The 238719-nt window shown below is 44.1% G+C and overlaps 2 protein-coding genes and 1 pseudogene across 4 annotated transcripts; all 3 read right to left on the reverse strand.

Annotated features, from left to right (window-relative positions):
- Positions 1–292: 292 nt before the first annotated feature.
- On the reverse strand, positions 293–185246 carry BCL2 (BCL2 apoptosis regulator). The gene is made up of 3 exons (XM_059894577.1): positions 184574–185246; positions 183512–184361; positions 293–5658 (listed from the first exon to the last, which is right to left on the reverse strand). The coding sequence occupies exons 2-3, from the start codon at positions 184076–184078 to the stop codon at positions 5524–5526; spliced, it is 702 nt and encodes a 233-aa protein (XP_059750560.1). The 5' UTR covers positions 184079–184361; positions 184574–185246; the 3' UTR covers positions 293–5523.
- LOC132347800 (proteasome activator complex subunit 1-like) lies at positions 96648–97259 on the reverse strand (annotated as a pseudogene).
- Positions 185247–191613: 6367 nt separating the features above from the next.
- Positions 191614–229544, reverse strand: KDSR (3-ketodihydrosphingosine reductase). Of its 3 annotated transcripts, XM_059894315.1 has the most exons (10): positions 229335–229541; positions 224386–224475; positions 222325–222381; positions 217953–218018; positions 217665–217760; positions 210240–210431; positions 204572–204655; positions 201824–201907; positions 199219–199320; positions 191614–195515 (listed from the first exon to the last, which is right to left on the reverse strand). In XM_059894315.1, exons 1-10 carry the CDS (start codon positions 229440–229442, stop codon positions 195396–195398), a joined length of 999 nt encoding a protein of 332 aa, XP_059750298.1. In that variant the 5' UTR covers positions 229443–229541; the 3' UTR covers positions 191614–195395. The 3 variants fall into 3 exon arrangements, with proteins under 3 accessions (XP_059750298.1, XP_059750300.1, XP_059750299.1); XM_059894317.1 differs by lacking the exon at positions 210240–210431 and having other exon boundaries at positions 229335–229544; XM_059894316.1 differs by lacking the exon at positions 222325–222381.
- Positions 229545–238719: the final 9175 nt, after the last annotated feature.

The following is a 238719-nucleotide window of genomic DNA, read 5'->3' on the forward strand; positions in this document are numbered from 1 at the left end:
TACGGAGCAGAGGTTGGGATCTTCACTTGGTATGAGGGATCACACCGGGCAGCAACAATGGGAGTAGAACTCAAGGCTGGTCCACCTTGAACCAAACCAGAAGGGTTAGTAACGAGGAAACAAAACCTCCTTCTAAGGCGGCTTCACCCGCTGAGCAATCCCATAGCCTGGCCCCCCCAGGGCTTCATAACCAGTCAGGCTCCGGGTGGCTCTACTGGCTTGTTAAGAAGGTCTTTGAATGACAGGGCAAAATCACATCACCGCATCACAAACAATTCCAGGGTACAACCAATATCTCACATTGTACTTTATTTTTCTTCACAATATTAACTGGACAGACAAAGAAAGTTGAATGGCAGTGGGGCTTTCCCCAACAATACAAAGAAAATGCCATTATATTTAATGCTTGCCAACCAGAGACTTACTTTATCTTAACTATCTAAAGTACACTTATCATATAGTTTTTTGTGTGTGTACAGTGTTGCAGGATATCAGCCACCCCTAAGAAGTATCCGTCTTAAAAACAGCCCGTGGAAGGGAGAAGTGTGAACATCTTGATAACAAAAGCTTTCAATACAAAACCACTTTTTATACTTATTTTTATTGAAAACAAAAATAATCCCAGTAACTCAAAACAAAAGCAAAACTTGGTTGAAAACTTAAGAAGATAGTATAATAAACACAAGCTTCCTCCAAAGAAATGTGATCGGCTATCATTCCTTTAAATGCTACCCCAGAGGCAAAAACTTAATGAAATGAGCTGGCTGGAGGGCTCACTGCAGATTCCCTAAAAGGTTTAGGGACACGGAGTTACTAATATACTCTAGTCATATTTAGTAACAGTCCCGGGATTTTTTGATTAAGCCTTTCCATCTTCCACAAGTGTTTCTGTCTGCTGAGCTTACCTTGGGACCCAAAACAACCTTGTCATCAATAGGATATATATTGCCTTTCAGTTATTTTTCTGGGGTAGTCATGATGAATTGGGGCAATACCATTCATACTCCATCTGGTTTTCTTTGTGCCCCGTGGGATGCATATTTCATGGTTGTCTAAGGCCAGTCCTATGAGCACAGACATGGAACAGAATGATTCTTTGGGTAAGGATAAGGAACTTGTATTATTACTTACCCAGTTCAGTCTCACTTTTTTTCTCCCTGTATTGTGCATAATAAGTATTTAGAAATAGATGTCCCTACCAACCAGAAGGTTTTCATTAAATATCCTGTTGGTTAAAATTACAAATTTATTGTTTAAATAGCCATTAGACATGTCCAGGCTTGAAATTAATACCATTACCATTGATGGCAGATGTTTAAAAGAGTTTTGGTTCATCTGCACTGCCATACAGAGCTGGACTTTGAGTTGTTCTGTTGTCTCTAGAAGCTAAATATACCACAGAACTTGAAAATGTTTCTTGTTTGTTGCATAAGGTCCTTCACCGAGGCATCACATTGATCCTAGTGAAGTTTTCACTTGTTTGCATTTCACATCCTACAGTCCTGGCTATTCTGAAATCCTCCACACCCTGATCCAATCTTCGGAATGTTTTGCTCATTTGAAAATTCTTCCTCCCAACCCTGCAACAAATGTTCTTTGTCCCATAATAATTAAAAAAAAAAAAAAAATCCCTAGGAAGATTCAAATTGAATAACAATAAAGATCTGATTGGAACCTTCATAAGCTTAACAATGTAGAATTGTATTTCTTAAAAGTGTGTAACCACATTTGTCTGGGCTGCAAAAGACACCACAGAATAAGATCAGAATAGAATTTCAACTGACTCCCTAATTTCCTTAGAATGGCTTATGTTTCAAGCCCTTCCTGTTTTTTTCTGATAGAGGAGGTGTCCATTACTAACTATAAGTGATAAGGAAGTATAAAAACAGCCGCTGCCTTAGAAGTACAGTCGAAATTAGAATTTAAGTTCACATGTATAAGTTCATCATTTTAGCATAAGTTTAATTACAATATAGACAATTTGCAATTCTGTTTATCCCATAGATCCTCGACGCGAAAAACCCAGACGTGTGTTGGGACTGTCCTACATATTTAAGTCTAATCCTGATTATTAGAACTCCTCTTGATTTATGATCACTTCCTAATTTCCCACCTTGGGCCAGGACTAGGTCTTTAAGTGATGATAAGCATAAACATTTACTAATGAAATAAAGTCACATCTTAATGGAAGGTCATATCGGAATAGACAGAGATAAGTGAGCTGGGGCAGAGGCTGTTGGTTTTTGGCTTCAACTATAGCAAAGTGCTTCCTTCATTCGAAATGTGACTTTAAGCCACATCTGAAGCCTGCAGAATCTGAGATGAGTGTCTGCTGCGGAAGGTGCGAGCTGTCATTTTGATCTCTCTTTCGGGCTGTCTGTGCAGCGAGGGCTTGGGAGGACCCGGGAGGTTCTTGGGTGCTTTTCTCCTTGTGGCTTTTTTTAGAGCCCTCGACCTCCGTTTGGAAAGTGCACGTGCTCTATTGAACCCTGACCTGGGCCAACATGTGCACCACGCTGATGGTAATTCAGGTGTGAATCCCTCCTCCACACCTGTTAGGTAGGAATGGGTCTCTGCTGTCCAACTGCAAAATAATTGAGACAATGCAAAAAAGGAGGAGAAAAAAATGACTAGTCGAGGCTTTTATATACATTCATTGCTTCTAACATGTTTTTAACAACAAGAAAAATGCAACTTCAACTACTCTTAGAGAGAGTGTAGCCACAATACTGTACAGTTCTGGGGTCAGGTGGCCGGGAACATTTATCATTAAAACCAGATAATGTAACCCCACAGCAAAAGGAAACCAGTCAGAAATGAGCCCCTGTGACCTTTTTTATATATACATTTTTAGAACACTCTGCAAATCCCAGCTTGAACAATAACAATAACAACAACAACAACAAAAGACAAACAAGCTTTATATTAAAAATGTCCGTGTTCTTCATGGTTACTTCTAAAGCAGCTTGGAGGATCTCGCCACTTGGAGTGTACTGCAAACCGACTCCATTAGAATGATCTTGGCAGGATAGCAGCACAGAATTTGATATTCCATATTCATCACTTTTGACAATGTAAACCTTTCATAAGATAATATTTTGCTTAAAAATTAGAATCATTCAAAGGTCAGATCGTCCTGTTCCCTGAGGCCCGCCAGGGAGGTCTGGCTTCATACCATGGGTTTCTTGCTTTCTCCGTCTAGGGCGTAAGCGCCACTGCATTTCAGGAAGGACCTGAGGACGGCCACGGAGAAAGGCCCTATGGAAGGAGGGTGGGAGGGCTCTAGACAGGTCTCCGTGGAGACAAGCACGGAAGCCATCTCTAAAGGGCAAACCATCGGAGCCAGAATTTAATCCCCTGGTCATTTTCCATCTGGATTTCCAGCCGAATGAACCTCATGGGTTTAACCAAACATGTATGCAATCCTAAATGATGTGAGTTAAATTCTGATTTGGCCAAGGACAAGTAAACCTAAGCAACAAGGTCAAAGGGACAACAGATACGTCCCTCACAATAAATAATTCTGTTGACATGGAAGTGGACGTAGCTCGGTTCAAGCAAAGTGGCTGGGTGGCCGGCATGTTCCAGGGTTTCTCAGGTAGCTGAGACCCAGGGCTTATCTCACCTCCTCAGAAATGCTTTTAAAGAATTAAGAGCCAAAAATCTCAAATGGAAAAAATGATCATTTTTGCTAACAAATAGGGTAGAGGCCATAACTAAATACAATTTTTTTAAAAGATGCTGAGATGCATGTAACCTTTTTTTGTTTTAAAGCAGCTTTCGAAATATCAACCACAGCATTAAACATTGAACATAAGTACATTCCAAAGTTAATACAGATAAATGGTATATAATGCAATAATGCCACAGTTATTCCACGTATGTCTCAAGGCTGATTCTAAACTTGAAAAAATATTTCTAGTTTATGAGCTGGAGATTTCACTTCTTTTGCTACTTCTCTAGCGTTTTCCAGCACTGATTTTTTTTTTTTTTCTTTTTTCTTTTTTAACGCCCCAGGATGTACAGATAATCCCCACATTCCACACCTGGAACTTTTTTTCCCCCCCTCTTGTCAGGTTTTTCAAATAAAACCAAACTACAATGACAAGATAATGTTTTACATCGTAATTCCACAGACATAGGTCAGTTAATCCATTTTAACGCTTCCTTTAGGATTTATGACCCTCCCCAAAGTCTTTAAAATCTTGCTTTAAGCTGCACGGGCAGGCTGGCAGCCGCGTGGCCGAGGCGCATGCAAGCGTCTCCCCTGGGGGGCGGGACCCGCAGCCATCACCGCCTCCCTCCGTGAGCAAAGGCGCAGTGCCCGTTTCCTTCCCTCCACAGTGATAAACGCCCGAAGAGCCTTGGCTCCCGGGTTCCACGCTCCACGTGGAGAGGCGCCTAACCAGGGGGCCCCAGGGTAGCAGGCGCAGGCCTCCTGCCTTCTTTCCTTGCCCGCGCGATTCTGAGCTCCGTCACCTTCCAGACATTCGCAGACCACACCGCTCTGTTTAAAACCCCTCGAGCAGGCCAGCGAGTGCCCAGGCTGGGTTCCAGGACGAGGTCTCCGAGCTGGGGCAAGGCAGAGCAGACCGCGGCCTCTTGCGGAAAAGCAGGCACTTGTGGCGGCCTGATGCTTCCTGATGCCGAAGAAGTCACCGAAACGTTCACTTCCTCGCATTCCAGAGGATTCTGCTTCATACACAGACAGAGCCAGTATTTGGAGGGGGAGCGTATCCAAAATATATGAATATACACGTCAGGGCTTAAGGTACTGGATGATATTGTATAAATTGCTAAAATGCTTCTCGGCACAATTGGTAGCTTAAAAAAATACTTTCCTATGGTTTAAGGGCATTTTTCCCAACACTGTCCTTCGGGGTGGAGATCTTGGCAAATACCAAGTCCATCTGAAGTTCCCGATGGTTTTCTTCCAACCGGGTGTGTACCATATGCAAAGTGCCTGTTCTGCAGGCCAGGGAAGAATGGTCTCCCCTCCAAGGACCTTCCCTCTATTAAGAACACAGCCTCCAGGGCAACAACAACAACAAAAAAAGGCAAAGAAAGCGAACACCTTCTTCCTAACCTCCAGCAGCCAGAAACCCGGCTTCTGGAACAGTCAAGTCCTTTGTCAATTTGTTTGCTTTTCAGATGGTGAGTCAGTTGGGCCAACAACATGGAACAGAAATCCGTGTTTATAGGCACAGGAGACCAGGTGGAGCCATCCAGGTGGGGCTTAGTAATTAGTGGTAGGGTTTCCAAAGACAGGAGGTTCAATGGGACTGTCTTAAATAAATAAATCTTATTTTTCTTAATAATGTAAAAAATAAATTGTATTTCCCTTTGGCAGTAAGTAGCTGATTCGACGTTGAGCCTGAAAGCTGTTTTTTCGTTGTTGGTGGTGGTTTGTTTTTGTTTTTAAGAGACCACAGCTTCGCTTCATGGTACATCAGTGACAATGCATATTATTTCTACTGCTTTAGTGAACCTTTTGCATATGTGTTTGTGGCAGGCCTGTGGACTTCACTTATGGCCCAGATAGGCACCCAGGGTGACGCAAGCTCCCACCAGGGCCAGACTGAGCAGTGCCTTCAGAGACAGCCAGGAGAAATCAAACAGAGGCCGCATGCTGGGACCATACAGCTCCACAAAGGCATCCTGCAGTGGGGAGAGGAGGGAAGAAAAAGAATATTAGAGCGGGCACGGACGGAATGCCAGATGACAGGGAGAAAGGCATCTGAAGTGCCTGGGCACCTTCAGGAGGGTTAGGGGAAAGGTCAAACGCACTTTGGGGGCAATGATGTCAGACCCACTCTTTTCACTTTCATTCAGGAAGTATTTTTTGAGACCCTACTTATGTACCAGACACCGTAGAGATACAGCAGTGAATGAAATAGGCTAAAAGCGCAAAAGCTTTGACCCAGTGGAGTAGGATAGGCAGTAAACAAAACTACATGTTTCATATAGTGTATTAGAGAGTGGTAGGTGCTAAGGGAAAAGATAAAACAGCAAAGGCAGTTAGAAATACGGCAGGCTTTGCAATTTTAGCTAGCATGACCATTCGTAAAAATAATTTTTAAAAAAACCCAACTACTCCTTTATTGAGTGCTTGCTATATGCCAGGCACTTGTAACAAATGCCTGACATGCATTATTTTATTTATTCTTCATACCCATCTTACGGATTCATTTTCTTTGTTCCTGTGCTGTAGGAGAAAAGCTGAAACGATTGAATGCTCATTTCTTAGATTTGTTGGGGAGGATTAGATTCCATGTTTGGACCCAATGGGTATTTGGACAACTCTAAATATATCTGAATATATAAAGCAGTAAATGAAATGTTGTTCCCTTGGTGTGATTAATCAGGCATGAAGAGGAAAACAAGATGTAGCTCCGGTTAGGCCCCCAAACCTGGAATTAGAGCACACGATTTCACGATGGGAGACAGTAACATACGGAGACGTCCAGCATCACGGTAGGGAGGAGGGTCTGACGACGTTTACCGTGTTTTTGTCTGTTTGGGGCAAGTATTGCAGTAGAGGGACCAGGTATCATCTTTGTCTCCCCAGTGCTATGTGTGGTCTTGGTACATGTAGGTGTTTGAGAAATGTTTGTTCAATTAAAGAGTAAAGTTTTCTGAAGTCAAACATTGGTTTGAATTCTGTGTTTGGCCTAATACTTCACCTAGATGCTTACTCTGCCTTCTTGAAATTATTCCTTTTGTATACAAAAACCACTGGACATCTTGCAGTAGTCTCGAGAGTTTAAGGCATCATTAGGGAAAAGTCCCATGTTATTGAATATAAACTTACACAATTCTTTTTCATGACTGCATAGTATTCCACCATATATGTTTATATATCTATATCTATGCTGTACTTTATTTAACCAATTCTTTTTTTTTTTTTTTTTTTTACTTATTTTTGGCCACGCCTCGCAGCTTGTGGGATCTTAGCTCCCTGACCAGGGATCGAACCCGTGCCCCCTGCATTGGAAGCACGGAGTCTTAACCACTGGACCGCCAGGGAGGTTCCTAACCAATTCTTTATTTGGGTTGTTTTAAACTTCTGCTCTCATAAACAACATTATGATACAGCTTTATACATAAACTCTTGTCTACTTGTTTGGATTTTTTTTAGACAAATTCCCAGAGGTGAACTCAGTTGACCAATTATCAAAATTGCTCCCCACAGTCACGAAAGGTTTGTGTTGAGCCATCCTCACTCTCTCACTGGTTGCCCCGTGACCAGTGGCACCTTTTACAAAAGGCAAACGAGGGAATTCCCTGGCGGTCCAGTGGGTAGGACCCGGCACTTTCACTGCCGAGGGCGTGGGTTCAATCCCTGGTCGGGGAACTAAGATCCTGCAAGCTGCAAGGTGTGGCCAAAAAAGAAAAAAAAAAAAGGCAGACATGGGTTTAGGGCAGTGGGGCTCACTGGTCTTGTCCCCCAGGGGACATTTGGCAATGCCTAGAAACATTTTTGGTAGTCATGGTCTGGGATGGGCGTGCTGTTGGCATCTAATGGGTAGAAGCCAGGGATGCTGTTCAGTATCCACAAGGCACCGGGCAGCCCTCACCACAAAGAATTATCCACCCCAAAGCGCCAATAGTGCTGAGGCTGAGGAGCCCTGCGAAGAAAGGTTTAGAAGAAACTCTGTAATCACAGCCCAAGGAAGACCCAATGGTCCATCTAGTGTGTCAATAGCTTTGGTCAAATTAGTACAAGATTACTCAGTTAGTCTAGACAGATAACTGCTCCCCATAAGTGAGTGAGCTATACCTTCAGATGTACTGGATTAACTTTTACCAGGAGAGGGCGCAAGGGTTTTCTTCTTTCTTAATCTATTGTTAACATTTTCTAAGTTTGAGCCTTAGCAAGCAAGGCAATAGACATAAATGAAATATGTGCTTAGTGCCCTTAGCGCAAAGCTGAGCTAACAATCACGGGTGTTTGTCAAGACACCTCCTACTTTCCCTACATGTAAGTGGCATAAATGGGGCAGAAAGGGGTCAGGGTCTATTTAGAGAACCTGCCTCTTGCAAAGTACATCCCAGGATCCCACAGACACAACAGCAAACGTCTAACAAACAGCCCTCCCCTCCGTGCTGTTCTCCCTGAGGGATGGGCAGGCTGGAACCCACAAGAGCCCAGCCAAAGGGCACCCCAAATTCCTCAGAGTACCAGCACTGGGCAGTATGCAATTCGGCTTGATGTTGAGAGGGTCAGTGGTTGGACCCAGCATCCCTTTAGTTATCAATGGAGTTTTCTGTGGAAGAATATGAAACAGACTAAGGCCTAGGCCATCTGACCTTTCCAGACCAGGAGCCATCCTGGGAAAGTGGAGGAAGTAGCGACAAACTCAGACTGCTTTGTCTGGTGCACAGTACCAGCAGGAGAAGAAACAACCTCTCCAAATACCCCCAACTCTCTAGGGCCAGAATAATTCCCTCTCCCAAGCCCCAGCCCCTCACATTAATAACTATGCTTCTAACGGACCTCATGGCCCATTTCTGATGTGCACTATAAAGTAAAAAAATCATTTCTAAAGTGGAACGAGCTAAAGAAGCATCTCTTAACCCAAAGAATGAGCACAGAGACGATGACGCAGCCCCAGGGATCTGGGAATTAGCTCTGAACTCGGGGGAGAGGGTCTGGGTGAAATCCCAGCTTTGACATTTTATTGCTTATGACCTTGAACAAATTACCCAACCCTGAGCTTCATTTATTTCACCCATAAAATTGGTTGTTGTGAAGATAAACATAGGTGACTGAGGCCATTTGTAAATGTGGCCCAGAGTGTGAACTAGTGGAAACAGTACCTTGTTCTCTGGCCTGTCCTCTTGCTAACCTGCTACATCCCTCCTAAAACTGCCCTTCCCTCCAGATGGTCTACCGAGCCTGCTAATTTCCAGAAACAATTTACTAGCTCCCTCTAAGGTGTCAGCTTTTGGTTCTGAAGATGCTTGGTGATTTCTATAGAAATTGTGAATTCAAACGTACCCGTCATGTGTTCTGGTGATAACACACGCCAAACTCTACTTCCTCGTAAATTATTAAGTCAGGTTGTAGGGCTGAGGGGCGTTCTTTAAACCCCCGAGATGGAATCTGGCTCCTACGGTTTGCCCATCTGTGATTCTAAAGTGCAGAGCAGACCCTGTTGTTTCAGGACTGAAGATCCTAAAAGCTACTTTCATGGAGAGTCGTCGTCTTGCTTTTTCAAACATCCTGATTAGGGTGATTTCCGAAGTCTGTTTGAACAGTCTGTCATTATTTGTTTAAGTTTGAAAGCTGTTTTAAATAAACACATGCTCATTTTATGTATTAAAAGCAACAAAGAGGGAAAAAGAAAACCTGGGCCGTTGTCATGTGATTCGGACAAAATCCCAGCCTATATATTCAGAAGGCACGGCAGCCCTTGCTCATGTCAGGACTGGCAAGGGCTCTGCCTGACCTCAGGGATGGGCACAGCAAGTCCCCAGGGAAGGGTCCTTTCTCCTGTTGGCCTCTCACATCATAGAGAAGGCAGGCAGTGCCCCAGCTCTGCGTGCTCTTTTGCAGACAGCTTCCCCACAAACTACAAATTCAGAGGCCACAGATGGTCTGAGTCTGAGTTCCACCCAGGGCTGGCATCAGTGGGGCAGGGCGGCCAACATCCCAACCCCGGACTCTGGCTGCAGGGTTGGAAGTAAGCCAGGGAGATGTGGGCGGGACAGACGGATGGGAACAGACCAGACTCAAGACTCCTAAGCCAGGGAAAGTTGGGGGGAGGCGGTAATAGTATATCATCCCTCCTGCCTTGGGACCACTCTCACCCCCTTCTCCCTCTTCCTCCCTCCCTCCCTTCCTTCCTTTCCCCTCTTCCTCTATTTCTCTGTCTCTCCTCCCCACTCTCCGACACAGACATACACATACAGGTCCCTCAAGGCAGCCCACCTTCCAAAATTTTCCTTTCCCCTTCAGAATCCTTCAAAAAGTTTCGTTTAAACCTGATTCCAAATAAAACAAGATTTAAAAACGAATCAGATTGGCAGAAACTGAAAAAGAATACTGAGTTCTGCTGAAAAGGATGGGGTAGGGATGGGGGTGGGAGCCCCAGATACTCTTACACAACTGATAGACTCCCAGGTAGAGGTAAATGGAGAGACCTTTCATATTTGGCAATGCGTAGCAAAAGCTTTAAAAATATTGTCGTTTTGTTAGTAATTCTACTTCTAGTTATTTATCTTGAAAAAATTAATAAAACCCGAAAACAACAAAAATATATGAAAATATGATAATGGAATATGGGTCGGTCACTAAAAACTATACCCTATATTTATTGGCAAGGAGAGATGTTCCCAACATGACACTGAGTGAAACAGGTAACAATGAAACCAGCGTCTGTAAGTCCAGGCCCCTGGCTCCATGCTGGCTCTCACTGCTCCTTGCACCGTGGCGAAACTTAATGTGGTCTTGGTTGGCTGTAGACAAATCAGAAATTCAGCTACATTCCACAATCTTTGAGCTGACTTGTGTGGATACATTACATCATCATGGGAGACCCTAAGTGGGGGAAGTCATCCTGCCCTCAAAGAGCTTCCAATCCAGAGAGGGGATGCCTCTGTGTGCACATTGAACTAAACTAAATCGAGGCGTGTGCCATTTTCTACCCTGCACAGAGCGGAAGGTCCTGTCGGCAGAACAAAAAGAAAATCAGATGGCGCTAACAGGAAACTGAACACTGCTATCAAACGCCTTTCATATTTTCTATTTGTCATGGCTTTATCATTTTGTCTCCATGGGGATCGCCTCCCTCATGACAACCTGAGGGCAAGGGTTAGAAAATAGAAAAGACGATGGACTTCCCTGGTGGTGCAGTGGTTAAGAATCCGCCTGCCAATGCAGGGGACACGGGTTCGAGCCCTGGTCCGGGAAGATCCCACATGCCATGGAGCAACTAAGCCCGTGAGCCACAACTACTGAGCCTGTGCTCTAGAGCCTGCAAGCCACAACTACCGAAGCCCGTGCGCCTAGAGCCCGTGCTCCGCAACAAGAGAAGCCACCGCAATGAGAAGCCCACGCACCGCAACGAAGAGTAGCCCCCGCTCGCCGCAACTAGAGAAAGCCCACGCACAGCAACAAAGACCCAACGCATCCGAAAATAAATAAATAAAATAAATTTATAAAAAAGAAAGAAAATGGAAAAGGCGAACCATAGTAACTCAAAACTGAGCGGGTAGTTACCTCCAAGTAAGTTCAGATCTCCTGCACTGGTGTGGTAACACCTAGTAATGATAACGCCTTTTATATAAATGAGGCAAATGAAATGTAGACTGGGAAAGTAAATTACTCACAGTGTGTGCTGATAAGCTGCTATGAGGCGGAGGAGGACGAGAGGCTGCGTTCGCATCCCCGGCCTCCTGTGCTCGGTGGCTGAGGACCCTGGCAGGCACTCGGCTCTGTCTCCCTGCGCCCTCCCTGCCTCCCTCACCCTGCTCCTCCCATCCAACCTTGACCCCATCCTGCCCCCCAGTCACCTCTGGCCTTCCAAGCATTGCTGAAGAAAGTCGTCTGGCCAGGCAGATGGGGGCTGCTCCAAATTCATGGTCTCCAGACTCAGTGAGTTCTAGAAAGCACTGAGCACTCCCTTACCCTGGGTCAGAGCTTGGCTCTGCTGCTTTCCATGACTATTCCAAACTGCCACCACTGTTCTCATGTGTCCCCTCACTGTTTAACAGCTGATGTCACCTCTTTCTTCTCTGAGAAAGTCGGGCCATTGGGTGAGAATCACCCCAGTTTCCTATCTGGGAGCACCGACTAACTCACAACCCTATCTGTCCTCCCCTGTTCTTTACACCCCGCTCCCTTATTCCACTGTCTCCTGTTGCTTCTGGAACCTTCCTCCATCAATTGCCCCAGCTCCCAACTACGATGTCAACCTCATCCACCTTCTGTCTCTTATTTCCTTGGCATATAAACATTCAAATTTCCTCAAAATGTCCACGCAGATGCTGGGTTCCACCCTAAACATTACCTTTTCTCTTCTTTCCCCCCAAGACAAACTGCTAACCTACTCTCATCAGCTGCTTTTCCACCACATTTTAATCCACTCAGCCTGGCCACTTCCTCCACTGCGCTTTTCTTTTTTTTTTAAAGAGAGAAACTTTTTTTTTTTAATTAATTAATTAATTGATTTTTTTTTTAGCTGCGTTGGGTCTTTGTTGCTGCGCGTGACCTTTCTCTAGCTGCGGCGAGCGGGGGCTACTCTTCATTGCGGTGCGCAGGCTTCTCTTGTTGCAGAGCACCGGCTCTAGGTGCGCGGGCTTCAGTAGTTGTGGCACCTGGGCTCAGTAGTTGTGGCTCGCGGGCTCTAGAGCATAGGCTCAGTAACTGTGGCGCACGGGCTTAGTTGCTCTGCGGCATGTGGGATCTTCCCGGACCAGGGCTTGAACCTTTGTCCCCTGCATTGGCAGGCAATTCTTAACCACTGCGCCACCAGGGAAGTCCTCCACTGCGCTTCTGAAACCACTCTCCCGAGAATACCAATACCCTCCACGTGGCTAAATCCACTGAATACTTTTCAGATCATACCTGACTGAGCATTTTGACACACTGGATGCTGAGATCACTGTAAATCTTTGCCTCCTGGAGAATTTCTTCTCCATCTCTTCATGGGCACCTCCTCTTCTGTCTGCCCTGATGGGTACTTGATCCTCCCTGAGCAGCCTGGACTGTCTTCTCTCTCTTCGGCTAATCTTCACTCTCATGGTCTTAAACACCCCCCCCCCCCCGATGATGTTTCTGAAACCTTTATATCCAGCCCCACTTGCTCCTCTGACAGCCAGATTCCTATTCCAATCGTCTTCTTAGATGACCCACCAGAAGTTACAATACAGCCTGTCCAGACTGGAGTCATCAAAGCCCCTCCAGCAAGCCGGCCTCTCTTCCCACCTTTACAGTGTCCACGCTGTCAAGTAAACCCACACCCTGAGAGTCTCCTAGATAGATGTTTCCTCTTCTCTCCCATCCATTCATTCACAGGTAAATCCCACAGTCTTAGGTTGGGTTCCCCCAGAAGCAGACCCTAAGAAAAAGACTGGAGTGTAAGCAGTTTATGTGGGAGGTGATCCCAGGAAATACTAGCAGGAGAGTGGGGAAGTGAGACAGAAAAGGGAAAGTGGCCATGAGTTACCTTGTCAAGCAAGTTACTGCTGCTGGCAACTGGAACTGAATCCTGCTGGGAAATCTGGGGGTCAGTGCAGAACACACACCTTTCGTTATTCCCGTAAGCGGCTAGGGAGCTGGGGTATTTATACACCACCTCCTTCCATTCATTGGCTGAGGGTTGCTCCTATGGAGGTATCAATATCCCAGCACTTCTGGCCAGTCAGGTGCACAGGTAAAGTGGGCTCTAGAGGCCAGAGAAAGCCCTTGGGGCAAGAGATCCAGATGCTGTATCTCCTGTAGTTGGAGGTCAAGCTAGAGAGCTCTGAAGTGGTAAGGGCAAAGGGATTCCACAGGACAGTATATGTACCACTGATTTCACCACCTATTTCTCTCCCCAGGATTACTGCTAGGATTTCCCATCTGATCTCTCTGCCTTTAGTCTAATGCCCTACCCTTCAATCTCCTCTCGCTACTGCAGGCAGAGTGATCTATTCAGAATCAAATCTGTCACTTCCATGCTTAACTCCAGATTCTTTAACATGACATCCAAGGCTCCCGATGCTCTGCCCCAACCTAGTTTCCTGCTCAGCTCTGTCACATGTAAGTTCATTTTAGTTCATTCAGGAATTCAGTGCAATCGTGTTTTGCAGGCAACTTTCTCCAAGCCCCTGGGTTGAGCTGAATAATCCTCAGCTAGTCCCTGTTTACATGTCTGTCTTCCCCCATTCAATAATTAGCACCTGGAGGTGCAGGGACCATGTTTTATTTATCTTTGGATCTCTGGAGCATGTGTCTGTCACATATTCGGCACTCAGCAAATGTCTGTGGAACTGAAATACACTGATTTCTTTTACTAGGGAACAGGTTTTCCAAATGTATCTTGAGACGATATTTTTTAAAAGGAGCATGTTCAAAGGACAAATAAATGATGGGCTTAAACAAAAGCCGCCGCCTTTTTTTTTGCAGCAGCCTCTAGTGTCTTCCTGTGAGGAAGTGATGTTCAGATGGTTCATAATGGTCAGCGTTGGATCTCACTGGTCAGTGTCTGTGCCATATCGGTCGCTAACTATTTTGAATATCATCCCACATGTATGCCCTGTGAGTCTCCAAGGGGGGGATAAGCTGTCGGGCATTTTCCAAACTCACTGGACCACTTACCCCTCTGTCAGGGAGATTCCAGCTACGTTATGAAGACTGAAAATGCTGCCTAGAGATGAAAAAAAATAATCCTGGGCACGACAAGAGAGGCAGCATTGGTGCCCGTTGTACAAGACAGGGGAGATGATCAGCGGCCCCAAGTTGATCCTGGACCTTCATGGGAACATAAAGACCGCCGGTAGTGGGGCTTCCCAGGTGGCACAGTGGTTGACAGTCTGCCTGCTAATTCAGGGGACACGGGTTCGAGCCCTGGTCTGGGAGGATCCCACATGCCGCGGAGCAACTAAGCCCGTGAGCCACAACTACTGAGCCTGCGCGTCTGGAGCCTGTGCTCCACAAGAGAGGCCGCGATAGTGAGAGGCCCGCGCACCGCGATGAAGAGTGGCCCCCGCTTGCCGCAACGAAAGGAAGCCCTCGCACAGAAACGAAGACCCAACACAGCCATAAATAAATAAATAAATAAATAAAATTAAAAAAAATAAAGACCACCGGTGGTCACTAGTCTTGGATTCTACTAAGGAGTCTGAGACTCATTCCCAGTAAACACGATCTATGGTTTTCCAACGCCCAGAGCCAACTGACATACAAGCCCCAGGAGAGAGGGGGGCACACACAGCAGAGAGGAGGGCTCTCCCTAAAGCCCGGAGGCGGTGATGCGCCGACGCCCACTGTGGCTGAGATCAAAAGGGGAAGCAGGCGGCCAGGCCGCTGGGAGCGGTGGCCAGCACAGCACACGCGAGGAAGTGAGGACTGTTTCTACCTGAATAAAGCAGCTGGTAAGGAAGTGACTCCATTTCCCCCTTATCATTGGCCCGGCAGGGTTTCCTCTGCAGCCACTTGGTGCTGAATGAGTCTGGAGGGTTCCGTCTGGAGAACAGAGCTGCTTTGGGCGGTTGCAAACTTCTGTCCCCTGGGGCTCTTCTTCCCTCCTCCCCATCCCCTTTACTCCCAAAATATTGATTCCGGGTTTGGGGGAAAAGGAAGGAGAAAAAAAACCCCAACAACCCCAGAGCGTATAACTGAAGGACGCGCAGCTGCCTGGCCTGCAGATCGAGGTGCCCAGTGAGCGTGAGAAGCAGGGTGACGCTTCCACGAGGCCTGCAGGGGCCGCCCCCTGAGCCCCCTCCAGTGAACGGGGCTTGATCTTGGAGGGACTCTGGCCCAGTGGGAAGGGCTAGTTGAATCATAGGCCAAGGACATAAAATGAAACCTAATCCAAGTGTCATCTGGATGTAACCAGAAACCTGCTAGAGAAATGGCAGGAGATGAAAAACCCAAACAAAACAAAAAAACACAACTTGCCTGCCTACCACAGTGGGTCCAGGGAAGTTTGGGTGTATTTTGTGATGCAAATTGAGCTGAGGATGCAAATCAGGCAGGGGCCCTCGGGAGCGAGGGAGGGCAGAAAAATGAGAACCCCAAGGGTGCCTTCCCTTCTAGAGCGGGGCACACTTTGAAACTAATCTGCAAAGGCGTCTGTTGCTCTGGGGACCCTGCAGCCACAGGGCCAGGTCAAAGGCCGCTGGCCCTGTCCACCTGCTGAAGGAGTCTCGGGAGGCTCTGCTAGTCTAATCGCCCTGGGGCTGGGGCACACTGCTATCTGGAGAGAAGTACAGTGGCAGATTCCCGGCTGCACTAGCCATGCAAATACTGCAGGGAGTGGGGACTTGGCCACCTGTGGGCTTAGGTCCCTCCTGCCAGGAGGCGAGACCAGTCCAGAGCTTCAAAAGATGTCTGTGGAATTGGGAAAAGTAATGCATCTATAGCAAAATGTGCTAAAAACTATGTTAAATGATTGGGTCATTTGGTTCATCAGGTTCGGATAATAAACCAAAACGAGAATAAAGCCGTATCTATACGAGACCTCGAAATCTCATCTTTGACTTGCTGATGCATTCGGGAACCAAACATTTTTTTATAAGGTGCTGAGGAGTCTTAAATCTAAATAAGACACAGGCCTGCCTTGTAAGAATTGCTCCTTGATATCCTCACGCATTCACAGCAGCTTTGGTGAGCTTGAGAGTTCTCTAAACACGTTCAAAGCACTTTGTGTGTGTAGGTGCGTATACCCTGCAGCGCTCTGGGGAGGAGGGGGGAGACCAAGTCTGCTGTCCTCGTTTGAAGGGTGCCTTCCACAGGACCTCACAGGCACAGAGGCCACAGGAAACCGCCTTGCAGTGTTTTTGCTTTAAAACAAAGTTACTTCATTTTTCTTCCTGACCTTCCTCATTCCACTACCTTCTTTTGGCTAGAGTGCCCTGCCTTTTCTGGCGCTTGACCTCTTCTTGCTTTGGGCTTATGCTATTTTCACTATTTGGGGGGAAATATCACCTTATGATATTTTGTTAGGACGAAAGTACATTGAGCAAAAAAGTTGTAATTATTACAACTCAACAATAAAAAGACAAGTAGCCTAATTAAAGAATGGGCAAAGATTTGAATAGATATTTCACCAAAGAAGATATACAAATGGCCAATAAGCTCAAGAAAAGACATTCATCCATCATTAGGGAAATGCAAATGAAAACCACAATGCGATATCACTTCACACCCACTAGCATGGCTTTAAAGTAAAAAGTGGACAATGGCCAGTGTTGACAAGGAGGAAGAGAAACTGGAGACTGCGCACGTTGCTGGTGGGAATAGAAAACGGTGCAGCCTCTGTGGAAAACGGTGGTGGTGCCTCAAAGGGTTGACCAGTTATCCCATGACTCAGCAATTCCACTCCTAGATATATGTCCAAGGTAACTGAAAATATATGTTCACACAAACATATATGTTCACATTTGTACACAAATATTCACATCAGCATTATTCATAATAGCCCAAAGTGGAAATGACCCAAATGTCTATCAGCTAATGAACAAATAAACAAAGGGTGGTACCATCCATACCATGGAATACTATTCAGCCATAGAAAGGAATGAAGCATTGATACAAGCTACAACATGGGTGAACCTTGAAAACATTATGCTGAGTGAAAGAAACCAGGCATAAATGGTCACATATTGTAATGATGCCATTTCTATGAAATGTCCAAAATAGACAAATCCATAGTGACAGGAGTAGATTCGTGGTTGCCTGGGGCTGGGGAGAGAGAAGACTGGAGAGTGACTGCTAACGTGTACAGGACTTTTCTATTCCAGAGTGATAAAAAAGTTCTGGAATTAGGGAACAGTGATGATTGTACAACCGTATGAATAGAAAAACCGAAAACCAGTAAGTCAACCACTTTGAACTCAATTTTAAGGTACATCAACTATTCTTAAAAAATTATATTTTTTACAACTACATGAAGAAGGGCACTAAACTATTTTTATGCCACGCGGAATTGGACAGAAGGGTTCGCTTGTTCTGTAACCCTTGCTCACAGGTGTGGCCCCCTCGCCAGTGTCCAGGCCTACCTGTATGTGAGCATGAATTCATCCCTGTGCGCTTGGCGGCAGGTTAGCACCTGCGCTCCCCGGAGGTCACTGTCTGGGCTGTGCCTGCCACGTGGTCTGTGAACGCAGGGCATGGCCAAGGTGCCTACCCCTCTCCCCCTCTCCCTGCCACTGCGAGAGTTAATTCATACACCAAAAATGGGAACTGAAAGCAGATGCTTGCTGAGTTCTGCAGCTTGGCCTAAATGCTGTCATCAGGACACTGCTGCTGGGGGACAGGGGGTGAAAGAGGGTCCTTCATTTATTAATCGTGGAGGACCAGAGTCGAGGGCCGAATGTCTGATCCTCACTTGTTTAAATCAGCAAGTGTTGACTGAGGATGGTGGTGGCGCAGAGTACAAAGAACCCGCATTTCCTAATAGGAACTTGCTGAAAGTGGCCTCAGACCTGAAGGGGGTGTGTCAGAGTGAAAAGAGCAAAGCAGAGTGAGTTGGGAGGGTGCCATCCTGAGCAGGGCTCCGCCAGCCTCCAGCCGTGCCTGCTCTGACGCTTGCTTTCAGGACCGGTTAAGAAATCAGCACGGGCATCTTTTCTGGAAGCTCCACACCACACTGGCCGTTGCCTTGATGACAGGCTTAGACATCTGTCCAGGACCCCATCTGCCCCCAGCCCACCCCCCGCGATGCTGCTGGTCCTGGTGTTCTCAGTCTGCAGCAAGTGAGTCGCCAGCTCTGCTTAAACCTCCCAGGACGCTAGCTTGCATCCTGCTGAAAAGCACCTCGGGATATAATAAGCCGCACCCTTGTTCCCAGCTCCCCAGCTCTGCAGCCCCGTTGAGTCACTGTGTGATGGTGAGAATGACAAGGGGATCCCCAAGCAGCCCGTGAGAGAAGCCTCTCCCGCACACCACGGATCCGTCCACCTCTCAGTAAGAGAACAGCAAGCCTGCCCTCCACGCCTGGGGACAGGGGTGGGCATGGCGGTGAGCTTGCTCCGTCGGCTCCGTATGGGTGTGCTGCGAAAAATCTGCTTTCACTTTGTAGTTTATGATTGAGTTCAGTTCACCTGGAAAGACTCAGTGGGAATAAAAACAGACGCATTTCAAGGTGCACGGCCTGGCTCTTTGACAGCCCTCTTCCTTCCGCATCAGACAGTCTTCCTGCGTCCAGGGAGGACAGCAGACCTCCCCATCACAAGGAAAACGCAAGGTCTCCGTTCACGGCAGCAGCTGTTATTGCTGAGATGTACAAACCTGGGCAAGGTCAGCGCTGTGGTTCTGGTTTCAGGCTCATTAACAGGGATCCAGATATGCTGGTGCAGCCACTCGTCTAAATAGATGCTCACGGTGAAGGACATCTGACAGTGTGTGCTCTCTGTTGCCAGAACGATTCAGGGCCTTATATACAAACAGAGAGAGAGGGACACTTATAGGGAGAGACAGAGAGGAGAGACAAACAGAGAAAGAGAAGAGAGAGACAGAAACAGAGAAAGAGGGAGACAGAGACAGACACACAGAGACAGAGCGAGAAGGAGACTGACATATACACAGAGAGACAGAGAAAGACAGAGACAGAGATAGAGACACACACAGAGATAGTCACAGAGACCGCAAGACAGAGACAGAGTTACAGAGAGAGGGAGATGGAGACAGAGAGACAGAGACAGACACAGAGAGACTCACAGGGAGAGACAGAGAGAGACAGAGATCCTGAAAGCAACCCTGGATCTTCCCTCAGCACAGCCTCCAGGGGACTGCTGACTCCACACAAGGACGCCCCCCGCAGTGAAGCAAGCCTGCTGTGGAAACCAGCAAGGTAGCAACATGACGTGTGCGCCGTGAACAGGCCTGCAGTGTCGTTGGCAGTGGGCACTGAGAGGGGGAGGCCACGCCCCTGGGGCTCCACTTCCCAGGCCACTGGCACTCCCGTCACGTGCTCAGACACACGTGCAGCTGGCCGCGCGGAGCCCATGGGACCCACCCGCAGAGGCGCTTGGGCATCTGCTGGCTGGACCTAGGATGGGCTCCTCCTTGGCGAGGGGCCAGCCCAGGACCCCCAGGTGGCCCCGGCAGGTCGGCGGCCAGTGCCCCGTTCACGTGCCAGGCCTCACAGCTCCTCCTGTCACTGATGCCTTGGAGCGGGGCAGCTGCAGCTGATCTCCACGATGCAGGCATGCAGCCGGCACCTGCTCCGTGCCCAGCACTGCGCTGGGCGCCCAGGGAGAACGCGGGGGACCGCGGCGTCTGTATGACAATGCATTCCTCCAACCCAATTCCTCCAACCTCAAATCAAGGACTCAGCAAACACTCTCCCAGTGGGATGACTCAGAGATGGCAGTGTCCCACTGGAAACACTGCTCACCCCTGAGGTCATAAGGAGAAGTTCAAGTTTGGGCTGGCGAAGCCTTCAGGCGGGACTTTAGTTCTAACAAATTGTTATTTCCACCGAGGGAACCCCTTGGCCAAGTGCATGAACCTTGGATCCACGTGCAACATGCTTTTCACAATAAATTCGGCACACACTCACTCACTTTGGAAGGCTCTTGGTGGCACCACATGGGGCTTTTTCACGAGTACGGCCCTGGTTCCTCTCACTTTGATCTCTCCTTCAGACACATCTGAAGCAAGCAATCCATCCACAGTCAAACCACTTATCCAAGTACTTCTTTAGTGTCTACTTCCGGGATGAGGAGCGAGAACTAACTGTGAGCCCACCCCCATGAGGCGGCTCTCGTAAACGATATTACACAGAAGAGACTGGGGTCAGAGAGGTTACACGACTTGCCCAAGGTCACACAGCTGCAGTTTGAACTGTGCAACTCCTGGTTATGAGCTTTTTCAACTCACTTTGCTTCTCCTGTTGGAGACAGAAAAGAAGTAGGAGATCCAGGCTTTGAGGAGACAAGCAGTAAGACAGGTTAAACAGTCCTGAAGGGTGACAGGGAAGGCTCGATAAACCCGTCAACAGTCTTTAAGATGGGCTGGAGGGGACAAAGTTAGACAGGAGCCCAGCCTGAAGGACTTGCATAAGGGGAGGAAAGAGGTGCTGGTGTTTCAGGGCGAGGGATTCAGGTCGGGGTCGGGGCCACACCGTGGCGGGTAGGCTTGTGTGTGCAGGTGCGGCCGAGTGGAGGGAAGAAGCCCCCGTGATCAGGGAGCACACGCAGGTCCCAAGCCCCCCACCAGCCCAGCTGCTCTGCAGTCTGGATCCCCCAGGAACGTGTGCGGCTTTCTGGAATCCCTCACTGTGTGGTTTGGCCCTGTGGCTGCTCCTGCACATGTCACCTCAAGAGTATTTAAAAATGACATGTAGACAGATATGTGAACCCCAAAGGAGAAACTCCTTCCACAGTGTCCGGGAAAAGCCCTCCTACGTATGGGGCTGCTTCGCCGGGACATCTGGAAGGTGAAGGAGAATGTTTCCTTGCGTCACAAAAACAAATCCAGCTAGAAGCCTATTTAGGATGTTAAGATAGGAGACTCCAGAGCCTCCAAGGTGGGGAGTGGATTTCGACCCTTCCAAGGGCTCTGCTCAAGGGTTCCTGCCGAATCAAAGTGTCCCCAGCAGCGCCCCCCTGGCCCCGGTCTCGGGCGGAGAGAGAGGCAAGGAGAGCCAGCCATGAGGTCCAGACCCAGCCCGAGAGCGCTTGTGTGATCCAGGCATCACCCACTCCATCTCATGACCGCTAACAGTTTTCTCTGCTGACTTCAACTTGGACATTGTTCAGAACTCAACAAAGCCAGAGGCCTTTAAATCCCTAGGAACCTCCCCACAGAGCTTTTTACAAAACCCACCTGCTCGCTGGGTATTTAATCCTTTCATGTTCGGTTTGTTTCTGGAAAGCTGGAAGTTTGCGAGGTGCGTTTGTGATCGCCACAGTCAGGCCAAACTTAGTCAGAATGGCTTCTTTTTTTTTTTTTTAAACGTTTCAGGAGTTGCAGCTGAGAGAGCGTATGTTCAGGGCAAGGCCTCTAACACACCAAGCTAAAGATGGGCAAGTGGAGGAAGAGTTGCTTGTATACGCGGTGGCTCTGAGCTCAGCCCCCCCTGAGCACACAGGACCTGACTTCCCACCAGCAGGGCGCGAGGGACGGGCGCTAGAGACGCTGGGCCTGAGCTCGTCCTCGGAGCCTCACCGCCTGGCTGCCTGACTCCACCGACCCAGGCAGGACACCCCGCTTCCGTCCCAGAGCCCTTTCCCCCACAGTCCCCTTTCTGTTTTTCTTCTTTGCCTTGGTCTTTTGTGTGGCTTTGCTGTTCTCTCCTTGTCTTGCGTTTTATCGGCTGAGGTTCGTTTCTTAGTTCCAATGTTTTGGTTCCTGGTCTCCCTTTGTCTGCCCTTCTCTGGGACACGCCTGCTCCGAGTTTCCTGGGAGACGGTGAGTCCCCACCCTCTCGGATGTGTAGAGGGCTGCACGTGGGCTATTTGGTGAGGTCTCTGCAGCCACGGGAAGGGCTGCATGAGGACCTCCCATGGGGTGACGTGGTGGAACGACCCTGGTCGTGGGCACCAATGGGCCTGAAGCTTGCAGGAGATGGTGCAGGGTCAGGCGAGGCATCTCTGTTGCCCTCCGACCGACCGTGGCAGCTGGATAGGAGGCCGGGCCTGAGATCCTGGCTGGAATCTGTTAACCCCTGCAGGGTTAAATGCCTGGGGTAGTGGTGGGGCAACTGGAGAGGGATTTGAGTAGGATAAACGGGCAGAATGAAAAACATCTAATTGCATATTTTCTTTGTGAGTTTTCACTTCTGTCGAATTCTTGGAATTCTTGTCTTACAGTTTTACCTGCTTTTCATTTCCGTTTGAACCTGAAACATCACTTAAATGTCTTTTGAGGTAATCCTCACCAATTAAAACAACCCCCAAAACTGGCAAAAAAAATATTAAGGTTATTCCATTCACACTTGGAGGGTTTTTCAAGGATATCTGACCCCCGGGCATAAGTTCATGGTTGATGACTTACAGATTCGATTAGGTAAGTTTTACTACTTGGTACATCAGTTGGAAAAGGTCATTTTATTAAGGGTCATTTTATTTTATTATTATTATTTTTTAAACTTATTTATTTATTTTTGGCTGCCTTGGGTCTTTGGTGCTGTGCACGGGCTTTTCTCTAGTTGCGGCGAGCAGGGGCTACGCGTCGTTGCAGTGAGCGGCCTTCTCATTGGGTGGCTTCTCTTGTTGCGGAGCACAGGCTCTAGGCGCACGGGCTTAGCTGCTCCGCGGCCTGTGGGATCTTCCCGGAGCAGGGCTTGAACCCGTGTCCCCTGCATTGGCAGGCGGATTCTTAACCACTGCGCCACCAGGGAAGCCCTTAAGGGTCATTTTAAATGTTAAAAATTACAATGTCACTGCCATCATGCCTACAATACCTTTTACACAAACTTCCAGATGTAACATAAGTCCTGGGATGTAACGTACAGCATGGTGACTGTAGTTAATAATACTGTATAGTATATTTGAAAGTTGCTAAAAGAGTAGATCTTAAAAGTTCTCATCACTAGAAAAAAGTTATAACTATGTGTGGTGATGGATGAATTGTTAATAGACATCGTGGTGATCATGTTGCAATATATACGTATTCATTTTGCAATATATACATAATCACTGCTGTACACCTGCAATGAGTATAATGTTTTACATGAATCATGTCAGTTAAAAAATATATAATTTCACTGCCATCAAGTCCACAAGGCTTTTGGTAAGAAAGTAAGAAATTCCAAGTTCTAATGTTGGACAAGGGAGCACACCCTTTCAAAGACAAGAGTCTGAGCAAAGCTGTGCCTTGGCTCAGAAGCCCATCACACCATCCTTGTTGTCATGACAACCCACACAGTGGGCAAGCTATGGGGTCTGAGTGTCAGCTACCCCAGGCTCAGGCCCTCCTCCTTGCCACCAAGGGAGTCACCTCTCCAGGTTTCAAGGGCCTCATTTGTGACAGGAAGAGAAAGCCCCCACCTGTCTTCTGAAGGCCCTTTTGGGTCCTAAAGTTCATAACTTGTAGATTCGGGGACTCCGTTTTGTGTTTGTGCATCAAAAGCAGGGAGGAAAGGGGTTACATAATTGGGAGACTGGGAGAAACAGTCCACTAGGGCCTTTTTGGTTCTTATTACAAGTCCCAGAGTTGCCATTCCATCTATTCTGGGGGCAATGGAGGCCTGAATCCTACAGCTGGTCACGGTGGAAGAAACCGGAAGCCACAGCCCTAACAGGGAAGCTAGGAATGTGCCTGCTATTCTAGGCGCCAACAGAAACAAGCACCCAGACCTTCAAGGCACCAGAACTGAGACTCCCGGGCAAGGGTTCCTAAAGTTCCCACTATCCATTCCTGCTTAGGACTCCGTGCAACAGCGATTTAGGACTACAGTTCAAATGGAATGAAAGCCGTATTTCAATAACGCGAAGATGATTTTGTGAAAAACTAACAGACACCTTCCCCGGATGTATCCTGCTTATCACTCATAAATAACATTCGTTAGTGGTAACTTTCAATGATATGTTAATACATCAACCAAAGGAATCATACAGGCTTTTTTCATCCCTCTTCCGTGGATTATAGATCCCTATGGTACTCAAGGTTACCATGTTATTCCTTTGTGGCCCCTCCAGCACTTCTTGGATCTCCCAGAGCATCCCTTGAACTGAAATTCTCCTCCTTAAGTCTTTCCCAGAATGTCTTCCCACCCTCCACCCCCGAACCAAGAAGTTACAGAGCAAATGCCTTCAAGTCATTTTTGGGTTATCAGGCTGTAGAAAATTTGTTTCTCAATCCAGAAGATTGTTGAACTGCTTTTTTTTTTTTTCATTTCAGATAAGTCAAAACTGGTTTGGTTCCATGACATCAACCTTGGCATGTATGAAGAATAAGGGAATGAAGGCTTTGTCTTACTTGGAACCAAAAGAGAGGAATCTCCACTTTCTCTGTCTTTTCCATTTTTATTAAGACAGTATTTTTTCCTTTTAGTCGGATGATGTATACTTTTAACATTCCAGGGGAAAAGTGTCAGTGATATGCAAGTCATAATAAAAGAAAATCAAAAGAAATGCAATTATAAGGGACAGGGAACTTCATCATTTTTAGTATGAAATGCCCAAAGGAAAATCTAATTTTAAAAATTACCAGCACCATATAAAGGAGAAGAGAATATACAGAAAGATTTGTTATTTTAAAAATTAACTTAATCCTTAATCTTTCTGGCTCTTGGCCTTTTCTCTTTATTTTTAAAGGCCAAAATTTATCATTTGGCGCTGGATAAGGAGTAAACCTCACACCATTGCAATGTGATTCTAGGAAGTGGCAATGGAATCCTCCTGGTCTCTGGTTTGCTGGCTGAAACACAGTAGGACATAAAAAGTGTTATTAAATAAAGAGCAAATGTATATTGAGGATGAAACCATAACTGTCTCTTTCCCATTAATATAACGGTACCTATTAAAAATGGAAACGAGGGCTTTCCTGGTGGCGCAGTGGTTAAGAATCCGCCTGCCAATGCAGGGGACACGGGTTCGAGCCCTGGTCCGGGGGGATCCCACATGACGCGGAGCAACTGAGCCCGTGTGCTGCAACTACTGAGCCTGCACTCTAGAGCCCGCGAGCCACAACCACTGAAGCCCACGTGCCACAACCGCTGAAGCCCACGCGCCTAGAGCCCGTGCTCTGCAAGGAGAAGCCACTGCAATGGGAAGCCCATGCACCACAACAAACAGTAGCCTCCTGATCGCCGCAACTGGAGAAAGCCCGTGCGCAGCAACGAAGACCCAACTCAGCCAAAAATAAATAAAATAAAATAAATAAATTTATTTTAAAAAAAAATGGAAACGAATATTCACGGGGCACACTGCAGTTGATAAAATTCTTCCATATCTATCAACTGGTTTGATCCTCCCAACAAGCCATAGATAAGTCATGACTCTTGTCACCCTCACTTTACAGATGACCCCAAGAATAGGTAACTTTTCCAAGGACACATAGTTAACTGATGGTGGAATCAGGACTCAGACCCAGAATCCTGACAGAAAGCATCTTGCCCTTCCACTCTCTCACACGGCCTCCCTGAACGAAGTTATGACTCCCAGCTAAACGTGCTTGCAAAGAGCCAAGATGTCATAAGTTGAATACAGCCATGACTTGCTTATTTATAACAGCTCTGTCTCTTCAAAAAAGTAAAAATTATGAGGAAAAAAAATGAAGCTCATTTATAACATAAATGTTGGCTGACATTAGGGGCCTTTGACTTGTTTCTAAGTTGCTTCTCTAACCCAGCGAGATTTAATTCACCACCCTCAACCCATATTAAGAGAAATTGGAATCATTCATATCTTCAGAGGGAGAGTCCAAATAATATTGCAATAACACAGCCTTCCTTTAAAAGACTTTTCTTGATGGAGTCTCTGATTTTTCCTTTCAGGCATGAAAAATAACACTGTTATTATAGTGGCCTGGCCGAGGGTTAGCAGTGAGGAGGGAAGGAGATGGCACACAAAATATTGATTTCTAACCCTTTATCTAATTACTGGTTGGAATCAAATTCAGTGTTTAACGCTATGGCTCTCTACAGTAAGGGTTCTCTTGACATAAGTCTTTTAGATTTGAGGAAATAAGTTTCCTTTGTCCAGATGTGATTTTTCCCCACTTTGCTTGAGTCAGCCTGAAAATGGAAGACATGGAGATCTGGAAGAAAGATTCCTAAGGGTTCTCTCCTTTTCAAGAGTGGATTCCACAGAAAGCCCTCTGCTCTCACCTTCTAGCAATAGTGGTGGTCTAGGAGGGCCCAAAGAAAAACAGAAAAGTCACTTTTCTGTCCATTGCACATTGTAATGATTTTTCTTCTTTTATTGCTATGTATATCTACTCTTTTTTTTTCTTCCTTTATCCCTCTTAATTTGCTATCCTCCCACTTTCTCTTAGCGTTTGTCTTTGCTCCCATCTATCTTCTCTCAAGGCATAGTCTCCCTATGCTGTGAAACTATCATTACCAAGCCTTTCCTGAACTCCCAGAGCCTCGCACAAATTCTAGAACCAGACTCTGCTCAGCCTTCTAGTGAGCTGTTTTAGGCTAATACACCAACAGTCTCCATGTAGGGATAAAGAGGTAGATTTAGATGGGGAGTCCTAAAAACGCTGAAGCTTAGTGAACAACGTTTTGGAGAACTTCTGGCAGTAAACGTTCTAGGAATGTTGGAATCTGGCATAACATTTACTGCTTAGGAAGGAGTTATCCAGATTGCGAGAATGGAGATGAATTCTCCAACCTCCACTGGGCGACTCCTGTCATATTCTTCCAATTTGACAGGCAACACTCTTCAAAGAGTCCTAAGCCATATGTCCACCGAGAAGGCAAACGGGCCTCTTTCATCCTGACTACACCGAGCTCTCATGGTAGCTTCAATAAACTACTTGAGAAGTCATCTGGGTTTCCTCTTCTGTAATGCAATAAGGGACATTCCCTGCTTCGCTTTCACCTCTCTCATTGCTCAAAGGGAATTTTCCCCCTTCTTGTGCTTTTTCTATAAATTAGCCTAAGAGATGGGTCAAATTAACCTGTTCAGACTTTCCACCAAAATTCCCTTCCCCACACCGACGGTGTCTGTCGTGACCCTAAGCTACTTACCCCCGTGGCTCATCCGCCTCCCACCACACCGAGCCACCCCCTGCCAGACTAGCCGTCTGTCCTGCGTTATTTCCTGGGCATCAGCTCTGTGACTAGCACGACCTCAATTCTGGGGTGGCCTCAGGAGGCAATCGCCCGTCCTCTCGCTCTAGTTGGAGTCAAGTTTATGTGGGAAGCCAAGAGGGAGTGACACAAGAAGCAAGGCCCTAGGTGGCAGAGGGGATGGCACAGACACATGGGCCTTGAGCAGGGTTCCCAGAAAGATGGAACGGGGTGCACAGTTCATGCAGGCAAGGTGGCCGGTAGTGAGTGAGGGGCCAGGGTGAGAGTGACAGCACAAGCTGGAGGGGGAGGGGACACATGTACATGAGGAACGCCTGGCTGCAGGGCTTTCCAAACAAAATCTCATGGAAAAGATCACTGAAATGAACGTCGGAGCCTATTCCATTTCTGTAGGCCCAACCCAATGTCTCATCCTTCCCAGCCATGTGGATACGTGCTCATTTCCTTGGCAGCCTTAGCTAAAGCTTTTAATGTGATTTGAGTGCCTTAGAGATTAGCATGATTATAAATATAAATGTTCACACACAAGCAAGTTGAAACCAAATACCCCTCAAACACTGGCTCTCTGTGATATGAAGGTTTTCAGTGGTGCCTTGAGCCCTTGGATGAACGAGCTAGAAAACAGAGTGAAATGGGCCCATCGGTGAATTCTCAAGGCCAGGCTCCTACACAGAAAAGAGGGGGCTCAGTAGCTGCTCCCTGCGGATGTCATCTACAGCAGCTGGCCGCACAGCTTCGGACAACAATCTGAGAAACATGAATTCAGAACTTCAAGTAGGGGCTTGGGTGGGAGGTAGACTGATCAAAACAGATGGTCTTTACTCCACAGCCAACCTGCAAAACATCCCCTTCATGTTCTAACTGCTTTGTAGAGCTTAGGGGAGACTCAGTAACGAATAGTTATAAATAGCCATCAAGGACTTTGTTTATCTAACTAAGAGAAAACAGTGTTCAAGATTTTTAAAAACATGCATTTGACACCAAAGCGATGTAACTGCCATGGGCGCAGAAACAGAGCACACCAAACTGAGCCTGCTGTTTTGATGTGGTCACTATTTGCTAAACAGAGCTGCCACTTGGCAACACTTTGTGTGCCCAGTTTTAGGTATTTGAAAATTTAAAAACATACCTCTTTCAAGAAATTCTAAAATTATAGATTTTGTCATTAATTTGTCAAAACCTTCCCCAAAATTAGTCCAAAAGCCTGAGATTTTACCGTCAAGTCACGTGAAGGCAGAAGGGATTATGATGACCGAATCTCTTCTTTAATCTCCTAGCATTTGTGTATCAGCTTTTGTCAACCTAACCGAGCAACTTATCTACAAAGCACTACTCTTAAATGTTCTTACTGTTAAATAATGAAGTGCAAAAAGTGTTCCTGGGAGGCAAAAAGATAATAACAACTCACGTGCCTACTGTCAGCACCTACTTTCTTATTGGAAGATATAATTATGTGGGTTTGGTGAAACTGTAAGATACCCATTGCATCAGGATGGTGGATAGTCAGGTGGTAATGCCTCATCATGTCTTCAGTTTTGGTATTTTCTACCTATGTATCTGACCATGGCTCCTTCAGCAGTGGATACAGGAGGCTAGCATACCCATATAGCCTCAGCTCAGAACTGGCATCCAATTTGCTCGCATGAAGATCCACTGCCTGCTACTCTCCGTCACCTGAAAAACGATTTCCGTTGGCCCCTGATTCTGCCACTCCACTTCCACCCCTTCAGGAGGCAGCTTGAGGGACAGGATGGAGCACAAACATTAGAATAAGACAGAACTGGGTTGGGGCTTCCCTGGTGGCGCAGTGGTTAAGAATCCGCCTGCCAATGCAGGGGACACGGGTTCGAGCCCTGGTCCGGGAAGATCCCACATGCCGCGGAGCAACTAAGCTGTGCGCCACAACTACTGAGCCTGTGCTCTAGAGCCCGTGTGTCACAACTACTGAGCCTGTGTGCCACAACTACTGAAGCCCGCCTGCCTAGAGCCCATGCTTCGTAACAAGTGAAGCCACCGCAATGAGAAGCCTGCACACCGCAACAAAGAGTAGCCCCCGCTCGCCGCAACTAGAGAAAGCCCGCGCACAGCAACAAAGATCCAACGCAGCCCAAAAAAAAAAAAAAAAAAAGACAGAACTGGGTTGGAACCTCAACTCTGCACATTCCCAGCTATGTCAATGAGTTGGATGAGTTCGTTGTTCTCCTTTCTTTCCCTGGAATGCTTAAATCTAAGTCAGTAGATGAGGTCTTCAATGTCTCTGAGCCTCCATGTCTTAGTTCATAAAATACAGAAAATAGTTCTAGAGTTGTCATTAGAATAAATGACTTCCGTGAAGCGTTCAGCGCAGGGACTGGCATCAGTCATTGTGATTCCCTTTCACTCATCTTTCCATTTAACTGTCAGAGATCTCAATTTCCCTTCCCTTTCTGGGAGGTGAAAGGAAATGCAAATGTGAAAATAACGGTGTGAAAAGCTTGAAGCTGGTAAAGTTCTTTTTGCAGGATTTGTAGTTTTTGATTTGAGGATCTTACTTACTTACATCATTAGTCAAGGAAAGTTCTTGAAAAAACAACTCCAACCAGACTCAATACTTTTGAGCTACCAGATGCAAGCCTGGAGGAGTTCCGGAGGCAGCAGAAGCTACTCCTTCACGACCTCGGTGCAGAAGGGCGAGCCTGTCCTCATCAGGAAGGGATTTCCAACCCAAGAGAAAGAACCTCTGACCTTGTACTAAGCCATGAGGTCCCCATCTGGAATATTCTATGAGAGCCGGCTACTTCAAAAAGCCAATGGCAGGTCCAGAGGGAGATGGACAGCTGACACAGTCAAGGGGAGAAGAACCTTCCATAAGACAGTAATATTTAAAAGTCAGGTATGGCCCTGGAAAGGGGAAGCCTGAATGCAGATGCTGGAGATATTCATGAACTCTTTAACGGTGCACAGAAAGGATGAAAATCACTTATTCATCACATACCTGAACCTCCCAACTCTGGGCTATTGGAGTTTAGGGACAAAGTTTAGTTTATGGACAAAGATAATGCAGTACTATTCCACACATGTTTATGGAAATGGCTACCTACCTCCCCAAGGAGTAGAGACCTCACACCCTTCCTGACTTCAGCTACAACCTTGCTAAGGGACTTTTAGGCTGTTGGTTCCCAAATCTCTTAATGAGCCTTCAACCCTAATTTAGAATCAAATATATCCACATGTAACTCAGGTACTTCAAACTCAACACACCCCAAAGGGAGCTCATTCAGCTTTCCCCAAATCTCTCTAAAAGCCCAATCAGCTCCCCTGATAACCTACAACCCAGCTGGAAACCCAGACGTGACCCTCAACTTCTCCCTCTTCCCTCCCCACCCATGCGCCATCACTGCCATCTCTGCCGTACGGATGTCTCCTCTTTCTAGTCTCACCGCTGCCAGATCCCTCTGCCCCTCTGCATCGCTGCTGATCTCCCTACCTCCCCTTGTCCCTCCAGCCTGCCCTTGGCACTGCTCCCAGGGGCTTCCTCTTAAACAACAGAGCAGTTGCGTCCTTCTCTCTCATTCCAATGCCCCGAGCGCTTTCCCATTGGCCACAGGGTGAACTGGCTCTGACCTATGCCTCCAGAGCCACCTCTCCCCATGCCCACCTCCTGCCTTCAACTCCCTGTGCTACTGGCAGCATCAGCCTGAAACCTCATACCTCCAGCTGACCCCGGCTCGCACCACATCCTGGTGCCTCTCAAGACTCTGCTCAAACACCACCTCTTCTGTGAAGCCTTTCTTGACCAAGCCCCATCACCTCCGCACCACACCCATTTCTTATTCTGCCCATCTCTGCTCGCTCTTGAGCTCTCCACTACGCGTCTGCTTCCTCTCCTCAATGGCAGGGCCTGTGTCATCTTCATCTTTGTCTTCCAGGTTCTAACGGTGCCTGGCACTGTGGGTAAAAGCTGAGTAAGCATTTGTGGGGTGAATAAGTAAATAAATTGAAATCAAAATGATTTAAACAACACAATCCAAAAAGATTGTGCCATGCTCAAGGAAGATGGACTCATGACACATTGTAAGAGTCTCAGGACCGTTTGGAGTTGAAAGCAGCGTAGTGTGCAGCAGAGTCTAGAGTCTTGAGATGGATTTCATAGCTTTAAGACTTTGGCTGAGATGTCTAATCCCTTTGAGCCTCAGTTTATTCATCTATAAAAAATGAGGGGGATGGCAGCATCGGCTGCAAGGGCTGGGGTGAGAATGCTGTGACATAACGTTCGCCAAGGGTCCCTCGGAGGGGGCGCCGTGGGCGGGAAGCAGACGTCAGCGCCCTCTCCATGCATCAACAGAACTGAGCACAGACCCTGAGGTCTGTGGGGAAACAGCGGGGGCAGAGCGTAGCTCCTGCCTCAAGGGGCGGATGCTCAACTTGAAGAGGCACAGTATCCCCGCTGGAAAGGCTGAGAAACCATACTGCGAGTCGATACTATCAGACGTGTCATGAAGCCGACAACAGCCCCTAGCCAGGCTGGCGTGGGCTGTGCGATGCACGGAGTGGGGAGGGACGTCTCGGGGGGTTGAGGGTGAGGAGAGACGCCGGTGGAAGAGGAGGGTCTCAGAGACCCAACCTGCTGGGATGGAAGCCTCAGGGCGCCCTGGAGTCTAGGTGAGGGGATGGTTCGGAGACCGGGTCTGTGGCTTGTGGGCTCTGTCTGCTGCTCTCTGCTGCCCCCTGTTGGCGTGGAGAGGGAAGGGGAGGATGGTGGCTGAGAGGCAGAGAGAGGAGGGCAAGCCGGTGAGAGGGGAGGGAAGAAAGGGGGGCAGGCCGTGGAGGTGGGGAAGAGAGCAGGGCCTGCCAGGGTCCACCGGGGCCCTCTCCTCCTTTCTGTCCCTGGAGTGCCTGGCATAGCCTCTCTCTTCTGCCCTCGCTCCCCGCTCCCCATTTTCTCTTTGCAGGTCGGAGGTGCATCACCTGGGTCTCCCGGGACCCTGGTGTGGACCACTGGTGTGACCGAGGAAGGTGTGTTTAGCACTCTTGGGCCTCCGGGTCTCACTGCTTGTCTTGCCTGAGGGTATTCCCCAAGTAAGACCAGAAGCCCTTTTGGCCCTGAATGCCCCAGTTAATATTCATGAAGTTTGTTGAGGGGAAAAAAAAAAAGAAACGCTGAGGGAGCAGAAGACAGGGGCGGGGTGGGGGGGGGGCGGGCACAAAGAGGTGAAGGAAGCAAGAGTTAACACCAAGCCCCCTCCGGCAGCAGAGGGGGATTGTCCCTTGCGGGGAAAACTGCAAATGACTTTTCCCATTCACCTCAGCCCAGTGTTTTCAATTTATAGAATATGACTAGGCTTCGGGACTTAGACCATCCCAGATATGTCCTTGTTGGGAGAGGCATTGTAGGATGTTCAGCAGAACCCCTGGCCTCCACCCACTGGATTCCAGTGGAAACCCCTGCCTAGTTGGGACAACAGAAACGTCTCCAGACCTTGCCACTGTGCCCCGTCTCGCGAAGCCCTGCCTCAGAGCATTGGGAGGCTGTACCCAAACGCCGGGAGCCGTGCTTCCCCTGCACCTCGCCCTGACCTGAGTGCTGCAAGGATGCTACGTGCCCGCCTACCCATCCACCTGCCACTCAGAAACAGAAACGAGGCCAGGGAATCCCTTTCCAGGTCCTGATCTGGGGGGCCCCTCTCCTGCTCTGCTCAGGACCTGCAAATCAGTGGACTTCATAACCCCAAGGGGCTCTGCACCCAGAGGGCTGGTCTCCCGATTTCTTGGGTGACCAGAGATGCGGGTCAAAGCGTTTGCCCAGAGGCAGCTCCCTCCGGGCTGGAGGAGTAAACCAGTGGAGACTCTGCCCTCCATCTTCTCCTCCATTTTCTCTCCTCTGAGCTGGCTGCTCTGTGAGAAAAAGACACAGCAGCGACTCACATGAGCCCAAGGCCGGGGCCACCCTCCAGCACATGCAGACAGCGAGTCCGGGAGCTAAATAAGAAAGCCTTCACACAAATAAACAGTTACGTTAATTGTGGGTCGGACAGTTTTTCTTCCTGAGGAACTAAGTACTCAACTGGGGGTTGGCGTCCTCTATCTGGAAAAACCAGAATGCAAGAAGATGAAGGAAAAGGGGCCAAGTCCCTTTATTTTTTAAGCAAGGAAACTTGAGTCCCAGAGAAGTGAAATGTCAGCCAGCATGGAAGCCAGGACCAGACACCTCATGAGGTGGCGGGTGGCCCCAGGGAAGGGAGGTCCTCAGAGTGTGTGTCACCAGTACGTCTGTACCTCGAGAGGTGGCTTCTCTCTTGGAAACCCTGTGCCTGGGGTTGGTCTATAAAATAACGCAAGTGACAACGGAAGAGAGTCCCCCAGAGGGGCACCTATGCCCGGCTCTGTGACCCTGTTTTCAGTGAAAATTAGTATCAGCTGCTTTTGGCTTTAACCTTGAACTCCAGCTGGCTTTATCTTCTCTCACTTATTATAATTGTAAGGCCATGCACGGTGTAAACGTCACACCTGGGCTTATACGTCACATGTCATCAAAATACCGTGAAGAGAACACTATGTGGTCTCTATCAGAAGATAGAAAAAAAAGAAGAGCAAGAGGCAGGTCCGGCTTCTGACTCAGGGCGGCTCGGCCCTCCTTGAATACCGAGACGGGCCCGGGCCCACCATGGCCATCGGAGGTTGTCCAGGTCAAGTACGCACTGTTTATTGACAGAGAGACAAAGAGACACCTGCCCGGGTTCAGGGTGACCGGGGAGTTTCCAATCTGGATATGAGAACACTTTTACACTCTACCAAACATTCTTTTTTCTTTTTTTCAAAAGCCAAAATTAGAAAGAAAACAAACATATTCGGGGCTCAATGTAGCAGGAAAAAGAAACTCAGAAGTCAAGACATTTCATAAGAAAAGCTCCGACTGGGTCTAAACTCACCTGGCCTAGAGTCTAGGGTTCCTGTGATTGGGGTGGGAACAGGCTGTGGCCCCCGGAGGCATGGGAAGCTAGTTGTCCCCAGGCAAGTGCCCAGGTAGGAGGTCCACCCTGGTTCCCACGCTGCAGGAGTGGATGGGAAGGATGCTGGGGGAGTGAGAAAGGCAGAGGGCTCCTGGAGGGGTATTTTTCTTGTCTAACCTAGCGGTGCCTTGAGGTGCGATTAATAAGTAACTGCCAAGAGCAACTCGGCAGTGAAGGAAGGCACTGAGCCACTGCCCCCCTCTGCCAATGCAGAGATAGCCCAGTACTGTTTACCTGGCCGCCCAGTGACCCGGCCCTAGCAGGCATCTCGCTAATTAGCATAGTCCCTCTAGCCCGGCCTTGGGGCTGGCGGTCACACACTCTCCCACATTCCAGGCCTCAGTCTGTGCCGGGCCCTCCGAGCCCCCCAGGCAGCCTGCCAGCTGGTCCCCAAAGCTGCGGGGAGATCTGCCTTCCTCCGGGGGCCCTTCCACCTGCGGGCACATGGGACATAAGCCTGTCCCAGCCCCAGGATCCAAGGCCTACATCCATCTTCAAGAAGGCATCCTCTGAAGCAGTGTGGGAAAAAAGCTTTTTTGCTTGAGAATCACCTTGTATTGTACTGACTTGAAAACAGGTCGGTCAGCTTCCATTCAGCCAGGGTGGAACTGGAACTGAAGGGTATCCATTAACACACAAAATGCCAGGAGTATTTTATACCATTCAGGCAGTGGTGAGTCATTAGTTCACGTGAGATTCATCCGTTTATAAAAGAGACTGGAGAAATTAATTATTTAAAATTCTGTGACTATCGATTTATACTCACGTTATCTACTTTAAAAAAAAAAAAAGTATCTCAGTCGGGTTCTTTTTCTCCCAAGCGGTGAAAATCAAGTTATCCTTCCTACCGCCTTCTCCAGCCTCTGCTCTAAAGAGAGCTGGGATCAGGCTTAAGCAAACCAGAGGCAGGGCCGAGCAAGAGATTTTCACCAAAATTGCAAAAACACAACTGAAAGAGAACTATTCTTAAGACTCATGTACCATAAAAGGGGAATTTCCAGAAGCCTCTGATATTAGCAATTTGCTCTTCCATTCCCTTCCTCTCTAGTTTCAAGATGAGATGATGACAGAAAGACTGACTTGTCAGAAAAAAAAAAAAAAACATGAAACTCCGTATACAAACGTGTAAACGGTCACAGTTTACACTTGCGGGAATTTCCACACCTGTTCTTCTGAGTGGCCATGAAGAGGAGGAAAGAGGGAGAGAAAGCAAAGGAAAGCTCTGCCCCCATTCACCCACATTCAGACAGAATCATGAACCCTGTTTTCTTACTTTAAAATAAATAGCACTACTTACTGAGCACATGTTTTATTTTTCTTATGGGGCAAAAATAGTTTTTCCAAAGTCAAAGTTCTGAAATGGATTTTTTTTTTTTTTTTTTTTTTTTTTAAGAAACAGACATAGCTGGGAATTTTCTGAAAACTAGTGCAAGTAGGGATGTTTCTCCTTTCACTTTCCATTTTTACATATGCATTTAAGGCCAACATGCACTGGCTAATTTCAGTAGAATGTTCCAGAGCAAGGGGAAGCACTGCATCTCAGGGGATGGGTGGACATTTATTGGGCATTCACTTTCTATAGGGCCTGCGATATTTGGGACTATGGGGGAGTCATATTCAGGAAGTAGAAAAAAAAATCCAATTAAACGGGAAATAAGCCAAACAAAAATGGACATCAAAAAAAAAAAAAAAAAAAAAAAAATGGACATCAAGATAAAACACCACATATGAAAACACAGACGCATGCACAGAACCAGCTGTAGTTTCTACAAGCTGGGCTGAATCTGCTCACCTTGCAAAGATTTCCCGGACGGCGGTACGGAGGATGGCGGGACTGCTCACGAATATTTCTTAGTTTCTACCGGCTGACTCTTAACGTTTCTAAATTCCTTGAATGGAGTCACTTTTAGTTTCTTCCCAAGCTCAAGCCACTTTATTATTTAAAAAATGTTCATGGGGGTTTAATTTACAGACAGCAAAATGAATACTTTGTGTGTGCGTACAGTGTGATGAATTTTGACAAAAGCAAATACTCCTGGAACCCACTCCCCTCTCAAGATATGGAACCTTTTCCATCCTCCCAGAAAGATCCCTCGAAGCCACTTTGTTTTAAAATTATTTGCATCTGAATGTTTTAGCGTGGAGATTATCAGAGCCAAATGTGTGGGAAGCAAGCCTCATCATCAATCATCTACTGCAAACACAGGTTGTGAAGGTTCCGAAGATGCTGCGTGAGCCTGCACAGACACGTCTGCAGGGATGGGAGCTCGTAGTAAATGCCAAGGGGCTTTTCAGGGACAAGCACGTGGGCCCCTCTCAGCAGCCCAGCTGGCAACTTGACCATGCAACTAAGACCCAGTGGGTTTCTTTTCTGGTTTTGTTCTTTAAGGCATCAGGGTTTACATGTTTAGAAAGAGGGAAGTTGAGGCGGGATAGTCAAATCGACCATATTCTCAAAGGAGCCAAGGCTCTCTGATGAGGAGGGTTCAACCCAGCTCAGAGCACTCCTTTCCAAAATTCTATTGCAACATCGAAAGAGGAGTTCACATGACCAGGCAAATTAGAAATTTTCTTCACATTTCCTGTTTCCCAAATTTCCGAGGAGACCTTCCGGGAACATCTGGCCCAGAGGCACACATTCAGGGTGAGGGACGGTGGCTCCACTTTGCTACGACCTTCGCCCTCCTGGCAAGGCGGGGGCGGGGCTGGGGGGAGAAACGAGGCCAAATGCGCTTCCTTTGGGTCCAGGGAACCAAAATTCTGGCAGAGGGGCCAGGAGTAGAAGCCCAGATGCAGCAGACGCCTGCACCTCTAGACTTCTGTTTTCTCAGGAAAGGTAGAGCTACTTCACGGACATTTGAACTGTACATCTTCAAAGCTAAAACAGAATGAAAAAAGTCCCGGAACATTATGTAGGAAGCAGTTTCTTTTCTTTTTTTTTTTTTCCTGTTAATCAACTTTTCCAAGATGGTGCCGCGAGGTAATCCTTTCTTAAATCTTCCAGCAATCAAAACAATGTGGTCACAGAAGTTTACAACTTTAAAACCTTTCAAAGGTCACCTCCCTGCCGCACACCCTCTCACATTAAGAGCATAACGGATATTTTGAGTCACACATATTGTTCTTTGTTCAATTTGCATTTGGTGAAATCCCTCCTTTGGACCAATTTAGTAAGCAGTGCTTTGGCCTCCCTTGGTGATGGTTCTCTTGTCTTCTCTATTTTCGTGTGTCAAAAAAGTTTAGACTCCCAACGGATAAAATGAAGGGGTAGCCTTTGTCATTTATGCTTTCTTTTTGCTCAGATGGTTTTTCCATCTTGCTTGGGATGGAATTCCTTCTCCTTCACGAGGAACTAAGCCCTTCAAGACTCAGCTGAAGTTCACGTGCTCCATGGTGCCCTTGGACCTCCTCTCCTTGGCCCTGCCCTACCTGACCTTTCGCTGAACTGACATACTTCTCCATATTTCAGGCTCAGACAGCTTGGTCTCCACCACTAGACTGTGTTACTGAAGGCCTTAATCAAGAGTTCTCATGCCAATTACCAAGTGAGACGGCGAGAGAAAGACTGTCTCAATGGGAAGTCGATCCCAAGCACCCACTGCCCCAATGCAGGGGTTCCCACTGATGAAGATTCTCACCTCCAAATACAACACGCGGCAAAGAGCTCTCAGGCCCGGGACCCACTCTTCCCACCAGATGCACTGTGCAGGCCAGCTGTCACAGGAGGCCTGAGTGCTTTATGAGGCTGCCTGCTCACTCCCCCGGCTTCGTGTGTAAGCCAACGGTGCTTGGCTTTTAGAAACATATTTCCTTCTCTATGAGTAATTTAAAAGTGACTCATGCTCAGCTTCAACAGCCGGTCCATGTGACCCGCAGTGCTGGTTGAGTGTATCTATAGATGTGTAAACCAAAGCAGTTCTTAGAACACAGATTTCCCCCCTCCCACGTGCTGTTTATTTCCCTCCACTTCACAGGGACCGAGCGATGATACAGACGAGCTGCTGGGGACCGCCTGCTCCTTACTCAAGCCTGGAATGGGCCCAGGAGGAGGAACCAAAGCACAGCATCCAACGAGAGAAAATAAAAGACCAGTGGAGGAAAGAGACAGGCAAACGAGCTAATACATTTCTCTCGTATGAGTCGATGATCAAGGAGCTCTGAGAAGAACTCATAAAAATCTAATACAATGAGGATTCATCTAAACAAAAACTACTGTGTCTCTTTCTGTTCCAGTGGAGGTTCAGATGTAAAGAAGTAGAACTCGCACCCTCACCACCTCCAAACAACCCACCGCTTCACTTCCTAAAACAGAAAAACATTCCTGGGATGTGTTGTGGTTGGACTGGATAACTCACATATATTAAAATGTTTTAATTTCCCCAGCTTGTCTTCACTCCTCTGCCGCTGGAGAATGCGCAGGGCCCAGCTTGGGGACACTGCTGCCGCAGGAAGGACGTCGGGTGACACAGCTGCCAAGCGCACCAGATAGTGGTTCCTACCTCCTTCTCACTTCCTTTTTTCTATTAAACCAAATCTAAAAACTCATTTGCCTGCTTTGTGAAGACCTCCATAGTCTGGCCTCTCTCACTTTACTTTCCGGTGCTGTCTATGTTAACTGTGCAATGTATCCGCGGCTACAGCCTGGGAGTGTCTTCACTGCTTCTCCAATGAGCTGAATCGGTCCCACCCCAGAGCCTCACCCACTCCCTCCGACCTCCCAACACCCTTCATCACCACCCTCCGTCTCTCCCGCCCCACGGCACCTTGTTACCTCCATCACCCGAGTCTCCACCCCATCCTCAACCTCAGCTCATCCCACCTGAAAACCTTCCAGGGAGTCCGACTGGACCAGTCCAGCTGTCTTAGCATCTATGTCTCCTCAACTCCTCCCATATTTCATTTTGTCTGCTCTCCAGTTTTATTTTGCCACGTGATGTACGATAGTCACGCTTCTCCAGTTGGACTGCAAATTCTTTGGGGAGGGGAATCACATATCTTATTCCCATTTATCCCCACAGTACCGAGCCCCACGGCAATGGGCAACGTGAACTTCCCAGTTAGAAGAAATATTTTATTTTTGCCAAAAAGGTGTTGTATGCAAGGTCTTACCAAACTTTTAGTTCTCTGTTCAATGTGACTGCATGCCAGCTGAAAGACAAACTTTACAGTTCATCCTAGTTGGAGGCTATGTGGAGAGGAATAAATATTTTGTTGAATTTTCAACAAAATGACAAACATGGGCAATAACAGGCATTCACAGAGCACTATGTTTAAGCATCTGACAAACATCACTTCATCCGAACCTCATGCTGTATGCAGTAGGTACTGTTATTAACCCCACTTCTCACAGGAGGAGACTGAGGCAGAATAGGTAACTTGTCCAAAGCCACAGGGTTAGAAAGTGCTGGATTCAAGCTCAGGTCATGTGGCTCCAGGCTGTGCTCTTAGGTGCTAGGCTGTACTCCTATTAACAGGTGCGTTTTAGGTATCCATCTTCTACAGGGCTATCTTGTCCCAGTTAGGTATACTAAAAACTGTCACCACTCAAGTCCAACGTAAACAGAACTGATGGTTAAATGTCATCTTGCACGGAAACTTCAAAAAGAAGTATGGCTATGTGGGAGCTAAATAAATAGCATCTTTAACGTGAAGGGTATAAAATCTGCCAGTCCCTCCCGGGGACCCCGCGGAATGGCACTGACCATGCTCAGCAGAAATTCCAGGTTCAAACCTCTGGGCAACCTTGAGGTAGAATCCCCTTCAGACCAATGTTACTATACACCCAACAGCATCTTCCCAAATCCTTAATTTCTCAACATAAAGAAACCTAATACAATCCAAATCATAGCTGCAGTTAGATCTGTTTACTATATTTTAAATATGACCTTGCAGACCCACACATGGCATTCTTGAAAACATCAGATTAGATACAAGAAGAAAAACCTCATCCTGGTGGTCAAATCATAGCAGGAAATGATGCCACCAGCAATTATTCATATATTAGCAGTTGCTTAAGTACCATAAGGCTTTTAGGGGAAAAGATTGTGAGCCAGTGGTTGGAAATGAAGCCCCATTATTAATGTAGTCAAGCTATTCAGCTGGATTCAATAAAATAAAAAGCCCTGCCCAGACCAGTGTCTGTAGTAGAAGATGCTAAGAGCTATTTTTTAAAAATCTGGTTTTATTGAATCCAGGCTTTATACACAGCATTCCTTCTTCCCAAAGGGCTGAAGAATCATCCCATGCATTTTAAGCCATTTGAGAGGAAATGGACTTAAGCTGTGTCAGGAAAGCACAGTTAGATTTAAGGAGAGAACTTCATAATATTCAAGGTGATAGAAACCTTGGTAGCCGCTGGATATGCTGTCAAAACAGGCTGTGAAATCCTCTTTCATCAACTCAGTTCCGGTTAAAAACCATTCCTGGGAGCCTACTATGTGCCAGGTCCCTTGTAGGCCCTGCGAGGCCCTGAGCATCCCAAGATGAACAAACTCTAAGCCCTGCTCATGTGGAAGTTACAACCCAGCGGAACAGACAGGAGTTCGGGGCTGACCAGTACTGGGAGAAGTCGTCTCGTTGCGATGAATGTATTTGGTATAACTCCGTCTGTCCCTCTCCCTGGACTTGCCGCTGTCACTTTTTATGTCTCTGGCTCTATATTCATTGTTTTGGGACAGTTTTGTCCCCAAGCCTCAGACCTCCCGGGTCTGGGTAGCCCACAGGGCACCATCTGTGTTTATCCCTCCAACCACATCCTCGCCAACTGCTACCCCTGTCTCTACTGCCCTGCTCAGTGGCCTTGTTCACACTGGCCAGTAATGCTGGGAGACCTTTCTGACCCCAAATCCTCTCATTCTTGTGGGCTGTACCCCTGAAAAGAAACCACGGGAATAATTTACTCCTTGGGTGAAGGCATCAGGCCCAGGTGTTTCACATTCACCTGCTCGACAAACATTTACCGAATGCCAAGAGCCAGGTACCGATGGGGAGAAAAGAAAGATTAGGTAAGACTCTGTCCTCGAGGACCTTTGGATCTAATAAAGGAATAAAAAAGACCTCAGCCCAGGGGAAAGTGCAAATAACAAACAAACCATAAGACAAGGTTAAAAAATAGAGATGACTCCCAGGGAAGGTCTAATTGGACCAGTTATCGTCAAAAACCAATGTCCCAAATGAGCAGAGTTCTTGTACCAGATCTCCTGCCAAGCTATGCTCTCTACCTTAGAGCAAGCCCGTTGCCTTTTTGTTAAACCATGGGCCTTAATCCAGTATCAGTTATGGTCAGGGTTGCAGGCCCACAAGACACAAAGCCTGGCCCCCGGGTGTGAGAAAGCTGCTGGCTGCCCTATCCAGAAGGGACCATGGGGAGACAACCACTCAGGGCTTTACAGACTGCCCAGTATGATGCCCCAGACAGACAGTCACTGGGACAGAGGGACATAAGGGGGTGCTAAGGAGAGGAGAGACGGCTCCAAGGGAAGGAGAAGGATACTCCGCGGAGAAGGAGAAACTTGGCCAACCAAACCCTGGATTGAGTCTTGAACGATGAGAGGGTTTCGATTTGGGGAAAAGGAAGGAGAGTCACCCAGACAGATTAGCTGCTAGGAGCCCTCGGGGGGGAGGGATCATACATGAGTATCCTTGACTGGCTTGGCGACACGATCTCGGGCATATAGGGTCACAGTGATGTCCCCACCATCACACTGTCACTTCCCATTCTCCTAGAACCCCCGCAAGTCATGCCACACCTCCAGCCCTGATTCTTCCTCAGTTCCCTTCATGTTCCAATGGTACTGATGATGTCCCTCGCCAGGTCACAGGACTTCCCAGCAAACCTGAACTTCCAGCTAATCTTTGCTTCATTTCCCTCGACTTCCCACGAAGTGGGAAGTGCTTCCCAGCATTTGGAGCTGGTCCTTTCACTCCCATGCCTTTTGTCAGCCATCGTGTGTCAAAGGCAGAGTGTCAGAGAAAACAGAACATACTCAAAAATAGAAAACGCAGACAAAACTCACTGGCTGAAGACATTTGTAGAAGGTACTCTCATAGTCACTGGCCGAGAGGATACCTTACCGTTTGTCACACCAGCTCTCACTGGCTGAGACCATACAACAGAACTATGGAAAACGTATACATATATAAACAATGAGCTCTAACGAAATACATTTGGGAGGAAATTATTGCAGAGAGAAACATTATCATAATGAATTGGTATTCCTTAGAAAGGTGTTAAATGGGGTTAAGTATTAACAAACGCTTCCAACACCGGGCAGATTATATATATAATCGTATTGACTTTGAGTGTGATAGCTAACCGCTAACTGAGGGGAAACAGGCCATCAGGTTAAGTTCGGGTAGGAAAACGTTGATGATTATAGCATTAGGAATGACGCACTCCTCAAAGGATAGAAGTTTATGTATCATATTGGTTGACCTACCTACCTCCGTCTCTTCTTCGTTCCTTCCTTCCTTCTTTCCTCCCTCCCTCCCTCCCATCCTTCCTTGGAGCTAGGCACTGGGCTAGATGCTGAGACTAACGAGAAGAATAAGATATGATCTCTGCTTTATAGGGCTCACATTCCAGCTAGGGAGACCAACAGCTACCCCGTTCTAATGTTGCAACACCATAAGGTGGTATGATAGAGGCATGTGGGAAACGCTTCAGGAGTATGACGGAAGGTGGCATCTGCTTTGAATGGGTTTTAGTGGACTCCCTGGCAAATAATTCTGTAATAAATATTTCTCTTAGGTCTCATTGCTAGGGGTTTATCTGTCTTTCACAATCACCTATTCCCACTCTTTCTCTTCTTCTGTCTCTCCCTCTCTCTCTTCCTTCTTCCATCATCTATTTATCTACCTCTCTCCACCCATCATCTATATCTATCTATCTACCTACCCATCCATCCATCCATCCATCCATCCATCCATCCATCTATAACATTTTAAATCATGTAACTTTCTAAGACAGGCTCTTATCCTTGCTGCAGGGACAGCCTAGCTACCAAAGATCATTTTGCTAAAGTGAAAGTTGCCAAAGGGAGTCTGGAGTTCCTTCTCCAGAGGTCTTTGAAAGAGGATTCTTCTCAACTGTCTGAAATGGTTAGATGGTCCTGCCTAAAGGCAGCCGGGCTGACTAAAGGACATTTCAAGGGCTCCTATATGTCCTTGTTTCCTCTGTTGCCAAGAGCCCCTAAGTGTCCTTGGACCATAAGCAGCTGCTACCCTTTCAGCACTGGGACCGGCTGCCCAGGCCAAAAGCTGAGCTGAGAAATGGCAGCCCTGGAGGGTCTGTTTCCATATTCTTAGAGGTCACTGTTGCAGCTGGCTGCTGTTCTAATAAAGACTGCCAACTCTGCATTAAGAGTCACACCTGGGTTACAATCATTCCTAGCTGACATCAAGAGCCAAAAATCCATGAGATGCTTGGACTCAGAATCTTGTTATGTAGCTTGCATTTTCTAATGCCTTAAAGCTTCTGATCTGTTTCCAGTTGGAAGGAAATGGAGACTGCTCCATTCCCTGGTAAATTAATTTGGCCTCTGTAGCATTAATTTCCACAGGTTCCCTCATCTTCTGTTAAGTATAAAGTCTTCCTGGGATAGCAGGGCTTTTTAGGTGGTCTGCATATCCATGGGAAGAGGAAAGGAAATCCGAGGGTGGTATCTAGAGACATTGTTGGCCAGTGGTTACTGCACTTTCTCTAGTGCATCCAAACCAAAGGGGCTGGTCACCCTCAACAGCTAAACATAAACAACATGGCATCCTGACACTGGCAGCCTCAGTGGGCTTGAGTCTTTATCTTTGGGTCTTAACTATCTTTGATAAGAACTGCTTATTGGCCTAACAGCACTGAATCAGCGGGTCTGATTCTGAGGCTCTGGTTTACTGTCTTGGAGGAACTCCAGCAACTCCTGATCCTTAAAGTCTGACAAGGGCTCCACAGGTCTCTAGGCAACGTAGACACCCAATAATGTCTAGTGACATGAGTTCCCCAGTTGATTCCATGGGGGACTTCTTTGGAGTTGTCAAAAGGAACCGGGCCTGTTTTCTCAATTAAATGCAGACAAAGAGTTGCCTTTTCTTTTAGGGATAGATACCAACAGACATCATCAAAGTAATTTTAACCCTATTTAAAATTTGATCTTTTGGGGACAGCAAAGGTGACCTGTTTACATTCTTTTACATTTTTTGATGTCCTCTTTGTGATTATAACGACCAAACTCATATAATCAATAGCCAGATTATGATTATAATCAGTGATCAGCACCTCAGAGGAAGCCTGACATGGTGGCTAAGAGCATAACATGGGTTTCATCCTGGCTCAGCCACTTCCTACGGCATGATCTTGGGCAAGGTGCTAAATGCATCTCTGGGCCTCAGTTACTTCATCTGTAAAGTGGGGATAATGACAGTACCTGCCTCATTAAGTTCTTGTGAGGATTAAATGAGTCATTGTATGTAATATGCTTAAAGCAGTGCTGGCCCAGCACACGGTAAGTGCTGTATGTTAGCTAGTATTGTATTAAGAATGAATCAATCATGGAGCTAATCAACACTTAGCAGACAGGGCAACATCTAGGAATCTGGATTTTAATTTAAATTTATTTATTTATTTTTTGGCCACACCACAAGGCTTGTGGGATCTTTAGTTCCCCAACCAGGGGTCGAACCCCGGTCCCCGATAGTGGAAGCGCGGAGTCCTAACCTCTGGACCGCCAGGGAATTCCCATGAATCTGGATTTTAGATGAGATACAATAATACAGCAAAGAGCTTGGAACAGTGCCTGATGCATAGTAAGGGTGCAGTGTTAGTCATTTATACCCTGGGCAGCGGGGACCTACTTCTATTTTGATCTGCTGTTTTCGACCTTGTCTTATCCTTGCGGAGCTCTGTGGCACCACATTTTGCTTCCTCTCTGCCATCCCTGGTGTTCAGAAAAGGCCCAGACCCCAGCCCCAGGTCAGGGGGAATCCTCCACTAACACGGTGAGATGCAGAGTCACAGTCTGATACATGACCAGTAAGTTGGGTCCCATTTTGGAGTTCTTTTTCCCTGCTTCACTGCCCTTCCACAAGTTTTCCCTCGCATCCTCTCTTTATACTTGAGTCTTCAAATCATGCGGCCGCCTGCACCCTCTGAAACCTTCATCCACTTGTACTTCTCTTTTGCACATAAGGAAACACAGGTACAAATGATAACATGAAAAGGGTGTATGAAATCAATCAGGCTTGTCATCGAAGGTCACTGTGTTGCTGCTGGCAGTTGGCTGGGCATTGGTACAAAGAGAATTATACCAATCAGGTGCCTTCTTCCAAAAACTGAGAATCAGAAGACAACCCTTCATTAGGTATTCTTGGTAAATAGACTTTTTTGAGAAGATTGGAAAAGGGTTAATTTATCTTTGAGATAATGTTAATAAAATATTACAAACTGAGTGAGTTTCTGTGGGATTTTCTGTTATAATCAATGTTTTCTTCTACTGTGAATTCAAAGTGAACTTTTTGGTATAAGTCTAAAATCCATGTTTTTGCCTACATATTCACAGTCATGTGTGATGTGGAGCTATCACCCTGCCGATGGTTTAATGTGTACTTTTCAAGTTTTAGTCCCCATGTTGGCCTAATGGGTTACAAAAAAAACAAAAAAAAACCCCCTTAATTTCAAAGATCTGGCCTTTTAACCTTTTAGGAAGTGAAAGGCTTTAAATAGTCCACCAATACATTTCACAGTGTCCATCTTGCAATTCTACAAGCACAGTGTGAATGAGCCCAATTCACTGCCCCGGTTAGGAAGGTTAGGAGATCCTGATAAATTCAGATAAAGTGTAATGAAAATGCTTAGCAACTGGGGGCCCAGTAGGGTTCAGAAGGTTTGCAAAAGAAAAGCACTTATAATCATGAGATGAGAAGGGATGTTACTGGCAGCAACCAACAGATTGATAACGTCATTTATTCTTGTACAAGTCTAGTTAAGTGCATTCACAAAAGCACTACACAGTGCAATGGGTAAAATGAAACTGGAGAACCTTCTGGAAGAAAGCTAGCCAAATATATATGATAAACATGCTTCAAGTTCTAGGAGATGGAGATAATACGTAAAATGAATAGAACCGAGATTTCAACTCTGACCTGCAGTTGGGCTAAGGCATCCAAGGCACAGATTTTTCCCCTGACCCCCAAGATGAAGAGCCCTGGGCTTCCTCAAGGTCTATGCAGTTAAAAACCCGGCGAATGAACGCAATCTGAATGAACACGTTCTTAAGCCAGGGGAGCACCTCCCTGGGTAACTACTAATTCATTCTTATTAGTCCTCACTTATCTGTTTACGGAGCAGGAACAATGTGGACATGAAGGCTGCTGCGACTGCTGGCCCTGAACAGCTGGTGACATGGATCTTGCTTTTTAATCAAAAGATAATCATTTTCCCACCTAGGATCTGCAGGGAGCCAAGGCTCATGCTCTCAGAGTAAGGATCAAAATTGAATGTGATGAATCCTAAACCATCAATCCTACCTGAAAATTTAAAAAGCCTCCTAGGAGGTCATGAAGGCAGAAAAGTCTATCTTTGCACAAACGGGGCTCAACTCAGCATTCATTCCTCTTCTAGCTCATCTTTTTCCTCATTTGCACCATTATCAGCATTTCCACTGGCTCTGCACAGGATGTCTATAAATAGCACTTAAAAACTGGGGGAAAAAAAAACTGGGAAAAAATGGCAGTATATTGTCTAACTTGAAATTACCTTTCAAAGCTACATTAGCTTCAATATAAAAGTTGGGCTCAATTGTTCTCTTTGTCTTATTCCTGGAAGAAATTAACACATCTAAGATGAAGAAAAATTCTGTTCTAGTGTATACCTTATGGGCTCACTGTTAAAATGCACCAACGCCAGAAATACCAACTCTACCTGAACATTTTGGGTGTTATTTGTTTAAACATGTTTGTTTTCTTAGTTAAGCTAAAAATATTTCCCCCTGGTGTTTCTGAAGGGACATTTAGACTAAAATAAAAATAAAAATAAATGACATGTTTAAAAAGTTATATTCATCAGACCTGGAGCAGAGTACAGAAAACGGATGGAGGAAGTGAATTTTAGGACCTGTGTAGTGGTTTTCCTATTTTGGTTGCTCTAAATAGATGTGGAAAAACAAACTGAAAGAAAAAAGCACATCTCCACCCTATGCAAGTGAGGAATGAAAAAATAGTCCTCATATTGAGTTAAGCTTAGAAATAAATTAATACATGTCCATATAAAAGTTCTTCCTGTTATTATATATCAAACCCTGTTACTATGAACTATAATAATTATATAAAGGCTTTTTTTGTACCAGACTTTTTAGCATTTGGTATATTCTTTTCTTTTTGGCCGCGCTGAGTGGCACGTGGGACCTTAGCTCCCTGACCAGCGATCGAACCCGGGCCCTTGGCAATGAGAGCACGGACTCCTAACCACTGGACTGCCAGGGTATTCCCTCATTTGGTGTATTCTTAACTGAGCTTAGAAATCTTAGGGGGTAGTGATCATAAATATTTATTGTAGAATATGGACTACAGTCAAATTTGACTTACAGTTTCCTTTTAAGTGAGAAAAACATAATAAGAATTTTAGCAGAGAAAGGAACATACGATCCAGGGTTTCTTCCCTTAGATAACAGAACCCTTTATTAGGATGCCTATGGCTTCAGGGAGTCCAGAAATTCCCTGAAAATAGTTGGCTAAGTTTCCTGTGTTCGTGAATTTTTCTGGGGAGAAGGTACATAGCTTTAGTTTAATTCTCAAGGGAGATATATACATATACACATATATATATATATAATCATGTACATACACTCACATATACTCATTTAATTCTTTATAAAACCCCTATAGAGTCAGTATTACTTGACCCTCATTTTATACGTGATAAATTGAGGCCTAGCAGAGGTAAATGACCTGTCCAGAGTCATATGTCAGATGGTAGCACAGTCCATTCTGAAAGCCAGATTACCTATTTTCTAGGGTAGCAGTTGTTTCACTGAAAGCTAAGGGACCCAAACAAGACTATGAACCCAAAACATTACTCACTGAGAAACAAGATTGGAACTTAGAATTTCTAGCAGGTGCCTCAGCACGATGGGGGGTGGGAGTAAGGGGATGGCCGTGTTTGCTTTTTATTTTTGTCTCCCTACTCTTCTCTTCCTGATGCACATGGATATGTCTCCCGTTGATTATATTCTAGTCTAAAATTAAGTACCAAATTGTGCATTTCTTTTCTGAGACCCAACTGAAAAATGGAACATCATTTTCCATTATAAGTGGCCTAAAGAGGGTCTCTGTGGCCCTCCTTATATGTAATCACATCTCTTGTCATCTCTAGCAAAACGCTGAATTTCATGGCATTCCATTAAGAACTACAGAGCACACCCCCGCGAGGGATATGGGATCTTAGTTCCCCGACCAGGGATCGAACCCGTGCCGCCTGCAGTGGAAGTCCCCATACCCCTTTTTTAAAATGTTTATTGTCTGCCCTTTCACCTAAGATGTCATGCTGAACCACCAATCAAAGTGAAGGAGTGTCCTGACATTCTAGAGAAGTCTATCATATTTTGTCAAAAGTCACCTTGCTCAAATATAATCTTCACTCAAAAGGCCAACATGAGTGGTCCTTCCGTCACTCTCTGAGGCTCAGAAGTGGTTCATCGCCTGGAAAATCAGGAAGCCAAATTCTTAGGACTCATGAAAAAATACTAGATAAGAATGTTTGAACCTAAATGTTGCGTTACTTCTCCTTTGTTGAACCTTAAAAGGTAGAGGCTAATTTGAAGATTACTAATCTGTCAGATGATGGAAAAATATATATAGAAAAATATATATTTAAAGTTAAACTTGGCGGTGGTGACTACCCAAACGCCATCATCAAACTAGCTATTCGTGTGCTGTACTGTCTACAAGCTCTTTCACATAAATTATTTCCAGGAGTCATATCAAAATATTTAACAACCAGCATGGTGTGCACCCAAGCCAATCAGAATAGACTTCAGCTGGCTGTACACAGCTGTGCTGGGGCATCCCAGATGAATTCCAGCCCTGTTTAGTTCATTTGAGGGCCCTTGTTGGTACTAAACTGTTTTACCAATGGGTTTAAGAAGCGGACCAGTCAGCTAGTTGATGGTAGAGATAAGATTCAAATTCAGATTTTCTGACCCCTGCTCTCTCCTCTTCCCATGACACGTGACCAAAAATATTTCCAGGGAGACTAGGTTGCCTGGAGCCCATGCCACGTGGGACCGTGAAGCTATTGGGGCCACACAGGAGATGATCTATTTAGACACATTTTTAGAACCTGTGGGACAGGGGAGCTCTGTTCTCGAGGTTTCTGTGGGGCCTGTGCCCCTCAGAACAGAGTGACCAGGGGCTGGGCCAGTAGCACTCACTTCACTGGAATCCCTGAAGCCTCACAAGGGAAGTTCTCACACCAGAGATTTGACTTAGGCTAAAGGGAATGAAGGTGACTTGGATGATGGGAATCAAGTTGATGTGGGATGATGGGAAGGCGGCGGAAAGCTGTGGATGGCGTTTTCCAGCAAAGCTAAGTCTAACGCAATGATCTCAGCTCGCGCCACTGCCACTCTCGTCTGCGTGTGTGCTCCCCCGGACAAGCCGTGCAGTTTGTGCCCGTCAGCGTTCTGCACGGTCCACTAACAGGACATCGTGCTACTGAAACAGGGAGCAGGGGTGGGAACGGAAACCAGTGTCCTGAGAACCCTGGTGATAAAATCACTTGCAGACTAATCAGTATTTTCCATAATGATGAGACCTGGCCGGAGAAATGGCTCTGGTCCTCTTTCCACACCTTTCTGACTCTAGGAACCCACTGAGTGTGTGGACGGAGGCCTAGGAGGCCAACGCGGGTGGTCAGGCATCTGAGGACTGGGATTCGAAAACCTTCCTACTGTTGGCTCGTGACAGGAAGTTTGTCGGCCTAGCAGTGTCCAGTGCACAGTAAACGCTTGCTCAGGAAATGTTTGTTGAGTAAGTGAGTGAGTGAATGAGTAATTGAAATAATGAATGAATGAGTTAATGAATAAGTGAGTGAAGGAGGGAGTGAGTGGTAGGTGTGTGGTAAGGGGCAAGGGCAGTAATACCCAGACTTCAGTCAATTCCTGGGACCCCCCCCCCCAACCGAGCCCCCCGCTCAGGTAGAATGTACCAAACACGCCTTTGCTAAGGGCAGGTGAAGGGTTAACTGTTCAGCCACACCTTCGCACATCTCATCTCCTTCACCTCTACCACAATATAAAGAACAGTACACAGAACACTTAAAAGACCAAAACCTAACGCGGGGGCTCTGATTCCAGGCACAGGTCCCCTCCAGGACGATATGCCAGAGGGTTCCCTGCACTTTCTCTGAGTATCCACCCTGAACCTCCCCCATCACGCTGTCCACTCAGCCTGCAAATCCCTTTCTTCTCCCTCACTGCTCTCCTAAGCAGCCCACCTCGGGAGACCACGGGCCACTTCCCTGTCGCCCGAGAGGCCCTCCTGGCCACACTTCTCACCGCCCACCTCCCCGGGCTCACCTTCTAAACTGGACGGGGAGTTGGCCAGTGTCGGAGAAACTAGCGCCAGGCTTGACGAATGGATGTTTGTTGATGAATAACAAAGGCATTCTGGCCAGTTAGAGTTGCCCTGCAAGAGTTTAGGCTTTCACATTTTTAGTGACCCTCAGGACACAGCCCTGGGCTCTGGGGTGAGCAGTGGTGATGTGCTCGCAGAGGGGCTGGAGGAGCAGGGCCACCAGACGTGTCTGAGGGGTCGAGCTTCCGAGCCTCCCCGTCTGCAGGTTGGCCATTCACCAGGGAGGGGCATACCCTCCCCGCCAGGAAGAGACAGCAGTGGAAAATGAACCCGCCCCTCCTCTTCCTCCAAAGAACAGCACCACCAAGCCCACCGGCGTGGCCATGTAGGGTGGACACACCTCTAAGCAGTGTTTGGTCATCAGCCGCTTCCCCAAGCACCCAGTGTCGCAGGGCGGCAAGAGCATCGGGGACGCTGGGGTCCTCCTGGGTTGTGTCCCCTGAGCCAGGGGCCTCATGATAAATCAACAGGAGACCAGGGGCCATGAAAACACTTGGCTGTGGCATAAACTACCAGCTAGTGGCAGATTATGGTACTTAATGGCACGGCCGCGTAACAGATTTTGTCAATTCTTACTCTCTGGAGATCACAGGCCACCTGGCTACGGCCAGCCGCTTAACAGGAAAGCACTCCAAGATTCCAAGAGACTAAAAGGCTCATAACCGTTGTTTAGAAATGTAAATGGCCTTCAATTACACCCAGAGAGGGAAATGCATCTAGGGGGAGGGAGGGATGATCTGTAATCCCATCTCCGGGTTGAATCCAAGGCACCGGGAGAATACAGACGGTTTAAAGACGTGGGCAAAGGTTCTCAGGGCGAAGAATGTCCATTTCCATCCAAGATTAAAATGCGGTTTGGGAAAACAATTACCTGCCTGGGATCCTGGGAAAGTAAAACTTCCTGGTTTCTCTGCCAGGAAGAGCGATTGTAAAACAAGGGCTGAGAATCGCACAAACAAGATTTTAGAATTTTATCCAAGCAGCTGCAGTTCACCTTCGAGGAGCCCAGACTCACTTGGGTCTGATGGATGTTGCGACACCGAATTCGAGGTCTCCCCAGCCTGCTGCCAAGAGCTGGCCCCACGGGACAAAGAGAGAACAGTTGCTCTCTTAATGGGAGCAGAAAACAAAACTCTCCCACCACCCAACTCCCTGCTTTGTTGTGAAATTGTCACTGTGCCTTTGAGGAGAGATTAAAATCCGAGCCATGTCAAATTTAAAGGGCAGGTTCCCAGGCCGGGAAGGGAGAGGGTTTCAAGGGGGAAAAATGCCAGTTGCATGTGAATTTATGGAGGATTTGGGAATCACAAAAGTCATGGGACTTGACTCAATTAAAACGAATGGAAAAGCACAAGCCCGTAATTTAAAAATAATACTAAAGTAAAGCAGCAAGGATATTCTGGCTTGCTCTCTGCTCATTCTTGAGCCAGCTTGGGAACCTCGGAACAGGTTTCCTGAAGCACAGCATGGGTGCCGAGCAGCTGTTTTTACCTACTTTCCTGCACTTGACACACAAAGATTCTGCAATGGAGAGCGAGAATGAATGGTCCCCCAACCAAAGAACATTTCCTGAGAGCCAGGGAGGTGCTCAGCAAAGCTGCTGCAGTTGGGGAAAGAAAAAGTACTGTAGTTTTCAAGGCATGGGCAGAAGAGACTAGAGAGCTGGAAACCAGCTATAGGAAAGCTGCCTGCTTTGGCAGCCTTGCCAGATTCTCAGACACACAGGACACCTTAGCTTTCCAGAAGGCAGCCCTGGATGCCCCCAGAGCACCTGAGTCTGTCATGTGGTTCCACGTCTTTGGAAGAGCCCACGCCGGCTCTATATAGGAGCCCTTCCACACGTCCCCTCCTGGTGCCATTTGTAAAGGTGAGGAAAGATGGATGATGCCGGAGAAGTTCGAATCCCATAGCTTTGTCTCCCAGAGAACCACATGTTGGGGTGTGGGAGGGAGAGCCCCCAACTCCACCTTAGGAAGGAAGCACATCTCAGCAAGGGGCCTGATTGTTTCCAGGTCTGAATATTACCATTGGTCTTTGCATGGATATTGACATTGAAGACCTATCCCTTGACTACTCGAGTCCAGAGATTTTTTTCAAGTTGGCTCATCCTCCTTTCTAAGAGGAGGATAATAAAAGTATCTACCTTATAGGTTAGAGTTCTTACGAAGATGAAATGAATGCTTATGAAGATGTGCGGTGCTTTGAATGGAACTCGGCACACAGTAGGTGCTCAGTAGATATTAAATTTCATTACTGTCGTTGAGTGCCATTTTTCTGACTGTTCATTCATTTAGCTTTCTGTTTTCTCATTCAACGAGAACTGTATTTTGACACATATCAAAAGCTATTTTTATGAATGTTTAATACCCCCTTCATTTATGAAAGAACTCCAGGATGGATCTCCCCGTTAACTAAGTATATGGCAATCTATGCTATCTATCAATTAAGCACAATTTTTGACATGATTTTTAAAGCCTTACATTTCTGCAACATTCCTTCCCTCTTTTCCCGTCTTCCCTCTCCCAAATCCTCTAAAGATACCTAGCAGATATTTTATTAAGCCCTGATAGATTATGGGAAATGAGTTTTAGTAGTAGGAAGATAAAGGTCATTTATAAAGTTGCTTTTCAAACACCAGCACCCTGGCCACATCGCGAAAAGCAGGAGAGTGATTAAAATCCCGCCCATAAAGCAGAAGCCCTTGGTGCTGCTAAGAATTCTTGTCCTTAAGCAAAAACTGCAGCAGGAATCCCTAGCCCCCCCCCCCCCCCTTCATGAAATGGAAAATGAACCACTGGCCGCTCCCCTGTGAGACAGTGCAGCGTTTACTCCCCTGGAGCGGGGGTGGAGGCGGGCTGTCAGCCCACCCCATCCGGCTTAGTCTCCATGGCGTTTTCCACTTTCCCAGGCCGACCAGGGCCATGTGAATGATTTGCTACCAGCCAGCCAAGTGGCCAGGCTGCTCTTAGTGAGAACTCTGCCTCGGAGAAGCAGCGGGGACCACAGAGGAGAGGAGGTAGATCTCCCATCCATCCTCCATAGACCCTCTTCTAGCTACGGGGCTCCATCAGCAACACTCCACGCCCCTCCAGCTCCCAAGTCTTTGGTGCAGGGCCCCTACAGTAGCTACTCCTATGAGCAGACACACCCTTTTTCCTATTATAGTTACAACAAAAACAATAAGCAAAAAATCCACTGAGGGTCCTTGTGGGCTCCCACGGACCGACATTCTCACGACACCCATGGAAACTTGTCAGTGCACTGACCCTTTGATTCACTGTGGTCCAAGGGGCTCCTCATGCCTTTAAAAATAAATATTAATGCTGAGAGGGTGCTTTGTTTCACTTTGCACTCTCAGAGCTGATGATCCAAGGCTACGAATGAGACGCTTTCAGGGCCGTCAAGTACAAAAAGGGAGAGAGACAACTCATTCTTGCCTCTGCAGTCAGAAATGAAAAGGCTTTTGCCTTGTTTGGCGAGGGGTTACTAATTCGGAGGATGCCAGTTTTAGAGTCTGTCTCAGTTTGACTTGTAAATGAAAGGTGGAACCTCGCCAAGATTACCCTGCTGTGTGCCTGCTGGCCCTCTTTTCTATGTAGGGGTGGGGCAGAGGTTCACCAAAATCATTAGAAAGTTCAGGAAACTAGGAGGGAGAGCAAACCAAGTAGAAGGTGGTGAAGCTCCGTTACAGAGCGTCCCCGGTGCCTCCATGCGATCCTTCTGTGTCCTCACTACAGAGGGTGAGGACCCAGCTTCCCCTTTCAGAAAGGCTCCCCGGCTTTGGCTGTATCAGAATCACCCAGGGGGCTGGTGAAAATACAGGTCCTTCTGTGAGCCTGGCCTCTATACTTTGTATTAGTGCTCCTAAACTAATTATTTCAGAACCGCTGCCTTTCAGGAGAGCAGAGAGAAATAACTGATGAGAAGAGTTGGTAAATTTTTATTGAACTATTAATAGACATTTCTTCTAATGCTTATTATGAAGCTACACTTGCAGAACGCCTGGCATGTGCCAACTTCACCATCAAACCCATCCCACAGCCCCGCAGGGAGGATGAGAGCACCTGGAACCTCAGGGAGGCTCAGGGGAGCCCCGTGTCCAGGCATACACAGCTGGTAAATAGTTCCATGTGATGGTAAGACCAGACGCATTCGACCACAACTGGACTCCAGCACGGCCTCGGTTCCTCACTTTCACGTCCTGGGGGCTGGGGGCTGGGCTGGCACACTGCCCTTTCGTGGGGAGCACCGGGACCTTGCCGGCTAGGGACCACCTCTCTCCACCACACCTGGGCAGCCCTTTGTTTCTTCTCTCCTTCTCGGTCCCCTTCTTTCCTCTTATCTTGCTTTGCCTTCACCCTCTCTCCTTTCCTTACAGCAGTGAGTCCCAGGTCTTGCTAACACAATCACTCACACAGTCACTCAGGGAGTTCCGGGTCCCACCTGTAGAGAGTCTGGAGGAATTTGTTCAGGACGCAGCCTGGGCATCAGGCTTCTAAATACTCCCGGCTGATTCCAGCATGCGGCTAGGATGGAGGAGCCCAGCCTTACTGAAAGCTGCCAGGCCCAACCTGCAGAATCCAGAAACTCACCTGAACACACTCATGGCTGACCACCTGCCACTGTTTTAAACTGAGCACCATGAAGAAGCATGAGGTGGCCTCAGGTGACACTCCAGCCACATCCGCCGAGAAAACACCCGACTACACCAGCTGACCACACGGGGAGAGGATCCAGCCCTAGACGGGCAGAGTGTGCCTTGTCTGGTCTCTGCAGAGGGGCTCGGGGAGAACATACGCTGCTCCCTTGGGACCGGGGAGGCCATGGGGTGGGTAACGGGAAGAAGCACAGCTACCATGGCCTCCCTGCATATCAAACAACCTGGAACAGGAGTGGCTGTGCAAACTCTCTCCTGGTGAGATCAACACCATAAAGAAGCCCATAAAACTGGCTTGATCACCCACTCTGCAAACCAGCTGCCCAGTTTCATTACACACACCCACAAGAAGGACAGGAAGTCTTACACAGGGCTCTGCTCGGCACCAGTCTCCTTAAGGAAGTCTTTCAGACCAACACAATCTCATGTTCCCACTTTGGTCATTTGTCTAAGGATAACTCATTGCAAAGGATTCCCCATCTAATACGGACTGCAGCCCATCAGGGATGAGTGGGCTGGAAACAGAGCCTCACTAAAGCATTAGGAGGCTTCTGCGACCCAGTGAGGTCGCGGCACTGCCGCGGAGAGCATGTGTCACATCTCCAGCGCGTGGTGCAAAGCCTGGTGCACGCAGGTCACCAGCGACTGGGCAAATCCATGTCATACTGAATATCCATAGTGGGCTCAAACCCACTAGTTGCCACAGACCAGGACGTGCTGGGGAAGGATAACAAGCACGAGGCTTTCCACGGAGTAAGACCAGTTGGCAGATGAGAGTGCAGAAGGGGCAAGGGCCTCCCCTGAGAGCGGGCCGCCAGGGAGAGCAGGGCAAGACCCCTCCGCCCACCCCTCTCCTGGGCTGTGGGCCAAGATCGAGGACAGAAGAGCAGAGGTGGGGTGTCTGCTCCTCCAGGCCCCCCAGGTGAGGAAATCGGGCCTCCTGTAGGACCTGCTGTTGTGGGACCTGCCCCCGACCCCACGAGACTCCACTTCAGCTGAGCCACTGCCGCAAGGGGGGCGGGGGGCACAGAGATGCTTAGGGACAGTGGGCTCGGGACAGCTGTTCCTCGTGAGAGACAGCTGCAGAGGGGGCCCCCCTCGTGGCCGCCAGCTCAGCTGTGCCCATGGGTACCTCGGAGAGCTGAAGCTCTCATGCTTCTACATGAGAGGAGTTTCAAAGACATCAAGAACTAAACCAGCTCTGAAAAAGGTGACTGAAGACGAGGGGTGGCATCTGAATTGGGACATGTGCGGCAGGAGTTCAGAGGAAGGGGAAGTCGTGACATCACCCTTTTTTATGAGGGTTGGGGGGCTTGAGCAAACGTGTCTGAGGACTCGATATGGACATCTGTAATCACACAGTTGGAAGAGTAAACATTTGCCTGGAGAGAATCCCTTTGCTCTCTTCTCCTTCCTATCTCTTGTGTACTTTAAGTGGTGTCATCTGTTTTAGCAAGAATAACTGTACCCCTCTCTTCTTGCCCCACTATGAGCTGCATTGGAAGGCGGCTTGCCAAGGAGCACCAACACTCCATTCCACAGGGAAGAGAGGCTGCCCTGGGCCCTGGCCCTCAGATATGCACCATCTCCAGGACCACACAGGCACGCATACATGGCGGCCAGAACGGAGAAGTAAAGGCACTTTAAAGAAACCGAACGTATCCAATCCTGAAATCTTTGACTCCAACCCGACGGGTGTACGTAGGAGATGACTCTGCCAATCAGAACGGAGACTTGTCAATTGCTGGTCAGTGAGCCAGGGAGGCCAACCTTGGTCCTTTCCAGGCCAGCCTTGGCCAACTAACCGAGGCAATCTTAGGAGTAAGCACGCGACGTCATCTTGGTGGCATTATCTTTTTTTTTGCAATTTATTTATTTTATTTATTTATTTTTGGCTGCGTTGGGTCTTCGTTGCTGCGCGTGGGCTTTCTGTAGTTGCCGCGCACGGGGGCTACTCTTCATTGTGGTGCGCGGGCTTCTCACTGCGGTGGCTTCTCTTGTGGCGGAGCACGGGCTCTAGGCACGTGGGCTTCAGTAGTTGTGGCACGTGGGCTCAGTAGTTGTGGCTCGTGAGCTCTAGACCGCAGGCTCAGTAGTTGTGGCGCACGGGCTTAGTTCCTCTGCAGCATGTGGGATCTTCCTGGACCAGGGCTGGAACCCATGTCCCCTGCATTGGCAGGCGGACTCTTAACCACTGCGCCACCAGGGAAGCCCTTGGTGCCATTATCTTGAAACCAACCCAGTCTCCTAACTTTCCTTGTTCAGATTCTGTGCTCACCAAGCTACCTCTGAAGCCTATCTGGCTTCCGAAGAAAACCTGCCCAGAGAGAGAGCATGGGCTGGGGCAGGTAAGCACACGACGTCTCATTACAAATGAATACACTGGCCTTCTGGTTTGAACACCTGTCCAGTGGGCTGTTAATGGGAGTTGGTCCCTAAGAGACGAATCTGTCCTTGAGGAATGAACAAATCAGATCTTCGAGTTGCCAGGATGAAGTTCAGACCTTGGACTGTGCTGAATTCAGCCAGTAATGCCACCCTTGGGAGTCTCCTGGAGGTCACACTTTTAGTCTCCCCACGGTGACAGCCCAACAGATAGCTGAAAGGCTTCCATGGCTACTTCTTGGATTACGACACTTTTTCTTGAGTGAAGACTCGATGTAGATTCAGAAATGGCCTGCATTTTACAGGGCTTGGGTGCTGTGCATGATTTCTGCGGAAGCAGTGAGCATCTGTTCCGCTCCTTAGGTATATGGAAAACTTCACAGCTGATACAGATTCAGATCTGTTTAATCCTTCAGCCATGTCCGATTCTGATATAATCAGACTGAAAGGCAGTCAGAAAGGTTGCCCAGAAGGAGTTATGAGAGACGCTTCCTCTCAAAGAACACAGGATTTAGCTGGGGAGATACAAACTAAAAAGATCAAGCATATGCAATGTCACAAATAAAAATATAGCTCAAACGGATAGAGGAGTGAGCCAGAATTGGATGGAGTTGAACTCAAAAGGCTTTCTGAAAGAGGTATTTCTAAGGAAAAGCAGCTTAGTGTCATGATAAAAAGGATGGGTCTTGAATCAAATAGACTTGGGTTCAAATGCTTGACTGTTTGTGACTTCATAAGGTACAGGCAAGGCTAAGTGGGGTGGGAACAAAGTGCCTGACACATGGGAAGTGCTCAAGGAATGGTCATTGAAAAATATCCACACGGAAGGGAAAGGATGAGAAAAGACATGAGGGCAGTTTACACTCTCTCCGCATCAGGCACTGTTCTAAACGCTTCATTGTATTAGGTCATTTCACTTACCCAACAACCTAGTGAGGTCAGTACTATCAGTAACCCCATTTACTGATGAGCAAATCAAGGCACAGAGAGGTTAGGTAACTTGCCCAAGGTCAACACAGCCAGTAAGTGACAGAGCTGGGCTTTGAATCCAGGCATTCTGGGCCCTGAGTTTGTAATGTTAACCACTTTGTCTTTTTCCATTACTTATGCCACACTGCTTCTCTTTGAACCAGATATATTACCAAACAAATTGTCAAAACAGCTTGGATTTTTAGGATGAATATTTAAAATATTATAAATCCCTTGCTTGTAGGGGAGTGGTCGGTTGGAACAGTTTCTGCTGATCACTCAGGAATCTGTCCAGGACAGTAATGTGTACAGACTATTTTTGTCTCAGTTAATATACAGCACCATATAAACATTGGCTCAACCGAAGAGCCTGAACAATAAATTATCACTAGCCCAAGTGCTAAAATAGCACTTGATTTTCTCTCTGCCTCAGCATGCTATCTATTTATACTTTGCTTACTTCTGTGGAGTTCAAAGTGCTTTATACACATTTCATCATAGCCATACTCATGTCGATTTACTGTCTTTATTATACACATGTGACTAATGTACCCTACAATGCTTAGTATTTACTACAGGATTCTCAGTTTCCAACTAGGTTTTTTTTTATCTAAGGGAACTACTGATTCTCTTTAATTTATAATTAGTGGACATTTGTTGTCTATTAAAAGAATAGCATTTTACTGTTTCTCTTTTAGCTAAATTCATCTTGTATATGATATGACCATTCTGTCCCTGAATATTAATTGTATATTATTTTTTATCATTTCTTTACAATTCCACTTATGGCTGATCTTGAACCAGAATAGATTTGTCAGTTTAAAGCTGTAATATAATTGCCTCCTTTTCTCAGCTGACTTTCTGAAGAATATATATATATATATATATATATATATATATATATATATACACACACACATATACACATATATATTCTTATCTTTTCAGGCTGATTGGTGCATTGGCACACATGCATTTTCAAATTTGATCTTCACTCTTTCAGTTTTCATATTCATGGGCAAAAAACCAAATTTAGGTGTTGAAATAGAATAGGGAAAAGAACTCCAAAGGAAGATTTCCTTGAATTGCTGGAGAGTAGATGAGAGCCCAAACTATGGCATATATAAACTGGGAAAACAGGTTTATGCAGTGTTAGGAGTTAACACAATGCAAGGTTTAGAAGCATGCCTTAGTGCTGGACGCAGGGAGAGAAGTGAAGGAAGAATTGCCATTTGATGTTTCCATCAGTGACAAAGCAAGCCCAAACGCATAGCCTAAGGCTGGGGTATTCTGTTTTCTTTTGTCCTCTCCTCCTGTGACTATCCATCTTCATTACTGAAAACAGAAACTCCAGCCTTAAGCATTTCCCTGTTTTTGCAAAAAGGTATCACACCAACAATCCCTTTTCAAGAATCGGCAGTTATCATTTCATTCTACACAAGTCCCTAAAGTTTTCTCCTTGACCAAGTACGTCATCTGCCAATGTGAATTTAGGAAGATGGGACAGATACGGAAGATGTAGGAGTCATAAATACTCACACTATCAGTAATGATGTTGTAGGAGTTTTTAGAAAAAAAGTCAATTATTCCATGAATGTTTTTGTACCCTAGTCACACTGATATGATATGAACCTTTAACAAGGTCAAGGACCTAATCTGTAGTCAATAACCTCATTCAAAAGAGAAGGTCAGACACTTGGAGACACAGCTGCACAGATACACCGAGTTCTCTGGGAGAACCTCGGGGCTTCTACACATTCTGATCTCTCTTCCTAGATAACTGGACGCCTCTATTATTTCTCTTTCAGGACTCAGAATCATTATCATTTCCTCTAAATGACAAGCCTTTCCTAAAACTGGGTCAGATGCCCATTTTATGGACATAGCCCCCTATGCCAACCCCACTTATCTTACTGGGTTGAAAATGCCAGGATCACCTTCAGATAAAGACCAGATCTCAGGAAAGAGCTGAAGGAAAGAATGGATGAAAGACAACAGAAAAGCAAGAAGGGAGATGGGGGCTCGGAAGGACTGTCCTGTGACTGGTATTGTTACTGCTACATGGCCACCCTGGGTGAACCCTATGGAACTGTGGAAATCTCTAGAAGCAAAACCAGGCCAAGCCTAAAATTAGTTCAACTAATAAAAATTACATTACTTGAATGTTTTCAAAAGCAGATTTTGCTCTTGTATTTTTCTTTGTTCTTTATTTCAAGAAAATAAACAATGGTATGGCATTCTCATCTGAATCAGGTCCAACCCTGAAGGCTGGAGAAGTTCTCAGATGGCACACTGCACTGGGCCCCGAAAACGCCGGGTTGGTTCACACTATGGAAATATCAGCAGAATCAAATAGGCTTGGGAAGTTTCCAACAGCTTCGTAAGCATATGTTCCAAGTTCAGACAAATGTGAAGCGCAGAAGAAATAGTTAATAACAATGATGAGTGGAATGTGCTAAAAAGCAAGAATAAGAACAATTAAAGCATGTTTTCTGTTCATTTTTTTTTTCAAAATTATCTGTTTCAACAGCAAAACAGACTCTCTGAAAAATTAAGTCACCAGTGCCACATATCAGGCAGAAGGACATATGGAAATAGTACGGTCTTTGGAGTTAGACCCAGTTTGACTGCTAGTCCCCAAACTTCCTGGCTCCAACTTCCTGGCGAGTAACTTAAGTTGGTAGAGTCTCTGTTTCCTCATCATCTTTCAGAATTTTGTGAGGTCTAGAGAAAATATAAGTACAAGTGTTTGGCACATAGGTGGGCGTTCGATAAGTAATGACCAGCGTGATCACCACCACCTCCGCCACTGTCAGAGAAATAGTCAAAGCATCATTCTGGAAATTATGAATGACCCTAAGCTGGACTGAAGTTTAACTATGTATGTGACATGCATAAAGGTCTGAATAAGCAAATTAGAAGGCAAACTAGAAAATCCTTAACGAACATAAAAGAGCAAACTTATAAGTAATTTAATAGTACCCATTTTACTATAAACAATAGATGTATATCAACTAGTCTTAATTTGTATTGATTTGTCATAATTATTCATTGTAACTCATAGTACTCATAACTATTAAGTTATACTATAATAACAGAACAATATACTGTATATCCTTCCAGGAAATGTTATGGGTATACATGCATATATATATGTATCTATTTTTTTTCCTCATGTATGAGATCAAATACTCTATAGAGACTTTAGCTTTTCCGCTCTACAATAATTGGGCATCTTTCTATGTGACTTCACGTCTATTGATCACGTTTTTAACAGCTGAATTTTAGTTCATAGAAACAATTTACCATCATTTAGCCAGTCCCCTACACAGATATTTTTCTTTTTTCCCCCCAGTTTGCTTGTTGGTTTTTTGGCTTTTGCTGCAAAAACAAAATAAATAATGCCACAATGGATGTCCTTACATATATGCAGGAAAACCTCCTAGAAGTGAAATTGGTGAATCAAAGGGAACGTAAACTTAGTATTTTCAAAATTAAGGTCAAATTACCCTCCAAAAAATTTATAAGACTCTACCCTTCCTCTAACAGTATGAAAAAAAAAAAAAAAAAAAAGAAACCTAGACTTTGTCACACTTGCCTAATTCTCTCTCTTGTCCCAGAGATGAAGGTACAATCTGAAATCATAATATTAACTGATTTCACTATTTACCCTTAAATTCACGATAGTTCCTTGCAGTTCTCATCTGCAGACGCTTCATTTAAAAAAATGTAAATAATGCCAGCGGTCCTCGCTCAGGCAAATAAAGTTCCTCCAGCCAAGAAGGAGGTGTGGGAAGAGCTCTCCGACACCCAGAAGAAAAAAAGCAACAATTAACCAAACGAATCACAGATAAACATGTTCAAGTTACCTTGCCTTGACTGAGGGTTTCTCTGTGTGTTCAACTCAGCACTAAATACTTTACATACATTATCTCACTTTAGGGTCTGTGTATTTGTGAGTATTTATAAGCCCAATAAAAGCCTCACAGATTGCCTGATGAGATCTGGGAAAATAAGAACTGTCCTTCACCTCTGACCAACGGCACTGATGATTCAAAGCTCCCCACGTCCCTCCCTCTCCCCCATCCCTCCCCCAAGGAAATGCAAGTGCTATTTCCAACCAGCAGTAACAGGCCAGCCTTCTCTCAGCCCTAAATCCCTACCAACGGCCACGTCCAACATAACTGATGTGTTTCTTGATGACTCCGAGGCTTGGGGAAACCCTCAAACATCTTCTGAATCATTCAAAGAGATATATATGTGTCTGGTGTAGTTTTGGGGTTATGTGTGTTTTGTTGTATTAAATTCTGTAAAAACTAGTCATAAAGAAGTGGTCTAGGTTAAACAGAGGGTTGAATTAACCAGAACACCTCCCTCTTCTAGCTAATGTGAGCCATTTACTGTACTTCAGACAAACTGGAATTTACCATGTTACTCACCCCTGATCTCACCATCAAAAGTTCGCATTCTTCTCTTTACCATCAAACTGAGCAAAAGAATAGATGCCCACCGCACCCCACCCACCCTGCCAACCAGGATAAAAAATTTGAAAAAGAGCTATTTCCCATCATTCCCTGTAGTCAGAATATCCCAAGTAACTTTGTTAAATCCACCCTTGATAAAGATCTCCCAGTTAACAGGACACCACTGAGATTAGAGTAATTAAGTCACTGGTTTCGATGCAAAGCTTGACTAAATGATTTTATGCCGCAGTATATATTCTCTGTGATTTGCTAATATAAACGTAGTCCCTCATTTATTTTTTTTTTAATTTTCTAAAAGTTTTGCAAAAGTCAGATTTTTGAAACTCAATCTACATTTCCTCCCCAAATTAATAAGGTTACACCTCCAAGCACAAAGACATGTTCCATAAAGCATCAGAAGCCAGACACCAACAGTATTGTGAGAGTTAAGTCTCTACTCACCAGAGACCACATTTCATTTTTCAGAAAGCAGGACCACAACCCCTGTACCATCTCTTCCCCCTGCAAGGGAAGAAGGCCTTCTCCCAGCCCCCTTTCTGAAGGTCAAGGCCCTGGTGATGGTTTTCAAGCTCTAGAAACCATGAGGATGTCCCAGCAAATGAAACCACTTTAAGAATCTGTCTTTTAGTAGCTATAAATCCCCTTGGTAGGTCTATGATAGGCCTATCTTTGACTGTATCCCACTTTCTAGCCAGAAAAATTTTCATGAGGTTCCAGGATATTCAGGAACTTATCATTTGTATTCAATAGTGTCACCACTAACTTACTCAAAATGAAAAAATGCTTTTTGTGTGTGTGAAATCCATCAAACTCTATCTGAGCATCTGAGGCAGGTTTCAGGGAAATCACTCACTGTGGGTATCCGTGCAGAGCAGCTGCTTGCAGAAGAAGTGAAACTAGTCCTGAAGTCCAGGATAAGCCCTAAAGTTTCCTGATGCATTAAGTGGAGATTCTGAAATCAGTGCCAGGGAGTAAGGTTTTAGGATGGTTTGTTTGCAAAGCGTGAAAGAGCAGTGTGTTTGGATGCCCTTAGGGCAGGCCGTGTATATGACTGATTCATCTCTGACCAATCAGAAGGAGCTAAATGTTGAGGTGAGTAGGAAATTTCGAAAAAAAGGACCTGGCTTTTATTTCTTTCACATTATTTAAAAAATAACCTAAAACAGCCACTATGGAGAACAGCATGGAGGTTCCTTAAAAAAACTAAAAATAGAGCTACTGTATGATCCAGCAATCCCACTCCTGGGCATATATCCGGAGAAAACCATAATTTGAAAAGATACATGCACCCCAATGTTCATTGCAGCACTATTTACTATAGCCAAGACATGGAAGCAACCTAAATGCCCATCGACAGATGAATGGATAAAGAAGATGTGGTACATATACACAATGCAATATTACTCAGCCATAAAAAAAAGAATGAAATAATGCCATTTGCCGCAACATGGATGGACCTAGAGATTGTCATACTGACTGACGTAAGTCAGACAGAGCAGGACAAATATCGTATGATATCACTTATATGTGGAATCTAAAAAAACGGTACAAATGAACTTATTTACAAAACAAAAATAGAGTTACAGATGTAGAAAACAATCTTATGGTTACCGGGGGTAAGGAGGGGAAGGATACATTGGAAGATTGGGATTGACATACACACACTGCTAGATATAAAATAGATGACTAATAAGGACCTACTGTATAGCACAGGGAACTCTACTCAATACTCCATAATGACCTATATGGGAAAAGAGTCTAAAAAAGAGTGGATATATGTATATATATAACTGATTCACTGTGCTGTACAGCAGAAAGTAACACAACGTTGTAAATCAACTATACTCCAATAAAAAAAACTCCTAAAAACATAGCTTGTGATATTTAAGTCACCTACAGTTTGAGGACCTCCTTCCTTCATCTGACAGCTGTTCAATCAACTACCATGTGCCGCTGCCCTGGGTGCTGGGAGGTCTTGTAGAGAGAAAGACACGCATGGCCCCTGCTTTCAAGGAGCTGAAAGAATAAACATGCCAAGCACTGACTGTATAATATGAAAATATGCAGAAGATGAAAGTAGGGTGATAGGAGTGGGGAGGGCTGGGTGGTCAGGGGGAGCTTCTCTGAGGATGTGACATTTAAACAGAGACTTGAAAGGCCAGAAGGAGCAGTCCCAGGACAATTAGGAGGACCATAATCCCGGCAGAAGTCACAGGTAGCAAAGGCCCTAAGAGGGGAGCTTGCTGCATTACGGATCAGCAATCAGCCCACGTGGCTCGTGAGCCACAGGCTTGAGAGTTGTGAAGGGGTCAGGCGGTGAAACACTTTGTAAATCAGGACGAGGAGTTTGGGGATTACCGTAAGCGTGACGGGAAGTACTGGGGGTGATCAGATGAACTGAAAAAAAACTCTTCTGCAAAGACCCCAAACTAGAGAGACGACCAGAGACAGTGGGGAGAGGGGGCAGCTGAAGAGCCCCTGTCTCTGGATACCCCTCCCCCAATCAGTGAGAAGCATGGAGGGCAGCTGGGTTCCTGGGATGACATCAGCCTGTGACACCACGGCCACAGCACAGGCCAGGACATCAACCCTTGTTTGGTCGAGACCAAAGTCAGCAAAAGACCTTCCCCCTGCCGCTGCCCCAACTTCCAGAGATAATCCCGCCTCTCACTCCTCCCCAGAAACACGGCCCCAGTCTCCTCTCTGCGTTGAGACACACAGAAGCATTTGGGTCCCCAAGCACTAGCAGATCCCATACTTCTGTTAACTACTTCTGGGGACAAAAATATCTCTGAAATCCTTAATGCATTTCATCAAAGAAACGAGGTTCATCAATTCTGCAGCTATACGTAAACATGTTTCATGATGTGAAGAAGAAAACTCCCAAGTATCAGCCCCCCATGATGAATGTCCCAATCAACCATTAAAGACTTATTTTTAGCAGTCAACCACTAAGTTCTGAGCCGAATGCAAGGTCATGTGTTATCTGAGAAGCACATGTCATTGTGGTCATCAAACAGCTAATCTGGGGTGAGGTGTTCTAGGGAAGATGCTTGTTATGAAAGGAGAGGGTATTACAGTGATTACTGCTATTCAGAAACTTAAATAAATGCACATAAATGGAACATGGACTTAATAACTAAATTTCAAATATTTCAAATGAGTCCACTGAAATAACATTACTAGATATATATTATTAACATTGGCAAAAATGTGCCCTAAGGTTTTTCAACCTATCTTTCGATGATAGTACGGTGGCCAGACATCAAATACATGGTTCTAAAATGATATGATCACATCTAGCATGTTAGTGAGAAGACCAATGTAGATTTATTTCCTTACTGGCCTGACCTTGAGCAAGATAGATTACATTCCTAAACCTTGGTTCCTCATCTGTAAAAAATAAAGATAATCATATCCATCTTTCACAGGGTTGTTATGATGATTATATGAGATAAAGTACCCAACACAGCACATGGCAAAGTTGTAGATACCCAATTACTGTCAGCTCACTATTCCTACAGTGTGCTGCTTCTATGGTAATCCACATTTTTAGCAAGCTAAGAGTTTTACTTTGGGGGGCACATTTATTAACACCATCCAATGGCATTTAAGCAAAGGGCTGGAATTTTTCTCTGTTCAGAGCTGTATCTTCAACACCCAGAAGAAGGCTTGCCTTACAGTAGGTGCTCAATAAATAGTCACTGAATGAATGAATGAATGAATGAGAGGTTACAGTGACACAAGGTTAAATTTAAAGGTCAATTATCTTAATAGCTGAATTGTCTGGTATGTTTTTGATGGAAGAGATGTATTCTGAAAGTGCATTCAGACAATCAACTTACAAATGCAGCCTTCTTACAGAATAAGTGATCAAAATCATCTATGGAAGAGAGCAGTTGTTCAACTATCTATTGTGATACTTCAACCTCAAATCAATGGGAAAAGTCTGGTCCCAAGGGCTCCCGGATCAGCAGGTCAATGGTCCCCAGGAAAGTGGGAACCACCATATATAACTGGCCTTGAACTCAACTTCCAGGTAGCTGAGGGTCAGCCTGAGGGTGCCCACAAGGCCACCTCTCCTGTCATCGCCTCTCCAGGGCTGGGGCTGCCCCGACATCAGAGTGGTTGGGAATTGACCAGAGTGAGTCCCGAACAGAAGAAAACATCATCCTGGGGTAAGAGAAACCTACCTCGGTCGGAGAGCTGGTGATAAGGAGCTGGGTCTGCCACCAACAAGCTGTGTGGCTCCGGGTAAGTTGTTTAATATTTGGTCAAGCAGGCCTTGGTTTCATTGAGTTCAAATGATCAACACTGGCCTATTTTATCTCTGAAAGTTCAAAAGTCCCATGCCTGGACTATGGCAGCCCGGCCGGTATCCCTCCACATGGCCTTGCTGTTGTGAAAAATTACATGTACAGAAACCACAGATGATAATAGGGGAGCAAATAAGGAAGAAAAAGTCACTCCTTCACCCTCTTTTCAAGAACTACTGCTCACAGTTGCTCACATCTGGCACGCCTCAACGGTAATCATTTGCAAGGTTCAAAAACATTGAACCTTGAAAGTGAAATAAGGAGCTTTATCTTCAAAAGGAAAATTAAAGACCTGGAGCAGACCCCTTGGGACCTTTTTATTATACCTGGATAATGGCAGGTATTATTACTCTATCCAGCAGTATATTTTTATGAATAGGCTAACACATACCCTTAGGCTGTAAAATTGTGCTTTAGGATATAACATGTTGATTCAGATACAAAATAAAATACTGTTTGTATGGTGGGTTTTTAATGAAAAGTCTAAAAACACACCTATTTAACAAACCTCTATTTTTTATAGAGCCGGCCTAAAAAAGCCTGCTTAAAAAAAAAAAAAATCTAACTATGGGTGGTCTCACACCTAGAAGTGGTACAAGAATCCTTTGTCAGATCACGTGTCTTAATTTTTGGTATGGAAAAAGTGGTCACCGTAATTATAAGCCAGAGAAAGTAAAGAGTTTAAGAAATTCTGTGCAGGAGGGGAGTAATAGTTCGTTATTAGCATTCAATAAAACTGTAATTTAACCAGCTTTTAGGTCTGTAACGATCAGCTTTAAAATGACAGCACTTGACAATTCTCTACGTTACCTTTCGGCTATTTGTCCAAGTGTCTTATTTCCCCCACAAAAGCTACGCTCCATGAAAACCCCTAGAACTACCTCCACTCCACTGCCCACCAGACCTGGTACACGGCTTGTTTTTTGTGTTTAATGAACCACAAAGAATGTTTCAGGAACAACCTCAGGAAAATCAGGCGAGAAATAATTCAAGGTAAGAGGAAATCAATGCGTCACTTGTTTAGAAGCTATTCCCTTAGGCTTCAAGATATTTCAAATATATCCTTTAAAAGGTTCAGTTATGGAAAAAGTTCATTTGTGCAGATTTTGAAATGAGTTTTAGCCGAGAAAAGAGTCAATAATAATTATTAATGAAGGAGGAGGGGGAAAGTTTAGTTGTGTAATTTAGTCATTTGGTTCCTAAAACCTTTTTCCTGATTGAAAGGCATCATTAGGGGTTGAAATACACATATTGGAGGAAGAGAAATAATGTGATTGTTTCTCCCTCTATGTGGTCTTTTGGGGCCTTCAAATGAAATCATCAAAGTCAAGTGAGCCAATGGAAAACTAAAGAGAGCTGAGCATTTTGTACTGTTAAGATGCTTAGTTAACTCAGGCAGCAAGAAAGAATCACATGGGCCTTTATCACACGGGGTAAAATACAAACGCCCCTCCAGAAGGCTGGGGCACAGATGAACCTGAAGCATTATAGCTATGACTTCCCCTTGGCTTGGATTTCCTGTACTTCTTGGATTTCTTAATTCCACGTTGCACCAACTTTTCTTCTTAATCATTTATACATATATATATAAATATAAATATATATAAATCATATAATCCCAATCTTTTAGCATCTAACCTCTATCTCCCAGACTGCACCTCACAACGAGAAGTGGCCAAGAACAATTCTTCAGATCTGTCTTTCCCTTGTTTTGATTTCTTAGAATAGGAAATAGGATGACGATATCAAACCAGGTGAGAAAAAGTAACATTTTCCTGAAGCAGGTAAAAACGTTATGGCTTGGTGACACGTGGCTGCCAAATTCATAAGGGCTGAAATAGACCTGAACGTGCTCCTAAGTGCTTGGCTTCTTCCAAGGATGCTGCAGTGACGAGAGCTTGGCCTTCAGCGTCTACCCTGGGCTCAAGCCCCAGGCTGGCCCTTCGGAGCTGTGCCATCGGCCGCAGACCATTCACTTTCTCTGAGCTTCGGCCCCCTCGTCTGAAAATGAGGAAAATGCCCGTACCTGCCCGCGGTTTTCGGGACTGAGATAGTGGAAGGCAAGGCCCTAGCACTGTGACCATCATCTGGTGAGAACTCAGGACCTGGGAGCTCTTGTGGTACCACCTTCTGCGGCAGTCAGGCAGGATGCATTGGGAAGCCAAACCATTGCCAAACTTTGTGAAATTCCTAGCAGGGGGCGGGGGGCTGGGGGCTGCCTCAGAGGGACACTGCCTGTGAGCTGGCGATCCCTGCTAGGGGTGGCCTTTGCAAGCTCACGTCTGGGAAGCGAGGGTAACGACAGGAACAGCGATGGAGAGAGAGGAGGGAGGCAGGGAGGAAAGCTTCCATAAGATAATGTCGCGTTCAAGCTCTCATCCTCATCCTTCCCCCATCACCACCACATATGTTAAGTTCAAATGAAAGCCGTTCATTACCGGGCAGATATGGAGAGGTGGGATGTGTAGTCGGTGAGACAGCATCTTTCGTTGGCAAATGGGGGCAGGGGGTGGAAAAGAAGCACAAACAAGCAAGAAACTCAAGCTAAACTGGCCTGTCTTCCTCAGCCTGGAGTGGGAATTTCTCCATGGAAAATGTCTATGTTTTTAATATTGGGTCATAAGGTAGATTTTATTTGAGCGTTTCAGATTATTTGGTCTTTATTTTGTAAGGAAGTCGCTGTGTTTGCTTTCACAACAAAGTGAAGTAGTTTCAGTTAGAGGAAAAGAGAACAGTGATGCTGAAGGAAGGTTTAGCCTGAAAATCCTAGGTACCTGTGTCCGTGCCAACACACACACAGACACACACGGACACACAAACACACACAGACACACACAGTCAGACACACAGACACACAAACATTCAGAGACACACAGACACACAGACACACAAACACACACAGACAGGCACACGGGCACACAAACACACAGAGACACACACAGACACACATAGATACACACAGACAGGCACATGAACACACAAACACACAGAGACACACAGAGAAGCACACATACATATACACACAAACACAGAGACACATGGACACACATACACACCAAGACAGAGACGCATACAGACACACACAGACATACATACAGATAGACACAGACACAGACACACACACACACACACACACACACACACACGCACACGGATAGCTGGGCTCGTCCCACCTACCCCATGCTGCGGGCAGCGGCATCTTATCTCCCCTCCCCTTGTTATCAAGAAAACCCTGACATCTGCAACCGCACACGGGGTAAACATGGTAGTAAGAACCAAAACCAAAACATAACAACAAAACAACACCCTGCCGCCACAAAAAAGCATCTTTCAAGCAAGCAAGCAGGTCTGCAAGGAAATTTTCAAGGACCGTTTCAAGATCTTTACTGCTCGGGAAGCACACATCTCACTGTTTTCAAATATGTTCGTGTTTTGTTTGTTTGGGTTTCTTTTTGCCTTCGTTCTGCAGGAAGCCTCACAGATATGACAGGGTGATTTAATTCGGTACAAACCTCGCCTCCCTAATTCTTAGAATGTAGATAGATACCACTACCGGTATTCTTAGAGTTACACAGCCTCTCACACCAAATCTAGCGAAGTAGAACCCACATTTCTTTGGAATCCCTACTTTTAGTTATTCGCAGGTTTTTCTTTACAACACAGGAAACCAAATATGAGGCAGTGTTGTAGATATTGATAAATGGGCTTCTAAAATGTTCTCAATGGCTGGCAGAACAACACCTGATTTATAGCCAAAGAAGGGAGATAACGACTTACCCCTTACCCCTGGTAGAGGAAAGTTAGTCTAGTCACTCTTTTGTCAGGTGTCAGAATTTATTCCTGACAACAGATTCTGGCAGATGCCTCTGTGAAGGCACTTGCGAAAGTTTCTCCCTGCCGTCCCAGACAGTCAAGAGCCAAAGATGATAGAAAATTGACAGTGTACCACGTGATGGAAGAAAAACCAAGCTTTGAAGGAAGGGGTGGCGTTCGCCTGAATGTCTGAATCCGCTGAGCCCTGAGCCCCATCGAGCAGGGGTTTGGAACAAGTCAGGCATCTTCTGCTTGAAGCGGGCAGTGAGCCTGCCGCACTGCAGAGGAATCAAGCGCAAGATCGGGGCCTCTTCCTTAAAGACTTATGCTCCGCCTGCTACACTGATATCCGGTTCACTACAGTGCACAAAGCCAATGCTCAGCCTCGGGCTGAATTTTCCCCACCAGGCAAGCTGCACCTTGAGCGGATAACAAATCACTCTAAGAAAAGTCCATTTTTTTCACCTAACACTGACATGTAAGACTTTCTACAAGATGGTCAAAATGTCTTGAAAGCCAGATTCCTGAAGATCTTTCAAAAGACACTAACCGGATATATGCCTAGGAGTGGGATCTGGAGAAAAACATGGTTCTAAAGGATACATGCACCCCAATGTTCACTGCAGTGCTGTATACAATAGCCAAGACATGGGAGCAACCTAAATGTCCACTGACAGATGAATGGATAAAGAAGATGTGGTACGTATATACAATGCAATATTATTCAACCATTAAAAGAATGAAATAATGCCATTTGCAGCAACATGGATGGACCTGGAGATTATCATACTAAGTGAAATAAGTCAGACAGAGAAAGACAAATATCATATGATATCACTTATATGTGGAATCTAAATAACATAATACAAATGAACTTATTTACAAAACAGAAATAGACTCACAGACACAGAGAACAAACTTATGGTTACCAGGTGGAAACGGTAGGGGGGAGGGATAGATTGGGAGTTTGGGATTGACATGTACACACTGCTATATTTAAAATAGATAACCAGCAAGGACCTACTTCCCTGTGTATAGCACAGGGAACTCTGCTCAATATTCTGTAATAACCTAAATGGAAAAAGAATTGGAAAAAGAATAGATACATGTATATGTATAACTGAATCACTTTGCTGTACACCTGAAACTAACACAACATTATTAATGAACTATGCTCCAATATAAAATAAAAATAAAAAAACAAAACAAAAACAAAAGACACTAACCAATTCATCCTTCTAAACCCCCCTTTTCCCACCACCCCCGACAGGATGTACCTGCTGGAGTGATCTCTACAGTCAACAGATGTTTAGGTAAATTAAGTGGATCATTTTATGTGACTTGAATGCATGAGTAACTTTTAAGTAAGTTTCTTTTAAAAGGAAATTAATTTACTCATTCCTTCCCTTAACTTCCGTTAGAACGTTGGCAGCACAATCCGCAACTTTACTAAGATTTAGAAGACCTGGCTCTACCAGGCGAGCAACCCCAAGCCGTTTACCTAAACCTTCGTGCGCCTCAGTTTACTTGTCTCTAAAATGGGGAGCCTGGGCAAGATGGTTTCCAAGGTTACTTTGAACCTTAGCATTTGGGGATTCCACACGTATGTGGAATCTACTCTATAACAGACACTCTGCTGGACGCAACAAGGAGGCAAACGTGCAAAGACACGGTCCCGACGCATCCTGTTTACAGTGTCATTGCTTGGCTGTATTTCCAAACTTCCGTCATAGGTTCCGTTGACTTGGGATCAAATTTCTTTCTTCCTTGAAGTGTATGCCTCTCTTTGATGTGCAGAGATTCTTAGTCAGACAGGGCCCCCTCCCATCTGCACAAGCCTGGCCTAAGCATCCGTCCACTCACCTGCATATCACAGTTCCGCAGGTTTTTTCCTGGCACCCGGCACCAGCAGGAGTTCTCTCGACAACGATGACCTCGGCCTGAGCTGCCACGTTTTCCGGAATTCTAGAATGTGGGGTGGTTCCTGATCCATGCAGCTTGCCCTGCTCCCCGATCTGGATCCTTCCTCCTCTCTCCTGCCTCAAGAACAAACGTCCTGGCCCGCAGCCTGAAGCCCCGGGACGAGAGACCTGGGTTAAAATCTGGGCATGTCGGACCTGTCATCATCCAGGCTCCGGCACACAGGCTGCCCTTGGGCAGAACAGCTTTGCTCATCAATCAAGCTTCAGGGAAGTGGGTGGTTTGTACGTGGGGCCCACTTTGCCGTGACCAAGCCCCTATGAAAACGTCTGAGTGTGAATGAAAAAAAAAAAAAACAAACCTCAACAGTCTACTTTCTATGTCTGCTGCAGGAGGGCCAAGACAAGGTTTTATTTAAAAATAACTCCCTCCTCTTTCCTGAAGGCTGAAAGCAAGCACATGAGCTTAAAAAGAATTCCTCTTTCAAGATTTACTAGTGACTCAGATCAGGAAACGCAGCTCTCAACTTAACGATGTCACATGCAAAACAAGAGAAAACTTGAGGGATGTTTCCCAAGTATTCAGAACTTAGAAATGACCTATTTCCAATTTTTAAAAAAGAGCCTCCTGAGAAGACATCTCATGTGATTGGGATGTATTAATGTGGCAATCAACAAGTGGACCAAACGAATGTCATTTGAGGCTAAGCTAAGACATGACACAAGTCCCTACAAAAAGAGAGGTAGTTCATGGGAAGAGGTCAAGTTTCTTGTCACAGGGCTGGATACATATCCTGGCTATAACCTGTTACTGGGGCAAGTCGTGTAACTTCTCTGAGTCTTAAAAAAGAAAAGAAATATATATGTATGTTATATCTACACACACATGATATATTGATATAATATATAGGGGCCAATTATGCTTTCAACTCATAGAATTGTGAGAACTAAGTGAGACACTATAAGCAAATCGTTTCTATACTGTAAACACAACAGAAATGTAAAGCAGTATTATAATAATAGACATATTCATTCAAATACATGTTACTCTATTCAAAATTATTTGATATGTAGTCTAGCTTTTGTCCTTTTTCTTATTTTAGGAATGAGTTTCTAATTAATTCAGTTTATACGTATTTCCTATCTGAACTCTTCACATTTGCAAAGCTCCTACACAAGTGACAGAAGAATACAAGTTTAAAATAACCAGAGAAATAACACCACAGAAATAGAATAGAGAGACGATTTAAAAAGCCTTTACCCTTTGCCGCAGCAACACTCTGGTAATGTGTCCTGCTCACATATGAACTGACTGATGAACAATGTTATCTGTTAAGGCATTATCTGTAGTACCAAACGATTGGAAATAACCAGGTGCCCATCACTAGGGGTGGTTAATTAAACACGTGGAGAAGATAGTTACATGATGACCTCCAACAAGTCCCTCTTCCCGGTGTTCACTCCCTTGGGTAGATCCTTCCACACTGATGCTGGGCTGGGCCTGTGACCTGCTCGGGTAACGGAACATTAGCAAATATGCTGCAAGCAGAGTCTTCATAAGCCCTCTTTTACTGGGACATAATCAAGCCCTTTTTTACTGGGACATAATCCCTCTCTGCTTTTGGAATCCAGTCACCATGGGAAGAAGCCTGGGCTAGTCTCCTGGAGACACCTAATCCAGCCGGTGGTGGAATCTACCACCGACATGTGGATGAAGCCATCCTGGACCATCTAGGCCCAGCCAAACTCCCAGATGACCTCATCCATATGAGTAAATCCATGAAAAATCACTCAGCTGACCCCGGTCCAAATAGCCCACCAAAGAATTGTGAATAAATAAAACCATTGTTTTAATTTAAGCCACTAAGTTCTGGAGCAGCTTGTCATGCAGTGATAGATAATGAATACCACCATGATATTCCCCAAACAGTGACATACTATGAAGGTAGTAGCCTACCCATGAAGAAAGAAAAAGGATGCACTGACATGCTACAGTCTCCAAGATACAGAGATAAATTAACAGGCCAAGTGAAGAACAAGGCTGCCTTTTATGTAGGAAAAGGGAAAATTTTAAATACATATGTATATATACTTATTTTGCATGAAGAGACACTGGATATGTACTCAAGAAATTAACATACATAACTACCTGTGTCAAGGGAGTTAGGGGGTAGTGAACTGGGGTAGATGGGGACTCGGTGGGAGTGAAACTCATCAATAAAAATGTTTCTAAATTGTTTCAGTGTACGAACCATGTACGAACCATGTGAATCTATTACTTACTCAGAAATAATATTTTTTAAAAAGTAAAAAATCAGGGACTTCCCTGGTGGCACAGTGGTTAAGAATCCGCCTGCCAATGCAGGGGACACGGGTTTGAGCCCTGGTCTGGGAAGATCCCACATGCTGCGGAGCAACTAAGCCCGCGTGCCACAACTACTGAAGCCCGCACCCCTAGAGCCCGTGCTGCACAACAAGAGAAGCCACCGCAATGGGAAGCCCGCGCACCGCAAGGAAAAGTAGCCCCCACTCGCCCCAACTAGAGAAAGCCTGCGCGCAGCAACGAAGACCCAACGCAGCCAAAAATAAATAAATAAATAAATGTATTTTAAAAAAAGGTAAAAAATCAGACTAATCCAAGATAGAAATGACAAAGGTTGAAAAAGTAGAATTTCAAATTGATTATTATAATTCTACCATGATGTCATCCCTTACAACAGCGTTCCTTTGAACCAGAATAATCCTCTCTTTGTAATACATAAGGTGATTTGTAAACACAGTTTATCTTCCCTGCTACGTTGTAAGTGTCTTGAGAGTAGGGATCAGGTCTCATGCATTTTTGTTTCTTCTGAAACTGGCAAGCATCGTGCAGGGCACAGAGTAAGTACTCCATAAATGGTTGTTGAGTCAAAGAAATAGATAACATTTCTGACATCACCAAAGGTCTCCGTTGTTAATGCTGGTGAGTTCTCGAACATCTTCAGCCTAACTTCTCCCATCCATACACACACTCCACACACCATCTTTGAAGAAAATGGTGAGAATCCATCATATTTTGGGTTGACTTCTCTCATCAACTTACTCTGAACTACTGGGCAGGGTATACACAAAAGCTAAATTTGAATGCCACGAAAGGAAGAAAAGCAAAAGAAACTCCCCCATTTAGAAAGAAAACAACAACACCCATAGAGGAAGTCTAGAAAAAGAAAGATCTTTTATTATTTCTCATCAGTAACAAATTTCACTTCTGTGGTTGAGTAAGCAGCAGCCTGCAGCCAGCTAACTCTGCAAAGCCAACCAAGCGATCCAGATAAGTGGGCTGTGGGAATGTGGAGCCAGAAGGTCCTCTTCCCCATCCTCAGGCCTCCGGAGAAGTTGGTGCTCAGGCCACTGTGAAGAGGTTGTCTGTTCCGACTCTAGCATTTCCAGGAAAGAGGAGGCCACATCTTTCTCCGTAACTCGTTTCGGGGCTTGACAATTCTCCCTGGAAATCGTCACTTACTTTGAACCTGTAACTTCCCTCCTGTTCCCTCCCCTCTGCCTCTTCTGTTACAGTTTGCTGTCTCTGGGTCTGACTCAATGAAAGCTTAACCTCTTGGAGGAGGAGGTCTGGGTCACCTCACCTCCATCCCTGTGTCCACATCTCCCCCTCCAGATGTGCTCGGTCACGGCCATCCCAACCCCCGGGCGTCCTGGACCGCGCCCTCCAACAGCATCCCGTGGTGACCCTGGCGCTCTGTCTGTGCTCCTCTAACACAAGCCAAGATAAGAGGAATAACACGGGCAATACACGGCAGACAGTCCAGGGCTGAGTAGTAAAGGACACGCATAATTGGTGTGTATACCACTGTCTCAAGAGAGCCAGGGCACCAAAATCTTCCCCCTGTAAGTTCTCACCATCTCTCTTTCTCCCATATCAAATAATTCCAATTCCTCAACTGCTCTCTCTGATTTCATCTCCCAACTTGTGGATCCATTTCACTGTTGTCTGCCATGTTGCACTTCCCCCAAAGCTACGACAATGGGGACTCTGCCACCGCGGGGATCATCCTTCGGAGGTTCCACAGGGTAAAGAAGGTCGGAAAGCTGAGGCTGACAAACTAAAAGGCAGCTATGCTTTTGCCACAAGAGATCAACAAGCGTTGCTTATGTGCCTGCTGTGTGCAAGGAGGTGAGTTAGATGCTGTCAGAGACAGAAAAGAGTAAGACATCATCTCTGCCACTTAACAAGAGGAACACTGATAAGATGGCATTTAAAGAAAGGAATGTTGGTTTGGATGCGCAGAGCTCACTGACGGGTCAGGCAGCTGGGCGGCCATCAGGACCAGGTAGGAGGGAGGCAGTGGAAATGGCAAAGAGGAAAGAATCAACGAGTGGGTCAGAGGAAGCCTGAATGCTGATTCCTGGGTGCAGAGGAGAAATGTATGACGGAGGATGCTTTCCAGATTTCAGGTCTGGAAAAAAAAGGAAACCTATGCCACTCCTGACAGAGGCAGAGAGCGCTCATGGGGAGCGGGCTGTCCTAAGGACCCAGTGAATTTTGGAGAAAACAAGAGGAAATAGAATACTCAACTTCAGATGAGACACTCGGACTGGGGATATAGTTTTATGATGGAAGCCATGAGAACAAAAGCCTTTGTGGAGGAGCGAAGGCACAGGAAAGGAGAAAAAGGGACGGGCGCGGGGATCACTCCGCATGCTCAGCGTTAGGACGGAAGAAGCAGAGGCGGAGGCGGGGCCGGTCTCATCCATCCTTGTAGACGTCCCTGCAAGTGGGCGTGGTTCTGCCCCCCACCCCTCCCACCCCATAGGTGCTCCATGAATGCTTCATAACTGTTTGGAGAGGGAAAGGGAAATGCAGTGGTCAGAGAAGCGGGAAGAAAACCAGCAACGGATCCAAGTCACATCAGTCAAAGGAGAAGAATAACTCAAAGATGGTCAAGGGCTAATGCTGCGTGGAGAATTACATGATTTTCTGAAAACCCAAGGGCACACCAAGGGTTCCAGGCTGCCTGGTCCCCCAGAGCGCCGGGGGAGTGAGTCCATCACCGGGAGGTCCTGCCTTCACCATAAAGTCTGCACAGGCTCCCCAGGGTGGCGCTGCCTTACTTGGCATCAAAAAAAAAAATCCCTGGGATTTATAATATTTTCAATTTAATTTCTGTGCTGTTTCAGTTTTGACGATGAGATCTGGAAACATTGAATAAAAGTCTGAAAGGAAACTTGGGATGTTCAGGCTTGCATGGATTCCACCGACACTGGTTACTCTAACCTCGACTTTGGAAAGAGAAAAACTGGCATGGGAATTTCCTTGAAAAAAAAAAAAGACTAGTATTCAAAGACGCTGGCAGTTGATTTCACATCCCAGGGAAGGTACTTGATTAGAGGGACTCTTAACAAGAAGAACTGAAGACCTAAGTAAATATTCCCCATCCGCTCCTGGGCCTGCCGCCTGGCCATTATCCTGTCTGCGCTGCTGATAGGTTTCAACCGACCAATTCTGTTTTATTTGTGCACGTCGAGAAGCCACCTGTCGTGGAATAGACTCACGCATTAAACAAAGTGAACATTTCTTATTTCCGTGCTTCCCATAGGATTTTTTTTTTTTTGAAACACAAAGCACTCCCTTTCACCTTGAGCAGATTTAAGAAATGCTGACTCCGAAGAACAGGTACAAACAAGGCAATCTTTTGTGTATGAAGATTGTTAACAACCCACTCGTAGAGGGACTCCTCCTGTCCCCAACACTGGTGAATTAATCCATCCACGCTTTTTAGCTCATTTCCCTGGTTGTTACGAGTGAAAGTGGAGCAAAAAGGTTTTAAAGGGGGCATGGTACCACACAAATCCAGAGATGGGAGCCGAAACGAAATTCCAGGTGTAGGGAACAGTGTAAGAGCAAAGCGAGAAGAAGGGAGGTGCACGGTGCTTGGGGGACTGTACGTCAGGACGGGGGGGTGCAGGGAAGGGTACTGGCTTGAGGACTTGCAGCCACGAAGGCTGGGGGAGGGGGAGACTCTTCGTGGAGGGCCTTTAACGATCAAGCTGAGGAAGGCTGGGAGAGAGGGGGACTCTTCGTGGAGGGCCTTTAACGATCAAGCTGAGGAAGGCTGGGAGAGAGGGGGACTCTTCGTGGAGGGCCTTTAACGATCAAGCTGAGGAAGGCTGGGAGAGAGGGGGACTCTTCGTGGAGGGCCTTTAACGATCAAGCTGAGGAAGGCTGGGAGAGAGGGGGACTCTTCGTGGAGGGCCTTTAACGATCAAGCTGAGGAAGGCTGGGAGAGAGGGGGATTCTTCGTGGAGGGCCTTTAACGATCAAGCTGAGGAAGGCTGGCCTCTTCCAGAGAACTGGGCACCAGCGGAAGGTTTGAGCCAGGGAACAGGAAGGTCCCAGTGGTGCCTGGGCGGCACCCAGGAGAGGGAGGGGAACACAAAGTGCTGTGGGAATGGCATCGGAGCTAAAAGCGCAGGGATCCCCTGATTCCATAAGCCGCTGGTCTCACTGGTGGCCCAGAGTCTGGTGGCTTTGGGTCTCCTGGAATTAGTGTCAGCTCAGCGCCCACACCCAGCAGTCCTCAAAAGGTCTAGTGTTTCCTTTTTCCCAATACGCCGTCACCCTGGTGAAAGGCTGTAGGTCCCTTTGGGGAAAGCTGGGAGAACAATTAAGAGTATAAATTTGGGGCAGTGTAGCAGGGTGCTTCCTCAAGGGGAACCAGCCTCCCCTTCGTTCAAGGGGCCCTGGGTCTGTAAACTGGCCCAAGTCTGGGAATTGAGTGAGGGGCCATGACTTTCGGTTTTTATGATTCAAGTTTGACTTACGTTCACTTGACCTAGAACTGTTCTGCTTATACAGATCAAGTAAGAATTTAGTAGCCTGTCCATGGATTTCACAGCTAGCAACACCGTGAGAACAGAGTTGGAATTGGAGGAAATGAGCTGAGAGGGTTTGGGTGTGGAAGAAAGAGAGAAGGTGGAACCAAACTTGGCTGAGACGTGGGACCAGGACGAGGTGCCCCCGTGACCAGAGACTGGCAACGTCAGGGCGAGGGGGCAGTTTGGGGGAGGAGGAGGCAGAGCTGCGTTGGAAATGGTGATGGATCATCCAGTGGACGTGACCAGCAGAGAGTCGGAAATATGGGACGGAAACGGGAGGACTGTCAGGTGGGGAGGTAGGGGGTTTGGAACCATCTGCATACAAGCAGAAAGGCTGAGCGGGAGGAGACGCGATCTGAGAGAGGGCGACAGCAGAAGGCCGACACCAGGCCGCACGTCTGGATTTACCCGAGTAGGAGGAGAAAGAAAAGCTGGGGAGGACTTCCCCGGTGGCGCAGTGGTTAAGAATCCGCCTGCCAGTGCAGGGGACACGGGTTCCAGCCCTGGCCCGGGAAGATCCCACATGCCGCGGAGCAACTAAGCCCACGTGCACCACAACTACTGAGCCTGTGCTCTAGAGCCCGCATGCCGCAACTACTGAGCCCACGTGCCACAACTACTGAAGCCCGCGCGCCTGGGGCCCGTGCTCCGCAACAAGAGAAGCCACCGCAATGAGAAGCCTGCGCACGGCAAAGAACAGTAGCCCCCGCTCGCCACAACTAGAGAAAGCCTGCACGCAGCAACGAAGACCCAATGCAGCCAAAAATAATAAATAAATAAATTTAAAAAAAAAAAAAGAAGAAAAGCTGGGGAGCTGGTCAGATGGGCTGCTCGGCAAGGTGGGAGGAAGAATGAGGCTTGTGCAATAGAGGCAAGAAAGTCTAGTGTTTCAAGAGGGATGTTTCCTGGGGTCCCAACTGCTGCGGAAAAGTAAAGCAGCATGGCTCTGGATGTCCTCAGAAATTGGTAATCCCCTTGTAAGACAGCTGTTTCAGGAGAGCGATGGAAACAGAAGACCCACTGGAGAGGTGGGAGGGGTGGTGGGAAGGGGGAGTAGGGGGTGAAGGGCTGGAGTTAGAGACGGACGAGCCAGCTTTTAAGAAGCTTAAAAACATGGGGAGGAGAGATGATTGTAGTCCTAAAGGAGCAGCAGAGTTAAAGGCAATGTTTTCCAGGATTTGGATGCCCTAAGTATACTTGTGGACAGTGAAGGGGAGATGGGGAAGATTCTGGAAGGTTCTGGAAGGCTGGGGAGGCCTGGAAGGGCCTGGACTATTGAACAGAGGGCAGATGTGAGTGTACAGAAGGTCCTTCATGGAGGCCTCGGGGCTCACCCCCTGGTTATAACCTTGGTGGTAGGGGAGGGGTGCAGTGTGGACTCAGGGCCCAGGAAGAACAGTCTTTTATTTTTTACAAAATAGTGAAGGCAACATTAGCACTGAGTCTTTATTATCTTATCGCTGGCTTCAGATTTCATTCCTGTGTCGCACTTTCCCAGTGTGTTTGCTTAAAACTTCCTTAGTCTGTAACATCCTCATCAGCAAGGAGTTTCCAGCAGCGATTCCGGGAGCAAATGTGTTCCCCTAAATGCATACTGCTCTTTTGTGAATGAGACACAAAGAAACTGAACTTCTAACTAATGAAAGATACTGGATTAACAGATAATATTTTATCTGGGTTTCAGTTCAGTCATATGTCTCAGAACGAGCTTATCTTGCCCTTAAGCCTCCTGCTTTCCTCAGTTCATTTTTTTCCCTGCCATTCAGACCGGGTGGCGGGTTCTTAGTTCTTGCCATTCACTCCTGCAGGACTCCTCGGAATCAGTCCAGTTGCTTCGTGCTGAGCCCGACTTTGAAGGCGGGGCCCTTGCCTGTCACTCCTTGTAACCCACGAGCTCCGTCCTCTCTCGTGATCTGATTGTTCCCTGACCCGGTTCTGAATCTCTGGCCCTTCTCTTTACTTCTCTCCACCTCGCCCCAACTACCAAGTCTTAGGCTCAAGCGTTGCTCTGTCCTCTGCGTGTCCGCCGTCCCGCTGTGGGCTGCAGTTCCTCTGCATCCTTCCAGAGCCTCAGAAAACTGCCTCTTGAGTATGGCTGGTCCTGTTCTCCCCACCCAAACCTTCCTCTTCTGGTTTTCTGAGCCCACGGGAGTCTCTGTGGGTGGCATCCTTTATTTCCAGTTTTAAGCCAACTCTGCTTTTTAAGTGGTCACCTCAATCCTTCGCTAAAATTTTCTTTGGTGGAACACTGTAGTTTTGGTAACCCCTTACTGTCTACATTTTAGGGAATGGGGCCTGATTTTAGTCCTTCAGACACATACAGTGAAATCGGCACCTGACAGTAAGAGATGTTGGTGACAGGCATAGTCTTCTTCTCCTGAATGTAAAATATCACGGCGCTTGGCGTTACTCTAACTTAGCTGCAATCTCTGGCTCTCCCTGGCTAAGGACGCCCTTGCCAACACAGCAGAGCCACGCCAAGCAAAGGCCCTTCTACGAGGTACCAGAGGGAAGCTCTTACATCATGAAAATCAGGGGACAGACCATCTCTGATTCTCCTGGTCCTTGCACAGGTTTTATCAGAAACGTAACCAGTTCGCTCTGGGGGTGGGGGATTTTAATGACTATGAGAGTAGAACACTGCATTTCTAGTTGCTCTCTATGGTTACAGGAAACTTCTAAGTGGCCCTAAAAATACTGAATTTAATAGTTTTGAAAATTCCGAGTTTCTCCAATGGAAAGGAGGAAAGGGAAGGAAGTTATGATGCTTTCAATGGGCACATGAATTAGGGTGTTCCATTTTACAGATTAGAAAAGCAAGGCTAGACAGTGAGTCTCATAGTGATAAGTAGCCACAAGCCACAACTGGGACCAAGGTATCTCAGGTCTGAATTCCAAGCCTTATCAAATATAGGTTACTACCTTTACAAAAAGGATGAAAAAGTGTGGAAAGGAATTGCAGGAAGGGGGAGTGGGAGAGAGAAAGAACATATAGAACATTCAAACTTGTTAAGATACATGTCCCTTAATTTATACATTGCTCTTGATTAAGACTAAGTGACCTGAATTCTTACACACAGTGAAAGGGAAAAGCAGGTAAACAGATTCATGCTGACTGAATATGTTACTTTCCCTCCCCAAACTATAAAGGTTGGTTTCAGATTCTCAAATAAAAATGTATGTAAAAACAGTAAAACAGGCAAATCACTTACTCTTGCAGCCAGTTGTAGTGACTTGGGTGCTTTTCTTGACAAATATTCACATGTCACACACCAGCATCACATGCTCAATACTATTTCAGTCACTATGACTTGTGTGAAAGTCACCTGAATTGGGGGATTGTTTGATCTTAGTATCACCGACAGGGCCTCACACAACACCCCTCACTGCTAACAAACTCAAAAGAAAGACTTTAGTTTAGGAAACTAGCATTTTCTTAGAAAAGGTGGGGGGGAAAGCAGTTCTCAGTAAAAGATAAACCACAGACCTACTGCATTCAGCCAAGTTGTACATATTAAACCACACACACACACATACACACACACTCACACTCACACAAACATACACTATCAAAATAATGTTTATGCTCTGTCTAATCCACAAAGGTGAGTAAATTCAGAATTAAGACGTTAAAACCAGAATCCTACTCAAGACTTTCCCTGACATTGAGACTATACTGAAGAATGATAGAACTGGATTCTAGATCACCTCGTTTGTGCTCCATGCAACTCTAATAACCCACATTAATCCAGAGGTTTTTTTCTTGGTGGGACACCGAGAGCCAACATTCTTTTGCAGAACAGGCTGGTCAGAATTCTCTAGGAGACAGAATCTATTTCTACCTCGAAGTACAGGGAAGCCTCAGGCTCTCAGGGACTCAAGGTCCCAAAATGATGTTAGATAAAAAATTAAAGGGGGGGTGCTGGGAGAAACTTTTCTGTCAGGTGGAGAGCCTATCAACAGAAAAATTAGGGATGGAAACAGCTAACACAGGCCAATGACCTTGAGGTTATATCAAAAATGATATGGGAGTGGGGGCTTGCTGGCCTCAAAGCGCCATCTCAACGGCAGGCATTGGCTGCAAATGCCAAGCCTCTTTGTGGGAAAGTGAGAGGGACAGAAGGGAAAAGAAGAAGAAAAGCAAGAAGGACAACAGAAGTGGTGGCAGACCTTGGCATCCAGGATAAGAGTAGAAAGCACCAGACAGTCCAGACTTAGAGGAAGACAGGCAGTGGGGAGGGAAGAGAGGGGTTGAGCTGCCATCTTGGAGGAGAGCAGGTACAGCAAACAGCCCAGCTCAGGAGATGGTCTGTAGGATCCAACCCACCCACTGCTTGCGGACTTCTAACACCACATGGACGGTTATTTTTAAAGCATTGGAAATGTAAACCATGTTATGAGAACTCTTACTCAGATCCCATCTTGCCATACATCCATGTGCGTTTGTTTGTTTTTTTAAGATTTTTTTGATGTGGACCATTTTAAAGTCTTTATTGAATTTGTTATAATATTGCTTCTGTTTTATGTTTTGGTTTTTTGGCCCCAAGGCATGTGGGATCCTAGCTCCCAGACCAGGGATCAAACCCGCACCCCCTCCACTGGAAGGCGAAGTCTTAACCACTGGACTGCCAGGGAAGTCCCCCATCTGCGTATTTTGAACGCAAAGGTTCAGAAGTTGTGTGTGATGTGTTTCACCTTTTGAATTCTGCCAAAAACTGTAAAGAAAAAATGAAAGCCAAGAGGAAAATTTCTAGCTGCCATGCTAACCAAATGTTGTCAGGTTAAAAAAAAATCATCCTAAACATAAAATAACACTTCAGGCCATAAGATTCATTTCCATAAATATTTCTTCCCCAGAACCCAATTCTAGAAAACCATAATCTCCTCTTAATGAATTCTCTTATATATATTACTGTGATGGTCTTATTGTGGCCCCATGTTTGTCTTGAAGTTTGGGACTTCAAAGGGACCCTGTCCCCCCATCCTTCCCTGCAATTTAGGGGTACTGCTCCTTGGTGGTGACAATGTCACAGCCACATAGAAGGATGCAAAAAAAAGCTACTTCATACACTGCTAGTGGAAACAGAAATTGCTATACCATTTAGCAAGCAATCTGGAAATATCTATCCAAATTCAAAAATACCATCATTGATGAAGTCATCTCATGCCCATATGACCACAGCACTGTTTGGAGTAAAATCATTCAATAGGTTATGCCATGGTCAACCAAGGAGTAGTATGCAGTCATGAAAAAGAAAGAACGGAGGAATTTCAACAATATATCCTGTGAAGTGAGAAAAAAACAAGATGCAGAGAGGGACATATGATATGACCTGATTTTTATAAGGTAACGACCAAAATCACATGTTTCTGTGCCTATCCATCTATCTACCTAAATGTTTGATATAATTATATGAGTAAAGTGGAGTGAAACACAGAAGGATGACACACAAGGTTGATAACACTGGCAACATGGGGGAGAGGGATTAGGGTGGAAGGAAGGAAGGGAGTGAGAGGAAAGAAATAAGTGAAAATGAAAGAAGGTAGCAACCATAAAAACCACATGGATGCCACGATCTCATTTATAGGAAATCATGTGTGTGTGCTCAGGCACACGTCTATAAACAGAAGATGATGAGATAGTCTGCAAAATGTCGATGGTTTTTATTTCAGGGTGTTGAGATGTTTTTAAATATAATTTTTACTTTACTTCTTATATATATTTTGAAAAATATTTACAACCACCTGTATTGTTTATAGAATCAGAAGAATTCATTGAGAGAGAAATATAAAAAGTCCCATGCAAGGCAATACAGGTCCCCAGAGAGGAAGCAACTAGAGAGAGAAGGCTGAAACGTCAAGCTGGGACCAGACTGGGAAGGCTCTCAGTAACAGGAAAGACAAAAGAACAACTTATAGGCTGTGTACCAACATAGTAACAACAGGCTGCTGTTTTGGTGGTAGATTATGAGTGATTTTTTTTCTTCTTTTTGCTTTTCTCTATTTTCTGGATTTTCTGCAAACACCATATCTTGCTTTTGTAATCAGAACAAAAAAAATGTATTATTTAAAAAATTATGCCATGAAAGTTTTTAAGTGGGAAGGGTCACTTAATGATTAATGATGAGTGATGTTTTAGGATATTATGCAGTGGTCCTCAAAGACAGAGATTAAAAGCCATTTATGAAGGAGTAGTATCAGTGAGAGTTGATAATGGCCCCCAATTAAGAGGAAATGGCGGAAATGGAAAGGTACATAGTGGGCCCCAGATGTTTTCTAAATAAAGGGATGAATAAGTGAAACATTGATGAAGAAGAACTGCTAATCTCAGTGGCCCTTTGTAAAGTTTATATGGATGCCCGCAAAAACACAGCCAGATGTCAGTCGGCTGATTTAATCCAAAATTACAGACAACTGTAATTGTACAGAGAGACCAACCCATTGTGAATATCACGCCCCTAAATGCAGCCACATCTTGCAAGCCATGTCAAAGAAAGGTACAGTACCCAAGGGAAAAGACCAAAGTGGTAGAAACCATAGTCGATAAAGAGAAATTATGTGATACGATGACGTAAAAAGCCTTCCTCCACCCAAAAAAGACAAGCACTGCATCCAACAAACACTGGAATGTTGTAGATCACATAAAAATATTCCCAGGTAACTTCTGGCTTGCATTCATTTTATACTGTAGCCAACTTAAAAAGTTTCTGATGTGTTAGGAGAAATTAATTTAAAATTTTTTATCCAATTGTGGTTTGCTTTTTTCTAAAAGTTGGCACATTCTGAGAACTCCCCTTCATTCAAAGTATTCAGGAAGAGGATGGGCGGCACCGTGTTTGAGAAGGTGGTAGTAGAAGGCTTCCAAAGGACTTCCCAGCTTCAAGAGTCTCTGAGTCAAGAGGAGACATCATGCCAACTGCCAGATTTTGTGCCTTCTCTCTCTCAGATGTTCCAATTGAGGTAGTTTACTAAATAAGTCATGTTTATGTTTTTCTGGCATTCCTGAAGCAGATGTAATATAACTGAAGGCAAACAATTTTAGTAATGCCAATTCATGCACTGCCATCTAAACACCACGTAATCATGAAACTAAAATATTTACCCAATATCAAAGACCGAGGCAAAGAAACCAAAAGGCATTTTGTAAGACAAAGTACTGGCCGGTACTTCCAATAAAAGGATTTATGGAGAGTTATCCTGAAATGGCTCAAGAGGAAAAGTCGATGTGACTTAGTTTCTAATCACACAGAGGACTGCCCTGCTGTTTTTCCAAATGGTCAGAAAAAACTGGGGAGGGATTGGACGGGTTGTCACAGAGAACCAGGGTCCTCCCGATAGAGTTTCGGGGTGGGCTCGTCAGAAAGTAAGCCACAGCCCAGCCGCCCCCCGGAAGACGCCGCCCCCTGCTGCCCATTGCTGACCCAGGACATTTCTCCACCTGTGAGACCACCTCTGATGGTAATGGGCATCCTTCCGGTTCTCCATATGGGTGGTGTGTTCCCTTCCGCCTTCCTGCCTTCTCGGCGGCTCTTCATCACCCCACAGCCCTCTCTTCCTCCAAGTCTGGCTCAAAGCCCACCTCTCCTCAGTCTGATACCAACCAATTCGGGTCTTTCATTCTATCTGAGTCCTCTCCTGGTTTGTACGCTCAATTAACATGAAACAATTGGCAAGTTTTTTTAATGGGAAGAGCCCCAGTGCATGATTCCCGTTGGATCTCCTAAACCCCTAAATATCCCACAGAGCGGAGAGAAGAAGAACTTCCTCCCTTCCTTTCCTTCCTTCCCTCCTTCTTTCAATGTAGTGTTTATCCAACATTTATTTCATGCAAAGCACCTTTCAAGGTTTCTTCATGTACTATTTCACATAATCTCCTCAAAAACCTCCCTAGGAATCAAGGGCACTCTCCCAGCCCAGCTCTGCTCTTCTCCAGCTTTCCATAGTCTTGTCCTGGGGTCACCATCTTCTCAGTCCCTTGGTGTCCTGTTTGGTTCTTCTTTCCTCCTCAACCCTACATCCAACCAACTGCCAATTCTCTATCTCCTATCTGGCTCCTCCTTTTTTACTCCCCTGCCTTGGTATCTCTCCTGAACACCAAAGCCTCTTCATTACTGGTCTCCCTACAACCAGGCTATCATTCTAACACATGAGTTGCTTGATATCACTGCACGAATCCAAAACTTTATGTAATTCCTGTTGTCTGCATGATATAACCCGAGTTCCCTAGTTTGACATTAAAGGACATCCCAACTATTAACACGTATCTTCCAGACACACAGGACTTCTTCTGATTCTCCATACACGCCAAGCAATTGGACTCTTACAGGTTTTTGTTTGTGCCATTCCCTCTCTGTGAAATGGTCTTCACCCAACTCTGTCCTCGGGTAAAATCTTACTTTTCAAACCTAGCTCACATGCCACCTGACTACCCCAGGTCAAAACTGATTGTTCTTTCTCCTGAACTTTCTTAGACTTAGTTGTTTACAGCTCCAAGGCTGCCTCCAGATATAAAATCCTGGAGGAAGGAGATAGTATCTGTTTGTCTTTGCATTCCAACACCACGGCCCAACCACAACAGTACTCCCTCAGCACAAGCGGGAATGGAGTTACCAGCACTGGGAAGTGAGTTTACTAGCCACCACTGTCTCCCAAGTGTTCCTCAGAATTGCAAGCTAACAAACACTTATGAAGTACCTACTCTATACAGAGCACTCTGGCAGGAGCTGCAGAAGCAAGCCAGCTAGCGAGCCATGGTGTTTGTAATGTGTCTTTTTAAAGACCTACCTCACCTATTATGCTAAGCCACCGAATACACCATTATATGAAGACATATCCAGGCTTGAGGGCCAACAGCCATTCATAACCCTTCCCTCTATCACTGGATGTACTAGAGGTAAGATCCTATGTTTCAAAAGTACCCAAGAAAACAAGGCTCAGAGCTCTCAAAATCGGGGCTGTTCTTTTTTTCCAGGACAGAGAATGGGTTGATATGGAAAATAAAGGCATTTGTCTGTTAGCAGCACTAATTCTCGAACCCATCATTTACCTTAACTTCAGTTATAACAAGCACTTAAGGCCAGGAAATTAGCTGAGAAAACATGAACGTCTGGGAAAACTAAACATTCTCCTACCTGTGAAGTCATGCTGGTGGAGGAAAGCTCTTGCAAGGGATGATAATATTTTTATTTGAAGACTGGTATTTTGACAGCAGCTGTGCAAAGTTTTCTGAAGAGCTCAAGGTGATCTATGACATAAGGTGACCATATGTCCCTGCTTGTCAGGAAGAGTCCCGGTTTACACCTGTTGTCCCTGCAAAATTATTAATAGTGCCTCCCCCTTCACTCTCATAACTGTCCCCATTTGAACGATAAATTATATGACCACTCTATCTACACGTGTACTGTCGGACCACAGCGGCCTATCCATACAAGGTAAGACGGTTTGCTCAAATTCACCAGGGAGCTGATGTCAAGAAAAGGGGCAGAATCCAGGCTTCCTGACACCAAACCCAGGCTCTATCTCAGGGAACATATTTCCTCTAAGTTGTTTCCTCATCAATTAATCACGAAAATCACTTTGGGAAATGGTAAAGATACATAAGCATGGCTTCTGCAAACTAGCACTTACGATTTAGTTGAGGAGACAAAAAGCACATACACATTCGATAATTAAACAGGGTCGGACAGATTCGTAATCTGGTGCCAATCACATGGCTCAAATGACAATTTCAAAAGGAGTTAGAGAAGGGAAAGAAAAAAAAACCCTCGATGGGATGCAGGGAAGGTTTCTGGGAGATGATGGAACCTGAACTGGGTCCTAAAAGGGAAAAAAAAAAAAAGGAAGAAAGGAGAGGGGAAAAGGTATTTTTCTTTGAAAAAAACAAAAGACAAAATTGGGAGAGGAATAAACCACTTAAGTGATTCTATAAGCTCGATTACTTTACAGTCCAGAAGATTTTAAAATGACAAAACCAACACAAATGGCCTATGTGTCCTTCCCAAAATCTCACCATGATTTAAGGCACAGCCATCATCAGACTGGGGAGTCTTGCAAGCAGATGAGTGCTGGCTGCTAGACGACAGTGCTCCTCCCTGTGACGTGGTGAGAAAGAAGTGGCCACCTCGACTTCTACCCTCAGCTTTTTCACTAACTGGCCATGTGTCTGTGGGCAAGTGGTTTCATCAGTTTTGAGCCTCAGTTTCCTTAAATAAAATGCTAGGGTTGGATGAAGAGATCTCTAAGAACCTTTCAATCTCTGGCCCTTTACAGTCAATTCCAGGTTTTAGTTTAATTTAATGAATCTATTTATTTATTCTAGATTTAGCTCAATAGTGGATGTTGAGCTATTTCCAGCAAAATGGCAAACTTTGGGCTGATGGCTTCCTTTCCACTACAAAGATACGAAATTCTCAAGAAAAATCACAATGCTGAGCCTAGAAGGAAAGAAGAAAGGGAGAAAAGCATAGGCTCCAGGAATGAAGAAAAATTGAAGCCAGAGCTTTCACAAAAAGTTGACTCTGTGGGGTCCAAGGGAGTTTCAGAGCCCCACAAATGCCCTTGAGGATCTGGGGATAGTGATTAGATTCTAATGCCTATGAAGAGACGTGGCCTTGGTCCTGCATAAGGCGGAAGGAGGGAGGCAGGACGGAGCCCTTTTCATAAATCTTAAAGTCACCCATCCATGAAAAAGGGACCAAAACACTGCCTGCTGGCCTCAAGGTGAAGAGCAGACAATTGCCTTGTATCCAGAGCTTAGGGAGCCTCTGAGAAATCAAAACCCTAAACACGAACCACATTCAGTTGTAGGATCAGAATTTACATTATCTGTATGTGGGGGGGTGGGACAAGCAATGAATATAAACACAATTCCAGGACCATCGAAATGCCTTTGATCACCAGAATAAACAAATACGTGACCACTACATAGGGACGATTTCACAACTCAGGACTTACAAGATTCCCATAGAAGGGAAACCTCTATGAAGATGAACTTGACAACACACACACACACACACACACACACACACACACACACATAAGGGAATTAACTACCATGAGGGACAGTTGTAAAGAGAATATTTTTTAAGGTAAAATCTAAGAACTGGAAAAATACTACAATCTGAAACAGACTACGAAATAAGATTTCTTAAAATCATTAAAGTGATAAAAAGAAAGACTAAAAACCATAATGAAATAATAGGAGTAAATAAAAAAAGAAAATAGCAGACCTGAAAAAGAACAAAATAGAACTAAAAATAACTCAATGGAAAAGTTAGACAGTAGAGTGACACAAATATAGAATTAGTGAACTGGAAAAAGAGATTTGAGGAAATCAACCAAAATGTAACACGGGACTTCCAAGTAAAAACAGAGAACTGAACACACCGTATCTAACATTGGTCTCTCTGAAACCTCACTAAAACTAGAGAAAGTGACCATTTAAAAGACATAAACCCAGAAGGACACGAAGAACAAGTGAAGGGGTAACAGCAGTAAGATTTTGGAAGATGGAAAACAGCTGGACAAGTGGTAAGAGAACCAGCAGAACAGAAGAGGCAGAGTCCTAAACTAGGAATAAGGAGAGTTAGGAACCAAGTAGCAGATGCTCAAAGGGTCCAGGAACAGAAGGCACTAGTTACCTTTGGAAATGGGAAGGGAGGGGAAGGGAGGAGTGACTAAAATGAGGAGATGGGATGAAAGCCATTTAAGAACCAGTTATATCCCCAGACCCCCAGATCCCCTCCTCTTCTCCACCCTTCTGGGCAGCAGCCTCTACCCCAACGGGTAAAACTGGAGGTATGGCCTCTGGAGACAGGGTTCCTGGATTGGGAGATGCCACACATCAAACGAAGCAGAAAATATGTATATTAAACGCTGACCTCTCCAGTCTGATTCCTAACCTCAGCTCTCAGCACTGGAACAGGCAGAGCTTCACCGTCCAGGGGAGAGTTTGGAAGGGTGTTCCCTGGAGAATCTCACCATCTCTGTAGGCTCTTCAGTAGGAGACTTTAGGGGTTGACATTAGGAGTTCCCCAACAAATGGCATTATCATGTTATTCTATGATAATGCTCAAAGTCAACAAGCCCTGCACATCCTGAGAGCTTCCAATAAACTTATTAGTTCTTCACTCTTAAACATGACCAGACACTCAAGGATTACCAGACATGCCAGGAAAGCCTCTATAAGGGAAGACAGAGTTCAAAACAAACAGAAAAAGGCAACAAGGAGGAAATAGAGGCCATGAATGGAGAAGAAAATTTCAAAAGAGAATAATTTTTTTTTTCAGAATGCTGAGAGAATGTCACACACATGAAAACAGAACAGAATGCTTAAAAAAACCCAACTATTTATAGATGAAAAGAGGAAATTTAAAACAATAACAGAACTGCAAACCCAATAGACAGGTTGGAAATTGAAGTTGAAGAAATTGCCCCAAAAGACAGCAAACGATAAAGAGATGGAAAACAGGAGAGAAAAATAGGAGGAATTTAGAGGACTGGTCTAGAAAGTACAACACCCACATAATAGGAGTTCTGGAAAGAAAGACGAGCTAACAGAAGCACATTCAACAGATTGAAAGAACACACTGATTGCCCAGTATAATACAAGTAAACAGACTCCCACATAGGAAAGTCATTGTGAAGTTTAGACTACTGGGGGAAAGAAAAGATTCTACAAGGTCCCAGGAGAAAGGAAAAAGAAGGTCAGGTACAAAGCATCAAGAATCAGAACGGTTTTAGCCTTCTAGCAGCAACACTGAGAGGCAGCATGCAATAGGGCAATGGCTTCACCCTTTGGAAGAAAATTTAGTTTTGACCTAGAATTCTTTGTACCAGACGGACAAGCCTTCCAGTGAGAAGATAAAATAAAGACATTTCGGACATTCAAAGTGTGAATCTATCTCTCTTGGATCCATTTTGGAAAGGCTGCTTATAGATTGGTAGCCACAAAAATGTGTAAGTGGAAAAAGAGGAAATGTATGTGATCCAACAAAGGACTAAAGCAGAGGGGCGATGTAGTGAAGGGAGAGGACTGGACCAGTGGATCAAGAGAGAGATAGTGAGAGCCACCACCAGGGCACCAGGCTGTAATTCTGATCCTGCTGGAGGATGTGCTTCCTCAATGAAGCAGATCACGATAGGGGATTCAGCTCAGAAGAAAGGCCAAGGAAAGTTCTAGAATAACAAGGAAGAGAAATCCCAGCACGACAGCTGTGCAACAGGCCTGAAGAAAAGTCCAGAAAAAAAGGGATGTTACCAAGAAAAGAAGAACTCATGGATTTCTGATGTGATTGGCCTTGTGGAAATGTGTACAGGGAGACTATGAAAGATATAGGGGGAACATCTTTCCCTACAAGGACGAAGAACACTAAGGAAATTGAGAAAAAAAAACAAGACAGATATTAACATACGATATCACTTATATGTGATCTAAAAAAGGGTACAAATGAACTTAGTTACAAAACACAAGTAGAGTCACAGATGTAGAAAACAAACTTGTGGTTACCAGGGGATAAGGGGGGAGGGAGAAATTGGGAGATTGGGATTGACATATACACACTACTATATATAAAATAGATAACTAATAAGAACCTGCTGTATAGCACAGGGAACTCAACTCCATACTCTGTAATGGCCTATATGGGAAAAGCGTCTAAAAAAAGAGTGGATGTCTGTATATGTATAACTGATTCACTTTGCTGTATACCTGAAACTAACACAACATTGTAAATCAACTATACTCCAATGAAAAATTTTTTTAAAGGCAGATATTAACTTCATAAAAATAAAAAAGTTTAACTGCTAACACTATTTCCATAGGCCAAAGAGTGAAAACACTAACAACTGATTTAACCCAATATTGCAATATAATTATATTGAGAGAAAGGGGTTGGAAAAGCAGCGGATATGGTTATGTTAGAGAGCTAAACCTGTATTTACTATAATAGAAAGTTAAGACATCATGAGTAAAATTGATAAAAGATCACAGCATAGACATTATTTAGAAATGCCAGAAGAAAAAGCTAAAATAGAGACAGTGATGTTCTTTGGGAAGTGGGGGTTAGGGGAAGTAGGATGGGGTAGAAGTTGTTCCCATAGAAATTAAGGAACCAGCACATAAGTAAATATGTATGAGGATGTTTTTATATACAATGTTTGTGTCGACATAAAACTGAAAATAACCTAATTGTTCATCAATAGTGGAACAGCTGAATAAATTGTAGTATAGCCATACCATGGAACTTACTTAGCTATTTTTTTTTAAAAATTAGTTAAATTTGTATTACTTATCTGGAAGATATCCTTAATGTACTATTAAGAGAGATAGTAAGTTGTAAAGTAATGCACAAGGTATTATTGGATTTTTGTGTGTTTATATATGAGCTTGGAGAGACATGTGGAAGGATGCATACCAGATGTTAACCTTATATACCTTAGGAGGACAGGAATGGAAAGGGTAGGGGGAGACTGAAAAGAAATAGACCACAGAAAAGTAGAGATGTGGGAAATATGAAAACACAGGTTAGCAGACATGAAGAAGAAGAGAAGAACAAGATCTAATAACCTACAACAGAGGACTGAGAAAAAGATAATAAAGAGAGCTGGGAGGAACAATATTCAGAGATTATGACAGTATTTTTCAGAATCAATGAATATCAGGAATCCTTAGATTCAAGAGTATACTGAATCCCTAACAGGACTGTGGTGAAACTGCAGATCATCAAAGACAGGAACAAAAAGAAAAACAAAGATATTTCTTTTCACTAAAAAAGAAAAAAAGGCAGCTGTGCCTGACGCCATATTCTCTGCCCCGTCAGCAGTCTCGGGGCTGGGCTGGTGGGAGGGAGTAGGGCCCACGGCTCTATGAGTGGCCCGGTGTGACTGGGGCTCTGCTGGACTTTCTGCAGGAGTTGCCGCGCTGCCACCTGCTAAAGAAGAGGATGTGTCACCCATACCTGCTGCTGGAATTTCTCCCCTGGCAGAGTTTCTACTGCACCCCAGGTAATCCACAGGACCCAAGACATGGTAGCTACTAATATACTCTTCCCACGGTGCCTCTTAATACCATGTGGACTCCTACAAGGGAAATAAGTATCACAAATTTGGTTGAACTTGGTCTGGCCTGATCCAGTTTTCTTTTTCTGGAACCATTACTGAGTTTCCCCCTCATTTGGACAGCCTTGATGGATATGAAGCAGACAAGATGAGCATGGGATCTAGGTTGCCTTTTCTGTATGGCTTTTTTTCACTAAGAATGTTTTTAATGTTCATTTTTTGCAACAAATATCAGCACTACACTTTTTTTCATTGTCATTAAAAATACAAAACATGAAAAAAAAAAATAAAAAAAAAAAAAAAAAAAAAAAAAGAAAAAAAAAACCTTCTAAACAAAAGACAGACTGACGCTGACTGCACCTCATCAATAACAGATATCGGAAGACAATAAAATAATATTTTCAAATGCTGAGGGAAAATATTTCTGTAAAATTCTATACCTAGAAAATTATTATTCAAGACTAAGGGTGAATTAAAGATATTTTCAGATAAGAGACTGACAGAGATAGTTTCATATCCCCAAATCCTTGATGAAATAACTACTCAAAGATGTACTTCAGTAAGAAGGAATTTGAACTGAGAAAGGGGGAATGGAATCTAAGAAACAACATCAATAACATTTATTGAGGGCTCACTCTGTACTGTGTACCAGGCACCATTCTAAGTGATTTATAATTAAATTGGGATTCAGATTAAGGCAGTCTGGTTCTGGATTTCATAGTCTTACCCACAATGTGAATAAAATGACATCTATTTTGATAAATTTTAAAAAGTAGACTTGTAAAAAAAAATAATTGTATGTGGACAAAACAGATAGAAACAAAATGATAGATGATAATAAAATAGCTGACGGTGTCATAACAGAATATGTGAGAGAGAGAAAAGCTGGATTAAAGTGTTCTAAGTAATCTGTATTACATTGTCTGGGAAGCAAAGAGATACAGACAACACTTTAATTTTAGACTCTGTGGATGCAAATATAATTTTTAAGGTTTAAGGGTAACAGCTGAGATGCAGAACAAAACATATACATTACAAATCAAGAGGGAAACAGTATCATTGTCTTAACAGTATGACTATATTTTTGTGCTTGGGAGGCAAGAGGAAGGAGAAACTTCAACAGGAGAAAGGTAGGGGGAGGTCTGGAGTCTCCAGTAAGAGGCAGGGAGGTCTCTACTGAGCCCATCACAGAATGAGAGGAGAGTCTCAATACATCATTTCCTTTGATTCTCCCCTGGGCTTCCTGAGCTTCTTGAAGTTCTTCAGGATGACATCATATAACACAGCACAAGCTTTGTGGGTCTCCATGATCATCAGTGGGGTCCTGGTACTCTACTTCACTGTGGGAGCCTTCCAGCTTGGTGTGAAGGGTGTTCATCAGCTCAAACACCTTCTTCAAAACTTTTCCCATCTTCAGTCTCAGGTATCTGCAGCTGCAACCAGGTGGTGACCCTGTGGACTGCTCAGTGACATCCGTGGTCCCCAGCTTCAGGCCCTTGCAGGAGGACTTCAATCCTCTCCTTGCCATTCACAGGGCCACTGGGAGGACCTTTGCCTTCATCTTCCCCTTTTGTCTTTTCATCCCTATCCTCCTTCTCCTGCTGTTTCTTCCATTCCTCCTTTTCCATCTTCTGGACTGAACAGGCACCAAGATGTCCAACAGAGCCTTCAGATAGCTCAGGTTGGCTTCTTGAGAGCTGCTTCCTTCAAAAATTCATCCAACTCAAAAATCTTCCTGAGGAAATAGCTCCTAGGTAGGTTCTGTCTTTTGCACTGGTCTTTGTGAAACATATCCACCTGGGCTTGGGCCCCAGGCATGGCTATGGCTGGGGAGCCTAGTGCCACACAAGGAGCAAGGAGTGGGCATAGGGAAGAGGAAGCAAAATCAACAGGAAAACTCAAGTAATCTAACAGAAGACAGGATAGGAAGAAAAAATAAGTAAAGAAGAAGCATGACAGATGGAAAACATTCGGATTCCTCGTGAATTCCAAATATATGACTTATCATAATAAATGTAAATGGCTTAAACTAATCCATTAAAAGGCAGAAATCCTCAGACTGAATTTTGTAAAACTCCAGCTGTTTATAAGAGAGTAGCCTAAAACAAGTCACAGGAAGGATAAACATGAAAAAATGTATTCAAATAATAAGTGTTCCTAGAAATAATAAATGCTCAATAAATATTGATTTTAATTGAATGACTCAATTAATAGGATAAAATAGACTTTAAAATAGCCAAAAGCATTTGGGGGGATAAAGAAGATCACTGCTTAGTAAAAAAAATACATTCACCAGCAATCCTTCCATATACCTAATCACACCGCGTCAAATATATACAGCAAAACTGACTTAATTATATGAAGGTAACAAATTCAAAAGTATAGTGAGAGATTTTAGCACATATCACTATGAAATCAATAGACCAAGCTAAAAAAATAGGACAAATGTAAATAATGCATATTACTAACTTCATTTAATGTCTATGAAGAAACCCTCCACGCAATAAAGAATAAACATGAAATGTTTACAAAAATTAACCAGGTTCTACGCCACAGAGCAAGTCTCAACAAATTTCAAAGAAGTGCTAACATTCAGACCACACTCATCAACCAAAATACAATAAAAGTTGAAATCGATAACAAAACCACAGTCCCCAAACCCCAGTACATCTTGAAATTTCAAAAACATGCTGTTAAATTATTAAATAAAATCAAAATTAAAGTAACAAAATACTTGGAACTGAACAATAATTAAAACCCTAGATATCAGTAGAAGGAATGTTTAGCATTAAATGCAACAACAGAAAACAAAAAAAATTTTAGATTAAGAAAATAAAAAATTAAGCAATAAAGTAAACTCAAAGACAATAGGAGAAAATTCTTTTTCCACAAATGGATAAAGATAAAGTAGTAGGAAGGCAATAATAAAGGTAATAACAAATCAATAAAATAAAAACAAAGAAACAATACACATAGGGACAAAACAAATGTGGATTCTTTAAAAAAACGAATAAAATAGGTAGATATTCCACAAGAATGAGGAAGAGAAACAAAAGAAGGCACAAATAAACACTATTAGGCATGAAAAGGAGCCATAACTAAAGATTTTTTTTTTAAGCATGAGAATTCGATTCTCTGCTTTAAAGCAGTAAAACTAAAAACAGATGAAATGGAAAATCTCCTAGAAAAATATGTTACCAAAATTGACACCAAAAAAACAGAAAAAGAACAAAAGCTCCTGTATTTGTATTTTTAATACTTATAAATACTTATTAAAATTATATTTAATACTTATTATATTTAATACTTTAATACTTATAAATACTTATAAAAATATATTTTTATAAGTTCAGTCTAAAGCTATATTTTAGAAGTAGACAGTACAAAAAAGGAAAGCAATAGGTCAATCTCAGTTAAAAACATCAATGCAAAAATCCTAAATAAAATATTAGCAAACATACCCAGCAGTGTAGTGTGTGTATAAATGTATATTTATTTTAAAACATGTTTTTTGATATATACCTCAGGTATCATATATATCATGATTGCATGTATCATATTTATCACATGGTAAATATATGGTGTGCGTGTGTGTGTTGTGTGTGTGTGTGTGTTTGTGATGACCAGTAAGGTTCATCCCAGAAGCTCAAGGAAGATTCAACATTAGAAAGTCTTACTGTAATTCACCACACTGACAGATTAAGAAAGAAAAACTAATCATCACAATAGATGCAGAAAAAACATTTATCAAATTTAGTACCCATTCACAATTTAAAAGTACAATAAAATACCTAGCCAACCCAGAATATAAGGAAGTTTTTACTAAGCAGTTTCTACTAAAGATCTATGATAAACCTTAGGAACATATTTCCTTTAAAGTCAGGAACTAGACAAATATGTTTTTTTCTATCACCACTCCACTCATCATTGTGTGAGATATCTGGCTGCCACAATAAACAAAGGAAAAGGAGTAAGAGAAATAAGGATTTGGAATAGAGAAACAAAAGAATTATGTGCACATAAGATTGTCTACATTGAGAATCCATGAGAAACTACAAACAATGACAAGTCATAAGAGAGTTTGGTAAGAATGCTGGAGATAAGATTAATATACAAATATCCATGGCGTCCTTATCAGCAACAACCAATTAGAAAATGTAATTTTTAAAAGATCCCATCAGCAATAGCAATAAACTATGACAAGCCTAGATTCAATCTAAAGAAAGAGGTGCAAGAGTTAAATGAAAGCAAATTACAAAAGTTCACTGAAAGTCCTAAGACGTAAATAAACAGCGATATATCTCATGCTGAGAGATGAGAAGATTCAACATCAACATCAGTTCCTCCTAAGTTAATACATAAATTGAATGTAATTCATATTAAAGTCCCAGAAAGGTTTTTCATGAACATTTTTAGCTGGTTTTAAAATTCATATGAAAGAATTAAGGTCAAAAAACAGCCAAGACAATACTGAAAAAATGTAAGATGGACACTTGTCCTACCAGATATCAAGACATTTATTAAAGCCTTATAATTAAGATACAGTAGAATTGGTGCAGATATAGATTACTAGACCAGCGTAATAGAGAGAGTCCCTCTGCGTATAGGAACTTGGGATGTGACATTATAAAACTGTGGGAAATGACTGAACTATTTATTAAATGGTCCTGGGACAATTGGTTATTTACAGGGGAAAAAAAATAGATCTCTAACTCATGCTATATCCAAAAATGAATTCCAAGAGAATTACAGTTAACTTTAAAATATTTAGGAAAAAATACAGACACTATTTTAATAATCGCAGACTAGGCAATGACACAATAGCACAAACCATGAAGCAAAAAAAGAAAAAAATGTTGACCAATTTGATTTTAAAACTTATGTGACAAAAGACACCAGAAAACAAAGGTTAAAGGCAAGAAATGGAACAGTAGTTTTGTTTTCGTTTTTGTTTTTTTTAAGTATCCAGGATATATAGTGAACGTTTGGTAACTGTAAGGAAAAAAACCAAATAACCCACTACAAAAAATGAGCAAAATCTATAAACTGGCAATACATAGAAAAAGAAACCCAAATGACCAACAATCATGAGAAAGAAAAGCATAAATCACTAGAAATCAGAGAAGTATGAATCAATACCACAATAAGATACCTTTCAATCTAACAGATTAGCAAAATGTAAAAGCCTGATAATGCCAAGAGCTGGAGAAAATGCAGAGCAACAAGAACTCTCATACACGGTTCTGGAGTGTAAATTGAGAGCAATTCAGCAACATCTACCAAAGTGGATGATGTTTGTCCCCCAAGACTCAGAAATCCACGTCTGCATCTATACCTTTGAGAAGCTCACATGTCCACGTGGAAACAAGCCCAAAAAGAAGTACACAACAGCTCTGTCTGTAAAATGAAAAGGTGGAAACAATCTAAACTCCCATCAATTAGAGAATTGGATATATTATGATATATTCATTAAAAGGAATTAATATAGCAGGTAAGGAAACTTGCTCTACATCAATTAATTAGGATAAATCCTAAAAACATAATTTTGAGTGATAAGGCAAGTTGGAGAAAGATGGATTACTGAGTAAGAACACTACGGTAAATGTTTTAAACTCACAAAATAATACTAGTTATTGTTCATGACACATAGCCAGGAGCCAAATGCAACAACATGTATGTAACAACACAACTTTGGAAGACTGGCTACCTCTAGGAAAGCTGTAGGGGAATGGGATCAGGGTGGGTTAGAAAAGAGGCTTTAACTGTAACATTTTCTGCAAAAAAAAAAAAAAAAAAAAAAAAACTTTTAAAAATGTGGCTAAATGTCAACATTTATTAACTGTGAGTAGAGTAGCGACTACTGGTTGATGTATTATTCTCTGTGACTTTTTTCTTTTGCATTTCAAATACTTCGTCATTTTTTAAAGTTACATTTTAAAAGGATGTGTGGATGCGGTATTCATTTGCCCGTTTCCCCCATCTTTCTATCTAGGTATACAGTTGTGCTAGCAGTCTGGAGACCTGAAGCATAGTCCTGGTTCTAACACTACTACACTGTGTGACACTGAGCAAATCACTGAACCTCTCTGGGCCTCAGTGTGCTCATCTGTAAAATGGGGATAGTCACAGTGCTTATGTCTTCAAGAGCACTCTGGAATTAGATGTGGACTTGTTCCAGCCCCACCACTGGGGCTGTGAGACCTCAGTCAATTTACTTCAACTCTCTAAAAGGCGCTATCTTCATCCATAAAATAGGAATAGAGATAGGATTTAGCTCACAAACTTGTTATAAGAATAAAACAAAATGAAAAACGAAAAACTCTTAGTACATCATCAACAAAACAAAATTACAAAACCAAGAGAAGATACATGCTATGCCTATAATAGACAAGGGATTGGTATCAAGAATACGTTACATACTCCAATAAATCAGTAAGGAAACAAACACACCAACAGAAAAATGGGCAAAGGATAAAAAGAGAGAATTCATAGAGGAGGAAACCTAACTTCAGTAAGCAAGTGAAAAGATACTCAACCTCACTAGTAATCAGGAAATCACATCTAAAACCTACCCGGCCATCAGATGGGCATAAGATAATTTTAAATATGGTGATGACCCATGCTGAGAGACCATGTGGTGGTGAACTGGTACCATCACTTTGGAGAGCAATTTGGCAACATGTAGGGAAGTTTAAGATGTGCTAACTTTATGACTTTGCTATTGGGTGTGTGTGTGTATATATGTGTACGTGTGTGTATATATGTATGTATCTATCTGTCTATCTATTGATACATCTCCAAGAGAAGCTCAAGTCTCCCACATGTGGGCAAAGAACATGTACATGTTGTAGCACTGTCTGTAATGCCAAAAAGTTAGAAACAGCTATAATATTCTTCAAACAGACATTTTAAAAGTTAGAAACAACCTTAGCATCCTTCCTTTGGTAGAATACTATGCAGCATGGATGAAGTAGAGGTACATGTTTTACAACAGATGAATTTTACCAACATAATGTAGAACACAAAGCCAGTGATATCATTTAGATAAAGTTTGAAAACATTTAAAAATGTAAATGTCTATGGATACACATATGTGTAAAAGATGCAATCATGCATGGTAATAATGTACATCAAAGTTAAATTGATGCTTCACAGAAAAGGGGAATGGGACTGGGGAAGTGCTTTCTCTCTCTCTCTCTCTTTTTAAAGGTAGGTAAGAAGATCTGAAGCAAATATGGCATAAAGACATGACAGAGCGATGGTACATACACATGCACTTGCTATCTTATTCTCTATATTTCCTGTTTGCTTGAACTATTACACCGTATAAGAACCCCGTGTTTTGCATATTTTAAAGATATCGATAGATATGATCATTTGTTAGGAGGCGCCCCTAAGGCAGGTAGGGCAAGTGTTATGATCACTTGACAGAGGAAGAGGTGAGGGAGGGCTGGGAGCGGTGGGCACAGGGCTTATTGTCTGCGGGCTCAAAGCCCTCCTCATCAGATTGCAATGCTCACGCCACTCATTCAGTAATCTATACACACAGGGAACTGGAACTCAGTGCAAATGAGGGTGGGCGGATGAAGGGGAAGACGACCTCTTCCCTTCTGGAACAAACCGCAGCCTGAGGTAGGGCAATGGCATAACTCGATAAAAAAGGGAAGGAGGTGGACTGCCCAGGTCATCTGACAGCCTTTCAATGAGTCTGTAACTCACTTGTGGAGGCCATCCCCCGGGCATCTGCCCAGGAGGAGGAAGGGGCTGGAGGAAGTGAGAAAAGTGACCTCAGGGCCAGAATCACTTCGCCCCCAGAGCACCAGCCTCTGAAGGGCAGGATCTCGCTGGGCTGGGAGCATAAGACCTGAAGTCTGGTCCGCGATCGGTCCCTCATGCTCTCTGGCTTTCAGCTCTTCTTATTTCTAAAACTGAGGAGCTGAGCTACCATCTTGAGGCCAGTGAAATTCTACAGTCTGTCTCCCTGAAGGAGTTTTTCCTTAAAACTTGGATCTCTTAAAATCCAAAAGAGAAGGTTCGTATTAATATTTACACATGGTTGTGAGGCTCATTCCTGGACGTGTCACGACAATGTCCTCTCTTCCTGGTGACGTACACAAAATGCTGGGTAACAGTACCTGGTATCTGGACGTCTCAGTAGCGCTACTCCTGCCTGCCACCAGCCCCAGCCCCACTCTTGAGCCCTGGGGACCGATGGGCATGGAGGTCAAAGTGATTGTGGCTTCAACCTAGCAGCAACTCATATGCCCCATCCCACCCTCGGAGTCACGTATGCTGTGGGGAGATGCGGTGGTCCCCACCAACAACTTAGCCTCTGAAGCAGCACCACGTGCACATTTTAGGCTGGAAATAAGAAAAGAATTTCCTGACAGTACAGATTGCCAAAGAGGAGGGTGGGTAACCAAAGGAGGTTCCAGAATCTCCTCTGGAGATCTTTAAAAACCCGAGACGATCTGACATATCTGAGATGATTTTTTTGCAATCCTGCCAGATGGTCCTGGTGCCTATCTTCCCAGGCATACCCGGTCCTGCCCTTTGCTTTCTCTTTCCTCTCAATATGACAGACGCCTCCTGTATATTTTCCTCCCCACCCCCCCCCGGGGGGAGCACACTTGCTACAATCCCTTAGGCTTGTTTTCATTCGATTCCTTGCCTCCTCACACCTTTCCTTGTTATTTTATGGAGAGCTGGTCAAAGGTCAGAGTTGCCCAGTTGCCCACACATAGTTGGGTGGTGGCATCAGATACCCAGACAAAACAGGCCGATGATTCCAATTCCAGCCTAGACTCCAAAGCTGGATGGAAACGGAGAAAATTAGCTGTTGCTAACAATCCACTGTAAATGAAAATATGATCCCAGTAATTGATTTTAAATAGATTTTTTAAAGAATCCTTGGCCGCATTTCATCAAGAATACAGAGTTTCAAAAGCGTTCATTCCAGGGTTAGATTTTTCCCCCCTTCCTCTGGCTTAAACCCCAAATGGCCAAGATCCGAGTCTGAATAAACAGTGTGGGTGGTGACTGTTCTGTGAGGCCCAGTAGAGGATGCAACCGCTTTCTTATTCGGTTCAGCGTTAAATCATGTGAAACTAGCCTGATGACTCCACAGAACTTTTACTCAGTAACAGAGGGCAACACAACATGTCCTGTTTCTCCGCTTCTCAGGGAGAAAAAAAAATTAATTCTCCTAACTGCGAAGGTTTAATTATGTATAAAGTTCATTGACCTCACAGGCGGCTGTCAGATGATCTTTCGAAGGCCCGTGAAAGGCATCCCAGGAATGCGGTGATGTGGGCAGAAACCGTGGATTCACGCCACCGAATGCTTTAAACAGGACAGAACCAGCAGCCGTCCAGAAAGACTCCAGTGCAAACAGAACTTTAGGAGAATCAGTAATTTCATCTCACCTAAGCATTTCTAGGCCTTCGAAAGTGATCGTTATAAATCAGAAGCTCAGGAAGAAATCCCATAGGGACGGGGTGAAGTGATTCTATGTGCTGGTTCCTGCCGCAGCTGGCTGCAAATGTATGGATTCAGTGTTCTTTCCCCATTTTAGAGGGAATGCCTTCTGACTTCCCAGCTACTGACACGAAAAGCAAATGAGGAAGCAATCCCATTCATAAATACACGGCGGGGCTTGAAGGAGACAGTAGAGTCAGTGTTTTTTTAGACGGTTTTGATAGAAGACAGCACCCGCATGTGTCTGCAGTGACTTTATCTATTTGCCAGTAAATGCCCTAAAGTGTGTTCTTCATACGCCAAGGCTGCATTTTCCTCTTCGGGCTGAGGGAGAGGAGGGGACAAGCAAGATGAGCTTACGGAAGGTGTGTCCCTCTTCTAGCCTTTACCTGGGGACACCCCTGTCAATTGGAACCCAGGCTACTGTGAAAGCCGGGCACTGAGGAAACCCTTGAGGACATGGAAGGCTGATTTGGGCTCCTTGGTGACGGGAGGCCAGAGCCCCAGGGGATGCTGTCGGGGGGGGAGTAACTTCAGGGGCCCTGTGACTCAGAAGGAGGAAATATGAAATATTTCGGCTTGGTGCTTCCTAAGATTAAAATTACCTGTTGGGGTCCAGTATCATTTTTCTTTCAGTAGCTTCCTCACCGAAAGCTTTATTCACTTTATCAGTCAAAATATTATGATTTCAGTGGGTGAAATGTCCCAGGGTTGTGTTCTAACCTAAATAAGCTGCACTCGCTCTGTGGCAGCGTTATTGTCATGAATATAGAGAATGGGTGGCCAGAATTTAGCCAACGTTTTTGATCCTCTGATGGCAGCAGAATGGAAAGATTATCACTTGCTTCATTTTTAGATAAACCCTCAATTCTTGGGTCCTTTACCCAAATCGGCCACCTAGATTTTGAATACACAGTGTCAGTCGGCATTCAACTCGCTGTAACTCAACAGATCCCTGGGAAACAGAAATAGTGGAGTAGTCCCTATTGGTGATACAGAAGTCAGAAAGGGAACCCTGCCCTCAAGCAGGTCACAAATGAAGAGGCAGACATGAACCCCAACTGAAGGATTCAGGAAGGCTTCCCGCGTGGAATCTTCCAGGGTGAGGTGGCATTTGACCTGAAACTTCACCCAAAGCTCCCTTCACACTTGTTGGCTGTGGTCTTCTGAGGGTCACTGAGTCATGATTATTGATGGCTGGGGGTCTACAGTTGCACCTTGTTTTGAATCCATCTGATATTTGAAGGGTTTCCTGCCAAGATCCCTCCCTTAAGAGTCATACCATTTAATATTACTTTCTTCAGGGAACAGTAAAGTAAAAAAGAAAAGGAATTCCCTCTGTCTTCCCACTCTGAAGAAGGAAGCCTTCCTTCAAGTCTTTAAAAATTTTCTAGAAATACGATTATCCTCATAGTTACAGAGGAAATATGCTTCCAGATAAAGAAATCTGGACGCTAAGCAATATCCTAAATCATTTCCACCCTTTGGATACTACAATTTATAAAATTCCATGAAGGAAATGACTCTTATTTCTCATGAAGTTCCCACTGGGAAATCATGGGGAGCCACAGTTATGAAAGCGATATCCTTTTGCTTATCCCAAATTCCTTCCCTTTGTCCAGGGCCTCCACCATCTCTGAAATACACAGCAATTTAGTTCTTTCTCGTCTCGCATACATGTTGCCAGAGGTGGCAATTTGGGCCCATGACTCGTCTCCGTTACATGGTAAGTTCTTGGACATTAGGGACTGCTTTCTTTTCTTTCTTTTTTTTTAATTCCTCATAAGTTTTTGTATTCCAGAAGTGCAAGATTAATTTAAAACAAGTGACTGATTTAAAAATCAATCATTCTAATTTACCATTTAACAGAATGAAAGAAAAATTATATGGTTATTTCAAGAGATGCAAAAACATTATAAAATCTAACATCCATTATTATAAAATCTCTTAGCCAACCAGGACTAGGAGAGAACGGCTTGAATCTGATGAAGAGCATCGTTCAGTTCCATTTCATGTGAGATTGGGAAAGAGACAAGAAATGCCTGTTCTCCCCACCGCTGTTCAACGTGCATTAGTTTTTTTTTTTTTATCTGTTTTCTTCAAATATAGTTGATTTACAATGCTGTGTTAATTTCTGCTGCATAGCAAAGTGATTCAGTTATACATATATACTTTTTCATATTCTTTTCCATTACGGCTAATCACAGGATATTGAATGTAGTTCCCTGTGCCATACAGTAGGATCTTGTTGTTTATCTGTCCTATATATACTGGTTTGCATCCGCTAATCCCAAACTCCCAATCCACCCCTCCCCCACCCGCCCTCCCCCTGCTTTCTTCATCTCTACATTTCTCACATTTCTTTAACAAAGTTGGTGTTCACTGAACAAATGAATAAATGAATGAGTGAGTAAATAAATATCATAGAGATGTCTCTGACGGGTTGGAAAACTTTCAGTAAAGGACCAGAGAGCAAAGGCATCTGGTCTCTATTGTAACTACTCAACTCTGCTGTTATAATAGGAAAACAGCCACAGATAATCTATAAGCAAATGAGTATGGCTGTATTCCAATAAAACTTTATTTACAAAAACAAGTGGCAAGCCAGATTTGGCCCACAGGCCATAGTTTTCTGAGTCCTCATCTATGGTGCTTATCTTTGTCATACATCTCAGTATATTCTTTAAATTTTCATATGGCACCTGTACTTTTCAATAATTAGATGTAAACATTCAAGAGTTGTTTTGGAACTCCACATTAATGCATTCATTAAAAACAAAAAACAAAAAAATAGGAAAGCACATACAGAAATTAGCTGTTACTCCAAGTAAGAGCTTGGAGTCACTTATTTTGTATATTGTACGCCTTTAACAGGAACAATTCTTATTCCCCAACTGAGGGTAGTAGTTTTGCCATTTACATCATGATTATTGAGTAAACTTGATATGAGATCTCAGAGTTACTGGGTGAAGGGTCTGGTGCTGGGGCATGGTGAACTTGACACTTTCCTGGAAGGGGGAATAAATGCCCCCCCCCACCCCAGCAAACCCGCCATTCCTGTTCTCCACCACATCATCTGGTCTCTGATTTTACTGCTAAAATCCTTCCAAAGGTTATTAATGCAGAGGATACGCCTTTCTCTTGATGACCCTCTGGAAAACATCCAGCTACAACGAGCAAAACAGAATCTGAAAAGCCCGGCAAACACACAGAGTAGTAGGGGGCAGCTACGAGAATCTGATGGAAACAAGATGTCCAGCATGTCACCCAGCCTGATTTGAGAGTGCCCTGCCCATCATTACTCTTTGCCTCACTATCAGCCCACCTTTTGTGTGTGATGCAGTTTTGTTTTGTTTTTTAATCTGCTATCTATTTATTTATTTGGCCGCACAGCATGCAGGATCTTAGTTCCCCAACCAGGGATCGAACCCGCGCCCCCTGCAGTGGAAGCACGGAGTCCTCACCACTGGACCGCCAGGTAAGTCCCAATAGGGTGTTTTTAAAAAGGATTTGGATTTGAATTATGGTGTAAACTCAAAGGATGCTAAGTGCTAAGGTCAATTGCTTGGTTTGGAAAAATTCAACTAGCACTTTTCGAGGTATGAGGAAACGCACAGCAAACAACACACAAATGAGCACCCCCAGCTGATAGTCCGTGAGACGGGCTGCTCTCAGGTGGAGATCTTCAGACTGCACCAGTCATCGCCAGGGTGTCATGTACCCTTCTAGAGATTTCTTGAAAGAAAGGAAAATGAAATTGGAGCCTTTCCCTTATGCCAAGTGTCTCCTCAGCACCCAGACCAAACAAGTAGAAAGACTCTGTGCCTTAAGAAAATCAGACCCTCTGACTCGCAAACGGAAGGTACCATTGCGGGGGTCAAAATACTGAGTTCAAATCTACCACGTACCAAGTTCAAGTCGCCTACGTGACTTGAGGCAAATGATCTGATGTTACTGGAACTTGCCCTAACTTTCAACACAGGGCTAGGACATCCACCTTATAGAGGAGAAAGCTGGGAAACAGGGGATACTCTTGTTTCTGGCCCGATTTATTTCTGCAAGCATTGAGTCTATTACGTGCTTGCGTTGGAGAGTGGAAAATGAATATGCCACAGATTCTGAGCACAGAGAGCAGGTGATCATCACTTACTGCTTGTCTGCAACACTCTAGAGCCACCAGGCCTGTTATCAGTCACTCTCACTGCAACATCCCCACCCCCACCCGCCGCTGCCAAACACTGAGGCCACTGTCATCGTCATTCAGAACGGAGCTCTAGCGAACAGCGTCGCGCACGGGAAGTGATATCATTTATACAAACTTAATTTCTATTTGATACAATTCCAAATTGTTGACAACATATGTGGCAGTGGCACATGCAAAGCTCACTGCGATCTTGGCTGGGAGTAAGATGCATAAAAATAAAGATGAGTTAAAAAGAGGGTACACGTGGAGGAGACACTGAGCGGGAAGTGTAAAGATAGTTACTGCGAAATTTCCAAAAGGTTGTTGACAATAATGGAGGACAACCTCCTCCATCTCAGTTATGACAGTCTTCCGGTAGCATGGATCAGGTCACTGACACCCCCAGGGGAAAAATCTCGGAACGTGAAGCATAAACGTATAGGCCTCCTGCTGCGCAGACTGGGTGACGAGGAAAGGTGACATGTGAGAGTGGAGAGTAGGACCCTTTACTCACAATCCTCTTTGGCTTCCACTCAGAGAAACGGAGAATGGGCCTACCTACAGGGAACACTTGATCTCTATTCCCTTTGTTCATTTTTTTTTTTGAATTTTATTTATTTTTTTTATACAGCAGGTTCTTATTAGTTATCCATTTTATACATATCAGTGTATACATGTCAATCCCAATCTCCCAATTCAGCACACCACCACCCCTCCCCCCCACCCGCCACTTTCCCCCCTTGGTGCCCATACTTTTGTTCTCTACATCTGTGTCTCTATTCCCTTTAAACCAGCCTCTTGGGCTGTGCCTACAGGATAAAAACAAGTGACTCAAGGGAAAAAAATAATACTTAGGTTAGGGACTTATCTGACAAATTTGAAGTTCAATCCAGCATCGAGAGAGATGCTCTTCATCTCTTCTGAGGCTTCACAAGAACTTATCTGCCCCTTACTTCTGGTCTCCAGCTTCTTTAACACTGAAAAATTCTACTTGAAATACGAAATCTTTAAAGATTCCGTCTGGAGATTTCCAGAGGTTTTGTTTAGCAAAGTAAATGGGCTCCTCTGATTAGTGTGTCTAGAACAATCCAGGTAAAATGTCCTTTAAATCAATCATTCTAAAGTTAGCTTCCAAGGAATGCTACTGCAGAATCAAGAAACGGGACCATATGAGTTATTTCATCAGACCCTGGCAGCATTCTGGGCAAAGCAAACAGAAAATCTCGAGGAAAAAAAGAAACTTTCAGAGCCCGCTTCGGGCCCCCTCGCATTCCTTTTTTAAGCATTACAAGATTGATCCTAGGCCACAGATGCAGCTTTTGGATGTCAGATGCAGGCAGATGTTTTCCCTTAAATCCGTTGTCTCTCCCTCAATCTGTTTATAGCTGTTTCCCTTTCGGCCTGCACCTCAAGTTCTCTCTAGCTGCACGTCCTAAAGGTTTCTTCCCTCCACATGCAAAGAGGCATCTTTCTATAATTTCTTCTCTTTTCTATAAGGAATGCACCCACTCATGAGGTAACTTGTATACCCACTACCGGTGTGTTTTCTTACTCGGCCATCTTCAAGAAATATTGTACTAGAAGTCCCCTATATCTTAAGTCCCCAAAGTTACGTGGCATCAAAAAGGGTTTTATTCTTAGAAGTAAACTATTGAGGTCACATGACTGGTCTTAGCCTCTTAAATCAACTAACAGGCTCCCTTGCTAAGGTTGGGGTTATTTATTCAAACCTGTGGTTTTTTTGTTCTGGGCTTATACGTGCTCTTCCTACAAGTCAGACCAAGGATCGCCATTGATAAGTCAATTATGCAGATTCCATGGCAGCCAAACCAAGCGATAGATTTCAGAGATTTACCCAACCTCTCTCACTGCAGATTCATCCAGAATATAATCCAGACGAGAAGCAGGACAACATCTGCTGCGATTTCTCATACACGAAAGTGCCATGAGACAAAGGGTGTTTCTTAGAGGTGATGGAATAGTTCTGTATCCTGATGGCAGTGGTAGCTACAGGAATCTGGACGTGCGGTAAAGTACCCATACACGCACACACACACAAACAAGCACATGTAAAAACTGGCGAAATCTGAATAAGGTCTGGAGATTATACTAATGTCAATTTCCTGGTGTTGCTAATGTATATACTCTAAACATTATACTCTATGCCATGGTTATGCAAGATGTTACCATTGGGGGAAGCAAGGTGAAGGGTACATGGGACCTCTTTGTGCTATTTTTGCAACTTCTTGCGTCTATATTTACTGCAAGATAAAAAGTTTAAAAAGTGCCATGAGAAAGTTCGTGTTTGTCTGGCAGTAGCTTGCGCAACTTCGCCTAATTGTTTTTGAAGTTCTAGGCTGCTTCTTTTTCTAGTCAGAGGATTTTAAAGGATTTCCTATGACTTTTCTCTAAGAAGCCTACTGTATAGCACAGAGAACTACACTCAATACTTTGTAATAACCTATAAGGGGAAAGAATCTGAAAGAGAATACATATATATGATATATATGTATATATGTATGTATAACGGAATCACTGTGCTGTACACCTGAAACTAACACAACACTGTAAATCAACTATACTTCAACAATAACCACAACAGAAAAGAAATGAAGTCAACCTAGCTTCTGATCTGCAGCCTGTGTGAATAAGAGAGCTGGGGGCGTGGGGAGGGGTAACTAGGTTTCTGAAAGCTTCATACTGGATTCAGCAGGTTGTGTATTACGACCAGGATTCCAATAAGACAGCGTCCTTCTGTTGTTTCCTGGATGTTCCCAATGACACAGGGGTTTAAAGAGCAATCAGGTCGTAGCCTCAAGCGGCAAACATACACTTGAGGTCACCGGATGAGGAACAGGGAGGGAGGGGAGAGGGGTGGAACCAGGCCAAGATTTTGTTCTTCCTTCTGTCTCCAGAAGTTTCCCCCAGGACGTTTAGGGCCCCTCCTCATCTTACAGGGCTGGGGTCCAACAACATCTCCAGGGATGCTCCCATCTAAACCAGTTCACCCCTCCCCACTTACCTGGCGTTACTCTTTTGATGTCTACCGGCTCCTAACTTTCTGGTTTACTTATGTATTATCTGTATCTCTGCCTTCACATATGAGCTCCACGAGAAGCCTGTGGCTTCTGTTCACCGGTGAATCCCAACACCAAGGAAAGGACAGTGGGTATTTGTTGACTGACTGAAGGGTGAATGAAACACCTCCAAAGCAACGGCCCATTCTCAGACTGTGGCAATTCTCAAACCCACAGGTCATTATAAAATGACACAGAAATCATTCAGGCTGATTTACGGATGTCAGGGTCATTCTGTTTGGCCAAGAGGATAAACATGACAAAAATGTGACTGATGTTTTTAATGTGAGCAGCTGAGTTACAAGAGACATGGGGATCCCAACGAAAAGACATGATTTTCTATCGAATTTTCTCTCTGAGGCTGAAAGAGGCCAGTAGTTGGTAAATAGATGGGGAGATAGGAACAAATGTGTACCTAAACACACACACACACACACACACACACACACACACACACATTTTCTCGTCTTCAGTGATGTAATGGGATCTTGGTACTTCCTTTGCCTGAAGTGAATGGGGAGTCCTCTACCAGGGGCAAGGCAGAAAAGTACCAGTGAGACAGGTGTGGAGGGCACATGTAGGCAGAAAGAAGGGAGAAAGAACCCCTGTGAGATATTGAGAAACACGTGAGACACAAGAGTCGTGAGAGGTCAGGAGTGAGTCCAGAGCTGTCCTCCCCTGAAACACGTCACACCCCTGTTCAAAGCAGGAGAGGCTTTGGACACCCACCATGCGCAAGATGTCAGAAGAAAACTCTTAGAGGGTTGTGTTTTTAGAGGTGGTGAAATCATTAAAATAAATGAGTAACTTTACATGCATCTGCTTCAGTGAGAAAAAAAACTCCCCCCAAAAGACCCCTCAAAATCGTGGGAATAAGAAACAAGGAGGCCAATGACCCCTTCACTTGAAAAGTCTCCTTGAAGCCAAGCAGCCTGAAGTCCGTCTTCTGATACCAAAGTCAGCCTGTGCTGACTCCCCTTCATTTCACGCTTCTCTTAAAAGAAAACAGGCCGGACTGTTTCAGTAAATAACAAAAGGTCAAGAGAAACGCTACTCACAACATGAGCAAAATAACGGCACAACCTGCCAAAATGTTTCCTAAGGCCTGACCGGCAGAACAATCCAGCGGTGAAATAGTCCACAGATCCGACTGTGAGAGGTTGAAAGGTTCGTCTCAGTAAAATCTGCCACGAGGCCCTAGTTCGTATTTCATCCATTAGAAAGGCACATGCAGATTATGCCAGCAGGTTCAACCGCCATTTAAGTACCACGCCTCGCATAACGGAGTCGGTTGCCTGTGTGTGTGGTGTTTGTTTTTATAGGCTCCTCTCCTCGGATTATATTTTGACGTGAGAGCCGAGTGTCAATGTGATGGTGACAACCGGGCACCGGTGGCCTCTGTGTCTGCGCGTTTCATACCCGAGATTCCACCAACCGCACGTGGAAAACATTCCGAAAAAAAGATCCAGAGAGTTCCAAAAAGCAAAACATGAATTTGCCGTAGGCTGGCAACTATGTACACAGCATTTACACTGTATTTACAACTGTTTACACAGCCTTCACACTGTATTAGGTATTATAAGTAATTTAGAGAGGATTTTAAGTGTTTAGGAGGATGTGGTAGGTTCTATACAAACACTAGGCCATCTTCTATAAGGGACTTGAACAGCCTCTGATTTTGGTTCCGTGGGAGGTCCTGAAACCAATCCCCCCGAGGGATGACTGTCCTCCAAAAAGCTCAGAGTCAATTCTGTAAAATCTCCTGAATGAACTTCCAACTGGTTTGACCCCACTGCCTGAGGTGGGGCACCGAACGTTCATTCTCCCTTTGGAATTTCTCTAATGTGAACAGAATAAAAAATACCATTATAAGAGTTTTAGAGAAAGAGAAAAATACACACAAGGCATAAACCAGGACTCTTCACCCTCAGGATGCTGCCTCAGCTGATTCTGCATCAGCAACCTGCTGGGATACTGTCTTTCAGGCCATTCCTGCAGCAGTCACCAATGCCACCCTTGAAGCCCGGTCACCAGGCTTGCTGCGGTGACGGGATCTTACTCATCTCTGGCCTCCACGGGGCCTTGCAATTGGTCAACACTCAGTATATACTCAGTATATACTCAGCTCAGCAGGTTGAGTCAATGGTACCTGTGTTCTACCACATTCCTGGTTTAAAACCATAGAGCAGTGTTTTGCAAAATACCTCCCATGAAATACTAGTCCAGCAAGAGGTTACCTGGGTGCAAAATAATTCTGATTTTATGATGAAATACATTTTGGAAAAGCTTCAGACTATATTCCCCCATTTCAGAATCAGAAAGCGTTTGAGCATCTGAAAGACTCAGAAAGGGCCTACAGGCAAGAAACCTGTTTAAGTCAGCATTTCCCATGTGATTTTCAGAAAGCTTTTCTCAATTCATACATGTTACCATCTTGAGGAACTAGAGTTTTGTAGAGGACATACTGGGGAACTCGACTTCAGAGCAATTTCTGATTCATGTCTAATCACAACTCATCTGTCCTTAAGTCTAATTGACTCTTCCTTCGCTATACGTTATTGTGGTCGATTCTGCCCATTTAACACCCTCTTGTGAGTTCCCTCTTCTTTAACCTACTGCTTCATAATATCATCGACTCACAGAAGGTCAGATCTGGAAGTGCTCTTAGAACAGAATCACAAAGTAAAGGTTAACCCCTGAATTTAACAGAGCTGTTAACCAAGGCCCCTACGGTGAAGGGACCAGCCAAAGATGTCACAGTACAACACAGTTTGGCTCTCTAAAGGCAAGGGTGGTTTCAGGCACCTGTGCTCTGCCATCCAGGCACACTGCAGTCAGGGCTTACAGCAGCGGGTCCCCACTGGGGGAGAGAAGGAGAGGCAAGCAGGAAAGTCTTAGAGAACCCTCCGAATGCCAAACACTTACACTGCCATCCTCCCACTGAACTCTTAAAACATGTCCTGTCTCAAAAGTTTCAACAGCTCCTGGGTCAGGTATTTGAAAGACGAGGCCAGGCCACACAGTAAGCAAGCAACTGTGCCAGGATTTGGGCCAAGAACAGTCTGACTCCAAAACACATCCTCCTGCTAGTGTATTCCACTCCCTCCACAAAGAGGCCCTCAAGAAAAGCATGTGGAATTACATACGAAGCCAGGAATTTGCATATCTGAAATTAGCGGCAGAGACTACGGCCAGTGCTGCAAGGAAGAAAGAACACACAGCAAGCCTTTGTTCCATCAAAAGATTCTATTACTTGTGAATGTGAAGGAGAGAGTGAATTTTTGAATTCACTGTTAACGAAATGAAAATTTTTTTAATTAATGAAAATTGAACCAACTGAATCAAGTAATGAGGACTACATTCTGCTAGTATTGACTATCACACATAATATATTTGCAAAGTTTTGCATGACCACTTAACGTTAGAAGTTACTGGCTTCTCTCGTTAAGTGTTTGGTTATGTTTCATGAAATCTACGATGGGCACAAGCCCAGTTACTACGATAATGATGGTGGTGGTGACATATTTTCATTTTATATCAAAAACATACACTCTTCAACACTCTTATAGTTTTAATGAAGAAAGAAGACTTTCAGATATAATCAACTGATAAATACGAGTGTACGTTCTCATATTCATTTCTCAGTAATCTAAATTTTAAAATTCAAAAACTTTTTATTTGCATTTTTGAGGTATTTTGAACACTAATAAGTGAGTTTTCCACTTACTAGTGGAAGTAGTGTCTATGGGGGAGCTTCTGAAGCAACATGTGGTCCATATGTCCGAGTAGTAAAACTGACAACAATAAACTAACAACAAATAATAATAATAGTCACAAATCCACGAAAAATCAAATTAGACAAAACACTGGCCTGGGAGGATTTATATTGCTCTTTATAATAATTAGTGTGCAACTCAGCTTATGGATAACATGAAGTTTCAATATTGGTAGAAGGGGAAATTTTTAATTTTTGCACATAAAAGTCAACCATGACTGTGTAACCTTAAGAAAAAAGAATGACTAAGGAGGGTATTTTATACTTGAATGTCAAGATACGTTTTTTAGTCAGTGTTAGATAGTGCACTCATTAGGTTTACCACCTGGAAATTTTTTAAAAAGACAAAAATGAGTTACAAGAGTGAATTTATGCCTCTACCAATCTTTTATCCTTCAAATATGAAAAATGCTAGTTTTTCTTATATCTCTAAAAAGTCATCCATGAGATCTTCGTTCACTAAGATTATTAGATATAAGAAGCAAAAATTTACAAGGAATCAGAATTTGTTAAATCTTGATCATTCGTGTCATAGTTTATCGACAGAAAATTTACTTACAAGCAAATTGACAACACCTACTCTATCACTGGCTTCATTAACATTCCAAACGCGCCTTATTTATTCACTTTATGCACAAGTCCTCATGTCTTAGTGGGAAAGCGCCTATACCACATGCTGCAACTAAGGAGCCCGTGAGCCGCAACTAAGGAGCCGGTGAGCAGCAACTAAGGAGCCCGCCTGCCGCAACGGAGGCCAGGCACAACCAAAATAAATAAATAAAATTAAAAAAAAAAAGACTTGAAAAAAAAAAAGTAGTATTTAGGGACTTCCCTGGTGGTCCAGTGGCTAAGGCTCTGCACTCCCAACGCAGGGGGCCCGGGTTCGATCCCTGGTCAGGGAACTAGATCCCACATGCATGCCGCAGCTAAGAGTTCTCATGCTGCAACGAAGGTCAAGGATCCTGCGTGCCGCAACTAAGACCCAGTGCAGCCAAATAAATAAATTGATTTTTTTTAAAAGTAGTATTTACTTCCTCCCATATCCAAGTAACTTTGAATGGGTCAGTTCTGTGTAGGTCCAGCACAGAGAAGTTCTGCCTAGGAAATCTATCAGATCTAGTTCTAGAAGAAAAGAGATATAGCAGGTAGAAATTAAGAAGGAAGCAGAACAGGCAAAATAAATAGCTTCCTAGCATCTGCTATTTCAGATCTGTTTTTCTTTATATGAATGCATAGACAACAGTTACCAATTCTATAAACAAAAACATATTTTAATGGCAAATAGAATCATCCCTGGAGGAAAACACAGTTCCTTGTTTCCCTCATGGTGAAAATAACAATAGCTGTCACTGACACAGGGTTTAGGGCACGCCAGGCACTGTTCTAAGCTCTTGACTCACATTAACTCACAACAGCACTTATGAGGAGGTGTTATTATTATAATTGGCACTTTGCAGATGAGCAAAAGGAAACATCGAGAACTGGGTCGAAAAGGACAGAGCTGAGGCTTGAATCCTGGCAGGCTGTCTTGGGTCCATGTTGCTAAGACCTGCCACCAACTACGGAGCTTAAGCTGGGTTTCCTATTCTGACATGCCTGCATAAGAAGTACATTCAAAGTAGTTAATAATCACGTCCCATATAAAAATATATATACAAGAAAGGGTTAAAATATTCTGTGATTCTACCACTACATCGCATAACTGGGTCAGCCTAATCACTGGAGAGAAGGAGGTTTCGAAGTGCTACTTCCAAACATCAGTGACCGGGGCAAACCAAACGTCCCTAAGAACATCAGCTGTTTACAGTAGAAATTTGGGGAGAAAACTATTTGAGGTGAACATTAGAGACTTCTGTTATTATAACAATTTGATTATTTCTTTGACCTTCTAGATGTGAATAATTGAATAATTTAATTGCTAGAGTTAAAGACTTGCCTGTTTTTTAGGAAAACGAGATTTTTATCTGGGATTCCCCAGTATATTAGAAAGATGATTCTTAGTATAATTGTGGGCAAGAAGGAAATAATATACATATTTGTGGCTATGAGCAGCTAACCAGAAAAAAAAAAAAAAAAGGAAAGAAAGAAACTGTCTGGACTTGCACAGTTCCAAAAACTACTGAATGTTTTCTTTTTTTTTTTCTATCCTACTAAGCATTTCTTTCTTATCAAGGAGGATTCATTTCCCACCTGTGTCTTTTACATTTTCGAAATACATATAAAGTTAATGTCTATTTTCCACCCACTGGAAGCTTGTTTCAATTATTCTGTCTTTGGGCTTTACTTTTAGGAGTTACAATTGGTTTGGCCAGCTTTGGCGTGAGAGAAAGCTTCCTTTTATGTGCAGCAAATTCCCAACTATTTAGAATGTTTGCTTCGGAGATAAAGTGATGCCTGGTGGTTTTTCTACTTTATAACAATTCCCACGTACAACATGACAGGACAAAAACTAAAATTTGCTTGCACTGAATTCCATCTTTCTTTGATGAGTACATCTCATAATTGGGGTCAGGATCATCAATGCCAGTTTGTTTTTTTTTAATAGTCCAATGTTACGTGAAACTTCCCAATGTTTGTATTATGAGTTAATACATATATTCCAAATATGGGTTGCGGAAAAGATGCAATATGAGGTGGTCCAAACCTTTGAGTTGCACTGTCTTCATTCTGCACCCTAAGAATTTGACTTCAACTCCAGTGAAGATCGTATCTTCAGGTAGCTTGCCACAAGGCACCATCCTGACAGCACACCTGTGGCACATTCCCTGGATTTCAGCAAAAACCGTGCGATGGGAACAAAAAGACAGCGAGGGATGAGGTCTTCCAAAGGTCACGGGGAACTCGGGCAGAGACGAAACGTAGAGGAGCAGAATGCGAAGCTACTGAGGCTTGCCCTGCCTGTACCTGGGTCTGGTCCTCAGGTTGAGGACCCCGGCTGCTGAGTGCTTAGACCCGGAGAGCATTTGGTTGCAAGTCTGATTCCTCTTGGGGGCGTTTGGACGAATCAAAGTACATACAGCGGGAAAGTCTGGTCTGATCCTCTGCTTTCATCGTTTTCATCACTTTCCCATTTTACTGATGGCACAGCTGAGGTCCAAAAGAGCCAACTGGCACAGAGCTAGAGCAGTGTAAGGCCAGCGCCTGTCACCTTTTTCAGCTCCATAGATTATAGCCAGATCTTTTCCGTAGTATCTGGTACTGGTCACCAATGAAACAGGGTGGTAATGAGGACTGCTCGATCTAGGCCATTACTCCTAATAAACAGACCAAGCTCGGTGATGCAACGAGTTTAGAGCCCCTTCCCCCTCGACGGGGGCTGGGTTGCCCTCAGGAGCACGACAGCCAGCTCTCCCTCCATTTCTTGGAGCACCGAAACCTCCAGGGACACAACTCTGTGCTTCTACTTGGAAAGCCATGCTTGATTCATTCATTCAACTGTCAGTTGTTCAGTTCTTCAAAAACCAAAATGGTCTAGTGTGAATCCTGCAAGTCGAGGATATGGACTCAGAGAGACACCACTTGCTAGCCAGGATGGGCCATGTGGTTTCAAGAGAATGGACTTCCTTTTCTCACTTTGCAGCTGACTTGTTGAGTAAACTTGGCCTACTCGCGTCTTAACCTTGGTCTACCTTGGATTTCCCCTGTGTAAAAAACGTGGGAAGACAATGTCTAACTACTTCTCAGGGATGTTGTAAAGATCACCTAATCAGTGTCCTAAACCACATGGTCCTAGGGCAGCACAAGGTGCTATACGTTACCCTCACTATGATCGTCTGTGGTCGGTTACGGGCACACACACCAACATTTTCTACCAAAAAGAAAAAGAAAAACAAAAAACCTCACAGCAAGAAATTAATTCTGTTCTTATTTGAGGGACTTCACAAAATGTCATATTAAAAACATTAACCTGGGCTTCCCTGGTGGCGCAGTGGTTGAGAATCTGCCTGCCAATGCAGGGGACACGGGTTCGAGCTCTAGTCTGGGAAGATCCCACATGCCGCGGAGCGACTGGGCCCGTGAGCCACAACTACTGAGCCTGCGCGTCTGGAGCCTGTGCTCCGCAACAAGAGAGGCCGCGATAGTGAGAGGCCCGCGCACCGCGATGAAGAGTGGCCCCCGCTTGCCACAACTAGAGAAAGCCCTCGTACAGAAACGAAGACCCAACACAGCCATAAATAAATAAATAAATAAATAAATTTAAAAAACAAACAAACAAAAAAACATTAACCTTCCGAAAACTAAATTCAATTGTATGTAGCAAGGGAACATACTAAAACCTTGCAACGGTGATATTCAATCTACAAGTGCTTCAAGGAGAGAAAGAACTTAATCAGATGGTTAATTAATCAAATTTATTTAATGGGACAAATAGAGCCGGTCATCTCATTCTGTTTTAGATTGAGTTTAGTTTAAGAATACTATAAAAATGCTGTCATTGTGCAACCATCGAATACTTAAGTTTGCCAGTTACAGAACCTCAGTTACAAAATGACACCGGGAGAACACAGATGGGCAGATACTGTCTTGTGACCACTTTATGGGAAAAGAAATTAAGGCAGGGTTAGAGGGTGACTCACTCAAGAGCTACATACAAGTGCTAGATCTGCATATGTGGACTTAAACCCCTTCCGCCTGTTTGCTCTCATGCTCAACACCCACATTTGTGAGCTGGCTCTGGTGGCCTGGACTAGGGGTACACAGCTGGGGATACAGGGGTTGATTTCTAGCTTGGGGTCACAGAACAGGGAGCACAACCTTTTCACCCCATATGGAGCTTGTCCCTAGGAACTGAGTGTTTTCATAGCACGTGCTGATGAACCAACCTAAGCAGCCAAGAATAAGGGGAGAAATTAACAGTTACGTTCAGGGGCTTCCCCGCTGATGCAGTGGTTAAGAATCCGCCTGCCGATGCAGGGGACACAGGTTCGAGCCCTGGTCCGGGAAGATCCCACATGCTGCGGAGCAACTAAGCCCGTGAGCCACAACTACTGAGCCCGCACGCAGCAACTACTGAAGCCTGCACGCCTAGAGCCTGTGCTCCACAACAAGAGAAGCCACCGCAATGGGAAGCCCCCTCACCGCAACTAGAGAAAGCCCGCGCGCAGCAACGAAGACAAAAATAAATAAATAAAATAAATAAATGTATATAAAAAAACCAGTTACGTTCAAACATCCATTAAAACGAAACGTGTGTCCGTGAAACAAGGTTGATCTAGGATACCCTCCATCCAGTCTGGTTTTACCAGTCTAAACAAAATGGGGAAAATAGGGAAGGTAGTGATTTTTTTTTAAGTTAAATTCATTCCATTTAAAATAGTGTAATTTATTCTAAGATTATGCCCTCCCTATTTTTGGTGTTAAATAGTCTTTATTTTACCAGCGAGAGTAAATAGTAGCTGATTTCTTAATATCCCAACTTGGCAAAATAAGAAGTTAGCACCTCTATATTGGCCCTTAAATAGAAAAAGTAAAATAAAAAGACTTGAAATCCGCAGGTTTGGCTAGCTCTGCCTGAGAATGAGTTACCTGCTTTTAGAAACTCTTAAAGAGCAGAGACCCATAAAGAGTGGGTATTATTTCAGGTGATCAAATGTTTCCTAATAAGGCACAAAGCTTCATTTCAACCTGTAATGCAAAAGGATTTCAAGCTGTACTAATGGAGTTTCCAAACTAAGCTAGAAAAGTATGCTGTCATCTAAAATCAAATGAAATGTAGATTCTAAAGTACTATAAAACATACACTTACATTGTCATTCGTCAAAAGGTAGAAAGCATTTTCGTTAAAACCCAGAGGGCATACAAAGACAATATAATCCAACAGACATAGGCATAATAATAAAGAATGAAAACTCTGTTTACTGGTTTTCCACTTGTAGATCCTCTCTATAGAAGCTAGAGACAAACACCGATTCTGCATCTGGGGACAGATGGCAAAGGATTTAACCATTCAGTTAACCAAAAAGAACCGAGGTCTTACCAACCTTGGCACTAGTTGATGGAGGCTGGGAGGTGGGATAGGGGAAGGGAGTCAGAAGAGCTAATGTTCTCATTTTTTAATGGATCATTAAATGATAATCTCTACGATTAATGGAATAAGAAATGAAGACTGTGTTTGAAATGTTAAGCACTGTCCTTTGAGGTGAGGGACTGGGAAGGATGACATAACTGTGGAGGGAAGACGCTGGTGGGAGAAATGGGGCTGATGAAGGCAGAGAAAAGCCATTTACCCTGGAACGAAGTTAACAAAATCAAATGTTTACAAACTGAGAAAGAGTGGTGTTAGGGGTTGAATTGTGTCCCCTTTTGATACATTCCAGTCCTAACCCTGGTACCTGCCAGTGTGACATTTTTTTGGAAATGGAGCCTTTGCAGATGTAATCAAATTAAGATGAGGTCCTTGGAGTGGCCTCTAATCCAATGACTGATGTCCTCACAAGAAGCGGGAAACACCACGTGCAGACAGACAGAGGGAGAGGGCACGTGACCACAGAGGCAGAGATCGGAGAGGTGCAGGTGCCTACCAAGGAATGCCCAGGATGGCCAGCTGCCACCAGAAGCCAGAAGGGACAAGGAAAGTTCTCCCCTGGGGCCTTCAGAGGGAACATGTCTCTGCCCCCACCTTGGTTTTGGACTTCCAGCCTCCAGAACTGTGGGAGAATAAATTCCTCTTGCTTGAAGCCACCCTCTCTGTGGCACTTTGTTACAGCAGCCCTAGGACCTTAGTCCACATGGTATACATATATTATTTAAAGCGTGAAGGTAATCACCCTAAGAACTTTTAAAAAGCGTGGGAGGCTTAAAAGGTATTGCCTCTGGGAAGCAGGTCTAAGGCAGGAGAGGAAGCAGCATAGGGGCCCTTACTTTGTATCAAATGCCTTTTGTAGCAATATTTGGCTTTTTAACCCTGCAGGTGAGTTACTCTGACCTTTAAAAAGTCTAAATAAAATAGCCTTGGGATGGCATCCCAGCGAAACCTGGTCAGCTTTCTCCACAGCGGATGCTATACTCTGGGGACTGATGACCATCCCCTCCGCCCGATCCCCTGGCCCCGTCCTCACCCCTGCAGTGGACACTCCCTGGACACCGTCCCTGTCTGTCCTCAGGGACGCACAGCGGCTGAAAGTCTGCACACATGTGCACTCACACGCCTGCCGGCCCCCTCTCAAGTACTGCTGGACTTTCTGTGGGTTTGTATCATCAATGACAGTAATTTTCCCTATTGACTTGGATGATTAAGACTCGACGACAATGAAAACAGAGAACCTCAGAAAGCCTGTCACTGGCTTCCTTCTCAGATTAACATGCAAAACGATGCCTGACCAAAGAATTCCATGATTACGCTACACAGTATTGGAAGACCTCACAATGGAGCTTAATCACAATCATTTGCTCATCAAATTTTATTTAACCCGCAAAAAGAAACGCCGAGTGCTCCCCGGTGGCCTGGATCAAGTCCCTTGGATCTGTGATGCGAGCGATGACTTTCCCAGAGGGACAGAAGGACGGAAGAGGTCCCATGCCCTCTGTTCGCTCTAAGAAGAAGGGTCACATTGAGCCCAGCAGCCTGTGATGTTGCGGAAAAGTGTGTAGTCACCTCCCACATGAATAGGCCTATTGATGACCGTGGAACCCGGTGCAAGGGCGCCAGCCCCCGTCCCAGAAGGAGCAGGACAGCGGGGCGGTGTTCCCAGCTCGCCCAGGGAGGGAGACAAAGCAGAAGACAAATACGGTGTGTGTGCCCCAGAGGTCTCCCTCACGCCCATGGGCACGCGGCTCCCGTGGCGGCTGGGGAGCAGCTCGCCATGTGCTGGCGCTGAAGCCGCGCCAGGTGATGAACACTGAGTGACACACCCGCCGGCCACCCCACGGACGAACACGCAGGGAGCGGAACAAAGGGGCGGCGTCTTATCAGGACTCGGATCCTGACTGCGGCCAATGCCCTGCCTCCGGGGGGACGTGTTTGCTTTTATTTCCATCCCAGCACTCAGTTTCCGGGTGACCCCCCTCCCAGCCACCCAGGGGGTTGCCTGCCCTGCCCTCCTGGCTATCAGACGTCCAGACTCAGCGAGTGCTGTTGTTCTTTCCGTGTTGCAGGGGGCACGGTCACCCCGAGAGGACTTCCCAAGACAGGTGTGAATCGTGCCCACGAGAAATCAAGTCACAACTGGCAAAGCCACTGCACGCGTGAATCTATACTGAACAGAAGGAACAGGTTGGCTCGATTTTTATTATGTGGGCTTTCAGGGAACTCTCCCTCCGGCCCCACAGACAGAAGAGAGTGTGGCTGCATTTAGAAGGGGCTCCATTCAAGCGTACACATCTGCTTTCTCACTGTCTCAGTTACCCTTCTCCACAGCTGGCCTTTCCCCCCTTCTTGCTTTTAAAACATCACCTCTCAACATATCGTAATAAAGACCAAACCCTGAGACTCACATGTTCCAGAAACCTGAGCTATTAGATGTGCTTTGATCATGTCTAGCTCCTTCTCATCTGTTTTGTTCTTGATCACATCAATACTGCCATAAACAAGTTGTCATTTTAGTTATGATGTAAGCCTAACAAGTCTTGCCCTATAGCACCTGACATTGGACTGTCTCCTTTTGCTCAATCCATACATACGCACACATGTGTGCACAGACGCGCACGCACACAGCAACGTACCACGTGAGGACACAGGTGGAGCTCCCTTGCAACGTAACTGAAAATATGCCAATACCCTTTGGATCACCAGGTTCTGGCTTTATTAGGTAAACTGTTTAAGAGGCACATAACGGAGGGCTTCACAACCTCAGTCTACGAAAAACAGAATTTGGTAGCTCCTATTCTTACACTACAGGGTGCCTCTGTAAGGAGCTGCCCCATTCATGAGCCAGGCTCACCTTGGTCAGCAGGGGTAGATGATGGCACAGACCCCAAAGGGGCAACCCAGCCAGGATGCTTCCTTAATCACTAGGAAGGAACATAACCCAACTTCTTGGGGGTCAGACTTATAACTAATGAGGCTCCACATTATGTAACAAACTCACTAGGGAAAAGGTGACGATTTCTTAAAGATGTCCAGCCAATTGGCTTTTTAAATTAAAAAAAAAAAGGACCAAGTGCATCCTCTCTCTCCCCATCCCCCTGGCAGATGATGGGGACTGAGGGAGTGGGAGCAGTAAGAGGAACAATAATTGTATAAACAAGAAGAAATAAAACAAAAAAGAAAAACAAACATGAGCTGGATCAGGAGCAAAAAAAAAAAAAAAGGCAAAACAAGCAGAAATGATCTTTTGATAAGAACAGTATTACATAATCCAGCGCCTATAACATGGAAAGCCACTTTGCACTGCAAATCACTTTTCCACCAAGAATTGAAAGAAGCAGAACAAACGCAAATATCAATTAAGGTCCAGAGTAGGGCTCCGTTCCCCCTCGAGGGGCTTGTTCTTATCCAAACACTAATGCAGGTACTGTCCAGCTGCCTAGCAAAGGATATTTTTTATTATCACTTGAGCTGGTCTGTCCAGGGAGTGATTTTCCCATTTTAGTTTGCAAGGAAAGGTTAAATAGGAGAAGTAGAATGTCTTTCACTTAGAAGATAATACAATCTATCCCAGTGCTTAAGGCTCATGGGGCCTCTGTGGGTGTATCAGCTTCCAAGGAGCCCTCCTGGCTGTACCAAGGACTGGCTGCCAGGGCGTGGGTTAGACCAGACATCGCCCCTTCCTCCAAGGGCGAAAACTGCACCGCTGTTCCAACCTCTCCCAACAGGAACAAGGCAGACTCGGAGAAAACCAGTGCAGTGCTTGGCCCAAAGGAAGCACAAAAATCATATTTACTGAAGAAATGAGGGGCAAGAAAGATATCTCTGACCCAAAGAGATAAAATACCAGAGCCAATGAGCTCCTTGTATTAGCTACAGACCAGCCACGACCTGCCTTGCATAGGACAACTCAACGTGTATTAGTCCAATAAATAAGAAAAGGGGATAGCCTTGAAACTTACACAGAAATGTAAACATTCTTGGGGAATAAATCATATTTTTATTATTCTATCTGTACCATCTTGAACATGGTGGTAAATTTTCTGAAAAACAAACTGTCCTACTTTGTCTTTTTTTTTTTTATTTATAATGTACAAGTAATCAGATATCTTAAGCTATGCACAATACCTTAGATTTCACACTGCTTTTTTTTAATGTTTATTTATTTTTTTCTTATTAGTCATCCATTTTATCCACATCAGTGTATACATGTCAATCCCAATCTCCCAATTCATCACACCACACCCCCCCGCCGCTTTCCCCCCTTGGTGTCCGTATGTTTTTTCTCTACTTCTGTGTCTCAATTTCTGCTCTGCAAACCGGTTCATCTGTACCATTTTCTAGGTTCCACATATATGCGTTAATATACGATATTTGTTTTTCTCTTTCTGATTTACTTCACTCTGTACGACAGTCTCTGGATGCATCCACGTCTCTACAAATGACCCAATTTCGTTCCTTTTTATGTCTGAGTAATATTCCATTGTATATATGTACCCCATCTTCTTCATCCATGCGTCTGTCAATGGGCATTTAGGTTGCTTCCATGACCTGGCTATTGTAAATAGTGCTGCAATGAACATTGGGGTGCATGTGTCTTTTTGAATTATGGTTTTCTCTGGGTATACGCCCAGTAGTGGGAGTGCTGGGTTGTATGGTAATTCTATTTTTAGTTTTTTAAGGAACCTCCATCCTACTTTGTCTTACAAAACTGAATTTTTATAACGTTGGGTTTGCCTAAAGACGGGAGAGCACATACTTCTCTTCTTTGGAGTAAAAGTAGAAGTACCCTGTACAAGTACAAAATAAAGGGAAATGATCAGAAGTGGTTTCTTGTTCAGGGTATTTGTTACCAGTTAGTTGTTGCTGATCTGGGTGATGGACCTGAGAACGTGCAAATGAAGCTGGTGATGATAAAACGCTACAGGTCGGGAACTCACGCCAGGGTCACGACTCAACCTCCTGTTCAGGGTAAGTGCCGTTTTTTTGGGACCAAATTAGGCCTCCTTGGACCTCTGGGGTAGCCCTTCTGCATTTCCAGGCAGGAGGTGGATAAGGGGCTATTTCGGTCTGTCTGCCCATCTGGTCCCTTTGTATCTGGCTAGCTCAGCCACTCAGCTCAAGGTCAGGCCAGCAGATGTGGTGCCTTTGCTCTGACCAGCCATCCATCCCACTACGACATGGATCACTCACTGGATACAGAAGAGACGCAATAAGAAAGTCCCAGGGGGTGAGGCACCCTCTCATCTCCACGACACAAGTGCAATTCCAGGCTGGGGGTCTGGAGCACCCTTGTCACTTAGGAAGGGGAAAGGACATCAGAACTTGACAGAGGAATCAGCACCAAACTGTTGTCCCCAAACAAAGAACTCATATCAACAGGGAATATAAAAATGTTATTGAGAACTTCTGTTCTCAGATGTTTAATACAAAGGAGAGATTCTTGTGCCAGGGAACAAAGTGATCCAGTATTCACAAAGCAGGAATTCTCCCACTGTACATTTTGTTTCCAAAACACTTAGGACTACAGCAAGTTTTCCAGTTGGGGTAAAGAAGCTACTTCTGGAAGCAAGAGAGGAGATAACTGAAATCTTTCACAGAGGAGCTGAAATCCTTCCAAGAAGAAGCACAGCCAGTGTCAGCATTTAGGGGCATCCAGTGTGGATGGTGAGCTGACCTGTCCCCTAATATGTGGGGGGGAAATGAGCGCTGAGAGTTCTTAAAGCTACAGAACATTCTAGTAACATACCATGGGAACCCAGGAACCTCAAGCATTTTTTAAAAATTAACTCCTTGAGCCCGGGGTTCCAGGCAGTGCCAGTGTAATTGTACTTCCACCGGGATTACTGCCAGGAAGGAACAAGCAGGGCTTCTTTAGTACATATTTTAAAAACCTGTTTTGTGACCTGCAGGGAAGTCAGGTGGTAAGGAGCCTTCTTTTATCAAGGTGGGAGCTGGGGAGCAGGACAGCGGATGAGTGACCTTTCTCTCTGGCATGTTCACCATATGAGCTGCACGATGGAATTTAGAGCCAAAGTCGCCAACCAGAAAGAGAACGCAAGGGTATCGGTCGATTTCTCTTATTTTCATGTCATTATTTTTACTTTTCACTGAAAACAGTCACATTGTTGTTTGTCCCTCTGTCCCGTTTACCAGGCTGGACGTTCCTGGAAGGAAATGCAAAATGGACGAAGACCCCAGGCTTTAAACCAGGGTCACCATCTAAATCCTAGCTCTGCGACCACCATGCAGTCTGTGTCAACTTGTCTTCAACTCAACTTTCTTACCCATAAACTGGGAATAAAGACGCCCGTCTTTTAGGATTGTGGAAAATCTCAAAAGTAAAATTATAAGTGAAGTGCTTACACACAGTAGGTCCTGCCTTTGAGTTCAGGGGCTGTGACTTACTCACCTTGGTATCTATCCCCCACAGCACTTTGCCCTTGAACCCTCTCCCGGGCAGTGTACCAGCATGCTTCCAATTAGTCATGACTAAAATTTGGTACGGCTCACCGTAAAACTCGACACTTGTACTCCAAGCATTATTTTATTAATGGCAAGGATAATGGCAAAATCAAATATGAGATGATCTTACTGCTTTGCTGCATCTCCTACCACTGGAACGTCAAGGGGACAATGTTAAAATAAGTACACAAAGGAAATACTTAAAGAGGCAAAGGAGGAATTAAAGAGAGTGACAGAGATGCAAGTCAGGAAATTAAGTCTTAATTCTCAGCTATGCCTCCAAAATACCAGTGTCTTTGAACAGCTTGCGTAATCTCAAGCCTTTTTTAAAGAGTTAGCATCTAGGAGCTAGCATCTGTGACAACTAACTAAAATTTTAGTAAATATTAACAGAAGCTGACATTATGGAAATTTTTAGGGCCATCATCCACTAAAAACCTTACTACTTGGGATTATCCTTTCTATATGGTCCATGGGAATGGAGACCACACCAAGTGGCTTACGGCTCTTACAATCAATACCTACACTCTCCCACCCACTCGGTCACAGTCTTTTCTGGGCACGTAGCATGTGGAGTGCACTGTATCAAGTCCTCTCCGCCTGTGAATGAGAACGGGAGAGGCACCAGCCCACCGAGATACAGCAAAGGGAGAGGGGGCGACTGCGTATGCAGCCAGGGGAAGACTGTCCACGGAGGGGAAGGCACAGAGGCGAGGGACCTACAGTGCAGGGGCTGCGAAGTGGCTCAAAGGAAGAGCAGGAGTCTCACTGATGACCCACAGAGAGAAACAAAGCTTCAAGATCCGGCGAGGCGCCGGGGCTGGGAGAACAGATGCGTGACAAGTGGGGACGCCGTGGAGAAGCACCTGTGACACTCCAGGTGGCTCCAGCCAGAACTCCAGCCCTTTCCCACTCGAATCAAAATAAACACTGAAGCAATCAAACAAGCACTCATGCACTTCCAGCAGAGCCCCAGACTCAGGCTGGGAGTGGGGCGGGTAAGGGCAGGGCTTGACGGGGCCAGAGGAATGCAAAGGAAAGAGGAGAAAGGGCTTCTGTCCTCCTGCAGCTATTACGGAATTCGGAGAGAAACAATAACACAATAAAGGCAGCCATCAGTAATCAAACACAAGACACTTCCCTGTGTTGTTGCATCTGATCGTCATAGTAACCCTAGGATGTAGATATTAATAACCCATTTAAAGATGTCACCCAAGATTACAGAACTAGTTAAAGATGAAATCAGGGCTAAAAGTCAGATCAGTCTGACTCCAGAATTTGTTTTCCAAGCTCCTATACTCTACTGATCCTCTCTCTGAGAATCTCTCTGAGAATCAGAACTTTATACATACATGCATGCACATGGAGGAGAATTTTATAATCTAGGTGTGGGGCAGGCCGGCCTCACTATGACTCAGACCCCAGAGGCTATAAAAGAAAAAAACTGATAAATCTGATTACATGAAAATAAAAATTTTCTGCCTGGGGAAAATACACCATAAACAAAGACAAAAGACAAACCAGAGAACTACTGGGAACATAAATCATAGGCAAAGGCTAATTTCATTAATATATAAGGAATGCCTATAAATCAATAAGAAAACATCCAACAAGACCAAAAGGACATTCAGCTGATATAAAAGAAAATCAAAATAGTTCACAAACACATTAAAAGATACTAAACTTTACTCATAAGAGAAATGCAGACTAAACAATATATTAGGATTAGTGAACACTGAAACATTTTATTCTACAAGCGTTGGAGAGGATATGAGGAAAGAGGCGCTCTCATAAATTACTAATGAGAGACTAAATGGATACATCCGTTACGAAGGCAATCTGGCGCTATCTATCAAAATTATAACTGTCTTTACCCTCTGACCCAAAATTCCAATTCCAGGATTTTATCCTGAAGATAAACTCATACACATGCAAAATGATGCCTATAGAAAGCCAATATTTGCAGCAATGTTTGTACCAGGCAAAGTCTGAGAACCACCGAAATATCCAACCAAAGGAGACGGATTAAATAAATTATGGCATCTCCCTATAATGGCCTATTATTTAGACATCAAAGAGGAGAGGAAGCGCTTAATGTGCTGATATGGAACAAGCCCCAAGGAATACTGCTAAACAAACAAAGCAAAGTAAAAATGGCAAGCAGAATATGCTATCACAAATGTCAACACACAGTTATACAGAGTATACATTTGTATTTCTGTGCACCCACGGAGAGACACACAAGAGACTTGTTACACTAGGTTCTTCCAGGGAGAAGGCTGGTGGGTGGCTGGAATGCAAGGGTAGGAGGGAGACTTCCTTGTCATTGTATACTTTGTATCTTTTGAATTTAATAACATGTACTTATGCCTATTCAAAAAACAAGTTATACACACACACGTATAGAGATACACTGAATACAAATCAAAATCGAGTGCCAAGCAGTGGCAAAAGCTGGCTTCTGGCCCAGCCTTGCAGCCAGTGGGCTAGTGAGAAAAGCTCCCTCACCAAAGTCTCAGTTTCCTCATCCATAAAATGGGATACTTCTTCCTTCCTCTTGTGCTTTTGAGGAGTAAATGAATGAATATACATAAAGCCCTTAGACCGGTGCCTGGCACACAGCAAATGTACACAAGTGTCTGTTAAATAAGCACCATGTAAGCCGAGACCAGAAAGATCCACAGGAATTAGACCAGGAAGACAGAAGCAGGGGGAAGCAGAATGTGCCACTCAGAAGGAACAGCACATGCAAAGGTCAGGGGGTAGGAAAGCACACTGCTGTACAGAGGGCATCCTGGAGGGGAGGGGGAACCAGAGAGACGGGGCTAAAGGAGTGAGCGTGGACCAGTCCAGACAGTTTCTCTGTGGGGAACAGGCAGCAAATAGAGCATTTCAGGCAGGGGAATTCCATGATTGGGCAGGCTTTCCTAGAAAGAGTTCTCTGGCAACCGTCTGGAAGACAAGTTGGAGAGAGGCACAAACTGGGTGGCAGAGAGGCCACTTAAACATTGTTGCAGCAACTCAAGAAAAATGGGGAGGCTGTGAGCCAAAATGGTGCCAGCGGGGAAGCAGGAGAGGAAGGATTCGGGAGACACAAAGGAAGCCGAATCCACCTGGCTTGTGGACATGGCCGGGGAGAGGGTGGAGAAGATGCAACCAGGGATAATTCCCAAAGGTCTGACTTGGCTTATGTGGAAGCCCAAGACGCAACTCAGTGAGAAAAGGAGTTCAGAAAAAGGAGCTGGTTGGGGGGTGGAGGTAAGATGGTAGGTTAGCTCCCAGGTTTGTTGAGGTTCAAATGTCTCCTAGGTAATCCATGGTTAGCTACAGGCATCTAAACCTCAGATGATGGACTCTGGCTGCACATACAGCTTTGGGAGGTACCAGACAAATCTGTAATACTTCAAGGCTCTGGACTATGGTTAAGGCAGCTGCCACCAAATGGCAACGGTCCCTTTGGTCCAAGTAAGAGACTTTTGAGAAGATACATGACCTGTGATGCAGGTAAGACCCATGCTCCTCCCTCCATCCCTCTCTTCTGCTCTCCTTCCCTCTCTCCCTTCTTATACTCCCTCCTCTCTCTTCTTCTCTCTTCCCCCCTCCTCCTTCCTTCCTAAAAATGGGAAAACGTTCTCATAAGAGGTTTCCTTAAATGCTTCACGTGAAGCAACCCACTTCTGACAGTCCCAGCTAACTGGTGACGAAGGCTTTATTTTTTCCAACATTCCTGCCCTGCTCTTGTTTCTCTCTTTACACACAGCAGAAGTCACTAGAAAGTTGTCACTGTCCTATAGATGCATCTCCACGTGACGGGGAACATCCCTGAAGACCTTATCTTTCCACGTGTCTGTCTCAACGGCTGCACTGTCTAGGTGTTTCTTAGAAAGGGCATTCTGCAGTTTCTCTCTCCTCCTGAGGGGCTTCAGTGAATCCAACCCCGCTTAAAGACCACCTCCCAAAGGGTTTTACTAAGAGATGTTAGAACTGACTTCTGAAAGAGCATACTAAAAGTACGCTCTTTTTACTTTTCTACTAAAAGTAAAATCTTGTTTAAGCAAGATTTCTGGAACAAGTTAGGCAGGATCCTGGGGCCAGGATTCAGGAGTTTCCAGCTTTGTTACTCACTCACTCACCCGTTCACATGATCCTAAACTTCCCTCAGCTCTGGTCTCCTCACCTACAAAATCGGGGTCAACTGCTAGACCACCTCCAAATCTCCTTCTGGCTCTAAAATTTTGCAATGTCTAGATTGGAGGGAGGATGGAAATTGGTCTCATGACAGTGTGGACTATTTCAGCAATTCAAACGTGCCATTAAACATTGAAGGCAACTTCAGTTTTAGAGATTAGTTGATTTCCTGGCTGGACAATAGAAATATTCCAACTTTATCATTCACCAAGTCGGTTGCAATGGCCCATATACTTATCCCAACGGGAAACCCCAACTGTTATAACCCAGCAAGTGCCACTCACTTTTCAAACTCCTACTTGGCCAAAGAAGCCACCTCTTCTCCTGAAGAAACCACAGCTAGGGACTCTGAGGGGAGAGAAAAATGCCATGCAAGGCATGGATGACTACTCAGTCTTTAACTATGTAAATTATAGGCCTGCCTTTTTAAAATGCAAGATAGTTCAGTCTACCAAGAAATGGACAATGTATTTTCCCACTTATAGAGGTTTATGTGACTTGTGAGAACAAGGCAGGAATATGAACGAGGAGACCTAACCTGATAACAGACTACCTGCCTTCTCTCTCCCATAGAAGTCATGGGATCGTCCAGACGAATTCAGTTATTATAGCAAGGCAACAGCACAAACAGCCACAAGAGATTTCATGCAGAGCTCAACACAAAGAAAACCAACCAGGAGAAAGTGGCCATTTTTTATCTAAAGAGAGTTTTTTTCCCATCATGTCTGTCAAAATGTGATTTCCCTAGAATCTGTGTACTTTTAGTAAAAAGCAATATGTCAGAGTTTAATTGACTTAAAATACTGTATCTTAAAAGATATCAGGTAATGTACCCTCTTAAACCAAAGCCTGGATTAGATTAGTTTGAAATGCATCATGCTCAAAAATAATTTCAGTGGAAACCTGATTTCAGCAGTGTGCTTTGGTAATCATATAAGGGAGAATATTAGGTATCTTACAACATGCATAGAGTATTTGCTGTTAATCACACAGCAATATAGAAATTAGCTGTCTAATTTACTAGAAACCAGATATAATTTATTGGTGTTTTGACGGGATGCACAAATAGGTTTCCATCTTTGAAATTTATACATATATATATATATATATACACACACAAGTGTTTATCTTTAAATTGTTCACTATACCCAACATCACTCAAAATAAGAGAAAGGACAGGATAAATTAAACCATAAACTGAGTTATTTCACCTATTGTTTTCACAAATGTAAAAAAAGCTGATGACTAGTCAGACAGCTGGTGGGGCTGTAAACTGCTAACTCCTATGGAGGGTGATTTGACAGAACCAATCAAGATGCCAAACACACTCACTTTTGGTTGCAGCAATTCTGCTTCTAGGATTTCTTTCTATAGACACACAAAATAATTTAATACAAAGCTATTCACTGCATCATTCTCTGTCCCAGAAAAAAATGGAAACAGCCTAAATATCTATCAGTAAGGGACTAGTGAATAAGCCATAGTAACAAAGAAAGAGGACGCTCGCTCATCTTACTAATATGCACTGAATTCCAGACTGTATTTAAGTGAAAAGCCCATACGCAGAACAGCATTTATGTTCGCCATATATAAGAAAGGGGAAAATAAGTATATTCACATACGTATGCATACGTGTACATGTACGTATACCCATATATACGGATGCATATGTGTATACGTAAATATAAATATACACACACATAACAAGACTCTGATAACATAGATTCTGGGAAAGGCAACCAGGTGCTTGGGCAGAGGAATAAGTGGAAGTCCCTCCCCTGTATACCTTTAGGGACCTTTTGGGGTTTTTGTTTGTTTGTTCATTTGTTATTGAAGTAGAGTTGATTTACAATGTTGTGTTAGTTTCTGGTGTACAGCAAAGTGATTCAGTTACATACATATACTCTTTCTCATATTCTTTTCCATTATGGTTTATTACAGGATATTGAGTATAGTTCCCTATGCTATACAGTAGGACCTTGTTGTTTATCCATTCTATATATAATAGTTTGCATCTGCTAATCCCTTTTGGGACCTTTTGAATTTTGAACCATGTGAACATGTTACCTATTCAAAAGTAATTTGACAAACATAAATAATAATAAATTGTTCACAGGTAAGCAGTAAATACACACTCATATGTATTACTACTTAATACGAACATGAAGGACCATATTTTTTAAACACCAAAACATTTAGGCCAAGACTGGGTTTTTAAAATAATGCTATGAAGAATAAAAATGAGGTGTTCTTCCTCTTTCTATTCTCTTGGAGCTCTTATAAAATAATAAATGTCATATAGCAGTTTGGAGGGAAACCAATTAAAGGGACATAAATCATCATTAACCCCTTCCCCAGATGAATGACAAAGAGACACATGTTCTAATTAACACCGAGTAACACTGTGTGAAGAGCAGTTTGCAGTGGAAATGAACAGACGGCAAACAAGCATATGAGGTATTGGGGTGCGAGACAGAAAGCTTGATCTGACACTGAAAACTTCAAGCAAGTGAAAGAAATTGTACCTGAATGAAAAACTGCTCTAAAAAGATGAACGAGCTCCCCTATCTGACTTTCTCTAGTTTTTAGGTGCATTTGGGGGGGGTTTGCTGCTTCCTGTGTTCAGTCCCCACAAGGCAAATACTATTCCAAAGCCCATCCCACTTTCTACATAGGCAAACACACCCACACACCAACCACCCAGCCACCTTTTTACAACAGAAAGATTTCCTATCCCCAGGCAACGGATGGCTCAGTTCATTTCAAATCAATCTAGCATTTCAGTTCAACTAAAGGCTTTGGACATCATCTTGGAGTTTGATGTAATAAGAGCTGACCTAGAGGGTTATGCTTTAACAACCCTCTCTCTTCTTTCCTTTGAAACAGAGATTTACGACAGGAGGCAGAGAAAGAGACAAAGATCGCAGGGTTGATGAAACCCTCTCATGATGCACAGAGCAGGTACCAAGGGGCTTGTGCTTCTGACTTCTCTTTGCTCAAAGGGAGACCAAGTAAGGAAGGAGGCACGGTTTCCTCTTGTTTACAAGTTCATCCCATTCTTAGACTTTTCTCTGTGGAAACAAGGATGCCACAGCAGTGGCAGTTTCATTAGCTGAACCCTCAGCAAAGAACCAGTGACCGACTCCACATGTGGGAGACTTCAGCCCAGCTGACAGATGCTATTTCTCTCTGTCCCCATTGACCCAGACTGGGGAGACAGCCCATTTCAGACAGGATGCCCTCCCAAAGTCGTGATGCAACCCTGAAGAAAAAAAAAATCTGTTCAAGATCCAAAACCAGGATCTGGTTTCTGCCAATTCAGAACGACAGAGACCAGTGGCTAAGACACTGTCCTTACAGAAGGTATGTTGAAGTTATACATATTTAACATCAGCCAACACTTCATACTCTCCCGTCTTTTATTGTTTTACCTACATCTAGGGTTTTAAATGTACATTCTGTAGTGAACAACAGCTGGAGAAAAAAACATAAAACTTTGAGTAAACACCAGATACAGTTCCTGCTTTCCAGGCAAAAAAGCAGAAAAGGTTTTTGTTTGTTTGATTTTGGAACTCCAAGTAACTACTCAGAGGAAAAAATGCACATAGTGGGGTAACCAGCTATATGAACAACATTTAAGGCCAGGAATTATAAGTATAAACGATTTGTGCAATCTGAATTTTTGGATTTAAACGGACACTTTAGTTCCTGTGTTTGAGAGGAATATACATGTATTACATACATATATACACACATACACAGATTTATGTATCTATTTTACACAAAGCAGACAGTTTCCGCTAAGCTATTATTTGAAGTATTTGGATTCAAACTCAGTTCCTTTCTCCATCTGAGACAACAGACTCCGCTGGTTTGAGGATATTTTTAAATATAAAAACTAATTATCCTATTTCACTGCCTATAAATTCAATTTCTATTTCTGAGCCTGCTTCTGCTGTATGTCTCCTGGTAGTGCCCTTGCATTATGGCTTGTTTACAACCCAGTCTCAAATCACAGGAAAGACGGGGATCAAATAAAAGTAAGCTTTCCAACCTTTTAGGAGGGTTTGCTAATGCAGCAACATTTCCATAATGCTATAGATTTTTTAAAACATCAAGTCCACTTTCGATGAAAGGATAGTTCTTTTCAAGCGGTAAATTTTATAGACAATGTAGAGCGTATAAATTGGATGCATAAAGAGCGAGGCTAATGCCAGTGTCAGAATGCTTTGTCTTGGTGAGATTCTCCTGCAAAACCAATCAACCAGTGCACATGGAGATGCATCAGGCAAACTTTTGCAGACCGGAGTCCGGGTTTTGCTTTGTGTCAGCCTACTAAGAACTTCCAAGGCCATTCTGGACTGGATCACAGAGTAGAGGTATGCAATGTACAGCAAACACTTTTCCCTTCTCAACCCTGCTAACTCCTTAAAAAGAGAGGCCTTCACAGACTTGTCCAGGAGAGCAAATCAACCACCACAATTTACGTTGCCCAGCTGGGGTGTTGAAGGTCAAAGGCAAACCAAAATAAACTGTCAATGATAAAGAATTAAATCAGCCTACGCTTAAAAAAAAAAAAAAATCCTTCAAGTCCATTCTACCGTCTCCGTTTCAGTTATGTGAGCCTATCTTCAGAAAGCTCCTCATCAAAAATCTGCCCTTAGATTGCTGGCTTGGCCACCAGTTAGCTGGCTCAACCCCTGGCAGGCTCTTTCACTCTTGAGACCTTATTTTTCTTATCTATGAAGTGAGGGATCTGGGCAAGGTGACTGAGGTTCCTTCCAGCTCTAACCGTCCACGGTTTGTGATCAAAGGCTGTGCCCACACCCACTCGGACCCCCCATCCCAAGCCTTTCGCCTGACTCACCTCTTCCGAGGCTCGGTCTCCACAGTTTTCTGGACCCTGCAGCAATGGTAGCAGACGAAAACGAGATCTTTCTTAGATGTTCCTTATCAAGATGCTTTCTGTTTCTTGGATTTACAAACATCTCAGATCAGATGAATAGTAAGGAGAGGGTCCAAAGGATGAACTAAAATGATTAAGATGACATGCCTCCAAAAGGAAGAAAAACACATTTGTAAGGAGGACAAAGCCACTTCTGGAAATTCTGGTCTTTTTTTTTTTTTCAAGAAGGGATCTAAGAGGACGTTTTCATACTCTACTTCCTCAGTCCCGATTTCTGAGGCTCTGATTCTTCTTATTTCCCATCCCCCACAGGACCAGGAAAGATGGACAGAGAATTTCTTTCTCACTATCTTCTGATTTAGCCAAATGGGGATCATTTCTTCATGACTATCATTTCATACACTGATTTCTGAGACCTCCTGGGAAACGTTGACTAGGCCCACCTACCATGGACTTGACCTTCTGTAAAGGTATTTTAAACAACACTTTTCCCACACTGGATATCCACAAAGGCTGATATCTGGATTCTTCCCACCCTTATTTTTGGCGCAGTAAAGTTTTCTTCAAGCTGCCACATATGAGTGAAGGCCCTGTGTACTGAGCCGGCAGAGATTTCTCCCACAAGCCCCACCTTGCCCCAAAAGAAGAAACTTCCAGGCTCTTGGCTGAATCCAGGTATTTGTCAACCTAACTGGTACATCTAAATAAATGCTTGATTTTTTAAAACAGAAAATTCTAAGTCCAGCTACACACAAGCCGTAAAGAGCGTAGCCCTGCTATCATTACCTTCTAGGACCCAAACGTTCGTTCACCAATATACTCAAGAACAGAAACAGGTTCTGCCTTCGAAAGTCCGTGTGTGGTCCTCAAGGAAGTATTTATTCAACTACTATGGTATACACATCCACTCTCTGGCTCCAATATCCTTTTACATCCAAAAATCGGGAAATAATTTTTGATGGCCAAAGTTTGGGTGACCTGAAGACCATTCAGTTACTGAGGCCACGGTCAATAATGTTAGGTTTCATGAAAACTCTGCTGTCCACTGCAGGGTGGCATCCCAGTGGGGTCCTTTGACCCCCAAACCCTGCCCCACCTGCACCCAAGCATGGCAGGTTCCAAGGGGCACTACCCTTACTGGCCTTCAACCCAAAACCCATGGGGCCACAAGATGGAAGAGAACTTGGAACGTGCCCTTCCACTCTGGTGCTAAATACCATACAGCCCTGACTTTTCTAGAACACTTTGTGAGAGTGCCCTGGGTTTCACGACTAATTGAGTTTCCCTGTTGTTGAGAAATAAAGGACAAGTTTTAAGTAGTTTCACATGCAAACATCCCCGCTCGGAGAAGCGCACACACTACAGTACATGTAGTTTTCTTTGTTATTGTTTGCAGTCTCCAGTTTAGGACTTATCCAATTATCTACCTATTGTCTGGTAGGCCTGGCACAGGGGATTCCAATTACAGGAAACGCTTCTGCAATCGCAGGCCCAAAGCAAACCCTGGAGCACATGGCAGCTCAGCCAGAGGGCGCGTATGCGCGGGGGGTGTGGGGGGTGGGGGGTGTGGGGGGGTGTGGGGTGGGGGGGTGGGGGGGGGTGTGGGGTGTGGGGGGTGGGGGCGGGGTCCGGCTGGGAGGGAGAGGCTGCCTGACAAAACAACCCAAGTGTGAAGTTCAACTACAAAGCTACTTCCAACCACTTTGCATGGATCTGGTCTTTGCTGTAGGAAGGGGAGTGAAGATGGATTAGGGGTGTGTATGGGAGGGTGACGCTGTTGAAAGCTGCTTGAGGTGACAGCCAACACCTGCACTTACAAAGGGTCTGGGGCTCAGAGGACCACACAGGGATGCCACCCTGCAGTGGACAGCAGAGTTCTGCTGAGATGCTTTACGGACGCCCTGGGATGGTTGATTTAGATGCTCTGGGACAGACAAACAGACTCTGGGCGGGAAAGACTAAGGTCAGCTCGCACCTCTGCAGCTCTCTTGGGGGGTGAAGGGCGGGGTGAGCTCTTGCCGAGAAACTCTGAAACCTCAGTCTCCCCGGATTGCTCTTCTGCAGGAGTTTCCTTTAAAACCCAGAGCACTTCACTTCCCTGCTCAAAGCTGTCCGCTGACTTCGCATCACACACAAAACAAAATCCAAATGCCTGCCAGAGTCTACCAGGCCCTACCGTGGTTCCCGATGGGAACAGAACCGCCTTTGGGGGCACCGGGGGAACCCGTAGGGGCTGTTCCGGACGTCACACGACAACCGGGGTCATTAGTGGTGCTTTGGGGGCGGACAACCTGAAACGCATGGGATGGTCCCACACAGCCCAGAAACGCCCCAAGCCCCCTGTGAGCTCCCGACGCCCCCTGGACATTCTTAATGCCATTTTACACTTCATGTCAATGTGAAGAGTTTTGTCCACGATTTTCATGAACACCCAAATGCTAGGAATGCAACAGGGAACAACATACTTTGTTTTGTTGGGAACTTGACTAAGAAGTATTCACCATATCAGAAATATCACATCACTAATAGTGACACTGACTGTCACTGAATAGCGATATAACACATCTGCAGCCCCTGCCTTTATTGCTGCCACGTTCCCAGGGATCTTACAAGGACGTGCAAAAATGTGACCACCTGTTACGACTTCCCATGTAGTAGTGCCTCCGCTGACATGTTGAGATGCTTATTTTAAGTGACTGTCCTTTTGTATTTATAGTACGGTTAAGGCATTATATTGATGGTTTGTAATTTATGTGGGTGGACAGGTTGTATTTTCCACAAATTTCATTGCAGGAGAGTAAAAGGAGTGTTACTAAATATCTGTTATGAAAAGCAGGGTTTGGGTCTGGCCGGGACCAATTCGCACCACCTCTCCCCTCATTCTGAGCCCCTCTGTTAGGCTCTGAAGGTGCCCTGCTCCTGCCCTAGGACTTCACCTTGGCCTCCCTGGAAGGCGTGTCTCTCAGGCATCCTCAAGGCTACCTTCCTCCATTCCCTTCCACCATCCCTTTACTCTCCTTTTTCTTCTATAGAGTTTATCATTGCTCAACGTTAAATTTTATCCTTCATCGTTTATTGGCTTTCTCTGCTACTAGAACTAAGTCTGTGAGACCAAGGACCTGTCTATCTTGTTCCCCAGCACCAAGAACACTGCCTGACACGGAGAAGGCACTTATTAACATCTGTTGACAAATAAAGGAACAAACAGACAAACTGAAGTTTGGTCCTACCAAGGGGCTCAGATTCTCTGGGAAATAGCAAATCCTCCCATGACCGGTGTTGCAAAATGTGCTCTTTCTTCCACTGGCCATGTTTCTCATGCTGCACCCTTTTCTTAGCCAAAGAGCAGTAAAAGAGAAAGAAGCCAGTGAAAAGGAGGAGGGTAAATTCTTTTAAATAACCATCTTTGCAGGACGAGCTGTATGGGATGGACTCTTAACAAGGGGACCCCCCTAATCTTCAGGACATCCTGCCCATCCTCTCTACCCACTGTACAGACACACACTGTGGAGGCAAAGGTTTGATTCCCGAAGAGCCCAAAGTCCCTCAAAAAAGAACCAACTTCTACAATTCCATACCCAATAAATGCAACTCAAACCAAAAGATATTTTAAGAGGGCTAGATCCAGACTGGTGATGGCCAAAGTGTGTCCTCCTTTACTCTTTTCTTCATTTTTCGACCCCCCTGTTCTTTGAAATGAATTGTATTCAGAACTTATCAGGAAGTAATGCTCTTCAAATCAAAATCCCAATAGGTATTTTTGTGGAACTTGATGAGCTGACTTTGAACGTCATATGGAAGCCAAAAGGCCAGAGACAGCCACGATACACTTAAGAAAAAGAAAATGAGGCAAAGAACTTACTCTACTGGATGTCAAGACTTACAAAGCTATGACAAGTAAGAGAGTGTGCCACTGATACAAGTGGAAACAAACAGACCAATGGAACAGAACAGAGAGCCCATCAACAGACCCACACATACAGAGACACCGAATTTTTGGAAAATCTAACACCACAGAGCATTAGGAAAAGATGCTTTCCCCAGTAAACGGGGCTGAGTTGATTGGCTAACCATGTGGGAAACAAGAAAACTTTGCTCTCCCAGCTCAAAACCTTCATGTAACTCAATTCTAGGTGTGCTATATAAATGTAAACTTAAGTGGCAAAACAATACAACTTTTAGAAGTTAATATTAGAGAAAAATCTTCATGACCTTGGGATAGCAGGACACAACAAGCACTAACCATAAAGGAAAAGATGATCAATGAGGCTATGTTAAAATGAAGAACTTCTTTTCATCAGAGGATGCTGTTAAGAGCATAAAAAGGTAAGTCACAGAGGGGGAGAAAGATATTTGCAACCCATACGACTAGTGAAAGGTTCAGTCCAGAAGATGTAAAGAACGCTTACAAATGCACAAGAAAAAGACAAGGCAACACAGTTGAAAAATGGCTAAGAGACCTGAATAGGCATGTCACAAAAGAGGACAGTCAAGAAACATATGAAAAACAATTAGTAATCAGTAATTGATAATAAGAAAAACACAAAGAGCAAAACAAAAACAAAAACAAAATGACACTGTGATACCATTATAAACACAGCAGATAGGCTAAAATAAAGAGACTGATCATTCTAAGTTTGGAGAGTAAGCAAAATATCAGGAACTCTCATACATCTGGCGGGAGTGTAAACTAATTCAAACATTTTGGAAAACTGTTTGGCATTACATCTACAACAATTCTACCATTTGATTGGTACCCAACAGAAACGTGGTCTATAAATACACTGGGATATTATTCAGCCTTAAATAGGAAACTCTGACACAGGCTACAACATGGATGAACCTTGAACACATGCTAAGTGAAATAAGCCAGTCACAAATACAATCCCACTTATATGCGGTACCTAGAGTAGTCAATTCATAAGAGACAGAAAGTAGAATGGCAGTTGCCAGGGGTTGGGGGAGAGGGGAGGATGGGAAGTTAGTGTTTAATGGGTGCGGAGTTTCTGTTTGGGCAAATGAAAAAAAGAAATGGCAGCAACTGTTATTGTAAGGTACGTCCCCAAACCAGAAGTTAACTTTAACATATTCCCAAGAGAGAGAAGCCAGCACATCCACATGGGCTCACCGTTATTTGGCTGTCAGTAGTTTCTTTTTTTTTTTTTTTTTAATTCCATCCCATACTCAACATAAATACCAACATGAGTTTCTTACAGTAAAGTGTGAACTAAAATTAGTCCGTAGCAGTAACTAATGCTATCAGATTTCCTAAGTATTCTATTTGTACTTTGATTGTAGCCTTCATTAGCTAAGGTGAGCTCAATGCTGATCAGGTAAATTCAAGATTATAGTTGAGTAAAAGGGCATTGATATTACCTGACTTAATCACTCAATTCAATAAGGGTTGGTATCCCAAGGTCTTGCTATGTGTGATTAAGAAAGTTAAGCTCCGGGCTTCCCTGGTGGCGCAGTGGTTGAGAATCTGCCTGCCAATGCAGGGGACACGGGTTCGAGCCCTGATCTGGGAAGATCCCACATGCCACGGAGCAACTAGGTCCGTGAGCCACAACTACTGAGCCTGCGCGTCTGGAGCCTGTGCTCTGCAACAAGAGAGGCCGCCATACTGAGAGGCCCGCGCACCGCGATGAAGAGTGGCCCCCGCTTGCCGCAACTAGAGAAAGCCCTCGCACAGAAACAAAGACCCAACACGGCCAAAAATAAATAAATTAATTAATAATTAAAAAAAAAAAAGAGTTAAGCTCCAAGTCACCCTTTGATGATATTTAACTGCAATTCTGATTATCTTTAAACTGCAATTCTAATCCATGAGATGCAGCTAGCAATTATTTCTCATGTACTGAAGGATCAGAATTTACCCTGGAAGTTTATCAGAATTGCTTCCAATCTTCAAAACCCCAGATTTGCATGCTATAGCCTATAGTGGCCTTGAAAATAATCTGTCCAAACACCCAGTTTAACCCATGGTTTAAGCTAAAAAGAAAGTGGACTTCACTTATTTTTCTTTTTTCCTCCTGAACGGAGGTCCAATTTGTAAAGCAGGTCGATAGAATGGAAATCTGATTTTCAAGGTTAGCTTTCACATACATCTAAATAATATTTCAGATGGCAGATTTTACAGAATCATATTACAGATTATACTTAACTCCAAACACCAAAGAGTTGGCATTGGGACCCTTCCATGATGACTTCTATGAAAGGCACTGAATCTTTGTCATCACGAAAAGTAAGATCATGAATGTCAAAACACAGGCCCTGGCTCACAGAAAAATGCTTAATAAATGGCAGTAAAAAATATATATATATAATAATAGCAAGAGTTGAATGTGCATGGTCCATGTAAGCTAAATGTCTTATCTCATTTTAGCTGAACAGATTTTAGAACAGTCAGTGATTCCATTCTATTTTGTAAATTATTGAGCTGCACCAATTCGGAAATTCTTCTGAAACTCAATTCCCAGGCATTTGGCTTTTGTTCCTGGGATTTCCACTGCTTTAGAGGATCCAGCTTTAATGGGTTCTTTCTGAGAAACCCTCCACAGGTTCTGAGAAGTACTTTTAGTGAATGCTCCATTTAACTTCACTTTGCAATTAATGAAACTTTCAAGACATATTTCCCCTCCCCTTTTTTCTATTGGAGTGATTTGTTTTTCTTGCCTTCTGGGTAATTAGGAGCAGAAAACTACTCCCACTAGGGCCTAAAGGCCATAAATATGGCACCAAAAATGCCAAACGCCAAAACAAATGTCATTTGCAGGGTTCTGAAAAGCCCATCTCTCAGACTTAAAAATATTCCACGTTACTGGTAAAGGTCTTTGGTCGGTAGGTATCAAACGGATCACTTTCTGATTTCAGTGAAATTCAACCAATAGTAAAGCTTTTTGAGTTTTCAGTCTTCCTTGACGAGAATACTTAACCTTTACCAGTCTGGGAGCTAGACTCTTTCCTGCCTTTGCAACTTGACCAGTTTGGTAATAAAACAAACAACCAATTTAGTTGTTTATTTTCTTAGCATAAAAATGTTTGCGTGTTTAACTGAGTGCCAGTGTACTGTATTTGCTCTTCTTCTTTTAAAGTTTTAAACAAACAATCACTGGACATAATCAACCAGGAACAATCCTCTGCTTGTGAGACACGTATCCCCCATCTAGAAACACGACAGAAAAGAATGCGGTTTATAGGGACCCGTAGTCTCTCCAAATTACTGTTCACTGTCTGGTGAAAAAAACTGTTTCAATCACTTTCCCAGTCACCCAATGCACGACTCCAGAATTTTCAGTTCAATTATAGACCTAGGAAGTCACAGCCCCTTTGGTGATGGATAAAACCACAAGGCTTAGTTCAGAGGAAGCAAAGACACATCCAAATGTGAGAACTGCTCCCACAGGATTCTTTATACTTCCTAGTTTTAGGTAGATCAAGAGTACTTTTAAAATAAACTTGGCTTTTGTTTCCTAGCCCAGTGGAAAAATCTGACTTCAGGCTCTGCGGTGACAGAAAAGAAGCCTTACTTTCCTGGGCAACCAGAACCCAGTCGTCACAGGAACTGCAGCAGGTCAACAAAAAGGGTACGATGTCCACTTGAGAGCCCTGATGAAGGTGACAGTTCAGCCTTGCCTGTGGGAGCATCTTCGAAACTTTAAAATACGCTGATTCCTGGGTCCCACCCTCCACTCCTCTGCCCCCCCCCCTCCCCGGGTTCTGACTAAATTGGTGTGAGAAGTGGCCTGGACATTGGGATTTTAAATGTTCCCTGGGTGGTGCTAATGTGCAGCCAGGGCTGAGAACCCCTGTGTCTTACTCCATTCGGGCTGCTATTACAGAATACCACGCACTGGGTGACTTATAAACAACAGAAATGTATTTCTCACAGTTCTGGAGGCTGGAAGTCCAAGATCAAGGAGCCAGCAAATTCAGCGTCTGGGGAGAGCCCACTTCCTGGTGCACAGCCAGCCATCCTCCGTGCCTCACGTGTGGGAAGGGGCGAGGGAGCTCTGTGGGGCCTCTCTTCTAAGGGCACTAATCCCATTCACGAGGGGTCCTCCCTCATGACCTAATCACCTCCCAAAGACCCCACCTCCTAATGCCATCACATTGGGGGTTAGGCTTCAACATATGAATTCGGGGGTGGGGACACAAACGTTCAGTCTGTAGCAACCAAAAATGTGGTCAAGATGTCACAGGCCATTTGAAAATAAGCTGTAGGATGGGCCAGCGGGGGTGCCCCCTGGGCACAGAGCTCATGGAAACCCTATGAGATGAATGAGACCAGGGCTGAGCTGATGCTGCTGGGAAGGGGGGGATCCCACGATCAGCCACGGTTTCCTCCCGGCTAAGAAGGCCAAGAATCCCCCAAATGCGGGGGGTGGGGGCTCGGGGGCAGGTGGAGGGGGTCACAAGTAGTCCTGCAGGGCTCTTGAGCAAGGATCCAAATGTTGTGCCCATCACTCGCCCCTATTTGGGGCCCCAGAAGTAGACATCCCTAGGATCTGAGTTGTACCAAAAATGTTCAGGCCCTTCACAAGGGTCATTCACAACAAGGTGGTCTTTGCTAGGCTGGGCCCTGGGCCCTGTATGCCTGCAACAGACTCAGCCTTTGCAACGCTTACCCCACAGGGCTCCCAACGATGAACAGGGACCGTATTTAACGTTCTGAAATTTTAAATCCAAAAAAGCTAGCTTCAAATACATGATTCAAGAGCATAAAACTTCAGAGCAGAGAACTCTGTGCTTCCCTGGTAGTTTGAACATCTTATTTCAGAATGGCATGGGGGCATCTTGATTAAATTTTTGGTTGCAGTGTATTCCGGGTGAAGGAGGGGAGAAATGTGAGTGTTTACTCAAAACTACCCTCCTCCCCCACCAGGCCCAAGTTAGGTTTAAGCAGCTCCGACTCCAGACTATGAGAATCCTAGAAGGATACAGGGGCTGGCTCCCCTCAGACTCCACTCCAGCGAGTGTAGACGTCAGGAAAAAAGGGAAAGGTGTTTCTGGCAACAGGCTGCAGCACCTCCCTAAGGAAGGAGCCTCCAGAGGTCTCTCAGCCCAGGCTCCCCACCCCGTTCTGTCTTTCAGGGTCCACCACGGCCAGCTCACCTGCAGCTATACCACCCCAGGGACTGAGGTGGGGCTTCTGTGAGCTGCTGGAGGGAAGGAGGCTGGAGCAAGGATTCTTTTTAAATGGAAAAATAAAGATCATTAGGTGAACTTCTCATTCATCCAAGAGCCGTGTGTATTCAGCTCCCCTGGCAAGGAAGGAGGGTTGTCCTTCGCCACTGGAGACCATTGCCCTGGAGATGGGCGGGGTGAGAAGAGAAATGTCGGGGAGGGGGGTCTCTGTCTTGCTGCCTTCTCTGGCCGACCTCTGGAATCGAGCCCCAGAGTAGGGGAAGAGGCCCTTGCGAGTCCCCTGACACTTCCCCGGAGATGCACGGCCTTTGCTGGAGCTGATCTGGGTGGGAGGCAGCTGCAGACTGTATCCTCCCCACAAGCTTGGGAAACGGAACATATGCAAATACAAGATGGGTAACTGATGCTGAGGCACTGGATGGGGAAAGTATTCTAGAGGCCTGTGTGGGCTGCAGACTGAACATATGTCAGCCATGTGCTACGGCTCTTACCCAGGAACAGAATCCTGAGCTTGGGTTTTACAGACAGGCTCATGGTGTCCGGGGAGACAGTGAAGTGAAGGTGGTACCAGTTTACAGGGAGGGCGAGTGTGTGTGTGTATGGGGGTGCTCTGCATCTCAGCATGGGCTTGGAAGATACTGGAAGGTCACCCACTCAACTTCCTTAGCAAGCGTGTCTCTGTGTTCCCTGCCTTCTGCCGGCAGCTTAAATTTGACAGCACACACGTGACTGGATGGGGATGTAGGGGCAGGGACCGTGGTGTCAGGTCCCCAAAGCCCTAAGGGGACCTTCTCCCCCAACCTTCTGCAAGAGCAGCCTGCCTGGCTTTGTCAGTGCAAGGATACCCTTATTTCTCTGGGTCTACCTGGACTGTGCCCTAATCTTGGGCACATTAAAGGGTCACCTGAGGAGCTCTGACCGTATGACAGCTCTTTGAAGGCAGACCGCCTGATGTACTCACAACTGCAGGGAATCTGTAAGAGTACAGCCTGCCCCGTCACAGGCCTGCTACGTGAACATAAAAATGGGAGCGCGATGGGGGGAAAAATGCCTTACTTTCCTTTCACTATTCTCAGAGTTGCTGTGATTATTTAGGAATTAACTTCATTTCATCAGCCATGAATTGAGACCCTTTTACACAGCTCAAGAGGGAGGAGAGAGACATAGGTGAATAAGTATGATACAAAACCTATGTACTTTATAAAAACAGAGAAAGAACGTAGACAAAGGAGAGATTAATTCGGATTAAAGGGGGGAGAGGATTCAACAAAATGGAGGTGAACGCAGTTGGAGCACGAGATCGGGGCAGGAAGCAGAGGAGAGAGAGGTGAGCTGGGAGGAGACCTGGTGCCAGCCCAGGAGGTCAGCCCAGGAGGTCCCTGTACACCAAGCTAAAGAGTTATTTGGGATCTGGGGCAATTTGGGGAAGAAGGGCAGGACAGGTTGGAGATGGCACAGAACTGTGGGAAGAGGGTCAACATTTCCTTAGCATCCAAAGTCTGCCAGGCACGGTGCCCACTCACTAAACCCTGATACCTTCATGATAACCCCGTGCAGTGGATGTTATTGTTCCCATTGTAGACCTGGGTCCCCTGACTCCCTTCTCAATATGAAGACCCATTCCAAAGGCACCCCGACAGCTCTGGGGGACTTGAGGCAATGTAGTCTCTAACGAAGGGGTCCTGAGGGCACCGGGAGATGACCTGCACACTCCACGACACTTATCCTCAACTTCCTCTGCAGACATCACTGCCCCCAACGGTCTGGTCTGCTGCCTATGGGTAGCTGCTTCCATCTGTCCCTCTGTTTCTTCTACCCCAGTAGCTCCAGGGCACCATTTCTTACTCAGAGCAACTTAACTGCGTTTCTGGCCTCCACATCAGTCACTCAAATTAGCAGGACAATATGATTTTCCATGAGTGTCCATAAAAAGAAAACTTTTGTTCTGTTTATCACCAAAAAAAAAAAAAAAAAAAAAAAAATTAGCAAGACAAAGGGTCTTCTTCAGGAGCCAACCTTCATATAGAAAGTATTAGAATTCTTCAGGCTAATCATTTTATACTCTTGCCCTGTCACGAGGAAATGGCAGCTCAGAGAAATTAAGGATTTCTCGAGGTCTAGGGCAGAGATGTGTTTTAGGAAGATATGGCATTGATGAAAAGAAGGGACGGAGGACTGGCAACAGGCGCTCAAAGAGAGAAAGACCAATTTATATGACATTTTGGAAAAGGGATGGAGAAGAGTCAGTGGTTGCCAGGGGCTAAGGGTGGGGGAGGGTTTGACTATAAGGGGCAGCATGAGAAAATTTTTTTAGGGGTGAGGAAACGGTTCTGCGTCCTGCTTATGGTGGTGGCCATGCCTCTATCCACCTGTCAAAAATCACCAACTGTACACAAGAGTGAATTTTACTGTATGTCGATTTAAAAATTATTTTTTAAAAAATGACAGGGAGACCAGCTGAGAGATTACACAATAGTCAAGAAGTAATGAGAAGTTGAGTCACAGCAGTAGCAGGATTTTAAAAAAAAATAAAAGAGTGGGTGGGCGGACTTAGGTGAGAGAGATTTCAGAGGTGGGATTCAAAAGCGTGGAGCATACGTATAAAGAAGGAATCACAGAACTACAGATGTACAGGGATTTAGAGCTGGAAGGGATCTTAAGAGAAAGATCTGCCTCCAGGAAAGCTCTACCTAACAGTTGAGAAAACTGAGCTGAAAACGACTTAAGGGTTTGGGCTTTGTCTGGGTAGACAGCGATGTCATTAACCAGACAGAACAGAGACGGAGCAGCGGGTTCAAGGAGGAAGTTGATGAGTCCACTTGTGGATATTTTGAATTTGGAACATTGATGTCACCAGGATTTCTTTTTTTAGTTTTCAGGAATTTGAAAACCAAACTGTTGGGTTTTGGCATTGAAAGCAATCTCTCTCCACAAATACAGTTTCACTGCAGTTACAGTAAAAAAAGAACTCATGACTATAAAGTCCTATATGAAAACGCACATTAGAGTAGTCTGAGTTTGTGAGTGTGTGACCCACAGTCATTCAAAATCACAAATAGAGAGCTGTCCTGATCCAATCCAGATTTTAGGCACATCCTCCATTAATGCATTTGCCATTAACACTACCATATTTTCACACAACAGTCTTTTCTTCCTCATCCATAACATACAGATCAAACTTTGAAAACCAGCTGCTTTCCATTGTATTGATGCCAGGATATAGTTCACTGCTGTTTTATTTTTGCTTTTGTTTTATAAGATGTAGCAAATAACCAAAGGAAGATGAGCACCGACTTGCTACTAGTCAACCGGCAGCAGCCTAGCAAGAGTTTCAGTGCTGCAGGTAAGACTGAAATCTAGGAGACCTTTGTCACTGTTTCAGAGCAATTTGCAAAATGACTCGATTTCCCAGGCAGGCGGGGAAAAGAAGTAGAGTTTTCAACATCCTTACAGCCACTGGGACATAGAACCAATTTTAAGAACCAGATCCTCAAAGCTGCAAGCAACCAAGAAGGCATAATGTTCTTGGAAACCAAGTTTAATCACAGAACAACAAACTATAAAGTTAATCACATTTAAAATGACTGCTTCCTGTTTCTTCAAGAGATGAGGAGGGTGAATTCAAGGATGGCTTGTTTTAGGAAGAAGCTAGAATGTAAGCAACTTCTGGGCGGGGATCTTTGTTTTGCTCAGGTTCTCAATTTATGATTGTTGAAAGAATGAATGAAGCATAGAGAGAAGTAAACAGGTCTTAAATAAGAGATGGCAAAGCTACTATACTTCATTTGTTCATTCATTCGTTCAGCAAATATCATTACAGGTACGAGACTATTTTTAGGCAACACTGTGGATACAGAAACGCAGAAGACATCAACAGGTTTATAACCTCAGCAAGGAAGAAAGAAAAGATAGCGAATGTTTGTATATCAAAGCCATATCAGAGAACATCTCACAGAGCTTTAAAGGGAGTCACAACAAAGGCTGGAAGGAGGTAGAGATGCATTAGTCAGTGGGGTCACCTTCCTCCAGGAGGTCTGAGCCTGAAGGGATAGAGACTTTCAGAAAACTTGGGTGGAAGCAGAGCCTTCTGGGATGTAAAAATAGCAGGAAAGTATAATGCCCAGAGCAGAGAAGACAGGATGGGTTTAAGGAGTAGGAAATCTTGCTCAGGAGTAGCAGGGGCTGCTGAATGCTGAAATTTCACAATTAAAAGGTTCTTAAGCAGCAGAATCCTTTATCTTGGAGGAGAGAAGGAGCCTTTTTTTTTTTTTTTTTTTTTTTAATCAGGGAAGAATTTTGATCAAATCTGTTACAAAGCATAAGATAAACTGGAGTAAGGAGAAACTGAAGCGGGTTAACAGAATTGCCTGGGTACGAATTAGGGGTGCAAGATGAGTGAGGAACCGAGGAACTTCGTAGTGAGTAAGCAGAAGAATTAGGAAGATGCAGGCTCTGCTTTGCGCCTGGGAGACCAGGAGAACAGTGGTCAACTGAAGAGAAATCACTGAGCCCAAGAAAGGCGCTGGGGGGATCATGATGAGCTTAGTCCTGAATTAAATATTTTGATTACATGTAAAATGTGAGCTGCCAACAGGAAATCCAGGTGGAAAGGTTCATCAGGAAAATAGTATATGAGCAGAACTGGAGTTTGTGGAAATACCCATCTGAGAAGCAGCTGCATATGGGTGATATTCAAGCTGCGGGGATGGAGGTCCCTCGCAAGAGTCGAAAAAAGAGAGAGAGAGAGACTGACAGACAGAGCTGTGTCAAGGTAAGCAGTATGAACGGACCTTCCAAACCATTTCCTCAACATTTTCCTCCAGAACACGTTTTTCAAAGCAAAAGAGAATTCCTAAAACTCGTTTTTAACTTGAAATAAAGAAAACACCTCAACACCTCATTCATAAGAAGGGCGAGAGCTGCAGTTCTTTACGACAAAGCTCAGGCTAAACTCCACTGCTGGCATTTCGCTTGAGAGAGCATGAGGGAAGGAGGGAAATAAATATAACCCATTGCTCTGGACAGCTCTCCTTTCGCAGACTTCATTCACGCTTCAGTCGGCGGGGAAAAAAATGGAACGTAGGGCTTATACCAGTACTTCTACTTGGTAGAAGGCAATGGAAACAAATACCCCAATTCATTTAATCTGCCACAGCACAGACACAAAAACAAGAGAAGATGTGAGAGTACCGTGTAGGATGAATGTTTCTTTCCACCTCCCACTGTCATCCCGCCCATCTCTCTTTCCCAGGTAATTATCAACACATATCAAACACCTCGAAGATGTTGATAAAGCAGCTCCACATCTGCCAACTCCTCCTCCACAGAACAGTGAAGCGTCTCAAGAGCAAACCTTCCCACCTTTGCGCGGAACAGAAGCCTGACTTCTACCATCGGCACCCACAGCTGTTTTCCACGAATACAAAGAACCTAGCCAACCCAACTGGCTCTTTGAAGGTACGCCATCCTTTTCCTGTGGCCTACTTGAGCTGCAGATTGAAAAGTGCAAAAAAGCAAAAAATGGATAAGGTTTTCACAAGAGTTACTTAGGAAGATGAAGCTGATTTTCTTCCAGTATCAAATTCTTGAGGCATGTTTGTTTAGTTTCCATTCTTCTCTATTTGTTGAAAGAATCTCTGAATTACTCCCTAAATGTATTATTATTTTGACTGGGCAGATGGAAGTTTGTGGTTACAAAAGAAAATTTCTACATTTTTCAAAAAGTCATCACTCATTCTTATCAAAGACTCACAAAACGGTGTTGATGGGAACATTACCTAGTTGGGCAGCTACTGTCACACAGGGCCTGACGCTCTTCAACAGATCATCATTAGCACTGGAAACCAGCACTGACATGGATTCAGGGCTCTGCGCTGGGCATCACCCACAGAAAGTGAAACAAACAGAGCCCCTTGGAGTTTGCAATTTAAGTCAAAGAATATCTATCCCAACCCGTAGAAGTGCAAGTAGGGGCAGGTTCAACAGCACAAAGACACGCCAACAGTCTCGGAACTACTTAGTATGTTTGGAACCCTTTTTGTCACACTCACAAGGTCCTGGGGTACTCAAGGGTATTCTTTTTTTCCCCTCAGTAAAACAGAAAAAAACTGCTGAAAGGATTTTTCAGATGCATTCCTTTCTCATGTAGGAAAGGTGGAAGACAACCTTACTGAAACAGTTAGACACAGAGTCTAGCTTATGTCTCTTCCTCCTATTCTTAGACTCCTAAACAAAGAAGTGGATTTGTATAAGAGAAGAATCCCATGGGAAGGAAGTTCAATTACAGTCCAAGAAGGCTAGAAGCCACTTTAAAGCAGTGCTGAGCTCACAGGGGAGCAATGCAGTGGGAAAATGCGAGGTGGCTGCATCATGAGGGTGGAAATGCAGTGTCCGGATAAGACCTAGTAGAAGACTGAACAGATCACCTACGGTAGTTCCAGTGAATAAGTTTGGAAGGTGATTTATAAGGACGCAGAAACCTATAAAACAGTTCATTTGGTTTTTGGAAAAATGCTGGAAGGACTCAGCACAAAACAGGAAAAAAAAAATCATGTCCAATCCTTAAAAAGATGGATATGCCCAGTGTTATTACTATAGGTGCCAGTTTGCCTGGGACCATCCCAGTTTACCCTGATATCCCAGAGTAATAATTCCTAATACCTCTTTTCACTCTCAGAAGTATCTCAGCTTGGACAATAAATTTTATGGTCTTCCTAGATATGAAAGAATGGCAATCTAATAGGTTAAGGTGAACATTGAAACAAACAAACAAGTTTTAGAAAATTCTAGATTGTGCAATATATGTAATAAATAATCCAGACTTCCTATATTGCACTTACATATATAATTCTAGGTTGGGATTTGCAGTCTGATGATAAAGAGCAGGGCTCACACATAGACGTGTGGCACCCAGCAGGTGCTCGGTACCTGGGCAGCAAATAGAATGGTCTTTAAAAGAAAGCAAAGACAGAACCATTTTCACCAATGTCTTGAATGAATGGTTCTTCAGCCACAAGACACACCACTGAGGGTTGGCTTAAAAGTTCTGGGTGATTCTGTGAGTGAAAGAGGTGTGTGTAGGTGGGGGGAAGGACTGTCAGAAAAGGTTTCTGTTGCAGAAGGTTCTACTGAGTGAAGCGCCCTCTCACGCCACGCACTAGGAGAGAAGAGCAAGCTCTACCGCATGCAGTAGGCAAGTGGGCCCCCAGACAGAAGACTCTCAGGCCCTGGGCATCTCCCTCCTGTTGCAGGTAACAAGTAATGTCCACAGTGGCTCTCATACCACGACCTGGTGGCTGCTGGAGCCTCCCTTTGGTTGGGGGTATGCTCTGACGGGGAAGTTCCGAAAAGAAGAGTCATGCTGAACTCCAAGACGCCCGTGAACACGTGACATGCGCACGAGCTGACGCCAGCCCCTGGTCGGACCCAGCCCTCCTCCCATCAGGGCCAAGCCAGGCTCTCAGTGGCCGTTCCCCTCCGCCCTGCAAGACAGTACATGAGCCGCAGAAATGGGAAGGAAGAGAAGGCAAAGTTTAATCAGAGGAAATCAAAATACTCCTCTGGGCTGCACTGCCCAGAATGAAATGTTCTCTGATCCACTGAACATTTTAAATGAAAACATACTCAAACCCCGAACATCAGCGCTCTACTTCTCTTTTTTGGGGGTTGAGAAGGGAGGGCGGGGTGCTGCACAGAATAACAATTTTCAGCGTAGGAAAATCCCCACTACATGGGCTGACACCTGCTTTCTCTACTCTCCTCCCAACAGAGTTCAGTCATCACAAACAGCTCTTAGCGAAAAAGCCTCGGCAGGTTCAGAGATGGGAGTGACCAGGAAGAAAACGCGCAGGCGTGGGGTGGCGGAGGCGTGAGTGTGGGCTGGGAACAAGGCGATGTTCCCAGCAGAGGGGACACGGGGCTCAAAGGAGCCGCAGCAGGTAAGAGCACGGCGTCTGGAGGACCCTGGAGATTCGGAACACGCACGAGCGTGTTTGTACAGGGCCTGGGGGAAGATAAGTACACACGGAAACCACCTGGACCACTTTTCTTCTGTTCACACACAAGCACAAAGGAAAATGGGATTCAACTGTAGCAAGGCAACCCGAAAAGTCCCACTTCAGAATTCTAAGATTTCAAAATGGGAAACGCTTTCGTAGCTCACGTCAATTCATGGAGACCCTTCCTCAACCGGGCTCCTGACCTTCTACAGGTACCAGTTATGGAACAGTTCAACTTTACATCTTTCTTAAGAACAAGCTGCCTGCTGACCAGAGATCGTCAGGTCTACACTTTTTTAAAGTCAAATCTAGCATCTCCTTTCCATGTGATACCGTGATACTTAGAGCTGGCAGAGCAAAAGCCTGTCATTCTTAAAGCAGGAAGAGAATAATTCAGCGCCTTTTTTGTGATCACAGAGAATGCAATTAATACCGCTGGCTGCCTTGGTATGTAGACCAAACCTTCTGCCACAGTGTTTTGCGGGACTGTTGTCTAGGGCGGCTCAGCCAATCTTTTCATTCCAACAGAAACCGTGCCAGGCTTCTCAGTGCTGAGCAGAGTAGATGAGGTGGGAGAGATGGCTGGGGCCCTCCGAGGGGATATGTGCCCCTGGAGCCGTGCTCAGAAAATACAAAGCTATCTCAAGACCCAAGGGCTTTTGTCTCCCACACCTACTAAGCAATTGAAATATCGTCTTTGAGAAGAAAAGGTAGTTAAATTCTTACGGTGTTCATCTGTGGCCCAGAAGCTTTTTAATTCATAGGAAGTAGAGGGTAGAGAAAATAGTTGCAGACAGAAAACAGCAGTGATTAACTAAAGCCTATGATCCATGTGGGAAAACGGCTACCTGTGTAATACTAGACTCTCAAGATACGAGATGAGAAATAACTATAAATCACAGAAAGTATCAGGAGGAGGAGAACACAGAGAGCCAAGAAAGACAAATAAGTATACATGTTTTTAGCTATTCCACTACAAAACGTGTGTACTGGCCACAGCTGTAAGGTAACCCTAGACTCAATCCGTCTCATTCGGGACCAAATGAATGGTCCAGACCAAGGACTGTATTTGCCATGGCTCTCAGTGGCCCCAAGTATATTAGACAAAAGGAAGAACAGCAGTAGAAACCAAACCCCTATGCTATGATGGATAGCTTGTTAATATTATACCTGCTGATTCTCTGGCCTTCAAAACTCATAGAATCACCAAAGTTTAGTGACAGACCCTCTAACCCAACTCCCTGGTTTGCATATGAAGAAACTGAAACTCAGAGTAGTGTGTGACTCATACAAACAGCAGGTTCCTGGGAAGACCAGGAGGATACAATGCAAGACCCTTGGCCCTAAGTGCCCTCAATACTGCAGCACTAATCTCACTGGCCATACCCACCTCCTGCTCCTGACCTTGACAGCTCCTCTTTTCTTCCCTAGAAGCGTACCTCTCCATCCTTTGTCCATATTGGGTGTGTGACATTGTGACATAGTAAGAAATAGGTATTTGGTCTTGTCTCCAGTTCCTGGCATAGAGCTCCTAAAATCCTTGTCATTTCCTGAGTGATGGGGTGATAGGAGCTTCTGTTATAGTATTTGGCCTTAGTCCCCAGTTCCTGACACAAGAGCTTCTAAGACCCTTGGAATCTCCAGTGATGAGTGTCTTTTGTCTGCTAATGAGATGGCTGGGGCCCCTAGATCACTTCAGGATGGAGGCTGGTCACCAGAAAGGCCAAGGCATGATTAGGGAGTTGGAACCCCCGACCTCCCAGGGAAAGGGGAGGAGCTGGAGATGGAGTTAATCACCAATGGCCAATGATTTGATCAATCATGTCTACATAATGAAACCTCCATTAAAACCCCTAAACTACGGGGTTCCGAGAATTTCCAGATTGGTGAGGGTACTGAGGCGCTGGCAGGTGGCACAGCCAGAGAGGGCATGGAAGGTCCACAGCCCTTCCTCCATACCTTGCCCTATGCATCTCTTCCATTTGGCTGTTCCTGAGTTGTATCTTTTATAACCAACCAGTCACAGTAAGTAAAGTATCTTCTTGAGTCCTGTAAGCCATCCTAACAAATTATCAAGCATGAGGAAGGAGTTATAGGAACCCTTGGGTGGCCCAGACTTTCAACTGGTGTCTGAAGCGGGGCAGTCTTGTGGGACTGAGCCCTTAACGTGTGGGATCTGATGCTAACTTCAGGCAGTCAGTGTCCAAATTGAACTAAAGTGCAGGACGCCTCGCTGATGTCCAGAGATTTGGAGAATGGCTTGCTGGTGTAAGGAAAAACCCCACATGTTTGCTGTTCGAAGTGTTGAGAGTAAAATACCTCAGACGTGACTTCCTGGATCTCATCCCTTGCCTCTTTAGTCCAGGGTCCTGCTTTGTCCTTCCACCCCATGGATGACTGTCCTTCCATCCTGTGAATGACCGAACTCAATCTCAGACCTTCCTGACTGGTGAGATCCACCAACCCTGCTTCGTGCTGACAGGAATCTGACATGACAATAGCTGACTTCCATCAGAAGAAAAGATCTCCTTGTCATGACAACATGCCCTAACCCTCCCCTGACCTTGACCTGATGGATGCAAAAATTCAACATGAGTCAAAGCTTTCCATTGAATATCAGCTACAATCTCTGATTAAAACATCATATTAGGCTGCAGGATATTCCTGTGTCCATTTACATACACAGACACACACATATTTACTTCTAAATCGGACCCCATTCTATTATTTTTGGTATAGAAACACAAGTAAATATTTCCATGGGTAATTTTATTTCTTACCGGCATTGGACTATAAGTCAAAAGTCTGAAATTATGCTTGATTGAAATTATACTTGAAAAATACTCACCTATAAAATAAGCATGGCCAGGCCTTCCCTCCCTACCTCAGTGGACTGACAATGGGATCAACTAGAACCTGGGTGTGAACGCACTTGGTGAAGTTACACAATGTGCCACGAAACGGTCTATACTGCACTCCATCTGTGGGAAAAGAAAAAGTCTTTCTACCCTCTTCTATGATAACATCCAAATATGGGAATCAGAAGGGACCACACTGTGTAATAAACAGTTAGCAGTCTAGACCAGTGCGTCCAATAAAAATATAATGTGAGCTCCGTATGTCATTTTCAGTTTACTAGTAGCCACACTGAATATATTTTATTCCAACCAATATATCCAAAATATTATCATTTCAACACGTAATTAACAGAAAAATGACTAATGAATAGTTTGCATTCATCTTTTCATACTAAGTCTTTGAAACCTGCTGTGTATTTTATACTCCAATCACATCTCAATTCGGACTGGGCACATTTCACGTGCCCCGTAGCCACCTGTGGCTAGTGCTACCAAACTGGACGGTACAGGGGCAGATTTTAGACACGGCATTTGGGTTCCACACTTTGATGGCGCACATGAGCCTTTGATCAGTGCCTAGCACACTGTCTTGTAGTGAGTCAATGTGTGGGATGCGTAAATGATGGGATGTATACTGGGACCATGGAACACCTTTGGGATGAGAGGAAGAATAAAGGGCTTTAAAAGGCATTAGTCTGGGAAACCCCTAGCAGTCCAGTGGTTAGGACTCTGCGCTTCCATTGCCAGGGACCCGGGTTCGATCCCTGGTCGGGGAATTAAGATCCCGCATACCGAGTGGTGTGGCCAAAAGATAAATAAATAAAAGGCATTAGCCTGTGTTGACCTTTTCCTGTTCTCACAACGTGGAAGTCTTGGTTCTCAGGCTGCCAGAGGGAACGCTGCTGCTCAGGACGAAATGCCAGGCGAGGTCTCTACCGATGCTGTGAGCCCTTGCTTCCCAAACTCTCTTTAACCAGCCTCACTGCAGACTTGTCCTTGCCTCTAAAGCAGCCGCTGCTAAAAGCCCAGGGAGAGGGCTGAGAACAGATGAGCACTTATCCCTGGGTCCCATATTCCTGCGAAATCATTTGCATCCTGTTAAGCAAATTTGCATAAAGTTGGAGCCAAGAGAGCTTGGCTGGCTTTCCAGGCTGTGCTCTTCCTCCACACTGCGCTGGCCACCATGCTTTATCACTATTTATGAGGGTGGGAGAACAAGACAGACCCCCAGTTAGAATCAGCATAAAAATGGACTCCTTCCCCACACTGCCACGAAAATCAGTGTCCTCTGGGGTACGTGAGTGAAGGAACTCTGAGATGTAATCTGGCTGCTGCCTCCTTTGTTATGACAAGAGTTTATTTCCTATGACTCTGACCTGTGGCCTGAAAACACAGCCTCTGCTGGGGTTGTATTGATCCAGGCAGGCACACGCACCTGAACATCATGGAGCTCAGACTCTGGCTCGTGGGCCACCAGGGAAACCACCACCCTTCATTCCAGAAAACCACAGGCTGCCACCCTGAAAGCAGTGTTGACCCCAATGGTCCCGTTCTCGCTTCAGCCAGGTGTGTGGAGGGCACCCTCGAGGTACAGGAGCGACTCGGGATGCACACACCGGTCTCTCTTCCTTTGGGACCGAGGGACCCAGACTGCAGGTGGCAAGTGAACAAAGTAAACGGCACAACTGGGCAGGCAAGTGTCGAGGGGAAAACACCCGGAAAACAATTTGATACTATTTAACATTGCTGTTATTTTATTTCAGCTGCCTATCTCTTTCTAGGACGATTTCCCAGAGAAATTCCATTTTCATTACAAAAGGGGTTTCTTATGCCAGGGAAAAGGCTGTGGCACTATTATTGCACTGTTACTTCTACTAAGGTCATCTCAGATGGTATGTCTACATCTACGGGAGATAAATGGTTTGCTAAACAGGCTTCTCCACATCCTGCCGCGGGTTACGTCTGCCCCGAATCATCACTTCTGGGGCCGTGATAGAAGCAGCTTTCTGGAAGCTGCAGAAGAAGGGAGTCATGAGGAAGAGCACCAAGTACTCCATGGACACCTGGGTTCAAATCCCAGCTCAACCTGCGCATCTGGAGCCTGTGCTCCGCAACAAGAGAGGCCGCGATAATGAGAGGCCCGCGCACCGCGATGAAGAGTGGCCCCCGCTTGCCGCAACTAGAGAAAGCCCTCGCACAGAAACAAAGACCCAACACAGCCATAAATAAATAAATAAATAAATAAATAAAATAATTAAAAAAAATTAAAAAAAAAAAATCCCAGCTCAACCACCAAAGCAACTGTAATTAGTCGCCTCTCCAAGCCTCATCTGCGAGGCAAAGGACAAAACCACACCAGCCTCCTCCGACTGTCAGAAGAAATAAATGCGTTAATGTAGACAGAACATTTAGCAAGTGTCTGGCATGGAGTAGGCATCCTAGGAACACCTGCTTTATCACGAGTATAGCTGGGGCGCCCCGTTAATGCTGCTGGTACTGCGTAGTAGGTCTACACGGGCAGCTGTCCATGCAATCAGTCAGCTGGCGTTACTGGGCACCTACTCTGTGCTCGTCCTGGGCTAAGCCCTGAGTATTCAGTGATGGTCCAGTCGCATCCATACTCCTCAACTCCTATGAACCTTGCTGACTCTACCTTTGAAATGACTGGCACGGTTGTCCCATCTCAGTGGGAAGATGGGGCAGGTGTGCAGGGGCAGGTGCCCAGCTCCATCCCAAGATGGACACCTGCCCCATCTTCCCATCTGCCTCCCTGCTGCCCTCCCCCCAACACACACACACACACACACACACACACACACACCACCACCACCACCACCACCACCATCCTGCTAGAAACCTTCACCGGCTCTCCACGGCATGAAAGATCAAATCTGAATTCCTTAGGGAGACACTCAGGGCCTTGGTGAGTCAGCCTCAACTGGCCCTCAGCTTCACCTCCTTCACTCCACCCCATAACACCTATATTCCGGTCACGCTGACCTCTGTATCACTGCCTAGCTTGTCACAACCTTCCCTGACTCTGTTGATTTGCACATGGTAGCCTTTCCCATTGTCCATGGAGCAAGCTCTTACTTATCCTTCAAGACCCAGGCCAAATGGCTCTTCCTCTGTGAAGCCATCCTTAACTTTCTCAGGAAAAAACTCACTGGATTATCATATTCGTTTGTGTGTCTGTCTGCCCAGGAGACTGGCCTCCACAAGCTGGAGATCACGTCCAGATGCCTAACAGGCACAGAGAATGTGAAATGAACAGAGGACCACATTTTATTGTACGATGGCTTCAGACTGAAGTCCTGAGTCAGATGCTCAGAGTTAAGGCATTGTAAGGCAGCTCCTCACACGAGCCACTCTGCGTGTCATGCAGCTACTCTAAATATGCAAACAGTGTAATGTATACACAGTGAGGAAAATTTAGGTAGAGCAATACAGCAAAAATTCCCCCAGAAATCACAATATCCGTATCCACTTGGGTCAAGTTCCTATTAATTCTCCACTCAAAAAAGTGAGGTAGGGCTTCCCTGGTGGCGCAGTGGTTGAGAATCTGCCTGCCAATGCAGGGGACACGGGTTCGAGCCCTGGTCTGGGAAGATCCCACATGCCGCGGAGCAACTAGGCCCATGAGCCACAATTACTGAGCCTGCGCGTCTGGAGCCTGTGCTCCACCAACAAGAGAGGCCGCGATAATGAGAGGCCCGCGCACCGCGATGAAGAGTGGCCCCCGCTTGCCACAACTAGAGAAAGCCCTCGCACAGAAACGAAGACCCAACACAGCCATAAATTAATTAATTAATTAATTAATTAATTAAAAAAAAAAAGTGAGGTAGGAGAAGAAATGGAATGTAACAAGTAAATATCATTTAAGGTCTTTTGGTCTATTTTTAACTTCATTTTTTTCACACTACTATTGCTTTGCTTCCTCTCTTTCATCCTCTGGAATGAATCACTCCACTTAAGTGGATTTTTCAGATGACTGAAGCCTAAACTTTTAAAAAAATTTTAACCATTTGGAATGGAGATGCTTCTGAAACTTATTCCCCACTTTCCCTGAACTCTTTAACGCTTCCTACAGAAAATAAGCCTGTCTTGATGAGTCAGCAGCATCCTTAGGAATAAGTAAGACTGTCCCCTGCTTACACCCCACTGCTAACCTCGAGGGCGGCTGAGATCTTCATTACTGCCTGCCCCACACAGAGGGGCCTCACATGGCTGTGTTTTTTAGTTCCTGGGCTAGTCTTAATAGCGTTGTTATCCTATTTCTTATGATCAGACGCTTAAAGTAATTTTTTAATAATTTGCTGGCCTCCTCTGCCAGCTCAGTACTAATTAACTCTATTTGCAGTTTCTATTGGCTGCGGAAAAATGATAACTAATCTTGTGAGGAAGTGTATTTTTTGAATCGGGTGGAAAGTTATTCAGCCTTAAAAAGAAATGAAATTCCCACACACGCTGTAACAGGGATAAACCTTGAAAACATTACATTAAGTGAAATAAACCAGACACAAAAGGACAAGTATGATTCCACTTATTTGAGGTACCCAGAGTAGTCAAATTCACAGAGACAGAAAATAAAATGGTGGTTACCAGGGCCTGGGAGGAGGAGAGAGTGGGCAGTTATTGTTTAATGGGTACAGAGTCTCAATTCAGGGTGATGAAAAAGTTCTGGGCATGGATGGTGGTGTGAAGGTGCTTAATGTCACTGAACTGTGCACTCGTAAATGGTTAAAATGGTAAATTTTAGTTATGTATATTTTATCACTAGATACACACACATATATATATATATACTTAAAGCAAACCTGTTAAGAATGATGGCCACGCTCTTATGAGTAATGGATGTGACCTTTAATTTAGCACGTGAACTTTGTGACATTCTTCTGCATAGCAGGGGTTGAAATTACTTCCTCGTTCCTAGCTGGATTGAGGATCATCAGAATTGCTTGAACAGAGATCTCTGAGGGCGTTAATGGACTTTGCGGTCATAAAGGCCTTTTATTCACAAATGACAATGCTGGTGACAAAGGGGTACTCTTTATTTCCATGTGGACACTATGAATAATCCCAGGGAGAACTGGGACAGAGGAAAGGAGGGCTTTCTCTTCACACCGGAAACCAAGCAGCCCATCCTGGGCACAGATTCCAAACCTTTCTCTTGTCCTGAGATCAAGCCAGAAAACCCCAGGGTCACGTACTTAGCTGTGAGAAGAGCAAAGATCCTAATTATCTTTAGGATTTGTAAAAGATACATAAGGCATCCTTTTAAATATTATACTGTTGGGTTATAGCTCATAAATGAAACAGTTTAGGTTATATTGGACCAATATTTTTAAAGCAGTCTGGTCCATAAAAGAGAGAGGGTATAGCTGGTGGGGTTTCAGTTCGGTGAACACAGAACCCAGGGTTGGGGGAGTTTGGTGTTGAACTCTGTCTCGCTTAGTGAAAGGTTACTGTTGTCCCTCTGCCTGAATAATAATTCCCCTTCCTTTTTTGCGTTCTTATGAAACACCATGAAGTTCTACTCTAAAAGTTATACATGTTGTGCCTGGGAGAAATGTTTAATTTTTAAATTCATATATGCTTTATTAAACAAACCTCTTAAAACAGTTTTTTTTCCCTCCTGAATTTGAGTTACTTCATTCTGCACATGAGCGTAAAAGTAAAGATTCCATCTATATGTGTTTAATAACACCAAGAGATATAAAAATTAAAGAGACTGCAGGGGAAAAAAGAGATTGCTTAATAAGGAGCCTAGTAAGAGTTTCCTATCTTGTCAGAATTTGGTGTTTAAGTTTCTTTTAAGAAAATAGTTTCCGGGCTTCCCTGGTGGCGCAGTGGTTGAGAATCTGCCTGCCAATGCAGGGGACACGGGTTCGATCCCTGGTCTGGGAAGATCCCACATGCCACAGAGCAACTGGGCCCATGAGCCACAACTACTGAGCCTGCGCGTCTGGAGCTTGTGCTCCGCAACAGGAGAGGCCGTGACAGTGAGAGGCCCGCGCACCGCAATGAAGAGTGGCCCACGCTTGCCGCAACTAGAGAAAGCCCTCGCGCAGAAACGAAGACCCAACACAGCCAAAAATAGATAAATAAATAAATTTATTAAAAAAAAAAAAAAAAAAAAAAAAAAAAAGAAAATAGTTTCCTGGCCCATGAGGACACTCCCTGAGCCCTGCAGATCCTGGTCAAATGTTATGATGGAAACACTGTGCTGTTCTAGGCCAAATGTACCCAAATTAAACCAAGGGGGATGGAAAGAACGGCCCCTTGATGCACCATGGTTGCTGAAGGTGGGTTTGTTTATGAGCAGAATAAAATTTACAGCTAAATATAAAAACAGATACACCGTCATCGTATAAACTGGAGTAACATGTCATTCCTCCTCTGGACTCCTGGAAAAAAACACGGAGGTCATGCCTAAAATAAGAACAGTGAAGGGCCGGGGATCACACCAGGGGTAAAACCGCAGACTTTTCCCACTTTTGATTAAGGCATTAGGCAGGTTACAATCGGACAGTGAGCTCATTTCTCTTGAACCAGGAAAGCACTGTGGGTTTGTTATTCCAACACACACACTGACCCCGGGGAGAGTTTCTGAATCAGGTGTCTAGTCTTGGTATGAAGCAGTGATTACTACTTATTTTTCAAAGGCTATTTATACAGACTATTGGAGCCAAAGAGGAGAGAGACAGAAACATTTTGTTTCTGTGTGTCTCTATCTTTTCTTTTTAACTATAAAAGAACTTTAAAAAGTCCATGTAGTGAAAGATTTCACCTCCTAGTTACTAAAGTAAAGACGGCTAATTGGCTTCCTAAAGAGACACAAAAGAAACCAAAAAGTCACATGCATCAAGTTGTTATTTTTCATAGGTTTCTGTTTTAAATTTTCAAAAATTTCTCCAAGTTTCAGAGGACATCAGTGACCACTTGGATGGCCTAAAAAAGCATCTGGTTTTGCCTCTTACTAGGCAGGGTGACTTGATTTTGCAGAACCTCTGTTTCCTCATCCGTAATTCCACTTCCTATCCTCGGGGGAGGTTACTGGGGTTAAATAATCTTCTATCCATAAAAGTGTTAAACCCAGAGTGTGGCACATATTGGGGTTCAATTAATGTTAGTTTCCTTCCTTCCTCCTGACTGTCAGTGACGGAGCCAATGACCAACATTGTGGGAAACGGGAATGGGGATCTGGCAGGGTCAGTAGGGGTAATGGGGAAAGTGCTCCAAACATTTGAGCCCAAATAGTAGGTCTTCTTTAATCCTATATTGAGCATGGTAACCCATTTTAAACTGATGTAAGGGCTGTATCATCCTAATATATTAATTTTAAGGCAGAACACTATGTTTTCAGCTATTCATTTTTAAAAAGCCCTTCAACCTCCTCCGGGTAAACTGCGATACTACTAGAAGAACCTCAAAACGAATATACGAAGTTAATATTGCCCCATCAGCACTCCTGTATTAAATTCCCCTGTTTTTGTTATGTTGTAGCCCCAATATTACATTGTTAATTATTTGCCTGTTTACTGTTCTGACCTCCCCACAATGCTGGATTCACACGAGGTATGAGAGACAGTCCACAGCTGTTCTGTTTTCTGTTACAGCCCCAGCACTCTTACAATTATTTGTTGAATGAACGAAGCTGAACTAATGCATAAGCCACATGGCCTTTAGGAACTGAGGAAATCCTACTGATGAAAGCTCCACCATTTTTTCAGTTCAAAAACCACTTCACTCACCAAATTTATGTTGGTTACCTAAAGACAGGAGCCCGATCTTAAAAGTAAATAAAAACATAGATTGCTAGTTAGATGCCAATAATCAGAAACAATCGTTTATATATAATTCCATTTGCCCCCTGCTGAAAGGGGCTGTTTTCTAGAACCCTCACGTTGAGTTTTAGCAAATTCTCACATCCACCATACTACGGTTCCCTTAGAAGGCGTTTCAAGGTCAAGTGCGCCCAGCTCACAAGCCCATCCACGGGCATCACATGGCAAACAGTTAGATGTCCCTCTGCCGTTAACATGAAACACATCTCAAAAGCTGTATCAAAGGAAGGAAAATAACCTGAAACGTGAAACTACATTTTAATTTTCCTGAAAATGTTTGAGATAAAGAGCAGCAGTGGATACTGTTTTCCAAAATTAGATATACTTGATTAGGTTTCTATTGAGGAATCAGTGTCCTTATGAAAACACACCCTGAGAAGCACCACAGTATAAAGAAATATCCTGGAGGCTGGCACTGAATTCCCGCTTCTCTTGACTTACTGGCTCTCATGTAGCTTTGTTAGTCAAAGTTTTCTCTTCACGTGTGAATAAGCAAATAACAAAAAGAATGTGGGAAGAGGAAGGCAGAGAGAAGTGGGAATATATCAATAATACCAGCCTTACCTAGAGTTTTGTGAAGATCAAATGGGCCAACAGATCCGAATTCCTTCAGAAACTTTAAAATCCTCCATCAAGGCAAGAGACTACTGTTGTAATGTTTTCACCTGGAAAATAATTCTCTGGAAACCGCCTTTCATAACTGAATTCTTTCTTCAAACACACCTTTATTAACTGATTGTTAATGAAGATTTATTGCAATGTGAATTCCAATAAAATTAAGTTTTCAACCAGGCAGCGTTAATTTAAGACAATGGCAAATTTAAAATATACTCTTCTATAAACAGAACGTTGACCCTATTCTTTTCAAAGCGACGAGAGAAGACCGCTGTAACTGAAGAAGAAATGAGCAACGCTTTGAAGCATTCAGTCAATCACTACATCTTCCTAAAAACCTCTCCACTCCAGTCCTAATCATCGCTCAAAGCTAGCAATCCCCTGCGCTCCTCACCACCCGTCCCTCTTCACCAGGAACACGGTGTCTGCTCATTTACTGAGTCAACCTCCCACCTGTCACTAACATCGCCATCTCCTTAATCAAGTGGAGCCAGAGTGACCTTTCTAGAATAAACCCCGCCATGGCGGTACAACTCCAGCCTCACCTTTCTGGTCCGCCTCACTGGCACTCCTCATGCCAGCCAGGCTGGGCTCCTCCGCCCCTGCAACTCCCCACGTGCTCTCTTGCCTCTGGCCTTTGTTCTCGGGGTTCTGTCTGCTGGCCATCTCTGCTCCTCCTCCCCACACCCCTAGGTTACTTCCAGCTCATCCTCCAGGCTTCAGCTCCCTTTCCTGGGAAAACTTCCCTGACTCTAATAAATGCCCCGACTGGGGTTGCATTTCTTCACCCCCCAGCTTCCCCCCTCCCCAACCCCGCTCTTCTGCAGTTGCTGTTTCATGAACTCCACCCCCCCAGACTGCAAGCCAGCTCTCTGCAGCTCTCACCTCCCGAGGCTGGCCTACGGCATGCAGCCAATGGGGAAAAAATGTGCACGATAAAGGAATAACCCATCTCCTGTTCTGTCTGCTTTAACTGTGTGATCCAACACACACACACACACAGAGCAATTATTTTCCGGAAAACACAGAGATGCAAGTGGGCCCTTCCTAATATGAACGAGGACATCTTTTTCAACTTCATTCCGAGCCAAACAGGTAGAGAGCTTTGAAGGAAGAGTCAAGTGTCTCAACTCGTATTAAATTTCCCCAAAGTTTCCATATTTGAAAACCACTAATTTACTCACTGGCCATGCCCTTTCAATATTCCCTACAAAAGGTATTTTCTAATTCCATTTGACATGTACTTTCATCAGTTAATTTTTAATTGAGCCAAATATTAAACGCTCACATTAACCGGACAAAGCATGTTTAGCTACTGATTTGCAGTGACAGCTTGTGTTATTCTCACACACAGGCCAAGCATGAAATAGAAAACTAATAACCCCTTAAGTGTATTCTCAAAGTATCATTTATGGGAAAGAAAACTACATTCAAAGGAAACTTGTGCAATGGCTGTCATTTTTTTTTCCCCTGAGCCGCAAGCTGTTACAAAGCAGGGAAGCTCATTTTCTCACGGATCCGGAGGAGCTCAAGAATCCCACTGTCACTGGACGGATTCATTAAGAAGGAATCTGGCAGCAGCATAGGGGACAGACACTTTGGAGAACGGGCCAATTATCTGGGTGTCCTTTATAATTTGAAGTTTCTGAATTCACTTATAGATAAGCCACTTGAAGAGGGTCTGGCAGTGGTAACATAATGCACAGATGGCCACGGAAGAAACGAGAGGGAAGAATGGAAGATGTGGGGGAAAAGAGAATTTGCTTGTGGTTTCATTCATGGGGACAGATCTGTAAGCTGACACATCCCTCTTTTGAAAAAGCCCCTGGAGAAGTATGGTCAAGCTTCATTACAAGTAAACAAATCATACAATCTTTCTCCAACAGATGACAAATGATGAGCAATGATGCTTTGGAGTTTGCTTCATGCCAAGGAACGAGGATTCTCAAAATGCAAATTCCACCAGTTCTTAAAAAACCACAAAAAGGCTGTGATGCTTGCTTCAACCAGAACAGAGAACTTAGCCCAAAGCTGCCAGGACAGTGGTTTGCTCCGTGCCACCCTTGGTGGTCTTCTTGTTGGTCAGTGTCTGGAGAAATGAAATCCTAGGTTCTCTTTCTTCTGGGAACACTGAGCTGTACCAACTCCCACCTTGTACTGGCTGCTTGTTTTTAGGGGAGAATAACTAGGGGACCATTTATCCTTGTGACTTTTATGCTATAGTTCTTTTATACTTTAACTACAACAATAATAAGAGAGGAAAAACCACTTTGTTCCCACTGTGAGAACCATGAACAAGCCCTGCTTTTTTTAATGATAAGATAAAAAAATAATGAATAATTTTAGATGTCAAGACTTTGACTGTCTGAACTGGGCCTGAGACGAGAAACACGAGAATTGAGAGCAACTGTGCACATATATGCAGACTGTGTGCACGTATTTTTTGTATAAACAGACACAATGTGACAATCAATGGGCTAGTCTCTAATATTAGCATTAAGGACTTTCGTGAAAGTTGAATGTTTATTATAAAGCAACATCTAGAAGATTCCTTTTCAGGTATGAATGACAAACTTTTTCAATTCAATGGTGAAGGATGAAATCAAAACACTTTAGGTATTTTTCTTTGTTCACTGTTACTAAATATTAATGGATCAGTGGGATGGGACATTTGGAACACATGTGTCCCTATAATGGGATGTTATAGAGTGGGACACACATACTCTATTTAATAAGTGGGGTGGGACATTAGTTGGTTAGGGTGACTTTGATGTCCAAAGTGATCAAAATCCATTTATTCAATCAACAATCATTCTGTGCACCTATTATCTACTATGCTGGGTGCAGGTTAAATGTAATAGGAGGACTATTTTTTTTAATTTATTTATTTTTTGGCTGCGGCACTCGGCATGTGGGATCCTAGTTCCCTGACCAGGGATCGAACCCACGCCCCCTGCAGTGGAACCTCGGAGTCTTTACCACTGGACCGTCAGGGAAGTCCCAGGACTATTTTATTAAGTAAGGAATTGCCAGTGAAGGAGAACACCTTGACTGTTTAAGACCCCTACAAAGGGAGGACACTATTAGGAGGTTGAAACGACACTCATCTGACTCAAGGTGAATTGTCTTTTAAGTAGGCAAACTGGTTGTGGGGAACCAAGCTCTGAACAGTAAAACTTCAAGTTAATCACCTTCATTCAATCCACAGAAGTCCTCAGAGGACTTTGGGGGAAAGGCGGTGTAGAAACAGCAGTAATAAAAGAAGGTAGAATCAGCAGGGGCAGCTAGGACCACTTTTGGAAATAAAGAGGAAAGTGGGAAATCTACACGGTCTGGGGAAAAGCATAGGGTATTCCTGCCCCACCTTCTCTCTTCTAGACCCTTAAGACCAACTGCTGCTGGGCACTTCCACTTGGATATCCTATTGGGAGCTCAGGTTGAAAATGTCCAAATTAAGTTCATCACATGTATCCCACAAAACAGTCATTGTTCTTATCTTTCCTTCCTCTCTGAAGGACAATATCATTTTTTGAGCCAGCTGGGTTTTGAACTGGTGTCCTCTGCTTCTTTCCCTCCCTCATTTCTCACGTTCAATCTGTTCTCAGTCCTTTGGGTCCACTTCTCCACCAGCCCCCCACACCTGTCCCCATTCCCCCACTGCCATGGTTCCAACTTCCTGCCTGGCCTCCCACTGTCCAGCCTCAGTCATTGTCAATCTTCCACAAGCCCACACATCCTGCCTTGTCTCAGAACCCTTTCGATATCCTTTTAACATCTACCAAGTTAAACACCAACCTCTCAACTTAGGGCCAGTCTTATCTCACCAGAGATCTCTCAGACTCTTTACAATCCCCCAGCAACGCCTCATGCATTCCTGCCTGCTCTGCATCCTCCAGCCCAGCTACCTGGAATGCCCTCTCCCCACATCTCCCAACTATTATCTCCGGCATAAAGCTCTTCCAGATCCCCTTCTACCTGGCCTGGATCGCTCTGTCCACTAAAGTGTGTAAAGGATTACAGCACTTTACACAGTACTTGTCTTAGTCTCACTATTGGTAGGCAAGTTCCTTAGAGGCAAAGGTTATCATCCACATTTCTCACTCAAGTGAAACATCTGGCATAGAGCTTTGCACATAGTAGGCCCTCAATAAACGTTTTCTCAGTGGAAAAAGGTAGTGTGCATGCTCTACAAAATAACAAGATCTTTATAACACTTTCCGTTCCCATCACTGCCCTGGTTGCTAGGAACTCCTTGGGGTTAAGATTTGCAAACAACTGCTCATTTTCCTTGATTAAGACTTCTTCTTATTGTTTTCTCCTTTTTTTTTTTTTTAAGGGATTATTTATTTATTTGTTTGTTTGATTATTTATTTATGGCTGTATTGGGTCTTCGTTGCTGCGTGCAGGCTTTCTCTAGTTGAGGTGAGCGGGGGCTACTCTTCGTTGCGGTGCGCAGGCTTCTCATTGCGGTGGCTTGTCTTGTGGAGCACAGGCTCTAGGCACACAGGCTTCAGTACTTGTGGCATGCAGGCTCAGCAGCTGTGGCTCGTGGGCTCTAGAGCACAGGCTCGGTAGTTGTGGCACATGGGCTTAGTTGCTCCGTGGCATGTGGGATCTTCCCGAACCAGGGCTCGAACCTGGGCCCCTGCACTGGCAGGCAGATTCTTATCACATCGTTTTCTTCTTATACTGTTATTTAAATATTTAGTAAGTGGCTCTGCATCATTATACTTAAAATTTTGTTAGAAAATAGCTCCAAACCACCTCTAAAAGTTTTCAGCTTTAAAAAGAGAGAGAGAGGTAGATAGACACATATCCCAGCAGGAATTCATAAAGAAAATAGCTAGGAGAGATTTTCAAGATGGCGGAGGAATAAGACGTGGCGATCACCTTCCTCCCCACAAATACATCAGAAATACATCTACATGTGGAACAACTCCTACAGAACACCTACTAAATGCTGGCAGAAGACCTCAGACTTCCCAAAGGCAAGAAACTCCCCACGTACCTGGCCGTGTGGCTGACAGGGTCTTGGTGCTCCGGCGGGGTGGCAGGCCTGTGCCTCTGAGGTGGGAGAGCCGAGTTTAGGATACTGGTCCACAAGAGACCTCCCAGCTCCACATAATATCAAACAGCGAAAGCTCTCCCAGAGATCGCCATCTCAATGCTGAGACCCAGCTCCACTCAACGACCAGCAAGCTACAGTAATAGACACCCTATGCCAAACAACTAGCAAGACAGGAACAAAACCCCACCCATCAGCAGAGAGGCTGCCAAAAACCATAATAAGATCACAGACACCCCAAAACACACCACTGGACGCGGTCCTGCCCACCAGAAAGATAAGATCCAGCCTCATCCACCAGAACACAGGCACCAGTCCCCTCCACCAGGAAGCCTACACAACCCACTGAACCAACCTTAGCCACTGGGGGCAGACACCAAAAACAGTGGGAACTACGAACCTGCAGCCTGTGAAAAGGAGACCCCAAACACAGTAAGTTAAGCACAATGAGAAGACATGGAAACACACAGCAGATGAAAAAGAATTCAGGGTAATGATAGTAAAGATGATCCAAAATCTTGGAAATAGAATGGAGAAAATACAAGAAATGTTTAACAAGGACCAAGAAGAACTAAAGAGCAAACAAACAGTGATGAAAAACACAATAAGTGAAATTAAAAATTCTCTAGAAGGAATCAATAGCAGAATAACTGAGGCAGAAGAACGCATAAGTGACCTGGAAGATATAATAGTGGAAATAACTACCACAGAGCAGAATAAAGAAAAAAGAATGAAAAGAATTGAGGACAGTCTCAGAGACCTCTGGGACAACATTAAATGCACCAACATTCGAATTATAGGGGTCCCAGAAGAAGAAGAGAAGAAGAAAGAGACTGAGAAAATATTTGAAGAGATTATAGTTGAAAACTTCCCTAACATGGAAAAGGAAATAGTATATCAAGTCCAGGAAGCGCAGAGAGTCCAATACAGTATAAATCCAAGGAGAAACACGCCAAAACACATATTATTCAAACTATCAAAAATCAACTACAAAGAAAAAATATTAAAAGCAGCAAGGGAAAAACAACAAATAAAATACAAGCGAATCCCCATAAGGTTAACAGCTGATCTTTCAGCAGAAACTCTGCAAGCCAGAAAGGAGTGGCAGGACATATTTAAAGTGATGAAAGGGAAAAACCTACAACCAAGATTACTCTACCCAGCAAGGATCTCATTCAGATTTGACAGAGAAATTAAAACCTTTACAGACAAGCAAAAGCTAAGAGAATTCAGCACCACCAAACCAGCTTTACAACAAATGCTAAAGAAACTTCTCTAGGCAGGAAACACAAGAGAAGGAAAAGACCTAAAATAACAAACCCAAAATAATTAAGAAAATGGTAATAGGAACATACATATCGATAACTACCTTAAATGTAAATGGATTAAATGCTCCAACCAAAAGACATAGACTGGCTAAATGGATACAAAAACAAGACCCGTAGATATGCTGTCTACAAGAGACCCACTTCAGACATAGGGACACATACAGACTGAAAGTGAGGGAATGGAAAAAGATATTGCATGCAATGGAAATCAAAAGAAAGCTGGAGTAGCAATTCTCATATCAGACAAAACAGAGTTTAAAATAAAGACTATTACAAGAGACAAAGAAGGACACTACATAATGATCAAGGGATCAATCCAAGAAGAAGATATAACAATTGTAAATATTTATGCACCCAACATAGGAGCACCTCAATACATAAGGCAAATGCTAACAGCCATAAATGGGGAAATCGACAGTAACAGAATCATAGTAGGGAACTTTAACACCCCACTTTGACCAACGGACAGATCATCCAAAATGAAAATAAATAAGGAAACACAAGCTTTAAATGATACATTAAACAAGATGGACTTAATTGCTATTTATAGGACATTCCATCCAAAAACAACAGAATACACTTTCTTCTCAAGTGCTCATGGAACATTCTCCAGGATAGATCATATCTTGGGTCACAAATCAAGCCTTGGTAAATTTGGGAAAATTGAAATTGTATCAAGTATCTTTTCCGACCACAACGCTATGAGACTAGATATCAATTACAGGAAAAAACCTGTAAAAATTACAAACCCATGGAGGCTAAACAATACACTACTAAATAACCAAGAGATCACTGAAGAAATCAGAGAAAATAAAAAAATACCCAGAAACAAATGACAATGAAAACACAACGACCCAAAACCTATGGGATGCAGCAAAAGCAGTTCTAACAGGGAAGTTTATAGTAATACAATCCTACCTCAAGAAACAAGAAACATCTCAAATAAACAACCTAAAGCAAATAGAGAAAGAAGAACAAAAAAACCCCAAAGTTAGCAGAAGAAAAGAAATCATAAAGATCAGATAAGAGATAAATGAAAAAGAAATGAAGGAAACAATAGCAAAGATCAATAAAAGTAAAAGATGGTTCTTTGAGAAGAAAAACAAAATTGATAAACTATTAGCCAGACTCATCAAGCAAAAAAAGGGAGAAGACTCAAATCAATAGAATTAGAAATGAAAAAGGAGAAGTAACAACTGACACTGCAGAAATACAAAGGATCATGAGAGATTACTACAAGCAACTCTATGCCAATAAAATGGACAACCTGGAAGAAATGGACAAATTCTTAGAAAAGCACAACCTTCCGAGGCTGAACCAGGAATAAACAGAAAATATAAACAGACCAATCACAAGCACTGAAATTGAGACTGTGATTAAAAATCTTCTAACAAACAAAAGCCCAGGACCAGATGGCTTCACAGGCGAATTCTATCAAACATTTAGAGAAGAGCTAACACCTATCCTTCTCAAACTCTTTCAAAATATAGCAGAGGGAGGAACACTCTCAAACTCATTCTACGAGGCCATCATCACTCTGATACCAAAACCAGACAAAGATGTCACAAAGAAAGAAAACTACAGGGCAATATCACTGATGAACATAGATGCAAAAATCCTCAACAAAATATTAGCAAACAGAATCCAACAGCACATTAAAAGGATCATACACCATGATGAAGCGGAGGTTTATCCCAGGAATGCAAGGATTCTTCAATATATGCAAATCAATCAACGTGATACACCAAATTAACAAATTAAAGGTGAAAAACCATATGATCATCTCAAGAGATGCAGAAAAAGCTTTTGACAAAATTCAACATCCATTTATGATAAAAACCCTCCAGAAAGTAGGAATAGAGGGAACTTACCTGAATATAATAAAGGCCATATATGACAAACCCACAGCCAACGTCGTTCTCAATGGTGAAAAACTGAAACCATTCCCCCTAAGACCAGGAACAAGACAAGGCTGTCCACTCTCACCATTATTATTCAACATATTTTTGGAAGTTTTAGCCACAGCAATCAGAGAAGAAAAAGAAATAAAAGGAATCCAAATTGGAAAAGAAGTAAAGCTGTCACTGTTTGCAGATGACATGATACTATACATAGAGAATCCTAACGATGCTATCAGAAAAGTACAAGAGCTAATCAATGAATTTGGTAAAGTAGCAGGATACAAAATTAATGCACAGAAATCTCTTGCATTCTTATACACTATTGATGAAAAATCTGAAAGAGAAATTAAGGGAACACTCCCATTTACCACTGCAACAAAAAGAATAAAATACCCAGGAATAAACCTACCTAAGGAGACAAAAGGCTTGAATGCAAAAAATTATAAGACACTGATGAAAGAAATTAAAGATGATACAAACAGACGGAGAGATATACCACGTTCTCGGATTGGAAGAATCAATATTGTGAAAATGACTATACTACCCAAAGCAATCTACAGATTCAATGCAATCCCTATCAAACTACCAATGGCATTTTCCACAGAACTAGAACAAAAAATTTCACAATTTGTATGGAAACACAAAAGACCCTGAATAGCCAAAGCAATCTTGAGAAAGGAAAACAGAGCTGGAGGAGTCAGGCTCCTTGACTTCAGACTATACTACAAAGCTACAGTAATCAAGACATTATGGTACTGGCACAAAAACAGAAATATAGATCAACGGAACAGGATAGAAAGCCTAGAGATAAACCCACGCACATATGGTCCCCTTATCTTTGCAAAAGGAGGCAAGAATATACAATAGAGAAAAGACAGCCTCTTCAACAAGTGGTGCTGGGAAAACTGGACAGCTACATGTAAAAGAATGAAATTAGAACACTCCCTAACACCATACACAAAAATAAACTCAAAATGGATTAAAGACCTAAATGTAAGGCCAGACACTATAAAACTCTTAGAGGAAAACATAGGCAGAATACTCTATGACATAAATCACAGCAAGATCCTTTTTGACCTACCTCCTAGAGAAATGGAAATAAAAATAAAAATAAACAAATAGGACCTAATGAAACTTAAAAGCTTTTGCACAGCAAAGGAAACCATAAACAAGACGAAAAGACAACCCTCAGAATGAGAGAAAATATTTGCAAATGAAGTAACTGACAAAGGATTAATCTCCAAAATTTACAAGCAGCTTATGCAGCTCAATATCAAAAAAACAAACAACCAAATCCAAAAATGGGCAGAAGACTTAAATAGACATTTCTCCAAAGAAGATATACAGAGTGCCAACTAACACTTGAAAGGATGCTCAACATCACTAATCATTAGAGAAATGCAAATCAAAACTATAATGAGGTTCACCTCACACCGGTCAGAATGGCCATCATCAAAATATCTAGAAACAATAAATGCTGGAGAGGGTGTGGAGAAAAAGGAACCCTCTTGCACTGTTGGTGGGAATGTAAATTGATACAGCCACTATGGAGAACAGTAAGGAGGTTCTCTAAAAAACTAAAAATAGAACTATCATACGACCCAGCAATCCCACTACTGGGCATATACCCTGAGAAAACCATAATTCAAAAAGAGTCATGTACCACAATGTTTATTGCAGCTCTATTTATTATAGCCATGTCTTGGAAGCAACCTAAGTGTCCATCGACAGATGAATGGATAAAGAAGATGTGGCACATATATACAATGGAATATTACTCAGGCGTAAAAAGAAACGAAATTGAGTTATCTATAGTGAGGTGGATGGACCTAGAGACTGTCATACAGAGTGAAGTAAGTCAGAAAGAGAAAAACAAATACCATATGCTAACACATATATATGGAATCTAAAAAAAAAAAAAAAAGGTTCTGAAGAACCTAGGGGCAGGACAGGAATAAAGATGCAGACGTAGAGAATGGACTTGAGGACATAGGGAGTGGGAAGGGTAAGCTGGAATGAAGAGAGTGGCATGGATATATATACACTACCAAATGTAAAACCGATAGCTAGTAGAAAGCAGCCACATAGCACAGGGAGATCAGCTCAGCTCGGTGCTTTGTGACCACCTAGAGGGGTGGGATAGGGAGGGTGGGAGGGAGATGCAAGAGGGAGGAGATATGGGGATATATGTATATGTATAGCTGATTCACTTTGTTATAAAGCAGAAACTAACACACCATTGTAAAGCAATTATACTTCAATAAAGATGTTAAAAAAAAAGAAAATAGCTAGGAGATAGCCCTGAAATTTTAGATTTACAGGTGCCAACTGGCATCCTTTATAGACTTTCTTTTTTTCCCAAGAGATAAAATATCAATATCTGAAGATGATGATATAATTTGTAATTAACTTTATTCCTATGCTCATTGTAAGAAGGCATTGAACTAAGAAGACTAAGTTTTTGTCCCATATTCCCTTTGAAAATTCTAATGCATCTCAGTAGAATATTCGGCTGCAATTGAATTTCAAAGGTAATACATAGGTATGACATTCATCGTGCTGTAAAGCAGAAGAAATCTTAGTATTTGTGAAGAAGAGTTGGAAAAAGTCAAGAAAAGACAACCTGCAACACTCATGCCTTGTTTGGTGCTCCAAGCATTAGAAGTCATAAACTCTCCATATTCTTTCACAGCTTAAGAAAAGACATTTTAAAAATAGAGAAATATAGTAATTGGAACTGTCACAAGAAAGATGTATTGGTCTCAATGGTAAAATCTCCCTTGGAAAATGTAAGCTTCACTTGACACAGTGGGTCCTTGGGCTGGTTTCAGGAGACAGAGTAAAAAGGAGAGTGGGGTCAGTCATAAGCTTCTGACTCATTATGTTGACGCTGCAGAGAGCTGATTAGCCAATTATTAACTAGAAACGGAATATGGCTCCATCCCTGAAATTCTGAAGGCAAAACAAGGAGCAGAATGGAAATACTGATGCCAGTGAAATTGCTCGTAGAATCTGGTCAATCGCCTAAGAAAATCAGCCAAGTAGTCCTTAGTGCTTTTGTAACTGCTACCAATGGCCACGCCAGCATGTCAGGGAGATTCTCTTTCTAACATGTTTAAGAGGGCGTTTGGGGAAGTACTCTTTAGTATAAGCTATTTTAGTTGTTTAGTTAGTCAAACTTTATCTAAGGCGAGAGTATAACCCTCACTCTACTCTCACATTGCAGAGATCAGAGCTAGTACAAACTCCTCCAGCAGATTCTATGTTTTCCCTGCACAGGGTTGGAGTTTATGATCTCTGGAGGGAAAGCATCATATCTGATGACAGAATTTTTCCTTGCCCGGTTGCCTGTAGCAAGATTGGAGTAAGGGTTATAATATTCCACCTTGGGCAGACCCCTTTTCTGCCCCCTCTTGCTGGTTATCCAGACATAATGCTCTTTCCTTCAGGTGAATCCCACCCTTCACATGTTGGAAGATGACAAGGAGCTACCCCTTGGAGGTCTCCCTGTGGTGGGGTGATGGGCAGGTAGGGGTCAGTGATGGAGGCTGGCAGGAGAGGGGAGGGTCCCCGATGAGAAAGCCCACATGGCTTTGGAGAAACAATCATTCCGTCATCATTCTCACTGAAGGACAGCTGGGTTTATCTTTTGTCTGGCAAATAAAGAGCAGAGAAATCGTGTTGGCACTACAAAATCGAGCACAGATCAGAACATGCAGCAATCTACGAAAATACTTTTAGAAATGAAAATGGCTTTGTCGTAACTTCAAAAGTTTTACAACCTCCATTTAAAGAAAGAGGACCACGCGTAAAAGATGTTAGATGGTAAACACCTGCTCTTCAGGAACACAAATGTCACAGTGGACTAGGAATTTCTATAAGTAGCGTTTTGGAAGAGAAGCCTCTTAATAAACAGAACAGTGCTAGAACCTAAAACCAAACCAAAACAAAAGCTTTTGTTTTAATCTCTCCCCTGTTCTGGTTCAAATCCACTTGGACTTGTCTGCATACCAGAATGATTTAAGAAAGATAGTTCTTCAAATTAATCTATTCTAATCAACCTCATCAGAGTCTCGGGTGTCTTTTACCAAAAAAAAAAAATTAATGAAATACTTTAAAAACTGCAGGCTAGTGTTTATTAAGTCTTCATAATATGTAGAAAGAGCACCTAATGGGTAAATATTTACCAAGGGAACTCCCCCTGCCTTTCAGTTCTCTTAAGCGTACGTCCGTGTAACATAGTATTTTTTAAATCATCTATGTTTCTCCTCCTAGTTAAATCAGGCCTAATGCACACATGAACAACCATATGGTTAGAAATAACTTTTTCAGACAAAGATTGAAGTGTATGCAAAATAACACATCCTTAGGGTTTTGTTTTGTTTTGTTTTGTTTCTTCTTTTTCCCTCTAAATCTGAGAGTTTAGAATCATCTTGTCAGGCTGTGTGGCAACTGAGTTCACAACGACATCTCCAGCCCTGGTCTGTGAGGGCATCCAGGGCAGGGGAAAAGCCTTCCTCCCTGGACCCCCAAACTAACCCAGGGCCGGGCACATAGAAGACTTGCAGTCATGTCTGTTGAATAACTGTCTCCGTCCTTGGCTGACTCTCATCGTTAACTGCGTTTCGATGTCAAGCACTGATTTTGTTTGAATTGCACCTCAAATACGATATATCTCTGGGGGAAAAAAAAAAACCTTTTTACTTGTACACTACAAATACAGTGTTGTTTTTCCAGCACAAATGCGCTTCTGCTGAAATACTGCTTTGCTAAAGTCTTGCGAAGACACGATGGATGACCTCAGAAATGGGTGCGGGGACGTGCTGAGTGGGAGAGACCACCATTAATACCCACAGCACCCACACACCTGCTTTATGAGTGGGTTTGTCATCCTCCAAAAAGCTGACTAGGACTGGGAGTCGAGATAAAGAAAAACTATTTAAGAGTTTGGCTTAAAAAAAAAAAAAAATCTGTGGCTTTCTGTTACCTGGTGTGCTGGGTAGCCTAATAACATTTAGCAATTCTGAAATGTACCGGTTCAATCAAGGATTGCTAAAAAGATCAATCAGTTCTCACTAGAAAGCACAGCTAAAAGTAACAGGGTGCACAGAAGAAAGCCATGTTTTCGACCGACATTAAACAGCAACAAAGGCCCTAAAACAGAAAAGAGAACTGAGTGAACTATATAATTTTACAAAAGTCCCCAAAAGCAATCGCTCAACAGCACATAACTGCAAACTCTAGGAGCAATAATGTATCTTTCTCTACAAAATAAATTACTGAAAGGGGTCATGTGATTCTTAGCAGGCAGAAAGATGCACTTTCCCAAGGAAAGTTCATCATTAAATATATTATTTAAGACTGGATCATCTTCAGGCTATTTTTAATCCTATCATTTTGCTGCCAAAATTGGCTATAAGCAGCTGAAACTCAGCCACTAGAAAACTGAGGCTTTTTCATGTATTTTGTACACTGGCCTGAGAAGAGTATTGCTTTCCAGTTAAGCAAACGTTTGGGTGGATGTGGACTACATACAGAAAAGAGAAACTGCTTGCTGACCAACTAATAAAAAGGAAGCCACCCTCTACTGGATGTGGAGAAGTAAGTTCCTGTCTTCCTAAACCACAAAGACCAAATGACAAACACACAAAAAAAGTCGCACCACCATGTCATCAACAGAACGAAGCCAATATCCAAGTTACGGCATCGCATTCTTGCAGCTGTCAAACATCTCACTCTCTCCTAAGACATGAAGCGAAATGTTGTCACGTTTCTCAGTTTGGAGGGCGCCATCAATGTTCATTCACCATCAACTTGCCCAAATCTCAACCCTCTGCTTGCAAGAGCCCCTTGGTCGTGAAGCGGTCTCAGGGCCCCTGAACTCATCTACAGAATTTGAACTGTGTTACAAGGGGATCAAACAATACCGAATGGAGCTATTAAAAGAGCTAAATTTCCTGTCTTTAACTGGAGTAGAAAAGCTATCTTACTTTCATGGGGTCTGTAATGCCAACACAAATTGTATAGCTACCACGCAAAACATTCTTGAGAGGATGGAGCTTATAATAATTTCTCTCCTGTCTCTCTTGCATTCCAGTCTATTTCTTCCAAGGGTCAGATCACTCTAGTGGATACATGGGAAATATTCAGCATCCTAGGTAATATTATGGACCCGCGGGGCCACTGGAAAGGTACACTGTAGGATCCATCCCAGGTTGCTGTTTTTCCTAAAAGGCGTCCACGAGAATCGATGGTCAGTGATGGCAGCCAGCATCTCTAACTCTCACGTGCACACAAACACCTGTAGATGTGGCGAACCACAGATTCTGACTCAGAAGCTCTGGGGCGGGACCTGAGACTCTGCATCTCTAAGAAGCTCCCAGGTGACACCCAGGCTGCTGGTCCCTGAGCCACACTTGGAGCGGCAGGGTCTCGGACATCTCCTAGAACTGCTGCCTCCCTCTGGAAGCCTTATTCAGACTTAGGAATAAAGCCATACTCCACTCCACAGCCAACTTCTTCTTTAGTCTTTATATAATTTGTAGACTTCTAGGACCATCTCTCAGACACCTATCATCCAAGGCCCTGCTTTCTCCAAGTTATGGAACGTGGAATGCTAACTGTTTTTCCTCGGTCTCAGAAGTAGCAGCAGCAAAGAAAAAAAATGTGACTTAGAATCTAAAGCCCCCATAAGAATAGATTCCGTAGATGAGCTGATCCACCGAGTCTTGTAGACAGTACAAGTCATTGTCCAACGTTAAAATAATGTGCTAGCTCTCTTCTGAAATTTTACCATCCTTACTGAGTCCTTTACACTGCAAGACGCAACATATTATTAGAGATGCAACACTGATTGGTGCAAATTTGGAGGAAAATCTGTCTGTATGCCAAATGCTTAAGATAAAAATTTAGGTTCATAATGCACCTTTGAAAGGATAAGTACATCAGGCTCTCAAGTACTACCACTTTTATTATTCCAAAGTGTCCATTTATGATTGCATTTCCTGATATATACTTTTTTTTTTTTGCCAAAGTCCTCTGCTTTCCTATTTAGTCATCCATCTATATGTTGTCCTGAAAGCTACACATTTTACCATCAGCTATTTGTGCTTCTATATGATTTATTTTTACTATAAGAGGTTTTGTCAAAAAAAAGTTTATCATGTTCTACGGTACGTCATTGTGGTTTGGCATCATAAAATGTAGCCTCTACATTTATCAACCTCAGATACCTGTTGACCACAAAGATAGGCTCTACTAAGAAAACTCTATTTTGAAAGGAGGAAAAGGTGAGCCTTCACTTAAAAAGAAAATTCAACTGTATGAGATGTTAATATACCACAACTCGACAATAAAGATCAAGATTATATCTTAATTTCTATCATAAACATATGTCTCCATTTCCCATCTTTTTATTAAATTACTTGACACATGACAGTTACCACCATGGATTTCTTTCAACTAGAAAGAAAATTTTTTAAATTTTTTTCACAAAAATATGTAATAGTCAACTGTTATATTAGTTTTACTTTGGTCTTAAAATGATCCTTTTGGCGTCTGGAAGTCCCTACCTCTTTGGTTATAGTGGTTAAAAATAAAACCACCTACTTAACCAAACATTTAACAAAAATATTCTTTACACACTTCACTGAACTCTTCCAGAATTACTAAAGATCTGATAATACCAGATCTCGAAAAACAAACAATTCACAAAAAACATTTAAATGTTAGAGATTAAATGGGGATGTTTTACTTTTAAACACTGAACAGTGGCATCAATATTTTGTCAACTTTGGTCAAGTAGGATCAGATGTTCATGTCAGTCATCTACTTTTCTTGGCCTTTTCTCTTTTTGGCCCCTTACCATTAGCACACTTTGTAAACTGTAGTAAAATATGTAATGTGCTTCTTGAAATCGAATCCACCTGTAGTGACTTCTAAGCTTTTTGCTCCTGTTAGGTCCTATAAAATAATATCATTAGTAATTTTCCCTAGAGACTGTGAAAGGAAGCACTGAATTGCATCCTTTTTCAAAGACAGTTCTTCAGATTAAAAGACAAGAATTATTCCCCTTTCACTTTTTCACAAATTAATCACTTCAGATATAAAGTGTAGATGTCAATTACACTTCTTCAGTCTTAGGATCTGTACCCCTCCCCCAAAGAACCACACACACAAAAAAAACTTTACGGTGACATGATAGAGGCTCTATCTAGCACAACAGTACCAGAAAAAAAACAGTTCACAGATGTTCCTCAAAAATACAGGCATCAATCACTTCAGCTAAAGTCAGAGCACGAGAATCCACAGCTACGAATCAATTCTTCTACACTTTATATAGATACTCTAGATGCAAGTTTTGCCAGCAGAGGGGACCACCAAATCACGTGGATTCTAGGTGGTGAAAAGTAGAAGATACTAAAATTCCAGTAAACCTCAAAATCACACACAAGTTATAGAAATAGAACACAAGGTACGCAGCCAATGCAAATTCTGTCACTGACAAAATAAACACCCAGAGGTGAGTCTTCTTCAAGACACTAGGTCATGCCCACTAGGAATATGGCACACATTGGAGGCTGGAGTCGCCGGACTTTTGGAAAGTCAACTTACAGCTTACCTCTTTACAAACATCCAGGTGTTCCAGGGGAAAGGGGCTACACTGGTTTTCCTCTTTGGGTAGATCTTACCAAGTGAGTCAGAAAAGGCATGCCCTTGGTCCTCTGGGAGAGTCTGCTCTTCCAACTGGATGGTTCTCAAATTTTAGTACAAAGAAGAAACCCCCAGGGGAGCTTATTTCTGATGCGGATTGCCAGGACCCAGCTTGGCATCTAGTTTACGAGTTGTCCCTGAAATGTCCCATTTCAACAGGCTACTCAGGCCAGGTACCGTGATGAGGGGGATCCTCGGACCCCCAGTTTGAGAAACCCTGAAGGGATGCCATTTACCCCAAGATCCTACTGAACAGCAAAGACTGGATCTTTGAACCTCAATGGCTGGCAAGCAAGGGAAACAATTTTGCCGGGAAGCAATGATCACAGTTGGGTTGGCAGGGAGACCTCTGTACAGGGAAAGAGGGAGGGAAGCCACAACCCTGATTTTATTTCATTGGCTCATCGGCCTCCCTTGGCCCAGTAGCCCACCCAGACTCCAACCGCCGCATCTCAGACCCGAGAGGTCCAGCCCAGACTCACATTCAACCAGATATGTACCTACCCAGCCTCCGTTATCCTGGATCCAGGTGTGCAGGTGTCGGTTCAGGTACTCAGTCATCCACAGGGCGATGTTGTCCACCAGGGGGGACATCTCCCGGTTGACGCTCTCCACACACATAACCCCACCGAACTCAAAGAAGGCCACAATCCTCCCCCAGTTCACCCCATCCCTGAAGAGCTCCTCCACCACCGTGGCAAAGCGTCCCCTCGCGGTGAAGGGCGTCAGGTGCAGCTGGCTGGACATCTCGGCGAAGTCGCGGCGGTAGCGACGAGAGAAATCATCACCAGCCTGGCGCAGGGTCAGGTGGACCACAGGTGGCACGGGGCTGAGCGCAGGCCCCCCGGTGGGGGCGGCGGGTGCGGTCTGGGGCGGCGGCGGGGAGGTCCTGGATGGCGCTGGGGTGCGCCCAGGCTGGGAGGAGAAGATGCCTGGCGCGGGGGCGGCCCCCGGGGACGCGGTGCCCGCGTCTCCGGCATCCCACTCGTAGCCCCTCTGCGACAGCTTATAGTGGATGTACTTCATCACTATCTCCCGGTTATCATACCCTGTTCTCCCAGCGTGCGCCATCCTTCCTCCACGGAAAAGCAGCCGGGTACCAACAGCACCTCTCGCCCCCGCTTCCCGCCCCACGGCCCCGCACGGGAGAAGAATAGTTATAATCCAGCTATTTTATTGGATGTGCTTTGCATTCTTGGATGAGGGGGTGTCTTCAGTCACGCGGAACACTTGATTCTGGTGTTTCCCTCTTGGCATGAGATGCAGGAAATTTTTATTTAAATTCCTTTCGGATCTTTATTTCATGAGGCACATTATTAGTTACTGTTAATAGCAGTCTACTTCTTCCGTGATGCTGAAAGGTTAAAAAAACTAATCAGTCAAAATCAGGTGCATTTCCCTTTATACACTGGGTGAAAGCAGGGCACACACACTACAAGCTACACAGCTAAAAAGAATATAATAAACTGCCTGGAAATTAAACTTACTCGAATGCACTTAAAGTTAAAATCTCAACTGTTTCCACTGAAAGTTACATGAAACCCATTTCCTGTGCAAAGAACTTACTTGTATTTTTTCAGGACAGCATGATCCTCTGTCAAGTTTCCTTTTCTGTGAAAACAAATGCATAAGGCAAAGATTCCATCAATCTTCAGAACTCTCCAGTTATAGAGGCTGTGAAACTTGCAAATGAATCAGGAGTTGGGGGCGGAGGGTGTAAAAATTAGGAGAATTTCCAGTTTGATTCCCAGACTTCTCCTCACAGAAATGTCAATCCGTAGGAATCCCAACCGGAGATCTCAAGAGCACGAGCAAAGAAAGGCAGCGGCGGCGGCAGATGAATTACAATTTTCAGTCCAGTATTTGCAGAAGTCCTGTGATTTTCCCCCTCTCGGCAATTTACACGCGCACACACACGCGCGGGCACAGACATGGATCTCTGTCCGCGGGACCGCTTCACGCCTCCACGGGAGAGAGACAGGGACCGGGGGCCGGTGGACGAGCCGGGGACGGGGGCAGGAATCCTCTTCTGATTAAACTCCGAACAGCGAACGCATTTTCCGAAAAGCTGCTTGATAAATGAAGGCTGGACGCGCCCGGCCCGCCGGTGCCGAGCGCGAGAAGCCCGCGCTGTGTGTGGTGCGGCGAGGGCTGGGGAGAAGGACGTGGTGGGGGAGGGTTTTATTTTTTCCCTCTTTTCCTAAAAAGGATGACTGCTACGAAGTTCTCCCCCCTGGACCCCCTCTTCCGCTGCACCCCACCGGCGCACCCCGCCTCCGGGCTGCGCACCCTTTCTCCTCCTCCTGCTCCTGCGCGGCGGCGCTGGCGGCGCCCGCCTCCCCCGCGCTCCCGCCGCGCACCCGCTCCGGGCGATGACGGCCGCGCCGGCGGGGAGGGCCCGGCGCCCGGCACCTTCGCTGGCGGCTGCGGCGGCGGCGGCGGCGGCGGCGGCGGCGGCGGCGGCGTCTCGGCGGGGAAACCGAGAGCGGCGGGCGGGAGCGCGGCGAGCGCGGCGGGCGCGGGCGGGGGCGGGGGCGGGCGCGAGGAGGAAGGGGGCGGGCGCGGCGCGGGGGGGCCTGGCCTCTTCATTCTCCTCTCGAACCGACTGGTTTCCTGTACGTACGTCACACGGTTCATTCAAAAAAAGAAGAAAGAAAGAGCCCTCCTCGGAGCCGCCCCGCCGCCCCCTCCGCCCCCTCCGCCCCGCTCCCCTTGCCGGGTTAAAGGAGCCGCGGCCGGCCCGGGAGTGGCGCGCCCCGCCGGGGACTCATGGCGCGCAGGCCTGCGGCCGGGGAGGGAGCGCCCGGGACGGCCCCCGCCCGCTGCGCCCGCCCGCTGGGCCCGGCCGGTGGGTGGCGCAGGCCTCCCGCGCGGCCGCGGCGCGGTGGGTGTGCCAGGGGCCTCGTCGGGCCTGCGGCGGGCCCGGCGCGCGCTCGGAGTCTCCGGGGCCCGCGAGAGGCCGGAGGCGCCCGGGGAGCCGCACGCGGCCGGTCGAGCGGCTGCCGGGGCCAGGAGCTGGGGGGACGCCGACAAAACAAGCGCTGGAAGAGCGCCGGGAATCGCTTCGACCCTTCCTAGCCGTGCGCGCGCGGGGTGTGTGTGTGTGTGTGTGTCCGCGTCCACACATCGTGTTACCAGGGATTTCGACCCTTTCTAGCCGTGCGCGCGCGCGGTGTGTGCGTGTGTGTGTGTGTGTGTGTGTCCACACATCGTGTTACCAGGGACCTCAGCGCTGCCCTCCCATCAAGAGAGGCGACGCTGCACGTTCATCCGCGAGGGAAGCCCCAAGCATCGTGTTTACTTTCAAGCTGCTTCCTAGGTGTCCACGCACAACATACACTCTGGAGACACCATCCGTGACCGAGGCCACACAGAGCTCTCAGCGGCGCGGCCGAGGGATTAGTGAGGGATACCAAGGGCTTTCGAGTGGTTAAGTAAATGTTTTTCCTCTGCTCCTAACAATTTCGGCACTGGGTTAGGGCTGAACGCCACGGGGGGCTACAGGGCAACTTTCAGGCCCGCAGCCCCCCAGCCAGGGTGGGTGGGTTTCTAAAGGCCTCCGCGGTCGTCTAGCAGCCAATCTTAGACCTCCGCACCTTCTCGAGTTATCTATACATACACAAACCTATATATTACACACACATATGTACACATTTTTTAAAAAAAATTCACCAGGATGAATAGCTCCCAGGAGAAAAGCACATAGGGCAAACAAGTTGCATGTGTTTATTTTTATCTCTAAGAGTCTTTGACAGAAAAAGTGCCAGGAAAAAAATAGCACGGCGGCTTACCTAATAGGACTCAAGTACAAACATATAGGGACACTGGCCTGTTGAGGTCATAGAAACATGACAAGTGAGTACTGCCATGTGTACAAATATGTTCTCACTATATTTTGTCTCATTCCTAGTCTAAAATCAAAGCATTCATTCTGTGGCAAAATAAGCACGGCAGATTATTTTCATTTCTTCATTTTATCAAATACAATCGGCCAACATGCCAACCTCTTGCATATAGGAATGGGTGCCTAGTACAAATGTCTTACCCAGGCAAGAGGGAATGAAGGAAGGTGGTCCTTCTTGCCTTCCAACTGCTGTAACAAAGTCCCCTTTTATCCATGGCAGTGGCAGGGAGGTGTGCTGGCCTGGAGAGAGACACTGGGTAAAGACTGACCTGGATATATGTTTTCACAGAATAGCAGAAGCCCGTGTTAATGCCACACATCATGGTTTAGGGATCTTCTCAGAACCTTGTCCTAACCCCCCAAAATTACTTAAGAGGAATTCAAAGCCCTAGTGCTTGAGACCCAGCACATCAGTGAGGAAATGAGAGGCCAGAGCTGGAAAAAAGATTGTTCTTCTGCAAAGACAGAGACCAGAAGGAAACATATCCCATTCCCAGAAAAAGGAAAGCTGCCTTTTTTTCTCCTTTACTCCACAGAGCCTCACTTTACAGATTCCTCCACACTTAAGTGGCATCTTGACCATAACCAAACATTCTCCAGACAGGTCTGCATTATTCCTTGACTAAGGCTATCTATTCCCTAGGAATGTTCTGGATACTCTTTCAATCAAAAGAGTGAAACCGTTCCTCCATTCATATTGCATGCTTATTAGATTCCACCCAAAGTGTAAGGACAAGTATTCTTTGGAGGTGTGTGACTTAACTATTTGTCTGTGAGTATTGGTGAGCTAGTGGAGGGAGCACCGGTCTGAGTCAGGAGTCCTAGGTGTGAATCTAGAGACCTTCCGATAACCTTCAAAATGTAGGCACTGTGGGCTTTTCACTTCCCAAGACGTCTTCCACTTAGAGCCAATGGATGGTCCTTTTCCTGGTTTTGCCTGGCTGGCTTCTAGCAGTAGGGTGGCACCGGGAAGAGAAAAGAACAAGATGCAGGGAATGGAGACTGTACCAAGAGTCTGAAAGGCCTGTGTTTCCCTTCTTTATTCTCCAATCTGCCAAACAAAAAGCTTTTTATTGCCAGTTTTTGCCACCTACTGGTTGATGTTTAACAGTATCATTCAGAAAGTTCTCTTCATCCATCACCAATATAAATCTTCCTGAAGTTTATGAAATTCAAAAAGGACATTATTCTAATCTGAACATAAATACTAATATTTAATATAGGTATGTATCAAATCTTCCCAACTATTAAAATTTTTATTTAAAACGAGGATAGAAAGACAGTGTTTACTGAGAGGGAATTGACAACTAATAGGTAAGATGAAAGAGTTAAAAATATAAAACATAACCCCAAACCATTTAGGCAAACTGACGTGAAAATAAATCCATCAACAAAATGAACTGACTAGGGAGAGTAAAAACAAGCAGATAGCCTGCATAAAAGAAAAAGGAACTGCTTAAAAAATAACATCTCACAGGCCTAGATAAGCAATCCAAAACACGAATTTCCAATTTCAAGTATCTTCTACATTATTGTTTCCAACTTTACTGAGATATAATTGACGTAAGTATCTTAAATACTAGAAACTCTTATGCTAAATAGGGCCATATGCTTTAAGACGGTTTACACACTTTGTTGGCAAACATTATATAATAATGTTATTACTATAATACTAATTCCCTATTAGTATTAGTTAGTAATACTAACAGTAATACTGTTCCTGACTCATTTATGCTCCAGAGCCCCTCTTCTGTGTGATCGCATCCAAGTAATCCACTGTGTGCTCTCAAACCATCTTTGTCCTCATCAGGAAACTCTTATACCAAATCTAAACCAACACGCCTTGGTTTAACTGAAAAACCCACCTGGCTAATTTTTGGTGGGTCCTAAGCCTCAAAACAATGTTTGGAATCATTAAGCAACAACTTTTGAAACCAAGCAAGGAAGTGCAGGTAAGTCATTCTGTTGCGCAAGTTTAACAGCCAGCAAATAATGTTTACGTTTGGTTTACAAAGGAAAGCACAATAAACTCACTCGTGGCAATTTTTTCCTTTCAAATTAATGACTTGGCATTTAAAGTGAATCAACTGAGATTAGGAACTTGTCTTATACATTTCAAATGTTTACTGCTCTTGTTGGATTGACATGAAACACCATAGTATTGAGGGGAAATAGGCAAAGAATATACATTCTTATGTTCAATAACTAATGTTTATTCTCTTATGCTCTTTAGCACAGAGCACAGCATCTCCCAGACATTAACTCTTGATGAACACATTTAGAAAAATCAAGGTTAATATGTTTGTTATCTAGAGCAGCAGTAACCAAGTACCACAAACTGGGTGGCTTAAAGCAGAAATTTATTCTCCCACAGTTCTGGAAGCTCAAAGTCCAAAATCAAGGTGTCAGTAGGGCCATGCTCCCTCTGAAGGCTCTAGGGAAAAATCTTTCCTTACCTCTTTCTAGCTTTCGTTGGGGGCTGGCAATCTTTGGCTTGCAGCTGCTTCACTCCGATCTGTACCACTGTCCTCCCGTGGCATTCTCCCTGTGTGTGTCTGTTTTCTCCTATTTTTATGAGGTCACCAGTCACATTGGATTAGGACCCTAATAACCTCATCTTAACTTGGTTATATCTATGAAGACCCCATTCCCAAATAAGGTCACATCCACAGGTACTGGGGATTAGGACATCAATCTTTTGATTAGGACATCATCTTTTGAGGACACACAGTTCAACCCATAACAATATGTTTATCTTCTATCTTAATACGTTTTTTTCCAAACTAATGAGAAATGTTTATTCCAAGGTGCAAGGGCTCAGCAACGCCTGAATTTCCAAGGAAACCATGATCTTTCTAAATCTTGCCATTTCATATTTCTGCTCAAAGCTCTTCAGAGGCCAAAATCTCAACTCCTGCGCATGGGGTGATGTGGCCCAAGCCCACCCCCTGGACACCCACCCAATCCTTCCACTTTCCCTTTTTTTGTTTATTTATTTATTTATTTATTTTTGGCTGTGTTGGGTCTTCGTTTCTGTGCGAGGGCTTTCTCTAGTTGCAGCAAGTGGGGGCCACTCTTCATCGCGGTGCGCGGGCCTCTCACTATCGCGGCCTCTCTTGTTGCGGAGCACAGGCTCCAGACGCACAGGCTCAGTAGTTGTGGCTCACGGGCCTAGTTGCTCCGCGGCATGTGCGATCTTCCCAGACCAGGGCTCGAACCCGTGTTCCCTGCATTAGCAGGCAGACTCTCAACCACTGTGCCACCAGGGAAGCCCGACTTTCCCTCCTTATAGCTACATCACCTCCATGTGCTTTCTGGAATACGCCAAGATCTCACATGCCTTTTGCCTTTGCACATCTGCTCATCTCCCTGAAAGGAACCCGACTTTCCTGTGGCAAATTCATACTCATTCCCCAAGGTTTACCTCAACAACTTTCTCCCTGTGAGATCATCCCCAACTATCCTGGGCAGTCCTAGGATTCCACTTATGCCATTAGAAGAGGTTTCATACGGAGGCTAGGAGCTTCAAAGACAGAAAACTGGTGTGGATCCTGGCTTCATCGCTTTGCAGCTGCGACCTTGACCTAGTTACTTATAACCGCTCTGTGCCTGTGCCCTCATTTATAACATGGGGATATAAAGGTACCACTGGTAGGGTTAGTGGATGATTTAAATGAGTTAAATGCAAAGCACTCAACAGTGACTAGCACAGGTTACGTTTTCAAATGTTATGATACCTTAATCATAGCTATTGTTGGATCACCATGTAATTTCTGACATGTGTTTTTCTCCCTAGATTATAAACTATTGAGGGCAGGGACCATATTTGCCTTTGTGCATTCCCAGCCTAGAATAGTGCCTGGCATTCAAATAATTGTGGCATAAAATTCAGAGGCCTCAAGAAAGGAATGGGGAGTGGTTCCCCTTCCTCTCCTAAGACTTGTAAGAGCCTTCAGAGGGATGAAGAAGGGGGGAGGGAAATAAACAAGAAATGTAATCGCCACGAGGGAGGGACAGATTGTTTATGCAAAGTCATATCCCTGGCGCCTGGATACCGAGCTCGTCACGGGCACTCAATAAATACATGTTGAAGGAGGAAAAATGGGGTGTATAAAATCAGGAGTGGAACAGAAGTCAGGAAATGTTTTTCTTTTTAAACGTCCAAACATAAAAAATTATAGAAGTGATATCCTATGCCATTTACATATATAAGTTGCTCAAATTTAAAGAAAGGTTAAGTTTGCCAATCAAGACATCCAAGGCATCTCTTCTCAATGTGACCAAAATTTTTCTGTTTAAGAACGGAGAAATATTAAGGCGTGTTCTTTCCCATATCTCTCTTCTATGCCCTTCAAGAGTCTAGGAGATATTTCATTGCTGGAATATGAAGGTTTAAAGTATGGGAAATCAATTTATTTGTGTATGAAACATAACTACTTAAGAAATTTTCTTAAATTCCACATTTCTTACCCTTTCACTCATATATCCCACATTGGAGTCAAACACTGAACATATTTGAAACAAGGGCCCAGAATACGAAATACTTACCGTGAAAATATTACTTCCTAAAAAATGATATAAATCAAGCCTTGTCAAGGGTTTAAGATGCAAGGTTAGGATAACATTATGGAAGAGGTTTCTGTTTTGTTTAAACATCTCTTTAAAAAAATGGACATTTCTAAAAAAGAAGTTTTTGAATCTGTAAAGCGTGTTCCCCATTTATTTCTTGTTGTGATTCAGAAATACAAGATATGAAAATCAGGTTACAATTCTGCCACAAAAGCTTCTAAAGTAGCAAACACAGGTTCTAATATATATCAAAATAGCCATATGCACTCTTATCAGTTGAAAAATGTCTTTAGAGTTGTCACATCAAGCAAGTGTAAAATATAATAGCTATTACCTCCTCTTCAAAATACCAAATCTGCCATCACTGGTCTGAACTAACCAAGATTTAGTCCAGAATACGGAACGTTATGGTTAGTAGGTATTTTTGCAAAGCTGAGTCACTAAGAAGATAAGGAAATTAGAGATTCAAAACATTTTATGTCAAAAGTATGAACCTTTTAAGTATCCTCAAGTGAGTTAAGACACGTTTAAATTGGAATATGATATAATAAAATGAAATCTGTTGATGATACAATTCAGTAAGAAAAAAAATTATTATGGTATTGACTTCTTCTAGAAAGACAAAGACATACAATTCTTTGCATCTAAGCAACTATGATCAAAATGCTCTTGTCATCTAAATATTAGAAATGGTCTCTCAAATTTTTACTTGTAAGCATCAACAATATATGGTTTAACAGATCCAAATAGAGACATAATTAAACATATATGTGTTCGTATAAAGGGGCCATCACTAACAGCATTTTTAATTTCTTCTCCTTTCAGGTGTGAAAATTAAATTTTAAAATATAAAGAACAACTCTCTTGACTTTGTTTTTGTAAAAATAAATGAGAATTGTTTTTATACCTTTTTCAATGATAGAGGGTCCTTGAACATATTTTGGAATTTCTAAGGCTGAATAATGTTAAGCATTTTAAAATAAATATACTCACAAATACATTATAATTAAACAGTACACCCCAACCTAGCAAAGGCAGACACTTGGAACTGAAACTCACATAATAACCTATGTCTCACATACAGAGAACCCACATTTCAAAAGAATTATGATTGAACTTCTTCTGCCACAAGTAAGACATACCCACTTCTGGGTACAATAGAAAGTATTGAATCAATGCAATCCTTAAAAAAAAAAAAAAGCCAATAGTTTCCCTAACAATCTGACTCAGGCTTTCTCTTCTTCCCCTGAGCAAAAAAGCAAGTCAGTATAAAAAAAGGTTGTACAAGAATTGAACCAAAAAAGATAAAAAATAGAATTTGCCTTGTAATATTTTCATGTTTTGGATGAAGCCAGATCGTTATGTGATGCTGCTGAAGTGTCTACAATCCCTCATCCAAAACCCTTCAGGCCAGATGTGTTTCAGAATTCATCTTTTTTTTGCATTTAAAAAGGTAATATGGGGCATATACTGGATATTACAAAACATCTCCACAGAGTCTGGGGCAATCCCTGTAAGTCAAACCCATTGGTATGTCTTCAGACAAAATTAATAAACAGCCCATGGAGTGGCATAAGTAAAAACTATAATAATCTCAAGTCAGTTCAAGTCAGGTTTTGCTATCAAATGAATTATGGCACCAAATTTAGGAAGAAAAAAAGGAACACCTCAGTTTTCAAAGCTTTTTGGTTAAAAGAATGTAGACCTTTGCCATCTCTGACAAAGAAGCCCATTCCCTGATACTATAACCTCCACAAATCTGCTCTCATGCCTGAGCTTCATTTGGGTTGGGGATATCTCCCCGCCGTGGAACAGGGGCTTGTAAATTTGTTCAGGCAGTAGATGACCTGGAGTCACAGTGCTCTCTCTGAGGATACCTTGAGAAAGGTATATTGAAATAACTATTGCAAAATAGTTAATTTTATTAAATGAGGCATCACCTGGGACTAGATTTTAATATAGACCTTCAGTAGAAGGTGCCAACATTCAAGAAACATTTATGAGAAAAGAATAAAATTGAGAAGCACCCAGCTATTAATTTGTATCCGTGAATTAGGAAAACACAGCCTTTACTCCCTTTTAGAGGCTGCCCGATATGACTCAACTTTGCAGACGATGGCTCTCTAAGGCTGAAAGATTCATGAAACCATTATGGGTTCAAACCACCCCCATAAACTGCAATGAAGTCATCCCAAGCAACTTATATATTAAATAATAATTTCTTCTGTCTTTGTCAGTGTTTGAAAATGTGCCATTCTCATGTCTTTTAAAGAGACACCATGGATTAAAGCCATTAGACATCTTACTTTGTAAAAATTAAGTCATTTTAAAGTCAAGAGTTCAAAAACTCAAAAGCAAAAAAGATTTGCTATAATTTTTAGGTCTTTAATCTTTTGTAGAATTGTATTGTTTTGTATTGTTACCAAAACAGTCTTTTGTGTTTTTTTTTAAACAATAAAAAAAAGTTTCTTCTTCAACAGCTGTGGTCTTTTCTCACCAAAAGGAACTGGAAGGTGGTAATGTATAAACTTACTGTCTATGCAAAGGGGAGGGGACACAGCGTTACAATGGAGATGACTGCCCTCAAGTCAGAGGAACACATACAATGACAGAGCGAAGCAGGTAGCGGTGGCTAAAACTCATCAGAGGCACTTGCTGTGGAAATCCAACCAATGGACAACGGAGCCTGGCATCTCGAAACAACACTCAGGGGACCAACAGGATTTCCAGGTCTCTACGGTGAGAGTGATGGCTGGGCTTTCTTAACATGTGGTACAAAGAGGATGTCTTCAGGGTCAGTGGGAGAGTCACAGAAAGAACAGGGTGGTCATTTTATTTCAAAAATGGTATCTTCAACATCGGCCTTGTCATCCTACATTTTTTTTCGTAATGAATAAAACTGAAACATGCTATCATCAGCCTTTCTTAAAAGCTACATATATGCTACGAGGAGATGAAGGTCACGCTTCCTAATTTTTTCATTTGCTTTAATAAATTCATTAATTTAAAAAGTCAAGTCAAAAAAAACTGGTCTTCTCTTTTTTTTTACAAAAATATTATAGCAGTATAAGCAAAATTGGAAAGGAAGACATGGGAAGAATAAGACGCTACAGTGGAATGGGTGAGCTTCAGGTCATCATGGCTACTGAAGAAATTGTAAACTTTTAAGCTTCTAAGATTTGACTTCGCTTCAGAAAACATTTTAGGAGCCTGCCTTTCCCGGTGAACAAAAAATGCACAGTGCCCTAAGCATTTGAGTCTAAAGAAGACAAGAAAGCATTATTTTTTCCGACTGGAAAATATTTATCTCCTTTGTTCCACTGCATTGCCCTCTCCCATCCCCCTTGTAGTTTTATGGGATCAAAGAGAAAGAAGCCACAAGAGTCCACCAGCAACAGAGTAAATGAGGGACGTTACTATGCACTCAGACACAGTGGCAATGTATAAAATGCATCTGGAATAAAATACACCAAGTTAAAAAGAAAAAAAGAAAAAAGAAAAAAAAAAGGCCCCAGAAACCCACAAACTGCCTCTCATGAAAGGTTAAAAAAGTGCTTGGAAAGTACATTTCTGGACTTGATCTCTACCGGGGAAAAAAAGAATAAATAGAAAAAAAATTTCAGTGATCACTCTGGAATCCTATCCTTTACCCTGCTCACACGCTATGAATTCCCTTACCATCACTTCTCCGCCTCGGAGAATCAAGTGGTCTCCTGCTCCGAATTTGCATAGTATTAATAATATTCTCTGGAGTTGAACGTCTATCCCCCTGCTTGCAGCCAGGTTTCTGAAGAGCACTGGTCCAATCTCACAGATTCGAAAGCAAGACATGAATGTCTGCAGGCCAAAAACTGCGTCCTGTTTAGCAGCAAGCTGGTCAACTTATTTAGAAAGTCTTTTTCCAAGGGATAAGAATTAGGCAGTTTTGTCTGCAATTTCAGATTTCGCTCTCTGCATCATGCAGCGACGAACTATACTGTCGAAGCTTCCAAGGTAAAACAAAGCAATCGTACGGAAGAGGCCCATGGTGACTACCTGCAAGACAAAGAGACCTTTGAGCTCGTGCAACAGGACGACACAATCATCCATTTCAAGGGGTTTTAGGACATGCCTCTGATAAATAGTTTCTAAGTCGCATCTTCCAATCTGCTCCAAGGATAAGTACGTATAATGAAAACTTCGTAAGTGCCAGCAGAACACGGAGAACAGAAGGTGTCTGCTCTGAGCCACTGGACAGCACAGGGCCTGCCAGACAGGTAACGACAAAACATTTGTCCAGTTGATATATGCAAATTATACAAAGAACAAAATAGGGATTCTTAGCCGTCTTGGGGTTCTCTGAGCTAGGGTAGATCCAGCGCAGCACCTCAAATATCCAAACTACAATCAAGGCTTTTTGGTTTAAAGCTTATGTTCTGATCATAAAAGGCAGACCCTACTCTAGGCGCTGAGAGCACTGTGGTGAGAAAGACCGGTGCCGGCCTCCACCAGCTCACTCCACACCAGGGCAGACAACCAACTGAAAAAAGGCAATTACTACTTCAGGGTTAAGACAGCAATTAACCATATCCATTAATTTTCACTCTTTCCACTAAAGAACTCTCACTACAACACCTGTAAGTGGAAATTTTAAAAGGCATAAAACTACAAAGAGAAATATTTTCAGATACACAAAGCCTCAAAATATTTGCCTCCCAAGCACCCTTTTTTTAGGAAGCTACCAGAAGAGGTAAACAGCCAAAGAGAGCGGTGTCAACAAAGAAAGGCAATGTCCTGTGATGCAAAAGGCAGGAGAGCCAATACCCAAGAGAGGCAGAGGGGTCCCCCAGGATGACCGTGAAGGGGAGGCCGGGGTCAGCTAAGCACCTGACTGGGGGCAGCCAGTCCTAACAGGCAGGTCAGAAGGCACCAGGAGGCATTCCTTCTGGCGGTGAAACTGATAGAGTATCTGATATTTCTGAGAGGAGATGAAGACAGTCATTATGACTAATACACAGAAATAATACATAAAAAAGGCCAATAATAGTTTCGGGGAAAACAAAAGGTTGTATAAGAAAGGAAAATTAGTTATGTGCATTACAGAGCTCAGCTGTGAATAGCATTTAAATAGCCCTAAGGATGGTTATCTCAATACAGATCTAACCAAAACCGCAATATCACTAAAAAGGGAGGGTGGGGATGGAGGAGAGGCAGGTGTGAGCAGGTGAACAGGGTGAAGAAAGGAGCGCTCCATCCTCATCCTTCAGAGCAGAGCTAATACCTGATCCCGAACTGAGAAATCAAGTGGAAGCAGCCGCGTAAGTATCTGCCTAGAGATAAGGAGGTGAAGGTCAGAAGGTCCAGCTAAGAGGACAGCCTGACTGCTTCTGAGAAAGGTGAAACGCGGGATATGGGGTGAGGGTTTGCTGTTTCTCATAATGAGTCTTAAAAACGATCTGATTCTCTGAAGTGTGCGCAAGGATAATTTTGAAAAATGTAAAAACCAAAGGGAAGCTGGAAAAGTCAAACTCTGGAGACAGTAAAAAGATCAATGGTTGCCAGGGGTTCAGAAGGAGGAAGTGGGGGATGAATAGGTGGACACAGGGGAATGTCAGGGCAGTGAATAGTCTGTATGACACTATAATGGTGGATACGTGTCACTCTACATTTGTCAAAACCCACAGGATGGATGGATAACGCCATGAATAAACCCTAGTGCAAACTATGGGCTTCAGTTGGTAATAATGTATCAATACTGGCTCATCAATTGCAACAGTGCGCCACACTAACGCAAGATGTTAATAATGGGGGGGGGAGGGGAAGAGAGGGTCTGCAGGAACTCACTAATTTCCGCTCACATTTTCTATAACCCTAAAACTGCTCTAAAAAACAAAGTCAATTATTTTTTTTTTAAACATAAGGGAATGAAAAAAACAACACACAAAAAAGCAATTATACTACAGCATAATAAGAGGCTAAAATAGGGGTGAGTCCAAGGCATTTAACCCAGTCATGGAGATTTCTGGAAAAAGCAACGTTTAAGATGAGACCTTGAAGGAAGGTTGGAAGTTGGTCAAAGGAAAGTGGGGATGGAGGGACAAAGACAAAGCAGCAGAAAGAAGAGGAAGGGCAGGAGGAGAAGGAAGAGGGGGTGACAGGGCCGGAGGTCAGAGGGCCGTGCCACAGGGGCTGGGAGTCTGTGTCCTGTGCACCCGTGCCAGCCGGTGACGCCAGGTGAGAATGCAGACCCTGGGCTGCTGGGTCTCCAAGAGAAGTCCGAAATCTCGACTTTGAACGTAAATCTCATTTTGAAACTATTCTATTTCCACACGCAGGCTCATAGCAGGTGGACCAAACAGAACGTTTCACAGGCATGTGGCTAGCTCCCCAGTTCACAACCTCTGGCGCACAGAGCCTCAAGCACGGAGTGTCCTGGTCTGAGCTGCAGGAGCAGCAACAGGGCCAGGAAAGTGGGCCGAACCAGGACGAGAGGGCGGGGGGACAGAGCGGCCCCCCGACGTGAGGGGCAGGAGAAGCTGGGTGGGCGATGACACGCCCGCTTCTGGTTGGTCTCGGAAGTGAACGCGAACACTGATCACGGGGACAGGGAACACAGAGCTGGTGACGGAAGGCAGGGGGCAGGACGCTGGGGAAAATACTGTAAAGTCTTCCCGTGGACGTGTTGAACTTCAGACGTAAAGTCACAGCCCAGGGAAAACATCTAAAAGAAATGTAGTGTCTCGTAATTTTTTTTCTTTTTTTGGCCACACGGCTTGCAGGATCTTAGTTCCCCGACCAGGGATCGAACCCGCACCCCCTGCAGCGGAAGGGCAGAGTCCTAACCACTAGGGAACCACGCCAGGGAAGTCCCTAGCGTCTACTCTTAAGAGAGAATCAGAGTGAGAAGAGAAGAGGGAGGAAAATCAACACCTAAGTCCCGGGGACTTTCCGCCTGGACGTGGTCGACTGCACATCGTGTAGCGCTGTGTCATCAACTGCCCACTAGTGGGGGCAGTCCCTGCTCAGTGGCCTTCCCACCCCTCCCTGCCCTCCTCCTACCCTCCATCATCCTCGGCTTGGTCTTTCTAGAGCAATCCCTCTGTTATAACTCTCATTACACTGCACTGTACTAGCCTCACCATTCTTATCAGTCTCTCCCTCTAGACTGCAAGCCCCCTGAGGTCAGAGAGGTTGCCTTACCTCTGATGCTCCAGTAGCAAACACGGCACCCGGCTCATCAAGGAGCAGTTAACTTTTGTGTGCGTTCTGGACAAACTATAATTTCCGTGAGGGCAGGGATTACGTTGAATCCCTGACTTATCTCCCTAAGCTTCTGTGGCCTGACTCACAGGAAAAGTGTTCCAGTCTAATATCCTAGAACTTTTAGGCAAGTCCACCCCATCCCCCTAGTGACAGAGATTTCCATTTTTCAAACACAGAAGATGAGTGATTCTCAGAGGAGAACCCAGATTAACACCCCAATAGCAGAGACAGTGTTTTCTCTCTATATCCACAGTACCCAGCATGAAAGTCTTCTTCCCAGACTAAATTCCTCAAGTTACAGCTTTAACCTACTTCCTTTTTACTTCTCCCAGGTAAAGGAAGAAAAAAGTTGATACTTCAATAAAAATTCTTCACATCCTCATGTAAAGTTGCTATGTCTTCCTTTAGCCTTTTCTCATTGAGGTTCACTGAGAGGTGCCTGTTGTCTGTCTGTGTGTCCATCTGTCCGGAGGCCTAAGCACACAGCTCAGCTCACCTGCTGGAGCCCTTCAGTGATGGAAGTTACCGGAGCCATTCCACAGGTCAGGGATGAGAGCATGTACCCATCTGAGCCGATGGAACTGTTGAAATTTCCTTGCTAAAATAGAAGGAAAAGAAAAGACAGAGGCAATAGTAGCGACATGGGAAGGAATCAACTCAACCACATTGGAAACAATGACGTGTGTCTGTTCACTTCAGGTAGGAGGAGAGGGTAACAAAGCATATGTCCCAGCTCAGAGACGAACGTGGCCTCAGCAGATGGGCTGGGATGGCTGGACAGGCACTTCTCAAAACGTGGGTCCATGGACGCTGAGTGTCCTGAGACCCTTCCACGAGGACAAAACGATTGTCATGATGATACTAAGACGTTAAATGCCTTTTTCACCCAGTGACACTTGCACTGACGGGCAAAACTGCTGTCTCATTAGCACAGACCACACTGGTGGTGCCTCTCCACTGCCACACACACTTGCAGTGATAAATAAATACACAAAGAAAACAGAAATTGTTTAAATCTCCAAAAAATTTTTAAATGTCAGTTTTGCTTAAAAATGCCCTTGGTAAAGCAGTAAAATTAATCGTTTTGTTAAATCTCAACCCTTGAGGACTTGTCTTAATATTCTGTGTGACAAATCCACATGGAAGGGGACAGATGCCTTGAAGAAGAGCCCACCTCCAACCGTGTAAGTCAGGAAAGGTCCTGCTTTTTCTGCAGAACACTATTTTTACATGCAAGAACCATGGACTGACAATCTGTGGTTACTCAAACACGGGTATCTGGAAGATACTTCACAGAAAATGAATGAAAGGACTGTCACGTCAAGGAAAACTGGCAGCTTTTGGGATCAATGTTCAAATCTGAGATTTCAAGGAAAAATTAAGAATTGGGAAAATGTATATCTGCCATTTTGAGACTGTCAGCTTCCCAATACAGAAAGACTTTTATAATAAGATCAGCAGTGATAGTAATGAATGTCAGTTTTTTGATAACTCAGGGAATCCATATTTTCCAAATGACTAATGCATAATGTTACAAAACCATGAATGGGTACAAAACATTCAAAGTGCAAGGCAGACCAATGGATTTTCATGTAACAGAGAACAAGAAGTTCATTGATAGAGTTTCAATTTCACATTGCAACTAACCTTTAAGAAACTACTATTCATCCAGTTGAGGTTTTATGTCCCCCCCAAAAAATAAATAAGAATGTGCACAATTATCTGAGAAGCCTATAACATATTCCTTCCTTTTCCAACTATATGTCTCTGTAAGGCCAGATCTACTTTATATCCTTCATTCAAAATAACATGTTACAGCAGACTGAATGCAGAAGCTATGAGAATCCAGTTGTCCTCTATTAACACAGACATTAAAGAACCAGCGAAATGTAAAACAACGCCACCCTTCTCACTAAATTTTGTTTCGAAAAATAATTTTTGTTATAAAAAATGTTCATTAAAATATAATGGATTTATCATTGTTATTTTAAATGAATACATATTTTTAAAATGACGCAGTTTCAATTTGTGATACGGCAAATATTGATAAGTATAACCCATGGAAACAAAAGTTCTCTGGGGTTGTCGACAACTTTAGAGTCAAGAGATGAAAAAGCCTGAGAACCGCCAGATTAAATGAATCCTGCCAAAATACGAAGAGCTGCTTCAGATCATTAAAAACATGGAGTGTGTTTGCTTTGACTTGAGATAAGCAGGAAAAACAAAGTCCGCCCAACCCGCTGGTGCCCTCTTTCTATGCCTTTGAACACAATCAGGGCAAAGTTCTCCCCACGTCTGCAGATATTTTAATAGCCTTCGATGCTTCCTGTGTTCTGCTCGGTTCGGCCTGAACATGCAACGGCACAGACGTTCCTTCCAGGCCAAGGCCCAGCCTCCTGACGCTTCTCGTTCCAATCGTCCCCAAATTTCCTAAATTCAACGGGTCCTAAGGTTTACAGACATCCCCTGTACATGTACACTTTTCTGCATATGGGTTAACGGGAATGTTGCCAAAAAGCTTGTGGCACATACAGCTGTCCTACAGAATAGCACCTGGTTTCTAAAAATACCATTTTTGACTCTGAATAAACTCAGTAGCCTGGAAGTGCATTAGCTGAGTGGACAGGATGATGGCCCAGTGGGCTTGTGGCACTTTCTTATTAGTAAACATTTGGGAAAAGGATACTGGGAAGCAGGAAGGCAAAAGAAAAATCCTTAATCAACACGTTTGGCAGTAAGACACCTAAAATAATCTAAAACTGAAAATACTGCAGGAAAGAAGAGGACAACATGCCGTATACAGTATACAGTACATACCGTTTACACATCACAGGTTAAGTCTCATTTTCCTTTCAAAGAACCAAAGTTCTCAGACTGATCAATCTGTTCCTAAGATGAAGATATATTACTAGTTTCCAGAACCTACTAATCAACATGGAATCAATAAGGGAAGAAAAGTACAATCTAATATTAGATATGATGAATTTAACTGACCAAATAACCCCAATAATTTATATTTTGAAATAAGCCCTGAGAAGAATATCTTCTTGTAAATACAGTACTGTTAACTATTAATAAAAGGAAACAAGGACTTTACTTACTATGGCATCTTTAACAATTTGTTTGGCCACTTGTTCTGGTTTGCAAACAGATGTGGTCTCTGAAATAAGACGAGTCTCCAAAGGCTAAAGGTGAAAAAAATAGACATATCAATACTATTACTGCCCACCGAATTAAAAAATAATTTCACAGCCCTCCTCCTCCAATTTGTACATAATCCAGTTTTCTACCTTTGAACTGATTCCTGTTTTTAGAATTAGCTCTATCTAGATTTCAAATCAGTTTACTGATTACTGGTTACTGTATAAAATTCAGCCCAGTAGCTGAAGCAAGACAAGGAGGGCCCAGCTACTCTCTGTGGGATGTGTGTCTCGGTTCCAATGAGGACCATCAGAGCTTAAGTTTAAAAAATGAAAAAAAATACCCTGCCCTGTCTTTATTTTCATTTTTAAAAAATCTTCTTTGGAGCGACATGCAACACATGTGCTCAAAAATCCTTTAGAAGGGAGTTTCAGTTAGAAGTTTCAAAACTTAAGCCTTAAATGGCATGAAACAAATTTTATTTACCATGTAGGCTTGAAAAAATAAAATAAAATAAAAACCAGAACATATTTTCTTAAAATAGAATAGCATAGTGCTCATAAAAGTCAAGTGTTTCTTGATGAACCTAGATTAACAGAAAAGCCCTTTTGAAGGTGCCAACATTTGATTCTTCCAGACCCCCAGGCTAACATAACCATGTGTGGCCAGATACTCAGGAGATTTAAAGGCACTATGGCGCCCCCTACGGGACCCGCAGATCAAGGTAGAATTTTATTTACCCAAAGAAGTCAGCCCGACATTTTAGTGGAGGAAAAACAAAAAACCCCAATTTAACAACAAAATCAAATCTTCATGGGGAAATCACCGTCCTTTGTCAGCTTTGGCTTCTGCCTAAAAGACCACTTACCAAATGTTGCAAATCTGCTTAGCAGATTCCCCTTATTCTAGAACAGGGCATTTGGCTTAAATTTACTTCTTTGAAATAGTAGTAATTTTTAAGAGGCAGCGCCAAGGAGAAATGAATAGGAGAAAAAGCTTCTAAATCATAAACATCTTTTTGCAAATATACAGCCCATGGAGCATAAGTGCCAATTTTTATGCTGTGCAGATTCACACTTACTAAGCATCACTATAAAAGAGAAGAAAACACATCAATACCAAGTTCAAGGGGATAAGTTCTGATTGATTCCTTCCTCCCCCACTTTGTTTGCTCAGAGAGTGCCTACCACGTGTCAAGGCAGGTTCATCTGAACAAAGTGCAGAGCTGGCATTCAGCTCAGGATGACTGACAGTCACTGTATTAATGTTAATGTCCAGAGGTGATGAACACTATAGAGAAAAATAAGGACAGGGAAGAGGATTCACATCTCACGGGAAGGATACTTGAGATAACAGAGGGTCAGGGAAGTCCTCTCCAAGGTGAAGGCTGTACAGAGATGGAAAGAAACACAGGAGGAAGATCCATTTGAATATCCAGAGAGAGGATGGCAAGAGCAAAGCCCGCAGGTGCGAACAGGCCAGGCAAGCTCAAGGAATAGACGGGGCTCCGGTGTGGCTAAGGCCAAGGAGAGGAGAAAATGCTGCGGGCAGGTGGCCGAGGTCCAGACAGTGCGGGACCCAAAAGGCTCGAGGCTTCTGGATTGTATTCCAGGCACGCTGGGAGCTAGGGGAGCTGCACTCTCTGATACACAGCCAACACCAACATGTGCTATTTAATTCTAACTTTAAATTACTTAAAATGAAATAAAATTAGAAATTCAGTGCCTTGGTCCCACTAGCTGCACTGCAAGTGTTCAACAGCCACAATGTGACTACCATACAGGAGCGTGCAGGACCATTTCCACCATTCTAGAACATTCTACAGGACTGTGCTGTACAGGAGGTTTTGATCTTTTGGGGGTTTTTTTTTCAGTTTTGTTTTTTGGCTTTTTTTTTTTACACAAGAGGGGTTTGACCAGGGGAGTGACAAGACCTGACTTGGGCTTTAAAAGGATCACTAGCTACTTGATGAAGAACAGACTCCAGCGGGGTAAGAAAAGGAGCAGGCAGACCAGGCTGAAGACCATGAGAGCAGTTCAGGCAAAAATATCAGCAGTTCTCACTGCTGGGATGGTAGTGATATTTGCAGTTTAAAAAAAAAGGTCCGATTTGGGATAAATTCTGAGAACAGAGCCCAGAGGATGTGCGTGTCAGCTGGATGTGTGGTGTGAGAGCAGGAATCGAGGCTGGCCTCGCGGTTTCCAGCCTGAGCAGCTGGGGGAATGGTGGGCGCCTGGGAATGAGATGGAAAATAATAAGGGGGGAAGGAGAGGGAATCGCAAGTTTTGTTTTGGAAATGTTAAGTCTTAGGCGCCCATTGGACCCCCGCGTGGAGACAATGTATCGGCAACCATTTCAGGTGTCTGAATGTGTTTAAGGCCAGGGGAGAAATTATTATTTTTAAAGAGTATTATCTTGTTAGCTAAAATACAAGCTGTACTGTTAATCAGAAAACAAACACCTTATTAATTAAATAAAGCTTGAAGATTCTTAGCAAAAATGGCCTTTGAAAATAGGGCTACATCCTCCAAGATTCCAAATGAAAGTTCCAGAAAGTTCGGAGGCCTCTTGCAAGCACATAAATTGAAAGGAACTCAGTTTTCTGACGGATGAAAATGCCCCCAGGCCGACGGGTGGAAAGACAGAAAATGGGAAAAGGGGTTTCCTATGTTCAAAACTCGAAACAGGGCACGGCGAGGCATACTTACCTTGGTTTTGTTTTCTTCTGCAAACCCGGGGGTGTCTGTGTCTGGTGGGTAGGCAACTGTGACATAAACATTATAGGGCTTCACCTGCATTTCAGAGACAACATGGACCCCTTCAGTAAACAGGATACAATTTTGCATCCTCCCTCGTCAACCTGCACTGGCTTCCAGGCAGACGTTCTAAATACGGCCCTGATTTTCTCAAAAGGTGGTTGAGACCAACAGGGTGATTCTGTAAGAAGAGAACTACCACCAGGTGAATCAGGAAACTCCTGGCCCTGAAGATCATTTAGAAGTAAAGGCAAAACGCTCACCCCAACCTCGATTCCAGAAAACAGCTGGCCCTGAGCTGGGGAGATTCGCCTCCTTCTAAGTTCCTTCCACTCCCGCTGACCAGGGGCCTGGGAGCTGCCCGTGAGGACAGCAGATGGTGCTAAGGGGAAATCCGCTCGTCCTCCCTCCCACCGCACACCACGTGGGCTCGGTGGCCGAGGCCACGGGACAGGTCTACTCCTCGGCCATCAGGAAGGAAAAGGAGTTTGTTTTCCTTCACGGCTGCTTCTCAAACCCTCGTTATGTTGATTTCATTTACAAAATATGTTGAGATCATTCAAATCCCTTCCCCAATGCCCGTCGTGTGCCACCCCAGACCCGGGTCTACAATTATATCCACCCCCTGAGAAGTCTGCTGGTTCAGGAACTCCCCTGCCAATGAGGGGCTCAGGGGTCACGTCCTCCACCACAGAACCAGCAAATAGGACGCTCCCCCGAAGGGACCCCCCCAAGTCAGACCAGGACAACCTCACCTGTGAACCATCTCATTCCGTATCTATATGTGGAAACTCCTTCCCAGCTTCTCTTCCAGGCCCCCTGGCTCTCTCTGGAACAGAATCCTAGGCTTGTTTACCTCACTGCTGGGTCTCCTCACTCATAAACACACCCCCGACAATTCTAGAAGATTCGCCTGCCGGTCCGACAGGACACACCTTTCCCACTGAGCCCCTGCTCCACACTCGTATCTTGCCCTGATGCTTAGTGACGCTAAGCAGGATGGATTAAACCATCAAATATCTGCCGTGACTTTTGTTTGCTTTTGGCTCACTGCTTAGCCGCACGGAAACGCCTGAGGGAGTTGGCAGCAGACAGGCAGCTGGTCGTGAGGAAGACCGCTGTGCGTCTTAAGGAAGCTGCAAGTGACAATACTATATTGCTTCCTCATGCAACAGCCTCGGAGAGCATCCCAGGGTCCTGTGTTACATTTGACTTTTTTTCTCCCTACTTCCTCCTGTGCAGCACGGTCCTGAGGGCTGTGGAGGAGCCGCAGGGGCAGGAGAAGCATGCGGGCACAAGAGCCTGGCCAGCCAGCCCAGGAAGTGCAAGAGCAGAGGACGATGTCCCTGCTGGTTCGGTTCCAGGCACCTAGGGCGCGAGAGTGCGTTCACTCAACGTCGCCGGGGCATGCAGCTTCAAGGCCCGGCCGTGCTGGTAAATAGCTCTGGATTCGGGCCGGCAGTCAGGCTGATGAGTAAGCAATTCCTCTTCCACTTGTTTTTGAGACGGTGACTTTAAAAACTGTCTCCCACGGCCTTGCCCTTTGCTGTGCACAGACCAGAGAGAAACACCACCAAAAAAGAAAAGCCAATACGCAGTCATGAGACAGCCCGCCCAAAGCCTGAAGCTGACTGCTCAGACGATGTCAAAGCAGTGCTTCCCCAAGTCAAGGTTATGGCCGAGCTTCCCAATGGTTAAAACAGCTTTCCAGAACAGCTTTTTCCCGGGGTGGGCACAGATTGTCAGGGTTGGGAGAAACCAGTCCAATCCCTTTCTGGGTACTGGTATCCTCCCGACGCTCATGGAGCCAAGTAACTCTCTCAACCTATGGCTCGCTACCTCCAGTGCCTAGTAACCTAACTGTTGTATTTATTTATCCAACAAATACTTACTGCATTACTACTAGGCCCTCGTGGAGCTTACAGTCCCCTGAAACTCATGGTCAAATAATTTGTTAAAATCTATATAAACCATATCTACAACCTTCCCTTAATAGACTAATCCCATAACCCCAGCAGAAAAGGAAATGAGGTTAGTTTGGCTTCACTGGTTCTTGCTAAGACAAGTGCTGACTCCTCAAGACCACTTCTGCTAAGAATTTATAAGCCAGGACTTCACTGATTCCCGTTTACGTAGCCCCTGTCTGCGTTTCTGTGTTCTCCTCACTGACCGTTCTGTCTCCCCCACTGCTCTGCCCTAGTCCCATCCTGTTACCATTCCCTCCCTTCTACCTGCCCTCGTTCTCAGTCAGAAAGACACCCCACTTGCTCAAGAACTGGCTTATTACCAAAATTATCTCACCTAAGGTGCGCTGTTCCTCATTCCATCAAAGCAAAGGCATGGGGGCTGGAAACAGGATTACAGCTGTTGACATGAAGCTCCAGAACTTAAGCTTCTGCTTACTTGTGGGCCATGGCAGGAAAAGACAGGATTGGGGGGCGGGGCATGAGGCCAAGGGAAATAGAAAGGGGGACGCCTAGTTTTCTTTTACTTGGTCTCTGCTACCACATCTTTGGCTACACCCCACCTCAGAAGTCTGCTTTCCAAAAAGATCAACTTCTAAAATCTTTAAATGATGTATTTGTACCTAAAAGACTGAGTCAAAAAAGGATGACCAAAAAAAAAAAAAAAGCCAACAAAGCATTCTTTCAAATTTAGTCATTGTATGTAAAACATTTCTAGGTCCAACTTTAGTCTGAGGGTCAAGGGCTGGGGTGGAGAGGAAGATTTAAGAGTTCATTAAACCAAAAAAGAATGATCAACAGCACTTAGAGTCTGACTAAGTCTAGAAGGTTTCATTCACAAAAACACAAAAATCACCTTGGCCAAACAGACCAAATGATCCAGGTTTCAAAAACACAGGATAAGTTTGGATAAGTTTGTAAGGAAACAATTGTTTTGATGCAAGTTCTGCTATGAACAAACTAGATTTTGATTACTGAATTTACTTCCCCTCAAACCTACTTTCCATGTACATGTTTACTTTAGTTTTTGTTTATGTGAGGGCATTTTTAATGGAGTCCAAATACGGAGCGAAGTCAAGCTGACCAGCAAGTCCAGACCGGCCACTTGCAGCCTGTGAATCACATGTGTCATTAGGAGGCTTCAGGGACTCGTCTGGGCTAGCAGCTCCTGTCTTTTCCCTCTTCTTTATTAACATCTTCTTTCTACCCGAAATGAAACCAGGCCACCCAGATCACACACTTTGCCCTAAATGAGTGAATCCTGAAGTCATTCTGCAAGACAAGACTCGGGGACAAAAAGCCCTCGTGCACAGACCTTGCAATTCCAAACTATCCCTTCTCCTACTGGGTTTCTGAGACCAACGTGAAGGGGTGAGGCAACCCCTGACCTGAATTATAGACACGTTACAGAGGCAGACAGGCAGCCAAAAGGCGGAACCAGAAGGCATGGACTTTGTTACCATTTCTGTCACAAAGTAATGACGCGGCTCTGAGCAACCCAATGGCTTTACTGAAGACTCAGTTTTATTACCTAGAAGGTGGCATAACAACATCTGCCTCGTATATTTCACAAAACTGTTATAAAAATAAGATGGTTATTCATAAAGGGACTTTTCAAAGTAAAAACTACAAAAGAAATACCGGTGTTCTTGTTGGAAATTTCACAGGCATACGCGCCCCACTGGCTGAGCATATATGACAGTGACCTGTTATTGATTAAGAGTATCAAGGACATTGATGACAATGAAATTTGTGGCTGGTTCCTTTGGGATGAGAACAGCACAGTCTGCCAGTCCCTAAGTGGCAGGTCGGGATTCTGTCACTGACCCGAGAACACGTCTGCACTGCGTTGCTCATCCAATATCTGGGCAGTGTGGCACTCTGCCATGTACCATCAAGGGCTCTTCTGGGGGCTCTCTGAATCAGGGGTCAGCAAGCTATGGCCCTTTGCCTGTGTTTTTACTGGCACATAGCCACACCCGTTCGTTCATTTAAATCTTGCACAAGGCTGCTTTCCTGCTATCCCAAGAGATGTGAGTAGCTGCAATAGGCACCATCTAGCCCTCAAAGGCTAAAATATTTACTCTCTGGCCCTTTACAGGAAAAAAATTTATCCACCCTTGATCTTAATCATTAAATGGGATTCTCAAATCGCACTCTTACTATAAGAGGACTGGCCACAGTGAAGTTTCCTGTGGGCTTCTTGACATCATGACGTAGTGTTATATTTCAGTATACAGCTGACCCTTGAACAACGTGGAGGTCAGGGGCGCCGACTCCCTGTGCAATCGAAATTCCACGTATAACTTTCCAGGAGGCCCTCCGTACCCACAGAGCTGCATCCACGGATTCAACCAACCTCAGATCATGAGGTACTATAGTCTTTATTGAAAGAAATCCACAAATAAGTGGGCCTGCGCAGTTCAAACTTGTGATGTTCAAGGTCAACTGTATATAGAAATAGAAAGAATTTTACCTTAAAGTATGTGATTTTGGAAAGATATGTGCAATGCTCACTAAGCATCCCCATGTCACAACAACACAGAAGCCTACTTCACGAAGCTGAGGAGGAAGGTTATACACATCTGACAAGTGCTTATTTTATGCTAATCCTAACCACATCCTCCTTCCACAAGATGTTCTATTCACTGTGAAGATAAAACGCACTCACGTTCATCAACATTTCTTTAGGATATTAAAATATAAGTATCAGGAAAGCCAAATTGCAATTTTTAGTTTCTCATTTTTACAAACAAGGAAACTGAGATCAAGTTAAATGAATTTGTCTAAAAACTGAGAGCTACACGGTAGCTCTTTCTTCAAACACATTAGTTTTATTAGTCAGTCATAAAGGACAGATCTTTTTGTTAAAGCAGTATCTTTAAAAACGTTAAAGAACAACAACAACAAAAAGTTAAAGAATAAAATATCTTACAAAAACTCAAACAGTATTAGGCCAGTAAAGGCGCACCTCATTTTATTATGCTTTGCTTTACTGCGCTTTACAGATATTGCATTTTTTACAAATTGAAGGTTTGTGACAACCTTGCCTTGAGCAAGTCTATTGGCAACATTTTTCCAACAGCGTTTGCTCATTTCGTGTTTCTAAGACACATTTTGGTAATTCTCCCAATATTGCAAACTTTCTCAATATTATTATATTTGTTATGGTGATCTGAGATCAGTGATCTTTGATGTTATTACTAAGACTCACTAAAGGCTCAGATGATGGTTAACGCTTTTTAGCAATAAAGTATTTTTTAATTAAGGAATGAAGGTACATTGTTTCTTTAGACATAATGCTATGCACTCTTAATAGACCACAGTACTGTGTAAACATGGCTTTTATATGCACTGGGAAACCAAACAATTCATGTGACTCGCTTTATTGCGATATTCGCTTTATTGCGTCCGGAACCAAACCCACAAAATCTCTGAGGTATGCCTGTAATGCTGCGAAGATGTTAGTAGTGCTAACCGTGTATTAAATTTTTATGCAGTGAAAAGCATGTTAACTGCAAAGTTCAGGGGTTGCGTCAATTCTCCTTCACTAATGCCAAATCTACAAATCTCGAATTTAATACAGTGATACGTGTAAGGAAGTTACCAGCTAAAGGGGACCATGTATTGCTGGGCTGACTGAAGACAGCTCTTACCTCCATCTGCAAAGCTTCCGCCAATCCCCTGATGGCAAACTTGGACGAAGAGTAGGCTGTGAAACCAAATAGGCCTAACTGCCCCGCCTGGGAGGACACGAAGACAACCCGGCCCACGCGGCGCTCCTTCATGGTGGTGATCACCGCTCGGCTGGGGTACACGCTGCCCAGATAGTTGACGCTCATTAACCTCTGCAGGGAACAAAGAGGCCACGAGAACTAAGCAAGGTCAGCGCCCCAAGGCTGCATCCCACGGGCATCCTGCCTTCTCACCAAGTCTGAGCTAGTCAGTGGAGCCCAAGTGACTGGGAGCTCAGCCGACCTGCTGAACGAATAAAGGCCTAATGATCCTGTAAGTGACCGTGACACACAGGACCGACCACTGGGAGCCTATTTCAACCTAGCCTTACCTTCTCACGACGACAGCACTTATATCTTTGCTGAAGACTGGTCAAAATCAGTCTTCTCCTTATTAAAAAGTACACTGTAATACTTTTCGAGAAACAGTTTTGAGGAAAGAGCTTCTAAGTATTTCCAGCCCTATTAGTTCTAAGTGACAGAAAGATCACAAAGAGACGAGGACCGGGGTTGACAGCAGGGACTGTGGTGTGAAGCCTGGTTTCTACCATTTACTGCCTATTTGATGATGAACAGAAAAGTCAGACACTCTACTTATTTCCTCAGTGAAAACAGGGTTAATACGGGTGTGATCTCACAGGCCTGCAGCAAGGATTGAAAGAGGAAACACAAGGCAAGTGCCTGCACAGCCCCTGACCTACAGCAATTACTCAATAAATGTCGGCTCTTATATTATGATGGGTAAGAACTCACAGAGGCACCAAGATCTACTTTCCCCTCATCCTGGGAACTCTTAAAAACCTTACATTTTCAACCTGAAAGTCTCAGGATACTGCCTTACAATGTCTCTATATTAAAAGTCTTGTAAAAATACTAGATCTATCGCCATGTGAAACCAAACACTTCATTGGGAAACTTTAAGTCCATCATGAAATGTTAACTCAACAGCATTAAGTAACTTTTAGAAACAATGACCAGAAACACCAGCAGGCCAGGGGGAAATACTTAGAAGTTTACAAAAAGCAGAGGGCAGACGGTACTTACACCGTGATTGCAGCTACTTTGAATATTAAATAAAAGTACATGTGCACAGGTACAAAACCAAAGAAATGTAGAAAATTGTAAGTGACTATGTTAGGATTCTGGGATTCCCATTTTTTCCCCCAAATGTTTTTTAATATCATTATATTGGTTTGACAAAAAAGAAGGCATACTGAACCCATGTGTAAACCTTAGCTCCCTTCAGAGACACCACTAAAATCTCAATAGAGATTTTTTTCAAGGCAAGAATCCACATGAGCAAAGAAAATAGCAGCAATGACATTTTGGAAGTTGAAAAGAATGACGAGGGAGAACTAACCTGGCAGAAAGCTGAATGCGAGGTGAGGAGCAGATAAACTAAAAAGCAAGATTAAACCACAGAAGCCCCAAAAGGCTCCAGCAGCACCAAGTACCTCTGGGGGCAGGAGGGCAGGCGTGGGGCTGGAGGACAGGAATGTGGACTAAGGGTCTGTTTAAAAAAGTCAGATGGACAAACCCACCCACCGCCATAATCAGAGATTTCAGTACCCCACTTTCAATAATTGACAGAACAAGTAGACACAGTAAGGAGACAGAAGACCTGAACAACGTTATCAGCCAACTGGACCTAATTGACACTGATCGAACACTCCACCCAAAACAGCAGAAAACCATCAACCCTCGGTATCCATGGACGATTGGTTTCAGGACCCCCCCAGATACCAAAATCTGCAAATGCTCAAGTCCCTCATATAAAATGGCACGGTCCAGTCAGCTGTCTGTATCCTCGGATATGGGGGGCTGACCCTATACATTCTTTTCAAGTGCACATGGAATGGCTATAAGATAAACTATATTCTGGGCTATAAAACAAGTCTCAATAAATTCAAAAGGATTCAACTCATACAAAGTATGTTTGCTGACCACAACGGAATTCAATTGGAAATCAAAAAGAGAAAGATTTCTGGAAAATCCCCCAAATATTTAAAAACTAAGTAACACACTTCTAAATAACCCAAGGGTCAAAGTGACAATGGAAAGGGAAATTATACAATATTTTTAACTGAATGAAAGTGAAAATACGACTTATCAAAATCTGTAGGCTGCTGCTAACGCAGAACTTGGGTGGAAATCCGTAGCACTAAATATCTGTGTTAGAAAAGGGAAAAAGCCTTAAATCGATGACCTCAGCTTCTGCTTAAAGAAACTATAAAAAGAAGAGCCACTTAAAACAAAAGTAAGCAGAAAAAAAAAGAAATAATAAAAATACAAGGAAATAAATGAAATAGAAAACAGAAAAAAACAACAGAAAAATCAATAAAGCCAAAAGCTGGTTGTTGAGAAGATGAACAAAATTGATAAATCTGTAGTCATACTGGTCAGGAAAGAGAAAGAACACAAATTATCAACATCAAAAATGAGAGAGTTGACATCACTACAAACTCTACAGATGTTAAAATAATAATAATAAGGGAATATGATGAATAACTTTTGTCAATAAATTCAACGATGTAGATGAAATGGACAAATTCCTTAAAAGAGACAAGCTACCAAAGGTCACTCCAAAAGAAACAGATAAGAAGATATACATGTAGCCCTACTACATCTGTTAAAGAAACTAAAGTTAGAAACCTTCCCACAAAGGAAACCTCAGGCTTCACTGGTGAATTCTACCAAACCTTTAAAAAAGAATAAATCAATTCTACACAAATCCTTCCAGAGAACTGAAAAGGAGGGAATATTCCCCTACTCATGCTATAAGGCCACCTTGACCCTTACACAAAACCAGAAAATAACATTACAAAACACTACAGCTAATATCCCTCAAGAACAAAGAAAGGATAATAATAATCACAACCAAGTGGTGTTTATCCCAGGAATGCAAGGTTGGAAACATTTGGAAACTAATCAATGTAATTCACCATATTAACATACTAAAAAAGAAGAACTCTATGATCATCCCAATAGATGCAGAAAAAGCATCTGACAAAATTCAACATTCATTCCTTGTAAAAACTCTCTGCAAACTAGGATAAACTACTAAACTTGATAAAGGGCATCTACCAAAAACAAAAAACAGGGAGTTCCCTGGTGGCCTAGTGGTTAGGATTCTGGGCTTTCACTGCTGTGGCCCTGGGTTCAACCCCTGGTCAGGGAACTGAGATCCCGTAAGCTGTGCAGTGCAGCCAAAAAAAAAAAAAAAAAAAAAAAAGAATTAAAAAAGACAAAAAAAACAAAAACAAACTACAGCTAACATCATACTTAATAGTAAAAGACTGACTGCTTTCTCCCTAAGGTCAGGAACACGACAAGAATGTCTGCTTTCACCAACTTCTATTCAACACTGTACTGGAAGTTCCAGCCCATGGAATAAGGGCATCCAGATGGGAATGGAAGAAGTAACACTTGCAGATGACACGACCTTGGATGTAGAAAGTCCAGTGAGCGCTAGAATTAATAGTTGAGCTCGGCAACACTGCACGACCAGTACACAAAAATCAATTGTATTTTTCTATATTAGCGATGAACACTCAGAAATTGAAATGAAAACAACCATTTACACTAACATCAAAAAATATGAAATACTGAAAAACAACGTGCAAGACCCATACACTGAAAATTACAAAACACTGCTGAGAGAGATTAAAGAAAACTTAAGCTAAATAAATGGAGATATATATTATTGTGTAAGGGTTAGAAGACTCAACATTATTAAGATGTCAGTTCTCCCCAAATGGATCTATAGCAGCAGTGTAATCCCAATCAAAAACAACTCTCATAAAGCAGAAACTAACACACCATTGTAAAGCAATGATACTCCAATAAAGATGTTAAAAAAAAAAAAAAAAAAACAAAACTCTCATCGTTATCTACAGATAGATAAAACAAGATACAACTCCAAGAACCCACAGAGAAAACCACTGAGAAGGAAAATTAAGAGAAGTGTGTTGGCGCGCCCCAAGACCACCTCCAGCGTGGGCGATTCGCTGGAAGGTCTCACGGGACTTTGCGCACAGCTGTGCTCACGACTGAGGCTCGTCACAGTGAAAGGACACAAAGCCAGACCAGCCGGGGCAAAGGGCACAGCGGCCAAAGTCCAGAGGAAACCAGGAGCACATTTCCACGAGTCCTCTCCCTGTGGAGCCTCACAGGACCTGCTTAAATTAAGTCCCTCCCGGCAATGAGTCATGACAGCACAAACTGTTGTGTACCTGCGATTTACATGCACGTGAACTTCAGTAAAATTAAAATGAAAAAAAACTCCAAACAAACCAAAGAACATAATTGAGATAGAATTCATCTTAAAGAAAAAGGAACTCTTATCTTCAGAAAATGCATCAAACGTGGTAGTGTGTGTTCTAACAGGGCGTGTCGGTGATAAGCCCACACCTGGACTTGACCAGAACAAGGCAAGTGACCAGACCGAGGTGGGAGAGAGCAGAGGGGCACGTGATGGCCTGCGAAGGGGACGCCCTCTGCAGCACGGTGGCCTCCTGCCTCCTCTCAGGGCAGCCAGGGGCAGAGGGGCGATGGCCAGAGACGGCGGGGCCCACGGCAAACAATCCCTGGAACGAGGCCCTGTCACTGGAATAGAGCAACAGGTTTGGGGTTAACCAGCCTCCCTCTTTAAAGCCCAGTCCTTTCGGAGGTGAGGCCAATTCTGACATCCCCTGTCAGCTGCTTAAGCCCCTGCACCGTGCTGACCTCTGTTCTCACCGTCCCCTCTCCACGGTGACCCACGCCGGCACCTCCATCCACTTCCCAACACCACCAACCCTTGTCTTAATCACCCTGACAGTCCTAAAAGTCTCCTGACACAGCAGGCAGAAAGGGCCTCTAAAAGCTGCAATGCAGATCTCACTACTCCCCAGCCTGGCTTAAACCCCTTCAGAGGTTTTCAACTGAAATCCAAAGTGGCCCCATCCCACACGCCCAGGGCTCGGGAAGCTCTGGCCTCCTGGCCTCCTAGTCAAGGTCCTGGAGTTTGCCCGGCTCTTTCCACCTCGGGGCCCCTGCAGCCACTGGCTCTCTGGACTGGATCTCCTTCTTGGCGTCTCTGCACCTGCCCTTCGGGTCACCTTCCACACTGTGTGAAAGAGCCTCCTCTTTTCCTTTCCCATTTCCTTTCCCCCGAGTATCAATACTTAGCGCATCTGTAATCACACTGCTGATCCGCTGGATCCTGCCTGGTCTGTCCCACCTTAGCTGGGCCAAGGCTTTATTCTCCTGCTCACCACAGCATCCCCGGGCCCTAGAATGACACCCGATTCACTAGAGGCTTTCTCGAATATTTGTGGGTTGAATGAATAAAAGACGAAGGACGTTAATATTTACACACAGCTACCCTGAGCTGAGCATTATGCACCCAATTATGCTACTTCCTCCTCATAGCCCTGGGAGCCGTACGTCCCATTCACAGAGATGGAGGCCGAGGATGGAGGAAACCCTGAGGCCAGAAGGAAAAAGAGCGGTTTGCCTGAGATCACAGTTAGTAAACGGTTAGACTTGAAACCAGTTGTGCTAAGATTTAAAACTGGTTTAGTCTGATGCCAAAGGCCAGCTTTTTTCCTACTGTCCCATGCTGCTGGGGACAGAGCAACAAATAGCCTGTGTGCGTGGGTACTGGTGTGGGTGGGAAAGAAATCGACTGTTTTTCTAAACGAAAGAGAGAGAGAATGAGACACGGACAGAAGGAAGGAGATAGTGTGATGGAGACTGAAGGTTGAGAATAAAGTGAGTTTTTTAAAAAAGATTAGATTTGTGCTTTTTTATAATATTTCAGCATGCTTCATATTCTATACATGTATTTTACTTCTTCCTTCATCTCACCTGCTTCATGTTTTCTCCTTGTCATTGATACCCACACACAGTCACCTGGTCTTTTTTTCTTTTTTTTTGGCCATACCGAGTGGCATGCAGGATCTTAGTTCCCTGACCAGGGATCGAACCCGCACCCCCTGCAGTGGAAGCGAGGAGTATTAACTACTGGACCGCCAGGGAAGTCCCACACAGTCACCTGGTCTTATACTCTTAGTTCCTTCTGTTCTTCTCAGTTATAAATCCCCACAAATCATTCACTCCATTACCTTCGGACTTCCATCAGACACACAGATGGAAACAATCCCTCCCCTTCTGTCCCTGGACACACCCCGCTTCCTGAGGTCTTAGCTTTACAACTATGCATTTATTTATTACAGCCACATAACTACTTACACCTCGATCCTCTTTGCCGTCCACAGCCGGTCCAGGTGAGTCTGCTGATTGATTCTCCCTTTATATCATCTTTCACACACACACACACACACACGTACACACACACGCACGCACACACGCATGCACACACACATGTGCACACACACGCACACACACACACATACTCCTCTTTCACTGGCCACCTCTGAAGTCTTTCCCCTCATCATTTCATGCCTAGACTACAACTATTTCCCCCAACTGATTTTTTACACAGCTGTTGAGACAATCTTCAAAATCTCCCTGTCAATACTTAGAGAAAAAGGCACACAGGTCAAGACAACTAGCTTTTATGCCAAGTTGATAAAGGAGCCTTAAGACACTAGAGTCCCCGCTAAGGCATCCCTCTGCTTCCATCTCCATCTGGACCTGCCTAGCTTGCCTAATCACAGAGTTTACGGTGCTTTTCCACAGTCCGCCAGAAGCAAGATGTCTAAACTGCCGCTCCTGGAGTCTCCCCGTCCATATAAGGGGGATGCATTTTAACTTCACAGAGCAAATCATTCAAAACCCATGGCTACCAGGAAGGCTCTAGAGACCAGTAAGAAAGAGATGGTTGACGCAATGCCAACAAAAGAAAAACATGTTTTGCACCTAAGAAAGACTTCAAATCTGATGTGCGTTTCTTTGGCTGACCTTTTTAAAAACATAAATATGAATATGACGCATTATCTTTTGTCTCTTGGTTTCAAAACTCTAGAGTCTGCTCTTCACCTTTTTTGGGTTTTCATTGTTAAAAACACTGATACTTGACAAGAAAATCCAGCATCTCTTGGCGTACAAAGAGCTCTCTTGATGATATGACCTCAGTGAATCAACGCAGTAATCTGTGTCAGGCTGGAGGTTTCATTCCCATTTTACAGCTGAGGAAACCAAGGTCCAGAGACTTGTCTAAACTTCTAAGGCTGGATGGTCACTGCGACTAAAATCTTGTCCAGCCTTCCTCTAGTTTTCTAAAGCTTCTGTTAAATCTGAACGCATTTCACCTATTTCATTCATAAAGCCTTTAGCCATGAATGAGTTCTCCCTTTCAGGGCATGGGCTACCCCAATGAGGGAAAAACAAATTTTTACTTACTTCAAAAGTACTAACTTCAAGATCTTCAAATTTTCCTGCAAGTGACATTCCTGCACAGTTTACAAGCATGTCCACTGGGCCCAGTTTCTCCTGTGCCTGGAAAAATTTATCAGAGTGGGCATTAAGAAAGAGAAAAAAAGAACCCCTTAGTAGCCAATCAATGCCAATAAATAAAATCTATAAAACTATTAAATCTACAGGGAAGATATGTCAACTCCAAGCCACACACCAAAACAGCAAACCAGTCAAAAGGCGAGCGGATTAATTCCAATTAACCCAACCTCTTACTTGTTTTATGACATTCTCTACTTGGCTATAGTCTTGAGATACATCAACTGATATACAAAGCACCACCTGTTAGAAAGAGAAAAAAATAATCAAAGCTATGCAGGGGCCTGAAACCACCTTTAAAAGAACTTTTTTTTTTTTAATTAAAGGCAATGTTTTTCCAATAGATAAGGAGTCCAGTTTTGGAGGTACAGATTGCAGGGTTTGAAATCTGCTGACAGTAAAATTAGGAGAGGCAAATGGGGTGGGGGGAGCACTTTCTTGCAGAAAACTCTTTTGAGCAAACTCAAATGTTTTAAGAAATGCTGGTCGGAGGGTACAGACTTTCAGGTGGAAGATGAATAAGTTCTGGGGATCAAATGCCCAGCATAGTGACTACTGTTATTAATACTGTACTGTAGACATGTAATCTGCTAAGAGAGTAGATCTGAAGTGTTTTCACCACACACACAAAAACGGTAACTATGTGAGGTGTTGGCCGTGTTAATCCACTTGTTTGCAGTCATTATTACACAGTGTAAATGTATATTAAATCATCATGTTGCAGACCTTAAAGGTATACAATTTTTGTCTATGTATGCCTCAGTAAAGCTAGAAACAGAAAAGAAATGTAAAAACTCTCCTCTTAAAATGCAACTAGCCTATAGTGACAGAAAGTACATCAGAAGCCACGTGCACCCAGGAGTAGAGGGAGAAACGGGGTGCAGAGGGGCAGGGCAAACTCCAGGGGTGATGGAAATGCTCTGTGTCTGGATTTCAGGGGTGGTTTCACAAGCATATATTGATACATCGGTCGAAAGCCATCCAACTGAACTCTTTAAATTGGTGTGGTTTATTGTACACAAATCCTACCTCAGTAAAGTGGTCAAAAAATAATAGCAAGCTCAATAAATACGTTTAAAAAAATATTCCTTTTGGAGCAATATGAGAGCTATCACTGCCCTCTTGGGATTCAATACCAGTAGGTGGAATAAAGAGATAAGTCAACAGGATCTACTCCCAGAAGCCTCCTTAGTCCAGCCGGGCTGGGAGGCTAGGCTGGCGGCATCACCTTACTAGAACAAGGGCAGATCTGGGCCTGTGGGAGCCGAGGGGAAGCCAGGTCACATTTGGTTCACTCTGAGGTTTGCTTGAGGTCCCTGACTCTGGACTGACCTGCCATTTACAGATTTTTCTGGATGAGGGGTCACCAAGCTGAGTCCAAGCCCACCTAGTACAAACCTGGCCATGTTTAGGGATGCACAGCACAGAGGGATGGTGGAAAGAGCACAGCCATTTAGTCTTTGAAAAGGAAGGGAGGGAGGGAGGGAAGGAGGGGAGGGAAGGAGGGGAGAGAAGGGAGGGAGGGAGGGAGGAAGGGGAAAAGGGGGAAAAAGCATGTATCTCGGTGCTTACTTTGTTTGGGGTATGTATGTATGTATGTATTTATTTATCTATTTATTTATTTATTTGGCCGCGCTGGGTCTTAGTTGCGGCATGCGGGATCTTTTTTAGTCGCAGCATGCATGTGGGATCTAGTTCCCTGACCAGGGATTGAACCCGGGCCCCCTGCATTGGGAGTGTGGAGTCTTAGCCACTGGACCACCAGGGAAGTCCCTCGGTGCTTACTTTGATAGAAATTTATGAAATAGAAATTAAGAACACTAATGGGGACAGTGGGCTACTGTTTTAATTTTCCTTTTCAGACAATGTTTTCAAATCAGAGCTTAGGCCTCCGACATAGGAAATGTTCTATGTTCCCAGGGAGGTCACTGAGAGAAGCAGAAGGGTGTTTGCAGTTTCTCATCCTTTCCATGGTTTCCTCCCTGTTGAGACTGGCCACCAAGCTAAGAGGCAGACAGAGCATGTGTGTACGGAAGGGCGCACACACCCACGATAGGCACCCAGGTGCAGTTGCAAGTCCAAGGCCGTGTGATGTGGTGGGAAGAACAGGCGCAGCACTGGGATTCCAATCCTGTCCCTTCATTCACCAGCTGAGCGGAACCCGAGACGTTTGCAGTGGTCTCACCTGTACGGTAACAGTGTCACAGGCTAGTGACGAGCAAGATCCCTTCCAGCTCTAAGAAGCCACGATGTGAGAAGTGAGGCCAAAGGGTTGGATAAAAAGAGCCCCGTTGCCTTAGGACCGATACATCAGGCAGGAAGTCGTATTTAATGCAAGAAGGAACCCCATCCTAATGGTCTAAATTCCTATGAAAAGGAAACAAGCCCCTTCACAAACGTAACCTGGAATATTCCAGACTAGAGGGCTTGTCCTTGAATTTTATCCCATCATCGTACAGAAGACATTTTTTAAAAAAGAGAGTAGGAGTCATACAATTAATTTTAAACATGCCTTTTCATACAGTATTAGATCATTTACTGTGAATAAAACCTATACCACAGGTCAGTGACATTTCAAAAAAAATGTTTACAAACTATCAGGAAAAAGAATGCCCCCAAGGCACTGCTTTTGCTAAGAGGAGTAACAAGCCAGCTCTGGGCCCAGTGGCAGGATCACGCTCCCACTTGCCCAGCCCAGGCCGGATGATCTTCGCCTTCCTTGATGTGCAAGTCAAGAACTTTCCACATGACCTGAAGCCTTCTGATAGATGAAGGAGTGGGAATAATGAGGAAGAAGCCCAGAGCAGAGATGGTGCTAGCAGCAGGCGTGACTGGCCTTCAGCCAGGACATTTCAGATCTGTGGTCCTGGATGATGTTTCATTCTCTATCAGAAGTTACAGGGATATTTAAAAAAACAAAAAACTGGGGAGATTTGCTGAGCTGGCAGCTTGCCAATGTTTGTGGGCTTCAGAGAAGGGGATACAGGCAGAGGCCACGGTACTAGAGAAAAACTCACATACGTGCACAAAGAGAGGTGGATGAAGATTTTTATGTGCAGCATAGAATGCAAAAGAAAAAAAAAATACAAGTAGCCAACAAGAGGCAACAGATTAAATAAACTCTGGGGTACTCAATATTATGCCACAGCAGTTTTAAAAGATGAGGCCGACTTATTTATATTGACATGCAAAGTTCTCTAATATATTCTTGTGGGAAGAAAAGAGGCAATTAAAACTACAGTGAAACACCATTTAAAACTCATCAGAAAGGCAAAAATTAGAAAGTCTGCCAATACCAAGCGTTGGCAAAGAGTCAACGACCACTACTGGTGAGAGTGTAAACACTTCGGTGATGCATACGCTCAACTCAGCAATTCCATTTCTAGGTATATTCCATTCTTGCACAAGTGCACAAAGAGATAAACTTCAGTAATAGCAAGAAACAAAGCAAACTAACAAGAAAACTGGAAACAACCTAAATATCCACCAACAGTAGAACTGATGAATGGAAGGTAGTCTATACATACAAGAAAACACCAGACAGCAGGAAAAAAAAAAAAAAGAATGAACTACTACTTTATGCAGCAACAGAGAGGAATCTGAACAACAGTATCAGGTGAAGAAATAAAGTTGCATGAGAGTACACAAAGAATGATGTCATAGAAACCTAGAGAGAGAAAGTAGGTTAGTGATTGCCTAGGGCTAGGAGTAGGTTGGGAGTGACTGTTAATGAATATGGACTTTCTTTATGGGACGATGAAAGTACTCTACAATTGATTCTGGTGATAACTGTGCAACTCTGTGGATAAGCTAAAAACCACTGAACTGTACACCTTAAATCAGTGCATTTTATGGTATGTGAATTATATCTCAATAAAGCTATCAAAATAAGAATGAAGCCATAAAGTTCAAAAAGAGGCAGAAGTAAACAATACTCTTCTTAGTGTCACACGCACTTATGGTCAAATTATTTTTAAAAAGCAATGGAAGAAGTAACACAAAAATCAAGTTGGGGGCTGCTTCTAGGAATGAGACAGGAAGATGAGGTTGATGAGGGGACACAGGAGCCTTCGGGGGCCCTGGTAAATGCCGTTTGTTAAGCTGGCGATCAGTGTGTGGCTATCAATTTATTATTACGTTTTATACTAAAATACACATTGTATATATACACATACCATTTCATTCATCAAAAAATTCCACAACCAAAAAAAAAATTTTAATACCTCCTTTCCCTTAATTTAAATATTGAAATGAAATCATTTTCTAGGAAAGCATTCTGTTATTTGATCATTTGTGTGTGTGTGTGTGTGTTAGAGTCTACACATTGTTTTTGGTAGTGTTAGAGTCTATACATTGTTTTTGGTAATAACATGAAATCCTAGACAATTCAAGTAATTTCGTCTTTTTAAAGACAGCCTAATACGTATTTTAATTAGGAAAAGCTTACGTGCTTTCAGTGAACTATTCACAGTTGAAGCACCTCTTCTTTTCCTCTGCACACCTGTGTTGATTAGTATAGAAAATGCGTCATGAGGACAGTGATTTTTACCTGTTTATCATTAATAGAGTGTTTTTCGATTTCTTTCTTTGCCTGCAACAGTTTGTCCTGAAAGTAACAGAGAACAATTAATTCTACTGATTGTCTATTTGTCCACTTGTTTGTTTAAAAGGAGAGAAAAAGCAATTATTTGTACAAGGATTTATTAAATGCCAAAAAACACGCAGGACAGCACCCATATTGCAGAGCTATGGTGGACACACAGCTGTAACGTATGCTAAGCTATGACTAAGTGAAAGCAAGTCTTTAAATTCATTGCAGAGAAAGATAATAATAAAAATTAATGAACCTCAAAATCCCTATTGTCAGTATTAATTGCTAAGGGTCACCCTATCAATTCTAATAAATGTTTTAATTTGACGTCACTTAGATATGAAACAAGAACAACCATACTGATATGCAGTGCTTCCCAGACTTAAGGGTACATGTGATTCCATGCCAAGAATGCTTTCCTACGAGATCGTCCAATGTTTTCCTCCTCTACTAAAAAGCAAATATAGTCAAAATCAGTTTTTAGAGGGACTAGGTAAACCTATGCCTGGATACTTTCAAAGATACTCTGAGGACAAGCAAAGCTAACCCACGTAATTGTGTAATTCTTCCAAGGTGTCAATGCTGCTTGTTTTAGTCATTTTCAAGAAGACAGAGATCGGTTTACAGTGCCTTAATTTGCTATAAAAGCTGAAATTTAAATACATCATGACAGCAGAGAAGAACAAAAGGAGGGCGGAATCCTTCTGAAAGACAAGTGGGTTTTCTAAACAAGAATGCGCCTATGATAAAATTATATTATTCTATTAATAAAGATGTACACCGCCTGACTTTGCCAAAATCAGAAGAGAAAATTACATTAGAAAATAAAGACTTTCTCAGTGCCAGAAGGCTCATTCACCTCCAGCAATGCCAGGACCACAGAATGAGCTTCTGAGCACCTGAAATGCTGGCCTCCCCGCCTCGTTTTTCATCTGCCTTTTGTCAAATATCAGCATTGTTTAAATCTCACAAAATGCCATTTTATCACAGTCGTGTTTTCAGTCACGGAAGGTGGTTTCAATGCCAAAGCAGGTGCGTTGTTGGAGGGGTCAGGGGATAAATAAAAGGTAGCTAATTCTGCCTTTCTTCATTTTGAAAGGAAATGATGGACGCCCAAGCCTAATTCTGTGCCATTATTTACACATCTCCCCCGGGCCCTCCGTGACCTGCCATCCCCACCGGGCCCTGCTCAGCTGGGCACCCCCACCTGGCAGCCACCCTCCTTGTTCCCAGGTGAAGCCAAAACCCCCAATCAACGATGCCGCCCTGGAGCGCCCACTCTCTGCATCATCCCTCCCTTCCTTTCTTCATCCAACAAAGATGTCTGGAGCACCCACTATGACCCAAGCAATCAGGCCAAGCACAGAACGACAGCATTGGGCAGGACAGCCGTGGTCCTTCCCCCGCCCATAGAGCAAGGGGACGCCATGACTGCTCGTGGGAATACAGTGTCACTGCTCTGGGCTCTGGCAAGAATAACAGACACTTAAAAAAAAAAAAAAAAGAAAGAAAAACAGACCCTGTGACTCGGCACAGAAAGACACATGTTTTGCTAAATTCCTGGGGAAGAGTGAGATTCCCCTGCAGGGTCTGGGTTTCACTAGAGATGGAGATCATGTCATAAGCAAATTATAGAGAAACATCTACATGCCATCCTTCAGGACTCAGGAACCAGCCCCACGATGGCCGCTGTCAGCACCTCCGGGGAGGTGGCGGCCCCCCGGCTTCCTGTGGCCAGGTGTGCGCTTAACTAGGTTTTGGCCGCTCCTAGATCTGCAGTGTCCATGATGTTGCCTAAGAGGTGCTGGCACTGAAAAAATATTTGTGGATCTAACCTGACTTCAGCCAAGAAGTCTCTGTCCCAAACACAAGAAATAACCAGTGGTTCAGGAATCACACCTCCAACCACAGACGTGAGCGATTTCCCCACAGGTGTGAACACTCTGACGGTCGCATAGCCTCTGTGAATAATGTAACGTTGAATTAGTAGGTGAATAGTAATGAACCTAGAAGACTTACCTCATTTCGTGCAACCAGAGTTATAAAAGCTCCTTGTTTATAGCACTCGATAGCAATGCACTTTCCGATGCCACTGGAGCCTCCTGTAACCTAAAAGCAGAAATTAAGAAATCTTAGCACTTGAAATTTCCCTTCTGTGGGAAGTTTATTTAAAATAACTATGATGGGCTCTAAAACCCAACCTACAGGAACTAAATCTTCAGCTATTATAGCATCTTCATCCCAGACCTAATGAATGGAGTTTAAGTGCAAACATGAAAAGATTACACTGTCAGCGGGGCCTGCATTGTTTCCAGTACTGAGTTATCAATTGCACACCTAAGGTATTTTTCTGAGTTCACTGTGGTGGCGGTGGGGGGACGAGAGGGAAAAGTGCCCTGTACATCTAGCTAATAAACAATACATTAGTCTGATCATTCGAAAAGACACATGCACCCCTATGTTCACAGCAGCACTATTTACAATAGCCAAGACATGGAAACAACCTAAACATCCATGAATGGATAAAGAAGATGTGGTATGTATATACAATGGAATACTACTCAGCCATAGAAAAGAAAGAAAGAATGCCATTTACAGCAACATGGATGGACGCAGAGATTATCATACTAAGTGAAGTAAGCCAGACAGAGAAAAACAAATATCATATGATATTGCTATATGTGGAATCTAAAATATGACACAGATGCATCTATCTATGAAACAGAAACAGACTCACAAACACAGAGAACAGACCTGTGGTTGCCAAGGGGGAGGGGGGTGGGGGAGGAATGGATTGGGAGTTTGGGATTAGCAGGTGCAAACTATTATATACAGAATGAATAAACAAGAAGGCCCTACTGTATGGCACAGGGAACTATATTCAATATTCTGTGATAAACCGTAATGGAAAAAAACATGAAAAATTTTGCTGTACAGGAAAAATTAACATCGTAAGTCAACTATACTTCAATAAAATAAATTAAAAAGTAAAAATTAAAAAAAATGCACTAGTCTGCCTTTGAGTCCAAACCCAACTGAACCATTTCTTTACTACACATCTCCTATGCATGACCAGCTCTACAGGAGATGAAAAGAATAATCACTTGCACATACTTAACGATATTTTAAATAACTGCTTATTATAAAGTAATACAGGATCACATGGAAATACTGAAAAGTAGAGCTTTTCTTCTTGCACTAGTCTAACCCTCACCATCTATAGCTCAGCCATACTGGCTGTCTTTTGGTTCTATGCTCTCTCCAACCACAGGACCTTTGCACATTCTATTTTCCCTCCCAGGAATGCTCTCCTCCCCTCTTTTCATCTAACTGGCATCGATTCACCCATTAAATCTCAGCTCTACCTCACTACCTCAGGAAAGCCTTCATGGACTGCCCTCTACCCCACCGCAACCCACTTTTCAGCACTGCATCCTTTTTTTCTTTGCTTTACATCACTCCATAATCAAACAGCCATGCCTTTACTTGTGTGATTATTTGATTCACAACCATCTCTTCCATTACCACCCCATAAACTCCATAAAAATACCAACTCTATTTTGGCTCCCCACTGTACTCCTAGCGCTTAGTACAGTACCTGGCATATAGGAAGGATTCAATATATATTTTATTTAATAATACGAATATAACATTATCTTTCTAGTCATTTTCCCTATACACATCATATAACATGGGGCAGGGGAGTGGGGGGCCTGGAGTTGTCAGGTGAGGGGGGAAAGCAAGTGTCAGAGAGGCAACTGTCCTTACACGCTTTTGCATCCTCCTCTAGAAAACATTATATTGTAATGTCTGAGGTTAAAAAACTAAAAAGCTTTACAATATTCCATTAAACAGTCGTATCAAAACATATTTAACTATTTCCTTATAGTTAGACATTTAGATTATTTTGAATATTTTACTGTTAGATATAAATCATGCTGTAAAGAACATCTCCGACCAATCGATCTCATGATTTTAAAAGCATCATGACACCCTCCTACACAATGTACCTATGTCCATGGGACGCCCCTACTTTCTCTTGAGCCTCAACTTCTCACTAATGAAGGGATTTCTTTGGGAAAATTAACCAATTATCTACCGGTTACTGTAAAAATATACCTGCTGCCCCAGCTAGCAGTTGCCTCTGAGGACCTCTTTGCTATTGAAATATTTCATGGGTAGTTTTGGCTTATTAATTTTCACCAGATATTCCAATTCCATAGTAATTAGCAAGATCCCTAAAAATGTCCTTGGCTGTTTCATGATGTTGTTCCTGCTGCCTAGAGGTCCCTCCACTCAACATCTCCCACACAGCTGCATTTCCAAATCCTACCTAACTTGCAGAGGCCAGTTCCAACGTCTCCTCCTCCAAGAATTTTTTCCGGACTCTGTCCCTCTGTCCTGTCCTTTGCCTGTCACTTTCTACCTCATGCAGTTACTTCTGTATCTGCCTTAGCTCCCTCGCCAGACTCTAAGTTCCCCAACAACAAGCACCAAGTCCAAGTTATCGCCCTCATTCCTAGCACAGCACTCTGCATAAGCAGTTGCTAAATAAATACTTGCCTACATTAATTTGCAAAATGGTGTACGATGCCATTTCCCTGAAAAAAAATACAATGCCAAAAAAAACTTGTAAGTAAAATTTCCCTATTTGTTATTCAATGAATTGATAGAAGCTGAAGTGATGAGGTTATTGAGAAAATTTATATGCTCTGAAGTGCCACGTAGATGCCAGCTATTCTGATTATTGCTGGCTTTTTTCTAGACTGTAATAGGTAAGCGAGCTATGTAAAATTACTGCACAGCAAAGAACAGAGGTAACCTTATAAGATCTGTCCATAAAAACAAGAATAAGACTTCAACTTTTGGGTCAGGGTTCATGGGAAACTGACCTTCTAGGCCAAGCCAGCTAATTCATAGAAGGTATCTAAGAATATATATAAGTCCATCTAGAGTATGTTACTCTTGAATGGTATAAGAAAACATAAGAGATTTTCCTAATGGCTGGGGCAACAGAAGGGGTGCTTTGCTGCAAGGACAGCTACTCCCACCCACCTCTCCAAAAGGGAGGACTTGATTTTCTAGTTCTCACCAAGTCAATTAAACAGGTTTTTTTTAAAAAAAACAGCTGATTTAAATAAGTATATACTGTGTAAGACTTGCTGAATAGGTTTACCACTGTAGAGAGATAACATTAGTTTATCAGAATTGTTCTAAAAACATAACAAGTTATGACCTAAGCCTGCTCATGCTTCCCCATCAGCAAGACGTTCTAAACACTGGCCCCTTTTCTAACACGACTGGTCTAGTCGTAACAAATCTCAAGAAAAAAAAAATTACACTTTCACTCGTTTTATGACATTAAAAAAGAAGACAGATGGTGACATCATGTGAATTATTCATGCCATCCTCACATTATTTATAGTGGCATATTAAAACGGGATGGTGAAAATAAGAAATTCTTCAGGATCTACCCCAGCAGATGTGTTTATTATCTTATCTACGGCCTGCAGAAGCATGATGGGGCTGGTAGGACCAGAGTCAACATCAACTGAAAGTCCCTTATAAACACTGAATGAAATTTTTCATTACTGCTTTGACTTTCCATTTTTACAAGTTATGCTCTGCAAACACCACTTCGGAAAAATCCAACTTTTAAAGCCACGCTTTTGAGGCAGAAGTCTTCTTGCAGATGTGACACTTTCAGACTTCAACATGATTGTAAAATTTTGCTCCTCTCTCCCTCTCTAATGAATTTACACTCACTTCCTCCTCTATCTTCCACATCAGAAATAGCAGGAGTTAGAGAAACACTAATAGTTTTCTGAGAGAAATTAAAGAAAATATATGTCCCCATTCACAAACTCTGTCCCGATTTAAAGCACACTAAAAGCAATGACCATTCCATCCCATCCCAGTTCAGTGAAGAGGCTCGGATTTTAGCGGAGACACCCATATGTCACCTCTGGCACCAGGAGGATTTGCACTGCCAGCTTAGTAACTAATTTTGCTTATTCATAACCTCCCGCCTCAATGTCCCCGGGGGTTGTGAGAAAATCAAGTAAGAAAACGGACCAGAAAGCCACAGCAAAATGTGACGTGCTGGGCGCAGGTAAGAAGGCATTCCCTCTGTTTAAGAAAGGTGCCCCACCTGCAGAAAAGGGATCCTTGAAGACATGAGCTTCTGGTAAGAAACAAACCAAATCCATCCACATCCCCTTCATTCCTAAAGCACTAACTAGCCAGGTCGTTCGGCTCATCCCTCTGACTCCAAAACGATGGCAGAGGATTGCACTGGGACAGCAGTCAGTCGACCCAGGCTGAGCTCACAAGAGACAGGCAGTGTAGACTGGACAGAAGCGACCCGACACCGCTAGCCAGGACTGCCAGCCCACCGGGTTTAGAGCAATCCCACCCCACCCCCCCAGGTGAGTCACTTCCTGGATTCCTTTGGCAACTGTCACTCGCACAGGCCACCTTCCAGTTCCCAGCTTCCTCGGCGGGTCCTGGAGGCTGGGACCCGGTTCCCCGCTGCCCGCCTCCTTGCGACCCCGCCGGGACCGCGCGCCTCGCCGGGCGTCGCCACCGACCGCGGTGTCCTTGGCAAAGTTTCTCAGCCTCTCTGTTCTTCAGTTGACTCATCGGGAAACCCGAGGACAAAAATATCCAGATCCCAGGGATGCCCCGGGGATTAACGAGCGCCTCCCGAGCCCCTGCAGTGCGGGGACCCAGCTCGCTGGCGCTGCCCGCGCCACCCCGCTCTTCGGCCCCGGGAGGAGCCAGACGCAGCGGAGGGCGGGTCCCCGAGGCCCTCCGAACAGACAGTGCCGGGGCGGACGGCGGCAAGTGACCCTCCATTTGGGGAAGGGGACGTCGGCGGCCCGGCCTGAGTCGCGGACCGGCGCGCCGGGGTTCGGGGCGGCCGAGCGGGCCGGGAGGCGGCGGCGCAGCAACAGGAGGCCACTCACCACCACATGCGCCCCGGGCAGGGCGAGGGGCTTGGGGCTGATGAGCGGAGACACCATGTAGAGCAGCAGCACGAACGCCACGAGGAAGGCGGCCGCCAGCAGCAGCATCGCTCGGCCGAGGCCGGGGCCTGGGGCGGGCGGCGCAGGCACAGGCGCGCAGGCCTCCGCTGCGCCGGCGATCACGCGCGGCCGCGCGCAGTGGGAGCCCGGTGTTTGGGTTCGCGGCGCGGGGCGGGGCGGCGGCCAGAGGGGAAGAGGCGGAGCCTCCGAAGGGCGCGACCGCGGGGGGCGGTGCTTCCAGTGGCTAGAGGGCCGCGGCCGCCGCCCAATGGAGCGGAGGGTCCCTTGGGGTCCCCGAGCTCCCAGCGTCGGGACGGGGTTCCGCACCCTCCGCCGGCGAGATGGGCTGCCTCGAGCGCGCAGCGGACGGGGCCCGGGCGGCGCCCCCCCGGCGCGCCTCTGGCTGACGCTCGCGGCTGGTGGCGAGGGTGCTTCTTAGGACCGCGGAGAGCGGGCGCCGGGCCTTCCCGAACCGCGCTCCCGGGGGCCGGGCCGCTCCGCGCTGTGGCTCCGGGTGCCCTCCGCCCGAGGCCGGAGGAGGCGGGTCGGAGCTTTCTAAGCCCCGGTTCCGGGATGTCGGCACCTCGTTAGTGTATGGAAGGCCGGGGATCGAGCTCTGAAATCCCGGGCTCCATTTCATATTTTCTTGGCGTACTTAGAAAATGGTCACAGCCCACTTTCGCTTTGCAGAGGACCGGGAAAGCTTTAACATGGAGTTTTTTAAATCGCCCAGATCATTCAGTTTCGTTGAGCTCAGAGTTCATCTTCTTTACCAAGGCAGGGTTTAAAAAAGAAAAAAAGCTTTTTGAGATCTAATTTGCACACCAGACAATTCGCCCATTTAAAGTGCATAGGTAATGGGTTTTGGTATAGTCAGGGTTGTGCAACTGTCACCACTGTCAATTTTGGAACATTTAGTTACACCCCCCAAACGCGCACACAAATCCTTACCCATTCACAGTCACCCCCAGTTCCTCCCCATCCTGGCCCGGCCCTAGGTAATCACTAATCTTTCCGTCTCTATAGATTTGCCTATCCTGGATATTTCATATAAGTGGAATTATAGAATGTGTAGCCTTTTGTGTCTGGTTTCTTTCACTTAGCATAATGTTTTCAAGGTTCATCATGTGGTACAATGTATCAGTACTTCATGCTTTTTGTGACCAACTTATATTCCATTCTGTGGACACACCACATTTCATTTATCCATTCATCAATTGGTGGACCTTTAGGTTGTTTCCGCTTTTTAGCTACTATGAATAATGCTGCTGTGAGCATAAACATTCATGTATAAGTTTTTCATTTCTCTTGGGTATATACCTAGGAGTGGAATCGCTGGATCTTCTAGTAACTGCTTTACCAGAACTGCCAGACTAACAAAGCAGCTGCACAATTTTACGGTCCCCACCAACCGTATATAAGGGTTCCGGTTTCTCCACATCCCTACCAACACTTGCTATCATTTGATAGCCTCCCTACTGGGTGTAAAGTGACATTTCATTATGGTTTTGGTTTGCATAAGGCACATATTTTTGTTTGCTTGCTTTTCCTTTTTGAAGTTATTTTTAGAAATCCTAAGGAGCTCGGGAACAAAGGAATTGATCTGAGTTTTCCTTCTTTCTTAACTTATTGCCCAGAATTAGCCAGATTGCAAGATTTGAGGGCACAGTCCCCAAGACTTCTGACATCAATTGCAAGTTTGGAGGAGGGGCTCCCAAGCCACCCTCAGGTTTGGTAATTTGCTAGGACTCAGAGAGCTCACTGAGAGCTGTTTTACTCATGGTTATGGTTTACGAGTGTCAGCCAAGGGAGGAAATGCACAGGGCAAAGTCTGGAGAGCTCCAGCTGTGAGCCTCCCAGCACTGGGGTGTAGCAGGATCCATGGAGTGGTGCCAACCAGGGCAGCTCACCAGGGCAGCTTCTCTGGCATTCAGAGTTGATACTGGGGCTTCATTATTAGGCATGATTGATTGATTGCCCATGTGGCTAAAGGCAGAGTCCAGGTCAGCTGATAATGCATGACAGGAGACTTCCACCTAAATCACATGACCGGTCTTTCTGGCATGACCACCCTAAAATCCAGTTTGGCCAGCCCTCATCTAAACAAGGACACTTCTAGCAGGTCTGAGATGGAATACCTCCAAGAAGCCAACAGCAAAGGCCAGACCTTCTCCTGGGGCAAGGCCATCCATCCAAAGCTCTTCTACCACAAAACAAATATATGCCTAACATTTGAAGGAGGCAGTGTGGAGTAGGAGGTTCTTAATTCAATTTCCCAACAGATTTGACCATCAATATCAGTATTGCAATCTTGCTGCTAAGACAATGCCAGTGTTAGCATCTTATTGAGGTGTGAGTAGTAGACAGAACCTGAAAAATAAGAGTCAAAAGATAGCAGCACATTTGCTAGAGTTCCACTCAGTCATCAACAACTGGTCAAGCTTAGCCTATCATTCAACCAAAATGTCTCCCAAAGCAATGCCACTCAGGTTTGCAGGTTTCCATTCGACTCTATGCGTTTCCCAAAACAGGAGTGATCTTCACCCATCCAGACATCTTCTAATTGAGCTCTCTTCAGAGACTGTATCATCTCTTGCTCTGAGCCTCCTTCAAGGAATTTATGTAGCGTTGGATTTTCCTTGTCACATAATCTGTTTATTTATTCCTTTCCCCTTGGCTACCATTTCTCCTTCTATTTGTGATTTACTTTTACTCAAACTTCTCCCCATTGGAAAGGATGTTATGTGCAGCCTAGCACTCTGCTGTTCTGGATTGCTGGCACGAATACTAGTCTAGAAAAATCCTCCTCTCAGTCCACTCCTACTCATGATATAGGGCAGGGTGACACAGGCACACAGCTAGTGGGCTTTGCCAACCGCCTGGCAATACAACTGCATTCATGATCAATCCCAACTGTGTCAGGTAGAGTGAAGGCATAATTCACTCATCAGCCTCTTAGGAATTCCTGTGTAAAGGTTTAAAAGTATAGTTACAATTTCTTGCTTGGGGATCATCCCTGATTCCAGCATCCACAGTTGGAGCCCTGGTCCTTGGGACCACTGCATCAGGCACAAAAATAAGAAAGTTGAGGCAATGTGGAGAAAAAAGAGAGAAGTGTAGTCGTACCACCATCTTGTTTCCATGGAAAGAACTGCAGAGGCATAGCAGCATTCTCCCCCGCCCCTTCTCCTCTGGAACCCCCAGAAAAGTGGAGAAATCTACCTACTGGGGACCCTTTCTTGGTTCTCCTCGTGGTAAGTGTCAGCACACACTCATGAAGGCATGTAAATCTGCCCCTCCGCCCCCATTTGAGAGTACAAACGTTTCAATTGCCTGTTCCAGTTCTCTATTAGACCTTACTCTGAGGATGGTACGCAGCGTGGTACATCCATCTGATGTGATAGCTCCTTGCCCATCGTTGAACATTATGGGCTTATTTTTACTTTTTTTTCCATTTAAAAAATTTTTTAATTTATTTTATTTTATTGGACACTATGGGTTTAATATAAAGTGTGTTCTTTGATCTGAAGAAATGTAACTTGGAAGTCCAAATTCATGCAATATCTTCTGGTCCAGTCCTTTTATAGCATTTTGAGTATTTGCATCTACCTCTGGGCATGCAAAGCCCAGTCCAGAGTATGTCTATTCCTGTCAAGACCCATTTGTAGCCTTCCAGGGCTACCAGCATCAGTCCAAACACCAGCTCTGTGTTGAGCCTTCCCCCCGGGGAATCTGCCCCATAGCCATCTGCAGCCCCTGCCATTCTTGTTGGCAGATCAAAAAAAAGAAGTTCTTATTGGCATTTTGTGCCCCAGAGGGTACAAGAGGACAATGTCAGATTCATCCCATCTCTGAGCTGCTGCCCCCCAATACCCACTCATTTCAGGTACCCAGGTGGCCACCTCAAGTGGGCACACCAGGATATCCACTTGCTGGTTCCAATCACCTTCTGATCCTAGAAGGAGGTTCTTCTAATGAACAGTGACATGCTCTACTTTAACATACCCCTTAAACTCCCACAGTGATTTCCCCAGGGCCATGCCCCCTACAGGCATCTCTTTAATGGGCCAGTTTTCTGTTGCCCTTCTACCCAGCCACATGGATAGGACGTTAGCCGCTGTCTATGAGTTGGTTTCAAAACCCAAATCTAGGGACTCACAGCAGGTAACTCAGCCCACCAAGCTGATATTTTCATCTTTTTCAATCAGAGTTGTAGCCTTTCCAACGCGATGCTGTCTACTCACCTTGAAACTGCCATCCATAAACCAAACAGCTCCTTTTTGGTCAATAGAGAGCTACTCAGACGGCACTGCCCAGGTAACTACAGGTTCAGCCATTCCTCAAGTGGTTCCAAAGTCGGTCCTAGGACAAAAGAGTCTACCTGCTTGTGAACACATGTGCACCTCTTTACATTCCCCTGGTCCGTGTGCCTGCAAAACCAGTTCCATTTTCTTATGGAACCCTTCTGGGCACTGCCTTCTCCATTAGAGTGTTTCTTTAACATCACCCAAGACAACATGTGTATTTCAGGTTTCAAGATTATTTTATGTACTTCTGTCATTGGGGCAGTTTCCATTAATGTCCAATAGCAAGCTAGTAATTGCCCCTTAAATGGAAATTCTCTGGTCTAAAATCTCAGCAGCCATTGACAGGTGGTGCTCACAGCCTTTTGCCATAAGCCCCAGTCTGAGTAAAGATTCCAGGATTTCTTTCAAATGGTTTTATGGATAAGATCTAGCAATATTTCCAGATGAGGAATATATGCACCTCCAAAATTCAAATAAACCAAGTAGACACCAGTCTTACAACATGTTTTGTCAACCAGGTATCCCATACTGGTTTTTTTTTTTTTTTTTTTTTTGAGGGGGGTGTGCCCCGCGCGGCTTGTAGAATCTTAGTTCCCAGACCAGGGATCGAACCTGGGCCACCGGCAGTAGAAGCATGGAGTCCTAAACACTGGACCGCCAGGGAATTTCTTCCCATACTGTTTAAAATTAACAGCCTGTGTGGGCTCAGGCAATGGTATTGGTTCCCATTTAGCCTGGTCAATCAATATTGAAGGGCAGATTTACCTGCTTTCTGATTTACAGTGCGAGGTAGGGGAAGCTTTCCCCAATCAGACACAAAATCCATCCCCATAGTACATTCACGTAAAGGAGACACAACCACTTTACATAGAGTCTGCCCCAACATTCCAATTTTCATCCAACCTTTCACCTTAATTCTGTCAACCTCTGCAGCCCCATCGCCTCTCACCCGAATTGTAGAACTGTAGTCTGTGTTGGGACTTCACCAACAGGTTTTAGAACCACCTAAATGTCCATCAGTGAATGAATGGATAAAGAAAATGTGGTAAATGTATAAAATGGAATATTAGTCACTCTTAAAAAATAAGGACATCCTGCCAGTTGTGATAACATGAATGAACCTGGAGGACATTACACTAAGTGATATATGAAAAGATTTCACAGAAACTTTGCGACGCAGAAAGACAAATATTACATGGTCTCATGTATACATGGAATCTAAAAGAAAAAAAAAATCCAAACTCAAAGTAACAGAGAGCAAAATGGTGGTTACCAGAGTCTGGATGTGGGGGAAAGGGGAGATTAAAATTTTTAAAAAAAGAAAAAGAAAAGAGAGACAGTAGAATGGTGGTTTCCAGGGGCTGGGGGAGGAGGTCATGGAGAGTCACGGTTTCATGGGTACAGAGTTTCAGTTGTGCAAGATTAAAAGAATTCTGGAAATGAAGATGGTGATGGTTGCACAACAATATGAATGTACTTCATACCATCAAACTGTTCACTTAAAAATGATTGGTAGTAAATTTCATGTTATGTGTATTTTATCACCATAAAAAAATTTGGAAAAAGTCAGTTCTCCCCAAACTGATATACTGTCTCAATGTACTTCCTATCAAAATCCCAGCAAGATTTTTTTTTGTAGCTATAGACAAGATTATTCTAAAATTTATATTAAAAGGTAAAGAAACTAGAATAGCTAAAGCATAAAAAAAAAAAGTGGGAGGAATCAGTCTACCTGATTTCAAGACTTATTATTTAGCTGCAGTAATAAAGACAGTGTGGTATTGGCAGAGGGAGATATACATAGGTCAATGGAAGCCAGAAACAGACCCACACTAATACACCCAACTGGTTTTTGACAAAGGTGCAAAAGCAGTTTGGTGGAGGAAAGGTAGCCTTTTCAAGAAATAGTGCTGGCAGGGAGATCAGCTCGGTGTTTTATGACCACCTAGAGGAGTGGGATAGGGAGGGTGGGAGGGAGGCGCAAGAGGGAGGGGATATGGGGATATATGTATATGTATAGCTGATTCACTTTGTTATACAGCAACAACTAACACAACAATGTAAAGCAATTATACTCCAATAAAGATATTAAAAAAAAAAAAGTAATGGTGCTGAGAAAATTGGACATCCATAGACAAAGAAAGGAAACTCGACCTCAACTTTACAGCTTCTGCAAAAATTAACTCAGGTGGTGTGATGGTTAATTTTATGTGTTGGCTTGATTAGACCACCAGGTGCCCAGATATTTGGTCAAAAGTTATTCTGGGAACTTCTGGGAGAGTGTATTTAATGAGACAAACATTTAAATCAGTAAACTGAGTAAAGCAGATGGCCCTCCCCAATGGGGGTGGGTCTCATCCAATCCATTGAAGGCCTAGATAGAACCAAAAGGCTGACCCTCCCCCAAAGAAGAGATCATTATTCCTGTCTGACGACCTTTGAACTGGAACATTGCCTATTTTTCTTGCCTTTGGACTTGAGTTGAAACACTGGCTCTTCTTAGGTCTCCAGCTTGCCAACTTACCATGCAGATCTTGGGATTTGCCAGCTTCCATAATCACGGGAGCCAACTTCTTATATTTTATATACATGTACATGTATATACATATCTTCTATCTGTTCTGTTTCTCTGGAGAGCCCTAATACAGAAGGGATCATGAACTTAAATGTAGAACTATAGAAAAAAAACACTGGATTTAAAAGAATGAAGACTTTGGTCAATCAGGAAAAAAAAAAAAATCAGGTCCTTTGTTTAAAAAGGAAATCAGGCTAGTCTCAGATTTCTCCACAGTGACACTGAACATGAGAGAACAATAATACATCTATAAGATCCTCAAGGAAGGAATGTTGAGCCAAGGTTTTCTATCCAGCTAATCTGTATTTCACCCGTTGAACATGTAATAATTAAGGAAATATTTTTCCCATGAGTGCTTCTTGAGAAAAGTGTTAAGGCTATTATCTTAGTCTGTTTGGGCAGCTATAACAGAATACCATAGACTGGGTGGCTTATAAACAACAGAAATCTATTTCTCACATTTCTAGAGGCTGGCAAGTCCAAGATCAAGGCACTGGCAGATTGAGTGTTTGATAAGAGTTCACTTCCTGGTTCACAGATGTGTCTTTTCACCGTGTCCTCACCTGGAGGAAGGGGGAAGGGAGCTCTCTAGGGTGTCTTCAGTGAGGGCCCTTATCCCGTTCATGAGGCCATAATCACCTCTCAAAGACCCCACCTTCAAATACCATCATGTTGGGCCTTAGGATTTAACACATGAGTTTGGGAGACACAAACATTCAGCTTATAGCAGGAACTTCAACTGGTCAAAAGATGACTGAGAAAAGTAAAGTAAAAGGACTGTCTTTTGAGAATTTGGCAAATGAATATGTCTAACTGTAGAACGAAGACTAAAACAAATGTATGGTCTAGGGTAAAGATGGTATACAAATGTTATACACCTTAACAATGTAGAAATAATAAAAGAAACATGTTTTGGGAGGGGAAGGAGGAAACACGTGGAAGGTAGGGTGACTTTACTAATTGCCTCATTTATACCTGACGTCCCAATATACTGGTTAAAATTGACAAATCAAGTAATAGAAGTATAAATATTTACCACTTTAAAGGTAAACATTAAGAAATATATTATTGACTTAAATCAGGTGAGTTGGGAAGGAAGCAGTATATAAATTTTATTGCTGCTTATGGTGAAGGATTAACAGATCCTATCAAAGGAAGCAGATATGGGGCTAAATAAGGTCTAATTATAGAGGCAAACAACTATACTACAAACTATCCTAATGAGAGGTTAGTTAAAAAGGCAGAGGGAAAAATAACACTACCACTCTTTACAGATGATGATTACGTTCTCTGCTGCCTTCCACAGCAAGTGCTGTTTCCGAGCCTCGAGAATTCCCCATGTTATGCAGGACCGATCGGCAACCATCAGGCAGTACTGCCCTTTTCACTCTTAGCTGAGACCAGTGCTTCTCAAATTGTGTTGAATGTCCAGGTTCCTTTTTTATTTCCTTTCTGTTGCAAACCAGTTAGAAAAATGAAATGAAAACAAACCAAAACAAAGACATGCAAAATATAATCTTTAACGATTTACTATTAAAGTCAACAGACTTAAAAATACATTAAATAAATATTATCTGAACAAACATAGAGAAAAAGAATGACACAAACTGTATAGGCTGTTCATAGAAAGTATGCATAGGGACTTCCCTGGGTTGAGAGTCCGCCTGCCAATGCAGGGGACACGGGTTCGAGCCCTGGTCAAGGAAGACCCCCACGTGCTGCGGAGCAACAAAGCCCGTGCACCACGACTACTGAGCCTGGGCTCTAGAGCCCGTGAGCCACAACTACTGAAGCCCGTGTGCCTGGAGTCCATGCTCCGCAACAATGAGAAGCATGCGCACCGCATGGAAGAGTAGCCCCCGCTCGCCACAACTAGAGAAAGCCTGCGAGCAGCAACAGAAGACCCAGTGCAGCCACAAATAAATAAATAAAAATAAATAAATCTATAAAAATTATTTAAAAAAAGAAAGTATGCATAAAAGTGGTTAATATAGAGAATTATTTTTGCAACAAACTATATTTTCCAAAGATGGCTGCCATGATATCTCCAATCCATGTGTTCTTTTATAGTGTGACCTTGATGCTCATTCCACTGAGTGGTGGGGTCTGTGTCCCCTTCCCTTGAACCTGGGTGGACCTTTGCGACCTCCTTGACCAATGGACTGTGGCAGAGGTGACACTGCGGGCCTTATAATTATAGCTTTGAAAAGGCCATGTAGCTTCTCCCTGGTTTTCTTGGGACAGTTGCCCTTGCATTTGATCCATTGTCCTTGAGTAAGCTCAAGCAGTCTGTGGATGGGTCCATGCAAACAAGAACTGAGGCCTCCGGCCCACAGTCCAGTTGACTCCCAGCCAGTAGCTGACGCCAACTTGACAGCCGTGTGAATAAGCCATTTTCAAAGTGTATCCTCCGTCCCCCAGTGACAATGCATGGAGCCCTATC

Source organism: Balaenoptera ricei, chromosome 14 (assembly GCF_028023285.1).
Source record: "Balaenoptera ricei isolate mBalRic1 chromosome 14, mBalRic1.hap2, whole genome shotgun sequence".
Classification (NCBI taxonomy): Eukaryota; Metazoa; Chordata; class Mammalia; order Artiodactyla; family Balaenopteridae; genus Balaenoptera; species Balaenoptera ricei.

Excerpts from the sequence above, each read along its gene's own strand:
- KDSR (XM_059894315.1), bottom strand. The coding sequence starts at position 229,442 with ATGCTGCTGCTGGCGGCCGCCTTCCTCGTGGCGTTCGTGCTGCTGCTC. Across the intron at positions 224,476-229,334 it reads TGCCCGGGGCGCATGTGGTG|GTTACAGGAGGCTCCAGTGG; the intron begins GTGAGTGGCCTC and ends TTCTGCTTTTAG. Across the intron at positions 217,761-217,952 it reads TAGAGAATGTCATAAAACAA|GCACAGGAGAAACTGGGCCC; the intron begins GTAAGAGGTTGG and ends AAATTTTTCCAG.
- BCL2 (XM_059894577.1), bottom strand. The coding sequence starts at position 184,078 with ATGGCGCACGCTGGGAGAACAGGGTATGATAACCGGGAGATAGTGATG. Across the intron at positions 5,659-183,511 it reads TCCAGGATAACGGAGGCTGG|GATGCCTTTGTGGAGCTGTA; the intron begins GTAGGTACATAT and ends TCCCCACTGCAG.